This window comes from Calonectris borealis, chromosome 23 (assembly GCF_964195595.1).
Source record: "Calonectris borealis chromosome 23, bCalBor7.hap1.2, whole genome shotgun sequence".
NCBI classification, from domain to species: Eukaryota; Metazoa; Chordata; class Aves; order Procellariiformes; family Procellariidae; genus Calonectris; species Calonectris borealis.
In genome coordinates this window covers 6397915-6640888 of record NC_134334.1, presented here as the reverse complement: position 1 = coordinate 6640888, position 242974 = coordinate 6397915, and the positions used below count along the sequence as shown (strand labels likewise).

Here is a 242974-nt window from a genome sequence, read left to right as displayed (position 1 = left end):
ACTAGGCATAGCAATGTAGTCGAAACATATTGGAACACTACTAAAAGAGGAATTAATATAATTGCAAGACAGGAAAGTAGCAAGCCTAACTGGAGAACACCTGAGTGAAGTGCCTGAAGGAAGGCCACATGGTTAAAGGAAAGGAGTGAATTTAGGGCTCCTGACTTGAATTTCGAGCTTTTCCATAGATGATCTGTGTGACCTGGGGCAAGCTGCATAATTTCAAGGTGCACCCTGACCTGCAAAGCAGATATTTCTAGTGTTTCCCTACCTCAAAAGTTGTAAGTCTGACTACCTAAATGTTTGTCAAAAGCAGAAGAGGAAAAACCCATATGCAGAAATATATCGTTTCCTGAAAGAGATCTGAGTTACAGCAGAAAAGCTGTGAGCTGTATTTGAGATATTCCTTTGGTTCTGCCATGTAGAATGGAGACCAACTACTTAGGTGCAATGATGTGAATGTTAAATCTGAAGGTCTGAACCTTACTGCAAATCGGTAGATACATCTCTTCTTGAGTAGTTCACGAGGCAGATATTGCCAAAAGTGCCATTGATGCACGTCCCTCTGCCTGCATGGGTATTTTGAGGAGCTCTCCTATCTGGGTCAGTGCTTTCCTTCTGCGTGCAGAACATATAAGCTGTAGCACTGTGCCAGCTTTGAAAAGGTTTCTTACAATGGAGTTTTGTTTTGAATTCCTAGATGTCCGAGGCTCTCTGGAGAGGATGAAAAGAAACTTTGATCTCTGTGATTTTAATAGATGCTTTCAGCTTTATTTTTTGTCAATTTTTTGAGAAGAAACACAGTTCATTGAAAACACAAGTACAATGAGGGGAGAACCCTTCCAGGATCTGCCAGGAATACTGAAGGTACCATATTGACGCTTGGGAGGGGAAGGGATGATTATACATACCTCCCCTTATGCACTCTAATCCTTTCTGGTTTCTCATTAATCACAGTCAGGCGTGCCAGGCTTGTAGATGCAAGAGCAAACAGAATTGGTGAAAGAGGGCACCCCCCGCAGTGTCCCCCTTAAATTAAACCTTTATGCTGAGATTCTATTTATTGATGACATCCTAATGCAAAAGTGAGGCAAAAACTAGTACACATATTGAAATTAACTCCCCACTCATCCCCAAATCCTGTCCCTTAGATGAATCTGCTCTTTTCCTGCGCTGCATAAAAGATGTTCCCTATCTTCAGAGGTCGTCTTACATACTAAGTGCTGTTGATTTCTTTCTAATTAATATAAACAAGTCAGAACATAGCTGAGACTCTCGTCATCTTACTCCTCTCATACACATACACACAAACTTCCCTCTCTCTTTCCCTCAGGGTCTCTGAGCGGACAACAGGTCAAATAGCAGTCACAGTGGGGGAGAGGTATGCAGCAAATGGAAAATAATGAGGAAAACATTGACTTTGCTTTTCAGATAGTAAGGAAGAGTTGGGTAAGAGAGTTTCTTCTCTTGTGAGTGTTGCGAGATAGAATGCTCTCCATCCAGTGAGTTACTTGCAAATTTGGATGGATACATTTGAAGACTTTTTTTTTATAGAAAGGCTCCTGTGGAATGCCTGCTGAGGTCTACTGTCCCTTTTCACATAAGGTTAGTATTGGGTAATCTTGAAGTGCTGCAAATGTGGACAAGCTTTGTTGAAGCCTAAGGCCTTCTCAAAGGAATTTCCGCCCTGTGACTTATTTTAATTTTGGTTTTCCTTGCTCTCTCCACTGCCTCCTGCTTTCCACTGCACAATTGTTTTTTTTCCTTCTGTTTTCCTATGTCATTACTGCACTTTTCAGTGCCACCATCTTGAAGCCAGATGTCATACAAAGAGTCTGGAGTAAATCTAAATCAGGGTATATATTATTCTGCTGGAGGAACCTAGGTGAAGCTGTAGGAGCAGGTCACAGAAGTTTCATATGAAATTAGCTAAGCTCTTCCAGTTTTACTTGCTCCAATCTGTGAAGAAGTAGAAGACCCCTTACTATAGTTTCTATACAGGAGATTACTGCTGTTTTAAAATTGGAATGATAGAGAAATGTTAGCTGTTTTGGGACATATGTTCTCCTGACATAAAAAGACCCTATTTAAATGGAAGGATTTTCCAGTTCCAGGTGCTTTCAGAGGCTGGTGTTTGTACAAAGTAATTTTCAGAATGAGCAAGGCAAGGCAGGGAGAGGAGGAGTCCTTTGTAAATAAATCTGATTCCTCATGTTTAATCTTTGATTTTGTATTTTGTTTTTGATGAGGGAAAAAAAAAACATGTTCCTGCATGCACCCTTGGTGAACTTTAAAAAGGTCCTTCCAGCTGTATCCCTGCTGATGGCATGTTTTTAGCAGGATGAAGAAAAGCAATGAGCCCTGGAAGTGGGAACTATACCCTACCTACTCATCCATTGTTCTGTTGAGGTTAAAAAGTGACAGAGTCCATCCCTATAGTTCTTCTAGAACTTAACAGAAAGTGCCTGGGCAAGTGATTCTGATGTTTGCAAAGAGAAACTTGTTGTACTTTTATGTAATGTGTTAATTAGTGTGGGTGGGTATGATCAGATCGAGTCTTGCAAGCCTTTCAGACAACTCCCTGAACACTCCCACCTTCAGATATTAACAGATATCACTGCACTTGCCAAATCTCATGAAAACCGGTAACAGACGTAATGCAGGCAGAGCATAAGTGGGTGCATTTATTTCAAAGAGAACGCATTTGTTTGTAGCAGACATTAATTTGGCCTAGTGTTTTCCTCTAGCTGAAATGCAACTGTTGAGAAAAGAATACAGGGTGACCTTAGATCATCTATTTTGTTTTTATTTCTTCATGTGTCTTTAATAACTTAATCTGGGTGACAGCCACTTTTTTGACAGCACTTGTTCATAAGTTTGAGGAGTAAAGCAAGATTATGTCAAACGTAATCTTTTGCATTTTTCCCCAAACGACCAACAGCCCTGAGAATCAGAATACTCTGCACTGTCTTTGTAGCTCTCACCTTCAACAGAAACAACCCTTTCTGTATTCGTGAGGAGAGTCAGATCAGCAAGGTAATGTGTTAGAGAGAAGACCAGACTCTTTTTGATGGGGCTGAGGTACCCCAGCCTGTAGACTACAGATGGAAGACACAGGACACAACTTGAATGTTGCCAGTACCATAGAAGGTAGTGAGTTCCCCCTGCTCCTGTTATCTTTTCTTGAAACATAACACCCTCTCTTGTTTCTGTAACAGATCCCTCAAGCTGATGCTTTAGCAGAAACATGTACTGATCCAGCCTGGGTGGACTGGATACAACTGAAAGGCATAGACCTCTGAGGAGACAATTTGTATCTTCACTCCCTCCCAAAGAGTCCAAACTTCCTCCTTCCTTATGCTCACCTTTGCTATGGGCGTCATGACATATTAACACAGAAAAAAAATCAAGGCATATGTATATGCTGATTTTTCTGCACAAATCTAGAAAAGAACAGTTCCTCCTTAAATGAGGAAGACAGCTCTCTAATTTGAACTTGAAAGTGACCGAAGAGTAAGTATATGAGAAAACAAAACAGAGAATAGATGCAATCTTAGGGGGTGCGTGGTGGCCCTAAACAGACAGAGGTGACACGCCACCTTATATTCCTGAAGTTATATAATAATACAGGCATCTGGTTTCCATCCAAATACGAAGTTTATAAAAGAAGCGTGTTGTTTCTCCTGCTGATTCCTATGGGTCACCATGCCCTAAAAAGCAGTCCATTAACTTTGTAGCTTGCTGGCTCAGAACGCCCCAATACACCAGTTACTGTTTGCTGTCTCTTGTTTTTTTGAGGAAGGGAAAGCAACCCATATATGTAAAACCAAGGAAGGGTCAATTTAACTCACCACTCACTTTCCTAGCCAGCTGCAAAGGTCATCCATCATGCCTAGGTATTACAAGGCCATGTGGTTCTCTGGCTTGTGTTAGTAATCATGCTGACCTAGTGCTACTAGGTAGATGTGGTTCAGTCTCCTGTTTTTTTCTTACGCAAAAGCATTTTTTTAATTTGAATTTTATTAATTTGAAAGAGTTGCCTCTGTATTGTACAGGCTTTTCACAGACAGGCCTCCTAGGGATGAAATTTCCCTGTCTATGTTAATCAAATGATAATGAAAAGAATACAAAAGTGAAAAATTGCTGTTTGACATCTTCCCCAAGCATCTTCTTCCCCAAACAATGTGGAATTAATGTAAAGGAACACTTTTGGAACACCAGTGTCTTAAATCCAGACATCTCAGAAGCCTCCTGACTTCTCTATGAAAATGACCCTGGCTTCCAAAATTGACTTCCTACATGTCTCTGAGGTAGTTTCCACTGAGATTGGTTACCTGAGAAAATCACTGTTACGGTGCACTAGTACAGAGGAAGACTGCATGGAAAGCTGAGGTACATATAATCACTGAACAAACAGATTTAAAATTCTGGTCCAGAAAGACAGTTTTGAAAAAAATAGATTAAAGAACGAGATGACACATGATACCCAGTACAAAACCAAGTACTGCAGTGAGGTCTCCAGTTGCCCTTAGGTGCCTGAGAGTAGCCAACACGACTCGCAGAAGTCCTGCCTTAGATTTGACCCCTGACTGGTTCCTTCCCTTGAACCGCCATGTGCAATTGTTGGGCATTGCGAATACGTTAACTGAAACGCTTCTTCATCTTCCTTTTTTAGCATTAGTCATTTTGGAGCATAGCCACCAGCTGCTGCTTCTGCTTTGGGCATTGCTATTGATCTGATGAGTGTTCCCAGATACTGTTCTGGCACATTACAGTATTAACATTAGCTGTAAGAAAAGGAGGCAATTCATTGCTATCTTTTCCAGGAAAGTCAACTATTAATGCCGTTATGCAGAGAGAGGACTGAAATAAATGCAGGGGTGATACGGTTTCTGGAATATTTTGGCTGTATGAAAAATGCTGTCATATGGAATAAGGTTTTATAATAATAAGGACTCATCTCAGAAGGATGTTAACAGAAGATGGAAATGTCATAATGGAAAACAAGTGATATCTGAACATGCAGTTCCTGTTCTTGGAGCCTGCTGGGAATGCTGATTTCATGCAGACATGCCATAGTGAAGTCAGTTCACTCGCATGGTCATTATACCCCCTGCAACTTGGCCTATTACAAGTAACAGCAGAGGTGACAAGCTCATTGTCTCTGCTCTCTCAACTGTTGAATGTAGCAAAATAAGCTTTTAAAAAAAAAAATCCATCCATCAGAGAACAAAGCAATTCTTTGGTTCAGTGTCAGCATTAGGTAATGGAGAAGACTCTCTCGGGTACCAGAAAGAGAAGCCACAGCATCTCCTAGCTGATTCCTTGAGGTCTCAGGTCACATTTCCCCTTGTTAATAATAAATAAACTGAGAAGAATATGATTGACTCAAATCAGCAATAGGATTACACAGAATCACAAATCAGTTTGTGAGCTATTGCTTGGCTTTCTTTTCCCCAGCAATAAAATACATTGTGGTCTCTTCTGGACTCTCATCAGGGCTGCAAACTCATGGAGAATACTTGTGAGCTGGGCAGTATTTTGTTACTATTCTAAGGGCTGTGCAAAAGGCAGCAGAGAGAGAGATGCCAGCAAGCAATATGGTGTGTGCTTTGGTGGCTAAATAGTCTGTAACTTTCAATATTACAAATATTCTTGAATGTTCAGTATTAGCGATCTGACATGTTTCTCAACTGTCTTCTATTGCAGAAAAACCTTCTTCACCCACATCAATTATTATAATACTTTTGAACCCTAAAACACATTCAGCTTCTCTGTTGTCCTGTTGGCACAGCTGAGGTTTAAGAAGCATGTTAATCAAATGAAATATAGCCTTGAATTTCTTTAGGAGGGATCTGATGCTGACACAGAAAAAGAATTTAAAAAAAAAAAAAGTGTTGATGTCCTGCAGCAAAAGTTGCTACATAGGTTAAAAAACAAAGAAGTCATGTACAAACAACTACATTTAATCATTCAATAGTATGCTCTGCTTCCATCATTACAGGGTTATAGCATTGAGCCTTCTGACCTCATTTTGATTGTTTTAAACATTCAGAGTCAATGCATCTTCATTCCAGTTTTAAAAATATGTTTCCCAACACGTCCCCTCTGTTCAAACAAATTACAGAATTGTAAGTTTTCTTATGTAAAAAGTATAATTTGTTTTTTAATTCAGACAAGCACTCCTCTCAGCTCTCATTCCCTACATCAGTTAAGAAAATAATCTTAATTCTTTCAAACCCTTAAGCCCAGTATTTAGGAGCGCTGACACTTTCCGGCTGGAGATGTCATGTTTCCTGTGATGCAATCTGATAGGTAGCGTTGCAATCTTCAGTACTTCCCTTTAAAAACCTCTCCATGTTGTCAGTCAGATTTGCCAATGGCTCCTAATAGCACACAACAGAGGAAGTTACATTCTACCTTTCTTCAGTGAACTGAGTTCTTGCAAATGAACTCTCAGAGAAGACTTTCTTTTGAATGAGCCACAGGAGCCATGCTGAGTTTATTTTAGTTGGATTTATATTAGGTCTGATTTTTGCTGATCCCTTCATTTTTCATCATTTTGCCTGTCTCTTCCAATTGTTCCTGTTGGGGAGGACTGTGTTTTCAGAGTTTCTGAGCCAGAATGCTGTGCATGCAGATTATTCATCTCTGCGCCTTCCCTTCAGGCGGTCTCTCACCTGTGTGTGCCTGTGTCCATGCCTTCTCATACATTAACACTGCAAACTGCCCTAAATATCTTCGAGATTAGCTTCCTTTAAAGCATTAAATGTACCAAAAGGCCAGAGAGCTAGCATTACTTCTGCCTAACGAGTTGATAACTGCATATTCTTTTTAACACCTACAGGATTTGAATTTGAACTGGGAAGGACTGTTAGGTGAGCCAGAACATCGCTTTCATAAGCTAAAAGTCAGGCAATGAAAGAAGGAAGGTTTGCTGAAATGGGCAGTATATGCATGAAAAGTCCAGAGAGTGCAAATGGTAGGTTTAGGTGCAACATCCCCGCTTTCTTGGACAAAGAATTGAGCGGTAGATCTATTGGCATTTATAGATCAGTACTGAAGTAGACAATAAACACGCAGTAAAGCACATGAACCCTTTCCCTCTGTCTGAATAATGGAAATATGGTGCAAGCCCTGAATTGCAGGGTACCCAGCACCGCTGTTTGATTTCTCGGATAATTTACCATTCAGGAACATTAAAATAAATTGTTCTAATGATACCTAAAAGTGTCCTTTTGCAGTGTAAAGTATATATCATGTTGGATAAGCTTTAAGGCTGGATGGGCAACTCATATTCTAGTGATCTCCATTACAGCTAGCAGTACTGTTTGACATGGGCAATTCTTGCTGTAAAATTAGCCTGTTTTCTTTCAATTGATTATTTTTAAATAGACTTCTTTCAAATTTTCATTTATCAATTACGTTATATACTTAATGGTTCTTGGACAATGATTTGCTTGCAAGCTATTCACCATTAACTACTACTTTGAGTGCTTGCCATTCATTAATGTATAGTTTTCCTGTGGAACTGGCCATCCAAATCACATGGTGGCTTTGCTTTCCCCTGGCTGGATGCCTTCCAATCCCACAGAAAGCTTCCTAGGGGCTCCAGTATGTCTGTGATGACTGTGAGATGGCTTCTGGCAACAATATTAATGCAAATACATACTTGAATGCGTTCTCATGACATACTCCAATCTTGTGATCAAAAACATGCTTATAGACATTTTCAAGGGAAAAAACCTAACTTGGGATACTGTCAGAAGTGCATTTGCCTTTACTTAGAGCAGCAAATTTTCACAGTTTGGTTTTGTTTCTTTCACTGGATTCACCTCTCTCTTAGCCTCAGATTGTCAGGGGGGGGAAAAAAATCACACTGTGCTATCCTGGAAATAGTTAATTAATATAAAGTGACCTCCTGACATCAGGGCATGGCATATTTCCACACGAGGGGAATGGCATTATGATTTTTTGGGATTTGTTTTGCTGCATACTTACCCCTAATTCATTTAAGAAAATAAAACTACAAGTGGAATAAAGTTGTACTGCCACTTAAATTTGGAAAGTGAGCAAATGCAGAAAAAGAGCAGAGTGTCTGAATGCACTGAGAACACAGCAGAAAGGTTGTGCTTGCTGCTGAGCATAATTCAATTCACCTGATGTTCATATTCTCCCTCTTCACTCTGACTTCAGAGTATAGATTTGAAACTCCTGTATCAAAACTACAAGCGTAGTATTTTGACATACACCTTTGCAAATCTTGCCCTACCAGAGCGTTTCAGTTTCTATTATACACATAGGGCAAGGGTGAAACAGAAAACTGTACGGTCTTGCCTGGTGTCACAGAATGAGACAATATATGATTGCACTGATGATATAACCCTTAGGGTCACCCTAAAGCCTTTGCATGATAGCAGCTGAGATCATAAGTTCCTGGCCTATGGTTGAGACGCAAGCGCTGCCACTAAGGTCCAGGTTTGACAAGCACAGCAAAATACAGCATTTGCCCATGACTGTTGCTTACTTAATGATGTCGCTCTGTCTAGACAAACCCTAGTGGCAAATTTGTAATCAGGTTTTCACACTTGTACTTGACCCTTTAGATTAGATTACAGCTTCCTCTTAATGCCATAATTGCAACATTTCCATGCCTTAAAACAAAACAAGGCTTGACAGCCTTTGGCTCCTCCCTGCCAGCTTGTCGAGGTGTGTTTTGTGGGAAAGGGGGAGATATCTGCTGTGCTGAATTGGCCTGGAAATGCAAAGGCTCTGAGGATTTAATCGCAGAGAGGTTTGCTTGGGGGCACTCACGATGGGTTTTTTCTTGGAACTTTTAGCAAACGTAGCCTTTGTTTGCATTTTTCTGCGGGATGTGTTTACTGTTCATTTGCGCTGCACATGCTATGAGAAATAAGCCATTATGTTGGTATTTTTTTCCTTTCTCTTGCTTTCATTCTTTTTATCCCCCCTTCAAAATCCTTACAATTCCTTTCATTATTTGATGTTAACAGGACAAAAGAAATAAATACTTGAAAGAAGATACAAGCTGTGTTTCTGTTTTACTTTGGAGCTGCTGTGGTAACTAAATACCAGTCTGCAAGGTCAAAAAAAAAAAAGAAAAAAGAAAACTGCCAGAAAACCTCAGCGCTCAAACCACAGGTTGCGTTGCCTATTGTAAAGCAATTTTCAGCCCACATGCCTAAAGAGCATAACAGTTGCTCTGTAAATCTCCGAGTGTTTCATATAGTTTCCTTGTCATGTGGCCATTAAGTTTTATAACCTTTATATTTCAAGTGAAACAATGAATGTGAATTCCTTCTAAATGTCCTAATAGATTCCACATGTTAGCAATTTTTAATATTTTGGTTGCTCAGCAGGTAGCAAACGCGCCTGTGGGACGGTTGGTCTTGGCCGCAGACCTCGGACGTCGCCTCGCCGGGGGGATAAACTGCCGCTCCCGCTGCGCGGCCGCTGCCCGTCCCCCCATCTCCCGCCGACGCCCGAGAGCACTCTCAAAACACGCTTCGGCACGGCGCCGTCCTGCCAGCGCAGCCCCTCGGGTTTGAACGGGGCCCGCTGGCACCCACGCGTGTCACCAGCCGCGCGGCCTCGCCCCGAGCGAGTCCTGTCACGGGCTCCGCCCGCTCCCTCGCGTACGCGGGGCCCCGCGCGGCCGCGAACGGCCGGTGGAAGCGGAGGGGGCGGGCGCTGCGCGCGAGCCGCACCTGCTCGCGCGCCGCAGAACCTTCCAGAGAGGCGAGGCGAGGCGAGGCGGGCGGTGAGGCGGCGGCGGCGGCGGCGAGGCGAGGCGCGGCGCGGCGCCCTCCGAGGTAAGCCGAAAGGGTTTTTTGGGGTGGGAGGCGGTGGAAACCCTCCCCCCAGCCTTACCCCAAACCAAAAAAGCGACGGCCTCTGTTTGCCCTCGCCGCCCCCCGGGCCCGTCTCGTGGGGCGGCGGCAGGCCCGAGCGCTGCGGAGCCGCCTTCGCCGACCTGGCGGGGCAGGTGGGGAGGGGGGTCCGGAGACCCCGTGGAGGGGGGGGAACGCCTGCAGGGAGGGAGTGGGGCGCGGGGCTGTAGGTGGGGGGCACAAAGGAGCGTGAACTGGCTGTGAATAAGGCAGAGAGCGGCCCTTGGTGTCGGGAAGGAGCTTCCAGGGGTGAATGCTAAGTGCTCGTTATCGGCTTGTGAAGGAGTATCAGCACCACGGTACACCGTGATCGCCCGCGATAGCTGCAGGTGAGGCTGGCGACCCGCCTGAGCCGCGACATGCCCTCCGGACACGGAGCGGAGGCAGGCCCGGAGCCCTGCGCCTCGCTTGTGGAGGGGTTTTCTGGTGGAAGCCCGTTGTCCACGGATGGGGTGATTTTCATGTCATTGCCTTTAATTTGATTTCGTTTCGCTTTAAGCATAGTATCTAAAGTTCTCGGTAATTAGCCTGCCCCTTAAGTATGAGGGTCTGCTGTCAGAGTTAATCCAGATGCGCGTTCATGACAGAAGCAGCAAGTGGAAGCGCATTGAACCCTAAGTACCTGGAAGTGGAGGATTTATGTTTGTGAAGGTCTGTCTGCGATCGCAGGGGAAAGAGACTTCCTCCGATTTGTGGAATCGGCAAGAACAAAAGAACCTGCCAGAGAGACCGAAATGCTGAGTTTCCAATTGCTGCCCTCTTATGTTTTCATAATGTGGGGTTTTTTTGGGAGGAGGGGGTGGAGGTGTTGTTCCCCCCCCCCGCAAACAGCAGAAGCCTTTAAGTTGGATACGTTGAAAAGAGGACATTGGTATCCTTTAAAGCTCCACCTGTTAATTGTCCTATATGTTGTCATTTCTAAAGTGAAAGCTGTTTCTCTCTCTGAACGGCTGGGTTTTCACAAGCTCTCTTCTGTTATTAACAAACACTGGATTTTTTGCGATAGGCCAGAATGATTAAAATCGCCGCGTCAAGTTGTTTTTTTTTTTAATGGGGTGATTCTTAAACCGCAAGTTGTAAACGATTTGAGTTGCATTTCAGTTCAGCTTGCCTTTAAATTTCCCATGCTGCTATGGTATCTTTTGAAGTATTTTTGCTAGTCTGTGTGGTGGATGGAAGGAGCAAAGAACTGGGATATGTGGCACTTGAACTCTGCGATTGATTTTATGCAACATATTTGACATCTGCTGTATGAATCCTGTGCCTTTTTACCTGCCTGTGAATAGTTTCAGCAGTTTGGAAGAGGTGTTAAAATCTCTACCAAAGGCTTTGAAAGTTTGCACAAAGAACTCCTTGTATGGAAATTAATGCTGTCTGTTATTTTAATAGTTTAATTATCCTAATGCAATGGTAAGTGAGTATCTGTGCTGGTCCTACTGTTGAGAAATACAGATACTGGGCGAGTTATGCAATGTGGGCTGAGGGTTTGGTGTGTGTCCTCTGTTTCCTTATGTAGCAGTTTGAAGTTTGATGTCTTCCCGACAACCTTGCTTGGCTCTTCTTAGCAATTTTCATGCCTTGAAAATATGCAGGGGTTAGGTGGGGGATGCTGCATCACGTTCTTTGATAAGGGCCCGGGATTCCTTTAATAACAAGGACTCTTTGTTGCAATCTGGTCTTTTGCTACCTTGGTGTGGGAGTGGTGAAGTTTGAAATGGATGGTGTCACTAAATTAGTGACCACATCAGAACTACTCCGGTCTGCACTGCTTCCAGACAAATTAAGCCATGTGTCAAGGCGAGGTCATCTGGTGATCCTGAGAAGCCAGTTTAATATTATTCTTAGACCACAAGGAATTTCCACTTACTGTAAAGCTGTCAGGCTGTGTGTCTGCTCCCCCCCCCCCCAGTCAGTGGGACAGCAGCTTTGTTCTCTGTGTGTACAGCGATCCTGTAACGGAGTTTTGGGGCACTGTGATGATACAGATTATTAATAATAATAAGCTGTTTGCGAGAGTTTCTGCTAGAGCTAAAGCAGCTTAGGTGTATCAAAGCCATGGAACAGCTATAAGGTCCTTTGTCAGGTCAAAGAGTATAATGAAGTTAATTTAAGGTTTACAGGAAACATTTATTCTTCTCAATTAGCAGAGTGTAGTCACATCCTAACTCACCATCTCGTAGAGGCAGAGAGTGCCAGCGGGCGGGTATAAAAGCGTGTTGATTCTTGGAAGTCCAAGATTAAATGTGAAAGACAGCACTAGCTGCTCAGTCGAGCAGTGAAAGCACAACGGGTTTGGTTTGTGCGCTGTTTTCTGATGATGTACCCAGTCATTGAGAAGGCCATCAAATACACTTTGTGTTGCCCCAGAGAGTCCTGGGAGCAGTCCTCAGCACAGCAGGAAAATAATGAAAGCCTGCCAGAAATGCGTGTTCTTGGGCAGATTTTCCAGGAGTTTGCATCACCTGATGTGGAGCTCTGATGTGTTGAATCAAGAGGTGGTGCTGAATGTGTTTTCTAGGAGGTGAAACCGGTGCCTTGCTACTGCCTGCACAGTGGGGGTGCCTTCAGGGTGTTCTTGTCACACTTTTTTTGGGTACAGGGGGAGGATGTGTGGGAAAGTTGTAGGCTGTCACTGAAAGGGAAACTGCTCAGCAGTTTCTGAGCAGAACCTTTTCTGTATTGTGGACTATGTTACAGATGCAGAAAGGTCCATGGATCAGGGAATCCTTTTCTGCAAAAAGCAATAGCACATCTCACTACCCCAGCCTTTCCTTCACTCACTCCATGGGATTTGAGGGGAGAAAAACTATCTACGGTCTTCCTGCTTGTGCTGTGTTACTGCAGTTACTGCTCTGTTCTTTGCAGTATTTTAAGTATGTCTGTTGTGTTCCTTTTGAGAATCTTGAGCTGCGGAAACGAGGTGATGGACATACTGGGCTAACTGGTGTCTTGGAGATCATGGAACTAGTAGAACTGCGTGACAGTCCCCTTGCAAGGGCTGCCAAAATGGATCAGGAGTTCATTATGAGCTACCTTGGGAAGTGCTGCATCTTTGGAAGAGCGATAGGGTGCAGAGGAGGTGGGGGTGCAGGGTGGGTGCCATCCAGCCTTGGGAAAACTGATAAGCTTGAATGCAATATCAGGCAGTGTTGCTGACTGTAGAACTTTTTCTGTTTGCTCCTGAGGATGAGGCCTGTTGAAGTTTAGAGCATAAATAATTATTATCTCTCCAGTGGAAGGGCTCTCGCTCTGCGCTTAGCCCTCTGTCCCAGCCCCCGCTCCATCCAGCAGGGTCAGGGAGAAGGGAATAAGGGGCGGTGTCTTTGGCTGACATGAACCCGCTGGGGAGGGATGAGAGGAAGGGGGTCTTGGGGGCTGGGTTCAGAGCAAGGTTAGCCAAATATCGGATAAATTAAGCAAGAGAAACAGACAGCTCAGCTTGCAGTGAACTTTTCACCCAGCTAACCTGTTCCTCACCCTGCATTGCACAGGTGGAGTACAGCTCAAGTAGAGCACAACCCTTGCTCTCCCTGCCTCCTTTTTTGCTGTAGTGTAAAGCATGGCCAAGGGGAGACCAGGAACTGAAAGGGGTTTGATTTGCTGGTTTGAGTCCAAGAAATGTTATAGTTCTAATTGCTGTCTTAAGAGCACTGAAGTTAACACCACTAATTGCAGAGGGGTTAGTTGTTATTTGCTCCAGTGTAGAGGGAGGACCAATAATTTCTGGTCATAGAGGATCGGGAAGAAATTCCATACTGGAGAGGGCAAGGAACAAATGACAGTGTCTAAACAGGGATGATTAGAGATTCTTTGTGGGAAGAAGCAAGACTGGTGGGAATTCAGTGAATTCTGGTGTTTATATTTCTCTGACTTTTCTTCTGCATTTGCAGTGCAAGTAAATACAAATAATTGCTGACAGATGTTGTAAAAACATAGCATTATGCTAACCATTAAGCTTAATTTTTTTTCTTAGTTAATAATACATATTGATAACTAGACGTAGCATAGCTCTTACTCACATCACCTCCGTGTAATGGGCTTTGCTCCAGAGGTGCAGTATGGAACCAAGAGCTGAATGTGTTCTCTTGACCCTTTCCTAAATCCCTACTGCTTCCTCTCTCTCCTCTCCCAAGAAAGCTCCAAGCAAATTAAAGTTACTGTTTTTTAAGTAGTTGTTCCACCACAATGGCTGAAGTTTTTGATATGCTTTCTTAGACCATTTTTCTGTTTTGTGGTGTGGCAGGTTTGTTGGAGAGTAGTATCTGGTAAAGCACTTCAACCTAGTTTTTAGGCTAAAATCTCTGTTTTGAAATTGGAACTCTTGAGTTCTCTTCTGATCTTCCTTTTTCCTTTTCACTCACTGTAGGTAAGGAAGGTCTGAAACCAATAGACACTGTCTAATGCCCAGTATTTCCAGGAGTTAAGTCCTGTATTTTTGTGTGTGCCTGCCTAAATTCCATAAAACAGGGGTCCTTGCAGACCCCCCTAAAGAAACTTTTACCGGTAGTGCACTTTCAGATGGTAAATGCCGGGAGCTCTGTGTCTAAAATGGAAAGAGCATTGTATAAACCTAGAGATAATCTCTGACTTCAGGAAGCTGTGAGCCTTCCTGGAGCAGTGAATATTTTCAGTTTCGCCCCCTGCTCTGCTCAGCGCAGAATGATGATTTCCACCCCTCATGTTGGATCTGGGAAGGAGGTCAAGTTCTTCTCGGACTACATGTGAATGTCAGTTCACACACAGCTCCACAGCTACTGCTAGGTTTGCGTTAGGTGATGGCTGCAAAGTGGTACTGACAGCGTCTCCCTTGGTATCCCAAATTCCTGGGTGCTGAGGAAGGACAGGAGCTCAGACCGACGTGACCACATTGTCCAGATGTGCATTCAGGTCAGCCTGTGTTGCAGTAGAACAGCTGGCGTCAGCTATCCCAGTGGTGCCACTCTTGGTTACAGGAAAACTGGGGGGGAAGGTATGGGGAAGAAAGGCCATGCCTATCATAGAGCTTACGGTTACCATTTGCAGTTTGCTCACGCCTCTCGTACCAGAGGACGAGAATGTTAATTTTGCTTTCTTAATGTTCCAGTGTTTTGCCCATCAGGTGAGAAACAAAAGCAGATCGGATGCAGAAGCTTGGTTTTTCTATTGACAGAAAAGGGCCATGGTTCTGTAGATCGGGAAAAGTGGGGGTGCGTTAGGAGAAGGTGTGGAGAAAGGGAGTATGAACTGTAGCGCGGTTGCTGTTGAGTTTCTGAGCCTGCCTGTTGCTGATGTTACTAGTTCTTTATCAGACAGTTTTTCATTTCATGCAGTTGTTTAAAAAGATAAAAGAAGTAGTTGAAATCCACATAAGCCAGCACTGCTCTCTGGTGCCTCTTCCCCTGCAACGACAGGAGCATTTTTGTAGGTTTGGTGAGCCCAATCAGAGAATGGATTCTGTTCAAACTCACTTTTTTTGTTTGCTTGTTTTGGGCTTTTGTTTTGTTGTTCTGGTTTTGTTTTGTTCCCTTGGGATGGTTCTGGCTGGCTGATTTTACAACCTGTAGTTTCAAATGCAAATACCACCACTGGGGAGGGGATGGGGCAAGGAGAAGGTCAGTGGTCATCAGATAAGCGAGACCACTCCTTTTCCATCAGTTTCAGCAGATTCAACAGAGCTGTAAGTAACATCGTAATCTTCCTAAAGACAAATTTGCTTGTCTGATCTGTCAGAGTGTATATTCTCCACAAAAGTTGCTCCCTTTTAGACGTGTTGGTGAAGTTTCCCAGACCTGTTTGGCCATCCACCTTGCGGCTCGAAACCCGGTGGCATGGCAGGCTTGTTTCTTCTACTGTATTTTTTACTGCCCCTTGAGTGACATCATTTAAATGGTGAGTCTCTGAGAGATGATTCATACCAAGAAAGATCTAATAATTGTTACCAGTTATTCAAATCAGTGTTACTGATTTCCCGCATCCTCCCACTGGTCCCTTGAGGTCCCCCACCCACTCATTTTTCCTAATAATTCCCAGGCTTTCTGGCTGTAGGCTCAGTATGCCCTCTTCTGTGTTACTGCGCTAAGGTGTAAGTATTTAGCTCTCCCCAGAGGAACATTTAGGGCTTTGCTGCAGCAACTTGCGTAGCCAGATACGAGCTGGAATTGAACTAGCAAGGAAGATGGACTAGTGGCAGCTTCAGTAAAGCTTCAGAGCACGTTCACAGTACATCCTCTACTTCGCTCTGCTGTGGCGGTGTTGTTGGCAGTCTCTGAGGTAGCTAGTTCAAAGCTAGATGAGTAATGTATCTGCAGGCTACAGTGTTGGGGTGCACAGAACTACAAACTGGATTCTCTAGAGGAGTTCTGCAAAGAATTATGCTAATTACATGCTCCGCACTAGCAAACTGGTGCGACCCGATGTGCTGCTGCTGTTCCAGTTTGTAGTTATGATTGTTCCTTCTCTTTCACAAATGAAGATCTTCAACTCATGAGGCTTGTTTCTCCAGCACCGTGAATTGAAATCTGTATTGTGCAGTGATTCATGTTGTCAGTGCAAACAGTAAGCTGCTGTTGAGAGCAGCTGTATTTTCTTCAAGCAGCTTCTCGGTCTGGCCCCTTTTCCCATCATGTTCTTCTCTTTTCATATCCCTATTAATTCTTTCTTGATCTTGCCTGTTTGAGTCCCTTCCACATCTGTATTCTCATTTCTTTTACCTTCCTCGCTCATTCTCTCTCACAGTAATTTCTTCTGTTGGCAGGAACACACTTGATTTTGCCCAGAGTTAGATGGATCTGGAGTCCCAGAGACGGGAAAGAGTGAAGCTGGATCAGTTCTGGATCTGAGAACTGAAATATCAGATTCATACGAGATATTTCAGAACACATCGACATTAGGGCAGCTGAAGTTCTAGAGTGGATTTTAGAGGTATTTTTGGCTGTGTTAGGCTGTCTTGTGCAAGGCCTAAAAGAAACAGAAAACCGTAGACATACAGCTGTATGGATCTACAGAGTTGTTCTCCCCTAAGCAAGGAAAACAGCATTCACCCTCCCTATTTATTAGCCCCGGAGGCGGGGTGTTAATCTGACTTTGAGGGGTGGGAGAGTTGTTAGCTTGTTGAAATTTGTGCTGTCAAAAATCCTTATACAGGAAGTGAAAAGCCACTTCTGTTGTGGAGCTCGTTTGTTCGCTCTTGCTGGGAGGGGTTGGGATGGCAACAACTGAAAATAAGAGTGTTTTCCCCAGTATTTGAGGCAAGTTGTTCATTTCACAGACAGTGGCAAGGAGAATGAAAAGGATATTGAGGAAACAAGGCACAGAGACAAGGTATAGTTAATAAGAGGACATAGAGGACCTCTTCAGATGACTAATAAAGATTCAGTCGATTTCCTAATACCCCAATTTTTTAAAGGAAAAAAACCCTCTTGTTTGCAGTTTTCCTACAGAGGAGATATGAGGGTATGTTATAATATTAAAGAAAGGGATCTAAAGCATAATTCATCCCTCGCACAGGATTCCTGGATTTTCTAGCTCGCTTATGGATTATTTTGACGGTTCTAAGCCATGCAAATCAGTAAGATGATCACAAGGACTGCGGCTTGTTAGCCGTGTTTCTGCAGCCTGTGAACTTAGCCCCCAAATAAACGACAGCTCTTCTGGAGAGAGCGGCTTTACATAGCAACCTCCTCTTGTGTTGGATTGCATTCACTGCTCTGTTCAGGGGTGAAAAGTCCTGTGCAGCATGTGTTGGCCTAGCAGAATGAGCTCACACGAAAAGCGCAATATAGCTGCCCCCTTTCTTCCTTTCTGGAAAAGCAAGTGAATTTATGGCTGTTCTTGTGTATGCAGTAAAGCTGGCACCACAACCCCTACTTTGTCAGCAGTAGGACAGTTGAGGGGAAGAAAAGCTTGGTGTGACCTTTGGTATGTTATTTATTATCACTTTGCAGCCCCCTGGAAAATGAACTTTAGAAAATTCTGAGCCGATGGTAACGGTGAACACTGGGAAAACCCGGGAATCAGCAAATCCATTGTGTTGTGCTGACAGAAAGATACTGTTACAACACACTTTAGCTGCCAACTTGCTGCAGTCACTCAATCCATCATGGTGGGCTGTTGGATCACAAGCCAGTGAAACTCAGCCTGGCGTGTTATTTTAGTCTTACATGGACTGTGAGATAAACGGGGCATGAACCGGCCCCCTGGCAGGGGGTCGACCCCTAGCGCCCTCATTAAAGTGCCAATCAAAAAGAGTAATGGAACAGGGAATGGAAAGCTGGCTTCTTCAGCCTGTTACTGCTCTCAGTCTGAGCAACTTTCACAAGCCAAGGGAAACATTTCTCTTCTGAATAGGAGCCAGACCTCCAGAAATACCTCCTCTCTGCTTGTCTCTGTGAGAGCAAGTGCTGAGGCTCTTCTGGGTGTCTTGCTTGTGGTGGAAACCTGTTGCTTACTACTACCTGTTCAGTGCAGGTAGCGGGAAGAAGTGTTGCTGAATGTAATCTGGAAAGGGTGTAGATGCTTGTTCTGTGGAATATGCAGGCACTGTGCTGTGCTTGGGTTGATCATCAGTTGGTCAGTGACATGGTTTCTTTCGCAAATTGCTCATATTTCAGCATTTGTGCGTAAAAGATGCGGAGAACCCTGCTTTCTCTATGAACCATAGCAGCCCAGTTACCAGCGTGAGTCTAGAAGGCTTGCTTGTGTGTGCAAGGTGCGAAAATGGATGCTCCTGCTATGTGTGCGTTATTTCAAACTCCCACAGGAACCCACAGCAAATAGGTCCTGCAGTAATACCATGATCTTCAGGTGAATATACAGCTAAGGCTCAGGTGCACAAGCAGTGCTAAGCTGCCTGTCTTTGATGGTTAATATTTAAAATAGGCATGTAACCTCTGCTTTGACAATGGATGCTTGTCTTTCAAATTCTGAGTGAATTGCTGCTGATGCTGTGGGAATTTCTGTATGTCTTGTGATGCATTCTGGGTTTCTGGTGTATAAATACGTGTTCTTCTGCACGTCAGCTTCCCTCTGAAGTGTGCTTGGAGGAGAGGGCAAAAAGATAGCTACTGAAAAGAAAGAAAGGTGGGTGAAGATCTATGTGTTATGTGGATCTAGCATTTGAAATCAGGAAGCTTAAAGCTGGGGAGTTACCTCTTAAACCTGCTTATAAATGTCAGCTCTTGGTGTGATCTTGGTGTGATTATGAACTTGGCAGCTGTTTATTTTTGTTCACAACATTTTATCAGCAGATAGTTTTTCCAGGTGGATATTGGTTTGGTTTAAAATATTTTTTTTTAATGGGTAGGATCAGCAGTTGGAATTAGTGTCAGTGAAGCAAAATGTACAAGTAGTAACTGGCTTCATGCTTCAAGATCTAAGAGTGAGCACTGTGAGTAATAGATTCTCCTGCAACAAAACTAACAAGGTGGTCAAATTTCAGCTTGACATACTGTGGCATACTGAGGCTGGTACAGATTAGAGAAGCCCTTAAGAAGCATTAGAGGGAGCTAATACAGGTAGCAAGCAAATAGCATGATTGGAGATCGGCTTTATACTGAGCTAGGTCAGAAAGAATAATTTTATCCCTTTATATTCATATTGCGTTCTTGTATTCTACATATACCTGCCTAAACTCGGGGTGTAAGGATGCTGTCTCTGCATAATCCTCTGAAGGCTCATAGTGCAACTGCTGTTATATCACAAATAAAGACGTATTCTGGCACAGAAGGTAGTGCTAAATATAATCTTCACATTTCTGGGATGTTTACCTCAAATACTGTTGCTTCCATACTTAGAGATGAAAAGAAATCCTGAAAAATGTATTGGCACATGAAAGATTATTCAAAGGGCCTAGAATTGCACATTGGCAGAGGGAAAACATCACTGTTGGTGTTCTCCCTGGTATTTGAGTTGCTTTGTCAGGGGCTTGACCTTAAGAAAATAAGGCTGGGGGAGAGTCTGGTGCTGCAAATGGTGCTTTGCCTTTTTTTTTTCCCTCTCCCACCAAAACTATATGCAGGCACAATTTTTTTGCTCCATCATTATTCTGATACCCGGTGGTTTGTACTGCTGATTGTCGATTGTTTGCCCAGGGCCTTGAAGCAACAGTCATTAGCTATGGTGAGTCACCCTCCCAGGTCAAAGCAAATGTTTGCTGTTGCTGTGTCTAGAGGGCTGAGGGACAGTTGGTATGATAGATTTTTTATTTGTTAAAATTTCTCTACAGCTGCAGCATCCAGGGGACTTTTTTTGCTGGCATTTTCAGTGTGCAGAAACAATTGTTCTGTAGCTCCTATACACAATCCTTGTCCTTTGGGTGACCCATCCATTTATCCAAAACGTAAATGCACATGAAAGCTGTTTACTTCTCTCATGGCCTTTTAGTACTCTTGAGTCAGACCAGAGTAGGCCTGAGGTGCAAGGTTATTCTTATCCACCCAGAGAACTCTTTGTGTTGGGCACATTACTTGGGCAACAGTGTGTCAGCTACAGAGGAAAAAAAAAACAAACCAAAAAACCCTTGTGATACTGGAGTCCGATTGCGCTGAGGCAACATAACTATACAACAGGCCATTAATAGAACTGATAAAATGCAGTAGGCATGCATCTCTTATGTAACTGCATTTCGCTCCAAGATTATTTTTATTTCTATACTGGAATGTGCTGTAGTTCTACTGAGGAAGATAGCAAAAAAAAATTTTTTTTTTTCACCCAATGTTTGTCAGTGGTTAATGAGTAACCTTTTTCTTTTTTCTTTTTGGCAAGACTCCTTTCATATGATTAACACTGCACTCTCTTACATCTATGAGACACGTGCAAAGCCCGTCACAGTGCAAGGGCCCAGCCTTATGTACACATCTGGTGCTGGTTTTTTCCTCACATTCTCCCACTTCACAAAATGTGCTGATAGAGAACTATGGAAAGGATACAGTTCGGTCAAACTGCTCTGCGTCCTCTCTTAATGAAAGGTTTTCTCAGCTAGGTACCTTTATGGTATTATTGAGGCAGATGGCTTTGTGCTGTCCCGGTTCCCTTTTTAAGGCTGTCAAAGCACTGGGCCAAGCAGACTGTTACAAATAGGCTGTAATAAAGTTGAACCAATGATACAACTGGGGAATTGAAAGTGTTTTGGTCCTAGCCCTACATTTGATAAAACTAAGCATCATAACGTGTACTGATTAAGAGTCTACTATCAAGCCTGAATTTTAGAGAAGTCCGGACTGGAATCCAAAGTTCTGGGCACAGGTTGATTTTTTTCCTGAAAAATAAGACTATGTGTTTCTTCTTTGTAACAACTACACTTTTAAGACTCAAGGAGTTTGGAGTATGGCCATCACTTTTCAAGATAAGTTAAAAAAAGTATGACTATGGATGTATATACATACGGGGCTGTGTGTCTGTGTGTATATATCTATATTAAAAAAGAAGTATGTAAGTATACATGCACAAACAGAGTGTTACTCTTTGTAAGAAACCAAGATGTATAAGTGGATTTTGAGCAACTGTTGACTTAATTAAAATGTGTTTTGGTTGGTTGTTGTTTTTTTTTTTTTTTAAATATATATTTGCAGCAGCCTGTAACCTGACGAGAGTATACTCCTCAAAACCTGCTTTTTCAGACCCAGGTACCAGAGGTGAAATCATTGTGATGAGCAAATAGAGGCATGTTCTTCTAAGAAGAGACGCAGAGCAAGCAAGGTTATTCATAGAGGAGTCATCATCTAGCGGTTCATGCACTGTAGGAAACAGGTCAGTGCTAAGCTGTGTTACAGAGGAAAAAAGAAGTTAAAAAATACATATAGCTGGCCTAGGATCCTAGAAAGTAAATACTGTATTGTTGAGAAAATAGATAAATGCTGAAAACCATCATGCAGTCTAGGAAACAGGGCAGCAAATAGATCAAAACCTCCTTGTCACAGGGAAATGTTATGATTATTTTTCTGTTTTGAGATGTGGACCATTTAGCCACTCACTTACATTCTCTCCACAAAAATGTAAGCACTGCACTTTTTCGGTAAACAGCATTCATAACTTAAGCTGTTCTGATAGTATCATCTAGCCGATTTATTGGAAATCTATTCAGGAGCAGAAGGAAGGGAAGGATGTTGTTCACATCTTGCACACAGTTTACCTCATTGCAGGCATACCTCATTTTGTATTTCCTGTTTCACTGCCTAGACTTTATTTATAAACGGCTATGTTTAAGTAGGTAATAGAATTGTTTATGATCCAGTAATGACAATAACAAAAAGTCTGTTCCAGCCTGATCATACCACAGTTAAGATGCATAAGTACATGTAGAACTTCACCCTTGGTTTAAGTGAAGTGTCTAACAGTTACCAGACTTTTTTTCCAGTTTTTTCTGTGACTTCAGAAAGCAATTTATTTCTCTTCTTCCCGAGGCAGTGAGTGGGCAGATGCCTTATCTACTCATCCCACCTGTACTGTGCTAGATCCTGCTACCAGCTGAGGACTGTCCCCAGGAATTAGCATGTGGTTACAAAATCATGTATTGGTGAGTGGTGTGGAGTTTGCCTCTTTTAGCATCCATATTATGCACGTTTCCTATATCTTTATATTTTTGCTTATTTACCAGTAATACTGTTTCCTCAGCAAAAAAGGTCTCTTAGTGGCCTTGTCACATTCCTGTTAGCTATGAGCATATCATAGAGCTTAAAACAATATGATCCAAAATAGTAATTCTCCATGTTTTGATTGCTTTGTCAGATACAGGGCAGCAAAATGGAAGTTTGCAGCCACAGCTGTGGATTTAGGTCAGAACAGGAAGGACTTTTGTAGTTCTGCTTGTCCAGAATTGCTTCTAGAATAAAATGACATGGCCATCTGTGTTCTTCTACATATCTCGCACATTAAAAACTTGCTTACCTAATTCAGTCACAAGTCTCTCTCATTTTAGTGACAGCAGAACGCATGGTTCTCAGTGTTAGAAATATTAGGATGCATTTTTCCCACATAAAATTAGTTTACTACCTAAAGTGTCATTTTTTTGGATGTGTATCATGTGACAACTCAACTCTGGCATTGTTTAGCTTGGGTAGATGACGTGTACTGTGAGGCGTTACTATAGCACAAAAGCATTTATCAGCCATGCTGGTCATCCAGATGTTAAGAAAAATGTCTGGATTTTATTTTACAAGATGTGCTTTTTCTTTGAAGTTTAAATAGCTTAGCATCTAGATTTCCCACTCTTAAATGACTTCTGGAAAAATTAGACCATCACAAATGCAGATTATCTGAGTGTCCAGGTCAGAGAAATGCAGTGCAAGTCTGGGTTTGACCTACAGTGACAACCACCATTCCAGGGGCTTGTCCAGGTTTTACCTCAAACATCAGAATTACGTGATGCAAGAACAGTCTTTCTTGAGGGCTGTTCTGCCACTCCAGAGGCATGTGTCTAACTTCTGAGCAAATTATTCATGCCTGGCCTCTACAGTCATTTTCTGTTCCCGCACATAATTAATGGTTTTGCAAGCAAAGGCACATGAAGAGTGTGGGTGGAATCAATTTATTGCATTTCTCCAGAATTATGGTGAAATAACTCTTATGTCAATAATCTTATTTTACATTTCTTCAGTAGCAACTCCAGCAAGAAAACAAAGTTGGTCAGGGTAGGCAGAGAGCAAGTTGTGCAGTTCTCAGCAAAATATAGGTAAAATCAAAGCTAACGGGCTGAAGCAAAGTATTTTGACCTCAGCATATCACTGCATGGGTTATAGGGTTTTTGAAATACTACCTGCCTTGTTTATGGGTTATTTAATCTTTATTAGAGTGTGAAGGTGAACACTCTAGTGTGTTTTTATAAAGACTTGAGCAAAGAGGTATGAAAAAGCATCATCTTTCCTGAATTGTATTGGCTGTGTGCTAAAGACAGTGAGCAGGGGGGAGAAAGCTGTGTTACTGTCTCTCATCAGTGAATTTTCTCCTCCCCAGCTTCTGAAATCTGAAGACTGAATCTGCTTTTATTGCTGCAGCAGTCACACCTCCTCCAATGAAACCCAGCTAAGGGTGGTAAGCGTACTGTCTTCAGAAGGCTCAGAATCTGAAGAACTTTGCAGAATTTGGTAAATGGAACTATTATGTTGTATTGTCTGCTTACAGCTTGTGTTTGAGTTCTGAAGAGTTTGCGTGAACGCTGGAGACTTGCGCTTACTCTCCACACCCTCTGAAAACTATTTTTGAGTATGGCTCCTGGAATCTGAAAGTTATATTTATTCACTGAGTAATGATGTTAGTAGTGCCAATAGCAATAGGAAGTCCACAGTAAGAGTTCTGAAGTTATATAAAAATAGTTGGGTTACAGCAATAAATAACATCATTTGCGCTTTTAAAAAAACAAAGATTCAATTTGTTTTGGAATGCTAAATGAGGCAATATGCTTCTTTCAACTATGTCCGTACATCGCTCCTTGTGATCAGCACTGTGTGTGTACCCTTAAGAGAAAACTTGGCCTTGTCTATAGACGAGTCAGCAACTTCAGCCACCGAACTGGAGAGGAGCACGGTATCAGGAACAGCATCATAACATATGGGAATAACCTAAGCCAGGTATGGTCCATGGTACTCATACACATCTAGGCTAGTGGGTACACTTTTCAAAGGTTTAAGTATGTTCTGTTTGATCATTACCAAAGAACAGGTTAAGCACAGTCCAAAAGAAATAAACAAATACACAAATTAGACCCGTTACCTACTGTGGCTCCCTGAGTTCAGGTAACTCAAAGGGTGTACTATCTAACTACTTTTCAGGTGTTTGCATGGCAGCTCCTTATATAATTGTTACAGAACTTAAGTATTCAAGCCATTCTCCTGTAAATTCTCAACACCAAGCTGTGAACTGCTTTTTATTTTCCTTCCCCATCTACTTACCATCTTTAGCAGCTAGATATTTGCCGCATTAAAAAAGAATTTTCCAGGGGAGGGAAGCAGGGAGTCTTGGTAGCAGAGTCCAACAGGACTGACATGTTAAAGCACTGTTGAGCCAATGCACTTGTTGAATTCTGTATTTTACTTAAAAATTATACAGAGAAATATACAAAAGTGATGCATTAAATCAGTTTCATTTGCGTAATGGACCTTTATGGATTTTGATTTCCAGTCACAGACCATACACACATCGACTGATACCACATTTTCTCCTTAGACAATAATCTTCTGCCTTTCACTTTACAGGAGTTGAGAGTTGGTTTAATTCTAACCTTCAGTTTAAAAATATTCCTGTATGCCTTTATGAAAGGATATTAAAAGGTAAACTAAGTTGAAAGTAAAGCTATAGGGGGCTCCTTACTTGGAGTCAAAGGTTTACAAAATAATGCTTTTAGAATGTAGGTTACTTAGCAGTTTTAGGAAAGTTGTGTATTCACACTTAAACCTGGCACAGCAAAATGCAGTAGCGCATGCAGACGTTCAGCACAGTTGCTGAATTATCTCCAGGGAGCAAACATGAAAATGAGATTTCCTAGTTTTTGTGAATAAAGGCATGTAAGTACACGCATTCCTCAATCTTCAGTTTGATTAAAGGTGATGAGACAAATACTGATTTGATGTACGACATTTGAAAAAGCATATTATTTTTACTATATAAAAAAGTTTAATTTTGAAGAGGTTGTCATGAAGACAAATGATGCAGTGATTTCCTCTCCTCCTACCCCTCAGCATTTCCAGTGCTAGCAGACTTCCACACTAACCAGCCAACGATACACACTTACTCAAGCCAAGTGAAGGAAAAAAGTGAAGTTAAGGATTTCAATTTCTAAGGCTGCTCACTTAAACTATTTTAAAAACAACTTAGAAGCAGGGGCCTTCAGAGGCACAGACTTTACTGGGTTTGAGTGCTGTATTCCCAACAGAATCAGCTTCTCGTTTCCTAATATTTTGAAAATGTAATTGAATTAGTGAGTCCTCACTGCAATATTTAACAAAACGCAATTATTTTTGTTAAAAACGAGGATGAAATTTCAGTGGAACACTAGGCATACGTGCATTTAGCTGTACTAGTGCTTTAAGAAAAAACCCAAAAAACCCAACAAACAACCCCAAACAATGCACCCTAATCACAGTGTTAAAGCTCCAAACTAGGAGATGTCTGTGCTCCAACAGCTGCAATTAACTCCTAATTTTATTTTATTTTTTAAACTTTTATCTACATTCCTGCACTGTGAAAATCAGCTTTCTCAAGAAAAAAAGAGAGAATGGCTAGTTTCAGGTAGTGCAGTAAGACTTGGTATAGCTCCTTTAATTTCTTTACACAGTAAACAGACGTCTATTTATACCAACACCCTGGTCTGTACTTTCTTATTTACATGAAACACTTTTACATATATACATGTTAGCAAAATACAGAGCTTCTCCCAGAACCAAATGCATTTCAGCTATATCTTTGTTATACAATTAATGCTTTTTAAAAAAAGAAAAAAAGCCCACCTCACTTGTTTTTTTACGCACAATGATTCCATTTAGCTAAATACTAAAATCGTATTTATTTCCTTCCCATGTGGTACTTTCTCTAGTTACAAAATACCATCAGCTCCAGACTGATACTTGCAATTCACTCTGGCAGTAAGGAGGAGGTTTCAAGAGTCCAGCTCTAATTGTTCTTGATTTTCACTGAGTCTTAACATAAGCTGTTGTTCATAATAAAGGCTCTTTGCATAGTTTATTTCTTGAGACAGCTTTACTGCAAGAACTTCAGATTTCACTTTCACCTGCAAAAAGAAATGTGATTTTTCTTAATGTGGTACTGCTATCATCTAAAGCAGAATATATTTTTTATTACTTCACTAACTGAAGGGATTAGGTTTGAAGTCTCCTGTAAGGAACAGAAACGTTTCAGTGGAGATTCCTTCTCAGTGCTGAGGCTGAAGTAAGGAAGAAGTGAGAAGGGGAGAGACAGGTAAATAGAGATAGGTATTTTAGAATGAGAGCAGAAACATCTTGCAATATTTGAAGTTATTTCCTTTGCTTCCCCTCCTACCTTTTATCCGGCTTGTCTGTTTGGAATGTAAACTGACTTGGGTCAGGGGTGAGCTTGTGACCTTGTCTGTAAAACAGACCCCTGAGCAACTACTGTAATGAAGCAAAAAAACCTCTGTAACGGGTTTTAGAAGTGAGAGTTCTGATTAACTGTTACATGCATGACATAAACACTCTTTCCAATCTTAGACACTTTACAGTAAAAAAATTCTGTGTATAGGAGAAGACTAGAGTAAATAGACAGCAAAGTACTTAAGTTTCACATATGCATTGTAAAGTTAAAAGCCTTTCTCAGGTAAATACACATTTCCTACTGTAACTTTTCTGCCTGCAGGAATATATTAGATTTTGCCTTCAGCTTTTCTCAGGAGTTTAGGGGGCAAGTTCTATTGTCGCCTAAATCTTTTCGGCAGCAGCTATTTTCACTGCTGACAGAACAAAGTTTTCATTGTTATGCAGCACAGGAAACCAAACACTAATGACTACAAACACTTTCAGCACCAGTACATGCATAAAAGGGAAAAGAAACCCCCACATGAATGAAACAATAGGTGCTAGATCCTTACCATTGGCTTTTGTTGTGATGGGCCTGGCATTGCTACACCACTACTTGTATTAACAGCTTTCTTCGTCAACTGTATATACACGTTCCCATGGTCTTTTGAAACAAGGCAGTGATAGAGATCATCATACTTGACTTCTAGGAAGATGGCCTCGCGGTCTGTGTAATCACCACTCTTTAGGAAATAAACAGCTTTAGATGAAATGAGAACACAGTAGCTGTCTATGTTCTCCACTGCTATGAAGCTGCAAAAAAGAAAAAAAGTAAAATTATTCACTTGAAGCTAAAAATAGAAAACTAACAAATGTCTTCACCTGTTATGTTTTGAGTGACCTTTAGAAGTCTTTCAGAAAAACTAATAGCATAACATGTACAATTCATCTGTATTTAATTTAAACTGTTCTAAAACTCAAGCTGATGAAGTACCCTCTCACCCAGTTAAAAAAGATCATGCTGTAAATCAAATATTAGTGCTAGATGCCTGGCTTCTGGCTTTGGACATTAAAAGGGCATATAAAAATATCCTTTAACAAGTTTTAAGAAGAGTAATTTCCTTGCATTGGAATACTGCAAGTCCTAATACTGAAGTTTAATTGTAAGTTCAGTTCCATTGCTGATATGTGTCAAGTTTATGATGAGCATTATCCTTCTACACATTGTAAACCTACTGTGCTTCCTTCTACCACACACCTCCCTTGCCTTTGAAAACAAAAAACAAGTTTAACCTGCTGCCTGGATCAGTAGCTAGAAAAGAGAAATTAGCTGTTTAACACTGGGGTGAAAGGTTAAGCAGCAAGCAGGTTTCCCCAGAGAGATTAGTCTGAGTGATGAATAGTGGAGGTAGAAAAGAGTGAGTTAAGAATATTGAGAATTATAATGGCTGAAAAGGTTGATGTGTAAAAAAACAGCAGTAAGGAACGCAAAAGTGAAATAGATATTTCACACACAAATGCTGCTTCACTTCTGATATACTACTAAAATGAACCTCGTTAGTGGGGTTTTCTAAATGCTGAAAAATTCAGAAAATTAAATATGAAATTGTAACCAAGAAAGAGTGCTAAATAGTATAATAATGCTCTGTCAACAACCCACAGCAGTAGAAGCATATCTGTAAAACTTAAGATTCTCACGCTCTCAGGTGGGTTCAAAATTAGTTTTTCTGAACCGTTGCTTGTATAAGTCTGTCTGCTGTTGTCCTAATACGTTCTGCAGAATGCTCCACTGTCTTTGCAATCAATGAAGATTGTTGGTACCAGGAGTTTTTGGTAGATCAGAGACGCTCACCATCTCCAAAACTACTGTTGGCTCTACCATTTAAGTAACACTTTGCACAAATTACTCTGAGCTATATCCAAATAAACCCATAGCTATAAATGGAATTTTAATAGCCAAAAATGTTTCAAGAGGTCAGATCATGGTTTCTTTTTGTGGTACAAAAGAATAATTCCAGTAATTTTCTATTAATAGTCCTCTAAAAGATGGTGTTCTGCACTGAACTGGTCTTTTTCCTGCCCTATGCCTCCTAGCCATTGCTTCCATAAACTTGAGAAAGGCATACGCACTTACTCAAGTTAACAACTTGTATTTTCATTTAAGTGCTGAGAAGAGCACAGCCATCCTGTTAAAAAAGAGGCCTGTAACGTACTTTGCCCAGCTCTAACCTTGGATGAAACTACAGGACAGGATAATTGAACTGTGTTCCTTTAAGTAAAACAAAATGGACAAAAATGTGTATTTCAGCTTAAAAAAACGTAGATGAAAGGCAGTGTTAACACCGTTACTGAACTAGCAATTGCCCCTCAGTTTTCCATCAGAGTTCAAACACTCTGGGGTAAGGTTTTGTCTTTGAAATAAGTTAATTAGGATGGAGAGTGGTATTTTTTATGAAGTGTCATAGAAAACTTAATTTTAAAATAGAGCAGCATTATAGCCTTCAGAATAATGGTCTTGTTCCTTACAACAGGCACGTAAAAGCAAGTACAGTATTTTACAGAGATCCTAGCTTTGACTCAGGTCAGACTTCCACTAGAAGCGGAACCAGAGGAAACTTGCTGGCACATTGGCTTTCTTTGCTTCTTTTCCAGCGGGGAAAGAAGATTAAAAGGTGATTATCAGAAACCCCTATTACTGTATCACTGTCCTTAGCAATTGTCACAGCAGAGTTGAGAAACTTGAGAAGGTTTTGTATACCCACAAAAGCAGAGCAGCTGTTTCCTGATGTATGGTATTACAGCCTGCTATATGGGGGACATCCATGGAGAGAACTGAAGCACTAAAAGCTACTATAAAGTTCAGTGGAAGCAACTGGCTAATCAGACCACGGGTTTGTATTTTCTCCATAAGGACAACAGATTATATATCTGATTTTCCATACAAGATTTTTACTGGTGTCATGTATATATTTTGAGGAGTGGAAATGGAGGTCAGTGATTTAATGGTGAAGCACAGAAACATTAGCTAATTTGTAGTTCAAGCTCTACATTTTGTTCTAAGTTTGAGTCATGCATCATTACCCATTTTCTCTTGCCAACCGTTACTTTCTTCTCTGTGTCTAGTTCTCAAAACGGGTATTTAACCTGTTAAGATACTACTTCAAGATACTACTATTTTTTAAACCCATACTTCTACACGATTAAAAAGAATCTCAAATTAATAAAATGAAAAATTAAATGAAACATGATCCAATAGAACAAAGTAGAAGCAACCAGATCTCTGGCGAATTTGTGGGTTTTTTAACAACATCAGGAAGTAATTACACAATATTTTCCAGAAGTGAAACAGTGAGCCTAACTGGAAAAAAATGTGGAAACATTTAGTTAGAACAGTAGAGCAAGGTATTAAACCCCCTTTTATGGATTTAACTCTGAAGGAAAATATGCAAATAATCAGGTCTTTAAATGTGTTTCTGATTATGATACTAGGATAAAAGTCAGAGGCATAATTTTGTACTTATTTTCCATGACAAGAAACACTGTGTTCTTGTTGAATGATGTTCCTAATGGTGAAAGTCACAGTGAATGAACAGTGTGACTCGATGACAAAAGCCCACTGATCGCTTACGGGGTACACTTGCAAAAAGTTGACAATTTTTTTTTGGTCGCAAATTGCTGTCTTTCAATTCTCCCTACCTAAGAGCCAGACTGTATGTGCATAAAGATGCTTAAAAGAGATGAAAACGGGATAACGAGAGTGTGAGATCACAGGGCCGCAAGCAAGCGGCAGATTACACACTCTTCCTCACAGGCAGCTGAAGACAGAATCTAGAGTGGCACATGGCTTTCACAGCCTGATCATTGAGACTGGTGAAATCAAGATATCCTGCTGAATTAGTACCTGCCTCTACGAGCTTCACCAGCAACAGTTCTAACTACTTGTCCTTGGCAGATACGCCGATGGATAATAGATGCAAAACAGTATCCACTGAGAACAGCTGTTCAGGTAACTGTGGTAGAGATCGAGTTAAGTAATGAATTATGCCTTAAGACCCCAGTCCAACAAACTGACATCTCCTGTAGAAACAAACGTACAGATATCTTTCCATGTTCACTCTGTATGCCATTTTCTTCATACTCTCAAACCTGACCACTAGTAACATTTATACACTCTTTCCACTTGCTTTCATGAACCCATATCCCGGGCATTCAAACTTAGATGCGCCTTTAGTGTATTACCCCTGCAAATCATTCAGTATTGACTTTTTGGGGGGAGCGGAATGTTGCAGGTTATTTTGGTCATTAACTGTTAACAGCCACAGCTTAGGAATACCACGTACCACAGGCACCCAAGTTAGCTTCTCTCACATCTACACCAGAGCCCCCTCAGAGTGCCCTCTGTGCAGGTCAGTGGTGGTTCCTGTGTTGCTACCAGAGAATCGCTAGCCACGCTCCTAGGCTTTGGGCTGTGAGAAACAGACGATACGGGACAAGTAAGGGAAGAGATGCTAGTTCTGCCTGTGTGCACGTTACAGAGGAGGGGCAGTACGGGGTTAAAATACACACTTATCTATGCACATGAGGGTTGGACATGTATTATGCATGTTAAATGGACTAATGATTACTTAGAAACTTGCTGAGATTTCATCTTTTGTAAGGGGGGGACCAGGGACATTAATTGGAGCAGGAGTCAACAGACCAAGGCTCCGATTCTTCCACAGCCCCTATGTGATGTGCGATCAATGGCAGTTCGCAACAAGTGAACCAGAGGAGCCCTTGTGGCACCTGCAGTGACGTTAGTATCCAGCCGGTGGACAGGCCACTGTGGAAGTCATCAGGTGCTCATGCTGTGCTGCTAATCGGTACCAAGAGAAAACGAACGAAGTGTATGTGCATGTGTGCGCGCACGTGTGTAAAGCGGTTTTAGTCCCTCTTCCCCAAAGACATGAAGATACAAGGGCAGCAAACAGAACTACTTAAAGTAACTTGTAAGTCGGTACTTACAACTCATCTTGAATGTTGTCAGTCAGTTTGAACAGCTGTTCTTGTCCTTCTGCTTGACTTTCTAAATAGCGGGGCAAGAGCCCTTGAGGCCCTCTACAGCAGCGTGGCTTTCTCACTCTCTCCGCTTGTGTCCTGCATGCAAAATAGATGCAGAAAAATGACTTAGTGCAACAGCCGTGCTTTTCCTTCCACTTAAACCTGTCAACATACAAAGTTGTATTTATTTTGAAATATGAGGTGTGACAAAGCCTTTAAAAATACAAGGTCTTCACAAATACAGCATATAGATTCTGTAATACTTGATCTGGAAGACACGGTGTCTCTTCATATAGTTTTACATTTCAAAGAAGTATCTCCCAGTTTTCCTCTACAATTAAGGGGCAGTGTGCTAAATTAATAGGAAGAAGCTACCTAAACTGAGTATACTCTCTGCAGATTTTGGGACCTATTTATCAGCAGAGTTTTACTGATTTGACTGTTTCTTCTCACTTCTCTACAGAGACCAAGAGCGCATCAACCTAGAAAGAGCTCACATTGATGGACAGTGTCAGTCCTTTGAAAATTGAAGGGTTACAGAAATAGGAACATGCAGTTAAGTTAAGACAAAAGAAAAATCCACGGTTAATTAAGAGTTTCCGTAGTAGGGTTTAGCATACTTTACCTTTCTTGAGCATCTATTAAAAAATGACAATAATAAAAGTCACACGCGTGTGGCCTAACAAACATCAGAGGTTGATACTGGCCATAGTGCTAAGGAACTGCAGGCTAGGTTCCTCCCTTAGAAGTATTTTGTTAAAAAATAATATTCTGAATTCCTTTAAGCTTTTGGAACGCCCTACCCCTGAAGAATTGTGTTACAGGCTGCCTAGCCCTGCTTTATTCTCTGTCCTTTCCCAACAGCACCACTCTGGGTCTGCTGCATGCTTTTTCATATCTCTTTCGGGCTACTGCTGTTAGTAGTTTTCCAAGCCAAATTCACCATTTTTGATTAGTGCTCTCTACTTCCCATCTTCACGCTTTGTACAGATCCTCTACAATGAACTGCTTCTATCCTTTTTGATCAAAAGACACGAAAAATATCCCACGTAACAATGCGTTTTCTTTTTAAGCTCCTTGGCACTAGCACACAGAGTACTTGCCTTCTAAGCTTTGCTTTCTGCAGATGTTTTCTCTGGAGCCTTGTTTCTTTGTTACCTTTCCCTTTCAGCAGTCCTGTCCCAGACTTGAAACCCATGCACCCTTTTAAAACTTGTTTTCTTCGAGTCTTCGACACCCTTGCCTTTCAATGGCGACAGACAGTTTTTTTGCCCCTTCCCTTCTTGGCTGCACTAAATGTTACTGGATCAGAATCTCTTACATGTCATTCATGACTTAGTATCATCTTTGCTGCTCTCCCCGTGGGTGACTGGCCTCAGGGAGTTTTGGCTATCATTGCTCTGTCTGATATCAACGACGTATTTTGCAAACAAGGTATAGAAGCCAAAGATACTGGCTTTCCAGCACGGCAGAGAAAAACATCAGCCAATTTATTTTTGTAATACATTATGACTGTCTGGTAAGTTCTGATTTTGTTAATGAGGTGATTACATCCCTGACCTGCGTAACAAATTACAGTGGCTCTGAAGTAGTGCTTATTGCTGATCCTCTTTGAGAGAAACTTCAGGAGAGACACAAAGCTCTTGACTTCACTTCAGCTGAACTATGGTTACACTAAGATGGAAAGTCAGTTTGTCAGCAGGGAGGATGAAATGAAGAGTGGAAATTCTCCAACTAAAAGAATGCGAAACAGAGTAGGGGCTTAAGAAACCATAACAAATGTTGTCATTAATAGTGCCAGTAAAACGTTATCAGTCAAATTTTCAGTTTTACCTCTGCTGACAGATGTTCTCACTGCTTTACCTATCCTGCCGCACTGCTTTCTGTTTTGGTTAATTAGTTCATTAGTTAATTATGGTGTTATGCATCCAGGCTAAAAAATGCCAGTATGAAAATTGCCATTTGCCGCATAAAGGTACTTAGTTTTTCCTCACTTGCAAAAAGTGCAATGTCTTAAAACTGTATTCTTCCATGAGTAGCACTTTTCTGAATCAGAATAACCTAAACACTAGGTAAATAGATGACTTCCACAAGCTATGTACGACTTAAAATTACTCCACTGAATAACAGCTGTATGCAGTGGTTAGAACTTCACTATTAAGTACTACGACTCTGAAGCAGTCACCTCTCCCGCCCTTTAGATTTTTTAGGTATAAACAGAATTCATCTGTACCAGATGCAGTTACATGACAGTATTATTATCTTCCTGAACCTACACCAAAGGTGAACAAATAAGTGCCTGTTTTGACCTATTAGATTCTTACAAAGTAGTAAACAAAAGTATGCATTTGCCATCACAAAACGCAAAATGTTGAGGCAAAGTTCCAAAGAAATTAAAGGGTTCCAACCAGTGTAGGTCACATCTTGCTGTTTGTCCTACTTCCTAACTTCCAAAAGCAGTAAAATGGCAAAATTTCACTTATCCAAGAAGCCCCCATTGGCTGTTAAACCTCTCTACAGCACCTGTAGCTTCTATTGACAAGTTTAAAGAGTGAATGTCTGAAGCACAATGTACAGTTTTTAATTAACTATTGGCCAATCAATAACTTTTTACTTAGACATTTTCCTGTTATGCATTCAGGAAAGTTGGATAACCATCCATATGGGAGTGAGCAACAACACTGCGTAGTGGTTTTTACATTAACCATCTTTCCGATAAACATTCAACTGTGCTGTTTTCCCTAATATTCTGTAGTACTGAGAGAAGAGGTATCCGAAGCATCGCAAGCAAGACTAATGTAAAAATGAAGAAAGAATAGGGCCTTTTAATCAGACCTGTTCCGTAGAAACCAGAAGATCAGCGAACACTGGTTTCTAATGTCTGGTTTAGAAGGGAGAAAGTACTAGTACTACAAAAGTACTAGGCACCACAATGCATTTCTGAAGGGCTTGGCCGTTTCCAAGTTGTGGGTTTGGTTGTGGGTGGTTTTTAGATTGTATTTTTAAATGGAAGAAGTACTTAAGAGTACAGTGCTTACTGTCTCCACTACTCCTCCACGCTAAAATGTTCATCCTGGTGATAAAAGATAATTCTCATCTTGGTGATAAGCAGGTCAGCTGCTTTTCAACTAAGTGCCACTAGAGCTAGTGTTCTGATTGCATTGATTTAGTCCATCAGCCCCTTGGCAAACTGGTCTGTTTGGTCTGGACAGCTAAAAACATTCCACACAACTTGATTTTTTTAATCTAAAAATTTGTTCTACTGTCTCAAGTTACATTCTGTAAATAATAAGCAATGCTGATGAAATACAAAAAGCTGAAGATTTGTAAAGCAGAATGAACGGTGGTGTGCCCACATCTGTGTTACATTAAACATGCACTCAACAGATTTGCTGATTCTTTTTTAATAAGCACACAAAGGCAATACAAGACAGAAATGCCCTCACGTCTACTAGTCACAGCAGGGAAGAGTGCTGCTGAATGAAGACACAAAGAGATTGGAAATGGTGTCAGAAGGTTGAGGCACACACTCCAGTTCTTCGCTGTTCAGACAAAGCTGAACACTGGAGAATCTCATTTCAGATGACTGTATGCACACTAAAAACAGTTAACAGTGTTAATTGCTTGGCTTTTGCGTAAGAGTTCACAGAATTCTTGTGATTCAGTTGACCAGTTTTAAGCCAGAAGTTTTGTAATCAAACAGATCACCAACCCACTGATGTAAGGAAGTTGTTCAGTTATTACTGGTGATAATTATTTACCAATTTAGATTGAAAAAACTCTACAAGAGACATCATGTGTTTTACAGAATTATTTTTACCCTTTTTCCTTCACTACATGTTTACCCCCATCAGGTACCCTGTCAGGCTTACACTACCAGGTACATAGATGTGATTTTTGCTGAGGTGCTTTTGAGAACAGTAACTGTTACTCATCTTTGAGTATCTTTTGGACTTTAAAAACTTCCTTGAGGTATGCCTAGATTGCTTTGACAAAAACATTGAAAAAATAAAAATCAGAAGGTATCAAGCTTTGTATATCAACAGATGATCGTCTGTGAAAACAAAACATTGCACTTTTAAAATTATGTACAAATAGAAGTGTGTGTGTTTTGCTATTACATCTTTCAGTTTCCTCAGTATCACACCTAGAAGAATTATTCAGAATAAAACAACTTTAGGAGATTTAGCAACTCAGAGAAAAAAAGCAACAAGGAAAAACCCTATGACCGACACAGCAATCACTACAACTTTTCATTTAAAAAGTGTATCTGTGGAATTTCTAATCTGTCCTCTTGGTAAGAGAGCAGCACTGGCAACTACAAATCTGTTCAAAAAGCCCAAATAGAGCATGTGTACAGATTTTGATCTGTCATTGGAGGAGTGCAAGGACACCCCAAGTCCCGCACAAACAACAGCTCTAAGTGCCAGGAGATGCAATTCTGGCATCTGAAACCAGTATTGAATGGGAGAGGCTCTTCACAGAGCCTTCACCTGCTGTACTGCCTGCCTGTCACCAACACCCCAAGTCCCTTCTAGCTGACGAACACTGCTGTGCTCATCAGCCACCTAAGCCCCCCAAAGAGATCCCTCTGGCCACAGGGCTCTCCCCCACACTCTCTAGTAATAATTTTCTTCAGCTAGACCCAGTTCTTGCTGCCAAAACTTCCAGCAACTGTCATCAGTGTGTCGCATTCATAAAGGTGTTCCAGTTTAACAACCTCATCATTCCAACCCATTTAAAGCAGTAACTTACTGGTTCTGGTATAGCTCAAATTCTGTCAGTGTTTCCATTGTAAACTTGTTTTTTCAGGTTTGCATAAAATTTATTGATAAAAGCCTGCTCTGGGCTGTAACTTGGCATACTGACTTTCAGCCTGGGAACAATTTTTATCCCCTTGAAATAATTATAAAACAACCTTAGTTCAAACAAAGGAAAATTGGCAGGTAATACAAGCCTATGAAACAATTCAATTGCTGCTAGTATTCTGAAGAAATAATATCAAACGTGTTACTTACTTGGCTCCAGAAAAAGTCTGCTTTGTCTAAGGAGGCTTTAGTGCATTTCAGATATTAAGAAGTGACTTAATCTGGGAAGTTAAAGGAGGAATAGCCTTACATCTTCTATCATAAAATATGCAACAACTAAAATAGCTGCTACAGTTGCTTGAGTTCAAGACTGAATTGCACCTGCAGCCTTCCATAAGTGTCATCATCCCAGGCACGTAATTTCCACAAAATGCAGACAAAGACAGTACTTGTCTCATAGACGTGCAATAGGAGGACACAGCGTAAAGCATACTCGGAAGTGCCAGAATCAATTAAATGCTAAACAATGTATACCTCAAAAACGAGCCTAAAAGTTCAGCCATCATAGCAACAAACTACAGATGATGCAGTCACACCACAGGATCATAAGGATAAAAAATGAAAAAAGAAAAAAAAAAGCCATTTCTGATATGGTCTGTATTTCATATGACATCTTTGCAAAACACTAAAAATCCACTATTTCCACAATTCTTTCCTCATTTATGTACTTACTTTGTACTTTGTTTCAAATGTTGAAGCCTTGCGATAAGCAGGAATGTCCTGAGCATAAGGGGACAGACAGCATCATTTTTTTATGTGCTAGTTCTCTGCGTCTGCAAACATTAAATGACTTGGGCCCAATTTCAGAAAAACCTATGGCAATCTAGATTTCATGTTCCGTTGTGACTCTGCTGGCAGGCGGTAATGCTGTATTTCAAAGGGTAAGTACAGTTGCCTCCTTCCCAGTGTTGGGCTTTGGGGGTGCAGTTCCCAATAGGCAGATAATTTCTTGAAGACTTGATGCCTGAACCCGGAGATTTGGCACAGCTCTGCGATGGAATTCATTCACCGATTCAGACGCAGATGCTTTTAAGGTGTGTTAAAAATGCACACGCAGTGCAGTCAGTCTGAGTGTTGGATTTGGCATTAGAATGTCTCAGTTAGATGCAAGAATGTGTAAAATCATGAGCCAGACAGCTCCCTGCTGACTGCATATCTGAGGAAGCTTATATGCACCGTTTATTCCAGCAAATGCATGGAATATATTGTGCTTGTTAAATGTGTTCCCAAAATGCTAGTTTCAGGCAGAAACATGCAAATAAATGGTGCCTAGGGTTAAAACCTCCCACTTACAGTCAAATCCCTCCTCTTTTGAGGGATCTACCAGCTCAGATGCTGAAGACCTTTAGCTGACCCAATATACTTGTAGGAGAACCACAGCATGCTGAAGAAGCAACTGATTATCATGTAGGCTGTTCCTGCCTACTTCTTAGAGATGTAGCTCATCTCCCCCCTTCCCCTTTCTTTTGTATACAAGATCAAAACAGAATTGAAAACTATTCATTGGTTTTATGATTGTATACACCTTCTTCAGGCTCCAAGTTCAAAAGGAAGTAAGAAGAGCTCAATTAAGACCTCAAGAATCATGTCTTTAAAAACAGCAGATGTACTCACCCAAACGGCACGTTCTTAGGATGTCCCTATTACAGATCCAAGATCTGCGTAAGCTGTATGTGTTTGCATACTAGACAACTGCGTGGCACTTACACCAGTCATACTCTGCGCATCAGCCGGTGCTCAACCTTTGGCACTTGCTCCACCTCTGACTGTAACAGCTGTGCAGCTAACGAACGTTTTTTCAGCGCTTTGATATCATCAAGCTTAAGTTAACAAAACGTAACACTGCCATCTCGGTTTCCAGTTTCTCCCAGACTCTTCCTGTACTGATCACAGAGTGATGACTAGAGTTGTCACCTTAAAGTTTCCTGTCTCACAAATGTGTTGAAAAATGCTCCCATTCACATTCTGATTCAATGTAAAAGATACGGTTCTTAGCAGGGATTTCTTGCAAACACCCATCTGAAAAACATGAGCTGAACATGCCTTAGTGAAGATTAAAGTGCCCAGGGCCGTAACGTTACTATGCCTCAGGGCACAGTGCAAGGTCTTACAACTTTTGAATACAGTCTGCTGACAGGCAGGGCAGTGTAGTAGATGGAGCATTAGTCTTGTTTCTGTGCTCACGTTTATAATGGTCCCATCAAAACCCACCAGTGCTGGCCAAGCAATGCCCATTTGTTGTAAATGCAAACGTGGTCACCTTACTTCACGTGTTAACAGAAGCGTTCCCATATTGTACTCCTATCTTTCTGGGAAAGCAAATCCTCTTTGGGGAGGAAAGCAAACCAGAGGTCCTGCCCAGAACAGGACATGAACTGCTAGGTGTGCGTGAAGAGTTATGTGAAACGAACTATGACCACTGTACGTGTTTTCTCTTCAGACTCCTTATCTACTTTCCAGTTAGTACAACTAGGGCTGCAACAGGCACAGCAAGCTCTTCTAGCACAAATTTCACCTAACAACAAGCTACTCAGAAAGTTTGTTTTGGTTTTTAAAGTTAGCAGTTGCAAGAACAATCCAAATCAACTGGCTGTACTTACAAAACTGATAAAGAGCGTTCCACATGTTAACAGCAACATTAGGTGAAAAAATTATCTATAAAAATACCAGCCACATGCTAAATGAGGTGACATCAAGGCAATAAATAGCTCCATCTGTACGAAAGAGTTTGTGGAACAATGCAGAAGACATCTCTGAACAAAAAAGGAACTATGTATAAAGTAGTACTGAAAAAAAAGTGGGTTGGACTTTTTTTTTTGCAAAAAAAAAAAAGATCAGTTTTACATATTTTTCTCAGATCACTTTATAAATCTGCTGCACATTAGAAATCAGACACACATGTATTTTTTCCAAGTAAAGAAAGTTGAAGGTTTACATTTTTAATAGCAATGTGACTATTTCTGAATGGCAGCAGTATATATTACATGCAGTGTGAGAGGGTTAAACAGGACAGCCTCAACTCTTTATAAACTTTTGCCCTCTGGATATGTACTCATTGGCTGCTGTACAAGACTTGAGCTGTATTACACGCCTTAACGATATGGTTCAACTGTCGGTCAGGCTCGGGGCCTGGCAATAGGCCAGACCGCAATCAATGGGACACAAACCTCCCCCTTTCAGATCATCACGAAGGCTCATATTATCTCCTTTTTGTCGTGCTGGTTAAATTTATGGAGCAGAACCCCGAAGCTGCATTCCTTGGCTTGGGCCGGCCCACGCGGGCCTCCCTTTGTTTGGTACTGTAAGCGAGGCGTGCTTTGGAGGATTGCAGGGTTGTTAGTTCAGGCACTGACTGTTTGCTCATGACTGAAATGAAAAGAGTTCAGTGGAAGGGCAAAAGGACAGCACAAGTGTAAAACCCCATCCCAGCAGGCCCTGGGCTCCCATCTACAGGCTCTGGGCTAGGACTGAGCAGAAAACCTCGCCGTTCGTGACAAAGGGAAAAATCTGTCTAGTGACAGGTAAACAGCCTGGCAGTACGTTAGCACACACCTTGCCGCAAGGTTCCTTGCCTTCAAGTAAGCCTGTAATTACTACATAAATACGCACCTCAACTAATCTGGCTTAAAATACTGCTTAGAAGTGGTATTAGTTTTAAAGCAACGCTGTATCTTTTAATTTGAAAATAAAACCTGTCAGTACAAACACTACTACCTGTCCAGCCGCATGATTTAGTATTTCTGCCATTTTAAACGTGGAGTAACCTCAGAGCACCTGATGCCGTGATATTTATGCTTGGGAGGAAGACGTAGGAAGTAATTCTAGTAAGACACAAAACTACTGGAAATGCAGTATGCAGAAGAGAGAAGACTTTCATTTTGTGTAACAGGTATTTCCTACATCTTTGTATTTGGTCTCAGAATGGAAAAAGTCCACGTTTGGGTATGCTCAGATACTCTCTACTCAAAGCTTTATTATTGTGGTAATTAAAGGCCACTTCTTGATACAGGTCACAAAACTAAGGATGTAAAGAAGCCTTTAACAAGATCTCAAGGCAAAATCATCTGGAGTGAAAGCAAATGGAAAGACAACTTGAAAGATGGTATTCCAAATACACACAGGAGAAACAAAAACATACACAGAAAACCACAAGGACTCTCACTGATTATGCACGTAATATGAGGTACCGTCGTACTCATTCTTCACTACAGAAAATCCCTACGCTTCCCTCCATCAGTGTAAGACTAGTAAAACTGATTCCCAGAAAGCTGCCCCAGACCTGCTGTACCAGACTTCACCCCTTGGCACAAGCAGCAGGTATTTCAGGACATGAGGTCACACAGCCACTGGCGAGCAGTTCGTGCCATTTCTGCTTTAGAAATAAGTACATAAACAAATGCTATATTCCTATTGCATTACACCAGTTTCATCTTTCCTACTATTTTTATGAACTGAAAATACTAGTAAGAGGGCCAAAAGATATTATAAAAACCCACAGAATGTGTATTAAATTTTTTTCTATTCTGGGGATCGAGTCCGACTGGTTTAATGCAGTCTGATGATTTGTCCTGGTACATTCCAACAGACACGTCTGTTTTGAATAAACCTTTTGTTCGTTTCTGGTGCGCATACGCTTTCAACTTATCCCACCTAATTCTAAGCAAGTAGATTTGTGAATGGAAATTGTGAATACTTTATTGGCCTGTCTTTGATGACTTTTTAGTTTGTTCTGCTGATGCTAACGCATTAATATAATTTTTTCTTTTTCAAAGTCTCTCCAATTCCATTCTAGGAGATACCATTGCAGACTAGTTAAATCTGCCGCGCTCTGTAATTGTTTCAACCCAAAAAACTATTACATAGAATACACCGAAACAGCGGCATCATTTAGCGGAGTGCTTTCTGAATAAGGAAGGATCTAAAAAACACACGAATGCCCGAAAACAGGAAGCATACAACACAGTAAAAGGTGTTCCTTTTACTTTTTGGCCTTGGTGTCCAAAAGCTTTTGCTGAAATACAAGATAATTAGACAAAATATGCAGGCTCTAGAAATGCAAGTATTTTCTAAGGAAATAAAATTTTCTCCCTGTCTAGATGCATTCCTTTTCGTTAATAGCTAAATACTGTGAGGTGGCCACACAGTGTAAGAATTCCATTTTGTGTCACAAATGCAGTCCTCTTAATTGTCACTTGAAGTGTAAGTAGTAGAATAAATCTGTGGTAAATCCAACGAAGGATTTATCAGCTCTTTTCAGATGGAAGTTCTTAATTGCTTAAATTTCTGATGGCCTATGCCAGGCCTACGTGGCAGCGCCTTGGATTTAACCTAACCGGGAAACATTAGTTACCTATTGCAAACGTCTGCCTGTCCGAAAAGCAGCAGTTCCCCATGCCTTCAGAAGTGTCGCATTTGGAAGTGAGCCAGCGTTGTGTCCATTTTCAGCCCCCTCTCCTTTCGAACCAGACTGGCCTAATACAACATAATGCCTTTTTCTCACAAACTCGCACCTTTTCCAAACCAGTTATCATACACAACAAAATCAAGCTTACTCTGGTTCCTGTTCGGAACCCAGCCATAGCAGCAGTCCTTTGTTTGATGCAAGTTTCACTGGGTGCAGAACCCTTTAACCAGGGATGGAAACATACTTGCCTCTAGTTGTAGCTTACCAAGGCGCTAGTAAATATTTTGGTTTTGTGGAGACTACCACAGTAAGAACTCTGTATTCATTCATTTTTTTTGAAATTACTTGCTGCTAATAATGAATGGACAGCTAAAGAAAAACATAATTTCACATTTTATGCTCGGCTACTCAGTGTTATTCACTTCAACGTTCTCCATTTTCACTCACCTGTCCTCCCCTCGCAACGTTCCCGTCCAGGGCCCGTGTCCCTTTCTGTCCCTTAACCAACAGTCTGAATGCATCCAGGGTATCTTTCTGCCCTCAGACGTCATGTTAAACAGTGATGGTTTAGTGGAAAATCCTTCTTACTTACAAAATAGATGCTGGTATGTAGAATGACAGTTCAGTCCCTCATAGCGTCTCCTTTTTTAATGTTAACAGACATGTTACCAATGGTGAAACCCAGTGACCACACAGGTTTCTTAAAACAGGCTTTCGTTCAGTTTTAACAGCAGGAATACGTTCTGTCATGGCAAAGCAAAAAGGCTTTAGACAAAAGAAGTTACAGAAGTTTTAACTGAAGGATTAGCACTCCCTATTGGAATTTAAACCATCTAGAACTTCTCTGCTAATATGTAGGGTGCATAAACACCCAGAAGTACAATGCAACTTTAACCCTTGGGCCTGAAAAAGTGTCTTTTTAAAGTAGGTAAGGGGTTTGTTTTCAAGATTTCCTACCTCAGACCCGGCTACTCAAAGCCTAGCTCGTAAGCTCCAGAGGCTAATCAGATGTAATGTATGTAAAATGTAAGACCTGTATGATTCAACATTGCCTAATGCAAGCCAGTAATTGCTTATTTTTTCTAAAACCTCCTATTACTCAAAAACATTCATATACAGCAGATGTGAAAGTAACAACATCTATACAGTATTAACGAAGTATTATGTTGCTGCTGTAGGTCCGAACACTGTGGTTTTTTGTTTTCACTCCTTCCAAATAGTTAAATTGAGTCAACTTCAACAAAGGGGACAAAGACAACCAACTGTAAAGACAGCTGCTTTCACAAATATTCCAAATATAAGTGGTATCTAGTAATGCAGATACCTAGCAATAACCTCCTGGAAACATTATTCAGACATAAAGCAAGGTATTTGCAGTAATGCATAAAAAGCCCTTATAGTTTGGTTTTACAGCGGGTACCATGTCCATTCAACCCTCTAAAAAGGGAGGGGGATATGTTAGCGCAGAGTTTGTATTCTCCAAGTCATCCAGACTTCTGTTGGGTGCTAGGCAGCTGACAGTGCCTACCCACAATGAACAATGTATTGTCCTGGAAATCTAACATTATCGTACGTGCGGCTCTAGAACTATAGATTCAGCAGACTGAATGTTTTAAAGGTTCATCTTTCTTTTACTATATACAGTGGATTAAAAAAAAAATCATGACAACTACATGCATCAGAGTTACTTTCTTCAACCACGCAGAGCAAATTCAGCTTTATTGTGAAGAACAGAGCCTGTGCTCCCAAGTAATTACCCTTCAGCTCTTTCTCCTAGAGGAGGAAGGCAAAGGGAAAAAACTGCTTGTCAGTCCTGGAGGGGGGCATGAAAAAAAAGAAAAAAAAAAGCCACCCCCCTGTATCTCCTTGGGCTTAACTCTACTACCTTTATTTCTAAAGTCAGATCACTTTGAAATTTGTATTTTTATTTTTTGAAATAATAAGTTTTATTAACTAAAGACTGACTTCTTTAGGATTAGTCACTCTATGAGTATGTAGAGATTCAGAAGTTAAATAGGGGATGGCAGTGCACTCCATCCTCAATTCTCATGATTTTAGGCACTGCAGAAGAGTAACCACATGCCTCAACTGCCTGAATTCCTTCCATAAAGCTTTTACGGGAAGTAGACCGGTGCAGTGAATATGCAAAGCAGTCTTGACAGGATTCCACTCACAGTCAAATATAATCATTACTTGAGACTTTTCTGACAAAAGCCCTATTGATTTCTTGATGTACAGCATGTGAGACTTACTTCTGTGTAGTCTGGGGAAGACTGCAGTTCTTTCTAATCTGAGTCATTCCTTTGGAAATTCTGAGTAAGGGCAAGGAAAAAAAAATCACTCTTACAGAAAGCTGTAGAAAAGAAAACCATAGTCACAACTGCAAGCCAGAAGCGTCTCATGGCAGTAAGAAGCACTCTTTGAATAGGCAAAAGGAATAGAGAACCATTTTCTGTTCCTTTTTAAGGGTAGCTTCATTTATTTAGAAATCATTTTAGCTCTTAAATGGTTGATTATTGTCTCTTTTCAGTTAGGAAACTAAAATAGCTGAGGTGCATTTTCAGAAAAAAGATTAAGGTTTTAGATGAAATTATTCATACTGAAAAGGTACAGGGCTGCAGTCTGAGGAACTACTTCCCCCTCAAGAAAATCTACATTCACGTAGGCAACAAGCAAGAGTAGACATCTGAAGAACCGAACAGGATCTCCAACAGAACTACACAAAGTTACCAGAAGCAAACTAAAACCTAACAGAAGAATACTGAGCAGATGAGACTGGTAACAGAAAATGACTAAAGCAGGGAGAAGTGTCTACTGAGGTGCTGCAAAATGTGCGGGCACAAAACCAGGCTTGCTTAACTTCAAGGATCTAGTAAAAGCAGCATGTAAAATTATATTTGGAGAGGACAAACTAAGAGGCGTTTAAAACTCCAGTGAGGACAGTGAAGCACTAAAGAGCCTGAAGAGGTCAGAAATATGGCAGGAAATGAAATGGGATTCAACCTACAAAATTGCAACCTGGTTCATCTGGGGAAAAATAATCCAGAACACAAATATTACATGACAAGGAGATATTTGCAAAGCAGTAAAATAAAACAAAACATAAAAACAAACTCTTGGGGGAAAATAGCAAGCAGAAAACTGGATATCAATTTGCAATGTGATATGGCAGTAAAACCAGCCAACACAATTTTGGATGACTTGCAGAGCACAGCTTGTCACAGAAGAGGGATATGACGGTCCCTTTTCACACAATACTGATGGGAACTTACAGACTGGGGGGATTTCAAAGTAACAACAGCAATGGAAGAATCTGGATAGACTAATGACAGAAGAATGTAAACCCATAAAATCAGGTTCAGCAGTGACTGAAGATGGGAGGTAGGGTAACGCTGAGGAAAAGCCCATGTCTGCAGCCATTTAGCAGGGTGCCACTGCAGTAGAAGGGACAAACTTGCTCAAAAGAAAACAGATCATCTGAGAAAACAGTTCATGATAAAGACCTGTTATCCCACTGGGAAAAAAGAGGAAAGAGGATATGAAGGAAATCACACTGCCCAAGTGTGGGCAGATTAGACTGATAAATCAGCTAAACTGTCCTGTATGCAACATTTCCAGATTTACACAACACAATTAATCCTAGCTGATAAATATATTTTCTCTCTGGCTTCTAGGAAAAATCCTAGGAAGGGCTTACCAGGAGAAGAATAACACCTCATTCACCAGAGTCGTGGCCCATACATGACTGACATAACTGTAAAGACTCTTGAAGTCGGATCTAGATCAAGTCCAAGGACAGGACGGAATTTGGGACACCGACAGAGGTGTTAAGGTTCAGGCAATATTTATCTTTAAAACTTGAGAACCTTGAGAATATTCTCTTTGCAGTATATTAGCTGGGTTGGTGTTCCATACAATTAGGTACACATTTTCTGCTTCTTCTTCTTCTTCTCAGTATCTACTCAGGCTCTCGCGTCTACTGCTTTTGACCTTACAATCGAAATCAAAGCTAATAGAGATGGAAAAAAAAATTAAAATCGCCTGCTGTTGACATTGTCTCAAACTTTGCAATCTCACTGCACATTTCCGAGTGATGGCATGAAAATGGTGAACAAAAGAACAACTAGCACAGGCTTCTTTCCAGGTGAAGTACATTTAAAAGAATCAAATATTTACATAAGAATTTTCTGTGACCATTAATGGCTTGCCAATCTCAAACTATTCTTAACTAACAGAGTCTAGTTCCCTGACAGAATTAATTAGAAATGGGTAGGTCACGAAATTATCTCCTTATTTCTAAGTTTCACATTGTGACTATCAGAAAAGAACACAAACCCTTGCAACAACAGTTCAAGAATAATCTTAAACTTGCACTGACCTGGCAGAAGCCTGAGAGAAAGCCATAATGGCAGTTTCCTGCACTACTTGTTAAGTTAGACAGCTAAATATAAATGTTCTCTACGTGTGCTGCACTAGGACTTAAAACACGTTTCTAGGAGGGAGCTTTCCAAGCATATCTAGAGACATAACAGCTTTCCTGTTTTGAACTGGTCTTTAAGACTTTTGGCAGAATATGACAAATATGGAAATAATCAGAACTCTCATATGTGACACTGGAGTACTTGGAACACATAAAACCCACTCAAAAAAAGGTATCAAGTCACAGGCATTAACTGTTTATAAATTGGATGTATGCTGCAACTATTGTATGTTTTCCTCTGCATTAAAATGTAAAAGTATTAAGGCATCTTTATTCATAAATAACAAGCATAATAAATTATATGATTACATAATAAGTTGTAAGATTAACCTTGAAAAAGTCCAGCCTAAAGTCAGATTTAAAAAACATTTGCTTGTACTTTAAACACATCACCTTTTAAACTACCACCATAAGCTATAAAGCCATCGTCTCCATCTCAGCCGTGTTAGTTTGGCTCCATGTTCCAAACACAGGGTTTGTGCTAGCTGCATTAGTCCCAGTACAAATCAATTCATTTTGAAGCCAGAAGAGACTTATATCCATGTAGCATGATCACAGTATCACAAGCGACAGAGTCCTCCTCAGTCCTATTCAATTCAGTAACTTTGCTGGAATTAGAACATGCCTTATAGGAAAACCTACAACCTCAATTAAAATTCTTCATCTCACTCAAAACTGATCCAATGGTTAAAGTCAAGCAGCTGAAATTCAGGTCTTTTTAAAAATGCAACCATGTAATTAGAGAATTGCAAGGGGCTTATAATTTACGGTTATGTGTCATGCTATTTAAATGCAACTGTAATTAACTGGTTGACTCAACTTTGCACCAATACCGGAAACTTGCACATACGCTGTCAGTCTCAAGATAAGGTCAAGATGGCTCTTACCGTGCTTATGAACTCACATTCTTCAATTGTTCAAAACTACATGAGATCAGTTACTGCCATAAACTTATATTCGTCAGGGTTAGCTGTTTCTGTGTACTTAGCTTGGAAGAGTCTACATGGCCCAGCATGCTTAAACAGAATATTCAACTGGAGCCAGCAACTTGGGTTTGGAACACTGTTCTATTTTGATTCCAAACCACACATATTTGAACAGTTAACAAATGCGGCAGGGGGATATTGGTACACAGCAGTCTAAAAAATGTACAAATCCTTTGTTGTTTTTTTTTTTTTAATACGCCCGAAAGAACAATTTGGTTGCTTCATTATATAAGCACATAAAAAAAAAAAACCCTTACCAAACAAAACACGAGTGCAAGGTTGCTTATAGGCGGTGGTGTGTTTCTGGGTTTTTTTCCCCTCCTACATTATCTACATATTCTCAAGTACATTTGTTTATCTAAAATAAGTTTTGATCAGATTTTGTAAACTGGAGAAGTGTAGTAAGTGAGAAAGGTTTTTCTTTTTGTTTGAGGGTTTGTTTCCCCGCCCCCTGTCCCCCTTGTAGAAGGTTGCTGGGTCAGAAACTTTTTGCAGAGTGTGTGTAAACAGTAAAATAATTTCACAGTGCTTGTCTATGACAATAGTATTTCAGAATCTAGTGGAAGCAAAAGTGGTTCAGCTCATCTGTCTTAACCTCACCTCTTAATGGGCAGTTAGCAAGTTAAAGGGAAATATGTCACGTAGGCAAACACAAGCTAGAGAGAAGGCTGGTTGGAGGCTCTCCCTTTCCCAGTTGCTATCTACTTTGTCAACTGTTGATAACATCACCGCTACTGTGCATAGTTTGTATCTCATACAAGTATGACAAAACGTGAATTTTAAGTATACGTGCATCTTGAAACAAACTATAATAAAAACACAGCTCAACTGGTAAGACAACTAACAGTATAGCCAGGTGCTTCTCCCCACCTTTAAATAAATCAATCAAGCTGTACAGTCACAAAATTAAGACACGTGCAAGCAAAACAATAGATTTGTTTTCTCAGGGATGCACTTAAGAGTTCTCATGTAATTTTGTGGATGCATATGAACTTACCAAATTGTAATCCTTGACCTTTTGGTTTTACAAATCAAGCTAAGTACCAAATACGTAAGACATACATGTAAACACTTCCATTTTCACAAGAAAGTACGCCTAGGTTCACTCTTCAAAGTTTCCTGCACCTCACTCACACTTCATCAGGCTTATTGTTCTTTACTGAAACACTGATGGTGGACACTTCAGGACTCCAAGCATGGTATAATAAAACACAGGAAATGGAAAAACCAAATGGGAAGACAAAACAACCAGAAAACCTAACGTTTTTCAAACATTTTTCTCTAAGTTTTCTGCCAATAAATTTACTTAGGATTTTCTTTCACTTCTTCAGCACGCAGGATCTCACGTACGTACAACAGGACTTCTTGGCATAGTACTATCATATGAAGTAAACTCTTGGCCACAAAAGAGTAAAAAGAATCTTCTCTCAGAGCAGCCTTTTTAGAACTTAGCCCTTTCGCTCTTCCACACTCACAGTCAGTGCTAGTGAACATTCATTTACTTTAAACATAATCATCATTATTTTGTAGAGACCACATTACACTAGTACTGAACACAGGAAGCAAGGCAAGGCATCTGTCCTGATGTGCTGACACTTAACATCCACATATGTATGGGTAAACAGATAAGCACGTGGACATAAGGGCATATATCCACGCTTTCTGTAAGTAAGAACTATTGTACAAAACGAAAATTAGAAGACAATGACACTATATTGATGCCAGAATTCTTCAAACCTTTGAAGAATTGTTTTTCTACACAGCTAAATGGAAGCTGGAGGTAGAGCAGGGGGAAGAACTCTTCCCTTTCAACTGCATAAGGATTACATGGTGGAAGTTTAATCTCATTATATATAGCCTTCTAAAAATTTTGCTTTATTCTAATGCTGTAGCTTAATAATTCCTATTTTATGTTGCAGCTTTTCCGTACAAATTTCACTCTTGTTACAGTATCAACAAATGCCATCTATTAAAGAAAAAGCAAACTGAATTAAATGGGCTACATCAGTAATAATAGCTCACAGTAAATTTGATTAAATTCTTGTTTCTTTGGGTAAGGAAAGATAATCAGATCAGAAATTGCAGCAGGTATTAATACACATTTTTACAGTATTATTGATTGGAAATATAAACTGTTCACTGACCTGGGGCCACTTAGAGTTGCAGTGTCCCTCACTGCCTGCGCAGTTTCCGATGCGAAATCCAGAGCTCCAGCCACAGGTTTGGTTACTGTGCCAACCAGCCCTTTCCCAAGGCCTGATATGAAACCACTGACACCGCCTTCAGTTTTCACACCTTCAACTGTTGAAGTTATTACACTTGTCAATCCTCCAATGATACCTAGCGAAGACAAGAGCAGCAAAGTAGGCCAGAAGTATTGCCTCTCGAAATCACAGAACCTTGTCACAGCTGATGCTGTCTGCCTAAATGATTTACTGTCAAGCTCGACAGAAACGTGCTGTGCATTTAATGCGATACAAAAAACGTTTCACAACTGATTACATTAGCTAATAACTTTATACTTTGTATACGTGGTATACACATATGCACAGAAAATAATATCCCACAGAAAAAGATTTAATTCATTATTAAATATGTGTATTTTTAAGTATTTCTGTACTGTGTTATTTCCCAGCTGTATTTACACAAACAGTCCTTATCTATTCCTGAGGTGAAGCGGTTACTTACAACGTGACAAAATTCTGTTACCACAAAAGCTTATACAATTTGAGACAGAAAATAGAAAAGTGCATTTCTCCGCCAGAAAAAGTCAATTATTTTAAACTGGCATTGTGTGATTTTAACTGTGATGCTGCCGACAGACGTTTCTGTGCACATTTCCATTGCTGAGAATCTGACTGCTCTGAAGAAATCAAGAACCTACTGAGGCTTCAAAAGACGTGGAACAGTTCATATTACTGAGAACACGCTTTACAGATTTCACATCTCCACGATTAGAGTACCAGAATTTTTAGTGAACTGGCTTAAGCCCTGATTTAAAAATGGATACCACCATTTCGCTCGTCAGCTTTCAGGAGCCAGGTACTCTGTTAAAGTCTGTAACTGAAGTACAGACCAGGCAGCATCTTAACTTCCAAACTCGAGAAGCACGAAGTATTTAAATCACTTCTCTTGAGTAACTATAGTTTATGGTTAATGCCTACATTTCAACAGATAGGATTTAACAGCTATTTGCTTTTTTGAAAAAAATTGAATGGAAAGTATTTAAAAACTCCACAGAATTAAACTAAAACAGTCCTGCTAATTATTGGATAATACAACACAATGCAGTGTTTTTGTAATTGACTTTCCTGCATTCGTACCAATGTAATTTATATCAGACTTTACAGCACACTGGTGTGAGAGAAACCTTCTCACGATCCATTTAAATACCTACAGTGTCTCTTCGTGACTAAAGTCCAGCATAAAGACTTTTGCTCAGCATAGAGAAGATTGCCGTTTTAGTGAAAGCCAGATTATCTTTACACAGGCTGTAATAGTTGCACTAAAAGACTGACATTTAAACAAACTGAGTCAAGATGATGCAAAATATAAATATTTGATTTAAACTTGGCTTGTATTGATTTAACTTTCTTCAACAGATAAATCATGAACTAAATTGATGTGAGATTCTGGCCAAATTAAGACTAGTCCTCTGCCTTTTACACAAATTCATTTCTCTAGTTCCTAGTAGACTTAAAAAAACCAAAACAAAACCACAAAATAACCCAACTGGTGAAATGTTATTTTAAACTGATGTACCAATTCTGAGGAAACTCAGGTTTCTGGAACTGAAAGCAAACATAAGAAAGCTACAGTCCAACCATACTAATTTTTATTTTAATGTCTGGCCTTCAAAAACACTGTTTGCATGGGTATTTTATGACTCTACAAAGAAACTGAAGTTTTGGATGAACTTTCTTTGAAATTTCATTTTAATTTGCAAAAAAGCTGTTACTTACAGTTACATGTGAAAAGACCTTATTCTTAAATGTAGTTTCTGTCAACTTGAAAAACAAACAATCCCCCCACTCTGACCTGCAAGTATTCAAATTCAAATATAAAGCCTATGATAGCTCCACTTCCCTGGCTTCAAATAATCACCCAAGAGAAATACAAACTGTTCTTTTCCATCTGATCATTACTTTTAAGAGAGAAATGAGTTAAAATTACAGTTAAGGGTTACCATGTGCAAGTCCGTGGATTCCAGCTACAAGATGTTCTCCACTAGTTGCAGCATGATATCGAATGTATTCTCGTTCGGTTTGATGTCTGTTATCCATTGTCTTTCCCAAACCATCTGACAAGGTCCCAGCGAACTGTAAGAGAGCAACCTTTTCTGTTATTAAAAGACCAAAAGGTGTTTCTCTTATGTAGATTTACTGAAGAAGATTCCTAGATTCTAGTTGTGAAATACAGATTTATACAACTTATTTTGTTCCACGTACACAGTCACTCCAGCTTTTTTGCTGTGAAGAAAGCTCTGAAGTACATTAACATGTGCTTTTCATTGGTGCAACTTAAATCCTGAGGTCACAGCCAGAAACCAAGTAGGTGCCCAATTGCAGTGGTCAAGCCAAAATAAATGAAGTCTGTGAAAGATGTACCAAAAAAAGTGCCAGTGACCCAACTGTAACCTTTCAAAAACTCACAAGAATGTTATTTAGATACAAAGCTTTTCTTCTGCAAAGATACGTGAAAAGCTTCGAGGCAAATATGCCTGTCACGAAACTAAAACATTTGCAAGAGTTAATTCAATTCTTTTTGGTAACACAATGTAGAAATGGCTCTGTTGTGAGCAGAGTTGGTGGGCGAGCCATGCCATGTTCACTGCAGCACATGGGGTGATCCGTGGAAAGATGGCTATGTTGGCGAGCGTCCACAGGTACTATACACCGTAAAACAGAAGTCTCGGGGGACCCCTGAATGTGTGTGTGGAGCATTTGTACTCCTTACACTTACCTTTGACAGTATGGGGGAAGACTTGAGACATATCTACAGATAAAAGAGGACATCTAAGTCCAAACAGGATTTGTTCCGAGAACTCTGACCTTTACTGAGTACCAGTCAATGAAAAAGCACCAAATAAAAATGATCTATTGTCATCTGTTGACCTTTAGTTTGACGTAATCAGATATAAAACAGAAGCTTGGTGGAGGGAGGGAGGCAAGAAAAGAAGACAAAAAACCTGAAACCTTACCTCATATTCAGGGTATTATTATAGAAAAGGATTCCTAGCAGGCAGTTTCCTGGAATAACCTCCAAAAACTAGCTGTTTTTTGGTTATGTGTAGTTGTTCATCTTCTGTACCTCCCTCAACTAGGATCAGCATTCTTACAATCTTCTCCTTTCAATAAATGAACATTTTTTTTTCCCCCCAAAGGAAAGATAATTTAATGCTTTGTTGTGTCTTAGACTAGGGCTGGGGAATGTACCAGGTGCCACAGGAATGTCAAAGATCCTCCATGGCTGCAGCAATGGTGAAATCATTGCTGTCCTGCATGACCATAGCTCCTCTACAACAAGTACTTCAGTGTTTAAGAACTGTATATGCACACTGCCCTTTCCCTTGCTCAGCTTAGCTTTGTTGCATGTACTATCTCCTTCGCATCCATATTAGTTACGTTAAAAAACCTGTGATTAAGGTGTGCACCAGCAGATAACGAAAACCTGGTGTGAAATTCTGATTCTAATACACTGAAGATTAAAAAAGAAATAGACAAACAGTTAATTTATGTGCTTGATGCAATCACGAAGTTCCCTTCCTTTTTCTGTCATTTTTTCGAAGGCTGCATTTCTTTTTTACTAATGACATGATTTCCTAGTTTTAGATACTTCTTTCCAGCTCAAAGACAAACTAGTCCAGTGGCTCCAATTATCTAAACAAGTAGACTTTAACAACATGAATGAAAATTAAATCCCATGACCCTTCTTGTGACTCGATCATACGGACACTAAACAGAGCATAGTGATCAGGGACTGAATTACTCCTGACCTCTTTGTGAACTTAATGTAGATTTTTTTTTTTTTTTTTTTTTTTAAATTAGCCTGGAAATACAAACCAACCTGAAGTTATCTATTAACCATATTTAAGGCTGGGGTTTTTTCTGGACAAATACTTTGCTTTAAGAGGATTAGAGTAGTTGCTATAAAAATTAAAAGGCTCAATAGGCCTTCAAAATTCAAACCTCATTAAGGAATCTGTCAAGGCCTGAAAATGATTTTTCAAGAACACATTTTGAAAGTTACCTTAGTGTATGATTGGACAACCAGCCAGCAGCAATAAACCAACTTATTAATACTGATCAAAATTGGTAAGCTCTCCTTACAGCTTTGGCTTCCGCCCCCCACCTAAATTGGCCAGCTCCACTATACCAGCCTTCCCGGTAAACACCATCCTCAGATTTTCCATCCTCTGTGAAGCAGAATCTGACATCTAATAGTCAATAGCAATTCTGTTTTAGTGTATAGAAAGAATCCTAATGTAATAGTGAATTATTCTCTTAGTAAGGAGGAAAAAAGAAAAAGATCACATGCACACAGTTGAAAAGTCATAGTCTCCATTAACTGTAAAACCAAAGTTAAACGGCGACATTTTTGTTGGTGTTATTTAGAAAATGACACTGAATTACAGCTGTAAATAGAATAATTTAAGGATTCTAATGTACCAAAGGTACCATGAAATGTTTCCATTTTGCCCCGAGTCAGGTGACAAAATCTAAACTCAACACACGTTAATTACAGAACGTGAACTTCATGTTGAATTACTTTTTGACACGCCTCCCCTCCCCGGGTACTGTTTGTTTTCTGGCCTCCTTTAACAAAGACCGAAGCCAAACTTTTGTAGTCATCTGTACCATTTGTACCTAAAACAACGAACACACGCGAATAGGTCCCTTCTGAACAATTTCCAGCTGGGGACCACTGCAGCACTTTTCCTGCTCTGAGGTACAGAATATAATGTGATCAAGTTTGCCAGTCAGAGGTAAAATGCCAGTGAAGATAAAACAACTGAGACATTTCACAGCCATTAGCAAGTCACTAAGGTCTGCTAGGCAAGTGAGCCACTCACCATTTTCTGCTGTGAAGTTTAGACTCTTATTTGCAATAAAGATTCAGCCTGTAGTGTCAGCGTTACCCTGATTCATGATCTGATCTCTCACATTACCCAATAAAGCTAATACCACGTCAGTGAAGTAACTGCTGGGTCTCAGAAATTTTTAATCATCCTTTTCCGTGCACCTCAGAAATACCTTCCCTGAAATGGTTTCTGAAGCCAATTTCAGCAAACAGGATTGTACCTACCTATATAACAGGAAAAATAAAGATTTCTAACATAATAAAAAAAAAGCCAACCAACCAACTGAACACAAACCTGCACAGCACCTTATGCCCAGTCTGTGTGGATTATAATCACTGTATTAAGAAAAAGTTACTCAGCAGTGGCAAGTTATTTCAGGATCAGAAACCTGAGTAAGCATCGCAAATTTAAGCTGTTTAAGTCCCACTTAAACTTTGACGGGAGATTTGAACAAGTTAAATTACAAAAGCAGACTTGTCTTTTTCCCCCCAAATGTTTTGCTTTTAGATGTCTCCCTTCAGAAGTGCAATATTAGATACTGAGATTCAGACAGTAAGACTTGAGGAGGAGCAGTGATGGTGGCTTATTGAGCTGTTAACCCGGTCAAGCAGAAAATAGTCTCCAGATAAACAAAGGTGACAACAAAAGTGCGATCCACCCTTGTCTTCCTTAGCTTTTGTTAATAAGGTGTGACCTGATAACTTCAAAGCCTACTTAAGACCATGTAAATGCCAACATAACTAAATACAACAGTCTGTCGAACAAACATGAAACTAATCAAGGGACTTCTAAAAACCAGTCCGCCTCCTTCTCCGTCCTACTTTTCATAATGAGTTCTTTGTCTACTTTGCCGATGAACAAAATAAATTAGTAACTTGATCTTTTATCTCTGCATTTTTCCCCATTTCAGATATCCTCTTCCTTGAAACAGAATTGCAACACAATACATCAGTATCAGCTAAGATAAGTTACCTGCTTCCTAACCAAAAGGCACCAAACTGTTACTGACTGAAGCCAGCCTACTCATCAGGTGCATGTAAGAAGCCGGGTATTTTACTTGTCAACCTGGCATCCCCAAACAAAGCGAAGTATGAGTCTTCCACACTAGTCATTAAAAGTTCTGTCATTTCAGGTACTAAAAATATTTCAACTTATCATTCATGTGCATTGTTTAATCCTTTGCCTTATCCATTCTGCCTGGACAGAAAAAGGAGAACCTCTCCAAAGAGCTCCCGTCATCTGAACATCCATCCGCCGTCACTGACAGATACCCTCTTCCTCCTCCAACTCTTTTTGTCCCCGAAGCAGACGGTACTTCCTGCATTTCCCCTCTACGAAGGGACACTGACCTTTTCTTCCAGGTCTACATTCTAAAGACACTTGACTCCTGGTTTTCATCCCACACTGGTTCATATATGATGTGAAGCTACCAACTGGTAATATACTGCAAGCAGAAAACAGACCCACTACACTTTATTAATTTAAGCCTATGTGGTCTAACATAAACTGATCCTCCTGAAGAGGGTGAAATACGACGACTTTCACATTTCCCTCCAAATTCCAGGACATGATGCTACTGTGAACACTATCTTTGGAACAATATGTAAACCACTCTCAGCACTTCACAATTATTGAAAACGTTATTACACTCCCGTAAGCCTGGGGCACACTGGCTTTAGCCTCCTCCTCTGTCGATTCAAGTAAACAGATGATTCATTATTTCTTGTTTTATGGCTACATAGTGTCACCAATCAATATTTACTATCTACCATGATCTGCAAAAGCAGTTGAAATAGTATCTGTACAAGAAACTAATCTACTCATGTTTTGGGTTTTTTTGGTGTGTGTGTGTTTGTTTTTCTTTTTAAAGGCCCAATAATTAAAGAAGTTTTGCCACAAAAACTTTTACCACCAACTATGTATCCTTTGCTGTTTCAATAGAAGAAAACCAAAAACACCCATATACAGTGTTTGTGAATCAAAGCCAAACAATAAGGCTTATGGGGCAAAGAAGAATTCAAAGCAAATGAAAACTAATTCTAGACTTTGTACTGCATGTTCCCTCTAAGCCAGATGCATGAAGCACACAGCATGGAAATAAGTTTTAAGTAATCTTTTAAAGTCTTGTTAAGCTCTTGGCACTGTCTGGTTCTCTAAGGACATCCCAAAAGGATAAATACACAGTTATGACTTTAGTCCAAACATTCCATTGTAATTCTAGCATCAGAGAATGGTACATTTACAAATATTATTGACTGAGCAAAGTAGAACATTCCAAGATGGAGTTTTAAGGGAGAAAGTGATGAAGTTAAATATAGGTCAGTTATAACTTCTGTGCAAACCTCACGAACTGCATTTAAATTAGAAATCACAGGGTTTACTCAGTTTTCATCTTCGCTGTGCAAAACTCCATTCAACTCTTGCCCCAAACCACCACCTTTCAAAAAACCCTTGACCACCACACATTGATGATGTTCATACTTTTATCTCCAATAATAAAAGCTGGTTCTCAGAGACCAAAGCACAAATTTAAGCATGTTATTTCAGCAAGGTAGAAAAGAGTATTAAAGTTAGAAAGTCTAATGTAAACTGTGAATTATGTCATCTTCAGTTCTCACACATACTCTTACATTTTCCAAAACAGGAAAATCCCTAGTCACGATGATTAAAAGTCATTCCACAGTTTCAACAGTAACTCCCCTAAATATAATTAACTGTCCACGTGAAAGAGAAGAGCTGCTTATGGCAGGAAGCAAAGGCCGTATAGGTAGAGAAAGAACAGCGATTATCAGATTTCTGAATGTGAGTTCTGTTAAATACATTATTCCTTTCAGCCCTAAGCAGGAACATCAGTTTTGGAACTTAATTTTCCTCCCCTCTGCTACCTCGACATTTACCTTCTTTCTGACCTACTACCAACAGAAGCAATAGACATCACAGCACAGACGGCTTGAAAGGAATAACATCTCAGTAAACCTAACAGCAAAACCCTAATAAATATATGTACGGTAAATACTAGCTGGAAAATACTAACACCCCCTTGCTCCGAAATATATATTCTTATATAGCACAAAATGTTTTACACAGCATGTTATTTTTACAATTTTTTTAAAAATACTAATAAGTCTTTTTAGCATGAAGCAATGATTTGTTTCTTTAGATATTATTAAATGCATTTAAAATAAAATGTCAACACATATTTTATATATATTTAAAACAGTTAACATAAAACATAGCTATAAATTATATAATAAACTCAAGTAGATTGACAGCATTAGAAACTAGAGGCTACTTGCTTTTGAGTTGTGTTTTTGTTTTTTAAAAAAACCCACATCCACTCCCTTGCCTGCTGAACAGAAGTTTTGGAAGCACTGTTCAGCCAAGTGATTAAATAATGGACTATGTCTAAACATTTAATACATATCTGTAAGTTTAGTCCCTCGTGGTTACTTGCCTTCTAGCAATATCATGAAAAATCACCTGTATTTCCTACATCTCTCCAACCTGTAACAGGTATTTTAGAGGAAGCCAATTTTTATGCTGACTTCTGACAGTAAAATACAACAGTTCAAAATTAAGCATTTATTTCGCTATATGGAGGCAAAAATCTTCACAGTGTACATGTCATAGGCTAAGCAGACATATATATGTACTGCTAGCATTTGTTATGGTTAAATGAAAGTTCTAGAGCAGTTAGCCATCCTCAAATCTTGGTGTCATTCTTTTGAAAGTGTAAAAGTAAAAAAGACATGCAGTTTTCTTGGATATACATAATGACTAGGTGCAGTGGGACAGATAAAGCTGTGTAGTAAATTCTTCAGCCTGAGTTTCCTCGCCTTTATTGCAATGTCTCAAGATTGATATTTAATACATTTCTGCGACTTAGCATAAAAATAACTTCTAGAGCAGCTTCTTTACTAATCAATACATGCGTTGTTATGGAATGGAAGCACTACATATTTAATGTTACAAACTGGACATCAGTAAGAAGACAGACAACACAGCTTCCTCCTTTCACATCACTGTGGTCAACTGTGCATTACACTGGGACTAAAAAATGAAATGCTTTTAGTATTTGAAAAAATAGCAGGTGTTTATTTGTCAGATTTAAAAGCCCTAGCTATCTGAATTGCACAAAATACTTTTACATGGCTTCTGTCAGTCTCCTAAGAATTACTCAGATATTTAAGCAGGGAAGTTTGTGAATTCAGTTAAATTTATATGCTATATACTTTTACGCTTTCCTTTACACATTAATATATACCCAGGTCAACTGTTAAATACAACCCTGAACAGAAAGGATGGTTCAGGCCGAGCCCAAAACACCTTTACAACTAAGTCAAATTGCACAGAGAGAAACGTGTAATGGAACTATGAATAGAACTGACACAGTTTTAATTCAGAAAATACTAAATCAGCAAAATGCTATAATCAGCTTCTCATTTTAAGAGACACGCAAACTTTGACCCTCTCTAAATTACTGACAACCAAGAGGAGGCAACGGCTTTTCCCACTGAACAAACATATGTTTCTTGAGATGCTGTGCAGCATTCTCCGCCCCTATTTATGTCATATAACCAAAGCAAAGGAGCTTTAATTAGCTCACATCCCATCGTTAACTAAGCTTCCTAATGCATCCTGACAACGGCACGTTGGCTGGGTAATCTGCGAAGCCCCCTGATGCGCGGCCTGTATGGATGCCTGATTAGCCGGGTATCCCGGGGGAGCCCCCGCTGGTTTTATCTCCGCAGATGCCTGGTGCGTTGGGCAGCTTCCCTCAAGGACCTCCTGGGAAGCCGCACCAGCAGGTGCCCGCTGGCAATAGTTTTGTGTTACAGGGTTGACTGAGTGATCCCTGCAGGAACCGCCGGCTGTTTTCACAGACACAGAAGGCAGTCAAAAGTCCACAGCATGAACTTGGAATGACCCCAATTGCAGAGTCACTGGCGGGTTCATCTGGAGGACAACTGCGCTTTATTAAACAACTAATACTCTTAACAGATAATGCCCCTCCCCCCAACTTTAACTCTTACAAAGCTTTTAGGTCTTCCTGTGTGTTTATTTTTTGGGGATGGAATCATTGCCCTCTTTCTCCCCCCTCCCGAAAAACCCTCCATACACTGAAAACCTGAGAAAAAGCCTGAAGAGATCTACTCCAGTTCCTTGAGTTAATACGTAACAACAACGTGTTCAGAGGGCGGCAGATTAAGTTTGCTTTTTAACATCATCTTTACCACTCTGTTGATTTTTATTTTCGTAGGGCATTTCCTTCCAATACACCCCAGCAGGCAGTCTCTTCCCGGGCTGTTGCATTTTCCGCCATGGTCACCTGTGACCATGCTTGGGATCTGAAAGAACCTCCCATTTAAAAACCCACCGGTTTTCTGTGTTCTGTTAGATTTGTGAAGGAAACCTAACGCAAACACGTTAATTCGGCCTGCCATCATGTGTGCAGCGTAAATAGTGAACAACTCTTTGAGGGATGATGCATTCGGATCTGTTGAACCGATGCCGATCATCCACTGTTACAGCTTCAGAAGATACCTTGGCCATCTCCCGTGGACGTAAACATATTGTTTTCCCTCCTCAGGGATACACAGCCAAGGAATTTCAAGATTAAGTCTGTACTGTTTAACATATTCTACACAACTATATAACTTTTATATACAGTAGGGAGGTGGTGTCAAGACTGAAGTCATTAATTTCAAACCCACACCCCATTTTTTCTCCTTCAGACGCTGTGATATATGGGATATATGTGCTTGTTTTCATGACGTGCTAACCATTCAAAACCTGTAGGTTAAGATCAAATTTCATTTCATCTCTATGATAAATGTTTATTTCTAATTTCACAGTTTGTGCTTTTGGCAACATTTTGCATACCACATTTTAAATTCTCCTTTTTTCACTTAATTCCCCAATGAGTCAGCAAAACAGGAACATTGTATTTTATTTTGCAAGCAAATCAGCTGGTAAAACCCTTCAAAATAAAGCTCTAGAGCAGATGTAAAACTTAAAGCTTTCTAACCCCCCCTTTTTTTTTAATTGTCAAGATGGTCACCTGTAGATTTCTATATACAGCTGAGCACCTCACTGTTTGCAGCTGTTGCACTGTTGCAGGATTCTCATTGTCTACTGAATAATTTCTCCTGGAAAAGGCTCATTCAAAACTACCACCAATCTGTCAGTTTGATTCTGAATGTGCACATTTAAGACATCAAGTCCAGACCAAAACAATTCTTCCCACAGAATACATCACCATTTTGTTTGATCTTACCCTTGCCCATTTCTCCACATAAAAATATGTTATAGTCAAAGCAGGTTCGCAAACACTTTGCATAAGAAGCTCTGTAAAAGAAAGGCTGAATTTAACCTGAACTGCGAAGAAAGCTTTCAACCAGGATGCTGGCCACACACATTTTATCCCGTGGTACAAATCAAAAACGGGTAGAACAAAATAATACTTCAAACTTCTCAAAGATGATCCTTTCGCCCAAAACCTCTTTCAAAGACACTAATCACAGATACCAGGTGTTCTGCACATAAAAAGTGACACTTTCCATGGCTTTTGATTGTCACTAATTGGCCATAAAGCTTGCTGTCTTAATTTTAAAACTGCTAGGAAATGGGTAAATGGCCTCATCTATAATGCTCCTCCCACCACTGAAAATTTCTACCTGGGAATTTCAATTACTTTCCATCTCGTAATCTGCGCGTTTTCATACAGATTCTCACTGCTCAGCACTTGAACCTGCACATGAACTGCCAATCTTTGAATGAAATGCAAGTTAAACGGAAGGTGATCTGCAGTGCCACCTGGATGCATTACCTGAACAAGCTGCAGCAGCCCCTACACGATGCTGGGGAAGACATGAGGAGACAAATCTTAAGATTACACTGAAGAAAACACAGGGAAAGCTACATTTGACCTGAACCGTATAAATCACTCCTAGGAATAGAAAAAACTGTTATCGGCAATTGCTGCTAAATCCCACAACGGCAATACCTAGATTACCCTTGTAAAGGACAACCGTCAGCTTTCCCAAAGTAAAACCCAAATTCAAATCTGTAAAGTTGCCCAGCAAGATGACACGTATTCCAGCCTTCCTCATTTTATCTAGTATGAGACTGCCAGTAATCATACACATTCTGCTGTTAACAGTTAAACAGAAGAGTAGGGAGTCAAAAGAAAATTGTGAAAATATAGAATGGTAGAAAACTCAGAACCCGGATGCCACCATGATCTTTCTACATTATCCGTTGACCATTTTGTTTAATACTCTCCTGAGGAAAACACCACCATGTACTTCTTTTCTCAGGCTTCATATACAAAGGCTTTTGTCAGAAGTTCCCTGTCACCAAGATACGATTTTTTTTTCAGCTACTTGAATTGCATTTTGAGCTAATATTCCTAGAACTACTGACCCCAGTGTCTCCAAAGATGTGAGAATGCCAGTTGTTCTTGCTTCTGAGTGGTTGGTTACAATAACTAAGAAACTTTTAAACAAAAGGGAACCATCAGCTTTGAATGCTTTAGAAACATTTCCATCTGTTCCTGGGTAGAACCTGCTTAAATTGTACCTACCTTCTGTGCTCTGCTATATCCGCTTCTCATCTTATTTATCGCCAGTTTTGTTAAAGTTAACATTCCTACCAGTCAAACACTTGTTCATGATTTGTTTTTAAATAATCCCTTTATTACTTCCTCTTCATTTTCCATTCAGTTATCTTTATTTTTCTGTCACTGCCAACCACTTGAGATTCTGGTTTGATTTATCTTACAACGCGGGTTAAAACTCCTATTTCCCTTCGTGTTGCTTTCATGCTCCTTTTCTACAAATGCCTCCATGTCAAACACTCACCTGGAGCAATATTCGTATCCTTACTAGTCTTAACAATTTTTTTACCTGGTTCCAGCACCCTACCTCTTTTCCTATCTCTGTTAAGCACTTAAACACCTCTGCCATCACTCTGAACTGAATTAAAATAAATATATGGAATGCAAGTCCAGGGCAGAAGTTCATTTGTGCCTCTTCCTCAGCCATAAAAGAAAACAAACACCCACCATACAATTTGTGGCAACTCCCCTATACCTAAGTTTTGGCATCTCAGGTGCCTGCTCCTGAGCCTAAGGAAGCCGGCCTCTCAGAACTCTGTACGCGTCCTAACCTAAGAAGGAAATGCAACTGTGGCTGACGGTTTGCCTTCCCTTAAGAAGCCTAATTAAATTTCTCGCTGGAAACTTCAAACTTCAATATGAAAACTAAGCTCTTTCAAGAAGTTAATTAAATTATTTTTTCGGGAGGAAAGGAGGGACACAACAATTATTTCCATCCTATATATATATCCAATCCAGAAACTAAGCCTAGCTGCAGAATCATAACAACTACAGGTCCCAGTTTCGGCTGGGTTACTATGTGCTCATAATTCATAAAAGATAACAGAATTCCTTGTAAGGGTTGAAAGAATCAGGCAAATTAAATACAGTATCGACAAGCTGATTAATCTTTTCAACCCTTTACTACCAGGGATTTCATTATGTGTCAGCACAACATCTATTTGCCAGTAATAGATACAACCCCACTTAATTTCCCGTTTGGAGAACACAAGCTACAGAACATTTTTGTTCAGATGCTAATTCAGTGTTCAATATTCATTTCTAATTGAAACACCTCTGAAACAAGAATAATTTAGGATTTAGTACTATCATGCCTAGCGGGGGAAATAAAAAAAAGTGTGGATGCCAAGAATGCAAGACATTTCTACGCATATGGCAACTATAGAAGTCTCCATTCAGAGGGAATGAAATTCCCTCAGGTGTCTATATTTAGGATCAAAGAACTTTTTAAAATGCAGAACTTGGAGTCTCCAAGGGATAAAACCTACAAAACTGTCTGTAGTGAACTTTATTTAACCTAAGGTTTTGTGCCAACTTAAATACACTGCAGCTCTCCACTTGAAAGAAGGCATTACCCACTGCGTGTTCTGAAATGCATGGAAAAGCCATTACAGGGATAATCAACAGAACTATAAAATAGAAAAGCAATAAAATGACAAAACCAGATACAACTCAAATAGCTTACTTTTCAATTCGGTCAAGCAGTGTTACTTTTAAAGTGATGATTATAGTATTGAAGTTTGTTTATCTATCTACTCACACCTTAAAAGCTAACTCATCTTAAAATCTAGGATAGATTTTTATTTAAGACACTTTAAAAGTCAGGTACTCAAAACAACCAAAATGGGTATTTTTCCTGGCCATCAGTTTCTATGCAGAAACATTTAGTTTTGGCTGCATTAGTTACCAGCTCCACAGAATAAGCTGCAAAGATGAGGACCTCTACGGCACAGCTGAATCAGGTGAAAATTTATGCAGTGAAAATATACTTTCCCTACAGAGAGCACCAATAGCAAGAGGAAAACGATCTATTGTTTCAGTCATGGTTTTTGTTGGAATTATTACTTTTTCCCACATTTTTTTCTCTATCAAAACTTCACATATCCTAGACACAATCATAAGGCATATACACGGTAGAGTAGAACAGAGCAAAAGACAAGTTCTACACTGTACCACGTACATAACACATTACAAACTGTACTTGAAATGTCAATTTTTCATCATATGGACATTCCTGGCTTAGTTTTCTAGCAGATTTAGAAGCCTTAAAGCAGTGCAACATAGAGGGAAGAATTCATCCTGATTATTTGAGCCTTTTTTACCATTATCTTCTATGTAGCAGAATTAAGATTCATCCTTTGGAAGGACGATTAATCAAGGAGTTCCATAATGTACTTCCTAAAGGATATAATTCTCTCCTTGTTCTGAAAGGACAAATCTATATAAGAAGTTTTTAAAAGGGAACTGTGTGAGACTTGCATCAGAGACATTTCGGATATATCAAGGAGAAAGAAAAAAATACCTGGGAAGACAGATAAATAGTACATGGGGTGATTTTCAAAGGTATAAATGGGAAGCAGGCACTCAGCCCCCGTTGAATTTTTGAAAGGAGTTCAGCATCCAACTGCCCTTCTGCCTTTGAAAATCTTCCTTCACAAAACCCGTGGTTACAAATGACTCCAAAGTTCAAAGAATGACCTTGCCCTTGTGGGAAACGTAGGAAGGCTCGTGCCTTTTAAAGAAAGATTTATGAGACTGTTGCTGCAGATGTGACTGCAATGAGGAAACAACACTTTATAGAAAGGAAACTCTAAAGAAACATACTCTATTGGGTGGAGTGGATGGGTCACAAGAGACTAGAACCACGAGTAGAAAGTATGGACAAAAATACTCATTTGCACAGATGGATACTGCCTTACAGAAGCTCAGTAGTCTTCTACCAGATTGCTTGGATAAACTTGTATTTGCAGTGCTGATAATCACAGAATCACCTAATACGGGATTCAGACAGGAATATCAACAACATGGTATTTTGTCTGAATTTCTCGAAATTGTCCAAAATGGGCTAATGTTGGCAACAAGATAATTATGATAGAGAAGGTGTATTTCATCTTTCCTCATGGTTCAACAATCTGGGTTAGATATGCTCACAGCTATGCACTTGGTGATGGACTGGAGATTTCTATGGCAGTTTAACTAGGTTTGATAACGTTAGTCTTGACCTACGTGTAACTATGCAAACTCTACATTTCACCTTTTTCATCTTCTGTATTACCTTTTCCCACTAATGTGGGGAAAAAAGTAGATTTCCTTGTATACAAATAAGTGGAATAGGCTGTGAAAGGATGAACCATGGTAATATACATGTACAAACCTACCAGTTTGGAAAATAAAAATAATAGGAAGTAAAGAATTTTCACAAAAACAAATTCTAACAACACGTCCTTATGTGAAGAAAGCATTATTCCAATTCTACCCATGATCACAAGGTTCGTTTACAGTACATGTTGACGTATGTAATGAAAAATATTTCAAGATTTTTTTTATCCAAGCAAACATAAGTTTGTTCAGTATCAAGCACAGTATCAACCATGATCAAAACCACTTCCTATTTTTGGCTGCTGTGTCAGATCATATCTCTCTCGGGCACTAAAGATAGTTATTTTCACTGAGAACACTCTGATATAATTGAATTCTCTCAAACGTTATCAGAAGAACAAAAGAATGTTCACCATGCAGAGACTTTGGAATTAAACTAAGGATAAATGCATAACAATCTAGGAATTCCTTAGTTTGTTGCTATGTGGCATAGAAAAAAAATAACTCAAGTGTTAGCACAATAATTGTTATTCACATCAATTTAATCACTTTCCAAAAATAAAAGTTAACAACTCCTGTTATACCACATAAACCCTTAAATACTCCAAATTCCTGTAACACTCTCTCTCTATATATAGATTCTATACATAATATAATATAATTTTGTTCATTTGCACGTAGGAGATGATGGCACACTCTAGCAACATTTTAGTTCTCACTCTGGTTAACTACTGCATTTAATTTGCAAAATATATGTATATCAATAATAAGGCCTCGAGTGGTTTCATTGACTCCTGCAGGGTTTCTGGCATTTTAAAAAAAAATACACACTTCAAACACAATTTTTACAAAACAAACGGACATAAAGCAATTTAAAGATGGACAATAATCTGACTTGTTTCCTATTTTTTGCTTATTGTTTTAGCAAATTTTAATATCATAATTATTACCTTTGCAGCAGAGTTTGATACTCCATGTGTGACATTTCTTATGAGACCACCAACATTGCCGTATTTTATAAGTCCAGTAACACCTTCTGAAACATCATTCAGTAGACCCATAGGGTTGCCAAGGAAATCCACAGAACCTAGAATCCTTGCTGCCTGACTAAGCAGCTCCTGTAAAATCAACAGGAAGAATGAAATATCATTTATGGATCACGTTAAGACCAGCAAGGTTGATTAAGAGAAAAACAAAAAGTCCCACCCCCAACAAAAGCATATACAAAACCAGATAGTTTTACCGAAGAAATGAACAGTGTTACTGAAGAAATGAACACACAAATACCAGTAAGATCAACAATAGTTTCATCTTAAAATGCAGTGTATTCTTAGAAGCATGTGATGCTATTTCTCCGTATACCAAAGAAGCAATACAGCACTAACACTTGTAAATAGTCAAGAAAGAGTTTCCCCACCCTCAGTAAAGAACTCATCAATCAAGAGAAGTTCAGCCTTTGCCACAATAAAATCTGTATGACACTTACCTCTTGAAAGTGTTTCAGAATGTCATTAATGATAAATTCCCGAGTTTCATACGGATGGACCCTAGTGAAAGGATCCAGATTAATCACAGCATCTTCAAATCGGATTAGAGGAAATCCCAGCGTGCTTTTCAATGCCTAATTAAATAAAAGATATTGCTACTTTAATTCTTCTCTAAAATTCTCATTCACAGCACCCAAATGAATTAATCTCTAAATGGGTAACAAACCAAAATTATCTGAAGCTGCTAGAGTAGTTTACCACTGTAGACACTTTGATACAGAGGGCAATCACTCCATAAACCTTTTACTTGTAAGCAATGATCAATTATTACAACTGCATTTCTTCAGTAACTAGATAGTCATTTAACACTCTTCCTGAGCAATCTGTTTCCTACACTTGACAGGAATATTTCAAAACAAAATGTGTTTAAGAATCCAGGCTTAGCACTTTGCTATAACCGCTCTAATGTTCAATTAAATCAAACCGTAAATGAATTTCCTTTATATGTAGTGAAGACAAAACTGGGTATTTTCCACCCTGCTGAAGTTCTATCAATGGATTAAGTGTCAGGATGAGTTGGAATAACATACATAATTTCCTGCAAGCCTGAGGCTCATTTCTTAACATTATGTGGTATACTGAAATTCCTTAAACCAGCTTTTTCAATTGTTTTCAAAGAAGAAAACTAAGACAGTAGTTAGCCCATGGGCCACCTGTAACCTGTACAATCTATACATAAAAAAACATATTTAAGGTGGACAAGCTATACATCTATATATACACACACATAAATAAAATAATTTTGGAAAAATTAACAAGAAAACTAATCTTTTAAGAAAGAAAGAGATCCCTTCTATTTCAGGTCTTGATAATGGCATCTGCACCGTCACCAACGTCAGAAGATCTGAAGAAGGCAGGAAGCCTGATACTCGCATTATATCTTTCTACATTAATCACTAAAGCATACTTGGTAGTAAGTAATATGAGTTTTTCTGCCATCTGCAGGCAATTAAGGTAAATTACAGGTCTGATTTAAGTTTGCAAGTAAGAATGGACCTATTTATTTTTTCAGTAAATGGATGACTAACTAGAGTAGTCCTCATTATTCACTTGGGTAGGAAGTAATTTCCTGTTTAACTATCAGATATTATATAAGGCAACTTTGTTAATACTGGTACCTAATAAAAATAATCTGTCTACACCAAATTACCAGACAGCAATGTCCAAGCCAGAAACATTAGAGGTAGTTAGAAAAACTTCTACAAAGGCTCTACTGTGATTATTCTCTCCCTCCTACCCAGAACTCTCCTGTGCTACAAAACTGAATGGAACTCTTTCTGTGGAAGTTAATATACAGAATACAGTCAGTGACTGTTATCATTAGGGGGGGGGGGGGGAAAATGTATATGCCAAGTTTTCTCTTGGGAACAATGCTGGCGGCTGTGAAGACATATCCATATGCAACCATATCGCAAAGGTGGTAGGAAATCCAAACAGAACAGTGCACATTACTAGTTTCTTAAAGGGACTCACCAGTAACGCTGCTTTCTCTCTAAATTAGAGATAATCAGATGATAAGCATTTTCATGTTGAAGCTAAAGTGCAAACACATTCAAGACACTGCTGATGTTGTTGAATAGTAAGGAATATTACAGCTAGCTATTGAATTGCCCTCCTTTGCACAAGGATTGGTAAAAGCAGTACAAGAATGGAGGACTGATGATATGCTGGGTTGTCTTGGCAGGACTCTGTGATATACACTCATTCCACAAAACTAGACTTCTTTAAAAGCTCGCACATCCTAATGTCCATAATATCAAGGGCACAAAAAAGCCTGGTCAGTGTCTCAACTTTGTTTTTTGAACACACAAGTTGAATAGGCAGCAGCTCAGTTCCTCCACAGTGGGAAGGGTTTTTTATGGTTTGTTTGGCTGGTTTTGTTTCAACTCCCCTACTTTGGAGGAAATTAGTTGTATTAGCTCAGAGGGAACTGAAATATTGCTGACTGTTGCCACCTTATTATGTCCAGGAAGGTCCCAACACAGAAATTGGGAACACTGGACGAGATTATCTTCTTGCTGTAACTTGGAATCCCTGGTTCACTTGAACGACTGTGCCAGAACATTTATTACCACATGAAAAGGACCAGACTTCCTACCTGTCTAAGTCCATACTCAATCTGAATTCACTTTAATATTGAACCAAATTGCACAGTGCTCATGCAAACCCTTCAATTCCAATGAGACAACATTTTTTGGATGAAAACACTCAGCGTTGTCCTGTATTTCGGCTCCCTAAGTTGAGTAACAACTTATTTTTCTTCACCCTCACCTCAGCCCTCCCATATGATAGTCATTCCCGTTAAGCCTCTTTACACGATCATTAATGTAACTAAGATCCTTTGTAAAGTAGTGAGTGACTAGGTGAAGTTGGCTGTGCTTCAACTGAAATTACAAAAATGAAAGAATATTACTGAAGAGACTGGAAATTATGCAAATTGAATAACAGAAGATACTGGAGCTTCTATTATTTGTAACTTAAATAATGGAAGAGTAAATGGAAATTAATAGTAGTAAGTTAAAGCTTCTGTTCCCTATTCCTCCTACAATAGAATCTCTTTACTTGGAAGCACACACTGTGAATGCATTGGCGTACCTGGAGATCCAAAGGTAGTTTGTTGGAAGTGAAGACACTCAACTTTATTTGAGGCACGCTAATTTTCAGATTTTCAAAGTAGTATCGTTTTTGTCCTCCACCTTGTTCAACAACCTTTTCATGGAGGTTTTCATCATATTTTGCAACCTCTGCATCCAGACAGAACATAGGAATCAGAATAGATTATATATAAATAAATATGGGGTTATGAATACATACTGTGTACTAGTTTCTCAGTACAAATAAAATGTGCGACTACTAGTGTAGCCAGCAAAATTACTCATGCCTTGTGACGTGAAGTTGACCTTTGAGGCTCAAGAATTTTTTTTCAGATCTGCCTGCATCTCTAAAACCTGAATGTATTTGTAGCTAGATAAAAAAAAGTCATCCAAGTTTAAGTTATTTGAGATTTTAATCTTGCTTCTGATTTATCTTTGTCAGCATACAGAAGCAAGACGATACAAACATAACTACGCAATGTCTCCTACTGTGTAGTCATGGTCTTACAATATGTTTTCCTCTCTCTACTTTCTCTATACTTCCTTACATGCTCAACTCTCAATATAATGTACAAGGCAAGCAAAGCTGACAATCTTTTCAATTATCACTATGCCTACATGGAAGACATTCAATAAATCAATTTATGTACAAAGTGAGCCAAATTTGGTTGACACTAACAGGCTCACATGTTATTTCTAAGAGCATCTTGGTGGTGTGAGAAGGGGTTATATAACTCAGGTTGAACAATTAAACATGTTGAATGTAAATGATAAAATAATTTTTGTCTGAATTTTGGATGACATCATCAGCATCAGTGGATAAAATACAAAGACTATACAGTAAGTAAGGAAACAAAAAAAACAGCAAAAGCTTCAGGGTAAACCACAACAAAAAACAGATTAGTAAACAGCGTAAGAGCAAAACTCAAAATCTTTATTTCTTCTTCATCACTACAAATCTAAGTCTTTAAGTCATCTGTGAAACTGGGAAACATAATACCATTTTTTGAGAGACAATTCAGAAGACACTGTGGATTAGCAAGACACAGCACTCTTGAGCGTCATTTGTAGCCTTGCCCACATTTCGAATCATGCCAAAAAATAGATTTTTCCTGCAACAGTTATTTTATTATTTATTTTATTATTTATTATTATCTATTTATGACTTCGTATTTATTATAATTTATTATTTTATTTATTATTTATTTTATTTATTATTACTCTACTGCATAATAAAAGTGACTTTTTCAACTGCCACTCCAAAACAGACATTTCAGAAAGTTTCCGAAGTACAGATAAACTGTACAATAAAAGGATTAGAACAACATCTATGAGATTAGAAGATTCAAGAGCTCTGTGTTGCCTCACTGAATGGAAGAAGACTTGTATAACAATTAAAGCCAGGGGTACAGATGCCACAACTAAAAGGTCAGACAGCCAAAATTTTCCTTCAGTTAAGCAAGAGAAACTGCCCAAGGAACAAATGAACAGAGATCTCATTTCTAGCCCTGGGTTTAAATAAACAAACATTACTAAACAAAGTGGTTTTCTAAGTTAATAACATAATTTCTTTTATCCCAATTGAGATGAATCCAGACAGAGGAACTTCACAGGGCCTCAGCTCAGCCACCATGTACTGGACAACAGCATATTACATGGGTCATTACCTGAATACTGTAACAAGCACAATATACATGAACAGGTTTACGGGGGCCATTGAGACATTAGCTTTCCAGCTTTCTGTGGAAGTTTCCAAGCAAGAGTGGAAGTTTTTGCTAGGCATTTTGAACTTATTTTACATGCAAAGATCATAATACTTCTGTATCCTGTAAAACTGGTCTTTGTAATTTTATACGATACCTGATTCAGACTGATCATAGCCAAAGAAACTCAATAGCTTCAGAAGTAGTTTCTCCTCAATTTGAACTGTGAACTTTCGAGCAGTGATCATCAGATGCTATGAAGATAAACAAGTCTCAGTTTACAGTATTAACACTAGAAATATGATCCACGTAAGCCATTAAATAGGACAATGTGTTCTACTTCAATGGAGTATTTTCACTGGAATGAATTCATGGTAAGATTCCCACCTTCAAAATGTCTTTGGTAGTTTTCCTCACCTGAAGTTACCTAAAAACTAGACTGTTTCCATTTTTTGGAAGGTATTGTGTTCATTACTAATACTAACACTTCAGAGTCTGATGCTTAGCCATTTTCCAACACCGAAATCAGCTGTTTTTCAAAATAGCATCAAAATACATGGGTGAAGATTCCAAGTGGGAATGGGTCTTGATAGCCAACTCAGTTTTGCCCTCACAATGCATACCACAGTTGGTGGATTAATTTCCAAACATCAATAGCTGCAGTACACAGAACAGGGTTTGTGCTGCAGGATAACAGCTTATCAGAGAGAAGTAATAACCTTGTACACAACTCATGAAAAGCATAGCATAGATATTCTGGTTCACTATGTGTGTCCTATTTAATGGTACCTATCAATTCCGAGGTGAGAATAATTGGCTTGAAAAGTAAGGTCACAGACATGAACGAACAGGGGTCTGGCCTAATTTGTTACATTTTTGAACATATTATCCTGTTCGTCACTGTACTGTAGCTCTAAACACTATAAACATCCAAAGGTGGATATAGCATCCTTTAAGCCTCGGTATTGATTCAACCAAGTGTATTGCACAAATTATTTAATTCAGATTACTAGTAAAAATCAGGAACAGGAAAGGTCATTTAAACAGAGTAATACCTGCATGGCACAATCAAAAGACTGTGGTTTACCTTGTATATATCAGTCAGTGCGTTTTTACTGGGAAATTTCATTGCATTCACTTGCACTGCAGGACCAGACTCCACGGGTTCATTTTCACTCATCTTAGGTGTCAGAAAGAGCATAAAAGGCCGTGTGGTGCCAATAAGCTGGTTGTCCACCTACAGAGCGGACAAGACAGACAACAAAATCTGAATAGGTGACAATAAACAGCAAAATTGATCCTCTTTAACTGAGGACTTAAAAGCTTTCAGAAATACATGGTCCCTGAGCCAGGGAGATACTGAACATACTTGGTTATTGATCACCACAGAGACCATACCAAAAAAATATTCAGAAATGTCCTCCATTAAAAAAAATGGTTATGGCTACCAACAAACAAAACTTGTAACAAAATTGCTAGTTCTCTGTAATTTTTTTTTCCTTTTTCAAAAAACACAGCCAAAAATATTAAACAGCAGCAGAGTTAAGCTACTCCTGCATTTAAGTGTGACTGATGCATGTAAGTATCCATTACATCAGTAGCCACAATTCCCCTTCCAAGGAAATCTTACATATGGGGAAGAGAATTCTAATAATTTAGAGGAGTTTTTTAGTAGAATAAAAACAGTCTTCACAGTCTTCAGTTTAACTTGTGAACTCTGAATTTCAAAGACTGAACTGAAAAGAAAGGTAAAGGCAAAACTCTGCAAAGTCAGAAACAAAATCTAGTTGAAAAAAAAATATGAGAGGTTTATACTTGTCTTATTTGTCTATGATTCTATGATTTATACTGCGGTATTACCAGCGTTAGGACTCCTGCTTTCAATGGCTGCTTTTTTGTTATGTAATGACAAAAAGCCAAGAACCAGGAAGGGAGAAACAAAATAAAAAAGATTCTAACTTGCCTAATAGAAATCAACGGCATGAAATACAATATATCATTGTCTCAACTATTACTAAGTAAAGAATAATGAAAAAAGGGAACATCAATGTGAATCGAAACTTCTACGATATTTAGGAATTAAAATCTCAGTAACAGCTCTAAACGTTTTTCAAACCTATTATGACAACAAAAACTGCAGAAGACCCATGAACAAATAAATTTGTTTCAAAATGGCAAATACCTGTATGTCTTGCACACTGAGCTCTAGCACCTGACTTGTCGACAGCTGTGTGTAGTGGACATTAATTCTTGTGAGGCTTGCAAATACTAGCTCTTCAGGAACTTTGTTGACCAAGGACAATCCTATTCCACCTTCCAGTTTCACAAGCACCTGAGAAAATAATATTTGAAGAGATGAAAAAAAAACCCCCAAGCACTAACAAACCAACACTGAAAAAACTGTGATACTGAATACATACTTCTGCAAATAAGTTATTTTTTTAGACTCATCTCCAGAGAGGCTGAACAGCTCATTGACGATTAGTCTTTGAATAAAGAGGTGTTAAGACATATAAACCCAACTACTAAGAATGAGGAGTTTTAGCAGGAAAATCTACAAGTTCATAACAAGAGGTCATCATGGGCAAAAAGGTAACGAACAACCCCTCCAACCCCTCTCTAAAATTTAGAAAGGAAAATGGTAAATAAGAGAGACAGATACTAGCTGTAATATCTTACTTCTAATTCCTGCTCTGTATCTGGATTTTTTAACTTGCGTAGATCTTGTTCTGTAACTGGAAGTTCATCTCCTTCACTGGATAAACGATCATTTCTCCGTTGGTTAAAATCCGTTATCTGATAAACAAATAAATTACTAAATGACCACTGTCCTATTTATAAATAACAGCTATATTGTCCTACCTTATAAAATCAATCTTTTTTTAAAAATAAGCATGATGAACACTTTTGTTGTAATTATTTCTGTTTTCTAATATTCCCCTCCCCCTTCATATCATTATAAAATTAACTTTTTGAATTTAGAGATGCAATACAGAAAAAGGTACTTCAAGTACAAGCAAATAATGAAACTAGATTCTGGTTACTGAAGGACCTTCACCTGTAGAACTCTAGTTGGCCCATCTGGGATGACTCGAACAGCTAGTACTCCCGACCCAGGCCTCATCTTCTGGTTTATGAACTGCTGTTCAGGCGGAACTGGCCCCAAAAGTTCAAGTGAAGTATCAGGACCAAGAACAACTTCTGCTCCATCATGAAGACCCAGTATTCCTCCCTTTGCCTGGAGAGAGAAATAAGAGTAAGGAGAAAAAAAAAAGGGATAGGTAAAGGTTTCAGATAACTATTTACATACATTAATTTAAAAGTGTATTTTACTTTCCTCTCCTTACACAGCTGAAGAAGAGTGTCATCTGAGACTCCATCCCAGACTGAGTAGTCTGGGTGTGAGGGAAATGAACACATTTCTTATTCTTCAGAACTAAAAGAAAAGCAGTCCAGCAGCATTTTACTTGATATTACTAAAGTTTCTGGTAACTCATGTTTAATCAGCTTGGCAGCTAGAAGAAACAGTCAAAATCAATAATTAAGAATTCCCACTGTACATTCAGAAACCGAAGCTATCATATCATGATCGAACATGGCAAGTCCTTCCTGAAAATATTTTCAAAATGATAGAAAGCTTTTTAAAAGATGAACTCTGGATGTGCGGATGAGAAGGGAAATCCTTACTGATCAACATCTCAAAACAGCAACACAGGGATTTTTGGTTGCTTCAAACTAACAAGTAGTAACTTACTAAGCTACAGTAATTTTATCACAAAATGATCAATGCAACATCATGGGACTAAGTCAAATATTTTTCCTCTAGATCTGTTTTTTGGTATTAGAACTGAAACAGCGTTAAAGGTCGCAAAGGAACACTACATTGCTGCTATCCTCACTGTATCTATTCTGGAGGCTGGAACCCTCTTTTATGGCTACTACATTCCTTTAAAATTAATCAGAACAGAACTACAAATACAGTCTTAAAAGGTTATTGTGAAGCCTTAGGAGTATTTTCCATATTTTTTCTTCTTTGCTTACATGAGAACAAGCATCTGAAACTTCAAAATTGGTTTCTGCAGGGTATCTCTAGTTTCACAGAGGACACATACTGTCCTGCTATTATGGAGTGAGCAAAATGATCAAGATGCTGGTTTTCTGTCATTGCTGTTCTGTTTTAAAATGAAGAAATATCCAAAGCACATATTTTGGGAAAAAAACCAACAAATTACAAGGAATTTAGAAACAAGAAAAGAAAGCAGGGGGGGAATCTCCAATAGGACATGATGGTGTCCTATTTGCAGGATTTTCAAAGTGATATTATCATTCTGTACCTTACAGATCCATTCCAGATTCATTGTGCACATAAAAGACTCACTTTCATCATAGAGCTAACATATTTACTATGGAGGTACTTTTTCCGCTGAACTGAGGTTGATTTCCACTGACATAGCTGGCACAGTTTATTTTTCAAAATAAAACATTAGAAATAATATCATTATTTACCACAAACATACTTTGCTATTTCAACGATATGCAGGATAACTTATTCAAATTTGTTTGTAAGCAATGAACAAATGTGGTTGAAACACTTAAAAAAAAAGAGTATCAGAATTGTTTTGACATTTAATTCTAGAATTTGTAAAAACAGTCCACATTTCTGTGCCTATAAATTCTAACATCAGCAGGCAGAATTATCAAATAGTTTGCAAGTGTTAGCTGTCTGCAAGTCAGAGTTTCCTGGAACACAAAGAAAGAGCAAACAGTTCAAACTGCTTTTAAAATTCTTATTACTAAAACGTTAGAACCATGATTCTGAGAAGTGCTGGTTATACACAAATCTTGATTTTCATCAGTGATACTAACTGACACAATCTGCAGCATTTTCACATTTGGTATGTGTGAGAATATCAAGGCCTTATTTATCACTATACTGTTCATTCTCAACAATGATGTACTATTAATTTTCTAATTATTTCCTTCCAAATTAATAGTTTAATTATTTGAAATTGATAAGAACATTCAAACATGAATTTAAACCTCACAAGCTGTTTGCGCAACTCTGGTTTCCTCTGCATTCTGAACTTTGGCCTCAAAGCTTTTAGTTCACTTCAATACTAAGCCCAAATGACTGTCATCTGTATCAGCAACAGTCAAAACAAGTTCAACATTAATCAGTACTGACCTGGACAACAAGTCCATGAATACCACAGGTCAACTTTCCATCACGAAAACTCCATGTCTGGGTAGTACTGCGCCGTCGATCAGGCTTTCTCAACATCAGGGGCTCGTACCTGCAACGACAGCATGCCACCCAACACTGAGAGGATTCCAACTTCTCAGTTTTACTCTTGAGACATGTTCAAGCTCATTTGCCTAATCTCACTTCTGAAGTGCTCTTTTAACAATCTGCTGCTGAAAATACATTAGCCATGCTTTGAAAAGACTTCCAAGTCACAAAAGTGATCATGAGGTCCGTTCACAAAGACAGATAAAAGCTAGCTCTTCCACATGCCTTCAAAATAATTTCTTTCCTGATTCAGAGAATATCATGTTAAGTATGCTTTCAAAGACACGGTTAGAATCTACATGAGTTTCCTGAGAAATTGTATTTGCAATACCTGTTATCTGTGACAGCTGCCAGACCTGCAATATCTAAAATCATACATGAGTCCGCAGACCGAGGAGAAGGTTTATGGGGGTTATGAGGAACTGAAGAACCTTCATGGCAAAGCATTCCTGTGCCCGTCATTCTCCAAAGCTGGGAGCGTTTTCCTGGCTCCTGTTGCATAAAAATTCAACATTTAAATGAACACAATAGTACAGAGCAAGTATCTCTGTTCTGTTTTGCTATCAGATGCTTTGAATTATAATTCTTGGAATGACTTGCATAACTTCAGAGCCCTGAATTAGAAACTAGTTTGGATAAAAACTTCTAATTCAACTCCGATATTCAATGAATATGCATCCTACGTTAGCATTGTTAGATGCAGAGCTGTATTTACAAGCTATTTTTAATCTCAGCAATATTTAAATATAGTTTCTATTTCTTAAGGCTCCAGAAATAGAAGATTTAGCTTACAATGCAACCAAAAAGGAAGCATGCCCTATCTTGTAACTTCATTAGAACCTCCAACATACAATCACCACACTTGGTTGTCTTACAGGCATTTACAACGTTCCTTACTACTTTTATTCCAGTTCCCTTTTCTGTCACCCTTACCCCCATAGTCTTACACAGAAGCACCACCATAATTCAAGCAACAATTGCAATAACCTGTCGCCTTCAGTGGAGCCTGTCTCCACCCTTTAAAAGTTGCCATGAAAATGTTGTGGGTTTTTTTTTCCCTTCTCCCAGCACAACTTTACTTCAGCACATAGCAATGGCATTTCAGTAAAATCAAATGCGTCTTGGTACCTTCTTTTTCAGTACAACTCGTTGAGTCTTTGGAGAAACATCAAGGACAAGCTCTGCATATGCAGCATCCTTATTTGAAGCAACTGGTCTTACACCTGGCTCCTGTAAACTAGAACACCAAGAAAACATCATCATGTTTATTCAGAGTAGCTCCTTCCTCTGTAGATTGAATTAGATCTGTACCAAAATCCACCTGAGGAAGCTTACAATTCCAGTACAGCCAATCAGACAAAAATTTATATTGTTTTTTTTTTCTCTTGTTATTTTTGGAATTACCAGTGTAAGCTGTCAATTTGACTACATTCTTAAAAGGGGCTTTGATTTCTCACTGTGACTAGGAACTTCACAGGCAAGTAAGAGGAATTCCAAAGAAAATTTTATACCTTATATTGAGGAAAGCAACAAAGCATGTATCAATCTCCCGTAGCTGTTTTCAATAGCATATAAACTAGTGCAAGTTTAAAATTCACAGGCACATCATAAATCGGTATGTCCTGTAGTCAAGTGTTCTTAATCCACCAAATGAAATTAAGCCCCCAGACGTGACCCTAAACATCCCTGCTCTTCTAATATTAGACAGTGGGGTCACAACAGATGCCATATGCTAAATCTTTCTCACTATGTGACAAAATAAACAATGGCAACCCACACCTATAAAGCTAAGTTACCACAACCTAACCACTGCCAGACTCAACTGAATTTTGGCATTTCTTCTGCTAGCTACAAGGCTGACAAAAGTTTAACTGTATCTGAAAAACTTTCAAACAGCAACCATTAAGAGAATATTAACGTAAAGCCTACAGAACACCATGAACATTCAAAATATTTTCATCTAATATGTAAAGAATTACCTTGAGAAAGTATACGTAGCAGCAATATAAATGAAGTTTTCATAGTAAAGGTGCTTGCTATCTTGGAAGTCATTCATGCTACAGACGATTTCTGAGGAGCCTGCTCCTTTAACTGTCAGCATTATAAAAGGTGGTAGAATAGGTTCATCCCACGCATAATCCAGAGAGGTCATGGGCTTCACTTCAGTGTAGAGTCTTGGCTCAACAACACCGTGCTGATTAAAAACAATTGGGACCTGTAACAGTTATGAAAAAGGATTTAGTTTCACACAGAAATTGTTAATCAGATAGATTTTTTGCTATCATTTGTTCATTTTTCAGGAGTTGATCACTGAAACATGTTCAGCTCACTTTCCCACTCCCCCCAATGGTTTCATATGCATTTTCTTCCATTCCGAGTCTCAATTAAATAAAGTCTCAAAGGGATGAGAAATGTCATCTTTGCTTTTATCTGTCACCCGTGGTTCAAAATGTCTTTAGCCCCATGGTAGCATCTCAAACCCTCCTAATCATAATTAGGAGACTTGCCCAGTTTTATTTAACAGTTCAGTACCAAAATCCAGAATGAGAACCACTAACTATTAAGACCTCTGTCTCCTGCTCTGATCACGTGGCAGTCAGTAAGTTACTGTAAAACAGGCAAAGTAAATTCTCTGATTTTTAGAATCACTGACATGGAAGCCCAAAGGAAGTGGCAGCAGTAGCCCAAATTCTTTTTACAGGTTATTCAAGTGCTGAAAATAACACAGAACAGATTACAAACTATCACCCTAGCACAACTTTCTCATCAGTAATAACGCTCTTCCTTGTAAGACTTTTAATGCACTCATGAAAGCCACAATGTTAGCACTATTATTTGAACAAGATGAAGTAGTTGAGTACTACCAACTTTTACTAAAACTTCAGAAAATTACAATTATTATATACAAATATCTCTTGCTACACACACTTTCATTTTATTTCATTACACAAGCTAGTCAGCTCCCTTTTAAAAAATATAAAAGAACTCCTACTTTTCTTTTTTTACTGAAAATTAAAAGAAAAAAAATGTGATTTTTTTGTTCTTTTACCTTGGAAAAATTGTCTATGCGGAAAGGTGGCGGTAACTGATCTGTGTCACTGAATGCAATGCGGTATGTGGCTCCTTGAAGAGTAATTTCTACTCTTAAGAAATAACATTTTCCCAGGGTGTCCCTGAACAAAAACAAACAAGTGCAAGAGAGGTAGGCTTCTGATCTGCGTTACCCGCAGTCCTAAGCGTTAAACAGCTGCTTCTATCAAAGAATGGAAGTATGCTACAGAAGATTTATATGTAATAACTACCTCATATTAATATGGAATGAATTATTTTTGTTGACCTCAAAGCCTCCAGACCAAATGCAGTTCGGGACGTCCATTAGCCTCACACATAATAGTTGATCATAATCGTTACGTGGCCAGTGGAACACGACGCTGGAACCGGGAAGCGTGGAGATATAGCCATCAGGATTGGATGTTCCCTAGTAATAGAAATTGGTAAATACATATCCTATAGGTATTAAAAAATACAGTATTAAGCTATATATCTCTCAAATACGAACACAGCAGTTATTCTGTTAGGTGGATGCTGGTATTAAAGTAATGAGAAAGATCCTCATAACCAGCCAACAATACTTTCAAGTATAATATTTGTGTTCTTTTTGGTTAGTAGATGCTGTCACTAACTACAGGTATTGTAATAAGTAACAAAAACGAAGCATCTTACCCGACCTCTGGCAAATTCCCGCTGAACAAAGGCAAGCTTGTAGGTTGATTTATTATCTAATAGGTAACGGGGCGCAAATGTTACCATGCATGTATCAATGTAACGGCCTCTGCCTTTTTTAACATCAATACCTAGTAATAAAAACAAGTTAAAAATAAAGCTATTATTTACAAGAGAAAACAAAAGACATCTGCCACAATATATTTCACATAACAAAAGTTCTTTTTCTTGGGTTCCTGAGATGCGCTGTTTCTGCCATACCACTGCCATATTTTGAAACATTATTTTAAACAGTAAACATAATCTTATGTCATCTGTTACCCTCTGTTTCTCAAATACAATTTAGAGATCATAAGCACTGAAGATAAAAAAAAAAAACTATTTCCAATCACAAGTTAATCAATGCACGTAATTATTACACTTTTAAACATATGAGAAATTCCTCCAAAATCAATGTGGAGTAACTTCCAAACTGTCATTTCATTAAAACCTAAAAGCTTCCGAGGAAATTGTACTTTATGTACACCAGGAGCACAAGGAAGACAGAAGTTGCGCTCCTCCACATCAGCCTGCAGAGGCACCACAAAGCAAAAACCACAGAAGTAGCACATGGCTGAACGGTTACAGTATATAGACACTCAACATAATTAAAGACAGTAATGCAGTGGGATTTCAAATGTACTTAGAAGTAACATACAGAGGGAATAAAGACACAGAAACAGAAAGAATAGTTTGTAAATGCAGTTATTAACACTCAATGATAAAATGTAAAAATAAAAATAACTGAAAACTGATTTTTAAGCTAATGAAATTCAAAATAAAGATGTAAAAATACTTAGAATACTATTTTTTGTTTAATAATTTTCTCTGGACTCTCAAAAACCTTTAACAACATATGTTTCCCTGCTGTAATTTTTCTGTTTCTGATGTCACTGACATCATGTCTTAGCAAGTTCTACAGTATTTCTCAAATGTTCCTATCAGCACATACCAATGTTATAAATGAGGCCTGGCCGGTTTCCATGTTGGATCACTTTAAGGGCTCTCACACCACTACCACCATCCAGGGAGAAGCCCTGGCACCAGCCAGGCATACCTTCAGGATGGATTCCTTTTCCAACCCGCATTGTACAACTAAGGGTAAGAAGAAAACACAAAGATTTACTCATTTAAATGAAGGATCAGACATCAACACAATGCTGATGATCAAACACATACCCAGATACAAAAAGAACACCTGTGTTTTAAAATAAAAGCATTAGAAGCCACGATAAATCTCTTCTTGCGTAATTCATTCTGCATTTCTGCCATAAGCGCTTTTAAGATATTGGTCAAGATTCAGTGACCGTTTCTTGTAAAGGCTTGGTAATTTTCAGACTGATTAACCACTACCACATCTTTGAAAGAAAAAAGAAAAAAATTGGAACCAATTTTTGTGATAAATTTAACTGTTGTTCATTTGAGCAAAAATCCCAGAACATTTCAGATAAATTTACTTTAAATCACATTCTTATTTCTTATTTTCATGGAAAAAGCAAGTTCTCTCCTTGATGCCAGTTAAAGTAGCTGAAAAGTTTTCTTTCCAAAATCCTGCCATTTCCTTTTACAGTAACAAAGTGATTTATACAACTCGGTAAGTCTCTTCAAAAAGGTTTCTGATTTTCTTACAAAAGAAGCATGAGTTCAAAACATGCAAAATAAAACCAAAGCAGCCTGCAGACACAACAAAATTAGCCAACCAAGGATTTTTCAGTAGGAAATGTCTAAAGATCCAATATGCTTATTTTAGTATTTAGAAACTTAATAACTTAACAAGTCATCTTAATAGGGAAAGACTTTTCCTATGTGATATTCATACTAATATAGGAGCACCCAATCCTCTGCGAATTACTGTCATACTTTGTAAGATTCCTCCTTGTTTGCTTTTCCTGTGGTATTACTTACAAGTTCGGCTGTTCCTTATCAGCATAACAGAATAGAAGTGGGCTGAGGCTTCTAGCAAGTTCATGCTCTTCAAACTGACCTGCAGCATCTGTTTTTGCATTATCTTGCCTGAAGATAAGTGGTAATCCTTTAAGTAAACACAAAAAATGGAGTGTCAAACCACACTTCTCCTTTGCACAAATTAAAATGAGAATGGTAAAAACTACTTCAAATTAAGGAACAGCCTAAAATATTTCGGTTGTAATATTAGCCATTAGTCTGCATGCATTCTCCCTCTCATTCTCCATCCAACCCGTTTAACAGCTAGACCTATTAACAGCTGAGAGCCATGGAGTCTGGTCCATGCCGAAAAGGAGTTCTTGTAGCTCTGAAAGTGCCAATGGATGTAACATAGAATAACTGCAATTTAGACATGTTGCTTTCTCAAGGCATTTCAGCCTTTGAAAACCACAATTTTAACAGTGATTTAATCTATGCTGATTTATTTAGAGGTACAATAGCTCATGTTTGAAAATCTGCAATATAGCAACTAAAATGTCTAAGTTATCTGCTATAACATTCATCAAACAATAGCTGTTGGCACTGTTAAAAAAAAAAAATTCCTGCAACTTTAGTTCTTCTTAAGTAGTGCTTAAAAGCACTATTTGGCTAGAAAACAAATCAAAACACAAAATCTTTATTTCCCAGTTCCTGATCACAGCTATGAAAGAAAATACTGTAAACTTACCTGTTTTGTTGATTAACCAATATGGTGCTGAAATCAGTATTTTTAGAGAACCTTCAGCACGACATACAATCCGTATGGTCAAATTTAGCAGTCGTTTGTTGACATCATACAATCGCATCCGCACCATATAGTTTTGTGTCCCAGGAGGAATCAACAGCTCCTTGCAGATCGGGAAGTTTTCTAGCAATACCCCTATGAAAGCAAAACAAAATAAACTCAAACGTCACCCACACAGAAACATTAGTTTCTGATAAGCACACAGGCTGGTGTTTCATATGGCTTGATCTTTCTGAATATTTCATATAGCTTACCCAGATTAACTTTTAGATCTGCCCAGTGTAGTAACCTCTGACCTCATGAAGAAATGCCTCCATTTAAGTCACAAGCAGCAAAAAAATTTCTGTAAAGAACCCTGCTTAGGGCTAATTACTGCCTTAGGCATCAGAAGTCCAGCCAGTGTTGAATAATTTCATACGTACTCTCAACACCAACTTTTTCTGTCAGAAAGAAAACAGCAAAACCACCCAAAACGTTGGGAACTTATTTGCTTTATTCCCTTCTTTGTCACTGTTCTCTCCAGTTTCCACTGTTTCCACTCTCAGGAAAATGAGAAAAGAGCCAAATAAAGAACAGACCAAGACAGCTGACAGATTTGGGGGAATGATGGCACTATTAGTATTTTTTTTGGATGCAGGCACTTGGTTATTAACTATAAGAAACCCTGCAACCCAATAAAATAATCATATAAAAGTTTTCAATTTTTTAATTTTTCCATTCTTGCACCATAGTTCCTTGTACAAGAAACAGTTATATTGAGGTACTCCTCTAGGAGGATCAGAAGGTGGTATCTGAAAAAGAACCTTACCAAGCTCAATGTTCTGAGATGTATCAGCTGTGTGCAATGCCGCCTCTTTGCCAGGCTTTAACGTCCCATTAATTGGCATTCCTTTGACATAGAACTCGAGTTCACAAGGTAGCAAGTTACAGATTACGACCGTTGGCAAGAGATAAATAGTATGCCCAGGCTGTCTGAAAATCTGTTTAGCACTGTCAGAAAATATGTCAGAAGGCATGTAATCCGGATAATTTTCCTTCTTTATAGCCACACAAAACCTGTGAAGGCAGAAGTATATGAGAAGTTGTCAATGAACTCGACAGAATAATTGAACCTTGTCTTTGTGTATTGCACTAAATCCCTCAACACGCTGTAACTTTAGGACTGATAGCAAAGACAGCATTTAGAATTGTTCTCCACATAATCACTTTAGAGTTTAATTATAAGGTATTTTATATTTATGCCTAACATTAAGGCAACAGGATTTTCCTGATTTTAAGCAAAGAATTAATTTAGTCACTCAAAAAACCTCACTTGTTCAAAGACCTAACAGGAAATTACTTTTACAGATTACCAACTTTAAAACCAACTTCCATAAACTCACAGAAACATGTTATCAACTATCACTAAAAAGAGATTTTAACTATTAAAGTAAACAATAATCATGTTCTTAAACATAAATGCTGAACGTGTCCTTCTTCCCAGTAGATATATCCCTGCTTTGGCTACCTGACACTTCAGTTTTTCGTTAGTTAAGGTAAAAAATTGAGTAAGTAAACTTCATTTTAAATAATTTGTTAATCTTCCTCCCCGTGATACATTCAAAATCAGCACATTAAGAAATGAACTATGGAACTGACACACAGCGGTGACTACATAGTACGGAAAGGTCATTTCCTGAAACAACTCCCATAATCTCTATTCTACTATTTCCTAGACTGAGAGCATCCCTAAATCTGTCATATCAGATAACTACAAAATTCCATTAAGTGCTCACTATGCAGTGACATTTTGGGGCTTAGAACAGAGTACAGGACATTCAGGACAAAGAACGAGTATTTGCGAACACACTATGGCAAACCACTCATTATTCTGAGACAGAGTAGGTAGTTTAACATAAGCCCACATTCTATTTTCTAACCTTTTCTTTTTTACAAAAAAATATTAATAGTGTGCTTACTATGTATTCTCAGGCATTTGCTAACAGGCACTGACAAATGGGCTTCAAGGAGCCCTGCAGAAATATAGCAGTTATGCTTCAATGCTTTCTCATTATTCAACAGACCAAACAAAATGCCCCATTAAACTGCAGAAGCTTTCATCTCTAAGTATTTTCTTTCCTGTTATTTACTTTCACAGTATTTCATTTATGAGAAGAAGATAACACAGCTTACAGAGAAATAATTAGGTTTTAATTACCTGAAAAATCGGCTATTTTCAGATTCCATTGAATGACACTCTCGCTTGCTGCTACATACTTCTGCTCTCTTCTGAACATTAGTCCAATGAATTGGAGCCTTACAGAAAAAGACTCCCATTCCTTTTGGCCTGGCTTGCAAACGCCAAGATGTAAGATGTAATGGAATAGCAAAGGAATCTCCTGGCATAACTGCTGGAAGAACTACAGGTTCTGCAACCAGAGAAGAAAATACACATATCAGAACAGGCCCCTTTACTGAAAAGCACACAACTTTCAAATAGCAAGTCTCAAATTTTTGAAGCAACACGTTTTAACATAAAACACTAGTTACTGTATGCGTATTTCAAACACCAACCCTATTACCCTTGTTTTAAGCCCTACCAACAATCTCGCAGCAGGTGAATTTAGGTGTGTAAAGCTGAAACTGGAAACAAACTAAAAACTTGCTGTGATTCAAATCCAATTTCCTTGGATGCTTTAATGAAAATGCTTATTTCAAAAAGACATAATTCATTACATTTTGGGTACATCATCAGCATATCACTACATTTCTGGATTGCACCTTTGCATGCTAACACCTGAAACGTAGGCTACTGCTAAAAGATACAACATGCTACATACAGAAATAAGATTCAGTCTTTACAGAGTCTCAGCCTTCCTCGTTTACCTGACCAGTAAGGACAAATCCTACTGGGTTTACAGCTTACGCTGCTGATCGCTTTCTTCTTAAGATTAGCTATTTCTCCTCTAGGGAGGTCTACTTTGTTGTTAACCATTAGAGGCAGTGATGAATCTTCTTGGGGAGGAAGCTAAAGATTCCCCATGGTACGGAAGGAACATACAAGACTTACTGTCAGGAGCAGAAGGACTATCTAGTCTTAGTTCCATTGGTGTTTCCAGCTTGTTCTTCACAATCAGGGCTGAGCGCACTGTTATCACTTTCCGAGCACTACCTTCCATGGTAACTTCAAATACCACACGAACTGGAGGCAATGAAGAAAACTGGAAGATATTTAAAAGCATTAAAAAGCTCAGGTAATGATTACACCTAGAAGAGGGACACCTCAATTTTGAAGCAGTAACTGCTGGAGTAAACACTTGCCAGCTGAGTCCAACCAAGTGCAACACCTAAGGTATATACAGTTTCATAACAATGATTTATCATCCTGTACCTCCTCCACAAAACACAGTAAAATTAACTCTGAAAAAGCAATTCTAAATACTACTAACTCCATTACCTTTTTCAAAACGATGCAAGTTCAAATAAGAGCAACACAGATCCTAAAAGAACACTTTGTACGCTATCTCACTATTACCTTATTTTATAAATTCATGGAGTTTGAATTCCAAGCCTCATATCATTAACAGTCACTCATCATTCCTATCTGTCAAACCTAAAAAAATAAGGTGAAGCTTTCTTAAAATACTCATCCTTTCTTCACTCTTAGCTGCCCTTCAACTGAGGTGTTTTATCTCCTACATTACACACAGTCATTGCCACTTCGATCGTGAAAACCACATTTTATATGGGCTCATATGCTGGAATTCACATACTGCAATTTAAGACCCATTCTTCAAACAACCATTTACATGGGTGAGGAATGGTAAGTCATGTTAAATACTCGTTCTGACTTGAAAGTTCATTTTGTTTGCTTGACTTTTGTTTCCTTTCTATTGAAAAGGTTCTAAAAGGATGGAAAAGCCAGTTCACTTGTAGAATTATGCTAGTCTTATTTAAGTAGCTCTCAAAAAATGAAAATATATACTCACGTAGACTTGTGGATGTATTATATTTGTTCTACTTATTGGGCTTCCAAGCTGGGAGAAAAGTAAACAAGAAAGTTAAAATTGTTCAACTTTTAAGATATTTCTCTCAGTTGTAATACAGAACATTACTACAGAAGAATAAACTAAATACTTTCATCACTTTGTGTTTCTGATCTTCAATACAGCTTGGAAAACATGTCAGAACTATATTAGCAAAACCTGTTTGTAATACTGCTTTAAAAAGAAACGAAGTTGAAAGAAGAAGGTTTGTTGAAAAACAAAAAAAGAAAAAAGGCTACAGAAGATGTTCCTGAACAGCAATTCTCATTAATTTGCATCCTTTTCCTTCAAGAATCAAGTCACAAAGATAGATGATGCTTTTTATGCTTCAATATGAAAACATCAGAAATGATTCAAATAAGAGACCACTGGCTCTTTTCAGTAGTATCATGAAATTAAATTCTAATCCTGTTTTATACCAAAAAGATCTCAACTTCCAATTTCTCCAGTGCTCAACAATTTTCAGTAGCTAGTCTCAAAACTTAACTAGTTTCAAAATCCACACGATCATTTTTATCATTGAGCCTCAACCATCAACTGCCAGCCTGCTGATTATTATTACAATTTTTCCTTCACAAGAATATTTTGTCTAAGCAGCTACATATTTCAACAATCTCTAGGCTTACAGGAAATTGCCAGTGTTGTTTATTTTAAGTAAATTAAACACATGAAAAGCATTCCTGCAATAGAATAAATAAAAGTAGCTGCTGAAATGCTGTGCTGATTTAAAGCTCAATCTCCATGACGCTGTCACTAATATATTAGTTCTGTCATTGGAAGGTCTGACTGCTAAGCACAGACTAACTGCTGACTGCTCTGTTTGTGTTTTATTATGCATGAAACTGCCAGTTAGGAACCCAGCATCTCCAAACTCTCCCAATCCAAGCTAACTGGAAAGAACACAATCAGACAACAGCTGCTGCTTTAAGATCAAAATCTTGGAGACATCATTACTCTGTAATTACATATTCTATTAAAACCAACACTCCAAATCAGAACTTACAGTAGAAGAGGATGAGTTCTTATCTGGTGCAGCATATCGGAAAAACGTTCCAACTTTGTCTACCGATACTGGACTGACTTCTTCCCAGCCATTTACTCTCACTTGCAGCTGATGAATTCTTAGATCATGTGTGTGCCTACCAGGTTAGATCAAGTTAAATTATTATTAAGCATTATTACACAGTGTAAACGCCAAACAGTTCAAACCAAGAACACCCTCTGGATTCTGAATACAGAATCTCACTGAAGTGTTTAAAAAAAAAAAGGCTCAAGAGTTTTTCCATTTCATGGGTGAAGACAGACCTGATTTTATGTCTGTTCAATTGTTCCACCTTCCCTAATGAACATACAAGAGTACAACTATGTCATATTAGCAAAAATAAAAGCTTGCTACGAATTTGTTAACAAGTTCTTCTAGTTCTTAACACTGATAATGCTTATGCTCAACAACCAACATCTCCCCCGACCCAGACCTTTATTAGAATAAAGGACATATGATTTGTAATTGAGGCCCCTAAGTCTTTTTAAAAGCTCATAATGATCCAACTCACATCTAGGAACGGCTGCCACCAATAGCAATATATGCTGCTTACTAGACAACTGACAATTTCACTCTATACATGAGTTTTAAATATTTAAAAACAAAACATTAACAGGAGATTTAAAAAAAATTCCACTTTTTATTTAGTATCTGCTAGTGTCCTCACAACTACGATCCTATGTGTTCCATATATGAGTGTGTCAAAACACAGCGCACAGCCTAGTCCCTTCACCTGTGTCTGAGTTTCCCTCTGGCTTCAAATTCAAAGGGAATCTCTTCCCCAGTGATAACTTCTTGCCATTCACTGACATTATGGGCATCATCCAGCAACGTCCCGTTTTCCTCAGGAACAACACCTGGACTCCCACTGTGAGACAGTGCAGCCCTGTGAAGAGAATCACATCATTTTACAAACTGACAAATGACTACTTCAAGTAACAAGTGCTTTTTAGTCTGCTTCAGTCTGTAGAAGTCCTGCAGTAAACACATATACATCATGAATGTATCTGACCGGTTTTCAAATTCTCTCGGGCATCTTGGGGAAGAAGGGGGGGGGGTAACTACTTTTTTTTAGTAGCAAAACTATGTCAATGTCAAAGAAAATGCTCTTAACTAAAAAAGACTGGGAGTTGCCTATGTTTCTCTGCAAGAGAATAAAAGCACTGAAAACAATAGGTTTGGCTGACACATTAGAGAAGCCAGACAAATATTGTCAAAGTGATCCCACAACAGCTTCTTACCGGGTAGGTGTTGTAGTTAGGGTAGCAAACCACAGAGTGCATCCAGTATGATTTCTTAGAGCAAATGGGACAAACGGTTGCCTACGTTTTGGAGTCTTCATTTCAGCTATAAAAGACAATAAAGATTTGTCTAAATGCTTACGAGAGAAGCACTGATCAGATGCTAATGTAGGATGAGACACAATGGCTGGAGAACCACAACTTGCACTAAGTAAAGAAAAACAGATCGAAGAAACAGGATAATAGATTACTAAAAACATTTAAAAAATTAGTAACCAGTATAGAAACGGTACAAAGCAAAGAAAAAGTCTTCCCCTACATCAACCCCCCAGGAACTGAGCTTAATCTATACGTTCTTTTGTTTCTTCATATCAAGTCTTATAAAATACTATGCCTCCAGTTATAACTAACATGTAGAAAACCTAACTAAAAACTCAATCATAATCAGTAACTTTTCATGTACATCCAAATGCTCATAAAGTATTAAACACATATTCACTTATAATTAAGATGTATGCTCTAATTAACATGACGAATACAGGATTATCCAGTACCCTCTTTAAATGGGACTTCCATCCTCAAAGACTGAAAAAGTAGGAATATTTTCCTATACAGGATAAAGCTTAGTAAAAAAAGTATGAAAAATAATTTGAATGCAGCCAAAGGTAATCTGGTTTTGTTAAAATGCTGGGACAGCAAAACCCCAGAACAAGAAACTTCACCTATCATGTTTGACTTTTTTCAAGTAGGCATTACTAACAAGCACACAAGTGTTACTCTCATCTTCCATACCGCAATACATCGTATCTGTGAAAATACTTACTGTGTTTGGACAGAAAAAAAACCCTGTCAAATTCCAGTAACCACTTAAAAAGGAAGATAAATGGCTGCTCCCTAAATACATACATCTTTTTATATGAGAGAAGCAGAAAGAAGGCACACACAATAAATCAGCTGTTTAAAGAAATGGTAAGACAGAAATGAAATTTATTCCACAGAATTTATCTGCAGTCACTCCAAAGGCTGACTGATACCAAGTTAAAGTACTTCATGTTCTGAGACCCAGTCATCCCACTACAACATGTGTCTAACTAAGAATAACTTAAGCACAGGTTTACAGAGGCAAGAAGGGATAACGCAGGGTGGGTAGGTAAGTTTTTGAAGGAGTTATTGACGATCGCATGCAACTTTCTTCCAAATCAATGACATCAAACTCCTATGTACCTTATATTGTCACTGGAGACTTAAATCTGATCTCTCTAAAGCTTACAGAGAAAGTTCTTTCCAATTAAATGGCAAGAAGATTAAATTCTTGAAGAAGAAAACTCTGATTTTTGCCAACTGCAAATAAAACAATCTTTTTAGTGTTGAGCTTGACTTTATACAATTTTTTGTCTAGCCCAGGTTCTACAAAATTACAGACCAGGAGCCAAATGAGCTTTTACTCTGGCATTTAATCGATTGCCAATTTATTTTTTGAGACTTTTAAGAAAAGAATTTTTGGGACTATGGCCTGACTTTCAAAAGAAAAATAATGTAGAAGTTGCATTTTTGAGACTACTGCCTGAAAATAAAGACTACCATTACAAGGAGGTTTTTTTCATAATTAATTTAGTCGTTTAGTTGCAACACCCACTAAAAACCAAGCAATAACTATTAAAAGGTCTTGTTTTTTCACAAAAAAAAAACTTCTGAAAAATACCTCAGAAAAATAAATCGTTCTATCGTTTTCCATTTTGGAGTTTTTTTTAAACACCTATGAACTATCCACAACCACTCAGAGAAAATGTTTCTAAGGGGCAGTCTGAATGGGCCACAGATGTAGACTTATAGAAAGCTTTCTCTCCTCCCATTCAGCAACTTTTCTACACGGGCACCATATTTATCAAGTGTGCTGTTTTGTCTTCCATAATGTCGCAACGCTTAAAAAATAAAAATTAAGAAATCTTACTTTAAAGTGGATGGTTTTGCCCAAAGACTGTACTGTCAAATATAAAACAAACTAATTCACAGGATATTTATTAGAAATGCCTTACTTCCTAAGGCTTATTGAAAACAGATTATTCCTTCTGAAGGCATCTTAGTTTTAAGGAGCTAAATATACATGCTGAATCAAGCATAAGTGTGTATATCGAACATACGGTTGGATATTTTTAGAATATAGAATAAAAAATCTTGTGATTTTATTATGGTATTTTTAATCACGGTATACTGCCTCGCTAGAAAAGGGACATTGAATAGTCAACAATTCATATAATCTTCCTCAAAATGACAGTCTTCCTTCCTAGGATTAATTATACTTCTCCCTTCTTTCCTGAAGGGCCCAGAGAGGAACATAAGAGAAAGATGGGATGAAATACTAAATTAAGCAGCTTAAAAGCAAAGTAGCTGTTATGTTGTTTGGTTTTGGGTTGGTTTTTCGTTTGTTTTAAATATAAAGGCCAATCTACCAGCGAGTCACCCATACAACACAGTATTTATTGTACGAGAGCCTTCCAAAGAAGAAAACAACCTTTTTGTCTCTCTCTGCTATACAGTACCTCTAGCATAGATTTGATGCTCTAGGTTAGTCAAACTGGCTGTACTCCTAGTTCTAAGGTAGACAAGAGGAAGGCCTGGCAGACAGGAAAGACAAAATTAGCAGGTAAGAAAAAACACACAAATACAGGTACACTCTTCCCCATCATGCATCAGGAAAGATACAGACAGTTGGCATCATGCGATCAGTGTATGAGTCTCTACCCATTTGCTTACGCTAAGTTGGCATTTGAATTGCTAAAATTTCTTCCAGAAGTAACACTGGGAGAAAAGCAGCTCAAAAGACCTGCCACATATCAAGAGCTATTACTTAGAGAATTGTTTCACAAATATAACAGCATTTTTTCCAGAAACTCAGTCATTTAGGTCTTTGGGGGTACAGAAAGAAAAAGATCACCTCTGAATTGCACACAATCTAAACTCAATACTCTTATTTAATCTTTGACAGGATAGTCACTCATTAACTGAGAAAGCATGACAAAAAAAAGGAAGCAGAACTAGCAATGCAAAGTTCTCACTCAAAGCTATGTAGACAGAAAGGTTTTTGTTTTTAAAGGATTGAACAAAATTGAACAGAAAATAGCATTTTTGTATTTTTTGCCAAATATCTCTAACAATTCACTGTATGCTATGAAGACCAAATACTTATGTTTGCAATACATTAGACAGATTATTGTGTACGTCAGGACTATTTCAAATAAAGTGTGATTAATGAGTATCATACTCTGCCCAAAACATGGTGGATCCACCGAAGAACCCATCCAGTCTTCTGAACTGATTACATTCACTTCTTTGTCCTGTTTACAGTAATCTTCCATCCACGACTGTTTGGTACATGTGTATTGTTCTAGAGGAATATAAGCATAGACAGTACATGGCAGTAAACGAAGTAATTGAAAAGTATGTCAAATTCATAACACCAAGTTATTCCACTTTAATGGCAAAACTTTTACTTTATTGCTTTTTCTGTGAGCTTCTTACATAAGTTAAAGACAAACAGCAGCTCATGAAATCACAGCAGTGTCTTCAAAAACAAATGTTTTTATATTCTTAAGATTTTTCTTTTTTTTTCAAAAACTTTCAGTGGAATTCCATGTTCTTAAGATACTCCTGTGGCAATGTAAGAGCTCTCCCCGAGGAGGCAATTAATCTTAAATATTTTTATGTTAGAAGCAGTTTCTGATTTTTTTTTTCTTTTTAAGAGGTACATGCACATTCCTGCATAAATATCAAGACACCAACAGAGTCCTCTGGCACAGCATTAATCATGAACTAGCCTTACTACTTGTTATCACTAGTATTAAAAAGCATCATGGGAACTCTTAGGAATCATTGATTTGCATCTTTTCCTCCCACCTTGGCTCCCTCTTTCTGCCAGCCCCACAGGGAGAAAGGAATGAATATTCAAGGAATAAGGAAGGCTCTTCTGTTACATTTGCAAGCTCAGCTGTTTACATTTTTTTATTATGATCACCAAATTATTCAGATTTGCATACAGAATAAGCAATATTTCTGGGAAATGCACACAATCGTAGTCTCACAACACAGAAGCTTACATGAAGTTTGAGTTAATGATGAACAAAATATTTTGACTTCCTGAGGTGGCAATTGACAGCTCAGGTTTTCAGAGACTGCAGAACTGAAATGAGTAGCTCCCCACTATGCCTGTCAATGTACTGAAAAATGACGAGCTTATCAAAATATTTTTAAGTACTGTAAAGTACGGAAAGCTTTAGATGAAAGCCTGTTTCTGATTAAAAATAAATTTCAAATAACATATGAATTTGATAGAATTCATATGACCAGAAAAGAATTCCTACTAACCTCTAAAATATGTAGCTCACGTCTTTACACTTTCACAGTATCTGATAAAATACAGGCTGCCTAAATGCACACCTGTGTACAATATCATGTGAAGTATCTAGGGACTTGTGCCAAATCCCCCTCTCTCCATCTATGGGACACCAGCAGGACTAGAAATGTCCGTCATTTTCAGTACAGTGAAAATTAGACTGTATAGCGATGCTCTCAGGGAATGCTCCTACATACCTATGAAGACAGAGGTAATGTTTAGATCCAAACGGTGTTTAGCCTTTACTTCCAGCTTCAGTCGGGAAGGGTGGAGGCGGCTCGAAGCTTGCTGTTGCCAAGAAACTGAACACGGCCATGGCTCAATAAATGGCTCCCAGCCTGAGAACAAACAGAAAACGTCACATGTATTATACATTTGAAGGCCACATTGGAATGCTGTTTACATACCTACGTATTTAATAATATAACTTTAATAATGAGATCCTTTACTTTCAATCTGCGTTCAAGACGAACTTGTAAGCCTACAGATTTAATTTACTAGCTAATACAAAATTGCTCCAGCTCTTCCATTTGAACCAGCGTATACTATATGTAGGGTCTTGAAGAAGTATCTTAATTCCGAGTAAAGCATTAGAAGGCATTTACAGCTTCATATTGAAGTAAGCTGGAACTAAGTTCTCTGAAATAGTTTTGAAAATGAATTTCACACCGTACGTTGGCCTAACTATTCAGTGTAATAAAAGACAAAGGTCTAAAAGCTATTTAAAAAAAAACACCCTACATATTTTTAAAAACAAAAAAACTACCTTGTTATTGACAGATAATTCCTGAGGTTGTGGCCACCAAATTTGTAACAGAAAATTTAGTTTCTCAATTCAAAGAAAACACACAACTAGATTATTTCTTTTGTCAGTGGCTGACCTGTATAGAGGAATAACTTGCTTTTTTGTATCTAAAACATAAATTATAGTGGTCTTCTTATGTTAATCCATTGTCTTCAGCCTAACCGCCTACCCTCATCTGCTTTTCCTCCCTGAAATAAGTAACAAATTGAATGCATCAAAACAATTAAATACTAAAAAAGAGAAGCGAATACAGAGACAGCAGGTTATGTAACTTTTTATGCAATTACATTTGAAAACTTCAGTACAACTTTCATATCAGCAATCTCTCTATTTTCCACATCCCTCCATCCAATATCAAGTTAGGATATCTTGTCTAGGATCACATATTCTCACACACACAGGCGTGATCACAAAAGTCAGCCTTTCACATTCCCTTACATGCATTTCATGTTGGGTGAATTTCAGGCTACTATAGTAGGCAAGGCTGTTTTCCTACACTTAAATAAAGAAAATCACAAACCCCCCAGTATTTCACCTGAAAGCTCACGATTGTAATAATCTCCAGAGAGGGTAAAATGAGCGTAGCCTTCAGGGTTGGCTCTCAAATGTTGGAGAAAATTCAAACCTGGGAAAAAAAAAGTGAATGTTATACTAATGCAAAACAACCAACTTTCCTGATTTTGTGAACTGTTGAGTAAGCAATGGAAAGTTTTGTCTTGTCTTTTAAGTTGAAATGTACAAAAAGCGTATCATAACACTCTTCAAATAACATTTATAGGCCACCACGCTTTACAACACAAAGACTCCCTAGGGTTCTGCTCAGGACAGATTCCATTTGTCACGTGATGTATAAAGGGGAAAAGAGAATCTCAACCCTACAAAGACTGTAATCTTCCTAAAAACAAAACTAAAACAAACAAACAAAAGCTAAAACAACAACAACAAAAAAACCAAACCCCACAAAACAACCACCACCACCACAACGCTGTCAGTTGAAATTTCACAAGTCCTAAGAAACTGGAGCATGGTGCTGAACGTACACAATAAATGACAGTAATTTTATGCAGCTCACTCAGCAAAACATGATACTCACGTGAAAAGGTTAACTCAGCAAGGGGAACGTCACAGTCCATGCAGTCATCAATAAAGCAAATGCATATACTTTCTGCTTTTATTTCCACTCCAGAGATGAACTGAAAAGGCACAATCCCCTGGCTATCTCGACCAGAAGAGGTCAGGGAAACCGATTTCAAAGGTTCAGCATTCTTAAATAACCAGCTCGCTGCTTTTTTCAAGTCACCTTAGATAAAACCAAACAACCAATCAATCATCATCTACCTTCTCAGTGAAATGCACTTATTTAAAAAACATGCGGAAGCAAACTAATTCCCTCTCTCTTACAAAGTACAGCAAGACACCAACAGTACCTTGAATATGTTCTATTTAATAACATAAATATGAGAAGATTATAAATAATTAGTATTTTCTAAGAACAAGAAATGTGTTTTGAAGTTTGCAAACTGAGTGGCAACATAAAATAAATCTATATTAATACTATGAATGCCTATAAATAAGGTGGGAAACGTGACAGTGCTAAAGAAAAAGAATCACTTGTGTTAAAGCTTCATCTTCTTTTCATGTATTGCACATAGAAGTAGGTAAAATACACGATTCAAAAAGGGAGAGATGAAAACACGTGCTCTAAAGAGAAAGAGATGGATAATAACAAAAAATAGGTATGCCATAAAATTAAAAAAACCCCCACAACTCAACCCCGCCCCCCGCCCCCCCCCCCCCCCCCCCCCAAAAATACACTCAAACACCCCACACATGACACCCTAAAAGGCAAGAAGAATCTTTGGGGGGTGGGTTCTATACAGTAGTAGAACAGAAAAATTAGAATGCTTAAGATTATATGCCAACACACAGCCAAAGTAAAGAAGAGAAGGAAATACTGCCTGTGCACCAGCTACCTTACACTCTGAAAGTTTTTACTAAATTGCAAGTTAGGTAATATGAACAATCTGCAAGGCCAACTAAGAATGTTTGAGGTTACCTTGGCAGATCAAAAGAGCTTTACGACAATCTTCCATACTGAATCCCAACTCCTGGAGGCGAGCCAGCTGTACCTCTGTAATTGAACAGTTAGCCAATCATAAATCCTTGACAGTTATCTACTTGTTTCCATTTCTAAAATTAAGATATATCTGTATGAAAAATGTGGATTTGTTTGTTTAAGATTGCAACTGTAGAAAAAGCACATGATTCACAGCACTGCTTTTACAAAAAAAACTCCAAAAACAAAACCCCCAACCCATAATGTTTACATTCTAGAATATAGGGGCTATTTTTATTCTCCTTCAGGAACCCAATGTACTCCATGAATTTCAGTTGGGACTAACATTTTTTTTGTAAATCAACCCTTCATCCAGAACACAATTACTTATTTACTTTGAACTCCCCACATGACTCTCAAGTGCAGTAGCAGAGAAGAAAGCCTTTTTCATTAGTGTCTATTTCCTCGTTATTGTCAGGCAGTGGTTCCGACCACACACAATTTTTAGGTTGTAAAAAAAGCAATGTCACCAAAACAAAAGATTGATAGACATGAAGAAATAACTGGTAATTATGATGCTTTCCATTTCACTATCAGTTTAATGAGTTTGAAGAGGTGACCCTTGTCCCCTTTTAAAAGTTTGCTACCTAAGAAGTACTCCATGATGATTTAAAATGACAAGTGATGCTATATAAAACTGACTATAAATCAAGTCACCGTCATACTACAAGCAGGGGGGGGGGGGGAATCTACTTTTTTTTTAATAGTATCATCAGTATAATGTTATTATCAGATAATTCAAATCAATGAAGGGTTTTACACGATGAAGATATCAACATCTTTTGTGTTTAGCATATAGTCTAGCTTCACACTACAAAAACCTCCTTTAGATACAAAAAAAGGCTTCACTCCAACAGTTAAAAACGTACCAAGAACAGGATCCAATGCACGTTTGGCTACCTCTCTGTTTTCATGTGTCAAGGAGGAAGTCTCATTCACCGGTGCTAAACTAGAAGGATTAGCAGTATTTTCAGCAATCGATACAGTTGAGTCAGGCATAGCTGCACTAGTCTGTTGAGGAATTGACTTTGCAATTGCCAAGAACAGTTGAACATCATTGTATGACAGTCTGATATCCAGTGCTTGCAACTGAATCTAAATGAGAAATTAAAAAATAGGATTACCCTTTTCTACATATTTTTCTTGTATACTTTGGATATTAAGAAAGCTTTCCCCAAAGGAAGACGAAATTTAATATTAAAATCTTATGACCACACTGTTTTAAAGCTCCGGTAATAAAATCACCAAACTTGTTATTATTTACTAACAACCAAAAGCATTATCGGGGAAAACCAAAAAGTCTTCCTTTGATATAATGGTAAAAAGAAGTCTCTAAATAGATCTCCCCTCTAATAAACACTGAGATACAGAAAATGAACCTTTTTCTTTCAGTTATTAGTAACTATCTAACACGTCTACATTATCAGCCCACTTTTTTCCCCACTATTAATCTCTATAACATATCCCAGAAATCACTCCTTCGTTACCACTAAGAGCACTTTCTGCATTCCTTTAATATTACCTCTAGAATAGGAGGAAAATCCTCACTATTGAAAGCATCCAGCAGTCCTGAACCACTTGGGTAGGAAGCATTCCCAACAAGTTCCATCTGAATTTGTACTGGATCAATAATGGACAGTGCAGTCTCTTGCTCATTTCCTAACCGGCATGAAAAGACCTAAAAATTAAAATGGTTTTAAAAAAATTAGGAACCGAGAGAATAGGCTTGGCAAGAACCTCAAAATCACAGGCTGGCTCGCTATCACAAAACATGAACTACAGCCAAACTGTTCTCTACAGACAATTCCTTTGTAAACTTTAAGACAGCAGAGATTCCAAAATTTTCCAGACAATTTATTCCAGTGCCCAGCGATGCTGTAAGTTCAGGAAAAGAGATTCTGATAGGCAACCAAATATTCCCTTTACTGCTAAGCTTAACTCCACTACTCCTCCTATTACAGATATGGAAAATGCTTTGTTCTTTGGTCTACAATAAGCATTTAGGATTTACCACATCTCTGCACAGGCTCTTCTGAGCAAGTTCTTTTGAACTTTCCCAATATATTATGTACCCTTCAATTCTGAGTGTTCTTATTGCTCTCCTCTCAATTGTTCAGGGCTTCTTCAGCTCTGTTTCCCCAAGACTGGCCACAGCACTCTAGCTGTGGTCCTGCTCTGCTGAATAGGACTCAAGGATCGCTTTGCATATGCAAAATTCCTACTCGCAAGGGATCCCTACTTGCATATTCCAATGGCACGATACTGCTTGTTCACCTCAAGTCAGTTACGATTACAGCTTGCAGGCCTTTGGTGACCATGTGGGCTTCTGCCTACCCAGCCACCCCTCAGCTTTCAATTAATTTGCCTGTTAATGGCTGGAAGATAGATTAGTAACTAGCAGTATTTTGAGATTGTAGTCAAGTGTTTCAATGTCTTAACAGAAACAACATAAAACTATTCTTAAAACTGCTGTAGAATAGAGCCTTTGATAAGGAACTAACAAACTTCAAAAATCATCTGTGGACTACTCCTGTTGTACATATATTTATAGTGAAGTATCTTCACAAGCTCCTCTAATTTTAGATGTTTTACAAAAACGAATTTATTTCTTCTTACCTCAATGCCAAACAAACTACCAGAGAAAGGACGATCTAACAACTTGGGCTTGTAAGTGAGAACAGTAGTCCCCTTCAAAATAATTGCATTGGTATCAAAACAAGACATGTCTTCAACGACCACAAATTCAGTTCCTTAACAAAACAAAATGAGAAATAGAAAACATGGCAATTGGAAATACCATTAAGGTATTTTAAGCATTTGTAGCAGATGTCTTGATTTTCATCCTTAAAGGACCTTTTTTCCCCACTAGCACAACATGGCTTTCAATCAGAAAAGCTCCTAAAAAAGCACCAGAGAAGAATACATTTACCTGTCACATTAACCTTAACTTCCAGCTGCTTTTCTGTAGACACGTGTAGCGATGAACGTTTTGTAACTACTCCACTTTTCACTGTTTTTGGAACAACAGTTGTTTCACTGCTGTAAGTGCGTTGCCGGGAAGAAAGGAGATTTTCCCGCTTTTTGGTATCTCCAGGAGTATATAAAAAGTCATGAACAAGTAACAACCAGTCAAATATTAGAAATACACGAAGATTGTTCAGAACAACTGTGAAACTGGAGGAATCCTTAGTAGACCTTTTAAGAAGAGAGAAGCATACATAAGAACTTTACATCTTGCATATATTTAAAATGATGCAGAAAACTACCAGTATCTACCAAGTAAGGACTATATTGAACTTCATAGGGATACACTTAGTTTACAGAGTGTCTGGCCTTTTTTATATATATATGTGTGTATATATATATATAAAAAAACAGATTGAAATTCATCAAGTTGCTGTACCCACAGAAACCCAACAGATCTTAACTGCATGAATTCTAAGCTGTAATGATACAAAAGATTAATTGAAAAACTCTGTGTAACAAGAAATTAACTTATAAAAGCTCCTTTAATATATTTACATTATCGATACTGATTTGCAAAGTCTCAAATTTTAAAACTGAACTTTTTATTACTATTGTGCATCTGTTCGGTATCAAATCTAACGCACCGCGTGTGAAATTTAGACCTGGCTCCATATCCCTCAGATTAGACATACAATGTGTTTCCTCTCACTCTGACAGCGTTCTGCAGCACAGGAAGCTGCTTTGTCGTTCAGAAAAAATGATAGCCTTACTGAAATTTTAGCATCACATTTTGAATATCTGGCTAGGAGGGATAAAAGTGTTTGGCTTCATGATCTGGAATACCAATTATATTTGGTCATGCTAACTGGAAAATAATCTAAGTGCTTAAATACCATGAAACAATTTTATATCCAACACATTCTGAACTATAAAATCTCTAAAGAACTGCAATTCCTTTGTGAGAAGCAGCCTGCCTGCATTGCTTCCAATAGTAAAAGCCCTTAACCCTCCCTGGCTCGCCAGGATATTTCCAAAAGGCACGAGCCAGTATAATACTATCACTGAGCTCTGCGAAAGCTTACATCTAGTGCCAAGGATGCTCTCACCAGTAAAAACGTAACACATGCTTATGTGGCTAAAATTTAAAAGCACAACAGTTGGGAAGAAAATTCCTGAAACTATCACTCATAAACCAGATTAGGCTGTACTGTGCAAACTAACCTCCAATCTAGGCAGATACTGGATCAACAGTTACATGAAAACCTTTTTTTTTTTCCTTTTGTAAATCCCATGGCATTTTAGTTTTATTCAAATCAAAATCTTGGTGTCTTTCTGAACACAAACTTATTAAGTACTTAAAACCATCGTGCATTATCCAAATCTATACAACAAATTTCTCTCAATTGCCTAAAGTTAGTTAGTTAGTTTTTTACGAACAAATGTCTTCAAGGTTTTCTATTGGACTAATTTTTTGGACACAGATTTTTTTCTACATTACTCCTGCAACTGCTTCAGAAGGTATCAGACTTACAAAAGAGTTAGAAAGCTGAGTTTGGTCAGTGAGCCTCCTCAAGAGTGAAAGCAACATCTCTAGTCATCTCACTTCATCCTCTTTTTTGTTAATTAACATCCCGCAATAAAACACCATGCTGATATAGGTAAATACTGACATTATACTTTATATTCTCATTTTCAATATTAAATTAGAACAAAACAGATACCCACTGTGATGCCTTTAAGCATTCCAAGAGATTTGGACACAGAAAAACAAACAGGGTAGGATAGAATACAGACGAGAACGTAGAGATTGTTTTTCGAAAGAGGTGCCATTTCCATATTTATTTGACTCCCTCAGAAAGGCAAGTGTGACACCTACTGGAAAAGAGCTTTTGCACAACACGGTTTTGTGCAAACATACAAGTGATAGGCCAGACTTGTCAAGCTTTAAGCACTACTGATTTTAATAGGCTAGAACTTCATCCGAAACATTACACATTCAAACCTGTTTTTTTTTTTATTGCAATGAGGGAAAAAAAAATAAATCAAACAACCTTCAGTTAATTAATAACTGGAGATTTCAATCTATCAGGTACCACTGACCACGCCAAAAATGTCTTCAGATTTAAATACAATGCCAGCAAGTTTATCTACATCAATAACAGCTGTACCAAAACCAAGACAATCCTGATAGAGTATGTCATTATTAAAAACAAAGAAGCAAATAAATCCCAGAATTACCAACCTGAAGTGCAATTCAATCTGGATTGCTCCTGGACTACTAGTATTCTTTGATGACTGAAAGATGCAACTGAACACATTCGGTGTGCCTGCAGTAGACTTCTGTCCAGCATAACGTGTATCAAATGCCATCATGGAATGAGAAACCAAATTTACAGACTTTGTTCCATTTGAAGAGCTTTCAAAAAGCAACTTGGATTTCTTAAAATCAAACCTAGGAGAATAAAAAGCAAAACATTCATTTAAGAGTCTTGTAGCTCATTTATTTCTAGAAGTCACTTCTTTTAAAAGTATGCATGGTATACTGATATTTTTCATTTACATATTTTCTGAAACAACTATAATCACATCTCATGTCACAGAGATAGAAAGTAGATCTGTACTGTATGTAATAAAGTTTTCCACTGATACAGAACCTTCTGGATTAAAAAAAAAAAAACAACATAGCAGAAATCTGTTTTTTTAAGATTACCTCTCAACATTTTCTTAATTAGAATACCATTTGTCTTGGGCAAGTCAACTGATTACTGAACAGTGATTTCAAGGACAACTTGAAAGACACAGATGGTATCTTTGGAACAGTGTCATTCCCTTTCATCTTTCAGATCAGCTAAAACTCTCAATTTGGACTCTAAGAAATTCTATTTCATTGCATTATTAAACCATGATTTCATGCATTGTGTTAATTCCTGTCCTATAATCTCTCGGATGAGTATTTAGGATAAGATATTCAGTAACAAAAGAAAATTCATACCTGGCTAAAGAGCTGCATCCATCTTTTCCTTTTGGATCCATCAGTTCCAGACTCACATTAACCATGTCAATGAGGAATGACATAGAAGTATATACTTCTCCACTCAAAACTGTCTGAAAGTGGAAAACACCAACATTCTTTTTAAGATCATCTGTTTAACTTTCATTCCTGAATTAAATTTTGTTATTTCAGACAAATGTAAACAGCTGCACTGTTCTTCTCCTTCAAAGAGCTTCATTACCATTGCTGGGGAAAAAACAATTACGTTTCACAACTGTAGCCTTCAGCTTGAAAAATGAAAAATGTCTATTAACCATTTTCACACTACTGTTCTATAGCTTCTTTGTTCGTAAACAAAATGTTGCCGTTGTCATCCCTCGCCAAAAAAACAAACAGCCACAATTCTTTCAAACTGTGTCAGGTATCTTCTATTATTAAATCAGATTTGTAGTTTCTGAAACTCTTTTTTTTTTTAAAGTGAAAAGCCTGACATGAAGAGCATACTTGTATTAGAAGAACTTCACCCATTTTTTCCTCAGATCTTAAAGAGAATCCTAGATGCTTCCTAGCAATTTTTCCCCCTGCTGTGGTCACCTATTTGGTTCTTAAGCAGAGATTACAGTCGTGCAACACACACAATGCTTAGGAGCCACACAAGATCAAAAGAAAACATGTTATTCAACAACTTCCTTCCCAGTAATAAGGACAAGTATTGATTATTTCCAGGTGCTGCCCACACTCTTCCTGAAAGGACAGTATTTGACAACAGCCAAATAGGCAATACTTGAGAATCGAAACGAAAAGAGAAACGAAAAGAGAAACGAAAAGAGAAACGAAAAGAGAAACGAAAAGAGAAACGAAAAGAGAAACGAAAAGAGAAACGAAAAGAGAAACGAAAAGAGAAACGAAAAGAGAAACGAAAAGAAACGAAACGGCTCAACTCTGCTGTAAAGCTTTTATTACTGAAATTCTTCCTTCAGATTTATGGGACAAAAAGAGGGCTTTTAACACAAAGTAATACACATTCCACAATCTCCTAAGTCTTTAGGAATGTCATAGACACCATGTGAAAGGAATCATCACCCTGCCCGTGATTACAGGATAACCTCCATGTCCCTCCAAAAAGCCTCATCTTAACGGCAAAATCTTAAGCTTGTTAACATACCAATAATATACTGCAATAGCAGCTCAGCTTAAATATTTCAGAAAAAAGAAAAAAAAAGTACAGTTTTCATAGATTTGTTAACTTTTTTCCCCACCGATATATTTCAGCAGACCTAAAATGAACTAATAAATAGAAGCAATGATGGTTGTTTCTCATGTCTCTTCTAAAGATTAGAAACTCAGAAACATGAAGCAACTGTAAGAGCAAGACACACCTGAAAGCACAATGGTATTGCCAAGACAAACGTGAATTGACAGGAGTATCTACAGACAAAAAGGTTCCTTCGCTGTTTGTCTACCTAAATTTTCTTTTTTTTTTTTAAATCTACCAGTCCACCTAGTAAATTACAAGAAAATAACAGATATTTAGCCTAATCAGCAAAAACCCCAGATATTTCAAGAGAGAATTTCAACTGCATACAGTTCCTCTTACATGAATTCTTGGATCCTGCAAATCATAAGGCCGCATGAACTCTTCTATAGGCTCCCCAAGGTTGTTCTCCAGCAGTCCACGTATCAGTTTATACTTATTCAAATCCAGAGAGCAATGGACTGATGACAGATTGCCATGTATCGATATGTCTGCAACTGCATGACTTAGCTCTCTACAACAAAGGAAAAAAACCGCGGTATTTCAAGGTGCTGTAACACAGCAGGCAATACTTTGTAAGATACAATAAAAGGCATCTAAAACACTGGCTTTAGGCTGACAGCATGAAGTCATCCTGTTTAGATAAACTCACTTGTCTAAGTTTCTCTCTACTTGTAATTTCAGTCTGAAAGGTTCTGTTAATAGGCTTCCTCCTGTCTGCCTCACGAAGTAGGATGGAAAGCTCAAGTCCGCACTTGTACCTTCCACAGCCTTTGAATACTCTCTCTGATATCTTTCCGCAGCAAATATGTCCATGTCCTGCAGATCAACCACAATGCAGTCTAAGAGGCAGACGTGATCCTCTGCAAGTGCACGGGAGATAACATATTAAGAAAGAAAAAAAAGGAATCTGTACAAAACTAATGCAACTTACTTTAAAAAGAAATCTAGTTTTTCCTAGAAATTATTCCGATTTTTTTTTTTAATTTTTTTTTTTTATTCACACTCATCAGTATCTGTAACTACCAGATACCAAGCTCATTCAAAGGTAAATATAAAATCTTAATTAAGAGTCCAGCTATACTCCTTATGTGTCTGCAATATGCATCTCAAAATATGCCCAAATTGCAGGATTGTTCTTCCCGAAACTGAACTACAATTCCCTAACCCTTTAAACTGCAAAAATCAACCTTGAAACTAAGAAGTCATTTCTTTTTAAATCTACAATCTTTAGACCCAGAGCCTTACTTTTTCAGTGTGACATAAGATGCAAAATAATGCAGTGCAATTTTGCTTGTAAGGAAAAAGAAGAGCTATACAGGGTTTCTACTATTTATCATATACCTGGGCTGTCAGGGTTTGGTGCAATTGGTAGCTTTGGTTGTTGCCCTTGTTGCTTACTCAATGTATTCAGCATAGGCTCACTCTTCAGCCTAGAAATGTTTGTTCCTGATGACTTTTTCATGAACAATCCTTCCGACACTACTTTTGATTCATCAGCACTTGTTGTTTTCTTCATGCTATGTTTTGGGGTTCCCAAAGGAGATGAAAATTGAACTGAATCCTGCTAATGAAAGAAATTTTGTAATTAACAATAGATTTTTAATTTAAATTCTAAGGAACCAATACACCAAGGTTCAAGCTGCAACACATTCCTCTCAAAAAACTAAGTATTTTATTTGAATGCCAGTATCTTTTACTGTAGAAAGATGGCCAATTTTTTTTCCTATAACCATAACAGCAGATTAAAACATTTTCTTTTAAAAAAAAGCTTATTTCTGCAACGTTTTAAAAAAAAGCTGTGAAATCTTTTCAAAGAGAAATTAATTCTAAACCAGTGGGTTTTGCACAAAACCAAAAAAAAAACCCCATGTAAATGAAATTAATATGAAACAGAGGGGTAGGACTGTCAAGATACCAAGCGTTTCTGTAGAATAAAGATTGTTAAATATTTAAAGCTGTTTTTCAGAACGTCTTCGGATGATGAAAACAACATATGCCATTATTTCTGCAAGATCATGTCAGCACCTTAATATTTTATTAGAATATGTGAACAAACACTTCTATACATGAAGCTATCATTTTATGCACTTTAAATACTTCAGCCATCATACCGAAACGTGTCCCAAAATTCTTCTGCAGTAGCTAAGTTTAAGATAGGAGAAATCCCTACTGTCACTGTTAAAATCCCCACAGGTGAAAAAAGAAAAGCTCATTTATATTGATGTATAAATTTTAGACATTTCCCCACCACCACATATCCATTGGAAATCTTATGAGCTTTTCCACCTTCATGATGGTGTCTAGCATCAAAAACCTGCAAAGGGTACAGTTTGCTAGTAAAATAGTCACATCAACATTAGGAATTTATTCTCCCAAAAACATATGTCTGGTGGAACAGGTTTACACACTACCCTGAAACTCCGAAGCCAATATCAGGGTTCATTTAGTCTGTCATGATTTAAATTTATTAACCTCATGTTTCAATTTTACCCAGCTTCCTATGCCCTAGCAGATTACAATCGTCTGTCTTTAGCGATCCACTTGCCCCTTACTCTGCGATTGCTCACTTCATCCATGACTGCAGTATTGTTACTGTAATTTCCCATTTTCTTTCTGTATCCAGCTTCTGATGTCACTGTACAATCCTTACTCAGAATCTTTCCTTTCTGGTTTTAACTATTTATTTTACTTGCCTTATGTGGTTTTTAAGTATTATTCATTAGAAAAATTCATTGCAGCCATGATCAAGGATTTTAAGATCAAAAATTTGAAGACATTAATATTTAACTTTATATTGTAAAGACAAGACTGAAAAGTACATGCAAAGAAAAATCATCACATAATCTATAAATGTATGAATTTATGCAATAAATCCAAATTAATAACTACTCAGACATGCATAAAGAGCACACCACAACAAATTTAAATCCAATTCTTACAGAATTCAGCAAGGTCTTTAGAACAGAAACATCATTTTTAATGTATAAAGGAACTTTTAAAGTGCTAAATTCTACAAGAAAATTTCCTTTTTTTTTTTTTTAAATGAATGAGGAGCACCATATAAAGATGTGAAATACCTCAAATAAAACTGGATCCTTGTATGCATTGCCTTGTAAAATCAGATCCTCAAAAATAAACATAGGACAGATAAAAAATGAAAACAAAACAAACAAAAAACGCAAAACCCACCCAATCTCCTTTCAAACTCCCAAATTTCTACAGTGCTACATAATACAGTATTTTAAAGGTGAAATAAAATTACTATGCACACATCCTTTAACCTCTAACATTAATTTAGGTATCTACCGCTTACAAACCTTTAAATACATCAGCACACTAGAGTACAGAAGACAACTCAATATTACAGTCTAGTATTTCCTCCAGTAAAGACATTGGTAGATATAAATCAGACGGAGGAAACAGACATGCCACAAAACTGCTTGTAGCAATTTAGTCGACCTAATTTCTGCCCCCCTTTAAAATGGGATTAGGGGATTCCCAGAACAACTACTCATTTTGTTGCATAGGTTAGATGTAGAAAGCCATCCAAGACGGATCTTCCTTACCCCAAATTTTTGGCTGCATCTCTCAACAGCAACACCAACTATTCCCTGTCCTGCGCTTAGCCTTAGGTGCAAGCATTCACTGGAAACCTTTCATTAGGTTTCACCTAATGAAAGCAACTACACATGCTCGGTTTCATTAAGAGCATTAAAAAAAAAAAAAAATTAAAACCAATTCTGTTCTCCAGTGTGTTCCAGCAAGTCTCAGCCAATACAGATCTCTATTTTCTGCTACTCACACTGTTGAAATTTTGTTTAGCAAAGAGTTGAAGAAGCCACTAAACCGGGTTAGCTGAAAGCCCGTTACGCTCCCATGGGCAGGCGTGCACCCAGCTGGATCCTGCTTCCTAACAAGGCCAGTTGTAGTGAGCTCCACAGAACTCTCCCCCCTGCCCTGAAGGTCTCAGAAAGCAAGCCCAGGTGCAGGCACAGCAGGGAGCAGCTGGGTACAACCAGCGGCAGGCCAGACCCAGAAGATTACCCAGCACACTGCCACGGACTGTTTCACTACTAGTAGTACAAAGTGTATATATAAAGTAAAATGTAAGAATCATTTACCATTTTGATAAAGAAATAAAATGCACAAGAACTAGAAAAAACACAAGCTGCTAAATTAAGAACTAATGTTCTTACCTTGTTCTTTAGTGAAAAAGTACCCGGCATACCCGCAAACAGAAATCTGTTCTTGACTTTCAGTTTTCCAAGATTAGCTACAATAAGACTATTAGACTTCGAGCTTTCAGGTATAAGGAGAACAGGAGCACCAGCCTCAATATCAAGAAGAACTCGGGAAGCTCGCTGCGCTTTATCTCTTACCTGGGAAGAGCAAAATTTCATTAAAAAAAAATTTTAAACAATGCAGGAGATGGGTCATTATTTCACACTGATTAGTACTGAATTCAGGAACACTAGTCCTTGATTTACAAAATTAAGATGTGATAGAATTTTATGACACAAAAAAAACCCTGGAACTCTTGTTTTAGGCAGAGAATAAAGGCTAGTTAAAAAAGGAGTATGATGCAAACAGCGCACACCTGTGCAACAGGTGCAGCAATCAGGAGTGAAGCATACTGTCCCCACTAACTAAAAGAGGTGTAACAGACACTACTCAGCTCGCTACCTAAAGAAAGGATTATTTAAGAAAAAATATTTACAGAAGGAAAAAAAAATATTTAGAACAGATGTTTCAAAATCAGATTCAAACTTCTAACTGATGCACAATGAAGCATTTTAATATATGCAAGAATTAACTGTCTTTCTTCCAATTATGAGAAGTGACTTTTTAAACAAGACCATTACTATTAACTATATTAATCACTCCCACATTAGATTTTGTACGAAATAGGCTATGACTGTCATGATTATAGACTCTATTGTGCAGAAGTTCAGCATCTGATTTTCTCAGTAGAACAGAAGGACTTCTCGTTGGTTCTCCTTATTTAGCTATTACAACTACCTGGTGAACAGCGGAGAAAAAGGCAAGATAAAATCTTGAGCCCTGTTTGTCCAGCATCACAAAGATAGGAAAACACCTGTATGAGTGCATACGGCAGGATCCAGGTGCCAAAGTTCTAAGTAATGTGCAAATTCGGTATTCTGCACTTTCAAATAGCAGCAAGATGGTCGTAAATAAGATCTTTTAACCACAAGATGAGTATGAGCAATCTCCACTAATATCAGAACTCTAAGATCTCCCATAATTTCAATTCACTGAGTTGATGCATCAACATAAATTTTATGCTGCATTTCAACTTCCACAAATACGTTAGGAAAGAACAGAAAAAACCCCAGACATACTGTTTGTCCTTCAATTGCTGCTCTTTGCCGCCCCAAGACATCCTGAAGCTGAGTAAAATGTTGGATGAAAGACACCACCTCTGCCTGGAAACGCTGAGTATGCACATACTGAACAGATGCCATGCGTAGAGTGACACGAATATCACACTCCCTTTGTAGCAATGGATCTGGCCTCCCATATCTATGATAAAGGTTGAAAGTAAAATTTAGCTATCTTAGCTACATTTTACAAATAGTGCTATTCATTTTTTGCATTCAAGTAATAATACAGAGGATTTAACTGATGTTCACAGGATATAAATTAAAATTATTTCAATTATAGATATGAAAAACTGGTTTTATATTAATTATTTGTAAATTACGTATATTTAAGTGCTACTGAGTTTTAATTAAGCGAACAGGAAAATTCTACATTTGGAACGTGCCTCTAATCTCTACATCTAACAGATACACCTTTTGTGATTTTATACATCTGAACAGTGGCTTATAAGGTAAGTACTCTACCACATGATAACATGTAGATTCAACTCTGAATCAGTGTGCTGGTACATTTGAAATTAATTCCATAACATTACTTGGAAATTTTCTAATCTGATTAATTCTAGTGGGTGGAGGAGGGGGTGGAAAACCATGAAACATCACAGGATAACAACTATTGCTTTACACAAAGCAGAAGAACTTCAAGAGTACACTAGGACAAAAGCAAACCCTTAATTCCAAAATTAAGAAGCAATGGAAAATCTATTTCATCAGTTGAAAATCTCTTCCAACTTTTAAAAAACAACTACTATTTTATCTGGGAACAAACTATCACCTAAATACTTTCAAGAACAGCTTTAGAGGGAAATAAAAAACTATTTTTCCTGATAAGCCATGTACATTGCAGGATAAAGAAAGGCTAAAAATCCTAAGTTTATGACTGAAAATATTCAAAGTCTCATTTAAGTCACAAGCATCCAAAGCAGAATCATGCAGACCTGACAGTTGTGGGTTTGGTTTTTTTCGGTCTGTTTGGGTTTTGGTTTGTTTTCTTGGGGAGTGGGGTGTTAGTATCGAGTAACAAGAAGTTTAAATTCATACTTATAGACTTGGAAAATGAGTGCCTCTTCACCACTCGTAGTGAAACGTTCTCTGTAAAATTCTCCATGAGCTGTAAGATCACTTAAGGACAGACTTCCAATACTTCCTTGCAGGGCTAAATCTCCCTCTGCAAAACAAAAGACAGACAATTAGGATCCTCAAACACAGATAAGTTACTAAAACCCAAAAGTTTCTATTAGTGAGATAAATGCATTACAAGTAATTAAATGAATCACATTCAATTAAACATTAAACCTCACGTTCAAAGAAAATCACATCTTTCTGCTACAAAGATTATATTAACCCAAACATAACTCTATGCTTTACATAATGTGATCACACCACTTGTGAAAACTTAGACAGAACTCTCTTTTTCTCTAAAGCAGTAATATACACTATTGTTCTGCTCTGTGAAAGTAAAGTATTAAAATCCTAGCCAATCTCAGCAAAAATGATCAAGGGTTTGACAACTGGGAGGGATGCAAGGATTTAAAATCAAGCCTGGAAAAGCAGAGTAAGAAGTAGCGGGAAGAGAATGTGCATCTTCCCCAGGAAACAAACACACAAAAACCCTCAATGAGCACCAAAATAAAAGCATTTCGAATCACAACTCCAGTGCACACCCCTTTTTATTTTAAACTGCATGCAACTTCAGCCTTCCGATCTACTCACCAGTCACTTCCAAGTGAGCTGCAAGTTTTGACACACTGGCTTTAGCAAGCTCACTAGTTGTCTTATTCAATACTAACGATAAAGAATGGACCTGGTCAAACAAAAAGGAACAGGCTGGTATTAAACAATGTGACTTCACAGCTGGAAAGTCTTGTTAGTTTTTTTCAAGACAATTGCACTGTAACACATAAATGGCAAGCAAGAATTATCTGATTGGGAGACACTGGAGGAAAGCAACCTTTTTACTTCCTTGTTTGCATACTAACGGGTCTCCCAAGCAACTTAGAATCATCAGGTCATCAACAAATCCTAGCACTGTTATCTTCGTCCTTTTCTCTTTCAAGATTTGTCATTTTTAAGTTAGACTGCAGGACCTCTGGGCAAAGACTATATATATACACACACATAATTTTTTTTTTAAAAATACATGTTTATACATATATATGTACATATATGTATACATATTTATAAAAGTATATACTCTTTTTTTTTTTTTTAAAATAAACTCCGTAGTACCTAGAACAGCACAGTGCCAATTTCAGTATGTCAGGTCTTTAATATTGAAGCAGTATCTCTTACCATTTAAGAGATCACAGACATTTAGTCTGCGCCCTGTGTCATCCCAGGGAAGTAACAGTCACTGCCCACCAGACTTGCACTCTCCTCAGACTCTCAGGATGGGGCTGCGGGGGTGGGTGTCGAACCCTAGCCATGAGAGCTCCGTTGGATGAACGGGGAGCATTCCCTTCAAGTGGCATACATGTGTCTAAGGAGGGTCACAGAGCAAGGGAGCCAATCATTTTGCAAATGTGTTGATTTTCTGGAACTTCTGCACTTTTTTTTTTTAACCTACATCTACGCACACTTTAAATCTACTGTTTCTGAATTTATGTGCATTCTCCACTAGAATATAAAACATTTGATTTAAATGTCACCTTAAGCTTCTATAAACCAGACGTTTTATGACAGACAATCCAATTACTATTTTGCATCTCAAGTATACCTTCAGATCCAGCTTAGTGTTTACAGGTTCTTGGGCTTGAGAAGCTGACAAGGTATTTATTTCTGATTTGATTGTCTGCTGAGTATCTTCAGGTTGCAGCTTCATAGCATGGTTATCAGCAGTGGATCCAATCCCAAAGAAATCCAGTATCACTACCCAAGTTTGCAAAGTTATTAAGACATCTAGACAATTAAAATCAACATCTACACTACGGTTAATTTTGTTATAGTGAGAAGAAAATTCAGGATGTTTCCTATCCACTAGAAATATATTGATATGAACTAATGAATCATCAAAGTTACTTTTTCCACAGGGCAACTTGGATCTGTCTGTTGTTGGAGAGGGAGGTGGAGTCAGAGGATACTCAGAATCAGAATCTTCTTTTTGCTTCTTACGGGAGGCACAAACTGGTCTTTGGTATAGCTGAAAGACATTAGGTGCTTCTTCCATATGGGAAGGTAGGGAACGTGGCATATCTGGATATTCTACATTGGATACCGAGGGACAAGACTGTGAAAGATATTCCTTATGTGCTAAACTGGATGGCTTGGGTGCTCCACGGGACACCATGAGATTCTTATACATAGAGTCTGGGTTTTTTTCCAGAAGATCTTCCATTAGCAGAGAACGCAAGGCAATCTGAATAGACAAAGTCTGAGGATGATCTTTAGCAAACTCAACATCAAAATCCTGAAACTTAAGGCTGACAAGGCCTTGTGCACCAAGTGTAAGATCACCACTTAACTGAACCTGGAGCTCTGAGATATGAAAGTTTGCTTGAATCTGAGTAAAAGACTTTGTTTCCCTGACAGCTAATGACTTGTTTGGAACAGAATTAAAACTAGAATGGCTGAATAAGCCATTTTCCTTCCGTTCACTTGAGAATTCTGTGCCTGTACTATGAAGTGACGCTGAAGGAGAACTTTGACAAGTTGAAGATACAGCAGTGGTTGGAAATTTGTTCAAGTCTTCACTGTAAATTAAATTATCCAATGTCTGCAGGACTTGTTCATACACGTGTTTTGCTAACACCACCTACAATGTAGAAAAAAGAAACAATCATCACGTTAGAGCTCCCTATATTAATAAAATCAGCACATATATTTTAAAACTCACAAGTGGAAAGACTGTGGAATTTCAAACCAGACAAATCTTAAGTTTGTCCACAAGTAAAAAATTATCCAGAACAAGGTGCAATGCAAAGTCCAAATAAAACAATTCTTCTGTATTAGCTCTGTAAGATGACACAATCTGGTAACATACAGGCTAGGATCCTAGAATAGGATACCTTGTATTCCTAGGCAAAAAGCATCCACACAGAGTTAGTTAAAAATAATTCACCATACAAACTAGCCTTAATTTACCATGCTGAGATTATACAGTAATATATGGAAAAAACATTCTACTTAGCCATCATTGCTTGTCTCCTCAGCTTTAGAAGTTTCAGTTTCCCCTATTTAAAATCTCCTGTCCTGCAGAGATTTTTTCAAGATAATGGCATTTTAATTCTTAGTTTCTACTACAAGTGCAAATAAACATATTTGGACAGTGGCATTTGGGACAGTGACAGATTTATTTTTCCTTCTGTGACAGGTGTTCAGGGTAAGTAAAAGTTAGACTAATTCATAAAGTTGTCTAAAATGCCCCAAAACAAGATTAAATTTTGGTCGTTGTTATTATGACTTAAGACTGTCTCTTCAAACCACATGTATAAGGATCTGATTTCTAAACTACCAACATGTTAAACCTGAAGATATTTGCCTGAAAAATACTTATCTTCTACGTACGGAAATACTTCTATGTTGATAGTAGAAATACTACATTACTATACCTGAAGAGGGTTCACAAATTTCCCTTCAATCTTCATAATGCTTGATATTCCGAAGTCTTCATTACTTAGAGGAAAAGTTAAATCCAAATCTCTCTCTAGTGGTATTTTTTCCAATTTAAACTGGATGGTAGTGTTATTCAGAATGTGGAAAGCTGTTAAGAGAAAGTGAAATGAAAACAACATTATAATAAGTGAACTGATTAATCCTATAAAGACTGTACAGCAGAGGTAACATAGTAGCTATTTAACTTGCTCAGAACCTCTTAGCAATGCTAAGTAAGAATATATAGCTATGTTTTTTTAAATTTTGCATGAAAGGCACTATTCAGTTTTTGATTAGGAGACTAAAAATGGATATAAATAAAATAACTTGTCCATTGTAATTAAAATTGAGCAGCATATTTCCAGAGGATGGATGAGACAGAATATACAATCAGGCCTATGGTCAATACACATTTTTAGTACCATCTACTACTCATATAAAATAATTAAGAGTCCTCTGATTAGCATACCATGGCCTTTATGTAACGATTCAAAGAAGTCATGACGAGTAAAATGGGATTCTTCCTGGCTATTAATACTGGCAGGACCTGAAGAAGAATGCAGCCCAGGAGATATTTCACTTGCAGGCTCCTTCTTGCTCGTAAATTGACTGCTATTTAAAGAATACATTTTAATATCTTTAATTTCAACTTGTAGTCTATCACTTGTGGATTCATCTTCTCCTGGTACAAAATTCTGAATAGATATTTGTCCTAGATGACCTACAAGCAGTTCAGAGCTACCAGGCTTTCGAGGTATTGAGACAATCGGTGATTCAATGTTTACATTTAATATGAGCTTAATAGTATCAGTTTTGAGAGGTTGTGATCCAAATGCATAGCCTTCATTATCTTCTACGTTGGCAACATCTCTTGATCGTGGTGTCGTATCAAACAAAGAAACCATTTCACTGTATTCGGCAGTTTTAGTTGCCAAGACCGTAGTAACTTTTGAAGCTGCACTTTTCAGCATGCTGCGGAAATTCTCTTCCAATTCATCCATTGACAAAGTTAGCTCTTTCAAAAATTTAGCTGAGTGGTTGTAGTGTAAGGAGGCCATTTTAAGGTTGAGAGAACACTCCTCTTTTGACTTTTCTGTGAAAGTGAAACTTAAGGCATCTGGAAGGCTGTTTCCATCATCAAGTCTAAACAATAAAGATTCAAAGTAATCTACATCACCAATGAGATTTTCATACCTTCCTGTATTCCCTATGCTGACAACGTACTGGTTCTTAACATTATCTTGTGTTAGGTCCATAAGGTGAAGGCACCCCAGAGAGCCATTTACATCAAGTTTACTACACATGGAGACATTGACTTTGGTGCCACCAATACTGGCTGTTGCAATTTTTCTGCCGTATTTTTCTCCATTTGTCATGCCAACTGTCCTGAGGAGGAGTATATTTAACCAGTGAATATCAACTGCTACCTCTGTATTCTGTACATAAGTAGACTGGAAGGTTTCCTGTTCCCTCCAATCTCTTTCCAAGTCAGTTAGTAAAGGCTGAGGACTAGAATCTTCTTTCTCCTTCGGGAAGGACTTCTGGAGAAACCCAATCAGTTCCACAATAGTCTCTGGATTAAGGATGATATCCAGGTTGTTCACCTGTACAGAGATCACCTGCAGACTGCTATCCAAATTCATCGATGGGCATTCTGCACTCACAAACTGATACTCTAATTTTATCAGGGACTCTTGATCTTTTCCATTGTTACCAGATGAAATATTTGAGGCTGTCGTGCACCTCTCTGCCAAACTAGCTACATCAATGGGACGTGCATCATATGGTCCATAAACTGGGGACTGAGCCCTGCTGTCTCGAAGACTTCCTGTTGGCACATCAAAACTCAGATTCTTATGAGAAGCCATCAAAAGATCAAAATCTGTTCCATATGTTTGCATAGTATCAACCAGTAACAGGCCATGAACAGTCAGGGACACTTCTGCATCATATGGCCTTTTCACAAAATGGGCATTGGTGCCAAAAACCTTGAGCACAGAGATATATCGTCCATTACTTTCAACACCCAGCTGCATACAGTTTACTTTGAATTCAGCCAAAAGCAGCTGAGATTCAACAAGAACTTCCCTGGTATGTTGCTCTAGCATTACAACACTCTGTGTTAGATTCATTACAGAATCATGCAAACTGCCAAGCTGGTCTACCTCCGCAAAAATCTTGTCTTTCCCTAAATGTAGGGCATCAGAAGACTTAGTTTCAGATGTACTCAGCTGTGTACAACAGTTCTTCAGAGCCAATATTTTGTCTTCATTGATGTGAATTTTCAAGTCTGGCAGACTGCCAGACAAGACAGCTCCCGGGTATTTTGGGTCAGACGTGTATATCAATCTGCGCTCCAATTGCAGGTGAACATTGAATTTTTCTACCACATGAGTTGGACCCACATCACTATCTTGAACATGTTTCCAGTTGTCTTTCACTCGGCCCACCATGATCTGAAGGTCCATAAATGAAAGCGTGTATCTCTCATACATTTTTTTACTCATTAAGTGTGCTTGTAGCTGCTCTTCACTTATTTCTACTCCAGTAAATTCAGACATTTTGATGACACTATTAGTGTTAGATTCTGGTGGTGGAGTATTGGGAGGAGTTGCAAGAGGTGTTTTATATTCCTCATCACTCAGTTCATTGACTTCTGAAGAAAAAGTATCTGCACTCCTTTTAGATTCTTCTGTGGATTAAAAAAACAGTAGTCAACAAACAAACAAACAGAAGTATTCTCCCCTGTTCTTGGATATTTCCCATCATTACCTGATCATCCTATCTGAAGTTGTTTTTTTTTTTTTTTAAACACAAAGCATGTCCGGTACTGTCCTTGCCTCCTTTCACTGTCCCTTTTTTTTTCCTAACAGGAAATCTACTACACTTCTTTTACATGCATGCAGATGTCAGTCACAATGTATTATAGAATCTATTAAAAGGCACTATTGTCTCATTTTTAACCCACTTACTATTACTACAATACTTACTTTTAATCAAGTTGTTAAAAAAAAAAAAAGAAAAATCCATTACTCTGCCTAAGCAATTCTTTCGATCCTCAAGACCAGCGGAAAGGTAAGAGCTACTTAACTACAATATATTTATGATCAGAAGTTTTTGTCCAAATTAACTTTATTGCCTAATATTAACTTTTATTTTATTATCATAAGAAAAGGATTTTTTCTACTCTACAAAGCAGGAACACCCCCCAAAACTTTCCTGTACTTTTTTACCTTTTTGTTTTTGTTTTTGAAGCTCAAGCTACTCTAAACAGCCAAATGCCTCAATTTCACAGGGAAATACAAATCAATCTTGCATAAACAATTTGTGTTCTTTTTCTAGTTTGCCCTAAGACAGAATTTACTGAAAAAGAAGCTACTAAAACCTTGCAGAGATTAGATGGTGCTAGAAAAGATTAAATGATTCAAAGACATCCACAGTAAAAACATTGCACTGTAGACAATTTTGAGCTTGACACCTCAATTTTCCATGGCACCATACAACAGCTCATCCTACAGCTGTACTTTTTAAAAAGGAAATGAATACCACATAGATATGTCTTCCAATTTTTTTTAACATATTCTCACACACCATACAGTTCAGCTAGATTTTAAGTAGGTCTAATTTTATTTACAAGTTCCACTGTACCTTCTTTTTAATTTTCCTGCATTGTTTTCCTAGTGGAACAGGAAAGAAGCAATGATTTGTTTAAGAAGCAATGATCTTAACTTTTGATAAAAACAAAGGACACCAATTTTCCTTTCACTTTTCTTTGGCTAGCTATAGACACACGTGCCAAGAACAGAGATCCATGTAACTCCAAAATTGGAGGGCTTATTCAAAGCATACTTGCACTGGGAGCACTGTCCCAAAAAAATCATTTGACAGCTACATCTTATACCACTCTAAGCCAAAATCTTATCTATGGTAAAGTGCCTGACACACTAGCTTCACCAGTTCACAGCCTTCAAGAGGTGCAAGATATCACAGGGGAGCCTTTAATTTAAAAGTTAATCTCAAAACAACCCCAAACCCCCAACAAAACCAAAAAACCTACACCCCCACCCTTATTTTAAAAACTGTGTATCAATCTTAATTAAAAATTTATTGATAATTGCAGAATTATTATGTGAAACTCTATGCATATATAGGGGAATTAACCTTAAGACATCTCTATTTTCTACACGGAAAAAAGAGTTTCTGGGAGAAGGTGGAAAGAAAAGGAAAGCTGCAATAATTCTAGATCATACCTTGAGAATTGGTAAGTAATATTCTTCCCAGATCTACAACAACTAACACTGGATCCACAAATTTGAAATCATCAGGAAAGATCACCTGAGGGGCAGAAATATCAAGGCACACAGTCCAGCTTTTGCTGTTTTCCTGAAAGTTAAGAAGAAAGAAATAAAAGCCCACAAGAAATAGCTTCCCCTTACATACAAAAAAAGCCATGTCAAACAAATGAATCCAGTTAGCCGCTTTTTCACTTGAAGAGCCTTCACGAACTTCAGCCATAGTAAGGTTTGGTAACTTGTTAAACCACAGACTCCCATTAAAGTCAGTGAAGAGACATTTTCAGCAGGTGAAACATACCCCATAAGGTAGACGCAATGAATCCCTCTCCAGAGGGACTTCCCATCTCTAAGCTGAGCAGAGTGAACCTACCTGCATAGCTAAGAGAAGGCATCTACCTTTCACATGACACTGGATCAGATAAATCCTCGTCAAGGCTATCCATAAATACAACATGTGCTACACTGTTTTATCAAACTATTTATCAACTATCAAACTATTACTTTTTCAGAACAAATGTTTTTTCATTTCACTAAAAACAATATAAAACAACTACCTTGCATCAATATAGCTAACTCCAAAGCTAGGGATTAATGATACTGATACCCATTCTAATAGTACTTGAAAACTGAAGAATGAACAAAAACCAAATAAAAGTGGAACAATTTTTTAATTTAGAAAATAACCTTTAAATAAGTTACACACAAATTCAGTAAGTTTGATGCAACAGAGCTCCAACGCACACTGGAGCCAACAAGTTGGCATGAAGTCATCTCAGAAACGGGGTCAAAAACAGAAAAATACTATTCTGCCATTAATCACAACAGGTCTGCACAACAAAAATGGATTGTTTGACAGCAAAAGGAATAGTACACCACCACATGTAAAACTACTCACTTCCTTAAAAAGAACACCACACAAACGAACAACAGAAAAACCCCACTCTTTAGAGCTTCAAGTCCTAAAACATACGGCAAAAAAGCCTACATAAACATTTTGGGGGCAAAAACTTACAATGAAGTCTCCTACTAGCAAACGATCAATAGTTTGCCTGATTTCAGCTTTTGTCTGCATTTTCAGCTTGTTGTACTGTCTTCTGGCAGCTTCAGCCACTCTTGCCTCTAACTCAGATTGATATCCGAAACCTGCACAAGAGATACAAAACCAAGTAGGTATAATTTTGTTCATCTGTTATTGAATCAGGAAAAAAAAAAAAGAGAAAAAAAGAAGAGATCTATTTTAAATTTTAGCAGTAAAATACAGGACAGGAAAACATAACAGTTGAAAGCCACTGGCTGTACCTACATACCAGGCTGCTTCACAGAAAAAAGGAAGCGTTTAAGCACATAACAAACAATCCCACCAAAAAACCACTTCCCAAACCTTATTCTGGTCTTTATTTGACAGATCTTCAACCTGAGTTACTAAATTTGAGGGAGACAGAAGGAGCGGTAAGCATGACAACACAGGAAATTCTGACTAAACATTAAGAAGTTTGTGGAATGTGTAGGTAGTCTTTTTATGTTTGGTTGGTTTGTTTGTTTTAAACTTTACCTCTAACATTTATGGAATATTCTCATCTTGTGAGAAAAGGTAAGTATCATCCACATCTTTATGCTAGGTAACTTAAATCTTTTGGTATTTGCCAAAATCAACAGATGAAGAATCAGTACTTTAAGAACATTTTAATGTTCCTTATTCTCACCCCTCATCTCCTCAGAAACTGAACTTTAACAACTAAAACTGCAAAGGCAGTCATTTTATAATGTTACAGGCTCAGATACTAGATTCCTAAATCCTGCTGTCCTTAGAAGCTTAGGGAAACAGCATGTTCAACATCTAAAAAACAAGGTACCTCAAGCAGCTGTAACAAAGGTCAGACTTAATTTAACCAACAGAAGAGATACAACAGGATTTAGAACACAATTTCCCCTGTGACATTACTATAGAAAATATTCTGCTTTTAACTGTCCTCTCCAAAAACCTGTTGTTCTCCATCAACTTCCAGGAGAGATTACAGAAACAGGCCTCCGTATTTATGCATTTTAATTTAGGCAGCATGAATATCCACCATGCGGCATAGCAGCAACTGGCAATTTTAAAGTAGAAGTTTCAGGAGTCTGCCCAAGCAAAATCCCTGATTCAATTAAACAAAGAAACAAAAAAACAAAAAAATCATCCACAGAAGACTCAGACCGCTTAATTTGAATTTAAAGTGGAGATTCTTTGATTAGTGCTTTATATTTCTAACAATGAAAATAAATAAAAAACAAAGATAAGAAAAGATATAATACCACAAAAAAAACCCCAACCCCACGAAAAAAATATATTAAAGGTTAACCTGAGGTATGAATCCTTCCCTTGTAGAAAAAGTCAGCTACTTTCTTAATGGCTTGTGGATTGTAAATAATATTTAGAGGTCTGGTACTGACTTCCAGACGCCTCTCAAAATTGCTGTGGATTGGATTTCTTTCATAAATCATCTCAAACACTGGGGCATCAGGATCTGCAATTGAATAAAAAAAGCGTTACAAAAAGCAGCTGTAAAAAAATCAAAACAAACAAATGGACAAAAGCAAAAAACAAACCCGAAAGAATTTAATAACTCATTTTTAATTGGTATTACTAGGAAAGTAGTACCTGTCTGAAAATTCTTCACTAACAGAAAAGCAAGTTATATGATCAACTCCTACAATCAACAGAATTCAACATATTTGTATATACAAAAACATTTTCAGAACTGGGATCCTAACGCTGAACTTCTAACAATTTTTTTTCTTTTTTTAAACCAAGACAAAGAGCAAGTGCAACTCCCATTATCTTGAAATACATTTTTTCTTACTCACTTTCTTTAAAGTCAACTTGCATGCACCCTTATGTCTGAAAAAAGCTTCTATGATTTTATCTTGACTATTTGCAAAATGCATTTGCATGAATTCAAACTCTAGGCACTCAGTTTTGAAATTTCTGGTTTGCAGGAATTATCTCATATGCTTCTTATCATCAAACATAAAATGAAATCTTTACCAGTGTTCTGATTAGTCATTTCTGAGGACAAACTTTGGAGTCCAAAGGAAGACATGCAGCCAACCTCTTTTTGCTGATAAGAATTTAAAAGAAAAAGATTGTTTAGATAAAATCAGCCAAGCCACCTGACATAAGCATAAAAGTCTTTTCTGTATTAGTCTTATGGTCACTTTATAAGTGAATTGTATGTATAGTCTGAGATTATTATATGCATTTTTTCCCCTGATGTAGTCAAACAAGAGAAGGAAGTATGACTAAGAGGCTAACGCTATCTACTTATGTAGCAGACAGACCGAAGTCTGAAGTGCAAATTTCAGTCAGTTCTCTACAAATTACAGAGTACAAAATACATGGGAAATTCTCATGGAATTAGATTCAAATTTTGTTTGCTCAGAAGAGATATTTGAAATCTTTTCAGCAATTCATTAGGAAGAAGAAAAAAAAAAGGTTCTGCATTTCTGCTTTTACTGTAACAGTATACAGGTGAAATAAAATCTTACTTAGACCAAAGAACAATCACTGGTAAGCAGCAATGCTGATTGTTCCAAAAATCAAATCTTGTTCAACAAATTATCGTCTTCTCAACACATATAACTGTAATGTTAAAGTTATAAGCATACAGAGCAAACAATGAAGAGTTCTACGAATGATCTTTGGAAAGGGAGGGGAAAAGTAAGTTCAACAAGTAGAAATTTTTCTTCAAGACTTTTGCATTCTCTTTCTGGGATAAGACACAAACCAAGAAAAACATGTGTTGAGTTCTGGAATATAACTATTTTCATACACACTTAGGCATCCCACATAGTAACTTAAAGAGTTTTTTTCACCTACAGGATTCGGGAAAACAAGAACAGGAAATATGGTCCCTTCTGTTGCCAAATCCCTCAGAAAAAGACCACCAAGCTGAACTTTGAGAAGGGAAGAATTTCTGCGAGGAAGGGATTCTGCTAAGATCTTTACACCTGGAATATAAATACATAAAATGCTTTTATTTCTTTTTTATTTCTTTTAGTACACAGCATAGGTTTTATTTAAATTTTACAGATAACAAATACTGTCCAATAAACAAGTCTTTTGGAAGTGTTTATATACATTTATTTCTACTAAAAGAATTAAACACAGAAATTTGGAATACATTACAATGATTGTGAAGCATGTATTTCTATAGTTGTCTTCCTTTCACACATAACAATGTCTAAAATTAGATTTCTGTGTTGAAATCACTCACACACCTGAAGAGATAAACGTATTTTCACTTGATACATCAATTTCCGCAAGCTGTTTTCATATTTTCATTTTGAACTTTGTTTCAGTATAGTAATGTAAGGAATTAAAAACAAAAATCAAAGGAAGGTCTGAAGGCGGCCAAAGTTCTGGGTTTTTTTGATAAAGAACAGAAATTGACTCAATACCTGAAAACTCCAGCTGTATAAAAGCAGCCTCCTCAGCATGCACCATCTTCTTCTCCTTATGCAACAGAGTGAAAGAGCCACCCTGCAACTGTAGATTTAATTTAGCAAAAACATGATCTCTCTTTGTAAAGGTATTCATGCTAGAAGCATCTGCAGCAGGATCAAAAAATTCATCTGCACCTAATTAAAAAAAAAAAACAGCACACAACGCATTAAATAAGTCAAGTTTCTGGAAGGCTACTGAACAACAAAAAAGTTTCTCTGAATTGAAAATTTCTTCCCCAGCTCTAAGGGAAGAAAAATAGAAACAAAAAATAAAGCAGATATACCTTCTTCCTTAACAAAACTGAGTGTTGTCTTCTATTTCAATTAAGGCAATGTAAACCTAAATTTATGAAGACCCCAACAACCCAGCACTGTTAATGTTATACCCAGTCACAGCACGCTACATGACCCCCACCCACCTGAACTGAAAAAGTCCCAAAGCTCTTTGCCACAAATATCTATAATAGCGAAAGCAAATGTATTCCATATATCGCTTTAGAAATAAGCGGGTACACCAGGTACTGAGATTTTTTAACACGTTATTAAGCTTTAGACAGGCTCTGCTGCCTAGGTACATCAGTTGACACAAACAATCTTTTAACAGTACAAAACCAAAGAGTTGTTTCTGTTCACCTTTACCAGGTATCTAACTATGGAAGCATTAACAGCCTTAAAAATAAACAGAAAACCCTAGATGTCAATACCTAATATGTCTTCTGGATTCCACTGTTCCTTTGGGTCTGCCAGCAGCCCTTCAAAAGGTTCACCGTCGTATGTTTGCTGAGTATATCCATACCAGCCTCCCCAACCAGGAAACCAAGACTGAAGATACTGCAGCATCCCAGTGCTACTGCCATGTGCAGATTCTGCTGTAGGGGAACCTCCAGGGGAATCAGGCAACGGCTCTTTAACACTCTATGTTTGAACATTGAAGACATACACATTACTGCTAGTAAGTGAAAGAACATCACAAGTGTACAAACACATTACGATGAAAATACAATTCCATCTACTATTTACTTAGCACTCTTCAGTATACCAGCAGTGATATTTTCAATCAATACTTAGCCTATTAGAAGAGCAGCAGCAAATAAATAACAAACATATCATCAGTTAACTGCTGAATGAATGCCATATGGCATTATTTAAATCTTAGTCTAGAAACACTAAACCAAGTAAGTCGTCATTTGACACCATAAAACACAGCTCTAAATTTTAGCAACTCTATTTGAAAGACAGACGACATTGTACTGTTACAGAGATTAGTCCATATTTTATGAAATGTGCTCAGAAAGCCATTGACATAAGGCTCACTTCTGCCACATATTTATTCTGGGAAAATACTCATTATAGGCCCTTATTTCCACTCTCTGTTTTTAAGATGAAATGTACTTGGCCTAGGAATTCTGGCAAGGATACTATTGAGGAAGATCATCATATGACTAGACAAAAGATTTCACCGTGCAAGTGACACAACAGTAAAAACTGCAGGAACCGAGCACTGTTTGCAATTTTAGCAATAATGTCACACTTCTAAATCAAAGCAAATACATACTAACACTCTCCAGCAGAACAGAACACAATACCTCAGAATAATTCACTTAAAGATTCCAAATATTACCCTGTATGCAGAATGTTCCTCACCTCAGCTAGGTCATGAAATTTATCATGAACTATCTCATATAGTATCTTCAACTCTTCGTAAGTTTGCTCATCCTCAATACGATGCATTTCTGCCTGAAAAGACAGAAAAGGTAAAGTAACTGCACTAAAAGAATATAGAATCTTGTTCACAAACATGTCAAACATCTCTGCACTGAGTAAGTTAGAGATTCATAGAAAAAACTAACATGGCATTAATGATAGTATCCAAGTTGCCTAAGCACATGAAAATAAATAGAAGTCATGTGGGCAACTGTAACACTGACATTCCCCCTGATTACAAATAAAGTTTATTTGCACTGTAAAATACATTATTTTAACACTTTTCATGGTAAAAATTCCTTGCCCAACTATATCCTCCTATCATGCATCAAGAAGCAAGGTTTGCAGCACAAAATTTAAGCCATGGAAAATAACCTGATTTAACAGAATGCCTAGCTTAGCCAGGAGCAAAAAAAGCTTCTGTCTCAAGTAAAGAAGGTAGAAGAAATCAACTGCATAAATTAGGACAATGTAGTATTCATATTCAGTTACTTAGACATGTTGTCTTCTTTGTACTGATTAAGAACTTGTCTGTGGAAGCTTATTATTCACTCAAGTCTAAAAAATGTATCATGGAACAAGAAAGCAAAAGACATTTTTCTAGTCCAATGGCACTGCCCTTGTTAAATTTCAAATCTCTGCTGAAGACAATACAAGCTACATGAAAATAAAAGTTTCCTGCTTTGCCAGGTACTATAAAATTTCCAGTATGTTGATCTACTCCTACAGTTCATGTCTAAATAACACAAGTAAGAATTACATACAACTTGAAGTATCAATAGAATCACACCTGTAATTAAGACAGGTGAGGTACATGGTGCCCTCAACTGATTTAACAAAAAAGTCCCAGTACACCTACAGAGAAAAAGCAGCTAATTATAGTTCACAGGTTTTTTCTTTCTGAAGTATGACACAGGTTCATTATTAAGGGCACTTTCCCTCTAAATTCTTCATCCTGAAATCAACTGTGGAAAAACAAAAAACCAGCAAAGCACCCCCAAATACACTGTCAACTAGCCACAATTTTTCCCACATTATCTACCCAACCATAGGGGTGACCTGACAACTTCTGATACTTAAATACTTTTTGAGTCTATAGAGAACACGAGTTAAGAAAGCATGTCACAGATTGACATGAGCATTCTATGAGAGTTAATGCTATTTTTGGTGAAAACCAGTTACAGCTCAAAAAGGAGACAGCTTTTTGCATAGCAAAACAAAAACACAAGAACCCTGCCGCACACACAACTCCCACAAGCCCAGGTTTCAAGCATTAAAAACTCAGTTGTGGTCAAAAGACAGTCTGTTCCGTGAAAACGGCTTGCAGTAAAACTAAAGATATTTCTAAACTAGAACAGATTTTAAATTTGAGAAGATGAAACAAATCAAATATAAGATGATTAATCAACACTGTAGAAAACTCAAATCTAAATACCTGCTCTGTAGTAGACAGTGGTTCCCCCTTCAACTTGCTGTAATACATGTCAGTGTAAGATACTGCATCTTGGGCCCGGTGTAATGCAAACTCCCAGGTAGAACGTTGTCTCTGCTCCTTGATCTCCGAAAGATTAGCATTCAAAGCAAAGATCCACCATTCTCGGCAGCTGAAACATTTTTAAATTACTGTACTACCAATATTTAAAAAAAAACCACAAATGCATGTCAAACTGGTGAAAGGTCCAGGAGAGGTTCAGTGAAAAAACAGAGGCCAACTGGTCAGAAAAAGCATCAGTATTAGAGACAGCAGATATAGGCTAGTTCTACAAACTGTGTAGAACAGTGTTCTTCAAAATCCCCACCACTTCAGTGCGATTTAGTATAGCTGTTATATATCAGGCATAGACAACAAAATGTTGAGTTACATAGACCTCTGGTCTGAACTGATACCATCTTTCTTATTTATCAATAAAAGAAACTTAATAGGAGGTCTTTCCACAAAGAAAATTTCAGAACACCACAGTGTGCACATGGGGGTAGAACCTCGACTTCATTTCAGTTCTTGGAAGCGGTGAAAGAAGGATTTAAAGCCTCAGGTAAGAATAATTTTATTTTAAGTTTGAATTACATCTGAATATTTAAAACTGATCTATGAGGTAGGGGAACAAAACATGAAAATTGAAACCCTAATAAATGATTATTATCTATCTTTTTATATTTGTCTTCATTCTAGTCTCTCTAGTATAGTTTTTAATATCGTATTAACACCACCACATATGTAGATATACTTACTTCTCTGTTATTGTAACCTTTGGTCTCCACTTCCTGAATTTAAGCTGTCGTTCCTTTCTAGTCAGTTCCTTTAAAAATCCCATGATCTGCTGATACTGCATCTTTTTGTAAAACAATACACAGATCAATTAGGCAATATTGGAGTGCTTTCCAAAGCAAAGAGGAGGAAAAAACAAAACAAACAAAAAACCAACCGCAGGCTGAGTTTATCTGCATCAATGGCCTGCATTCGGCTTCAGAATTAAGATTAATGTTAATCATAATTCATAATTTGATTCTCTAGTGTCATATATTTTCTCCCAGTAGCTAGTAATTAATATGTGACATTCAATTTACAGCTTCCTAATTTACAAACACACAAAATGAAATCTCCTTCCATGTCAGATTATCAACCTAACATCAGCTACTATTGCACATTCTAGAGACTAAAAAAACCCCATATGCATCCCTCCTATTACTACAATAAACAAACAAGAATGTAATTTTTTCGCAATAATCAGTTGCAGTAAAATAATTAAATAATTTGGAATGCTTGGATTTAAAACAAACAACTTCTTTAGTGTACCCCTTTCTTAAAGATTTAGTTTTAGAGGCAACTGAAAGTATTAATTTTATGCTACAATAATTGGTATTTAAGCTGTTACAAACAATACCCCAGTTTTATGACCCTTACAAGTATTTCACTGTTTGAATCAGCAACTGCCTTCTCAGAGATAGATCATGCAAGAAGGCATTTTACCAGCAGAATCTTCAGAAGCACTGACATAAAAACAACAGTTGCAGCACATGGGAAGGAAAAAATACACTCTATGTCAAGCTACCAATCTGAATTTGTAGACACTGTGATAACCAAAACATAAAGGAGTGTCTTCTTTAATCAGTCATTTTGTTAGAAACAGACCATAAAGCACTGTGTAACACAGCATACAGATACCCAAGCAATCTTGAAGACTAACTCGTTTGGACACCCAACACAGCCAAACATAGTTAACAGCACAGAGGTCCTGATGGCCTCATTTACCCTGCTTCTCAACAGTCTCTATTTCAGATATTGAGAGTTAAATGAAGATGGTATTTACCTGTGAAAGCTTCAAGGGTATAGTCTCAAGCTGAATGTCACACTCAAGCCGCGGAGTCTGGCGTGATCTTAAAGGCTCCTTAGAACAATTTCGTTTAAGGAGAGCAGAAGTGCATACAGGTTCCATGACGTAATTATGATCACGACTTTCCATACTTTTATCCATTGCTTCCTGTGGGTTACAAGCAAATTTATTCTATAAGAAATGAGTGTACAATACTTACTAGGATGCATTTGTTTCATATACTAGAATACACTTTATTAGCATGCCAGTCCATTAAAAAAACCTCTTAAACATGTTCTCTCTTCAGAGGTAAAACAAGGTATTTCACAGCACAGCCTCTGTGGGTTGCACATGTATCCTATCATTATAGCATGAAATCATAAACTTCTGTTGCTCTTAAAAGCACCAGATCCAACAAATTCTAAGTCAATTAGGTCTGCAATATAGAAAGGAGACTAACAACAACAATCTCTCTTTCATACGCAATCTCTCTCTCCTGTACCTGTAGCTGACCAGGAGGCAGGTCACCCAATAAAGTGCAGTTGGTATCCCAATAAACACTGAAGTCGGCAACATCCAACTGTTTTTTCCGCATCAGCTTCTCTACCTGAAGTAGAAAAAGTGGAATAAAGTCAAGATCACACATGGTGACATGCCACGTAGTTTTTAGTTCTACATACTCAATAAACAATATAAAACGCCCAGAATCAATTTATTAAAATAACCAGATTATTAAAATGCCACACTTTTTACTAAATATTTACTAGCACCCATAAAATACAGCATCACATCTTAGCTGCCGTGAGTTCTTGTACAAAAAGTTATACTTACTGGTTCAAATACCGCATTTTGCATTGATACATTTTTGATGCATATGCCAAACGCAAATGGCTGCAAGGGATTTGTGACACCATCTTCAAACCTCAAATGCACATCCTGAATTTTTAACTAGACAGAAAAAACACATTACTAGAGACAACTATTTACATCATTAGACTAGACAGCAGTACTATTAACACTGAAGTAATATAATATTTAATTTCTGCAGTTCTCCAACAAATTTCTGGTAGTTATTTAGATCTCATAAAAATCCTATTCCTCACTTCTGGTTTTGTACTCTCTGACTCTGTCTTCTCCTCAGATACCACTAGTCCCTGCCCTTCTCCCGAAAAACAACTAGCCACTTTCACAAGACAGTGTACTTTATTTTGCTATCCTACTATTATTCGCCATTTTAAAGTCAGATGTGTAATTGCCAACTGAAGACTCAAATTTGTTTTTTGTACTAGAATCATCAGCATGGGCCAGAATTACAAACTAATAACAATACAAGGTGACCCAAACTAATTTTATATTGGTAAAACCTTTGAGAGCATCAAGTTACTGTGGCTTCTCCGAGAATGTAGAGTCCAGGACTGAGAAAACTATAGATACTCTCGCCTTGAGCTCCTGCACCAAATACATTCTTCTCAAACATATCAGGAAAAGCAAGTAGTCTGAGGTATCTTGCTTCTAAATTGCCTCTAGTGAGTTGAAATGCAACCAAATAATATAGTCAATCTGCACATAAGGAAAAAGGATAGTCCTTTCATGGTGGCGAGCAGACAAACTTTAGCAAGTAACACGTAGAAAGCTTCTGGTTCTTAAGCACAAATGATTAATGATGTAAACATTGCTGAAATGTTATTAACTACATTAGGACTTCCAAAGAGAAAAAACAACAGAGCGTAACAGACATACTTTTGAGTCATTTTGATACTTAGGAGACACATGGCAGACTTTTATTAATAGTAGAAAAAGAATAAAGAACTTGAGAGACAACATGCAGTCAAATAATCAAAATCATAGATCAGCAGGAACTCTGAGATTTGTTTCTTTACAAATTATCTTTTTATCAAAACAAATCACACTCTTCTCCTTCATAAACTATTCAGTATTTCAGTGGGTTTATAACTAAAAGAATTAAAATGAGAGCAAAACCCATCAGATTTCATGCAAATTCATTATCCACCTACTGTTGCAAACCAAAAAAGGTTGATGTTTTCCCCTTGGTAAAAGCAGGATGGGGGTTTTTTCCCCTTCCAGAAGTCCCTATCAGGACCAGTTTGACTGAAGTTATGAAGTATCAGTCTGAAAAGGGACTATCCTCTGCTAAACATCTACCTTTGATTCATGTATTTCTTTTCTGAGCACTACACAATGTGAAGCACAGTGGGCACAGGTAATTCTTAACAAGTGGGAAAAGCTCTACAATGCAAAGGCTTACTTCAATGTTTTCTACAATTCTTGTGACTACAGATGCAGTAACTGAGTACCAGTAAGATTCCCCTTTCTGTTGTCGTTCTTTCTAAAAGAGAAAATAGGGATAAGCATTAACCACCACTGTAACACTGGTCAGGAAACAATATACCTTGTTATACTGAAGTTACTGTGAGCAGGGAGAAAGGAAAAAAACCCAGTGATTTCAGTATCTCCAACATATGTGGGACACACGACATGACAGGGGTGGGGTGGGGCAGAAATTGCAGTATATCAGCACGTATGAATCAAATTCTAACTTCGTTTCCTATGCATTTGTTCTCCTACTTATCAGGAGACTTAGATGCAATCCATCCACCAAAGCAGTTTCTTCATCATGAAAAACAAGCGTGACTCACTTTCCATTTTTCTTCAAGTGCTAGAAGAAGGGCTTTCTTGTGTTCTCTTTCTTGCAACTTCTCCCTTTCCTCATCAAAATCTTCTTTTTTTTCTGGTGCACCAATTAAGTGCAGCTTTGAGACAGATATCACCCATGGATCCACATGTGGGCGATAAAAAGGTATCTGTAGTGTTATTTTGCCAATGAAACCTAGATATACAAAACAGAGATGCTGTCAGATTCCTGCGTAAACATACCTTATCATCCTTGGAAAACCTGAAAGAAAAAGTGGTGTAAGAAACAAAGAAGCTAAAATAGAACTGGATTACCTGAAAACCAGGTTACCTCATTTGTTCAAGCTTCTGACTCACAGGTGAAGGTTCTTCTAAAATATGCAATACTTCCTCTTTATAAATATTTGTCCTGCACACACAAGCAAAATACAAACCTGCCTTTACTTCAAATGGTAATTCCAGTTCCTTCAAGGCATCTTTCTTTAATGGCAAGTTTTCCAATTCAACAGCACCTATACAAAGCAGGAAAAAAAGACAAGTCTGTTAAACAAAGTTATGTGAAAGAATGCAAGCTTGAACATCATAAGCCTAAAATGACTAGCATCATGTTTTAAAGAAAAAAATCAAATAGGATTTCATGAGAACAGTCAACCCACCACTTCAGGTTGTGTTACAATTGCAATGGTTACTTAATATACTTCTTAATTTTCCCATGCCATGTGCTCAAACTATTTGATGAGGTCATCTAGAAGCAAACTTCTGCAAGGTTGTAGACCTGAACTTTATTGTAACCAAGGAGAAAGCTTCTACTCTGTCTTTTCAAAAAAGATACTTCAAATATTTTCTCAATATTACGAAAAGCACGCACAGAAAAGCTTCGAAGTGTTATAAAATATTCGCTCCAAAAATAGCAAAAAATAGCAGAAAAAGGTAAATTATGTATCATTGATTTGAGGACTCTGTAAAAGTACAAGACTTGTGAACATGACGTAAACTGACATAATCCAGAAGTCTTAATTACAGCGGAGTAATACTAGCACCAAAATGTAAGCAGTAAAGACTCCAGAATACTTCCCTCCACAGTCCCTGTTACTGTTACTGAATAGTATTAAGTTACTGCATAGTATTAAGAAAAATGACACTCAAATATTATATAAATTAAACATCTGATAAGATATGCTAAGCATACTTTTTAAAGTTTCATATAAATTAGTTTAACAGTGTTGACAAAAAGCAACAAAGATAGGAACACAAGAGAATTTACTATTCATTGTAAAGTGCCAGCACAAAACTCTATGTTAAAGGGTTTATATAAACGTTAAACACAATCTTAAGTAATTGTTTCTATTCCACTTTCCAGTTATTACAAAAACATAGCACTTTTTTTTTTAAATCACGGTATGAAACCACTACAGAAAATACCACAAAGCCTCACCCTTTAGAAGAGCGACTGAAAGTTGGTCTGTGTTCAGGTTATTGACATATTTGCCCAAATAGGTGTTGAGGACCCAGGCTACCAATCCTTCCAACATGACTGTCCTAGAAAAGGGCAACTAACGGTTTTCTGTCATTTTCTGGATTTCTGTTCCATAATGACAGACTCGCTCTGAAAGAACAAACATGAAGGAAATTATTGTCTGAAATACACACTCTCAGCAGAGCAGAGATACTGTAATTCTTACTGTAATCAATCTAAAAAGCAGTAAAAACACTAAGCTTGATTTCTGCCTTAAAAAAATGCTTTATGCTATGCCCTTTAAGTCTCAAATCAGAGTTTCATATAGAGCTTTGATGATTACAGACTACTCCCATTTGCAAATTAAGTTCATCTTTCCATCCTTTTTCTAATCAAAACACCACATTTTGTTGCAGTAATCAAGAAGGCCAAGCTACAGTCCTCTTCCAGAAAAGGGAAGACTAAAATTCCACATTGATCTGAAGCAGTTTTGCACTGGCCTCCTCGACTTCAGCTGCCAGTATTTTCTTCAAGTTGCCAGCATTCTGGTTTTGGAAGCCTGGTCTAAAGAAACAGCCCAGAGCCTTCGACTGTACTTTTGTAGAATTCTTATTCTGAGAACTGTGAAACAACTCACCCTACCCAAACCCCTTTTTTTGGAAGAGTGCATATGTGGGAAGCAATCAGATACAAAGCCCATAAATAGCTCATCAACAGTTACTCTAACAGGTTTTCAAAGTGATAGGATAGATTACTGCATCAATGAGGGGAAAAAAGCTACATTAGAAAAGCAACACTGGTCATACATGCAAACATTTCCCTTCATACTCTTCTCCAACCACTTACTGTTTCAACTTATGTGGTAATCAGACCATTAAACCCCCTAAATCCCTGTTCAAGTTTTTAATCAGTGAATTGCAAAACTGCTATTAGCTCCTGCAAGGGCAGGATCAAGCATGTTATTACAGCAAGGAAAAAAGCATGCAGGCCATACCTTGTGGTTAGAATGCAGTAAATGTATCACTTCTGTGTTTAGAAAAGTCTCCTGACCCCACATACCTCCCTAAACCAGTGTAGGTAAGATTGAGTGCTACACAGCAGAAAAGCAAGATATGTCAGACTTATTTATGTCTGACAATAGAAGAAAATGACAACTTCAAGACTTACATTTGAAATTTTATATTAAGATTCAGGTTCCCATAATGACATTTGCTTGATTTTAGGCACCCCCATTTAAGCCTTTATTTCTTAAAAAAAAAGCCAGTGAAAATATTTAACTAATACAGCTAAATAAAATAACCAGAATTAAGCAAATAATGAAAGGCTGCTTCTAAAGGCCGAAAAGCGAAACTATGCTGTCACGTAGAATGAAGCAGAAACATCATAAATAACACAGGGAAGTTACATTCGAATAAAGCGTACCTTCACATTACCCACGTTTAACATTTCTATCTTCGTAAAATTTCTCAACTTTTTTCAAAAACAGTAGTATTATTCCACATACCAGGCATATTCCAAAGACCAAGCATTTATACACATGGGGCCACCACCCTGTATTATAGGTTTTCGTTCTAATAAAATTGACAGGAAAGCTGAAGTTCAAACAAAAGCAAGCACAGTAATCCTCGTCACATTGCCCTTAAGAAAATAAGTAAATAAAAAAAGAAATCTACAGGTGTTAGGAGCCAAATCAGAGGAAAGATCTTGAAGAAACATTCAGAAGCACAGAACAGGTTAGCATCCCAGTGACTGAAAACCTCTGGCGCATGAACAATCCTATGCCTAAAGTCATCATAAGAACTGTAAATAAAGTAAATCACCTCCTTGACCTAAACTTGTGGAAACATTACTAACTATTTAGGAATCTTTCAAATGTTTTAAGGCTTCTACATTTGTAACTTTGTAGTCCACTGCTGTGCCACTGGAAAGAAAAACAAAACACTTATTTTCTACGACAGTGTTTTTATTTTCGTAACACACAGAGTGAAAAAGGAACAGTAAGCGCTTATCAGGACGAGAATCAAAGTCCAAGCCAGGACCTCACTCCACGCTGGCTCACTTTTTCTGGAAAAAGATGTGATTTTTCCAACAGTGAGGACAAGACAGGCCCTGAAGAGCAGGGCCTGGGTCAGCTGGCCCGGGGCAGCACAAAGGCTGCGGGAAAGGAGGGAAGCCAGCTGGGATGATGTTGCCTGTCGGTGCAAGGGAGAAGGGGGGCATTTTACTCAGCATAAAGAAAAGGGCGGGAGGAGCCTTCGGGACAGTCTCCCTTCTCTCTCCCCACGCAAGCAAACACATCGTGGGGAGGAGCAGATACGCAAGAGACGAGACCTGTTGGCACGCCGGGCCTGTCGGAGTCGAAGCGAAAGGTCACCTTGCCCAGAGGCGGCCGGAGAGAGCCCTGAGGAAGCCAGGGGGAGGCCGGGGGCAAACGGCCTGCGCCACGCGGGGAGGGCGCCTGAGGGGCACCCACGAGGCCCGGCCACGGGGCTCAGGCGCCACGCAGAGCCCCGGCGGGGGTGCCCGCTCCCCTCCCCGGCCCCGAGGCGTGGGGACGAGGGACTGCACGGCTGCCCCTCGCCCCTCCGGGGCCGGGACGGCGGGGCGGAGCACTGCGAGGGGCGTGAGGCAGGGAGGGGCCCCTCAGGGCCGGGCCCGCGCCATGCAGCCGCGCCGGAGTTCGGAGCGGGGACTGACGCAGGAGGAAACGCCAGCCGGGGCCCAGGGCCGCCGTCGCGGCGCCGCCCCGCGTCCCCAGCCCGCCGGTACCCACCTGCGCTCCCGCCGGCGGCCGCCTCCTCGATGGTGCGCGGAGTCGGCGGGCCCGGCGCCAATCGATCCCGAGCCAACCGACGGGGGGACGCCTGGGTAGGGGAGCACCGAGCTATCGATGTGCGCGTTTCCCGCCTCTTTGAGGCGGAGCCGGCCCGGCCTGCAGCGGGGCGGCGGAGGCCGGTCTCGCTCCGCGCCGCCTGTAGGGGCGGCCGGGGAGCGCTGCCCGCGCCCGGGGACCAGAACGTCCCGCCCGCGGGAGGGCGGGCCGCCGGCCCCTGCGTGCCCGGGGCCCGCCCGGGAGCCCTGGCCAGAAGCGTGCATCGGGCCGGGGTGCTCTGCAGGGGCCTCACCGCCGCCGTCGTGTCGGGTAAACTGCAAAGAAAGCCTTCCGGCTCTTCAGCGCGTCAGAGGTCCGTTTGCCCGGACTGGAGGTCAGGGTCTGGGCCTTACTCGTCTCCGCTGACGTGAAAGAGCGGTGTTTGCTGATAGAGCCCTCTTCAGCGCAGTGCCTACGCACAGGCTGCAGTGGATCGGTCCTCCTTTAATTAGGCGGTAACAACAGGAAAGGAAATTGTTTGGAAAGCAGCAGCTTAAGCTATGGAATGAAAGAACCCGTTCTAAAAATTAGAATTTTGTTTAATGGCGAGGTCAGGAAACTTGAATATACACGTAATTATAAAAATACAGGCTTTTTTTTTTTTTACTTTTTATAAGCAAATGCAAGCACATTTTTCCTACTTCAACATAAAACTTGGATTTTCCTTCTGTCACACAGCTCCATAAGTTGAAAACCCAGTAAATTAACTGCCATAATGGGATCCTCCTTTTTAACATTTTAAAAACTTTCAAAAACCTTCGCCTACTTCTTCAATGTGGTCCCAATACTGGGAGCTGACAAGACATGAAAACACTCGGTACAGTGCAAGGGGTTCAGAGCGCTGTGTAAAATTAGGTTCTTTTCTTGCCTAAATCTTTCAGTTTTGTAATAGTTTCAGTGTGCCCGTTTTCAAAGTCTTTTCGGAAAATTACTTTCAAATACAAGTTTAATCTACAGTTGTAAAAGGTTTCTTCATAGTAGAAGTAAAGACCTGTTTGGCAGTTCTCAGTTCCAGAAATAATGTTAGTGAACTACATGGCTTTTGTGGAAGTTTAAAATTTGTATTTTAAAACCTGTATCTCTTCTGTAGCTTAGAATAAATGCTATTGCAAAATATCCTTTTTCAGTCTAAGGCCTCAGAAATAACTATTGCATTTAGTTTCTCTTGAGGTAGAATAGAATAATTCAGTTGGAAGGGAAGCACAATGATCATCTAGTCCAACAGTATGTTTTTATGGCATAAAAGAAAAAAGTTATGCTTACTGTATGACTACACTCAAATGTAATTCAGACACCGCATTGCAAATTCTGGTTGAATACAGACGCCACAATTGCCGGTTAAGTCACATACATAAAATGTAATTATGGGAAATGGGATCCTAAAAATCGACTTCCAAAACCAAAAGACTCCCATTTGATTCAAGGAGAACCTCTACTAATTTTCTGTAAGAGGTGGTTGGATCTTCAGCGTCAAGCAAGAAGTGAAGGAGAACAGGATTTTCTGGTTCTGAGGTTTGACTCAATTCCACTTTTTACAGATTATGCTATGCAATCATCAAGAGATAGCCCTTTTCCTAAGGTCAATGGGCGTGAGCTATCTGGCATACATATTCACATGGATCTTTTCTAATATTCACTGGAACGTAGGGAAAAATATTTTGGGTTTATGGTTAACCTCAAAAATGAGGTCAGAATCAATCAGGGAACCATATTGAATCAGCCAGAACACAAAGATGACAAACTTTAGAGCTGTCAATAAAAGGAACTTACTTCCTACTCCAAGATAACAACTATTTAATCTAGATTTCTTTCCTAAAATAAAATGAACTATGTACAGCTAATGAAATGCTATTATTTAGATGTAATAGTTGTAATCTAATAAAAAAAGCTCCTGTAAAAATTTCCTTCTTTGATACACTTAAGGTTGATTTGAGAAGTTTGGTCCAATAACGAGCAAAAGCAAACTGTAATAAAAGAAATATCCAGGAGGATGAGGAAAAGTATGTCCATGAAGATATGGGATAGGAAATTGAATGCAATGGTTTTAAAATTAAAATCAAATGGATAATTCATTAGCATCGAATGAATGATAATTTAAGTCCAGTCTCTTAGAAGTGCTGGTCACAGCCATGTTCTTGGTAGGTGGCTTACCTGAACCCAAATTACCATCACGAGAAGTCTCAGCAGAAAAATCAATGGCATAGAGTTAGAAAAATGTTCCTTTTCAAATCTGGTGAAGGTCTCTCTAAGGTATCAAAGAAGAAAGGGAGGAGTTGGCCATTCAGTTTAAAAGAAAAAGCATTCGAATTTTTTTGAACTGCAGAGATCATCCTTCGACTCTCAAAGCTGACAGAAGAGATTAAAAACCTCAAAAGCATCAGTGTCTATATTCGTCTGAAATTTCAAGTCTCTGTAGAAATACTACATTTAACATAATGTTTATTTTAGAAGATAAGGGGTTTTTTGATTAATTTTATCAGTCAATCAGTATACAATCTGTAATTTCCTTTAACTGGTTTTCATCCCCGCATCTTGAATACCCAGAGGAAACTTCTTTTCTTCTGGAAGTAAGTCTTGAAGTAAATTGTCCTCATTTTCCACTGAGATCTGAATTTCAGTTTCTTTTTTCAGGGGGTTTTCTTCTTTTGAAAGGGGAATTTTTTCCCTTGTTGGGGAATAATAGGGAGCGTTTCCATAATCCATGCTAGTTGAGTTAGTCTGTTCTGGGAACTGGGAACTGCAGTCTGAACTACATACTTTAACAATACAAGTCACATTCACCTGCGTTCCTCCATTACCAGAATGTTCTGTCAAATAAACAGAAAACACATTAAACATGGAAGAATGAAATGGTTGGATTCTTTATCCAGTTCTTTGACTTAAAGTTAAAATAGACACTAAATACCTTCTTGCTTCACTTAATTTAGTAAGCTGGTGGAGTTGGTTCTGTAATGTTTTAAGGGTTTTTTGGTACCGTAAAATCCACGTCATCCCAGAAATAAAAAAGCCATAAAAATTAATAGAGCCCTGGATCACAGCCAGCTCCCTACCCATCTGTTGTCATTTCAGATGCTTTTGACAATGTTCTTTTCTTACTGCTCCCTTTGGCTGTTACTCCCACTCACAGGTAAGTGCCTACCATCACACTGATCCCCTACTCTGCAAATAACTTTTTCTCCATTAAGCACACTCTCTTTACTGTCTTAGGCTGCCAATTTAAAACAATCGCTTTTTCTTTTCAAAAGTTACTCTCTTTGCTGAACATGGATCTGATGTTTTATCCTGCCATTTAAACTTCTGCTAAGACGACTCAAAATTGATGATCAAATTTCAAGAGGTTCTGGATCATTCTGACACGTTCTTACCTGAACTCGCAGAGTTGTGTCTGTCTCCACTGTGAAGCTTACAACCTTCTGCAGCTGAATGTTGCTGCTGAAATCCTTCTTTCTTTTCATTGTTCTTGTTCCTTACTACGCTGACTCTTGCAGACCCAGCTGGATTATTCAGGGAGCTACTGCTGGACCCAGAAGTTTCCAAGAGATGCTGTTCCTCCTGTTCAGAACTGCTGGAGTTTTGCGATCCTGTATTTCTTACTTTCTTGTCACTCTGCTTTTCTGTAGGGGAAAAAGGCTGGAACATTTGCAGAGAAATGCAAAACATTAATCTTTTTAAAAAACACTGACAAAGAACTGGTCAGTGCATAGGCAGCTAAAGAAACCACTGATAATTGCCATTTGCATAGTGATGACTGTAAGTAAAATTCATACCCACTCATTAGGCATTCAACAAAATGAACCTGTCTCCTGAAGGCACCTACAGTACTTCACTGATTACCTAGGGAACAAAGGCTCTAAAATCTGATCTTCTGAACCACACCTCTGTTTTATTGCTAATATAGCCTAACATAAAGCGAGGATGGTACATTATGTAGGTTATGTAAGGTACATCTTACACTCAAGCTTGGGGACCAAACCACCCCATTCTCACTCCAGTTGTCTTTCTGCTGTGCATTTTCTTCCACTTGTAATTAGATAAGACTGCATAATTTCTATATAACTTTTAAAGAAATGGAAAAGATGGAAAGGAAGGAGTGACACTCACCGAATCTGCTTCTGTAGTCGGTGGAGAATATACAAGGGCTGCAAGTGAGCAAAGAGAGTTCATTAGCACCTAAATTTGTTTCAGTTGCAAAAGCTGTCTCTTAACTAGTCTAAATGATATCCTCTGCTCCTGGAATAAACTCCAAATGTACATTTATTATACACTGTTTGAAAATGTTGAAAGCTATATTGTATTAATTTTGCAAGGTGAGTTAAATTTAGCCAGCAAGGAAAAATTTAGCCACCCTCTGCGCAAATTAATAATTTTTCTAATATAGTGTCAGCGAGAAAAGGTATTGATGACAATTAACTACGGTCGTGACTGTTTAATGGTAACATTTGACAACGTCTAATATTTAAATGATGAAGTATTAAATATTTTACAGGCTCCAGTAAGTACAGTTGTCCAACTCCACTGGGATGTTGTGTGTTTAGACAATTATCTAAAATCTGAGGAACAAGAGAGATTTGAATGGAACATTTGTCTCACTGTATCCCTGTATTGAGATTAATTTCGCCCCATGTGATTTAATACAGATACTTTTACTCTACATACGGAATTCCTGGAGTATTTTTTTTTAATTACATTTTTCTGTAGCTGCAAAGCTTATGTGATCAAGCTGATTTGCATGAGTTTTCTCTTAGTATCTCTTCTATTGACCTTTGGAACCCTTTGGCCAATTTCACCCCAATGTAACAGAGGAATGGTGTCAAAAGCTCCTCAGGGTTTCACAAAGCTATAGGTTGCCAGGTAGTGAGGCAGAAACCTGTAAATCACCACCTTGTCCCCTTGAAAAAAAAAAAATTAACTCATACATTATTAGACACCAAAGAATCTACACCCTAGTGATACTTCATCCATATCCAGCCACGAGAAAAGCTTCAAAGAGAGCTAGCATCTTCTAAGACACTAACGTCCGTCAACCACTAGGCTCAAATTAGTAGGAAATAAGGTGACACTCTTTCCAATATTTACAGATCTGCTTGCTTTCACTTCATGAATCTTACCTTTTTTTTTGGAGACTAAGCAATACCCCAAAATAGTGATTATCAGGACCAATAACAATGGTCCTGCTACTGATCCTGAAAACAAATTAAAAAGATAAATTATTTAGCAGGTTGTTCTGACAAAGGATCTAATTAGAAAGAGGTAGTTTTATAGTTTCTGTCCATGGCTACAAAAGCTAAATTTACAAGTATCAGGTGTGTCTGACGTTTGCATTTGATGCCTCTATTGTCAGTTACCAAGGCCTCATTTCAGTCTCCGCCACTTCATAAAATTGAATTTTCCTGTCCTGAAAAGTGAGGGCAGACTTTTGGCCTCAGTCACAAAAGATATCTCTCTAGGCTAGCAACATTTGTTAAATACAAGGCCAGACAGTCCAGAATGCTCCTAAACATGTATGCCTACTGGATAGGTCGTTAACAGGAGAGAATACATCCACACTTGTGAATGCTACAGGGACTTCCTGTCTCCGGAAAGGCTGCCAGAAGTCTCCAAAGATTTGTGACCAGGAGGTTTATGAAGTCAAGCTTGCCTCAGTCCAAAATCTAAGATACAAACCTTTTCTACCAGCTCCTTCATAGTAGCAATTCTCAAGAAATGCCTTGTATAATCGAGTTTTGGGATTTTTAGAAATATTTCCAGAATTACAAGGACTGTAGAATGCACTGGGGTAGCACAGACACATAGGTAAATATTATGCAACTCACTACAAACAGCATCATATTGAATTAACTCAGCTGTTCTGAGATGCTGCTTGGGTACAGGTAATTGGTCTTGGAAAGAAACTGAGAACTAAACATAAACTTGCTTCCTAGCCAGACAAAAATGACTTTAAATGAGTCAATCTCACCGATGATGTGAGACATGTCAGGTACAGAGTTTAAAACGACAGGTCGAGTTACTATTTCAGGTTTGTTGGAAGTCGAGCTTTGGGTCAGGAGCAGGTTCAAAATAGTGTGAGGTAGAACTGTGGCAACTGCTGTTCTTGAGTCGCTGCAAACGGTGTCATTCACGCTGTTTCCAGGAACAGCCACTGATTTACAACTGCAAGAAACAAAAACAGAAGTTAGGAAAGAGCAACCCTGTGCACAGTTAAGGTTGCTATTAGACAGAAACACTGGCTTACACTGTATGTGGTATACAGCTGGTATCGTAAGATTCCTCATGTGAAAAAGTGCCAGGAGGACAAGGTTTACATTCTGTATCTGTGCTATCTGTCCCTTTAAACAAATAGAAAAACTCCAGTTAGTCACCTAGTGAGAAACAAGAATGAATAATCAAGATCTGCGGTACAGATCCTGGAAGTGATACAGCGGCAGTACTCAAAATACAGTCTTTAACTGTCACAGAAGAGGTTTATTTGAAACACCCAACCCAAACACAAATCAGAAGATTAATTGGCTGTTAGTTTGGTGCCCTTGATAGTCAGTCTTTTTCAAAGACTGTAAAAACCCACCAAAAGGTTAAAATGTGATACTGCAGACAGAGCTGAGCTTTTTCACTCATTCCTGAGAGGCTGACACCTATTCCATTCTGTCAGAGTTCTGTATCTTTTCAAATGATTCTTAATTTCTTAAAAATATTCAGTGATCCATCTCTTTGAATATTATTTATTATCTTGAGACGGCTACGTTATCAGAGTGGCGACTTTCACCATCTAATAAAGACAGATCAATTCTGCAGGACAGCATAGAGTCATCATTACTTACCGTAACCAAAATTCAACCTGAAGCCCTGTTTCAAGGATTTAAGCAGGAATTAAGTGGTTTTGAGTCTGAGTCACTTGTATGGAAGAAATCACACGGTAGAGCAAAACAAAGGAAGATTAAGTTGGATTGGGGAACTTTATGATACATGGTAGTAACAGATTGCAACATGTTGTCCCTTTGGATATGCCTCTTGAGAATACTGTTGCTGTAGTTACTGCCTACTTGCTAAGATAATGCTTGCAATAAAAAGAATGCATAACTGTAGGGAATTAAAAGACAATATTCCTGTAATTTACTGAGTTGGAGCCAGATTCAGAAATATTTATGGACTATTAACGCAAAAAGTAACCCTCTTCATACAGTAAACCTATTTTGTGTGTAGAGTGTTCAGAATTAAATTACCTCTTCTGGAAACTCGGTAACCTTTTCCACATTTTTTATGCACTTTACATATTTTGCAGTACTCGTATAGTTTCGAAATGCAGTACTCATTGGGTGGGCAGCTACAGATTCTGTCCTGTGACTTAGTGCATGTTTGATTCTGCACAAATCCTGTTTTTAAAACAAGAATAAAGCAAGATGTTATTAGCAACATCTAAAATCATAGCCTGCAATGTTTCAAGTGAATATGAGGTGATGTTCACATACCACAAACTGAAGACAATTTTGCAGCTTCTGGCTAGTATGCCATCATAAAACAAATATGTTATATGCCCCAACATCTACATTTTCAGACGAGTTTCCTTTCTCTCTCTAGGAAAGGAGAAATTCGCATCTGTAGAATTTACGCTTGAAACTCTGTACCTGCAGTAGCATTGTATTGTATCATAACCATAAATATGCACATTTGTGTTACCTCTGCTCATCACTGCAGTCTCTGGGAGCCATACTAAGATTTGTAGTCTATGCAGATCATGCAACTGTATTTAAAGTGACTGGAGACCTTACTACAGACATTTTCATACTGGAATTAACCAGCTTTGTAGGATTATCTATTTAGATGAGACCAAAGGTCCTTTGAACAACTTAGACTGTATCCTTAAAACGTAATTGCCAGTGAGTCAAGTAGATACTTTTCTACACTGGTTTCCATTAGAAATGATGGGCAACAGTATGACTGAATTTGTTAACGCACGTGCTCCACTAGACCAACGTACAGGTGTTGGTACAATGTACTACTTTATATACTGTTAAGCTGCTTTAATGAACTGAACCAGTGTGCTCTCCCTGACAATGCTGCTTTGCAAAAGAAATAAAAACACAGGAATATCACAACTGGTGTTTGCTGTTGTCAGTTCAGGAGACAAATGGAGGAATGACTGGATGCTGGAAATGTAATTATCCATTTACTCTGTGCAAGTCAGGTCTTAAGCTCCTTTGGCTGGAGAGTATAAGCAGAAAGTTATTCTACTGATGACTTTTGTACCCATTTTAGTGATGCAGTGCCTTAGTTTCCAAGAATGTAAGATTGGTGTCACATGTTTAGGACTTAGAAAGAAAAAGGGGCAGGCCCCCCTGCAAGACTGATTCTTTTCCCCAAATGTTATGAGTACCAAAAGCATGAGAACGGGACTATACAAGCGATAGACAAAACCTCCTAGTTTTCTTAGGAGAAAAGACTAGGTTAAACCAAGCCCATTCTTTAAGCAGGCTGTTAAAGTCACAAATGCCTCTTTAATAATTCAAGCCTACCTTTCCTGCAGGGTGGTGAGCAGGCAAAGCACTGAGGAGACCGATTCCAGATTGCTGTATATGTGTTAGGTCTACAGGGACTGCACTTTGTGTCCACACTGTGACTGCAGTGCTCTGTCTTATATTGACCTATTAAAAAAACCACAAAACAAAACAGGGAAATCTCATTGGAAAAGATCACTAGGAATTGCTTAAGGTAAGTTTCATTCTTAGCTGTAGAAACCCTTTGCTTCACTGACACTATCAGTTTGGTAATGTATACCAAGCAAGTGTTGATTTAAAGGACTGCATGTATATACAGGGAAACTCTGATTTCATTTTTTGTGTTATTGTTGTTATGTTATATGTTATTTGTGCTTGACCCCTTTTCCTACATTCAGTTCAGTGAATTCCAGCCATGTTCAAAACAAGGCGACCTCAATCCTGAACAAAACCCCTCAGCATATACTTAGATGCAGCTACCACAGTACATAAACCAAACTTTTTATTCTCGTAGAAGCTGTGTTTTGTGGTGAAACACAGGATGGTGTTTCATGCTGAAAGTCAGGCACATGCTAGAATAATGTGTCCGGGTGAGGCCCTTACTACCTTTACCAGCAGCAAGTGAAGAAAGTATAATAAAGTATTACCACAAACAGACCTGAATTAGAACTTCACCACTTGTCACTACTGAAGGGACATGAGCTCACTCTTTTTCCTTCGCCTCTTCAGCCAGCCCTAACAGATCACAGCAATGAGTTTCTGAAGCTACTGGCATTCCAGACAAAATCAAAAGCTATCAACGGTAGTTTCTCCAATGCTTCTCACCAAGAACAGAGTTCAGGGCAGTGGTGGCAGTAAGTAAATATGAGCTCCAACATATCCATTTTGGAGGAAGGAAAACACCTCAGTTGCCCTTTCCCCCTTGCTTGGAATGAGAAAGAAGATAAAAGTCAATGTCTCATATCCTGTACAGAAATGTACTGGAAAACATACTCAGAAAACAGCAGTAACACTGGGAAAGCCTTTGGAGCTGCTTGGAGAATCTCTGTTCTCCAAAAGAAGGGGCCCTGGAGGTGAGCCATAGAAATTATTCCAAAGACTTTGTTTTTCCATGTACTTACTTGAACCTTAAAATTCTGCCTCCCACATCCTGCTAATGATTTAGGTGTCAATTTCTGATAAATTATGGTAGAAAAATTCAAATTCATAACAACAAAGATAAAGATTTTAGACTTCCTACAACTTGTTGCCCAGAGTTTGTTATTCTGAAAAATTAAAATTAAGGAGAAATAGACTGAACAGTACATACCACAACAGAAAAAGGTTTTACCTATGAATTATCATCTTTCATCTGCTGTGTTTTTAACAAAGGAAGCTTGACAGATCTATCTAGACATTTTCGGTTAATTCAAGCAACTGTGGCTGCTTCAGCATATACTGATTTCCTGCTTCAACTTCCGGATCTCTCTGACAGGAACTCAGCATTTATGGAGACAAATTTTGTTTGCTCAGCATGTAATGAGACAAATAGGCATTTTTTTGCTGTGTCTAATGTAATAATATAATGACAACTTATTGCAAAAACTCTGTTATTAAAATACCCCAAAAAACCCAAACCCACACACCTACCTTTCTGCAGTCAACAACTTTTGCTAACAAAAGATCACTAATAATTATCACTGGAGCGTAAGACATGACACCTTAAAGCAGGCAGTTTCTGTACCCAGTCTCTGACAGTGGCCTGCAGTGTCTGATTTACAGCAAAAGACAACAAAATTCCCTTAATGAGCAATTACAGATTAACCTGTCCAATGTAAAGCCCCTTATATAAGTGACATTATCAAAGTACAGAAACTAAGCTCTACCTCATGCCCTGTTTTACAATGTATTTGTTATTAGTGGGCTTGGGTCTGACGTGTTCTCTAATTTTTGTAATTCCCTTAGTGAGCTGTTGCTCCCTCCCCCAAATGTTGACTTAAAAAGACTTTAATCAAAACACCATGCAAAGCTGTGCTTACAAGAGCTCAGCACAAAGCTGTGCTTACAAGAGCTCAGCAGCCTACCTCCTGATAAGTCCCAGCCAGGTCAACCTTGTAACAGAATTCCAATTCTGATGAACAGTATGTCTCTTTTGCAGATATTTTTACAGTCACAGCATTTTATCATCTTCCAGCTAGACAACAGCAAAAATTCGATGCTCTTCAGATGTATAAGTAATCAAAACGTACTATGTTCATTTGAAAATTGACTGAATTTGGCTGTGTAAAGTAATAGTTTGAATTATAACCTACCTGGAGGGCACTGGCTGCAACATTTATTAAGTCCTTCTTCATAGAATTCAGTGCTGGGATCTTTGCATTGTGCAAACTGTGGTGTATAAGGCAATGAATATTCCTAGGAGAAATTAAAAGGAAATCATGAATCACAAGTCCATTCTGACCCTAGAGTAGAGATTCAAAAGAGACAAACACTTAAAGATCAGTGCAATTATAACCACCTTCCTTTCCAAGACACTGATGTAGACCTGATGAAACAGAAAGCAGCAGATGCCAAAAAGTTGAAGGAGAACGCACAGCTTATAGGCTACTTGAGACCATTTAGAGGTTTCCTCTGTTTTTCAAAGATCTGTCACAATGAACAAAGTGATTTCTCCAGGTTTTATGTTCAAAAGAATGCAATGGAACTACGGGATTAGCATCACACCTGGTCACTACCACATCCCCTAAACCAAAGGGCTAAGTACCTATTCTCAGCGTCCATGATTCAAACAATGACAAAATGCCAGTGAAACCTAAATTTTTACCTGTGGGATTGTGGAGAGAAGCATATTCTGCAAAGTGGCTATGTTAAAAATGATACCTTCTTACTTAGTAGGTCTACTCCCTATCCACATTTAGAGCCCTACCTGAAAACCAGAAGATTGACTTTGCTACGTATTAATTCCCTCGGGCCTCCTGAGCCGGTGGAAGAGGGAGCTGTGGGCCTAGCACTACTGCAACGCTTGAGGGAATCCTTCTGTTTTCATCAGTGGGTGCAAAGGACACAGGACACTGAGTTCAATTCTCTATTGCGCTTATGTTCATTATGCCCTCACTTACACCCATGCAATATCCAGGCAAGTTAACCCATCCCTTCAGTCCAAGAACCTGTACTATTAGAACTGTCTCACCAAAGGAAAGGAAAAAAGGCTTTTATCATTCCAGATACTTTGCGATTCCTTTCTGAACGAGAAAGGCCTTGATGTTTTGAAAACGATGTCTCCAAAAACTGCACGGCTGCTTCTGAAAAGGAGCAACTGGCTACAAGACTTAAATAAAAATAAAAAACCTCATACGGCAGGTCAAATGCATAAGAAACAGTCATGAAATACAGTCAGTGTACCTAATTTTCAGCTCATACCAATCAACACAGCTCACTGACTTCAATGAACAAGTGTCAAAATATTTGAGGACCTGCCATCTGTTTTCAAAGGGAAAAACATACTCACTCAAAAGGAAAAGGCTAATGTTAGGTAGTACAAGCGTAGGAGTTTCCTGCTAGATCAGAAAGAGCTGTTCAAAAAGTATGTGACACTGCTCAATTTTCTGCATTCTGAAGAGATTGCTCCATGTATAACCTACACACATTTAGAGAAGTACTTTAAAAGTATTATTAAAAAGAGAAATCAAAACAGGAACAAGCTCTCTGGAGGCCGGTAATGAAAATATCCTTCCTCCTTACTGAAAAAACACGTTGATTATGTATTGTGTCTTCACATTACTGACAAAGTAGACTAACACTTCCCGCTCTAACAATTACTTAAAGGGAACCCAACATTTTCATATGCAGCTTGTTGAAATATTTTACCTCTTATCTAGCTGCATATCAGAAACAGGATTTCACCCATCTACTCAACGGTCAGTGTCAAAAAGAACCTTTCCTGAGAATGTGAAGGCAGAGAAAGGCTGCCTTGAGTTTCAATATCCATTTCAGAAAAGAAAAAAAGAAAGCAAACCATTTAAGTAGAAGTTTCACTGCTCCTATTTAAAACACTGTGAAAGCTGGTAACACTGACCAGACAATTCTGATCTTTTCTCATCAGTCAGTTGAGTTAAAGACTCAAAACCAGTGAGACAGGGATGGGTTTCACAATACCAGCCCCAGTCTCTCACAGCCAGATCAATGGGAAACAGTCAAGTTGCAAACTGAAGAACAAACTTGTAAAGATGCTTTTAATAGGCTAGAAACTGTGATGGGGTGGGGAAGGATGAAAAAAAAAATATCATTCTCTTTCTTAAACACTAGAGCAGGTGAAGTAAGAAACAGCTGCTGAGCACAAGCTGCATTTTTCAAATTCTGCTCTTTTTCTTTTGATGAGAAGAAAACCAGGTTTGCAGAAACCGTGCTGCAGCCTCAAATGTCTCCAAAACCTACTTTGGCCTCCATTTTCGCTTTCCAGTTAAGAAGGCTTATTTAAAGGGGGCTTGCACAAGGATTGAAGAGTTTGAAGCAGAACCAGGAGGCTGGCTTCAGCATTATCAGTTTCATCATTATTAATGAGAATAATAACCATAATAATTCAAAAAGAAAAACAAGGCTTTTCAGTATCTTCTAGGTTCAGTAATAACTGCTAATGCTGGACTTGGTATTATACCCTCAAAGGATGGGCAATGATAAACCACACCATTTACAAATGTGAGCTGACACTAAAATCTGATAAAGGAGAAGAAAAGGACTCTGCTCTCAAAAGTATTTTTTGTTTAAGTTACTTTCTTGTTTATTAAAAGAAGATAGATCAAGTGTTGTCACCACATTTTTGTAGTCATTATGATCAATTTCATTAAAACAAGCACTTGAGAGTCTTTTTAAAACGTAAAACTTCACTGCAAGAGCAGACGCAGAAAAAAAAAAGGGAGAAATACAATAAACCACATCACAAATTATCCTGCTGGTGAGGCTTCCTGGCAAAAAATGTTCTTATCTCAAACTCTGCGTTGCCTGTTGCAAATAATGCCCTACAAGTTAAAGACACAGGAAAACCTGTTGGTTGATGGGTTTACATCTGTTTCTCTTAAGTTGTGCTTGAAAGGATATGTCTACTGTCTGATACAATCTCCCTGAAATTTTATCTGATGAGCTCTCAATGACATACAATTGACAATTTCTTGCCAACTGTCCTCAAAGAACATTATGGGAAACTAAAAGGGACTTGTAACTCACTTAGATACAATTTATATACACACATGAGCTCAGCTTTGTTTGCACTGGAAGGATGCCATTAATTTTAGTAGTTAATTCCAATGTAAACTAGTTTAATCAAAGCTGTCAAGGCCAGCAGCCAAATCTCCTACTATGTCAGAGGAAGTGTAGGCGTCTTACTAGGTACAAAACTCTCCTGGATTTCTTGGCTACAAGACGACTCCACTTTTTCTAGCTGTCCCACCAATTTTAAGGTCTGAGTTGGGCAGTACATATTTGCTGCCCAAAACAAAACCCTCTGGCATCCAAATCCATTGGCTACTTTGGGCTGAAAGACTGATGAGTAGGGGCCAGATTCTATTCCACAATCTTTACATTTTGTTACTGTTTTTATCTCTCCTAAGTCCTATTTTGTCTTCTGCTTTTACTGTGATTCAGTGTTCTGCAAGCAGATTGTGTGAAGGAAAACTAACCTGATGCTGCATCTTTTGCATTATAGCCTTAGAACTTCTCACATTAGATAGTAGTGTCTAATGGCAGCAGACTTTTAAGATATTTATACGGACAAAATGAAGACTTTGGGAGACTTCATTGAATTTGACAGGTATAAGTAGAAGTAAAATGCCTCATCTATCTAGCAGCAGAGGCACAAACATTATTAAACATGAAATTTAGTCTAGCTTTTAAATAAAATTAAGCAACATATTTTGGCATAGAAATGGGTAAACTATGCTTCCCTTTGACTACAGAACTCACTAGGGAGATTTTTGCAATGCCTTTGTATTAAGCAATAACTAAGAAGTTACATACAAAACGCCAATGACTCAAGACTCTCTCTCCAGAGTCCCTGCATTGTTTGAATCATTTTCCCATCTGCACCACAGACATCCAGTAGATAGGTGACCTGATTTGTCACTGGAGAGGAGTGGGCCAACAGCAGCCTCCATACCAACTGAGAGGTTAGTAGAGACTCTTCTAAATACATACGCACAAGCACAATTGTTTCCAAGATTCCCTACATCCTACCCACTGAAAGATAAAAGTAGCGGAGAACATGCCTGTATCTCATGATTTTCAGGCCCGCAGCTGTAGCTGTGCTGTGCGGAGCAGCACTAGTGCAGGGAAAGGGCCTGCGGGCTGTTCCCACCCACGCAGTCGTACAGAGGCAACCACGACTGAGACCCTAATGTCTGTACCAGAGGTGAGCCCGAGTCACGAACTACAAAACAAGATTTGGATTCAGACTTCTTCAAAATTAGATGGGCTTGACCCAATGCACCAACCTGGCTCTACCTATTGCTGAGGAAGTCCAGGTCTCAACTACTCACAGCACGTCACAATGTAATGCATTCCCTATGTGCTGAATATTAATTATAATGAACACAATTTCCTTTAATTCCTGCCTTACAGCTTGTTCCTGTATTCTTGGACTTCATGCATAATTAAATTTAAGTTTCTTCAATAATAGAAATAAAACATGCTAATATAATGGATGAATATATATATATTAATCCATTCACATAACATTCATTTTCACTTAAGGAGGCCATTTAAACAAAGATACTTAAGCATATATTTTAATCCTAACTCACATGTCTACATTTTTATTGGTCTCCTTTTCATACAATTGCCATCTTCAAACTCAAGTTGTCAAACAAAGTAGTCTGAACAGGAACCACATCTGGCATATAACGTTCTTCACGCATATGAAACCACAATGAAGTCACCAAGGACTCTGACGTAAAAATCTGTTGCTATGGAAAGGACTTGAGGTAAAGAGATAATGTTTGCTGAGCTACCAAACCTGCTGAAGACAGGAAAAAACAGAATTCTGTTTAAAATATCTAAACTGGTCATTTACAAAAATAATTCTGTTGAAGATTAGTTATCAGATAACAGCAAGTCTCACCAAAATCAGCTGGAGTTGTATCAGGCTGTACCAACTATACTCAAACCATAAAGCTTTTTTTAAAGCTGCTTTCCTGCAAATATCTCTCTAAGATTACGGGTCCATTATGTGGATTACTCTCCCATCCTATACTGTACTTTACTTCTGTAAAGCAGGAGTTCTTGCATAGCCACAGACAAACAGATTTACAACTCCACATTCCCCCTCTCTGAGAAAACAGTATCTTTTTGCTTACTGTTAGGGATTCTACTTCATTGCCACTCACCACCATAATATGAAAACATTCTGCATAGAATATGGAAGCTATTCACAACATGCCAAAATTATAGAAGCAAGTCAAAGTTTGTAGGAAGACAAAGTATAATTTATTGTACGTGTATTTGGAAAAACATACACGTTTTCAGGAATACCTACTCTTCTGTTTCAAAACTTCAGGCTTACGTGTCCAAAAGTTGGTCTGTTTTCCCAAAGGTTGCCCTAATAAAAGATACTGTCCACTAAATCAAGATCTGACACTTAGAGTAACAGACACTGTCAAAGCTGATGAGCCTTAAAATCTACAGTTTCCCTGTGGAAAGCGAAGATACTAGGGCAAACAAGGAGTGAAAGCAAGAGGAATAACAGATTGCAGGCCTGAGAGGCAGGAAGACAGGTTGTATCCTCATCATTTGTCAGAGAAGGGCAGGTGATGAGCAAGTTCCTAAGAAAGGATCAGCAAGTCAGGATTGGCCACGTTAGGTTTGACCTTACGTGGAGACATCCTGGAAGATGCACCTAAGGGAGACAGGGTGATATCTAGCATGGAGAGCAGAGCAGGAAAGGAGAAGCTATGTGAGCCCTAAGTGGAAAGATGGCAGCTGAAGAACCTTCCCAAGATGCCCCAGGTGTACCAGCCAAAAACACTGCCAGAGGGATAACTGTCTTCTATTTAGGCCAATGCCAGAATTGGCATTTTTCTATTTTTTTGAAACAAGTAATTTTCTTGGGGTGGGGTTGCTTGTATCACAGATGGCTTTTGCAATGCCCTGTTAAGACCTTCAGCCATCAAGAACTTTGATGCAACAACCACAAGTGTGGATGTGCACAACAGCAGAGCTAGAGGTCACTCACAGCCCTCCTAGCTCTGACCATAAAAAAGCAGGAACATCTGAGCAGTCTGCTCAGTTTTATTTCAGGATTTTTCCACAAGGTCTCCTTTATGCTCATCCTTTTGCAGTTCAGAGTATGTGCGTGGTTATCAACACGCCTTCCATGTACCAGCAGCATTCCCCTACAACCAGTCAGCAGCACCCAGAGGATGACATTCCCTGCACACATCAGCAACTACACCGCAGAGCACACTGCGCTGCTTTGCAAAGGACAGTCACTTAGGTCTGAGGCTATTGAGAAAGTTTCTATTAAAAGTATCTGGTGACTGAGTTGTTCAGAATGGCAAAAGTTACGTTCAGTTCCTGTGAGTAACACAGGGACTTAGGCTAGAATCTTTCAGATTTCAGCTGAATGAGAAAAAAAACAAGAAAAAGCGTCACTCAAGAATTATTGCTTTGCCAGTTTCTCTCCCTCAAAACCAAAATAAGTTTTCTTTAAGTGATCACTTTTTAAAATTGATATAACAGGCAGCTTTTTTCCAGCTCTGTGGCAAATGTGGTATTTCTGAAACTACTGGTTTTGTTTTTCTAATTTATACATGGACTTTTCTTTGGTTTGTCACAATGCAAAAAGTGATAATGAAATTTCCTTCATGATTTCCATTATTATGTTTAGGGCATGTTTAGGGTGAGAGGAGAAAAGGTGATTCCTTTTCAATCAAAGCCCTTTGTTCAGCAAGAAGCATTACACAAAACCTTACACTTACAATTTGGTGATAAGGTCTGCTGCAATTCTGAGACTCTCCCTTCTTTGCCTGCTCTATCCTATCCACTCCAAGGTGTTCAGTGAATCAGGTTCAAAATACTATCACCTTACAAACCAGGGCTGAATTCAAAATAACTGAGAAGCAGCTAAAAAAAATGAATTTAATGTATTATCAACCCACTATAGCACCCAGTACTCCTTAAAAGACCACTGTGTAATTCCAGGTTCAATATACATTCCGACATCCTCACCTAGTTTCATTGAACCTTTTCAAGGCTAAATCAATATGATTAAATAAACATGTAAATAACATACACATCCCATGAAAAAGCAATCACCTCGACATCTCAGCAGCATTTCCATATTTAACTTCACAATCCAGGACACTTTAAAATCAGATAGAAAAATGCTATCAATATACCAGTACAGCATACGCACAATCAAAGTCAAATCGATCCCATCAAGCTCTTCGGTTTAAACAGTTAAAAGCATTCATTGCCAAATAGTGGTACAGCTGGATATAAAAGAGAACAGTCACAGCTGCATCACATCGGGTCTTAGATGCAAATTAAAGGGCTTTTCTATGTAAATGGGGAATAGTTCTAGGGATCCAACAGAGCACAACAAGCTCTTCCTGTTAAACAACGGTGTAAAATACATACAGATGTACACTCTGCACTTGCCAGGACACTCACAGTTTTTGCAAATGTTCAAACAAGCCTGAAAAATCAACCCATTTCCAATGAAAATCCAGGAAAAACGATTAGTCATTGCTTTGGGAAGCCAGGAAATAACAACGACACAGCCAAAGGGCGCAGGATGAGCTTTAAAGAAGCTGAAGAGCGTGATCTGAGGCTCTTCTAGAGATCACACAGAGTTCAGTACAAGCACAGGGAGACAGATAACTCAAGGGACTGCAAGCGCAACAGTAAAACGATGCCCACTTGCATTACACCTTGCATGACACCAGGTGCGCTCCCGCTCTGCAACCGTTACAATCCTAAAAGCCGCTCGGTACCGCAGAGCGGCGGGCAGGCCCCCCGCCTCCCCCCGGCAGGGCACCGCACCGCCCCGCAGGGGCTCCCCGCGACCCCGCACTCACCCGGCCGCCCGCGGCGTGGAGGAGCGCGGCGAGCAGCGCCCAGCGCGGCCCCATCCCGCCGCCGAGTGCGGCCGCCGGCGGCGCGGGGCGGAGCTGGCGGCGGCCCGGGGGCGCCCGGCCCCGGCGGGGGGGCACCGCCCCAGGGCGGGCGGCAGCGGCGCCGGGACGGCTGCGGGGCAGCGCGGGACTGCGTCCCGTCTGAGCCTGAGCACGGTTCCCCAGGTGAGGTAGCGGTGTGGCCTGCTGGCCGGCCGTAAAAGTCACTTCGAGTATCTTAGCAGAGACGCTCAGCATGTCTGAAGGGTCTCTTCAGTCGTATTTATGCTCCAGAATATGAACTTACCTTTTCTGGCGTTCATCAATACCCACCGTACCACTGCACTGTGTTCACTCACGGGCTCTTACATGCTGCCGGGATGGTATAGAGAGGCCTTAATGTAAATTCAGACCTGCTCTGCTCTTGAGAAAAACTCCAGTCGACTAATAGCTTTGTAAGTTTTGAGCAGCTCTCTTGCAAAAATATTTTCTCCACAACTGATACATATACTGAAATTATCAACAATGAAACATGTACATCTCAGACAAGAGAAGTGTAGCTATGGCTTAAAATCCATGTAATTTTTAATTCAAAGATTACCAGCATTATTAAACTAACCAACTATAATACATCTAGTAGGTTGCAATGCATGTGATTAATCTAGAAAGCTGTTCCAGTAAAAAAGATTCATTTATATGCAGAGCTGAAATACACAATTAGATGTCGTTACAGAACATCCTTCAACAATCACAGCCAGGTGAACACGGTTATTCACAGTTCATGGATACACAAATTGGTGTTCTCTAAAATGAAACAGAAGTTCCTGTATTTTTCTAGAATGAAATGGAAAACAATGCACTAGCCTGACTGGAAGCGAGGAAAGGGTGACCAGTATTTCTCCTACACAGTTTTTTCTTCTTCCTTGCATTGCTGTTTTATGTCAGTACTTGGTGACTTGACCTTCTGTTGCATAACAAGCACTTAAACAAAAAAATGTTAGTTCTGTTTCCTTCTTCACCTCACCTAACTGCCACTGACATGGCAATACTGATAGCCAAAAGAAATTGTTATCTGAGCATTAGAGGCAGCTTATCTTCTGAATGAAACAAAACAAGTACAAACAGAAGTACACAGAAAGGATTCACTAATCGCCTTTCTTGCAAGACGCAATAGACAAACTAAAATATACAGTGGCAGCAGTTGTTTTTAGAAATTATTTTATGTTCTGGACTTGCAGAGAAGAATGGAATTCAGGAAGTAAATACTGGAACTAACACCACTTGAAATTACAACCCGTTTTCAAATGTACTACAGATAGATTATCCACTGATGAAAGTCAGTGACGAGATCCTGTAATGCTGAGATTCTCCCACTTCATCTCTGGGGCTGTGGTTCCAGGAAAGTATGAATTTCTCTGGATTTATGTCTTCAATCACAAAATCTTGATAACATACCTTCCCTTATACTGTGAGGCTTAATGGATAAACAAGATCTAGCGGACCTACTACCTGGGGATTTTCAAAAAGCCTTTGATGACGTTCCACACCTAAGGTGGTGGAAAAACAAAGTTGTCCCAGGATTGGGAGGAAAGGTCATTTTATGGATTTGCTAAAAAAGGTTACAGGATACAAAAGTTATGGCTGTTTAAAAGGCCGGAAGAAAAGAGCACAGCATAATGGTAGTTTTTCAGGACAGAGAACAATTAGCAGTGGGGATTGGTGGGGCCAGTTCTATTCAATATCTTCATCAATGATCTGGAGAAAAGAGCACTCACACAGTGAAGGCAATACTAAACTTCCCCAGGTGGTTACATGACATACAGAAGGCAAATAAAGCCAGAAGGAGTCATAAAAAGGTGGCAAATGAGCTTCTACATAGATAAACACAAGGCGATACATTTAGGGAAAAATAATCTGAACCAGGCATACATGGTGTGGAATTGGCATCTGGCAGCTATCACTCAGAAAAGCGATCTTGGAGTCATCCTCGATGGCTCTCTGAAATCATCTGCGTAGTGTGCAGGGGCAGCCAAAAAAGAGCAAACAAAATGGTGGGCATCATCTAGAGAGGTATTGAGAACAAAATGGAAAGAATCATTTTGCCATGATTTAAAACCTTGGCCCACCCCTCTTCTTCAGTGCAGTGCATGGTTCTGGCCTCCAGATGTCCAGAAGAATGTAGTGAAGTTAGAAAAGATGCAGAAGAGGTCAACTAAAATGACCAAGGCAGTGGAACTTCTCTAACTTACATGAGAAATATAAAAAGATGGGAACTCAGCTTGGAGGCTGAGGAGGATACAATCAAGAATTGTAAAAGCAATTCAGTATTGCACTAAATTCTGTAATACAAGAACTAGTGGCACTCACTGAAATAAGTAAGAGGTCAATTTAAAAGTGGTAAAAGTACTTGTTTACACAGTGAATAGTAACTATCTGTAACCTGTTGCCACAGGTGCTTATGGAGGCAGATTGTACCAGGAAATTTAAAAAAAAGAAGAAAAATTAATGACAAAATGAGTGAATACTAAGGGTGGGACAACTCTTTGACATCCTTAATCCAATTGCAGCTGATGCTGCAGAACTATAAGGAATGCAAACAGCAAATATTAACCAGGCTTACGTGCTCTTCCTAAATAACACCTCTTACTGCGACTCAGAAATAAAATGTTGGGCTCTTACCGCTAGTCTGGCCCAAGAAGGTGTTTTTCATGCCCTTATGTTCCTTTTGTACGTTTTAAGACAAAAGATGCTGAAGTTGCACAGCTGTTATTACGGTAGTCTGTCCAGGGTAAAACTACAAAGCAAGTAATTGTTTTTGTGGTTCCTTTTTTTTGACGATTAAGGTACACTTTGTCATCTTGCTCATTTTCCATTGTCCCGTGCAAAAACATAGTCAGCACTATTACACTTACAGTTCTCAAACAAGCTGCATGAAAGATTGAGAAATAGCATAACACAAGCCAGTTGACCACAAAATAGATTTTTTTTAAAGAATAGATATGCAAATCAGTGTCATCCTGATGATTATGAGCAATTCTAAAACAAGCAGATATTGATAATGTTATAGGAAATAACTGCTGTGCCTGCTTTTCAGTCCTTTGTTTTTGTAGAAAACTAGTTTATTTTCTTCTTTTCCCTTTTCACAGACTCCACACTGGGCTAAACCCATAGTTCATCCAACATCCAAATGTTCAGCCAGTTTGGCTTCCATCAGAAGAGGCCATTTTGTACACTTACTAATGATTTGAACCAGTCAAAAAACATGAATCAGGCTTCAAAAATTAGAAAGAATGGCCTAAAGTATAGTGGACTTAAATTAGTTTTATTTGTCTTCTGTTTTCTGAGCCTGTGAGACACCTTTTGCTCCTATTTCCTCAAGAAACATGAAGTCCACAAACTTAAGAGTTCTGTTGTGTTAGGGAAAACTGAAATTGTCATTACTTTTATTCAAGAGTTGAGGCCTTAAGAAAAATACCAGATGTTGCAAAATATATGACAAAATTGGAAGAAGTGGTAATACTGGAATAGAAACAACATATGAAACATGGCTGGTCTCAAGCTTAACTCGGAATTCTGGCCAGAATTTTCATAGCTAATAGAAGTAATCAGACATAGTTTTCAATCCGTTCCTTCATGCAGAGAAAGCAAGCTGTGAAACTTGAGGCATTCAGATGTCCTCTGAATTTTGTAGCTTTGATTCAAACTTGTTTCCAGCATGATACTGGGAGAGAGAGGAAAAGAGAAATATTTGATGTCAGCTATGAAGGCCAACGGTTTGGATGATCCTCTCATTTGTTAGATGAAATATGTTCTAGCACTCCTTGTTTGAATGTGTTTCAGTGTGTTACATGAGTTTTCAGAAAACCTAAGGCACTATGTGTTTACCTCCCTCGTCATAGATTCAGGCTTAGTGTCACTCTGGATGCTTCTGTAGCTGTCTCCCACAGGATTCTCTTAGAGAAGCTGGCGGCTCACGGCCTAGACAGGTACACTCTTCGCGGGGTAAAAAACTGGCTGGACGGCCGAGCCCAGAGAGTTGTGGTGAACGGAGTTAAATCCAGTTGGCGGCCGGTCACGAGCGGTGTTCACCAGGGCTCAGTACTGGGGCCAGTCCTGTTCAATCCCTTCATCAACGATCTGGACGAGGGGATCGAGTGCTCCCTCAGTCAGTTTGCAGATGACAGCAAGCTGGGCGGGAGTGTTGATCTGCTGGAGGGTAGGAAGGCTCTGCAGAGGGACCTGGACAGGCTGGATCGATGGGCCGAGGCCAATTGTATGAGGTTCAACAAGGCCAAGTGCCGGGTCCTGCACTTCGGCCACAACAACCCCAGGCAACGCTACAGGCTTGGAGAGGAGTTGCTGGAAAGCTGCCCAGAGGAAAAGGACCTGGGGGTGCTGATTGACAGCCGGCTGAACATGAGCCGGCAGTGTGCCCAGGTGGCCAAGAAGGCCAACGGCATCCTGGCCTGTATCAGAACCAGTATGGCCAGCAGGAGCAGGGAGGTGATCGTGCCCCTGTACTCGGCACTGGTGAGGCCGCACCTCGAATCCTGTGTTCAGTTTTGGGCCCCTCACTCCAGGAAGGACATTGAGGTGCTGGAGCGTGTCCAGAGGAGGGCAACGAAGCTGGTGAAGGGCCTGGAGCACAAGTCTGATGGGGAGCGGCTGAGGGAACTGGGGGTGTTTAGTCTGGAGAAGAGGAGGCTGAGGGGAGACCTCATCGCGCTCTACAACTACCTGAAAGGAGGTTGTAGCGAGGTAGGGTTGGTCTCTTCTCCCAAGTAACAAGCGACAGGACGAGAGGAAATGGCCTCAAGTTGCGCCAAGGGAGGTTTAGATTGGACATAAGGAAAAATTTCTTTACTGAAAGAGTGGTCAAGCCTTGGAACAGGCTGCCCAGGGAAGTGGTGGAGTCACCATCCCTGAAAGTATTTAAAAGACGTGTAGATGAGGCGCTTAGGGACATGGTTTAGTGGGCATGGTGGTGTTGGGTTGACAGTTGGACTCGATGATCTTAGAGGTCTTTTCCAATGTGAATGATTCTATGATTCTATGATTCACACATCTTCTCAGTGGGTTATCACTTTTCAGTGGCAGTGGTGGGGTGATGAAATTCCTTTCCCTCCTCTTCCACAGGAACCATTACATCATTCCCTGGAAAAGACTCTGTTTCCTGCTCTGGATAGTGCATTGCCAGTTCCTCTTCCATGTTTTCCTGGGCATCAACATTACTTTCACATCCTCTAGCAGCACAATTCTTACTAGGCACTTCTGAAATGGACCCCACAATAACAGTGTCAGCCTTCATGATGTATATTTTTTCTGAGGAAGGAAAAAAATAGTGCTTAGCGTAGTTAACAATCGCTGCTGACCCTAGAGATGGTTCCTTTTCATGCAAAATTTTTACTTGGTACTCAGTTTTTCTCCCCCGCCCCCCTTCTTTTTTTAATCAGAGGCATGCAGATCAAGTCTACCACTATGAAAACACAGAATTCACTAATCCACTAAAGCTTTTGGAATTCACACATTACGAGTTGTCTATTTCATTTTTTATTTATAAGGTTTGAAATCAGAGCACTGAACATATTAAGTGATAAAGAAGGCCTGCACATTTTATACTACACTGTCTGGTTTTGGACCACTGTCAAGAACTCTGGGCATTTTAGATCAAATAGATCTAGCTCCCACGTGATGAAGCCACTGCGCTATAGCTAGGACTACAGGAGAAAGACAAATTAGAAAAGGCAGTAAGATATTCACAAGGGTCTGTTAGAAGAAGCAATTAACCGGGATCTGGGGAAGATAGATGTGGAGAATCCAAGCTTTATGCTCCTGCTGTTTCAAGAAGCAACAATACCTGCATTAAAAGCAGCCTTTGGGCAAGGATCAGCACTGTACAGAAATTCTGGGTAGTTATCTGGGGTCTTAGGACCAAGCAAAGAAATGAGTTTCTTTCCAGTGGAGAATCAACTACAAAATTTTCTGGGATAGTCTTGAACCTTGTGTCCAACTTGTTGACCCTACTCCTTTACAAAAGGTAAATAAGGCCTTTGCTACAGCTTGGACCACTACATTTTATTCAGAAGGATGCTGCAGATCAAACGCTGTAGGTTATTGTTCACAATTTCTTGGAGATATTTGGGTATTGTAAGTCCAATCATTCCATTCATTCCAAGTCCATCACTCACAGAAAAAACAGAAAGGGCATTTAGAAAGGAAAGGACAGCTCTAGTAATATCAAAGAAAACCCTTCAAATGCCCTCAAAATTGGGTTTGGAAACATTGCCAGAATGTTTCATGCAGACTGTGTCTCAGGTAACAATTCTGCCCCTGTGAGTAAGCTTCCTTGCCTGACTTTATCTCCTACATTGTGCCATGGTCAAAGACTATGGGAACATATGGGAGACACATTTCAAGCTATTACTGTGAAACCAAGAGAAGAAAATGGTAGCTTGAGACACGTGAAGTACAACTCATTAAGTGTGACAGCATCATTTTCCAGCTGATATACTTTGGATTTCATATTTCTTCTGCAAATTTACATCTTCTGGAATGAAAAAGAGGAAGAAGAGCAAAGCGTTTTTCTGTCACGTTCATAAGTGACTCAGGCAAATGTGAAAATAAGAAAGCATTACATTTGAATGAATAGATATACCAGAATTTGTGTGTCAAAGGTCCTGGAGATTCAGCCCCAATCTCTGTTAGAAGCTTTGGACACTTTGCAGCTTGGACACTTTGCAACTAATAATCTCAGAATGACGTTATGTGCCCATGGTTGAAAAATTGAAAAGGCAAGAAAGAAAAAAAAAAAAGCAAGACTCACCAATTCGATTATTTGTGTGGTCTCTCACTCGAGAATCGATAGGGCAATCTGGGGCATTTCCATTGCTCTGTGTCACGTCAGTCAGACTCAGATCAGGACTATGTGCTTTTTCTGTGCTGCAGACCAAGTTGTTGTTGGTTTCCAAAGGGAGGGTTCTGTCAATTAACTCCTTTTCTTCTGGCCCACTGTTAGTAGTCAGTATGATCTTCTGCCAATACAAAGAGGAGAGTAGAAGTGGGGTAAATGTAAAAACAACACTGTGAAGATTGCAATAGGTCTACAGAACCCTTCTGTGGCAGTCAGAATAACATAATGTACTTCATAGCACTGCTGTCACAGGGAATGAAAAATTCCGAAGTGTTTCTTTGAACAAAGTGCCTGCATCGCTTAAGGCCATATTTAAAAATAGCATTTCTAAGCTAAATTCACAGATTTTCAATGACGTTTGCAAGAATGTACCTCACTTCCACTGAAAACCAGTTTCGTGGACCTGCCTGGATGCCTTGGTAAATTCCACTGCCTCGTCTGCAATTTAGATGCCGATGAACCTTTGTAAATCCACCTATTTGTCATTTTACCTTTTTGCCACAACTCTCATATTGTATGCTCTGTTGCAGAGTCTGCTATCCTGTAATATAGTGGCAGCTGCATTCTGGGGGGCTGAGGCTCAGTAGCACTTTTCAGCAAAGAGTATAATATCAATAAGAAAGATAGATGCTGGAGGTAAGAATTTTAAAGGATTTGATCAGAAAGAACTTTAACAAGATATTTTTCATATTTAGTTGTGAGATAAGTATCAGAGGACAAACCTGGACAGATGTGTAGTCATATGGTGAGAGAGTCAAACAGTCAAAACTGAAAATATATGGTTTAACTTCCTCTTAGACTTTGCAAAGACCTACCACGCTCCTATGGAAGAAGAAAACAAGCCAGAGGTTGAACTGGTTGAACTTCAGAATGGAATTGCCTCAGCAGAACCTCAGGTAGGAGAAACAAGCTCAGACTAGCTATTATGTGAGGAATTAATTACAAACAGTCCTTTAAAAGAGGAGCCAGAATCTGAGAGAGGCTAAAGGTCCCGCATCACAAATTTCTGATGGTTTAGATGGTTCTCTGTTTCTGTTTCCACGAGGTTGGAAAAGAAAAAAACCAAAGATAGTAAGATTTTGAAATGTGCAGTTTAAAACTCTTGCTCATGTCTGACTGTAATGAAAGCAAGGGTGGAAGCTCCCCACAACTCAGGGATTAGCAATGACACACTGAAATTATGATAGCTGATTGCAACCAGATTTATTAGAATAAGTAGTATCTTGTACATGTGCAGATGTACAACATTTAAAAGCAAACTGATTTTAAAAAAAGAAACAATCTAAAGAGTGTTTTAGCAGATACGGACATTTAAAGATAACAAGCCTAATAAACTGAGAAGACTCAAGAGGATGAAAGTTGCTATAATTTCACTGGAAGTGGGGGAATCAAACAGAGCTGTGATGATTTCAGCAGCTGAGGAACTGCATTTTGTTGTTACCGTATTGACTGATAGTTGTCTTGTTCATCTGCAAACTATACTGTTAAACCATAAGCTGGTCCTGATGGAACGTCTTCCAGACAAACAATACCCACTGTGTACCCGTATTACAGTCATGCCAAATCCTACAAAGAGGAAGACAGAAGAAGAGTACAAATCCCACTTTGTGTGTGACTGGAGCAGTAAGATAAAATGGGACTGACAGACAAAGTTCTCCCAGAAGGTAGAAAAGGCATGTTCATCTTGTGATTTTGGATCCTGTCCCATAGAATGGAACATGAATGGCATACGACCAAACCAAATACTCCCTTCATAAGCAAGATTGGCAGCATCACACTATTTAACACCACATTAAACATAGCCCAAGACATGAAAGTAGCAAGTTCTAGTAGCTGCACCTAGAGGATCACGTATTGTAGAGGAAAGTCCAAACAAAAAGGCTGGCACTCTTTAACAGGACATTTAAAAATATCATTATTTACATTGGAATGGAAAGTGATCCATTTTGGAATATTGTTCACACTTACTGCACATTTGTTCACTAGATCAGAACCTGCAATGGAAAGAGGAAAAATTATCAGAAGCAAATTCACAGCAATCACAAGAATGTTAATATTTGCCCTGAAATATCACCTAGCCATGTCCTAAACTACTCTACTGCCCAAACCACCTGCATTATGCTTTCTTTACCACTGAGGGCACACTTACATGACATGGCTGAGGTGAACCAGCAACAAGTTGCTGCCAAGACTGTGAGGTCCTGCTCTCCCCAAAGCCCTTTGTGGCCATCCCTATTGCCCTCCCCACACCACAACTGGTATTCATCTAATGAAATGATGAACTGATCAAACTTTCTAGATAAGCAGAAGACAGGCTTATTAAAAAAAAAGTTAAAAAAATGTTAATAACTTTCTACTGGATTAACAAGTTGGATCAGTTCACCGTGTGGTCAGATGAATATCAAGGGGATGGGATTTTATGCAAGGATGGAGGAAGGGAACACTGGGGAAAGAAGAGAGGTGGGAAGGAGGGAGTGTACAGCATCCTTCTGCAGTACCATGAAGATAGACAGGCTCAGGCCTACTACTTAATTTGACCCCGACATGCAGCCACCTTAATTTTCAATGCATCAGCTCTATAATGCTGCACAGTAACAGTTTCTATTGTGTAAGGCAAGTGAGGAAGCAAAAATTCCATTTAGAGAAAATTAAGCTGCACACAAGAGGTGTTAAATCGTATTCCTGAATAAATGAGTAGAAAAAGCTCTGATGTGTGGTGAGTAGGAGAATCTAACACAACGGAAGATGGAAATGGAAATGGAAGTGCTGAGAGGGGATCAGTTAATTGGGCAAAATGTGTGTACTCTAAGGGATCTGTACAGGTTGCTATGGCTAACACCCACTTTTTTTGGAAGACGTCTCCCACATTTGAGCGCCCAGAAAACAACCGGGCGTGTTCCCAGCACCGCTCCCCCGCTCTGACAGGGCGCCCAACCGGTCAGGTGCGGCGGGAAAAGGGCGCCACCTAGCGGCCCGCCACACCCGCAGCGCCACCTGCCCGCGCAGGACGGGCAGCGGGGCCGGGGCCGGCCTCGCGAGTCGGCGGGTATTCGAGATGGAGAAGTCCCACGTTTTGCACTAAAATTCCACAGAATACAGTTCCATATTTAAACTATCCACTTATTCTTTAGACATATGGATTACAAGTCCTGGTCCATCGGTCACTCACCTTGAGATTTGAGCCCGGGTTTGTGTGAAGTGACGGAAGGCAGATGTGCTGGTAAAAGAAACCATTCATTTAGCAAAACTCATCATGGAACGTATAGGCTCTAACAGCTTTACCACACCCACAAGTCTACAACTAACGTACAACAACATGCACATCCTGCTGTCTATGAAAGAGGGAATGTGGTTCTGCAGGCACACCCCACAGGTAACTCTAGGCAAAGCTACAGCCAGTATCAGTAAAAATCACTCTTCCTCTCATGCTCAAAGTCCAACCCTACCCCAGGAACCAACAAATACTCACAAAACACTTCAGGTATCATTTAATATTAGGGTCTGTACTGAGAGAAGAAACCACTGATAACCCGTTCCCCACCCAGCTTGTAGCATCTTCCTCCATAAATTCACAGCTGCTTCAATCTTTCTCTCATGTTCTCCAACACGCTGCATGAACAGTTTGCCTGGAACCCTCATCTGGCCCACCTCCAGCAGTAAACATTCTCTTCCCCAGGGACCTCCACAAAATTTTGGGATATTTGAGTTCCCAGTTGACATATACTTGGAGATCAAACAGCATGCTATGTATTACAGCTTTAAAAACTCACGCTTTCCTTTGAGGATGAGGATCCGCTTCTTACAAACCTTCCATTTCCAAAATAACAGCATGCCCACAAGTAGCACTATCACAGAGAGAACCACTCCCCAAAGAACTAGACCTACAGCACAGAAAGGGAAAGGGAGTACAGGAAAGGCTAAGAAAAGGCAGAGGGGGAACACAGAACATCTATGTTTGGACACAGAACCACGGACATTTCACCAGTCGTAGGGGATTGGCAGGAAGCTCCCACATAAAAATTGCATTTACCAAAGATATACCCAAATCAAACATGCTAGACAGAGTAAATGCTTTATCTTTGTTACCTCCCATTGTCGTCTCCCCCTTGGCTGAGGTAGGAAAAGTGCCAGCCAGAGCTTTCTCCTCAGGAGTTGAACTGGGGTTTTCAGTTGTTGTGGCACGGAAAAGGATACTAGCAACGGTCACCAGGTTCCCCTCAACCCTCCTCAGGTCAGAGTTATTTGTTTCATTGCTGAATCTCATGGACAAAGTGCTTGGGGTGAGGTAGGCGGGCAATTGGTCCAGGCAGACCTGATCGTGTGTGGCGTTTCCTTCGCTTAGTGCTACTTTGTTTAACTCGGCACAGCTAGGGAACCAAAGAGAACAGGGTATCAGCGCTGGAGGGAACTGCCACGGTACAAGACAAGAGTTTTTCAACGTGACAAACGTCCCTTCGGTCATTTTGGTACCACCTGCATTTACTGCTTTCAGTGAAAAAGTCGTTAACCTTCTTCTCACCCCTGTGGCATTAATTCTTGACCTAGATGCAAACCTGATACTCACACGCATCTATAATTCCACCGTACTTGGTAAACTAAAAATGAGGCAAGAGGGTTTCCTTCCTTCCTCCAGGCCTTCTAAACTGTGCACATAGGCCCAAAGCCATCCCATTGCCTCTAAGATAAATTTGTATACTTTGCATCAGAAGTGACAGGTGTCCCTTTTCGTCCTTTATGAACTTTAATTAGTTAGTCACTCTAAAGAACTATGCACTTACTTCGTGTGGGGCTTGCAGATGTCGGTGCTGGAGTTTTGATCAGAAAAGGTCCCAGAAGGGCACTCTTCACAAGTAACATCATTTTTTGAGGTGCCTGAATAAAAATAATGACTGAGGACCGACCAACCAAAACGCATCAGGTCCAGGCCTACGGCCAAGATCAGGAAGGGTAAGCTAGACAGGTAGGAATTCCTACCTCTGACTTTGACTCCAAAACCAGGCTTGCAAACAGTGTGCTGCTGGCATCGCATGCAGGTGTTCTGAACAGGGGTTTGACAGAACAGGCCTGGCCGGCACTCGCACACGCGGCTAGAATTGAAGGAGCAGGGCTCTTTCTCCACAAGGTCAGATTCTGTGCGGAAAAAACAGATGCGGTAACAAGGGATCACCTTGCAAGGAAAACGCAAAGCAGGGGCCAAAGATGAGCAACATCAGTTCAAAGGCTCAGGAAGCAGAACAGGCTGCTGGCACTCTTCGTGATGGCAACTTAAGTCATGAATAATTGGAGAAGCCTATAGACAATGGCTTGTAATATAAGACAGAAAGCAGAAATCAGATTTGGATATCTTTGGATGAGAGAATTTTTAGGCAGTCCCAGGTGACACAGGAAGCAATACTGATTATGTGCAAGGTAGCATTCTGCTCTTCAAATCAGTAACCAAGGATGGATAATTTTGCTGCTGGAAATTCTAAATGAATAAAATATAAATAAAGTGTAAATAAAATATATAGAGAGAATATAAGCATGAGGTATGTAGAGAATACAAGTGTGAAGTATGTGTGAGGGAAAGCAAACCTTTTGCGCATGATACACAAGCATCACATCGTGGCTTTTGGAATTCTTCATTCACATATTGTTCAGGTCCACATCTCATGCAGTCTTCATCTGGGTCCCTAGGACATGCTTTCTTTTTAACATAGCCTGGAAAAAGAAAAACAAAATATGCAGGGTACCTGTTCAGAATCACAGGAGACAACCATCCTGAAGTATGCTCGTATGCTCGTTTACTTGTTAGACACACTACCACAGTCTTCTCTTTGTACCTGTCATTTGGCTTCTCTAGCACATTTTTGCCTTTCCCATTCAAGTGTGAAGGGATCAGAGCTGTCCTGCTACAGCAACGCTGTGCATGGTATTACCACAGTCAGTACGGATTGCTGCAGAATGGGCACATGGCAAGTCATTTGCTGACAGTTAGAAAAGACCGCCAAGTCTGCAGTGAGGGCAATATTGTCCTGCCATTACTAAGTTCCCAGGCAATTGTTTTTCATGTTTTCTTCTTGACTATAGCAACCGAGTCCTGATATTTTGCTACCTAAGGCATCACTTTTCCTTTCAAAAGTTGCCAGAATCGCCTGGGTGCACATGAATTCATGCAGGGACAACCCCATCTCCCATGTTCAGCATGGTGGTTACAAGATGGTACTTCTTGAGCTGTTTGCAGTAGGTTGCCTTCTGAGCAGTCGTGCTAGTTTTACAGTTGCCTTGACTGTTGCGAGATGGTTTAATTTTCCGATTGTTTTCCTTTAAACAAATCCAATTACATATGTATGTCTTTCTGATGCTGGATGTATATACTGTACACTTTCTCTGCTCAACACTTCCAACTCACCTGGACTCATCGCTCACAGTTTGCAAGCACACCACCCTGGCTCTCGCAGACCTTCTGCATATATGCAGTATGCATGAAGTTCAGTAGCTGGCTGAATTAGATGACCTCTGGAGGTCTTTGCCAAACTTAAGCTGTTCCATGACTCAATGTTTATGTCTGGTAATCATTTTCTAGCGACTAGCTTTTAAAAGCATCTGCCTGGCAAGCTCGGTACAATAACCAGCTAGGAGTATGGGAAAGGCTGGGACAGAAGTATTCCTAATGTTTCAGCTCCTGAAGCAACAGATGAGGTGTTCTACCACTGGCCATGGTGCCAAAGAAATTAGAAGGCACAGTGGTCAGACGTGACCTCGTGGCCTTGCCAGGAGGTGGAAATAACTACCAGAGGGTAAGGAACAGTGGCAGTTGCAGAAGCAAAAGGAAAAGCTAAAGCAGCAACATAAAGATAGGAAGAGTTGAATGTTTCAAAGGTGGAAAACAGGAGGGAAACGAATCCCAGTTTCAGCATCCAGCCTGCATCACCCAATCACAAAGAGTTAACCACAGGGAGGGGGAACCTGGCAGGGAAATAACTCGCCTACTATGCATTTTGGCAAGCACGATGTAGGAGTGCAGGTAAAAACAGCTGTGCTATATTTGGCCCACTAAATACCACCAGACAAGACTGAACCACGTCACTCCCACCTCCTCAAAACTACTTGTCTGAGACTGTTCTTTTCAAGGTGGGGGCTGATTGCGGAATCTCAGCACTCAAGCTGCACGTGCGTACCTGCACATGTGTGTCATTTTCCCCTTCCTCCCTCAACGACCCAAAAGCTTTAACTTCAGTTATTTGAGATTTCCTGTACGCATGGGTCCCTCCCTTGGGGGATGTGTGCCCCAGGTGCAGTAGCTTTGAAGCTTGCCTAACAGTGTCTTCTGGTGCTGTTCTCCACCGATTGTGTTCATAACCCAACAACCAGATAAAAGACTGAGCAGTAGGAATACCAGCTGCAATCACCTGTGTGGAAAAATGTACTGAAAGTAAGTAGACGAAATAAGTGTTTTTCTTTTGTGAGAATGTGCATTCGTTCACTCTTGAGGATTTGCTGTTAACTGTGGGTGGGAAATTATCTTGAGTGTTGACTGGAGCACTATCTTGTGGAGCTGGATATCTGATTGAGAGTCTAAAACAAAATAAAAAAAACCCAACCAAACAAAAAAGGTAAAAAACCATAAACAGAATAAACAGAAGTGACGTGGAATACCAACTTCTGCATAACATGAGCTGTTCTAGTATATACCATTATTTGCCATGAAAGTTCCTTCCCTTGATAGGAGGGAAATATTTTCTTCTGTGATGACAGAAAGAAAATATTCCTCTGGTATCCCAGGTATGAAGTCTCATTTTACCTGCACAAGAATTAGGTACATGAGAAGAGATGTGGCAACTGTAGAAATTGATTAGAATGCTCTTTTGAGGTTTGGTTTGAAGTTTATCTTGAAATTGAACTTGAAATTAACTTTGAAACAGAGGATGGCTTGCATGTGGGCCAGTGTGCTCAGACCGAAAGCTGTACATCTGTGGGCTGGGACACCAAGGAAAGTAAAGCCAAGCTGCATCAAGAGTTCGAGATGCTCCACTTTGATTAAATGGAATTTTAGAAAAGCTTCTCTTTCCTTGCAGTGAGCAGTTGAGTTAGTAGCAGATATGAACAGGTTATTGCTTGAAGGAGTAGTGGAAGATTAAAATGAAAAAGGATTCTTATGAGTTTCTGTTGTGAAGGAGGCCCCAGAGGATGTGAAAAGATGTCCAAGACTGACATGAGGATGTGGCAACAAATGAGTTCCAAGAATAAGCAGAGGTGAAATGATTGGGACTGGTGGCTCATTACAGCCAGATGTAAATCAGATCTCTGCTTTTCACAAGACCTCACTATAACATCTGTCATTATGGGAGCTTTTGCAAAGTATGGTTTTGAAGGAGAAGAGAGCTTTTCTTGGGACCGGCTCAGAGTCAGATCCCCGCCCCTTTTCTTCTTTTATGGGACCAGTTTCTCCATCCCTTGGTCTTGTTTACTTATACGACTTCTGAACGATACTAGTGGTGTGGCCAGCAGTACAAGATGTGTACTGTGGGAACCCTGATGTAACTGAATGCAAATGCTAGCAATCAAGTGCTAAACCCCAATTTATTATTGGAGCACAAATAAATGTCAAAAATTTCCTTTCGAAAAAAAAAAAAAGGAAAAAGAAAACATTTCTATAAGAAGATATTGATGATGGTGAAGTACCATAAAATGTCCCACCCACTGAGGGGTTTTTTGGCCAATAGGGGGAGTTTCAGACATTTCCAGAACTTTTGTCTCACCAAGGTGTTTCCTGCTTCAAACCTCATACGCCTCTGAGTCACAACTAGCTTCCGGCAAAGCTCACTGTGTCCCCTGACAAGGGGCTGTTCCCTTTCTTATGTGATACACTTTCTAAATTGTTTTGACTGTGAGGATGATGACAGATTTTCCACACCTTCATTTTATATTTTTTGTCTCTGATCAGAAACTTATTTAGCCTAATTTCACTGCACTATTTCACACCCTCAGGCAAGTTGAAATGAATTCTTAGACCTGCCCACTTCTAGCTACTTCAGAGTGTCAAGTCAACTGATAAAAAACACATAAAAAATCCTAGCAAGTTATCTTGTTTGCAATTTACAGATTGTTTGCATGCAGGCTGAACAGGAGCAGGGCAGTGGAGAACAAGTTCACATTTGGATCCACACTAGGTAGTGGTTCATGAAATTGCATTTTTCTTCAGGGACAAAATGCAGATATAGACGGTTCCTACTATCTCTGCAAGAAAGGCTCCATGTTAATTTGACTGAATTATAAACATACTGACCTGAGGGACACTGGTAACAGCAGCTTCGTGAAGTTTCATCATAGAACCAATTCTCAAGTGTATCACAGGAATGAGATGGGGTTAATGATGTCTAGAAATTGGAACAGACAAAAGACACAATTAGAAAACAGTTAGTTCTGTATTAGAGCAGATCCCAGTATCTGTCTCAAGTGATGGTAGTTGCAGATGGTAAGGAAAAGCCTACAGCTTTTTGAAAGTTCAAGGATCCCCAAAGCAACTAAATTAGTGTTGCCCGTATGCTTAAGCAAAGATTGTAATATTCAGTGTATTTAGCAATAATTCAATATGTATCTTCACTCGGCAGGCTCTTTTATCTGAAGGTCCTTTAAACATAGGAATGGAATACTGTAGCCCAACCTGTGTATCCAGCATTTCAGCGCTCAGAAACCAACTCCTTGTTAGCTGCCCTACAAAAATGTTTTTCAGCCAATGCTCCAAACACCCTTTGAAACCTAGCTGCAGGATTACTAAGATCACTAAGAAAAGCTTGTCTATTAGTCTGCATCTCCTTTAGAAATCTTGTAGCAGTTAGCAAATAAAAAAACGGCTAAAAATCGCTGTCCTGAAATGATCCCATATTAATTTGAGATAAGGATTAAGAATCCCTAACATTTCCAGATTTCCAGCTCTGTGTGCACTGGAATAAGAGGTGGTGTCATAGTCAGCATAATCTAAATCTAGCTAGATTGGCTGTAATCCACAAAGATAATTATTCTTTGCAGCAAACAAGTCTTTCTGTTCAGTTATTTATGCAGTCATAATGCTTGAATTTAGTGACCCAAAGATGTGTTTATTATAAACCAATAAACTGTTTTACTTATCATTTAGGGACAAATCCTACACTGAGAATGAGAGGTTTTTGCCTTGAAAAGAATGCTGCAAATACTCACACAATGAAGCCCTTATTCAAATAACTAATCCCACTTCTATTGTGAGTGAAGGTTTTCCGGAACAACCTTTGGTTTGACTACATAACTGATATTTTTTTAGTTAAAAAACCCCACACAATAGTTCTAATATTACCTTAGAAAATTAGACTCAGCTATGACTTGTATCAAGAAGCATATAATAAGACTTCATTTTTGTTTGGCAGGGCCACTACATGCTTTGGGAAATTACAGCGCTACAAGTTTTCTGAGAAAATCTGATTTTTGAATTTGGCATCTCCCTTAATAATCCCCTAAAAATGTTGTTATCTGAATTTCATTTTCAGTATTTGCTAGAAAGTATAAATGGCAAATTTTTGTAAAGACTCAATCAGCAGATTCCCCAGAGATTTTCCCACATGATAATGGTAGAGCAGTTAAATATTTCAGAAAACCTACGTCTCACTTTCTGCAGATGAATTTCCCATTGGCCTTTGAAAGAATACCTACTGTCTCCTACTGCCTTTGTATGCAGTGCAGAATCTTACTACCTAACTAATTTCACAGCCGTATTCTCCTGTTTAATGTGCTGTTCTTTTCACAGCAGGACCATGGAACACAGAAGTTATTTAACTTGCCTGAGGTTACATCAGAAAGCAGTAACTTTCAGTCAAGGAGGAAATTAACAAAAGGACAAGAAATAGAAACATATTGAAACATTAAATTTCATCGAGCTCCAGTAATAGAACTGAGAAATCCTGCCTGACACATTTCTGCACTAACCACTGGGCCACACAGCCTCCCTACAAAGCATTTTTTCTAGCTTATTGTATAGAGGAAATAGCAGATGTCTGCTTGCTCAGCCTGACTCAAATCAAGTTTACAAATGTGCACCCTATATTTTTCTTTTCTGAAAAGGAAGCCCTGGCCTGTAGGAAAAGGAAGTGGAATCTCCTTGCATCTGCGTGGAGAAGAACCCTGGTTAGCCAGCCACTCTGAGACTAAATTGAATAACAGGAAATGAGACAACGAGACCAGTCACTAGACAAAGGGTCATTGAGGAGTTACTTCAGCGATATGAAGTGAATTAACTAGTTTTATAAAGAAAATTTAAGAAACAGCAGTATCCTGGCTTTAGCTAAGTCATCCTGGATTAGTTTCTCTGTAAGAGCTATGGGAAGTCACCACAAAAACCTGATCTTCTCTTCCTGGTTCTCCAGGGCAACCAACTCTGGCTGCAAATGATGTTAAATTTTAAATTAGGGTGGGAACAAGATTCTTGAACGATTTATGCAGGACATAAGCTTACAGCTTATTTAATTGTCTCTTTTGGGGTTTAAATAAAGGAATAGTGTCTGTGTAAAAGTGTGAGGGAAGGGCTGCTTTTTAAAAAGTTACCTTGTCTAAAATATTGAAATCAGGAGTTTAGGATTAGATTCTGCTCTTAGTTACAGAAATGCAAATTCTGATTATGAATTTGACCTGATGCTAGTGCTGTGATAAATTACTGCATGAACTATGCATACATACTACACAAATTATGAAAATATACATACGAAAGAGAGTACTCAACGTTTTTTTTTCCTTTCCACAAGAGGGCAGCTATATACTACAGCCACCTACAAAATACCTGACATCCGCAGCTTCACAACAAATGCTGCTTACAAGTATCCAGTTACGAGCACAGCTTTGTAGCCACCTTTACTGTTCACTGAGCCAAGCCCAAGGTGCTCCGCTGTAAAAAGAAATCATTTTAACAAATCATGACACGATTTCTATAGCTGAGAAACCACCTTCTGAAGACCCCACCACTTCTAATACCTGCAAAATGTCTTGAAGAGTTGCCATCTGTTCAGTAGAGGTTTTTCATGAGTATGAAACTTATTACAGATCCTTTCAGATAAATAATGTACATATCAATGCTCAGCATCAGTCATCATCTCCCCATTCTTGTAATTTTTTTCCCTTTAAATCCTAAAGTTTTTTGATTCCTAATGTGACCTGTAACAGCAATGCAATGATGAAAAGTTCTGCTCTTAAATTAAGCAGAAAAGTTGTCCCTTTGTAGACAGCATACTTTAAGGTAAGGACCTAAGTATAAACCAAGCCTCCATACCTCTAGCACTTCAGGCTTAAAAGCTCAAAATAAATTACATAAGCAAAACTGGCAGTGTGGAAAGGCAAGTGTCACTAAAAATTATATGGGCTCTGCTGCTTAACTTATGCAAGGTGTTTTGTAAGCTAAATTTCAAGTTTTCATGCATCTGGAATAAAAAAATCTTGCACTAAGAACCCACCAAAAGTTCCATGAGTTTTTGGGGGAGTAAAACAAATGGGTGCCTAAAAGCAAAGAACATGCCTTGAAGAAATGGCAGAGGTGAAGGGCCAAGGTCTCAAAATGTTTTAAGTCTTCCATAAAATGATGGTGCCAAATCATTTTCTGCAGAGGTTTGATTAGGCTACTTTTGGGAAAAGGGTGAAGGAAAGTCAGCCATACAAGGATAATGTAATTTTCATTTTTCTGTCTCTGTGTAATGAATATCAGGGTAATAAGTAAACTAAACCAAAAGATAACGAACCAAAGATATGAAATGAAAAGGGAACAAAAATGTGCATTATTAGTGGGTAGCAATAGGCCTGAACTGAGGTAATTTACCCACTCAACGACTGAATGTGAATTACCCCAGTTTCACCACCTGTAACTACTCTTCCCACATGTAAAATACCACCTCTGACATCTCATTTACAATTAGGGAAATTACGGTGCAAATTTGCAATAAAATATTGGCTTGTTTGATCTTTCATTTTGATGAGCTCAGTATTTCTAATTAGGAAGAGATCACTGGAAACTATTTACCAAGAAACACAGGGAATTCTAGATTTCGTATTTTCCAGTCCCACTCCCTTCATGACTCAATGCTTCTGGAAAGATACCTTATGCATTTTCTTGATTTGACCATCATCTTCGATCCCTGTGTGCAAGAAGACTCCAAGCGATATGACTGACGCATTTGGTTTTTTTTGTTCCTCGGCTGTTGGCTACTCCTTTTTAACAGCAGAAATCTAGACATCAACCATCAAATCCATCCAAATTTGTAGGGACTGCAAAATACTTAATGTGTATTTGTTTTGCTGTTCTTGGACAGAATGACAGCTGGGTGCTGGAGTTACGAAACATTTTAATGCTGATTAACCGATACTGTTAAAAAGTGAAAAATATTTCAGTGGCTTGGCCAAAAAAAGCATTAGATTTCCACAGAATTATGGAAGCAACATATGTGCATAACTTCTCCGAAATTAAGGCCGTTGAACCGACATGTCTATTTTCAATAGCAACTTAACATTTCCATATAGTGGTAAGCCTACTACAAACTGCAGCTGGAACACAAACTGGATTTCTAATCCTCATCTGGTAAATATCAAAATGACTTGGGTGAACTCCTGTTGTCTGAGTAGCCCAGTACTGAGCTTGGACCTCCAGGCTCAACTCTGTATAAAGCCACAGCAACGTGACAGTGAGGCCACCACAAGGCTGAGGGCAAGAAAAGGTCCTGTAGCTTAATGTTCAAGGTTGGTGGTTCCGTTCCTGGCTCTGTCATTGCTCAGCCTTAGATGTGTGACTTTGAAGTCCTCGCTGTACTGGGTCCAACATCTATCTACAATTATGGGTATTTTTGTGTTGGTAGCACCAGGGAACCCCAGATAGGCTCTGTAAGGGCATACAGGACGTACTGTCCCTCCAGTCCCACTGGGTCCTCAACTTTAGGTTTGCTTGCTTTTACCAAATCTTGTCCAAACTGTTGCCGGTGGTGCTGTAAACACTTCTTATCCTGCCAACATTCACAGTTCAATTGCTAAGGGGAGGACAACTGCTACTAGGATAGGTCAGTCTGCTACAGCAGAACTTACAGCTTACATTCTCCCTAGCTTTTTCAGTTTCCACTCAAAAACTTGGGTAAGCAGTTTGTTCAGGAGGACATCGCATGCTGTTTGTAACCAAAACAGGCAGGGGAAAAGCTAACTGTCTTCTAACGCTGTGGCTACAAAGGAATCTGGTGACAGCACAGAATGATCCTGTTTAGATGAGGGAAATTCTGAGAAAAATTCCCACTAACAGTGGCAGCATCGATCTACCCAGCACAAATACGTACTGGTTTGAGCTGCGTAGACCTGTTTTGAGCTGCATTACCAACGGCTGCAACTGTGGGAGCCTGCTATGTACTGGGTTTCTGGTATTGTGACTGAGATAATGGTAGCCAACAGTGGAAACTTTTAAAGAAAATGTCCCTCTTGTCAAGCCTTAATCAGAACAGGTATCACCTAAAAGAATGGAGAGAATCACAAGGGCAATGAGGAGAAAAGGGGAAAATTCATGTAAAAAGTGGTACTTTATCATATGAGGGCTCAAGAACGCCACAGCAGGAAGGAAAAGCATATGCGCGCTTACTGCTCTTATTGCCAACAAAAATCTCAGCATTAAGACATTTCTAATATATTTCTGGTTGTGAGCACTTGGACAAAACCAAGCATTATAAAATATTCAATAAGATACATAAGGTTTAACTACAAAATAGTGAAAGCCTTCTGCCTTGGACCACTATCCCATTTGTTAGAATGAAGTCAAAGAATCCTTTTTTAATACGTTCCAGGATGACAGTGGCAATTTAACCCTGTCTCAGAAAAAAAAAGGAACTTAATTACTTTGACTCAGGACTGTGTGAATATCACTAATAAAACTCATTTTTTCAGACCAAAACCAGTTTATTTAAATTAGGACTCTCTGTTAGGTAGAAGCTGAAGGTTAAGGTTTGACTTAGCAGGTCCTAGTTGCTCATAAATAGCTCTTGAAATGAAAGGGAGTGATAAAGCAAAGGAGACAGAAAAAAGTTTCAGCCCCACATTACAAAACCTCAACACTATCACCTTCTTACAAAAAAGCATCAGCTGTGAGTGTTGGGGTGGGGTGGGAGGTTCACCTGCTTGATTCCATGGCGCCTGTGTGTAGAGGCCCACAAAAAAGAAAGTGATAAGAAATTCTCCGCTTACAGTGTTGGCTATTTCTCCTGGCTCCAGTATGCTTACAGAAATTGTCAATTAGCCAGTAAGAGAAGATTCACTTCATTTTTGCCCCTTACTAGTTATTTTGTAGGGAAGAATTTATGTGTAAGAACTTTCACTTCTGCCCATTCCCTCCTCTTCTTCCTGGAGTGCCTAGAAACACTGAAGAGCGTGGTATAATCCATACTCAGCAGCAACTAGCATGTGGCTTTGCTTCATCAAGGAAATCTCCAATAAGTTTTACAGAACAAACTCTCCCCATTTCTGCAAGGAACAGAACGAAATGCAGTAACCTCAAAATCCTGTTTAATTAATATTCAAAGTATTTTTCTCTTTCAGCTTTTGACTCTCCTTCCTCCTTATCCACTCTTGTCTGAATCTCAAGACAGAAACAGAACTCAGGTTCTGCCAGGGAAATTCAAAATTCTAGCACAATTTCACTTTTTAAGGCATCATTTCCCAGTGTTTCCTGAAGAAAAGAGAAGGAGATTATGTACATTTCCCTGTCCCCTCTCCAAAGATAACCCAGTCTCAATGAAGAAATACCAATTTTATCCCAATGCCATATAGTATTGTCAGTTAGTACTTACAGTTCTGTTCGTTAATATGTATTATAAAAAAACCTTTAAAATTCAAGGAAGATCACAAAAGTATTGGTGGGTAGGGGCAAGGAATCCAGCTGTGGAGGACAGTAGGTCTTTGTCCTTCCCACTGATTTTGAGGAAACTGAATGGCTGGGTCTGTACCAAGAATGGATTAGCAAAGTGGGAATATGTATCTATGGCAGCTATGCTAATCCTGTGGCTCTTTGCCATCCAAGGGCGCAATCCCACTTCCCCTCTCTTGCCTGTACCCACATTTTCTTTCCCCTCTAACTCCTTGATTGTTTAAGACAGAGCAACTGTGTTTCCAGAGGACCAATCAGTTCTAGGAGTTCATTTGACTGAAAATTCTGCTTTCTGAATTTGTGAAGTTGGTTTTCAGGGGGTTACTGCACTGAAACAACTCACCCTGTGGCTGCACAGTCACTTGCACTAAATTCAATGCAAGAAAGTTGGTGGCATTGCGCAGCCAGGAGCAGGGCCTCCCTTTGTGTGACAGCTCTCTGCTGACAGGCACAGCTGTAACGGGAAGCCTCGCCGACATTATTTCTGCATCTGTGTACTATACCAGGATTGATTCGATCTGGATTGGACATGAGGACACAATGCAGAGTTAATGCTGCTTTATGCCAGCTCTAGAGGAACGGGTAAATATTTAAACTAAGAAGAAGGTAAGCTGGTGTAGTAAACCATCGCCAGTGTAGCGGAAAGCCTGCCACTACAAAGTTAATTTGTCCACATTTTTTGAATAAATTTGAACAAGCCATGAGTCTATATCAGACTAGTAATTTGTGTCTGGTTTTGCTCTAATACGAGGAGTTCTTAAATTGGATTCAGTGTACTGTTCAACTGGAGGGAGACAGAGACTGAATTTCACTAATCTTTTCCTGCATGCGCTTCAAGGTTTTTGATTTAGTAGGAGCTGGAATACATCTTGTGAAAGAAAAGACCACAATTCATATCCTGTTTGGACTGCTCTGGAACAGGATGGCCAGGGATCCCTTGGCTTACTGCTTTCATTGGCCTATCAGGCGAACTACTTTTTTCTTTTTTTAAAGCGTTGCAGATCAAGGCCCAATTAAATAAAGCAAACATATTTGATACAAAGCATTTGGGTTTTTCAGTGCTTGCTTTTGAGAATTTGTTGTAGAAAATACGCTTTTTTTTGTAGCTCTTCTCACTTTCCCACAAACACCTTTGCTATTCCAATTTAAATAGTGTAAAGATAGTGCTGAATTCAGTGGGCTACTCTGCAATTCAGTCAGGACAAGGTTTGACTCATTTATTTATGGTCTTTTGAGCTCATAGAGAAAAAGTGATGGTGAGGCAGAGTAAGAAATCAGCTTGCTACAAATGAGCTGTTAGTCAGGAAGAAAGCATATTACGGTAAAAAAAATCTTCTACCAGCATTGGCTATTCTAGAACTGACTAATACTGTAGCAAAACAGTTGACTCCCTTTCAAGCTTCTATCCAAATTCTGACAGTACAAAAGACACTGATAATCTAAGACTTCAAGTAGTCAAGCTTCATCTGCTTGATAGTAAAGACATTATTAACAAGTGAGAGTTAACCGAATATTAAAAGAAACAAAACACAAACTGTGGACTCAAGTGAGGTGGAATATGGTTTAAAATATGACCAATAAGCTGTGACTCGCTCACATTAAACAGCATCACTTGTACTCCAGTAGCAGTAAAAGCAATTGTTGCTGTGATAGAGGCAATACGGAAAGACAGTGAAAAGCCAGTTACTTATCCCAGCAAGATCTACATATTTATTGCAGGTAACTGATGATTTTGCAGTGAGTCTGAGTGTTGACAATGAGTATCAGAAAACCCAAATTTTCTCTCTGCCCCTTTCATTTTGTGAACAAAACACCAAAAGTGATGTCAGATAGCAAAAATGCATTCTTTTTTTCTATTGCCTTTCTCCTAAAGCAGTTTGCATTCAGCAGACCAGACAAGCTTATCTGAATGCTCTCCTAAGTATTCCTCAAGTGAGTAAGGACTACAGATTCCAGTGAAAGAACAGTGATCCTTCTACATTTCAGGAAGGAGACAGGGGCAGGACAGATAACCACGGCAAAGTAGAGCAAACTTGTAATGTGGGAGGGGAATTTACAACTAAAGACACTAGGGCAAACTCCTACTCTTACCAAAAGAGCCAGAAGGGTCTTTTTCAAATGTCTATGAAGAGGATGCAGGACTTGGTTATTTTCAAAGATCTAATCGGAGCCAGTTTCTTGTAAAAAACTCTCCTGACAGCCCAAGTGATGTGCTGTATCATTCAGTGACAATGTACAGACAGGTGTCTTAGGCTAATATATGCTCGTATTTCCACTGCAAGGGAAAACGGCCAATTTTAAGATCCAACACAGTGTGCAATTACTCGCCTACTTGACTTTACCTGTGCAAAGAGCCTCTGTGACTGACCTTTTTTTTCTTTAATGTGTGTGCGTAAGTGTCAGCCAGGGAAATTACCTGGATTTATGCCAGGTGCTGAGGGCTCGCTGCCACGTGATCCACTAGGGAGGAGGGGAGCAAACCCACAAGACACGATACGATCTGTGCAGGGAGCTAGCTTGCATCTACAGCATCAGCTGAGTGCAACTAGTGGGCTATGTCTATTTTAAGTCAATTTGATGCAGAAATAATAGCCCATTCATGAGGAAGTCAGTGTCAGAGGGGTGGGCGGTTGTAAAAAGGAAGGTATGTTGTTTTGTTTGCCTTTTCACCTTTCAATTTGCCAGCCCTGACTCACATCAGCAGCGTGAGCAGAAGCCCTCTAAACTGAGCTCTGCAAGGAATGTGCCTGCCACAGAGCACCTGGCCATCCAGGCAAAAATAAAAGCCACTCGCCCAAACAAATGAGAACAGTCCCCCACTCCTATCAAATCTTTCCTCATTCCCTAGCTGTGATGTGACTGAAGGTGCAGTAACGCTAGGAATGCCAACAAAAAGACATAGATTATAGCTCATATCCCCTGCTCCTGCCTGCAAAGTTCCCAGAGAGGGCAAAGTCTCCTGGCTGCTCTGCTTTATACCTTTATCACCCCGTGTTGCAAAACGCCTGTTTCTGTGGACGCCCACTACTTGGCAACCCAGCCTACGGGCAGGATAGCCCTGCAGCCCAGGGTGCCCCCAGACCTCTCCAGGCTCCTCCATCCTGAGGGGCTGCAGGATCCTGGTGCCACTCTAACTTACCTGCGGGGCTGTCTGGATATCCTGGAGAAGCAGGAGGATCCACAGTCCTAGTGCCAGGCTGCAGGCAGCCATCTGCAGTGGTGTTAAACCTCCCTAGCTCCCAGCATCGCAGGTTAGACAGCCAGGTTGCTCCTCCTGGAGGTTGAGATCCTCCCAGGGTCCAGCCCAGTCTTGCTTCGTGTCTGTTCATTCAGTCTAGAGCCATTCCAGCTGTTCAAGAGAAGCAGAAGACAGGCTTTGAGACTCAAGCAAGCTAAGAAAACATTTTAGAAGGAAGGCGGGGGGGGAGGAGGGGGGGCCTGCTCAAAAAAGAAAAGTAAAAAAAGAACAAAAAAAAACCGCGTCAATCGGTAGTCCCGGAGCTGTCGGGTTTCTGCGAGTCAGTTGCATGCATCAAGGTTGTCACCCGAGGTACACGGCTGGCTGTGCAGAAACGCAGGCTCCTGAGTCATCTAGGCTGCCCTCAGAGAGCACTTCACCACCCCAAAGCCTTGGCCAGGCACAAGTCCAAGCCCTGCCCCGTCCATTCACCACGCTCTCAAGAGCTGCAACCAAGCCTCAAGAGAGTTCCCAGCAAGAAACACTCGTTTTTTCAGTACAGTCATTTTACTTCTGTTTGGATGAGTGTGTGAGAACTCACAACCAACCAGGGTGACTCCACAAAGGTTTAGGCTTTACACACTGCCATTTAAACACCAGCATACTGCAGACCACCCTCTTGAGAATCCTTCTCTTTCCTCCAATCCCACTTGAAATCAACTCCTGTTGCTGACAATCATCCCTTGGACTGCTACTCGTCATTTCACTCACTTTCATTTGTTACTCTGGATAACGTTTTTTGGCTCTAGTGCCTGGAAAGATTTCAGTTGGTTTAAGGTGTCATGAAGCTTTCTTATCTGCCCTAAAAGTGTTGTCAAAAGTAAAAATTAGTCACTACAAAGACGGGCAGATTGCCTTGAAAACCTCTCTGAGGTGCTCAGGAATATAATGAGAATTTGAATTCTCACACCCATGGTTTTTTGCTTCTCACCCTTATCAGCAAAAAGAAAAAGAAAAACAAAAGAAATTAAAAAAGATTGAAAGTCAGATAATTGATTATCTTATTAAAGACCCACAGCTACCTCACTGCCATCACAACAGAGTACCAGGGACCCTGGGATGATGTAAATATCTTCTTTAACTCACAGCTGTAACTCTTTTCTTTTTAACTAACTGCCTCTATTTCTTTTTCCAGAATACCATCTTGTAAAAACCAGGCATTTTCAGAACATTGCATACTGTGTATTTGACACATAAATCTAACCTCCTTTCTTCACTCTGTCAGGTTACTTCTCAGCTTCTAAGCTCTCTCAGCTATAAAAGCTGATTGTGGTAGGTATGCCTTTAAGGTCTAGAGACAACTAAGTATTTGAACATCCAAATATTACATTCTTGTTTTTCCTAATTAAATAATGGGCTAGAAAATGTCTTAATCTTGTGTAATAATATGCCATAATAATTAGGCAATTGTCCCAATTTATAAGTGCGGTTTCAAATGACATAGTAGTCAGGGCAATTAGTGAGCTCTGTTTGTCTTTTTTTTTCTTCCCCCCCCATCTAAGCTTTTCTAGCAAAAGAACAGGAACCAACATAAGACACAGTCTGGAAAGTATTAGCCTCTGTAAGTTATACTGCTGAGGTCAATGTATCTGATACAAAAACTAAGTATCTGAGTTCAAAAAATCATGTGTGGAAGACTTTCCCAGGACTGGCAACAGGGAGAGTTTTCTGGCCTGTTTTCCAGAAAAAATAAGACTGAAATGAGCATACTGAGCATTTTGTATATATACGTATGTCAGTTCATTTTTAATCCATGGTGTCAATAATTTTTTACCCCATTGGGTAACTTCAATCAAATTTGGCTGAGGATGCAATGACATTAAGTTTTACAAAGTTTCATGGAAGGAGATGGCTTGGATAAAGAGGGAAGATTCTAGTAACACTCTCACTGAGGGAAAGGCTGCAGTGGGAGACGGGTGTTCCTCAGAAGGAAGAATCCATCTCACACGTCCAAAGTGAAACCAGGCTTCCCAGGTGCCATCCTTCTTAGAACTTCTTATTCTTAAATTCATTCTTGATTGAACTAGATATTTAAAAGGATGGGAAGTGGAAAGTGCTTACTGTTGCTGCTGGCTTTTCGGAAAGGCTATTACATCACACAATGCTGTTACAAGTCTGTAATAAAAGCAACAGCAATGAAAAGGGTGAAGAGGTTGTGTTTAATAGGAATGTTCCAACCTGCCTGCATTTTTAACTGCATGCATTAATTTCAGACTGTGTGTTTTGATTTCAAATACAATGAAAGGGGCTTTCCAGAAGAAGCCCTATCAGTAACTGGAAGAAGTACCTCCATTTTATAACAAACCCACGCTACTGTTCTCTAAACGTTGCCTGTATTTCCTAGAAAATAATCCTCTATGTTAATAGGAAAAAAAAAAATAAAGCAGAACAAATAGAAGCAAACAAACAACCCCCTTTTCTCTATTCTTCCATCAGAGGACAATGTCTATCAGAAAAAAAAGGGGAAAGACCCTATGAGCATGCTACTATTATTTATAACATTTATTTGATTACACGCATCTGTCTCCAACATTTGAATCTCCTTTTGTTTTAGGTGCTAAAGGTAGCAATGCCCAAAGACAAGGTTGCTTGGCATTTTCTATTTTAACTAATTCAGTTAATGCCAAGCTTAGCTAATGCTTAAGTAATTTTTACACCAGGTATCTGATCTCTGCTGATCATCTGTGTGTGTTGCGTGGAGTTGAGATGGAGGGGATCAGAGAAGGTCCTGTAAGTCAGCGGTTATTCAAATGTCGCTTGATACCTGGAGTAAAAGAACGCAGAGACCCAGCTAAGGCATGAGGGAAAATCTCTTTAACACGTGGCCAAGACATTCCTTCAGCATTGTCTATTCATTGTGCTGCTAACAGTGACAGCCTAGTAAAAAAAGTAGTAATAGATTACCGTAGAAGTAGTATTGTTACACACACACTCAAGCAAAAGTACTCATGACATTTTCTAATTTTGAAGTGGCTGATTTCAGTCTCACATTGTATTTTTAGCATGGTTCCTTGTGGTTTTTAATATGTATGTTCAGTTAATATACATCTAGCTCTATCGGTAAAAAAAACACTGAGAGAAGTTTCATCTCTAAATATCTGTCAAACAGGTAAATGAGACCACTGAATTTAAAAGGATACATATTAAAATAACCTTGTCTAAAATCTGTATTTCAGCATCTTGTCAGTGTTGCTGTTTAGAGCATTGCAGTATGCTGATGAAAAAATCACTAAACTCTTGCTACTTAGCTAGATGAAGCAACACCTGACCCTAAAACTGCACTAGGAGTCTCAGCAGTACCAAAGGCAGTGCTCGTTGGGATACATGCTACAAACTATAGGCGGTACAAATAAAAGGTGGAATTCTTAACAAATTCGAAAGAAAAATGAAAGCACTTACTGTCATAAAAAACAAAGAAACTCATCGTTAAAGGAAGAAACACAAGTAGTCACCAAGAATTACTTTCTTAACAGCTCTCTTGATCTATTTATGCATTTTAGCCACTGGAGAGCTCTCTTCCTGGGGATCTTGGAAAGTGACACTGTGATTACAACACGCAAGGAGAGCATTCAGGATCACAGTGATTTTAGGCATTGTAAGTGAAGTCAACATACTAAACTTCTCTGGAAATCTTTCAGTAGCCCAAAAAGGACAGATGGGAGGGAGGGCAACACTGGTGCAATGTGATCTCACTGAGAAACATCACTTAGTGAGCAAGCAACCAGAGTTTGAAGTAGCTGTAGCTGACAAAGTATTTGAACTTGTCTGAACATGTAAAAAGAAATAAATTCTCATTTATGTCAAGTATGCCACAGATTGGGAAAATTCTGTCCCTCTATGCCACTCTGGTACTGATACTTATTTTCTGGCACATACAACTGCTCTTATTCTTAGTATTAAATATTTGTCAATCCATTTAATTATGTCCCATCAATCAAACCACTCTGCAGTATGTTAAATACATTGCAGGTGCTCTTGATAACACGATCTGCAGAGCTATACTGATTTAGCAATTTATCTTGGTATATTTGTCCACTGTCATCAACAATGAAGATGGTATAAAGCTCTTGTTGCATATTTGTTGAAACGTACCAATGGCTTAAAACAAGAGTTCCCAGCAGGAAAAAAAATGGTTATAATGAGCTGGGGTCATAATAAAATCCCAATACATAGGGGAAATGCCAAGTCATTTCAGTAACTGTAGTTTCAGTAGATGGACATTTTCACAGGATGTTTCTGTTCTCTAGTAAAAATAATAGAAAAAGAAATCAGCTTCCTTGCTTTATGTAAAGTTTCATACATACGCAAACCAGCAATCTAAAATAAAAGAACAGACTAGTTCTTGTTTGTTTGCAATCGGGACTTTTGTCTCAATCAGCTGTGCTCTTGCTGAGCACGGAAAATTTCTTGGCAATTAATGAACAACCAACGGAAGAAGATGCATCCTGGTCTGTTCCCAAGCAATGATAAGGTTACTTTTTTTTTTTTTAAATTACAGAATATAACGTCAAAAAGTACTTATGTGAAACAGCCAACTCCTGACTGGGAAGGTCAGAAATGCTGTCAACAGTAATTGTTTCTGCTGACTCTGAGCCACATTGCTGTTGGAAGAGTTCTCCAGACAGCAGAGAACCTAGATGTACTGGGAAAAAAGAATCTTCTCAGCTGATATTATTCTTACCGCAAGAAGTCTTGCTTCAGCCAAGATCTATAAATCCACACACACAAAGCCCACTGACTCCATTCATGTTCCCTAGTTTTCATTCCAATTACTTCCACCCGAACATATCCTCAGTTTAAATTGTACGATATACGGCATGTGACACACTGACCTTCCAGAAGCAGCAAAGTCACTCTTAGTATTGTTATGCTTAAAAAGTCAAATTTTCTGGAAGTGTAACCATGCATTTCTGCTACCAGGGATTTGGATTCAGTGTTTATATGCAAAACAAGATATGATGATATGTCTATCATTTTATTAACTTTGGGTCGTCATTCAGAACTTCGACTGAAACAAAAATTTAAGCAGCTAAAAATGTGTCAGACTGATCATGTTAATAATAATGATAACATGGCTTAATTTTCAATTAGATTTCTTTTACAGACGTCATTTATATAAAGTTGATACAGATAACAAAATCTTATAACTCTGTTTTTGCTATCTCAACTAATATTACTATCTTATATAGAGTGATAAAATTACTAATGTAACAAAAAAAAGAATCTGTATAAAATGTCTTTTTTTCTGGTGCATAGTAGCTTCAAAACTGAAGTGCATTTTGAGTCAGACTGAAAAACGAGAAGAGCTGACAGAGAACTCGGTGCTCTCAGGAAAGACTTGGCTTCCATGAAAGAAACCAAAACCGTATCACAGAATTACTATGCCCACAGGCTGGCTGAGAGAGAGAGACGACCTTAGAAGAAAGATCACATCATGTCTGTACTTTCAGTAATTCTGACTACAGCTTCTGAAAGAGCAGTAGATTTACATGTTGTCATTCTCCATACAGAAAGCTCTTGACAAAGATGTTATTATTTGAATGTCATTTGTATTATGCTCTTTCTCCCATACCTTGCTAGAAATGGAGAGGCTTAAGGGTGAATCTTCCATGGTCCAGACAGGATAGCCACTTGATCATTATAGCTGTAAAGAAAATGGTGGGTAATAAAGGTTGGGCAGGTAATATCATGTGAAGGCTGAGGCCTTTTAAAGATCCTTCATTCCCTTTCTTCACACTTCCCTAGCACTGGTTTAATTTAAAGCAAAAGTCTTCTCTTCTGCTCATTTGCTGGAGTAATCATACTGTAAATCTAAATGACCCATAACAGCATTATTTGTTTTGGGCCCCGCTCCCCACCCCCAGCCTTTGCACTGGTACTGATATAAATTAATCCACGAGCACTAGCTTTGACTTTAGCTCGGTCTTGCCTCATGTCAAAGTCTTTGTCTGGAGTTCTATAAAGCTCATGGTTTCCCCTACCGAACCAGAAAGTGCAGGAAGGCTTCTATACAGCCATCAGTTACATGAAAGGACTGGTAAAAGGCAAGAAACTAAGTACATACCTGCCTTTAGCTAGCAAGTTTCTAAACATACAGTATGTCCACACAGAGAGCTAATAGGCAGAAGCCAGTTTGCAGTAAATTCACACCTTTTTTATTTCATAGTAATTCCCGCCCATGTAGAAAGTCTACTCGAAATAGTTACAGTCAAAGAAGCATGTTCAAGGTTTACATTATTTGATTTTGACTGCATAGTTATTCTTCGCGAGTCTGGTGTTGAGCTTTATCTGGCACTTAAAAGATCTTGTTTTTCAGCTACTTACAAGCCAGTCAAACTCATAAGCGTTAGAGCAGAACGTTATCAAGGCAGACATTTGCCTCAGTCTGAATTCTTGAATTCCCCTACTACAAGGTAACTCTTGTATCAGAAATGGGCCTTTTGAGAAGCCATGAAAGTCTGCCAAAAACTGACCAACGTAAAGCCTCATAAAAATCCAAACCTCGCACAAACTTGATGGTGAATGCATTTGATTTTCAGCAGGGAGATCTCTACTAAATTCATTCTCTCTAAGCATTCTCAAGGCACTCACAGCTCCCAAAGTTGCCTGTTGTGCAGTATCTTCACATTACTGAATTCCCACATGGAGTTTCAGAAGGAAAACCAGACTTTCTCTATAGCAGTTTCTCCTCATCAGCTGTTCCTCATATGACCAGGAACTGGCACTGCGAAGAGGAAGACTAGCTCCTTTGCCTTCAAGGAGACCTTCAAAGTGAAGTTTTGACATTTCAATGATAGCATTTATTAAATTTTGAGTATCAGAATTAGCATTTTTAATGGTGTTCTTGTACTCCAGTCTAGGTGTCAATTATTTGAGATTCGTTAAAACTAAAACCTAACCCATCAGATCCAGTTTTCACCTACAGTTTTTGGAAGATGCTGTTCAACCGTGAACAGAATCAAACCAGAAAATATACTCAGGCACTCAAGAATTCCAGCCTGTAAACTCTTGGCAGAAGATGCTAGAGAAAGCTTCAGTGAAAGGTACTATGAAGGGAGAGATTCAAGCAGAGGACAGAACCAAAGGGAGAGGTAAAAGAAGCTTTTGCAGAGCCTTGTCATTACACAGAAGATCTACTTTCAGATATTTTGTATGTGTGAACTGACAGACAGGTCTTTTGTAGCCAGGTTCAGTTATTTCAGCAAAGCATTTAACCCATGAAGTTCATCTGTAAGTCAGTAAACAGTTCCCAAGTAAACAAGCTGTTTCAGGATGAAACACTACTCTGTCACTTACTGGAAATTATTTATGATCTTACCGCACTCCCTACATTAACTACTTTTTTTTTTTTTTTTACACTTTGGGAATAAATACACTCTTTTAGAAGATTACTGGAATTATGAGCATTTCCCTTCCTTCTAATAACAAGAAATTCTGCTCACATTTACACAAATAGAAATCCAAACAAACTCCAGCAAATTCACGGAATAACTCTGGATCTCTATTACTGGAAAGTCGAAGAATCTTACTAAGTTCAAAATAATACGGAGATATGCCTGAGTTTTCCTTGTTAACTACCCTTTGTGCAAATATTTTACATTTATTCACTGATACGCAATTATTAATGTTATTGTTGCAATTGACATGTGCTCTACGTATATGCCTGGGAAGTAAAACAAGGAAATTGAAAAAGCACCAGGAGTTCCAATTCTATACAAAATCGAAAATAAAAATGTGTGGGGAAGACTGGCCATGTGGTTAAAACACAGGAGTGGGAGTCATTAGTTCCCAGTACTGTCACAGACTTTTTAGGTAACTCATATCCTTTCGTACTCTGGTTCTCCTCATCTAACAGCTGAGAGCTATAAAGCTTATCTATTATCAGAAGCAAGATGAGCTTTCCTTTGCTCACGCAAACAAAAGAAAGTTGGGAAATATTAAATAGTTTTTGTGAAAGAAACAAATGGGAAGATTTTCAGGAAACATAGTTTTTTTCAAAGAGTGTAAAACTTTTTTCTATGACTATAGCTGAGCACCTCAACTCGGACAGTTCAGGGTCTTATTTTCCTCTTCCTAGCAGTATGCTTTTGCTCTGCAGAAACCAGTGGAATACACCAGCTGAAGCAGAAAACGAAGTCCTTACATTTGGCCTGCCATTACCCAGGAAACTGGTGAAATTGAGGTTTTTAACTCCGAAGAGAAGGGGCAAAATTTCTCTTGTGTTTTCAGATTTGACACACTCTGAAAACAAAGTCTTCTGGGCTTTGAAAACATAAGTTCCAAAGAGATGAAAGCCCCAAAAATCAAAGTTTGCAAATCATTCAAAAAGCAAGCTCATGCCCCATGCAGATGTTTCACCTGAGGGTTCTAGAGGCAGTCATTCCTTGACATGCTGATAACTAAACAGAATGAATAAATCAGCACCACATTCATTCAAGACTCTTGATATTAATTCTTACAATGTACTGACAGCAAGAAACACCTGATCCTGAGACATCACCAAAACTGTCTTACAATAATCCTAGAGGAAGCAAACAGACAAAACGCTGATGGCAGTCTAACACTGTTACTGAGAAGCAAATGGAGCTATGTTTTAAAGGCTGAACTACACTTCTCTGTTAAAACCAATCAGAAACGCATTATTTACTGTGCCTAATTTGTTTAATTAAGCAAAGCTGGATTTCCCAGCTTATGAATCAGTGATATATACGTGCAACACAGTCAGAAAGGGGAACTAAACCACCAGCTTTACCATCAAAGCATCAGGCAGTCATCACCCATGCCAAAAGAGAACTAACACAACTGGGCACACACACTGGAGCCAGCCATTAACGGAAGACACAGCTGCACAGACTAAGCCAGCATGTTCCAAGTGCTATGAACAGAAGAAAAAAAAAAAAATCCAGGTCAAGTCAAGAATGCTGCGCTTCTCTTTGGCTATTCCAACTTCTAGTGGTATCAAAGTGTGAGCAACATAGTAGCTTCCAATTTTGCCAAATATTCTCCCAGTAAATTCTTCCACTGTAATCACACACATCAGTCACACATCAGAGTGAAGGATCCCTGCCTTCTCCCTGAGGGATTTTATGCCCCATTGCAGAAGACAGTTGGGAATAGACTGCCACCTCTCTGTGGGCATATTTGAGTTTCTCTCTTCCCACCCCTAGCTGATCAAGATAAAAAAAATTTCATCTTAAAACCATTACAACAAACATCTCCTGGTCCCTAATGTAATGGCAACACAAGTGAAGCCAAGCTTAAGCAGATCCTTCCTCACCAACTGTTGCAGAGAATTCTTTCTCTGGGAATTGCTGTGCATCTCAGGCATTAGGGGGACGTATCTCCCTAAATCTTGGCCACAGGCCATGCAGCAGCATGACCACCTCCAGGAACAGAAGACAAACTATCCCAGAGCGCTGTGCCTGCACAACAAAGTTCAGTATTTGTATTATTTTGTGGCTAAGGACATAGCCCTGGAGATACTGGTAAACTATGGGGAACCCTTCCTTACCACACCATTTTGAACCCCAGATCTGCAAACATCTCCCTCCACCCCACATCTTACATTCCTACTTTCCTCTCCACAGTCCCAGTATTTCATGCCCTCTGCCTCCTCCCAACACACCTCTCACCAGTCTGGCTTCCTACTGTGTATTCCCACAGTTTCACCTCTGCTTAGCCTCCTCTCCAAAACCCCCCAGCCTCAAAACGCTCCTGTTTTCCTAATCCACAATCCCGACATCCCATGCACACTACCCCCACCCTCTGTTTTCCCCTGAAAGTGCAGATTCCAACACTGGCTCCATCACAGCTCAGGTTGCTGTAGAGTCCACGGTCCGAGCACAGAAGCTGCTTTAACACTGGATGAAATGCAATTTTTCAACCACTAAATAGATGTATTCCTTTACAATGTACCCCGAGGTGACATCTCAGTCACCCTCCTTCATGAAAGGGTGTATTATCTTGGATTGCATGACACTTACTGTAGGACAAAGCCACTGCGCAAAACCTTGTTATTACACTATAACTCATTAATGTATCCACACCCAAACTACTCCTCACAGCACATGGTTCAAAGGCATCTCGTGCAGGCCTGTTACTTATCATTACTCAAGGCTGGATAAAACTTCCTTTGCCCATCTTTTGGATTAAGATTTTGTCTCATATTCAGTACCAAAAATAAAAAAAGATTTGTTCTCATAAAGCATGACCTCGCTTTCTAGAAATGACTTTTCTGTTGTTATTCCTTGCATTACTGCTGTTCAAATTAAACTAACTAGGATTTGTAACTTCGACATCTTGAATACAATCAGCAAACACATTGCTTGGCACATAGCCTCACAGAGCTCAGCAGAGTGATTGTGAGAAAACAGACGAAACGGGTACACACGTTTACCTCAGCTGTAGGTCACGTGAAATTAGAGCAAGCATTTTTTTGGTAACTCTACCTTGCAGTGAGATTACGATCAGAAGCTTGACTATACATGAATCACCTTACTAGTGGATGAGGCCTCCATACACATCCATGGCCAGGTGTCCTCATTAAAAAAATATGGATTTACTCACTTTCAGATCTCCTGTCTCTCTTCCAGAGAAACAGCGCAGCTAGAAACAAAGGGTTCTAGATTAAATTCTGGATCATGTATCAACAGTATTAACCACGCTCCAGTTGCAAAATCTTTGATAATTTCAATTATGAATGGAAAGAGAAGACCAAGTTGGCCAGCAGAAAGATCTGTTTCTGTATACCACCAACTACAAACAGGCATGGGCACCACTCAGAGTAGAGATTTCAAAACATACCGTCTGCTTAAGCCCTGCTGGAAAGCCACTGGTTAGATTCCCTATGCAAAAAGGATGATGATATAAGCTTATTTTGCACTGATACGGAGACATAACTATAAAAACATCATAGAACTATCAGGTCATTCTCTAAGTTTACAGGCAAATCAGATTTTCCTGTAAAATACGATTTTTTTACAGGAAAAAAATCCTGTAAGAGATTTTTTGTATCTGAAAGAGTGTTGAAAGGGTACACTGAAAGAGTAATAAACAAAACCAGAGAGGTTCCACAAGCAGGTAGCATCTTCAGACTGTTTCAGCTTGCAAATGAGGGCAGGATCAAGCAGGCCAGAACCAACATACAAAGAGACAAATTGAGGTTAACTTGGGTAAGCAGGTGCAGTGTCACTGACTTCTTTCACCTTTTTCTGGTGGAGGAAGAGAGTCATAATCACACTTTCAATACTTTCACAAGTGTAAATATTGAATGTATTCCTAGCTATCAAGAGAGATTTTGAGTTCAACATTGGTTCTGTCCTGCATTTACCATGTCACAGACAGATCTGTGAGACAGATCTCACATAAATTACTTAATCTTAGAATGCTTCATTTTCTCTGTTTATAAAGTGGAGCAGGCTTGCTGTAATTTGTTTCAGGATAAATTAAAGAGAGGTTTATGACTTCTAATGTTTTGGGGTGAAGGCAAGGTAGTAAAAATCTTGAATTTGCCCTATTCAGTATAACATTTGGCAGCTAGTGTTTTATATTCACTGGATTAATTTCTTTTAAAATTAGTATTTTCAATAATGGAAATAATGTGACCAATTCCATTCACTTTACCCTACATATGCACAACCCAAAGCTAAACTGATCAGTCATGCTTTTCATTTTCCACTCTAAGTCTCACATTAAGATTTCATAAATTTGCAACATTCCTCTCCTTGCTTAAAAAGTCTATTCATACATTTGATTTATAAATAATGTATTTGATACATAAATAACAGCGAATGCCAAGAAGCTGGAAATATCACTGGTGTAAACACAATTCCTTCTGTCAAGTTAGCTCCCATAAATAAATTTGATCCAAAGTTTCTTGAATGCAATTGCTAGTAAGAATTCTGTAAGTTATTCTTTAAGAAATCTTTAAGACAGGAATTTCTGTTTCAGGCTTATTCAAGGTAAAATAAAACATCAATTCTATTGTTTTTAGACAAGGAAAGTAAGATCAGTCTATAAAGTTCAAACAAATCACACTATATAATATATTTTGGTTTGGTACAATTTAAAAACTCCAAAATGTTTTTTGGTTTATCTCCAAAAAATTTGGAAAAGCAGACGCAAGCATAATATGCAAACATTTTAAGGCATTATCTAGCTTTTTGATGAATAAAACCTCGTTTTACTTTAACATGTTTTCTACTCTGATGTAATGCACCCTGTAGCTACAGACCTTGCACTGAAAATAAACTGCTTTTTTTTTGTTTTAACTAAATTATTGAGTAACTCAAGTTTATGGCACTAGCAAATTATGTGTCACATTTCAAACGTTTGGAAATGAACATATTTGTATGCATTCCACTGAACCAGGCCATTCATAGGCCAATTCCTCACCCTGGCATTCAGAGTTAACATACACTTCTGGTTTACTTAGATGAGGTGGCAGATGAATTCTGTTGCTACGGCTGTCCTAGTGGTAACAGTACTAGTTAGTCATCCTGTACACATCACTTTATCCAACCCTAGGTGGGAAAGCTCATGCATCTGCTTAGAAGTAGCTGCAAAAGGCAAAAAAGAAAAATGAAAAAACATATATGAGAGTTTGTACATTCAGCTATGTGTATTGGTTGCTCACATATGCGCACGACTACGAAAACTAGGAAAAATCTGTTCAAAGATTTATTTTTATCCAAAGAGAGTTGTTTCCACACCCTGCGCCCAACCCTTCCCCAGGGAAATCAAGTCAGTGGTTCACAGAGTTGAGGCAGTCAGATTTAAATTTGGAGTTGCTCTGTAGTGTCCAGGTTTGTTTCGCTCCCGCTGCTGAGAAGCACTGCTAAATCTGAAGCATGTCAAGTGGGTCAGGTTCAGAAGCTGGTCAGTTCTGGTTCCTCCTGACACTCTGGACACCGAGTTCTGGAATCCAAAGGAAGAGGATATTAATCAAAGAATGCCAAAGTGACTTTTCCCATTTTGATGAAGATTGGTGAGCTGGACAGGCTTTTGCCTCTTATCCAGCTCCATTTGCTTTTTTGTGTCTGTGCACCCTAGTTCACACAGCAGCAAAAGGAAAATGTTTCCCTGTGGAGATAAGGACATAATCTTCCAGACATTTTCGTTTGCTCAGCCATCGATGATTATCATACCCTTTAGAGAGACGAGATTGCAATTCCCATCTGTGCAATTCACAGCATCTCTAGGGACTCTTACCAGGCTATTCTTACCAGGCGAGGATGGTGGGAAGGCTTCTCTTCCAGTGAAGCTCGCAGATCCAAACTGCTGAGCGTGGGGTTGCTGGAAGGGATAATATTTTCCCAGCCAGCCAGGCAATGCTGTGAAAAGACGGGAATGCTGCATTAGAGTGCTTTACCCTTTTTAATCTATTGTGGCCTGTTAGTTCTAAATAATAACTTCTGCACAGGGAGGTTTTAGCAGGCAATTAATTAATTTTTTAGGAGTTTTATATGATTAACAGGAAAGAGAAGAAATCTCTAATGAAGCAGAACTGCATAGCTGTCCCCTCTTCCACCTCTCACTGGCTAATTATTTCTAAAACAATCTCCTGCTTTATGAACTCAAGCACCCGACCTCTCTGAACCCGTCTCAGCTGACTCATCCAGTTCCCTAAACCTCAAAACCAGGCTTCTTCCTACCTCTTCGCTGGAAATCTCTAGGCCAGGGTTAGGTCTAATTAGGAATACTGCCTGCAGCATTGCCTAGTGGCTGGAATACAGGACCAACTCTACAAAATCAGTTTTGAATCCAGCCTTGCCACTACTGATTTTGCCTGGCCCCTATACGCTGTGAACACTTCACAGAAGCTTGTCTTTTAGACTATCTAACATCTGTGGAAAGAAACACAGGCACTCTTAGGTATGGTTCATCGTGTTGAAAGGTCAATGCCTGAAATAAGTCAGCTGAATCATGCCCCAGGAGTATATAGCTCCATATGGCACTTTCTTTTCCTCAGTGTAAAGCATCTGGAGATATGTCATATATTTTATGCCAGTTACACAAAGGTATGAACACACCAATGGCTTTTCTTGCTATCTCAGTGACGCAGATCAGAAATTTTAGTGGAAACTCTGCTAGGGGGACGAGTCCCAGATTCTCTTTCCTTCTTGTGCTCTAACAATGCCCAGCCTGGGCTCTGCCATCAGTATCAGCAAGAAGACAGAAACTTACCGAAGGTAATGCTAGATTGTCTGCTGGATCAAAGCTCTTCCTGCGATGGGCTTTGTATTTGTAGGCAGGCATAAGCGTAGATCTGGGAATGCTGACCCTGCAACCGCACAAGGGAAGTAATTGCCTACACCTTCCACAAGGCAGAGGAAATCTGCATGCCTTCCCCACTCAGAATCCAAGGGTCTAATCCCAAAGTGAACCAAGCAAAACAGTTTTGGATTAGGGCATTACACACTTAACATGTACATTCACATTCTGGACCAATTCAGACAAAACATACATTTCTCACTGCCTTCAAAACTGTTTCTGCTTATGAAAAAGATCAGTAGGGAGTTTTTAAGCAAGAGATATCTCTGCCTTGAAAACAGCAACCTTCCACAGAGCTATTTTGACGCTGTTTTCTCCCTCACATGATCAGCTTTTTCTTCCCCATTGTTTCCTTGAGTTCTGCATATTACAAAGCAATAATTCTTATCTACCTGACATAGGCTGGCTCTTCCAGGACTTCCGGGGGCTGGTGAGTACGTGGGATCTTACACATGGGGCAGGCAGATTCTGAATCCACAGGGACAGTGAAGAGGCGCTGGTTTAATCGATAACAGTAAACACCTGCCACAGGGTAATGAAACATCATGGTATTTCTAGTTTGTCAGAAAGTTCCTCAACCCAGTCAACAAAGCTGTGTTCTACCACAGTGCCACACATGCATTCTACAGAAAGAGCTGCTTTTCCTGAAATATCTTTTACATTTCCTATCCCCAAATAAGTTCCTAAAAAGCAAAACCAAAACTTCAACCTCCTCAGCTTAGAAAGAGAACATTAGCCAATTACAAGAAACCCTGACAAAATAAGATGACACTGATTGAGAGAGGATCCCTAGAAGACTCAAGTATCTTTGGAGTAGAAAGTTGAATCTGGTTTAGAAACTGCAGCTAAAAACCCCACATTCTTCCTTGTCTTGCATGATGTGGGGCACTCTCAGAATGACAGGCAAAGACTGCTCAGTTGTTTGTTCACAGAAATTGGATTAGGAAGAAATCTGATCTTACACTTATGGGAACCGGTTATCAAATCTGGTTCTTGTTCAGGAACTATGTAATCCAGAGCCTTGGGCCTAAAGAAACAGGCAAACAAATCAGTTAGTGACAGGCCCTCTGAACACCCCAACTTTTCCAAGCATACATTTCTGACTGGGAGGTAAAGGCCTACAAAGCCACTTACAATTTCCCACTCCAATCAGACTATACTTCACATTACTCTAAAGGGATACGTTGCTGCTTCAGCCCTTCCCCCATACCCACTTACTCCAGGTGCTGCTCATGAATACACGCTTCTTTGTTGGCCTGTCGGAATTCGTGCAGCTCAGCAAAGTATTGATCAGATTTTTCTTCTACTGAAGAGTTTGTATCTAGGAACCCTGAGAACGCCAAGGAAAGAGAAAAGTTCAAGAATTTACCAAATTTGGGAAAGCACCAAAGCAAGTTTCACACAAAACAGTCTAAACAACCAAAGGTCTGAAGCACCAAAATGGATAATGAGAAGAGCATGTGTCTTGGTTTCAGCTGGGAAGCTTTCTTCTTAGTAGTTGATATAGTGTTGTGGTTTGGATTTAGTATGAGAATAATATTGATTACACACTGTTTTAGTTGTTGCTAAGTAGTGTTTATACTAAGTCAAGGACTTTTCAGCTTCCCATGCTCTTCCAGGTGCACAAGAAGAGGGGGCACAGCCAAGACATCTGATCCAAACTGGCCAAAGGGATATTCCATACCATATGACATCATACTTAGTATATAAACTGGGGGAAGTTGGCTGGGGGGCGGCGATCACTGCTCGGGGACTGGCTGGGCATCGGTCAGCGCGTGGTGAGTGGTTGCTTCCTTGTTTTTCCTGGGTTTTGTTCCTCTCCCTCTCTCTCGTTGTTTTCATCTTCATTACAATTTATTATTATTATTTTTATTATTATTATTTTATTTCAAGTATTAAACTGTTCTTATCTCAACCCACGAGTTTTCTTACTTCTGCCCTTCCGATTCTCTCCCCCATCCCACGCCAGAGGCAGGGAGGGTGAGCGAGCGGCTGTTAAACCACGACAGCATGCCGTCGACGGTCAAGCCAGAGATTTACTGTTTGGGTCCTTTATTGCATTCATTCATTTCTGTTACTTGGTATCCCCTCTGACCCCACTCAGCTTTGCCATTTGCTGCCTGGATTCCCATACCACTGCCACTTCACCGTTCCAGGGAAGCACAGCTCTCCTCTGGCCTGGACAGGGAATGGCTTCTGACAAAACTGCAGCTCCCCTGCTGAGACCTGCTACGTGGGCTCTAGGTCTGCAGTTCTGTCACACCTCAATTTAAAGGGGTTGTAAACTGTGTTTTAACTCTTCATATTACCACATCATGCTGAGAGCTTTGCTTCAGGTTTAGGGTTCACCTGCAATCCAGTCATAGCCCAGGAAAGGACGCACGGACCAGCTGCTCACAGGTATGGTATATTCTTCAGGGTCAGACAGAAAAGTCACATGACCAGCTTCCTTCTGGGAAGAAAACAATTCATAAAAACTTCCTATACATCTAGCAGGACATTCAAAGGTACCGCTTAGGAGATAACTGGCAGCTACTCAAATGGGACAGCTGTGGCTTAGTTTGAGGCTGGATTCTGCCTACGCTTCTACCAGTGATTTGCTCACCAGTCCTTTGTCTTCTCAATTCATAAAACAGAAAGAGGCCGCAGGGGACTTGCCCAGGCTAAGGCAGTATTTTTCAGGGCCTTAAACAAAATGCTGACTTCCCTGCATCACACACCCCCAAACGTCAGGCCACCTGTGCTGCCTTGGAGGATGATGACGGCACTAGCCTGCCCTTCATGCTTCAGGAAACAAGCTATGTAGCAGCAGCGCTGCACCAGGCTGTTCTCCCTGAGCATATGAACCACATATGCAAAGGAGTCTCACAGTCACGTGCTAACAGTTTTCTGGTCTTTGGTTCAAGGCCTAGGGAAAGCAGGGGCTGAACAAACTGCCAACAGCCCCTGGCTGCTAAGGCTGTGAACAGTTTTGACCCCAACTTCCAATTCACACAGTGGGAACAGGGCAAGTAATGTTCTCCTGGCTCTTTCTCCCCAACCTTCTTATGAAAATAAGCAAAGCATTGGTTTCACCATTCACCTTCAACTCTTTGGACTGAGATGTCAGCAAGATTGATTTACGGATTATGGGCTCTCTAATGACTACATGCTGCTTGCTGGTCTCTTCACTTTGTGTGCTGCTCAGTGATGGGTCCAGATGACCCTTAAGCTGTTTTTTCTCATGGAAACCATGTAGCAGAGTGGACTGTTTTCCGTTTTCTCCGTGTCCCAGAAGGAAGCATTCTTTCTCTGGACTTCCTCGAGCATGGCCATCTCTATCCACTCCGGAGGTTTCTCTGCCACACGTAACGATTGCAGACACTGGCATAACATTCTTCTTTTTCCCAGGAAAGCTGGAATTCAAACATACTGCTTCTTGCATCTTCGCTCGTTGTTGCTGTACCCCTCTGTCATTGCTGCTGTGTTTAAGAGATGAACAGAGGGCTGCTCTGGCTGCGTAAGCTCCGCGTTCCACAGACACCAACATTGCAGGGTCAGCTGTAGACTTCGCAGCATCGACCTGGTTTTCCTTCTGTAAGGACAGAGACTCTCACACCACATGGCATCATTCAGATTACAAATAGCTCTCATCAGGACATTTCACTCAGTAAGAGAAAATCAACCTCTCATTCTAGTCTGCTCACCTCTTTAAATTCCTGTGGGGAAAAAAGCAAAATCCTTATAGTATTCATGAGACATTATTAAGTGTTTGGAGAAGATAAGAAACGGGTCTGCTTCCAGCTAAATGCAGTTTTTCCCAATTTCAGGAACTGGTAAACTTTCAGCCTTTGTGCTCAGAAGAAATAAAAAGATTATGTTCCACAATGTTCATTCCTATCTTAGCTAAAGAAACCTACATTTCTTAAGCAGGAACTGATCTATGAACCCTTTGCAAGGAGAGCATATTTGAGACCACAGGATAAACAATAAACAAAAGTCTAGCTACTTTTCTAACAGACTCCATATTCCACTTTCTGCCAGCTCCTCCATGTCCATATGTCTCCTTGACCACACACTCCATAGGCAGAGCTTCTGCCTACCATACAAGGCCCATTTACTTCCCAGCACTTCTAGCACAGACACAACACGTACCCCTCTCTTGGGCAAGGGGACAGATTTTTCCGTGGCTGTTCTATTATGACGAGATGCTGGAAGGAGTGGCTTGCTGGGAAGTCTCTTTCTGATCTCTTCCTGCTTCATTCTGAGCCTTTGTAGAAGGTCCTGGTTGGCCTGACGCAGCCTCTTCAGGTGCTCTAACTCCATCCTATGAAAACATTTTCCTGTAAAGCCAGCGGAAGGGTGAATGACATAAATGGAAGCATTAAACAAAGAAGTAGATTTGGGAGAAACCACATTCAGGGGACTTTTCATAAAAACCACTTACAGCTGTTGGAACGTTGGGAGCGTTGATCATTGCTCCCGAGAAATCAGCCCGTCTCAAAACTCTTTATGCTAAGAACTAGCACCACTGCATACTTCTCTCCCCTCAGATGTACTCTCAAATATTTTGCACCCAGAAACTGGTAGCTGACTGAATAGAGGACAAGACAGTCTTACAGAGCAAACAGTAAACATGAAAAAAGTCACATCAAAAAGCCAAATAAAAGACATTTGATTCAGAGACTGATATTTAGGACAACCTTATGTAATTCTGCTTTAATGTTCTTTTTAAGCATCAAAATTTATATTGTGATAATACCAGGATGCTCTTAAGTTCAAAATATGAATAATGAATACGAATGCATTTACTACATCCAAAAGAAACAGTGAGTCAAAACTGTCCTCCATGTTCCCCAGGCAGGAAGATTGCAAAAGGCTCAATTATGACTCAGGACTAGGGCTCAGACAATTCCAGTTCCACACATTAATCACTAAGCATTACTGCCTTTTTATTAGAAGGTATTAGAAGAGGGGAAAAAAAGGAGTCAATAAATAAATAAATAGATAAATAAATAAAGCTTAGTTTGACTGGAAGGTTGTCACACTGTTCAACATGTTTACAACACCACAAGCTCCTCTAAATTTGCACAAAGTGGTTTTTTTTAAGTAAAACAAAACTCTCAACCCAAAACCCCACATTGGTTTTGGCTAGAATGATCAATTAAGTTCTCAAGTAAAACTATGTGCTTCTCTACGATCTTTTGTTCTGAAGGATCTCTAAACCCTTCTCCAAAGCTCATGTGATTTGGTTTTGTGTCTGCTACCTTGGCAACTGGACATGAGGAATCAAATGCATATGCTGTACTACAGCACTGGGAGGAACTAAGAGCAGTGCTAACAATCAAAAAACTATAAAATACCTTTTTGTTACAAGAAATAAGTGAGGTGTGCACTACTGGACATAAAATAGAAATACCAGTCTTGAGGCACTAAATTGGAGATCATTTGAACAAAACAGAAGTTCTCACAGTATTCACAGGACAAAGCTAACAGCATCCTCTCATCATTGCTCATCGGAAAGCAAATACTCTGAAAATAACATTAGTCAAGGGACTTTCTGGAAGGGTTTTACCAGATGAGATCCACTCTTAGCATAATCTACAAGAAGCTGTTAGTCCTTCATGCTCAACCCCAGGGGCTCAAGCTTATGAAACTGCTTTAGTCTGAATCCTTTGCAAAAAGGAGCTTAGCTTCTCGCAGTTAGAAGAAATAAATAACAATTGTCTCAGGAACTAAGTACTCTCATCTCTGCAAGAAAGTTGTCTAACACCTATGCAGCGCTTCCCAGAGCTGTTTCTGCACAGACACGCTGGTTCGGCTCTCCCATGCCCATGAGGAAGGGGAGACGGCCCTAGGCATTGTAAAATTCCCCTTCCGTCTTCAAGAAGCGAGTCTGGCAGCCGACCGAGAACTGGTAAACCCTCCCTCCAGAGCTGGGCGTGGGGAGCCTGCGAGTCTCGCCAGGCCCAGCGGCTCCAGGGCCTGCGGACGTTCAAACGCCCCACGCTCCCCTCCCGCCCGCTCCGCGTTTTCAGGCCCACCTGCGCCGCACCCCGCCGCTCCGAACCGCCGGGTCGCCAGGCGAGCCCGCGGCCGGGGGATCCCCGCCCTCGCTCCAGCCGCCGCCGGGATCCCCCAGGGCAGCCCCGGCCCAGCCCGTTCCCGCAGCCGAGCGGCCGCCCTCCCGCCCGCCGCGGACGGGCCCGCCCCGCGGCTCCCGGCATGCGCGGGGCCCGCGGCGCCGCCCGGCGGCCGCAGCCGGCCCTGCCCGGCCCGCGCTGGGCCGCGGGGGAGCCCCTCCCGAGCCGCGGGCCGGGCAGGGCGCTGGGGGAGCGCAGGAGGCGGCCCCAAACCTCACCCTGTTGGGTTCGTTAACGCTGAACGGACCGCGTACCCCCAGCGCCCCAGAAGCTAAAGGCAGCTGAAAACGTATCACTGGACATCTGCCGCCTCCTCTTCTAGCACGCACGATGTAATCCATCAACCGAGAATACTGATTCACCACAATTTCAGTCTATTAACGCGGTATTTGCTGACCATTATTTCCTGCAATATTCTCAAGAAATCACTGATTCAATACCGACGCTTTTAGTGTAACTTAAGAAGGAATCTCTCAAACCTTCTATCAGATAATTCAGTATCATTGGTCTCCTTGTTCATTTTCATAGTAAGAATGCAGATAAAAGGTCACTATTGTCAAACACGCAATTTACTACAACATGGTAGCATATCATCATCTGAATATATTATACTTACACTTGAAGACTTTGTATCACGAGACGCAGAACACAGGAGAAGTATTTTTCCAATTCATTTTTATTTTGGTTTCCATTGTTTACAGCATTGATACAGGAATAATTCATGCAAATTTATCACCTTAAATACAGCAGAGAGAAAACTCGCTGGTAAGAGTATTTCAAAGAGTTCCATCAACATAACACAATGAGAAAAATAAGTAGCAGCAATAAGATAAAGTGCATTTAGCTGACCTTCTTTAATAACAGTTTCGGGAAGATTGTTTTTGGAATTACTGGTTCTAAGGATTAGTTTATCATTCTTTATGAAAAGCAGAAGAGAACAGCCTCTTTTGCTGATAGTGTTCATTCTTCCACCACTCTGAATTAAAGAAGTACAGCTGTATTTTGTCTAAGAGGAATCCAGCTCTTAGGCCTTTCTGTTAAAAGCTTGATTCTCGATCACTCGGGCTTCTAGGGACAAGGGTTACGCACATACTTAAAAATTTCTTCTCTCCCATGTTAGCAGTTTTGCTTCTTAAAAAATTCAGGCCGTCCTTTACCCCGCTCTATAGGTTAGGTTTCAGCACTACAGGGAGAATGCTTACATCACCAAAATCTGAACAGTGTCAGAAACACACATTGGCAAGACACCAGATTCTAAGAACCCATCAATCTCTTTCCCTTTACAGATCAGAAACTGGCTTAAAGATCAGATCATTTATCAGATTTCCCCTAAAGGCCTGCTGAAGAGATGCTAACAGCACCCATCTTCAAAAGCAAGGTCAGCATTTCAGGTAGCCTAGAGCTGCTGAGCAGTAGTACACCATCATCTCCCTCTACCTGGAATTGACAATTTCCTGGTGTATCAGGGATGTGCTTAGTATTTTAACTCAATAGCATAGTACATAGCCTATTATAAAGGTGTATGTGACAGCTTGAGAGATTAGAGATCCGAATTTATTCACATAATACCTGCAGCAGAGTAACAGTGGTTGATTCCACTTACTCCAGTATACTTCACCACAAGCCTAGAGGACACATTTCCAGAGGCAAGGACTCAAATTTCTTTCTTACTCATTCTCAGATTTGATCCAAGCCAAGTTTATGTCCTGGTGGTTGCCTGAGGAAACCGCCATAGAAGCCCTCTGATGAAAATGGCTTTTCAGTTTGGGTTGGATTCAAAGCTGTCTACTGGAAGTGAAAGGTTTGTTTTCTTCCTGCATTCCAGGGACACAAGAGTCTCACTGCCAGCTCCTACATGATCAAGGTACTTCAAGTCTTACTGCAAATCTTAGAACAGCCTAAAATACTTACTGACATTTCACTGTTTTTACTCCCTCAAGTATCAGCCAGCTTCTTTCTGGAACTTTCGCAACACACGAAACAGGGCACTTGTCACAGGCACATATATTCACACCTGAGCATGAACAAGAAATCCCAAGGCTGGCTGATACCATTTTCAAGTGAAAAGTTTCATTGTCAATAAGAAAAAAAGAAACACTCTCAGTAGTTCTGAATTCAGCTGGGACCTGCTCAAAGATAGCCCGTGTTCTCTAAAGTTTGATGCTGAACAGATTTAGGTTGTCACTAACCTCAGAACTACAAGATCTGATACTGGATTCCTCAGACATTTTGTGGGGAACAGAAAGGTTATACCCAACACGTGGCAAAATACTGACCCACCAAGTGGAAAAGAAAATTTGTAACATAGGAACTTAATTCTGGTACTACTGAAATCAGTGGGAATTTCTCCTCTACCAATTCCAACAGGAAGAGACTCAAGTCTTTACTATTCCCAAATCTTATACTTCAAATTCAAAATTGCTTCAGGGCAAAACTTAATGATTAATTTGATCTATTTGCAAATAAAGAACATCTTTAAAAAATAAGTTGCCTTAACCCATTCTTGCCCTGGCATGAAATACAAGGGACAGGTCTCCCCCCCGCCCCAGAGGAGCTGCACTTGCCAGCTCATTCTCATACTTCTATCAGAAGAGAAACATCAAATCATATTACTGCATGGGAACTCTATATGAAGCAAAATCTCTTACAGCTTGTAATCCACATGCTGCTCTTGTGGCCAAATAATGGTAATGGAATTCAGAAGGCCTGCTTCCAGAAACACCGCTGCGCATTTCCAAAAAACACCTCACATTCATCAACTTATCTCATAAGGCAGTTCACTACATTCTGTCAACTGGCTTTTCTTTCCTATTTTTCTTCCTCAACAAGCTGCCAAATTATCAGCACTACCTCCTTCACAGGAGCTAGCCATGTCTTTGCAAACTATTTGTCCATGATGTGAAATGGGCCAGACTGCATTATTAAAGAGCTCTTAAGAGGAAGAAACTAACTCCAAAGACAGTAAGTTTACCAAAGCAAAATCTTAGTCCCTCTTGCTCTAGAAGAAAACTGGGTTTTTTCATAGGTTTAAACATACTGACAGTAATAAACCTTTCTATGAAGGGACACAGTGATTCTGTCATGTTCTATAATAACGGAATATTAACCTAGGAAACAGGCCTGTGTGGGCTTATAAATGCATCGCGAAACCATCATTACGTCTGTGTGCATGGGATCTGTGTTTAAACAAACAGCTGCTTGTCACACATACATAAACTTGGGGCTTAGAAGTCAAAAGTTCTATCTTCACATAGTAAAATGAATGACTCCATGAAGACGTGTCAGAATAACTTTTAACCTGATAAATGTTTGTTTGTTTTAAATTTGTTACTGTACTTGATTTTGCTTTAAAAAGCCCCCTGTAAATGTATGAAGCACACATTCCTTCTGAAGTAGTCTGGTCTCACAAGAAGGAAAAAGAAGAGTTATAAACAGCTAGTGTTTAGAGGTGGGACACAAAACGGGGAAGCAGAATCCTATTGTTCACACAGCAACTGGAAACATAGCAATAGGCTTTTGCTCATTCCCTTTAGGGAATTCCATCACCCACCATGTTCTCTGCAGTAATTAAGAGAGCACTGAAGGGAAACAGTGTTGGTTTTCTCTTCTTCCCACACTATCTGCTTTGCTGCAGGTACTGATGTGTGAACATGTTGAGTTCACTGTCAAGCCAACCCGCTTTATTCCTGCAAGGACAGAAAGTCTCCATTAGGTGAATAAAACAGTTCTTCTCAAGCCAACCTGAAAGAAGCATGACTAAAATGAGTAAACAGCAAGGCATGGAGAGGAGTGCCAGAGGTTCATTCCAAAATCCTGCTACCATTCCTTGCCCTTCCTCAGGTCAGGAACACGTGCCTGCTAACAGCCCCTAGGGCTTTGAGGTTCAAACTGAGATCTTGGTCACAACTTGCCATCGATCTTATTGTACAGATACGGAATGTTTGAAAAATTCTTCCCGACAGCCTTTGCACGGTGAAGAAAAACATCAGACAACTGTGTACAAAGGCGAGGGTGAGACTTTTTGCATAATTTTATAATAGCCTGAAGGAGTTTGTAGGAGTAGAGGACTGTATGTTTTGATAAATGGAAAGGAACTGTAATTCCAAACAAACCAAAAACAAGAAGGAAAAGGTGTTCTGTGAGACAGAAGATTTAAATGACTGTCGACAGTACATGGGAAAGTACATAGTGAAAGAGAACACAACTTGGTAGGGAAAGACACTGATGTCTGCACATCAAACACTGACAGAAGAAGGACTGCACTCAAAGATACACCCTAATCTCAACATCTTGGGGCAATCACATGAAAAACAGTTGTATGCAAATGTCTGTGTATACGGGATAATAAAATCTCACCTGAGCAGTTTTGCTTTGCTCTGCAGTGAATCCAGAACTTCGATTTTTTTATTCATGGCAGAAATTTCCTGCTCAAGATTCTCCCGTGTGACATCCACTTGCTGACACAAATGAGCAAACGTTCCAGCAAGCTCTCTATGAAACAAGGAGAATAGTTGGATATGACGAAAAGTAAGATCAAGCAGCAAATTCAAGGAATAAATCCCTTTGACGTATAGTGATGATGATAGTGACTCAGATGTTCATCTTTCCACTTCTGCACAATAATATGCTAGAGCATCAGAACAACTTGATTTAAGAGACAGAAGCACATTAAGAATAATGCTTAACAGCACCCAAATACTACATCGGTGATTCAAAAAAACCATAATATTCTTTTAACACACATGTATCATGACACATTTTTAAATCTGCAATTCAATATGCAGACTTACTTTGTTTTAACAAGAAATATCATTAACAAAAACCCCAAACAACAGAATTTAGATAAGGTATTAGCTGAATATATGCAACTCACTGTTGGACTTGGTGGCTGCAATTAGAACCCGTATAACTGACGATGAGCTGCAATTTCTCACCAGCATACTCTACAAATTGCCGTTTGAAAGCTCTCTCTTTTGCTTTTGTGGTCCAGGTGAGGCGCTCATATACATAAAGGAGCCCGTAAAGGCCAAAAGAGAGAGCAATCAGTCTCCAACCCACAGCCTTCCAGACCTAAAAAAAGCACAGGGAAAAACAAATTCCACGATCATCATCTAGGAATGATGCTAACTCCTAACAATGGCACACAGAGCATTGCACTTACATTGTAGGCACATGGAAAGAAGCTGGATAGATAACCCTGACTTGCAAGTGGTTTCATTGGTCAGACAGCTTACTACCGATGTCCAGTCTACAAAATAAAAATACCTAACCTAAACTATTGGGGTTCTGTATGGGTTAACCTTTCCAGCACATTTCAATTACATCTGCAAGCGCAAACAAACTTTGTCTGGTTCACAGAACCCCTGTTTCTGAAGTAAAAGACATTTTTAAGCAACTATCTCCTCACTGAGAAATCATCCACCCCTAGACACTGTGACACTAGAATAGCATGCAGGTGTGGAACTGGCACTACAGAATTAGATTCTTCCCGCAACAGGAACTAGAGTTACCATGCAACTTCAGTTAGATCTCTTAAGCCTCCACAGTTTGGGGAGATTTGAGATTCAAAACATTTGTTATTTTCAAAAGACAGAAAAGCAGGAAGTGCTGATTTTCTCTGAAATAAATTAGGCATAGTGGCTAAAATTAAGTGCGCTCTTCCCTTTCCAGGAAGGAAGATGCACACGATCAGAGGCTTTTGGTAGATATTTCTGTCCTGATTCTTCTGTAAATGGGAAAAGAAAAATACCAAATTTTCTTTTATTCTCACAAAAGAATCAGAGACTATTTAATGCTTTTATAACATACTTTGAAGGGTTATCTTCACAACAACTCTGGCTCCAAACCTAACTATTATGCAAAATAAGCTCAATATCTTGGAAGATCAAAGGAGAAAGTATTTCACTATCGCTGAATAGCAAATATCTACAGGACTCAGCAGTGCAAACACTTTTCAGGGCAGTGCTCCAACGTTATTTATATAAATGCTGCTCAGATTACCAACGCACCACGCCACCAACCACGATGATCCCCATGGAAGTTCGGGAAGTTAATGAGGCCAATCCAGTCACCATCGACACCATGAGCTCTTCCTGGGTCATAGAGCCCTGAGGCAAAGGAGGCAGACTGGGATTTGCTGGTGTTAAAGGGCGTTGAACCTAATTAGAAAAGCAGTGACATCACAAAACAAAAACAAAATACAGAATAAGAGAAGGCAGGCCACTGCCCTTCCCACCAAAAAGACTTCAGCAGCCACATCTACCCCTGACCACTCAACGAGGTATCTTACCTGGTCATTATAGCCCATCAAGGCCCGACGACCATTCTTTGGACCCAAAAACCTGTTCACCAGCATTGTCCATCCAAGAGAGAAATGGAATTCTATGTCCTCTTGGAAGTCGGCACAAAGCTTGTCACAGTTCAGATCATAGCTGAGCATGAAGCACTGACGGGGAATTAACATGTCTATTTGGCCCCGCAGAGAGACTGGGAGAAGGGGTTTTAAACCATCTGCACACAGAGACAATAAAAACATTCAAATAATGGCTATTGAGTTCACAAGAATTAACTAGACTTGTATTCTGTAATCAGGGTGGTTATGGGTTGTTCCATCTTCCACAGATGTTTTTCTTAGTATCTTAAATTTCCTAAAGCCAAGCATGTTGCAAAGCGAGAGATACATCATGAATTACTGTTCAACTCTTAATTCTTCAGATCAACTCAGAAAGAAATCTTTCCACGGACCCTCTCAAATCCTTACAGGCAGCTGGTGAAGTTTACAGTTTAGCAATAGCTTGGAAAGCAGAATCTGAAGGCCAGTTCTAGAAGTGTTTAGGCACCATACTCCCATTAACGCTTATATGCGGAGAGGCACCTAGTTACAAGTCATTCACATTTCATTAGGATCTTGGTCTGAGAATTTCTCAAGTTTCCAAAGTCACAGTTCCGCTCTGTCATGAAGAATTAAGCTGATTGTTATGTATTCATTAGGAAATCATTGCACAAGATCAGACACAGAGTGGAAAAAGCTCCTACACAACAGCATTGCTAATCAAGATGGAAACTAAGATGATGACAGCTGCACATCAGCCATCAGATTAAAGAGAAACCCAGAACATCTACCTAGTTATTTTGCATTACAGTTAAAGGAAAAAGAAAGGGAAATATTGCCTGCTGAACTGACCTATCATTTCTTGCTGCATTGTCTGCAGGGAAGCTGTGATTGCATTGGAGCAACGATCTGACATGTTACGGCCCAGGCCTTCCTCGATGTGTTTATGCAGCTCCTGACAAACAAAGAAAGGGTTATTAAACTTAAAATAAACATAGGTAAGATACAGGCTGCAGGTGCTAGAGCTTGCCAGTTAAAATAATCTTCCCAGAACAGGGCCACGCATTCTGCCTACGTACTGTTCTAACCTTAGTTTCATTTTTTTCCCCATTCTTCAGTGAAGGAGAGGAAAAAGCAAATCAAGAAATCTCACATGTACTCTGCAGTACAGGAAAAGTTCTGTTTGATCTATACAATGTGATACATCATATGTGTATCAATTTATGACTGAGATTATTAAACTTTTTGGTTTGTTTTTGTTTTTGTTTTTTTTTTTTAAGATGTTCACTTTTTACAGAAGCTATCCAAATGCAAGACACATTCTAACAAAAGATTTTTCACAATATGAAAAGCTTAGTTCATATCCTAGTTGGAAGAATGTTAAGCATTAAGAGCTGGCATAATTACTGACTCAGAGCAAAACAAGGCCTCTTTAAATTGCTTAAGCAATCTGTAAGAAGCAAACATCACTTACACTCTTATAAACTTTAAGAACTACTTGAGATGGATGGAAGTCTGCTTGGTATTCATCTACCAACACTGAAAGCCGTCTGATTTCTTCTGCCATTGCATTTGACACCTAGAGAAACAGCACGGAACAGAGTTTCTATATATTCTGTCCTAGGGAGAGACGGAAAACCACCACTGAAGACATGCATTTCTTAGTAAGCACTACTGAACTCTAAGCACCATGCGGCCGTTGTTGGCCATCTGCCAACTGCAAAATGCAATATTGGTGACTTCCAAACAAAGAAGATAGCTGAGAAGTATGTAGATCTACCCTCTGTATAACAATGTAGACAGAAAAAGATTGAGGCAATATAAGACTTGTGAAAAATGAATAGGCCTTTTCTGTATATACATAATAGTAAAAATGGCATGTTATTATTGACAGTAAGACGACTGACATTATTCTAGATCGAAATAATAAGGAAACATATCTGAAACATTTTAGTATTTTAGGAAGCATTTAAGACTGAAATATAGTAGCAAGAATAATTCAAACATTAATCAAAGTCTCACTGTTTATTTAAAGTATCTTCTATGAGTCTCTCTGAAAGCTTCCCCCAAGTATTCTACTTTTCATTTTATTACCTCAAGGGGGAAAAAAAAAAAAAGACAACTTCTGAAAGCATTTCTTCTCTTCCCATCTGTAACTCCCACATTTTTAGTACTTCAAACCTTTGTCAGCACTTTGTATTTTTCCCACCATGCTAGTAGCTGTTTCAGACAATCTCTTTTTCTGCAGCCACTCCTCCTTACCTGCCTCTCCACTTCTTCTGTGATCTGTTTTATTTTCCGCTTGTAGTCTTGAGTAAGGAGCTCCAGCTGTTTGTCAATAAAACCTAAACGTTCCTGTCGTTCCTCTCGCATTTCCAGACAGTAAACTCTGGTGAAAAAAAAGCGGTCATCAAAAAGCCAGATAAATGCACTTTGGATCTACAAATATCATTTGAATTCCAGAAACAAGAAAGATTCTCCTGCCCAAGAACAAAATGTGTCAGTATCTACAATACATTACATACACATGGCACAGACAAAAAAGAGGTTCTTCTCCCAATACTTTCACAATTCACTAGAAGCAAGAATACCAGTACATGTCCTTCCCACTCCCAAACATGCTGTATTCTGCTTTGCATTTTAAATGCTCATATTCCCTTAAATTTCTCCCAGAATACCACTTCAGTTATGCAAGCACCAAGCATCAGCTCTCCTCACCGCTGTTCCTGGGCAGCAATATGCACAGAATCCATGATGAGACGAACATCTTCCGCAATCTGCTTTGCTCTCACTGTATGCTGCTCAAATTTTGTTTTTACTGCTGACTGTGAGATGCATTCCTGTATACAAAAGGCAGCCAAGATTAGCAGCAGGCAGAAGCACACTAACACAACTTGTCCTTCCTCTTTCATCTATTTCCAAAATGTGGTCCCACTCCATGTTTATAAACTCTAGTCCTCAGCCTTTCAGGAGTAAAATCTAAACAGAAGGTTAGCACACATAACACTCACCTCAAATCTTCTCTCAAAGTTCTGAAACTCAAACATTCTTACTTGAAATCCATCTGCCAATGCTCCACCTGAGAGAAGGAAAGTACAAAACAACCCCTTAAGTTTTGAGAAAGCAATCAGATGTTGGACATCAGGAAATGCTCCTGCTTTACCTTGAAGCCAATGCAAAAGTGCTGCTAAGTCACCTCTTTCTTTTTGACTGCTCTATTAATAATCTGACCCACCCCAATTTTATCCATTGTCTGGAACAATATGTTCTCCATTTTCTTCCCTATAAGAAAATGGGAAGTTTCTGTTAGCCTTCCTCACCTCCTTCTGGCATCCCTTGAGCCCTTTGAATCCTGGCATTCAGCACTTCTTTTGCTGACACAAAGAAAATTCGATCCCCTGCCTGGGCTCGATCCACCACACCCAGCTCATCTACCAGGAAACTGGTACACCGCTCCATGTGCTGTCGACGCACCTGAGGGATAAACAGGATAAACCCCACATGCAGTTAAATCCACTTTACGCGCCATCTCTTAAAGGTTAGACCAGGCACCCAGATGCCCTCTGCTGGTCTAAGCTACCAATGCAAAACAGTAAGGAAAAAACTTTGCTGTTTTATGGAATATTCCAGAGGTTATCTAAGTGATCTAACTTCAAAAGGCTCCTGTGAAGCTCTCGATTTCCAGCTCAGAAATTTCAGGAGTCATGTCCTGATCACTAGTCTATACTCCCTCTAGTCTCCACACTATGGTAATAAAAATCCAATCACATACAACACTTTATGATTCTACCTGCAAGGACCAGAGTCAAAATGGACTCCTTACTACCCATGCAAAAAGAAGGAATTTAAACACATGACAAACCTCTTCCATGTATTCTGGTTCAGAGGCAGATGCATCCCAGCGGTTATTTAAAATAAATATATTGGGTCGAGACAGACGTTCATTCACCTTGTGAAAGAACTGTTTCTCCTAAGCAAAACGGAACAAAACCTCTTAAGATTAATACATCAAAATTTTTTAACTTTTAGCCAAATTCACTGAACAAGTGGACTTGAACATACAGTTTGCATCAATGTTGATTCAGAATTTGCCACCAGGACAAATACATCAGCATCTAGACAGAATTTGTCAATCCAACTGTCCAGCTCTGTGGTTACATCAATGCCAGGGCTAGCAATAAAAAGAAAAGAGACATTACTATGCTGTGGAAACAGCAAAAATAAAATTAAAAAAGTTAATAAGAAATGTGTTTCAGCTTTTCAGGGCATTAATTTCCCATGTCCGAGCTACACTATCCTGAGATGAGACAGAGTACAGACTAAAAGGAAGTAGCAATCAAGAGAAACTCTGACTGCTAACTACAGCAAAGGACTTCAGTCACTGTCATTAGAACAGGGTCAATTTCCTTGATGTTTGTTAAATTGGTATTTGAAGACATTTCTGTAATTAATCTGTGATAAGCAGGAAAGGAAAGAAAGATATTTCTCACCTGTCCATCAGCACCAGGTCATCCTTTAAGAGAGGACATTTGGAATTGGGCCACATTACGCTGACTAGGCTGCCAGCATTGAGAAGTTCATCTTGATGAAGGGCATGAGCCAGCTGGTTTACTGTCTATTAAAAAGATGGATAATTTATAATATTTCTGTATGCCCAGACCCATTAACACAATTATTTCCCCTTCAGGGTTGTTCACAGACAATTTAAGATAAAACCCAACTCCAAATCACTTTCTCCCTGGAAGGTTTTCCACATAAACCTTGCTTGAGTCTCCTAGTCAAAAGGCAACCGCCTAGTAAGTGTTTATGAGAAATTCTCCTGTCAAGAAAGGCTACTGAGGAACTATCAGGAAGTCTGTGCCTTCTGTCAGTCATACAGAGCTCAGAACTTCCTGAGTCACCATTTTGGTTCCCTGCTATTACTAACAAATACAACATAGCATCTTTTTCATAAAATGAACAAGTTCCATCCTGTAACTTTTTCCATTCCTCCCTTCCTACATCTAACAAAAAACTGTTCTTCATCTCTATTCCTTTAACGATTAAAATCCTTAACTGTGAAATTTATTCACAGTGCTTTAATTTTCTTGTTCCTTCCCTTTTCTGGCACTTCTGAAGAGCTCTTCCCCTTTATCTTATGCTTGAGGAAATTGTACCTTAACACTCTTCTTTTCCTCTGAGCCTTCAGTAAGCAGGAAAGCTTCATGTCCATCCGTCCCTTCTACACGCAGGAAACAATTAGTGGTGTGACCAATTCCTGAAGGAAGGACTTTGTCCCATAGCATAGCATTTATCACAGTGCTTTTCCCATTGCTTGTCCTGAAGTCAGATTAAAGAATGGTATAGCTACGCTTCTGAGATTCAGGTATACTCATTTTGATATTACAGAAAGCAAGTTCTCTAAACCCAAGCAGTATCAGAAGCATTAACAATTTAGGTGCCATAAGCAACTTACAAAAAGACTTTTCTATTTTCTTATTTTAAGAATTCTTCCAAATCAAAGAATTATGTGCTACAATATTTGTTTCCCATTTACAAGAGGACTAGTTTCCCATTTACAAGGGCCATGCACATTACAAGCAAAAGCTGGAGCACTACTGTTTCTATAAATATTTGTTACTGGCTACAATCCTAAAGATGCCAGTTGTTTTACTGAGTGGGGAACGTCGGCAACGTAAGTACATGACTCACCTTCCAAAAAAAGCAACTTTCATGTGTCGTCTTGCCAACACCTCACTAATACCACTGACTTTTGACAGGTAGCCTTTGACTTCCAGTACCTGCTCTTCTGTGGTGACAGGATCAAGCTCTATATTCTTGTGCGTTTCTAAAATCAAAATACATCATGTCTCTGAATTCCAGAAGCCATCTGTCTCTGTACTGGGCGAAACACCTCTTCATGATGTAACACACATAACTAAATGTTTATCTGTGTCCCAAAGACCGCGTGGGTAATCTTGACACATGCAATTACACCCTGAGGCAATTTTGCATCAGCGTTTATCGTCTGGTCTCTTTTACGGATCTAATAACCATTCTCATCCTCAGGACTGCCTTAAACAGAACACAGCCAACACTTCAAACACTCCAACACCTTTAAAAAAAAAAAATCTTCTGTCTGTGTCTTAAGCTGTTCAAGCCAATTATTGGCATATGCTACATGCCACTAGCAATGACATGTCTAGGTAAGAATGCTGAAAGAATTATAGGCAAAAAACCTGGAGGGTCTTGTATAGTTTATTAAAAAACTCCCAAACAACATAAAAACCAAGCATAGCCCACTAACTAGCTCAGTTTCCTAACATGTGTGAACTTGTCAGCTTTAAAATATGAACCCGGAACTCCACCCAAATTCAATAAAATAATTTTCTGTTCTTCTTATCAATATTGATATATAAACAGACATGCATATATAAATAAGCACAGGTCTAGCAGCGCCATTTAACTGTGAGGGTTTTTTGGTGTGTGTTTGGGGTATTTGTATGTGGGCGAAGCACTGTTACACACTTGTAGTTGAAGAATTCAGCTTACCTTCCAGGAACGAGGAGCTCTCATTGATGTATGCAGCCAACTGTTCAAAGATACCATTGATTTTCTTCTTTGCAGTGACAAAATGTTTAAGCGGAGAAGCATTTACCTCAGCCATGTGTCTTTTATCCTTCTTCACTGCAACTATTGACTTGGAACGAGTAAACAACAGGGACATTGCGCTACAGGGAAAAATCCAGTAAATAAAGGTGGCTCACCAAGTGCTAACGGCTATCCAACTAAGCATCCTACCAAGACCTAGATAAATACACATTTTAAAAACAACCTTCTTTCTTTCACAGAGAAATTGTTCCGCTTTCCACAATTGGAAATTACTCATATATCAGAAATAAAAAAATTCATCTTTCCTTCTCCCTTCCAACAAACCCTCAGCGATCACTTCTCCCCATCCTCCGCTTACTTTCAGGATGAGTTACGTTTTCACAAGTCAGGCATGGTCAGCAAGAGTCCCTCTCGAACGTGAACGACTGCAGTCTTCCTGCCTTCTCCCTCGCCCTGGCCAGACTCCGTCCCGCAGCTCTTTCAGTGACGCCGAGTCCAGCCTGTGCCCGTCCCTGCGGCAGAGGGACGAGGGGATGAGGGACACAGGCTGCCGAGCTCCCTGGTCGGCCAGGCTCTGCTCCCCCGCCATCCCAGTGCCCGGGGGATGCACTGGGCAGATGCTCCGGGCGGCCGCCGTCGCCTTCTCCTCAGACCTCAGGGGGCAGGCGGGCCGGGCGCGAGGCAAAGGCGGGAAGCGCCCCTCTCCCGCCCCCACAGGGCGGCGCGCACCCCTGCTCCGGCGGGTCCTCCCCTCCCCGCCCTGCCCTGCCCTGCCCCTGCCGCCCGGGAGGCGACCCCCGAGAGCCCGGCCCGGCCCCCAGCGGCTCCCACCTCCCCTATCGCCAGGCACCGCCCCACCGCTCACCTTCACCACCGCTCCCGTAAGGCCGCCATGTTACCCCCGCGGCATCCTCCCCCCGGAGGCGCAAAGCGGCGCGTCATCGCCACGCGTCATCGCCAGGCGACGGGCGGGCCCGCTCCCGGGGCACCATGGGAGCGGTAGTCTGAGGGCGCCGCCCCCGAGGCCTCACGGGAGGCGGCGGCGGCCGCCAGCGCCCCGCGCAGGAATCAAACCCACCGACGGCGTCACCGTGGGGTAAGGGTTTAATGGCTGAAACTGTACATCTCGTGTGACAGACTCCCGATTAATTCCAATCACCGTACTGGGCAGAGGAAAGACGCAACAAAATAAGTGAAAAACAAAAACCTGCTGAATAAATACATACACCTTTTCAACATCTCAACGATTGGCCTATCGCGTCCCTTCATTTGGTAACAGATAGTTCTGGACTTCACCTAACAAGATTTATTATTGTTTTATTTTTCAAACTGATTGTCGTTGCCTGGATTTTTCTCCCTTGGGCACGCGTGAGTGTGTAGCCTTGAGATAGACCTAAAAAGCACGTGGAAAGCAGCGGAAAAAGGTCCACGTCGCCTTCCTCGGGTCCATTCAAATTGTATAAAGTTCCCTGCCAGAATTTACACGTCTAAAGCTATTCTGCCTGCCTTAATGCGACCCGTCCTAGATGAAGGGGCTCTACACCGACAATTAGACAGTAGAAGCTGAAGACACAGAGAACTAAGAGGAAGATTTTTTTACCTAAGGACAATCATGCTGTGAATTTACAGGTTGTGAAACATCCTAGTCTGGCAGAGCCAGAGCATAATGGTGTCTGATAAGCAGAGCGGGTATCTCACAGGCAATGGCAGGAAAGGTTTCTCCCCCTCCCCTCTCTAACCATAGGTCTAGTCTAGACAGATTCTTACACCTACCAGCTCACCAGAATCTCTCAGCACTTTCCAACCACTCATTTCTATCAGCCCCGACCCCACTGGAGAAGCGTCTGTAGTGGAGTGTTTTGGTTTGGAATCTCAAATAATAGAAACACTGAATAATGATTTCCTCTACGTACCAGAGCACAGCTCTTTGATGGCCCATTCAAATTAGATGCAAAGAAAATTATCAAAACAATCTCTGAGAACTGGAATGAGGCCACCAAAGACCACTGGGACCTCTGGGTTGTTATCCAGAGATCGATGACAGCTTTTGACAATCTGAACATGGGATAGAACAGAGACAATTCAGCAGTGAAGTCCTCCTGATCAGTCTAGTTATTCTCAGCCTTCCCTTTCTTAGATTTTGTCTACACATACCAACAGGGTCTGAATTTGTCTGGGTATGCATGGTCCTTCTAGCTGCAGTAATAGAAGATAGGGAGGCTATCTTTTATCTCTTCAGTCTAATCCCAGAGGTAAAGTATCATTAGCGGACCTTCCTTTAGCTAACCGGAAGCCCCTATATTGCCACTGCTGCTGCTTTGAACTTTGTGATATGCTTCCAAGGACTGCAAAGAGGTAAGGAATCAGATGATCTTCAGGCTCTTATTACTGAGTTTCATCTGGTATGACATTTAACTGTTATGACTCCCAGAGTCAGCTCCCTGATTGGTTTATATTTGGAATAGTATCCAGGAATTACTGTCTAACGTCCAGTCTCGTATACGCTGTGGATGAAAATGGGCTTCCAGCTACTTGGAGAGAGAGCTTGTGACTTGCCTCCAAAAAGCTGGATTTCCAGTCCAAGAAAGCATTTTTGTAAAGCCAACCAATCAATGAAGGTTCAAGTAAATCGCATTTCCAAGAAACAGTGGATGAGGAGCAGAATCAAAAATGAAGGCACAAAATCTCCTTCCAAATTCTACAGCAATATTCCCAGATATTACCTGCAGTATCAGAGAGGGAGATCTTCCAGTAGTGGAGTCTTAAAATATCGTTAAAAATCAATATCCAAATAGGTTTGATCAATGCCTTAGAAACTCTCAGCAGCATTCCCTGTTTCCACTCAGTCAGCAGTGAGCAGGGCCAGGAAAGGTCCTTCCTGTGAAGCATGGCTCTAGGGGTCAAGAAAGGACACTGCGATATAACGGGTTCCTTTGGTGGTTGGAAGACCTTCATGATAGTGGGTCAGGCGTCCTGGATGCATAAGGGTCCACCCTTTCCGTGGAGCTCGAATGGAGCAATTGTAGCGCAGGAACCGGCAGCCTCCTCCCTGATGGAAACAAAACAAGAGACACATCAGCTTGGTAAAAGCACCTCAGGGAACGGGTCTCTGCCTTCTCCTGGCAGCCCTTCCGAAAATATGAGAAGGTGCTTGGGGAATCTCCTGTGTTCCGATGCATTCAAAAATCTTTCTACCCTAGCCCAGTCATTAACTGCAATCCTTAGTGTGCAGAAGCCAGATATGGGTAAGGAAAGGGTTTTCAGCTGCCTGGACTGCTCAAGAGGATGTACTGCATTCTTACACACTGGCAAACACTTACCTCATAGTCTATTCCAACTCGGTTCAAAGCAATGTTAATGGTAAAGGTGGAAGCGTCATGATGGGGCATTAAAGCGGGCTGCTCGTCAGGTTTGTAGCGAACTACAAAGGCTAGCTCGAACTGAGTCTGCAGGAGAGAAGAACAAAGTGCACATCTGTTACAGGGCTATAGTAGTCCATGGCTACTGCGCTGCAGAGCAGGGTGTAATATTTAAGTTGCATCCCACTGCTAGGAGAGAAAGGCAACAATAAGGCAGGAGAATGTCATTAGGAAATTGTGTATTTCCTGATGCATATACTTATGTCGTACTCCAGGGTCAGTTCCTCCATACTGGGAAACAGAATGCATATTGCTAGAGGATTCTAGCAGTCTTTTCACAAAGTTGCAACTGGAGAAGGTGTTGAGCTGACCACGAGTCTTGATGCTAAAGTATACATACCTTGGTATAGTATCCTGGGTACAGTTTCTCTGTGATGGGTGCAATATAGTCCAGAAGAAACTTATACCATTCTCTTTCAAAGCCTATTTGGTTCATGTGTATGTCAATAGTTGGGACATTCTCATATCCTCCTTGTATTCTGCTGTCCTGAAATAGAATCATGAAAATACCCATAAGGATGGGAACCTTGGACTTCAGGAATGACAGGCACTTGTTCCTGGTAACTACAAATAAATATGAACTTCCAGGATGGAAAACTCATTTCAAACAGTAATTAAAACCTAAGGTAAACAATATTACTATCAGAAGGGCTGAACACTGTAGCTTCAGAGGACACTAAAGAGGACTCAGAAAAATTAATTCACATTTAAGAACAGGGGCAAAATCACAGAATTAATCAGGAACAAAATTAGAGTATTGCCTCCAGTTTCCTGGTTTAACTGTGGGATCTAACGCCTTCCTACAGGAGGCACTGCTGCCACCAAATACGCATGGATAATGGTGTGACCCAGAGATCAAAAAGCTCCTGCTTTTTCTTACCGTGTTGTCGCCTGTGGACCACTGGCCATAATGTTCCATTTCTTCCACCAGCTCATCACAGGCAGTGTCAGTGAATATGGGGAACCAGTAAACATCTGGGCAGGGCTGCAGAAAGTAGACAGGTGAGAATAGCAGAAACAAGGACAGGTGCTTGAGGCAAAAGAAGTAAGACTAAACCAACTGTATATTGAGTCAGTTTACGTGGAAAGTAACTAAAATATTGAGGATAGAAATTTGTCTTCTGATTTATGCGCCCCACTTCCACTTAAGAGAGCTGGAGATGTACTTCTAGAAGAATGATTTGGCTCTAAAAATACTTTCAAGGTCGTATTTCCTCTGGATTTGAAAGACTATGAGGTCATGCTGAACTGCTTATTCCTGAGAATGACAACAGTGATGATACAAGCATTATCCTGATGCTAATCTCTGTTCTGATGGATAAGAGCAAGTTTTCTTACCATTTCTACCAATTTCCCTTTCAGAGCTGCCGTGTAGTTTTCATGGATGTACTTTTCTCTCCAGTCCTGCAGTTAAAAGATAAGCAAACCAGTCATTTCTTTGGAGCCTGGTTAGAGGCAGTGAAAGGCCAGGCACTCATGCAGCAGTGTTTCACAGGCTTTGAAGATCCAGATGTTACGAATCACATGAACACCGTTTCTTTAAATTCTGTGACTATGCTCCTCATCCCACCTGAGAGACATCGTTAGTACAAAGCCTGGACCTTCCTTATTGGTGAAGTTAGTCATCAAATCTTCACATGCCACGTTGCTAAGTCTGCTGAGCATGCAGGTTATCTCACCTCAGGATTGCTGAATATTTGCCAGAGGTCATTGTGGAGGTGAGTTGTCTGATAATTCTCCAGGGACAGTATGTGTCCAAACTGATGCCGATTTGACAGGTACATAAAGACTCCCTGCAGGACAAAGGGAAACAATCAAGCTTTGTTTCCAGGCCTCACATTTCTGTGAGCCACTATGAAATATAAGCACTGGACAGTTCCCCAATGATGATGGCTTTGCTCAAGCTGCTCATTTACTCATTCTTTCTCCCGTGGGCCTTCAGTTTAATTTCCACCCTGGAATGAGGAACTTTGAAAGGTTATATCCAGAGCCAGTAATTCCGTGCCTCTTGTCAGCCAGGGTTGGAAGCAGAGCAGAGCAGCTACTGTGAAATTAGGTTCTTCCTTCTTACCCTGCCAACCCCATTTAGAACAGCCCTGAACAGGCCCAAGAACAAAAATGTTATCCACATTTAGTGGTCTCTGGCTCTGTGTGGTTTCACAGCAAGACAGAAATCCCATGCTGTTCCAAGCCTGCACAGTACTGAGTAATGCCAATTCATCCTGTCCCATGCCCCGTCAGAGCTGAATGCCTTGAAATTACTTAATCTTGTCACCTCCACTCTGGCATGCAGTTCTCCCCTGCCAGCCTCTCCCTCCTTGACTGACCTGATTCCGAACATTGTGGCAGAAAGCCATGTCAGCATCCAGCTTGCCACTGTGGAAGAGATCTCCCTGGTCAAGCTCCGATCGCAGAGCCTTGGCTTTAACCATGTAAACGCTGCTGATGTAGGGAACGTTCCAAAGCCCGCTGAAACAGGGGTAGGAGAGTAAGACTTGAAATAGCACTAAGACAAAAACTGCTGGACTTGACGGGATGGCAGGCAGCACTGCAGTATCAGCTAGGCTTGCCTAGATGAGCCAACTCAGAACAGTAGGGAGAAACCACACCAATAGGAATTGTAATTCCAGGAAAAATCACTTACATTGCTCACAGCTTTTAAGCTGCACAAATGCTAGTCCACTGTGAAAGCAATTAATTGCTACTGTGTGTTTTCGCTAGGGACATAATTAACGGCTTGAATCTCTTCCCAGAGAGATCAACATATTTTTTCCAGTGATTTTAAAAAACTGAATCAGCCAAAATTGCATAAGCTGATTTCCAGCATTTATCGCCCATATAATGGCCTAAAAAAAAAAAAAAGAGGGCCCCTCAAGAATAAGAATGAACCAGCAATTATATTTTGTGAATCTTCCATTCAAGGATCACCTGGTATTTTATGAAGACTAGCTGATAAAGATTAAACAGCACTTTACAGGATTTTAAGGATCATGCTAACTATAATCCACAGGTGGGAAAACATGACATGAGCAAAAGGAAGTGATTTCAGCAGAGTCAGGACTCTCAAACCCTTACTCTGATCATAAAAACATCTGCCCAAAGTATGTTATCGTCTCTGCTCAGAGGACAACATAGAGCAGCTTCCAAATGGGAGTACAGACTTCTTTTCCTGTTCTATACACAAAGACAGTTGTGCTGTCTGGTTCTTTGACATTAGCTGGTTTGATGGATGTGTTGCAGCTAGCTTTACATTTGAGGGATTGTATCAGTAAGAAACACTCTTTGCATACTCACACCCTCCGCCTTTGAACAATATCCACATAATCTTCTGAGCGGGCATAGTATCCATCAGGGCTCAGAGCTCCCCAGAAATTTGACCACAACTTTTCATGACGGCTTACCAGCGGGGCAATCACCAGCCTGAGGGCACAAAAGAAAAAGGAATTGCAGGACAGTATGCAGGACAAGAAGAAAAGGAAAATATTTACAAACCACAGGACCGTAAGAGTTAGATTCTCGCTCACTTACAGAGTTGCTGCTTCTGTTAACTCTGTTGGAATAAAATTCCACATACGAAAGGGCAAATATGGTCACAATCTTCTATCTAACTGCACCCTGCAGCAGGTCTCTTAGAATCCAATTTGTTCTAGCGACTATATAAAGACAAAACTAGGGATGATTTACATCCACTGCCTAAAATCCAGGGATTACAACTACAGTAAAAAAAGACCAAGTAAGAGGTGTTTGTCTAACATTCCATCTCTGACACAGTTCTAGTGCCTTACACATCCCAGTGATAAAAGAGCTCACTGTCTTCCTCATGTGAAAGATGACCAGTAAGGATTGCTCCGACCAAAGAACTCACTTGTTCTGTTCGATCAGGATCCTTAGCGTTTCTGTGTTCTTCAGAACTATCTCAGCATCCAGGCTAAAGTAATAGTCACAGTCAGGATCCTTTCTGCACAAATCCCTATAGCCAGAGAACAAGAAAACTCACATCAAAATCCTCCTAGAACAGACCAAGACAAGGGACAGAACATCAGGAATTCCCTCACTTTGTAGACTAAAGGTCTTCTTCTGGGTGCTTTGTAGACTAAAGGTCTTCTTCTGGGTTCAGTTTAACTTAACAACCCAGAAGGCTAGCGTAGTACAAGCACATCAGATTCGGTATCCAATAGCACGCACTGAGACACAGCCAAAATCAACATTTAGCAAACCGTTTCCCCAGCACAAACTGAAGAGGTTCCCATTTACGATTGGCCCAAATCCAGACCTGAGCTCAAACTCGCACCTCCTTATCACAAGATACTCAGGAAGTATCAGGAAGATACTCTGCCACTAGGTCTTAGTTTTACTACCACACTCCTCCTCTTCAGAGATATAGGTGCATATTCTTTGTGATCTATGACTGGGCATATGCTTGATGGGGGTGGGAGGTACAGGGCTATCCTTCTAACAGAGCAAAGGACCAGTGAGAACTTGGTTTCTGAAACTGGAGAAAGGGAGCTGGTATCGGGGCTGATTTTTTTCCAATATATAATGGGCGTGGGGAGTTAATGCTAGGAAAATTGAAAGAAGAGGGTGACTGAAAGAAGAGAAGCATCCACTTGATAGCGATGATACTCAGAAAAACTGGACTGCCTTAGTTTGGACACAGGCTGACTCTGCTAGCCATCACGTATGGCCTCTTCACTTACATGCCCAGGTTACGCGCCTCAGCATTCTCCACCTCATCATCTGGTCCAATCACTTTGATGGCAAGGTATTCTTTGCCATGCTCTTTAACAAAAGAGTCCACCTGCATCAAGTGATGTTGCTCCTATGCCAAAGGAAAAATAAGGAAAAACAGATGAGATGGGCTCACCCCAGGCTGCTCAGCCTTCTGTTCTTGAAAATGCCAAACCAGATGAGCAACAGTTCTTCCCACTTCCACATCTCTACAGCTGGATGTAGCTATCTTATAGGTGCCATTGCAGGTAAGTACTGGGATTACAGAGCCTGGAAGTCTAGTCAAAGGTTGCAAAGGTGCCTACAGCACAGGAGGAGGTATACATTTTCCCCACATCTGCTATGACCATCACAGGCCAACTTTACTTACATGGTTGTGAATGAAGAGCTGGATTCGTTGCTTTGGGTAATGAAGGTTACGAAGCCGCAAGAAAAATTGGGAGAGGAATGGGGTGGGCTGCTCGATGAAAATGCCAATCAGAATCATTGGCAATGCCTCATCCTACATTCAGTGAGAAGAGGAGAGAAGTGGTGGCTCAGACACATAAGATTCCACTGTAATTGTACGACTTGTCTTGAGAGCTTTGAATAGACATCAGCCTTACCTTAAACCCTGTGAGGCTTCGCAGACCTTCATCACACACAGTACAGCCAGTCTCAAATGTCCATATTTGAGGAACGTAGTTTCCCAGGTAGTTCAACTGCAGCTGCAAAAGGCAATTTGCCATGTTACGCGTTACAGGGCAGGGGAGTTTCTTTGCATCCATGCCCAGTGCAAGACCACATTTCATCGGAACTTCATTTACCTTCTTCTTGGACTAAAGAATCTAAAAAGCATGACAGCCTGAGGGTCTAATTACACGCTGATCTTTGAACCAGACCCATCTCGCTGCTATGAACGTGGACCACTTACTGTTTCTCAAATGTAAATGTACATAGGGAAAGTCAATATATGGGAAGACAGTAACCTGATACATTCGAGCCTAAAGGGTCACTTTGCAACAAATACATATCAAATCTTTCCCTCAGGATGCCCACTTACCTTGGTGGGTCCATTTCCATGAATCACCACAGGCAGAGTGTCATATAACAAGTTTCTTGCTCTGACTCGTGAGTTTTCAAACTTCAGAACTACCTCATCTGGAAATGACATTGCCATCATATTAACAAAGGAAGGCTTTTATTAGTAATTAGCAGCACAATGCCTCATTTCTACTGAACAACTGCTGAAAAATGAAAGCATAGACATGGATAACCATGCACAAGTAGTTTAAGGGCTACAGACCATATCCAGAAAGGAGAAAAAATGTTCAGAATGATCCTGTGAGGTAACAGGAGGATGGCTGGGAAGTTGGACAAAGAGTGCAGCTTGTTGGGCTGACAAATATGCCTTCTACTGGGAATTGGCAGAAGCCACACTGAAACAGTCTTTCAACACTGGCAGTGACAAATTGTGCCGTGAGGAACAGCTATTGATGGCCAGGGAGGACTCAGGCCCTTCTCACCTAAGCATTCTAAGCACCTGCTGTCTCTCTTTTTCACCCCAGACAAAAGTCCATCCTCCCAGCAGAGATCATCCAAGATGTCTCCTCAACACAACCACACAAAATCCTTTGGAAAACAGACTAGTACAGGTCCAAGCTCCGGTCTATCATTGTTATAATGAGCACAGGAGCCAAAGACTACACTGCCGTTATCATTTTTTACCTGACTGGAATAAAGATGGAGTGGTGCAAGACTATAAACTGAAAACATTAGGCAGTAGTGTCAGGAGAGCAAGTGAATCACTTTTGCCAGGACTAGCAAAATTAATCAATCAGCAGGGCAGGTCAGAAGCCTGGTACGGTCAGCGGGTGCGCACAGGCAGTGTCTGGCTGCATCTCACCTTCTGTGGCATTCCACACACAGTCCTGAAGCGGAAAGACAAGCAAGCCCTAGGCAGGGTTATGTGTTATTACTTGCACTGAAGTCCCTCCCAGTTTCAATCCCCAACGCTAATGCAATCCGACACGCTTGGAGATCAAAGTGGCAAGGAGGTGTAAGATGGAAAACCTGACCTGCATTCCCCCAAGTGAAGAGGGAGTTGCAACGAGAACCTAGTTGGTCACAGTGGAATTGCAAATAAATCCCAGAACTCTGACAGAGGCTTTTTACTGAGGCTTATTTTGCAGGGACAGGAATTTCTGAAATTTAATCCCTTCAGCCACAACATAACTTTATTTCTGGTGTCAGCATGCAGTTGCATTCCAAGGAGAAATGAGCTTCCTTCTTCCATCTCACCTAATGCTCCATTTAGGTTTTGGAAGATCCGGCTTCTTTGGTCTAGACTGATGTTGATACTTCCCTTTAAAAGAATGAGATAAATAACCTTAATTAGAACACAAGTGGGCATCCATTCTTTACATGTGAGAGACCCTATGCTGAGCAAAGATACATCACATTCCTATAATCACTTCCGTACTCTCCAAGCTCTGAAGCCTAAAACATTCCCAGCTAATCCTCATTTTCACTCGAATCTGGGACAATTCGCCATTTTCTAAAACAATTTAAACATACTATATTAGGCAAAACCATGCAAATAAACATTTTAAAGCTGCTGTGGGTGTGCCAATAATAAGCAGCAGATTAATGAAGTACATTTGCAGCACAGTCATATAAAACCCATGGGTAGCATGCAGGAATGCCAAGATAGCAAAAACATCTGCTATGAAGTCAGTTTCTTGCCATCTATCCACAGGGCCCCAGGTACCTGTGTCAAACCAGAACACAGTAAGGGTGCAAGGCCAGCTCATGCAGTCTTTGTTTTTATCCCCTGCTGAAAGTCACACTCTGACTGGATTTTTGTCAGACTAAAATCCAGCTCTGACATAACAGAGTTCAGTGTCCCTCCAGGCACCTATTAAGATTGATTACTGGAAAGGATAGCAGGGTGCTAACATCCGCTGTCTGAACGCCAAGTCAGTGGAATTACTCAGCCTTTGCGTGGCATAGGGCCAGAACTGCAGATGAGAACATTAAAGGAACTGTTCATGTTAAAATATCATGGGGCATATTCAGATTTGGGGAAGGAAAAAAGTGCAGCTGTTCTGAATTTTTTACCAGCCTTGCTGGTAAAGAAGTGCAACTCCTTCTCTAATCAGTCTGAAAGCAGTTTCCTATTTCAAATGCTTCCTCTTGACTTTTCTGTTACAGTTTGACTTCTTAGTTCCCATGCATTTGTGGTGTCCCCCAGGGACAGACTGCACTGCGTAATGCAGAACTGGGCAGGGACAACAGAAGCAGAATCACCCTGTGGGCTGGATGATTTGGCGTGTGCACCGCACGGTGCTGGAACGGCAATGATGCTTCCAGGGTCCATTCCAGGCTTCTGTATGGCGTTACGTGGCATGCTACATAGGCTGACGCAGATTTTGTCAGTCAGGATCTGGAGGTGTTTGCTGAAGGCAGTGGCAGCCTCTTTGTTCCAGCAGGACTACGCACTGTATGCCCATGGTCCCTGTCCTGTGGCACAACAGTGGCTACTGGGCTGTGAACCTTTGTCCCTTTTATCACCTCAAATCTGCTCAGGCCTCATCTGCCCCTTTACCTACAATGTACTTGAGCGCTAGGTTGGGTATCTCTAAGTCAGCACCGCACTCTGCAGGGAGGATACACACTTAAAAGTCTGGGTTTCACATCCCCTGGGAGGAGGCTGGTCAGTTCTGCCACACTCAATAGCTTTAAACATCAGCACACACAGATACTGGTATGAGTTTCCAGTAAGACTTGTTTTAAGACATCTGTCTTCCCATTCACATTTTAAGCTTAAAGATAAAAACTGCTAATAATAGAACAAAGGGGTAGTGACTAGAATGCAAATTTTTAGAAAGAAAATGGGTAATTAGACATACTACTGGCCTTTTTCATGTAAGGATGCCAGGGCAGTAATTCAGGGTCAGTATGTATGTGATTAACTTCTTTTACTGTCAACAGGGATACTGCACAGAGGATTAACAGCAATGCTTCTCAGACAACTCCTCCTAATCCCAAAATCTAGCTACACCTACTCTTTTTTCTGGATCCAAGAAGACGTTCGTATAGAAGAGTTGGTCACTGTCATCGTCCTGTCCTTTCCACTCCTCCACAAGCTTCTTCAGGTTTGGAGCATAACCTATGAAGCCTGCAGGAGTAAGTGTGAAGAGGTGCTTCAACCCATACAACCAAAAAAGGGAAGTACTCCTGTATACATATACTCTTACTTCTTTCACTCCACCCTCTGTTGCTGCAGAGGTACACCAGCTTTCAGCAAAGGCATGTATAGACCGCACTTCCCAACATGGAATGACACCAGGATCAAACCTGTATCTTCAGCATCAGAAAAGCTCAGATACCCACACCCTGAATGACAAGTCTCACTGAAAAGGCAGAAGGGATAGGGAGCAGGTTCCTATCCCCTACAGGCAATTCATAGCTATGTCCCCTCCGGCAGGTAAAAGACAGGAGCATTGTTAGTCTTTCCATTACAGCCAGTTATGCACCGGGCTTCAGTTTGCACCGACTTCTGTAAAGATGCTTTCCACACCTGGTCCCTTGCTACTTCTCCCAAAGGCCTTCTAATAGGGGGAAAAAGCTGAGAGAGGTTCTCAGCTGAAAGAAGGTTCTGCGTCTTACCTCCAGAACCCAGGAAGCGCTTTCCATCTTGCACCTGAGGGTACTTGGCTTCCAACCTTCTGTCTGGGTAGATATAGTTCTCTGCTGAGAAGACCACCTTGCTCTTGGCTTGTCTGAACTTCTTTAGCAGTTCTGTGGGGCCCGAAGCAAAGAGTACATCATAGCTAGAGTAAAAGACAGACAAGAAAGGGACAGAAAGGAATGGAGTCAGAAAAACATGTCAGATGAAAAGTTTCTAGAAACAGCTAATTCTTTAGGAATCCCTTTCTTTTAGTTCTGCTTCACAGTATTACATTTTTTGTCATAATTATAGCTAATTGAAGTGCAATCTTATTCATAGAGTGGAAGATGTTACTTTCCACTGCAGAAGATTCACACTGGCTTGGGGCAACTTACGCCCATTCTTATCTTTACAAAGTTTTCACTGATGATAAAAACAAATCTTCCAAGCTGCAAAACATGCTGATCTCTTCTTGCTTTTCCCCTATTTGGAACTGTGAAGCCCTGGTGCCCTCACTGTTTGTAACAACTTTTTAATTCTCAGAGGAAGAATTACTCTGCCATTCCTTTCTAGATTGAACAAACCCATAGGTCATGCTTTTTATATCTTTTGGCATCCTGCCACTCTCCACTGAGCTCCCTGCAAATCTTCAGGAGGAACCTATACCGGACAGTAGTCACTGGATGCTGCACTCCAGCCGCTATCTCTTCAGTACCGGCTAGAACTGAATTCCCAGGTGACACTCCCAGAATGAGACTTGCATTTTCTGCAAGAGGATTTGCATACTTCAAACTCATTTTGGTGAGTGAAAAAGTTGCTCATTCCAGAGATTACTCATTCCCAACTTCTCTAGACGCACATAGACACTCAGAGCGGCAAAAGATGATATATTCCTGCCGTGGGAGCTAGAGACAGATACAGGGATCCCAGTCCTGCCTGTTGCTGGGCATATGAAAAGACACTGAGACTCCAAATCGTCCTTTTCTCTCTTCACATTTCTCTGGCAGAGTAATTCTTGGCTCTCAGGATTGTATTGCAGCCTGCCTCACCTTATAAAACACAGGCCTAGATCCACAGAAATTGTCTGCTCATTCTCTGCAGACAGAGGCAGCCAAATTCCACCCTGGCGAAACAGGTATAACGCTATCAACTTTTTATACAAGAGTTGGAATCCCAGCTGCCACGGATGCAGCTCTGAGCAACTCTCAGGCAACTGCAGAGAATTCACGGGGAAAAAAAACGGAGGAGGTCTGGACACACCTTCCAAAAGCAATCTACTTCACAGTTAATTTCTTCTTAGTAAGAACCTGTCCAAACAGCCTTATGATTCAGTTCATGGCAAATACATTCCAACCCATTACCTTTCTACGAAAAGGATGATCAAGTCTTCCTTATCTGCATACTGCTTTAAAGCTGATTTCAAGAGACGGACCTTCTGCCCACCTCCTGCTGGCTTCTTGTCATCTCCACCTTGCCACTCCTCATCCAGCCCCAGCACCTAAAGAACGACAGGCACAGGGTCCATTGAATAGGTCACTTTCCCGGCAAGACACACCAGAAAGAACCAGAACCCACAACCTCACTAGTCCTGATAACTCCCAGTGCAAATCACAACAAAAAAACCAGCATCAGGACAGATGGACGAGGTATATATGCCAGCCTTTGAACCATTTTCCGGGATGGACAGTTAGAGTAACACATAGCACAGTAACAAAGCACTCTCAGCAACAGGGACAGGAGCACACTCTGTACTGCGTGTTTTGGCATTGCAACGGAAAAGTGCCATGGGGCTCCCTTAAGCAGGAGTTATGGATCTCAAGATAACACTCAGGATGGAATAAGAGACTGCTGCAGAAATGCCCCAGTCGCAGTATTTTTCAGCCAGCTGAGTAGGTGTGTCCTCTCCTGAGCTTTTATGTTATCACTTTGTGGCCAAGTCTTATCCATTCCACACTTCAAAACTCCTTTTGACCAACCACCACTGAGGCTGCTAGCCATCACCTGGACTTTGTAGTTGAAGAATTGGGCTGATCTTCTAAAGCGTTGGAATCCCTCAGTCTGCTTGGTGGCAACAGTAAGAACCAGCAGGTTTTCTGCATACAGGAGAAAGCACAAGAGACACATTCGACTTGTGTTTTTACAACCAGCTGTTCCATACTTAACAAAGAGGCTTTACTAACAGATATTGAGCCAAGGTAGGGATCAATAGTCTTAAAGGTACTTGACAGATTTGACAAAGGGAAGTCAAAATCCAACCATTGAGAAGCAAAGTGACTTTCTCAGTACATTCTTTAAGTTGACCATGAATCCAGCAATAGAATCCAGAAGTCCCAACTTTTGCGCAGTCACTGCCGTTCAAGGACGTCTGTTCTATATGACATTGACAGATGTCCAGGTTCATTTGAAATCAGGCAAGGAAGGTAGTCTAGCTGTGGAGCTACCATATCCTGCTGAGACGAAAACAGCTTGCTTACACCTCACTGAATTCTCTCTATCTGCACTATAGGTCTCCTCACTAGACCACAAAGCTTCAACCTCAGGAAGAAAACCAGCTTCAAATCCTACTTATTTGCTACCTGGATTTTCTTGGCATCAACTCATCAAAGATTCGTGAAGGGGAAAAAAAGAAAGCGTGGACGTAGCCAATGTTTTACTGGAGGAACTAACTACCACAGGGGACAGAACATGGCAAAGGTGCCTTCAAATTTCAGTGTTTGACTGAAGAACCCAAAACTAATTGCAGCACAAGCAAGACTGTTCCTTTGCAGCGGAGATTAGAACTTGGTCCTCGGTATAAAATGAGGGATTATGTAAAGGTACAATTTCATTGCCTGAGTTATGAGCTAGAAAAAGAAAATGTAATGTATTAAGTGTTTTTTTGCCCTGCTATTGAAAGCTACACTTCTCTCACATAGAGTATGAAGGAAATTAAACTTGAAGATACAAAATAGAAGGAAAAAAAAATAGAAAATAAAAAATTACTACAAAATAAAAAATACTACAAAATGTCCATTTGGAAGTCATCCATTAATGCAATTGGCTTCCTGTTCCCCACAGAGTTGCTCTTCTGTCACTCAGCATTGACTGGGTGTAGGGAAGACCAAAATTAGGCTAAATGTTATTATTCCCTCTCCATGGCTGCTACAATTTTCTACTGCATTCCTGAGGTGTTTTCCAGATTTTTTCATACATACACAATGTGAACTTAATTCTGCCATAACTTTCATTTACATTCTCCTCCCAAACTTGCTTTTCATTTCCAGTCCCTTAAAAACAACAAAGCTAAATCCTGAAGTTCTCTTTCAGAAGTTTCTCTATAGCACCAGTGGAATATGATTTTTATGTGGCAGCTCTGGTTTCCTCATTGTAATGATTAAATGCTATTCTTCATCTTAACCCTTTTGCTTAAGTAGGAATTTGTATAGGCTCTGGCAACAGTGCTTAAATGCGAATCCTGGCCATCAGATTTTAACATCAGAAAATACCAGGAAAACCTGAAAGCACATTTTCTTGGCTTGAGCAGGCTTCTTTTGGAACAATGATTTTTTTCAATGGATGTACCAGATGCATCTTCCTAGTGTACCCAAACTGATACTCTGTCCAATCTTGGAGAGGAAGGATCTAGGAGCTGGAGTCCTAGATAGATCTGACAAAGGCAGCAAAAGTAAAAAATAAGTGTAAGACTCCAAGTTCGGAAGAAAGAGGATGTTCCCAAGGAAATTCCTAAAATCCTTTACCTGCATCAGAATAAAAAGAGAGGAGAGATTGAGAACAGTCAATAGAAGGTCAGCTCTAATTGTATTTTGTTAGACATTCACACAGACAGACAAAGGGAGTGATAAATAAAAGAAAATGAATCCTGCATTTGTGCAGTTTTTAAAGGCAGGTTTTTAGACATATGAAGTGCATTCCTAATCCAGCTCCTCCAGCAAACTCCAGTTCCTTGTGTCCTGTCCAGTCAGAGGGTGCAAACAAATGAATGAAATACATATCTCCTCAGGGAATATGTTAAAGCCATTAAAGTTTCTAGCCATACGATGGCACACAGAAAACCATGGCAGCTTTATTAGATAGCTCTGAGCTCGTGGTTTCTGAGAAGGTGAAGATCATACTGCCAATGAAGAGGGAGGCAAATGCGGGCTTGCCAGACAGGAATGTAAAGACAAACATCAAATTCTAGTACCTGAAAGGAGAGGAGGAAGCGTATGATAATGATAAAAGACAGAAAGAAAGAAAAGAGCCTGACTACTATGCAATTATTTCAGCCTGAATTCTCAGGCATCTCGCATTAAATAAATCACTAGTCCGTTTTCATGTTGCCACCCCAAGAAAGCAACAAACTGTTTATGATATGACTGCCAGAAGTTTACTGGACAAGATGCAAGAGCTAGGGGCTCACAGGGATGAACAGGAAGCGGTGTCCTGTTTCTAAGACAGAAAAGGTTTCACGGTGCAGAGTGTGAACTCACTGGAGCATGGAAAAGCCAGCACAGAGACAATTATCCTCCCCAGCAGAATTCCAAGTTACAGATTCCCTTCTCATTACTAGTCTGTGGGGGTAGGACTCTGAGAGACATTAAGCTCAGTTTCTGTTCTGAGAAATCTCTGCAGTAGCAAGAGCTTTCCGTCCCAAGAGACATTCCTTCAGTCCAGTACTAGAAGCTTGGGCTGAGCTATGCTGCCTCCGCTGCTTCTCCTTTAACCCTTTTTTCTCTTTCTCCAAGATCTTGCTAAGCACTGGTGCAACTGGTAGGTATTTCCAGAGACAGAGCAGTAAATCTTTTTAATTTCAGTATCATATGCAGGCATTTTAAAACCTCCAAAAGCAGATTTATGCTTCCCTATTTTCCATGTCACAGTTACTTTTCATATGTAGAAATGGTAGCCTAGTCTGTTAAGCTGGGCCTTCTGGGCCCAGAGACTCCTTGGGCCATGCTGACAATTAGAAATCGTATAAATACATTTGATAATGGTATGGCTGCAAAATATGAACACAGTGTGGTTAACAAAGCAAGCACTGGACTAGGAACCAGGGAAGCTGGACTATACTCCTAGCTCTGCTATGCAACAAGGAGCCAATCTTGCTATCCTTCTGTTTTTCCATCTGTAGAATGATAATAGAGGATATTTACCACTTTTGTGAGAGTTTTGAGTACTATAGATGAAAAGGATCCTGTAAGGACAAAGCACTGGAACAGGGACTCTGATATCAATGTCACAGTGAAATGACAGGGTTCTGAGCTTTTACAAAGAGAAAAAATCAGTGACAAGATGAGTTCAGTCACAAAAAAATTTAGAGTTATTTACTTCTGCCCTGACTGTACAGGGAAAGCACAGCTGCAGCTACATTTTAAGACAATAAATGAATTTATCCCTAGGCTGTGCTTTGAGAAATCTTACTGTGCCACTTCCTGTTAAGATAGTGTCCCAGGAAATACCATTAATACAGGGATCAAATAAAAAGATCAGTGCACAATTTAATGCTGGATAATATAATCTCTGTATTAAATTTACATTTACGAAAGTTTATTTTTAAAGATTCGATTAACTACAAATAACTATGCTTGGAGCTTTTGCAGAGATCTAAAAGAACATGCAAGAGAGAAGATAAGTATCATTATTCTCATATTACTCCAGGGAAGCTGAGGCACAGAAAAGGTAAGGCATTTTTTCTTCGAGCCATGCCAGAAGTGGCAGCTTAAGAAAGCAGTTAATTCCAAATCCTCTTCCTAACCAACATACCTCATTCTCTTTTCCCAGCCCCCAATTTTATATCTCTAGTGTGCTCTAAAACCTTACTAAAAACTAAAAAAGAAGATTTGGGGTGTGTAAGGAAGGCAGGATAGCACAGAGAGATTAATTTCTTACTTACATTTGTCTAATAGTTATCCTAAACGCTGAAATGATTTTGCTTTATTTATGCCACTATAGCTAAAGAACTCCCTTCCAACACTCCCATGGATACATATTAACTGTATTATTATTAAGTAATATATATAGTATAGGTAACTATAGCACAATCACTCATTGTGAAGGGAAATAGTCTAGGTAACAAGATTAAATCTCCTCTTAATTGCCACTTCTCTAATGAAGACAGAGATAATTATCCAAACTTCTTGGCAGAGTGACAGTGTGTGAACCTCTTTGTCAGCCTGGCTGACATTCTGTAGCTCTACTGTTCTACCAACTACTCTTCAGAGCATCTACCAACTGTTTATGGGGGGATAGACTGATGTTATTTTAGGAGCATCCCGGATCTCAGGTCACAGTGTGGGCAGTCTGGGATCAAATGCTCTCTGTTACCTAATTCTTGAACTGTGTAAGTTCAAAAGCAGGAAGGGCTGACCCAGGTGGGATGCAGCCCAAGGGACTGCGAGTACTTTACTGGGATGAAATGGTGTCCAAGGCTCGTCTCACACAACTCGGGGCTGTGAGCGCCCGTCTGGTAACTGAGGCGCTGAAGAAGCATGTGCGGAGGACACCCACGCCAGCCCGTGCACTGCCTCCGAACTCGGCAGCAGGCTCCGAGTGCCGCCCACGGGCTCAGACTCCGCAGCGGGCACCAGCCGCAGGTCGGGCCGTGCCTCCGAGCTGGACCGGGGCGCCAAGGTCCAGTGGTGGCCCAACAGCGGATGTGCCCGTCCCTTGGCCTGGCCACCAGCTCCCCGTGCCGCCGGTCCCCGCCCTCTGCCCCGGAGCAGACCCCCCCTTACCTTCCTGCTCGGAGGCACGGCCGCCCTCCGCCCCGAGCAGCGCCAGCACCGCCCAGGGCAGCAGCACCGCCGGAGGCACCATGGAGGCGACTTCCCCGCCTGGACCCCAGCCCGAGAGCCGACACCGACCGGCGCGCTGCTTGCGGGACGGACCCGGGCGCCGCGCCGCTCCGCAGGGACCCAGCGGACGGCGGCTCTAGAAAGCTCCGGGGCTGCCGGAGCCTGTGCCACGCACCAGACCCGCCCGGCGGGGACGGGCGGAGGAAGCGGGGCGGCGGCGGCTCCTCCTCCCGGGCCGCCCCGGCCCCCGCAAGAGGCGGGGAGGCAGCTGGGGCCGATCTGGGAGAGGGAGCAGGAAGCGCTGGGGCCGGGGCTTGTGCCGGGAGGGGGGCGGTTTGCCTTCCGCAGGGAGGCAAAGCTGGGGGGGTTGATCCCGGAGCTGCAGTAACGTTACCTGGGGCGCGGGGTCCAGCGAGCGGGCGGGTTACTGCCACAGCCGTGGGCAGTGGGTCTGCAGAGGAAAAAGCGTGCGTGAAGCAAACGGGAGGCTGTGTGGGAGGAGGGGGGTCGCCCTCTGGCCAGCTTCAGTTAGCGCTGGGCTGCATCTGGCTGACACGGTCATTAAGTGCGAAAAAAGCAAAACAGAAATGGATTATGCACAGCTCTGGAAACTCGAAGCCTTTATCAAATACCTTCTTTCCACCTGTCATCTCACCTCATATATTTCCTTGGCGAACAAAATCTGCTGCGGTCTTGTTTCCAAGGCTAACTGTTTTTCTCTGGCCATATACATGTCTTTAAGTCTTATATCTATCTCTTGTCCATGTGCTGGGTTTTCTTGCTCTAGCCCTGATGACTTACCCATGTATCTTTTTCTTGTTTATTCTGCCTAACTTTGAGAACAAACCTGTTGTATAAAATGACACTTTTTTTTTTTAAGTTGGGTTTAGGGTCATTTTTATACTGCAGTCAATGTAAGACTTAGATGCAGGGAAACCCTTTTGAGCCTGCAGAACACCAGATGAGGACTACCACTGACACATACCTTACATGAGGCCGTGAGCAACTATTTCTACTGAAGCAAATACCTAGAAGCGACAGTGCCATTTTCTTAGGCACTGTGTTTAATTAAACCCAACTTTGCTTCCATTACTGAAAGCAACATTAAGAGATTACTTATTTTCTCTCCTAAGGTGTGAACAATAATATTTACTTATCTGCAAAAAACTCACAGAATGATAGAGATTGTATAAATGCTATGTACTGCTCCGTAAGACATTAAGCAGATGGAAAGCAACGTTGCGGTATACTACTGAAGCCATCACTGAAAGAGGCACCACTGAGTCCTCAGCCACACCGAACTCGGCGCATGGAGCACGTGTTACAATAGGAAGGTAAGGTGTCTGGGAGAAAGGAGCAGTACTGGGTAGTTTAGCAGAGCCGTAAAAAGCAAAGGATGCGTGCTGAGCGGTGGTGTGCATTGAGATAAGAAAGAAACACAATGCCTCAATGCAATTTGTATCGCTTAGCTGGGCTGGGGCTATGGAATACACAGCTGGGAACATACAGGGCATCATCAGAGCACTGGGATAATATAGAAGCCTCCCTCATTGCAGAGTTCAGTTTTAACAAAAAAATCGGCTGTGTAAAATTCTGAGGCCCAAGTCTGCTGTTTTCTGTCAGTAAACCACCTCTTTAAATTAACAGAAATCACAGATATTATAGGATTTGGATTTTCAAAATAAAAACAAGAAGGTATGATAGAGGAGAAAAAATTAAGCACGTTAGAAGGGCCACACTGTAGCTAACTAATATTCTCCATGCTTCATAATTGCATCCTCCCAAAAAAATACCATTAATATTTGTTTGTTCACTGAGAATATTCTTGAGTGTGTTCAAAGCACTTTGGTTTCCATTCCCTCTCCCCAAAGCAGGAATTCCCTCATAATTACCAGGCAAAGAGAATAGTCCTCATGCCCAAACGATGTAGTACAGGCAACAATCCAAGGAAATACTAGTTCTCCCTAAGATGGTGATTTCCGGAAACTTCCTTTTGCAAAGCTGCCAGTTTCACTAAATAAAAAAAAGAAAGAAGAAAAAAAAAAAAAAGAAAACAGATTTTCACTTTAGATTTCTTCAGTACTTCGCAGGCCCGGACAAAGCCCCTGATAAATCTCTAGCAGCCTCAACACTTAAAGCTAGGAGCCACAGCAAAGATGTTCAGCCCCTCACCTTCAAACCTCACACTGAGATCTGTGAGTCAATCTAGAATTCAAAAAATTGCAAGTTTCTCATTTTAATGAAGTTAAAACTCTCCATTCTAAAATGAAAGGGGTTTTGCATGCTAGAAATCATGAATGCATCATTGTTTATACTGCTCTACTCAGACTGTCCCTATTTGACAGCTCTGTTTGCATTCTGCAGCTATGCCAACCCAGCAAGCACATTTTTTTTCCTGTTTCTATGTTTGTGCTGCTTTGTGCGCTCTGGCTGGAGTCGGCTGCCTGTCTTTATAAACAGAGGCAGCTGCCAATGCAGATGTTCCAATGAGTACGTGCAACACGTGCTCCAAGCGAAGCAGCAACTTCCTAAAAACTGAAAGGATCAGAGCTCCGTTTTTAAAGCAGCCTCAAAACACACAGACCTTCTGAGAAAACACCAGCCACACTGAAATGTGCAAGGGACAGGGTCTTATCCACCGTTTTCACAGATTTCAGTGCCGCCCCCCCCCCCCCAATCAAACAGCTCATTTGCAGAAGTTGTTAAAGTGTCTCGTCTGCTCCCCTTCACTGAGCTGGTTCACTGGCTCCATCTCGTCAGGAACTTCACACTTCATTTTAACTCACAGTGTTTCTGTACGGCTTGCTACTGTGAGAGCTGCACTGGAGTACAAAGCTTTCCGTGGCTTGATGTGCACATCTAAGTCACATCATAAAGTTTGTTCCTCTCTTTACTACACAGGGGAATAAAGTTTGACAGAATGTAACTTGCTTTCCCACACCAGGCTCTGCTATGATAACAGCACTAAACTGCCATTGGAATTACGGAAAACTCCTCCAGGCCCCCTCCAGATTTTTAACATCGGTGCAGTCACCCGGGCGGGAGAGGGAAAACCTCAGCCGTGTGCTGAAGTAAGGCTGGAGCTGCTGGCTGGCACCCGCGGCTACGGCGCCTGGGGCGTTCCGCCCCTCCCTCTGCTGGGGCAGGGGCAGCGGCGGCCCGGAGCCAGGCGGGGGGCCCGGGGCCAGGCGGGGGGCCCGGCTGCGCGACGGCGGGGTGGGCCGGGGCTCCCCGCCAAGCACCTCCTCAGGGGGCGGTGCGACGGGGCTGTCGCAAAGCGCCGCAAAGCGCGGCGGGGCTGCCGCAAGGCGCGGCGCTTCCGGGCGGCGGCGATGGCGGCGTGAGGGTCGCTGCGCCGCGGCGGGATCGGGGCCGGGGAGCGCCAAGGCCGCGGGACGGGACAGGACGGGACGGGACGGGACTGCCGCGCCGCCCCGCCGCCGCCCATGTGGCTGCAGCAGCGGCTGAAGGGGCTGCCGGGGCTGCTCTCCAGCAGCTGGGCGCGGCGGCTGCTGCTGCTGCTGGCGCTCCTGCTCGTCGCCTACTGGTACCTGGGGGCGGTGCGGGTGCGGCGGGGCGCGGGGCGGGGGACCGAGCCCCGCGGCGCCGCCGCCCTCTGCCTGCAGGCGGCCACGGGCGCCTGGCGGGCGCAGGCCGAGCGCGGCGATGCGCTGCCGCTGCCGGAGGAGGCGGCGGCCGGGGGCGGCGGCGGGCCGGGGCCGGGCCTGGCGCTGGCGGGCAACGGCTTCCTGCTGCTGGACGTGGCCGCCGGCCGCCTCTGGGTGTCGGCGGCGGGATCCGGCGGCGGCCCGGCGCTCGCCACCGAATACCCGGCGCTGGTGCGACTAAGGGCGCTGGGCGGGCGCGGCGAGGCGCGGGCGGCGCTGGCGGCGCTGCGGGACGGCGCCGTGCGACGGGTGCGGTGCGTCCAGACGGGCGCCGGGGCGGGCGCCGGGGACTGCGTGACGGTGCGTGAGGAGGTGGTGGCCCACCGGAGCCGGCCACATCTCTACCTGCAGCGCATCCGCATTGCCAACCCCACCGAGCGGGTGGCCGCCTTCGAGGCCTCGGCCCCAGCTTCTGCGCCCTCGCTGGGCGGCCGCTTCGCCACCAGCCTGGAGAAGGTGGAGGAGCGGCAGTTTCTGCTCTCCTCCGGTCGCCTGCTGCTGGCCGGGAGCCCCAAAGTGGTGCTTATGGTGGTGGCTGCCAAGAAGCTTGTGAGCCGGGTGCAGGTTGCGCCCAAATCCCACTTTGATGAAACTGTGCTCTCCGTGGTGTACACCTCAGAGCCCATTGAGGTCTCCAGGCTGGAGGAGACCTTCAGCAAGCTGAGGGAGTCGGCCAAGAAAGAGATGCTGGAGGTGATGCAGATGGGGGTGGAAGATCTTTTCCAGGAGCACCAACAGATCTGGTCAGACCTGTTCATTTCAGGTAAGGAAAGTGATGCTCAACTTCCAAAGGGCAGCTGAAAGCTCAGTGACCTGGTTGGTGTAAGGTCTCCAGAGGCTCCACTCTTCCTGACGGGTTTCTCTCAGGGACCAGAAGACATGCTGTGGGATAATAAAACAGTGTTCCTGGTTTGGAACCCAGCGAACTTTACAAAAGTGGAGTATTCCTTACTGCGTAAAGGAAATGATGGAAGAACATTTCTAATCAAAACTCTGGATGTGTTGGCTTTCATGTCTTCAGGAACTTTACTGATTTGCCCAGCTCTAAGTTGGAAATAGAGTTGACCTCTAGTGGCAGTATAAAGGACAGATTTGTTCATGGAAGTTAAGGATGCTTTTTCTTAAAATGAGATTTTCATGGCCTTGCATAAAAGAGTAGCTGCCCAAGTAATGTAGAACTTGCTATTTTATAGCCAGTAAAAAGATAGATGTTCCTTTGACAGATCATTCTTGCGGAGTCATGGTGACAGCTCCATAAGGCATCTGTGTATCAAACTAGCTTTGTCTTTAGTGGGAGCTTGGTGTTCAAACTCCAAGTAGCAGAGAGAGTGTCTAAGAAAATACAGGGAAACATTTCACTTCAGTGTTTCATAGGCAAAGGTTTCTTAGATGTTATAAAGAACGCCTGTGTATTGAATGACGACATGCACATTTGATCTTCTTTTTCTCCTAGTTAATGTCATATTCATGTGTGATCCTCTGACTCTTGGTTGTTTTCTTTTATTACAGGGGTTGAAATGAGAAAGATCACAGATTCACATACACCATCCAGTGAGACTGTAAACATGACCCTCTACTATGTGCTGTCAAGCATGCCAGCTCCTCTGCTAGATCCACTCATTAGTGGTGAGGACAGAGAAAAAATGGAAGCCAGCTTGAACTATGCTGACCACTGCTTCAGTGGCCACGCCACCATGCACGCAGAGAACCTGTGGCCAGCAAAGCTGACCAGTGTCGCCCAGATCTTGCAACTCTCAGACCTGTGGAAGCTAACTCTCCAGAAACGGGGATGCAAGGGTCTTGTGGCAGCTGGAGTCCACGGACTTATGCAGGGAATGGTGCTTAGTTTTGGGGGTCTGCAGTTCACAGAAAACCATCTTCAGTTTCAGGCTGACCCTGATGTACTTCATAACAGCTATTCCTTACGTGGGATCCATTACAATAAGGACTTGATTAATCTAGCTGTTCTGCTGGATGCCGAAGGAAAGCCCTTCTTGCATGTGTCTGTGAAATTCCAAGACAAGCCAGTTAGACTATATGCGTGTGAGGCAGGCTGTATGAATGAGCCTGTGGAGCTGACCTCAGAGGCACGAGGTCATACGTTCCCCGTCATGGTGACTCAACCCATCACGCCACTGCTTTATATATCGACAGATTTGATCCACTTGCAGGACCTGAGACACACACTCCATCTAAAAGCTATTCTGGCTCATGAGGAACACATGGCCAAGCAATACCCAGGCTTACCCTTCCTGTTCTGGTTCAGCGTGGCCTCCTTAATCACGTTGTTTCACTTGTTTCTGTTCAAACTCATCTACAATGAATATTGCGGGCCAGGAGCCAAGCCGCTCTTCAGGAGTAAGGTATAAGGCTGCTGCTTTTGGCTGCTGTCCACTGAGTGTTGTCAACCTGATTTTCTGTCAGCTGTGCCTAGGGAGGTTCTGTCTTGGACTGTGAGGGTTTTCGGTCTCTCTTGCAACCAGTGATCTGTGACCTCTTCTTGCAAGAAGTAGGATTAGGACAGGGCTTGGAGCAGTAGGGCTCACAAGCATTAGAAAAAATAAATCCATCATCTGTCCTTAAACATTTGTAAGGCTGTAGATCAAGGCAGACACAGCTTTTCTGTCCTTTTTCCACACAGTGCTGTAGGACGTTGCTTGTTTTTAAGCCAACAGTTGCAGCTGTGTCACGAGATAATGTTTCTTGTTATGCAGTACCGGAATGCTTGTGAGAGAGCTGCTACATTTTACTACTGTGTGGGAGACGTGCACACTTGTCTGCCTGGTTTGAATGTGTGATGTGTCATACAAGAACACACAAATGCAAGCTAGTGTTCTTAGCTCAAAGTGCTGACTTGTTGGGACTACTGGTAGATGTTCATAGATTGATAGACACTGTGCAGTCCTCCATCAAACCACGTTTACCACCATCACTTTGGGAAAGTGCTGAGCTAGTGTTTCTCCCGTTCAGACAAAATACATAGCTGTGTTAAGAAAAGTCCTGAGTGCTTTTTACTGTGAGTTGGAGGTTCTGACTTCAGGTTCTACTGCATCTCACTTTGGTGTAAAGGAAATTCTTGGTTTGAGTTGCCTTAGAAAACTTAGTTGCTAGTAAAAACTAAGCACAGAATAGACAATAGATGGTGATTTCTATTCTTACTACTGGTACTTTCTGGTTGTGTGTTGATACGGAGTGGAAATGAAAGACGAGACTGGATTTGCTGTGATGAGCTAGCCATGTGGTTCAGAGGCATCCCTCCTTAGGGTTGAACAGACTTAAATGTAGCTTGTGTTTAAAAAAAAAAAAAATAAAAAGGAAATAAAAAAGGACATAGTTAAATAGAGCTGTCAGAGGAAAAGTTCTTGCTTTAGATTGCCCTGTTTTTCAAATTATAAAAGCAAATTCAATTTTGGATAGCTAAGGCTGGACAGCAGGTACTGGACTAAACTTGACAGTCAGTACATAAGGGGTGTTTAAAGTCAGTTGGCAATTTCCCTCTCAGCTCACTGGCTTTGTAATGTTGAGCGCTGGAGATTAGGCCTGATCCCAAGCATGTCTGAATACATGTCATTGGTTGAAAGAATGAGAGTGGAAGGTGCTTGTAGCTAGACAACCTGACCTAGGACGAGGTAGAATAGATATGTATGTCAAAGACAACTGCAGTTATAAGCCTATGATCATGATCAAAACCTTAGTGCAAAAGGAGGAAGCAGTCAGGAAGTAATTTCAATTATTGTGTATACAGCTGCACCCTGACATGCATCCTGAAATGTGTCCTTGAAATTGTAAAATTACGTCCTTTTTTCACTGCTGTCTATCTGGTTGCCTTTGTCATCTACAAGACTTGCCTTCTGCCTTTTACAGAATGACTTGTTAACCATTACTACAGGTAACTCTCCCTGACACTAGTCTCTGAAATGCCGAGAAGCTTCACAGCTGCACACCAGGGCTCACCTAACACCTCTTCCTTCTTGACACTGCAAAAAGCCTTGCAGTGTGCAGCAAACAAGTCTGTTGCCTCGTCTTAATTGGACCTACTTAAAATGAAGAGGATGCAGAACTTGATTCCAGAAACAGGGATGAAGTGGAAGCCAGCTGAAGCTCAAAATCTCTGTAGGAGTAAGCAAGATTAATGGTGTTGAAATAACACCCTGTTTCATTAATTGAATGGGAACATCCCAGTGTCCAAGTGAACTTAGTCCTGCTTTCAGCCTCCGTTTGCACAAGACATCTGACAATTTTGCAGCTGAGAACAAGGACCTTCTGAAAGCAACAATCCTTTTGTGCCTTGTTAAGAGAGGAATCTGAGACTTGGAAGGTGTGGTTATTCAAGAGTTTATCCCAGAAGCTTCTGTAACAGATGTTTCTTTTTCCTTGTAAGCTGTTCAGTTCCCTAAGAGTAATCCATTTGTTGAAAATACTTGAAGATATACCAAGTCCTTTGATATTTTGATTTGTTTTTTAATTTTACAGGAAAATAAAGAATGATGGTTCCCTTCAGAGAGTTAACTTAATAGAAAACTTTAGTGTAACCTCTTTTCTGATATACATTTTTTAATTTATTGCTTGGGGGGAGGGGGAGGATGTTAATAATTTTGTCTCCACTTCAGTAACAAGTCAGTCATTGAACTGTAGATATTTAAGTGCTGGTAACAGGTTTTTCAGCCTTTACGATTGTAGAGTGCAAAACCAATTTAATGAAATTGTTTTCTGGATTTACACTTGGAAATGCTGATCTGCAGGTTTCCTATTCTAAGCATATTAAGACTTTGTGCATTGATTTGTTTTGGCTATGGGGGGAGACATCCCACTTTCTAGTGACTTAAAGGTTGTTTGGTTTTAAAATACCAAAGCTGTTGTTTCTAAATAAATACCTTTCAGTCTAATCTGATCACCAAAGTGTGGTTGTTTTTTCTTTTTTTTTGGTCTGTGTTCTCTCATCCCCTTGCTCCCCATCCGGTTAAAAAAAGCAGAGCCTTATGTTACATCTGTGGCCAGTATTGACTACAAAAGGGCTTGGATTAAAAAGAAATACAGTGTGGAAAATAATACATAAACGGGTCTAAGCTGGGAACAGACAATTTGGAAGGCACAATAACAGACTGAAACACACAGGCTGGTGCTAATCTCTATTTCCCTGGCTCTGTGTAACCTTGTTCTATCTTGAGGCCTGCAGGCCAAGCTTTAGTTTTAAGAACACACAGGAACGAACCCAGGGAACAATCAAGTAGCAGATTTAATGGCCATCCAGCAAGTAATTAATTTGGCACATTTGGTTCTCCCAATGAAAAGCTAGGGCAGGATTTAACTTTTAATTTTTACATAGGTAACTGTCTAGTTTCAGATGAAAAACCTCCCTCAGAAAAGTAGATTTCACTCTCTGTTACTTATCTGCAGACCATTCCACTTACTAATTGGTCTAGCATAGTTACTACCCTAGAATAGACTAAAGATAGTAAGGCAACGGAGTGCATTATAAATTGTACACTAAGTACATTGTGTATTGAAAGAGATAATTAGCTATTATGCTTTAACAGAACATACCAGAAGTTCCTTCTTTCTTACTGAAGTTCCACGAACTGCTTCGTTTCTGTGAAACATCTGGCATGAAGATGGTAAGAGCTTCTAGGGAGCTGTTTCCAAGCCACCATGGTATCAGCTGGAGGCTGAGCCTTTTGATGTTCACTTGTAGAACTGCCAACAGTATGATGCCCACCGAGTCCAAGAAAGATACTTCAGCCTATTTAGACTAGACCCGGAAAAGATGGATAAGCAATCGTTTCGTTACACAAAGCAGGAGTGGAAAAAAAAAAAGCTTTGAGAGTGTTTTACATTAAAAGTATGAAGATTCTTATGAGCCTTCCCTCCATATAATAAAAGAACTGTTTCAGGATTCCTTTACAAAGAAGAAAAGGAAAAAGAAAAAATAGGGTTTCTCTATTTACAGTGTGCAAGATAGCAGAAGGTTATTTGCAAAATGATTGCAGAAATGCTTAAAAAACTAAACAAAATTCCGTGTTTACAAGCACACCCATAAAATAGGAAAGTTGAAAGAGTAACTGAACATCCAAAATTTATACTTAATTTTTAGTTGGTATTTAATGAAAATGATAGTGGCATGGAAGTTAAACTGAAAAGCAGAGTATGTTGTTCAGCTTGTAAATGCAGACATTAAGAAGAGAGCCAACTAATTCATGAAAAAAATTTTTAGAATCTCAATTCTGCACTCAATCCTGATTCATGCTTTTGTCAGATAATAAATACAAGATGCCAGAACAGAGTTTGGTTGATTCCATTTGAAATTCAGAATGTAGCTTTCCCAAGTGCTATTGTTTGGGTAGGATAATACATTCTTGAGAAGTAGCAAAACAGCAAAGCATTATATATTTCTGCCTTCCACATGTGTGCTCCAGGCATCTTTCATCCAAATTAGTACCTACTGCAGCATGGAAACTATGAAAATCAGGGATTTTGCTGCTTGTTAATACTAACATTAAACAATAGATTTATTTCAGCTTTTCTGAAATCTTTAGTTTGGTCTGTATGTACAATGCAACTCTGGTTACAAAACTGGCATTATGATATTTGTTTCCATTCTAATAAGTTTGCTCCCTATGCGTGACCTGGCTTATGGGACAGAGATGTTTGTTTTTTAAATAAGCAGTAACAGTTTTTCAGGTCAAGGGTAGGCGGGTGGAAATGTGACCAAGGATGGAAAATTCCCATAGCAGAAGAAAAAATAGGAAGAAAGAGACACAAGGGTAAGTGTTGATATCAAGTCATTGATCTCAAATGTCCAGTAATGAATTAGGACACTTTCTTTTGTGGCAGCGGCTCTGTAGTGGTCTAAATGCCTGCTCTTGCCTGGTTTGTCCTATTGGTGAAAAAGGTTTACCCTTTTTCATTAAGCTTATACTGCATTATACCACAGATCAGCATGCTGATTTGAGGTGTAAAAATGCTCATTTGCAATGCTACAGGAACCCTATTCTCTTCCAGGGATGTGCTACTGATCTAACGATTAAAGGTAAATAGGAAAGAAATGAAGTCTGGCTCACCGTGCTACATCAGTGTTTCTCCGACATCATGGACAGCTGGTTCTTTGTATTGCTTGAAACATCTTCCACTTCAAAGTGATTACAGTTTGTTTTATTGAAGAAGTATGGCATGCTAAAACACATGCAACTTGATCTAGAA

General features: G+C 40.0%; 7 protein-coding genes and 1 long non-coding RNA gene across 25 annotated transcripts; 1 reads left to right on the top strand and 7 right to left on the bottom strand.

The window, feature by feature from the left end:
- Window positions 1-24890: 24890 nt before the first annotated feature.
- VPS13D (vacuolar protein sorting 13 homolog D) lies at window positions 24891-134698 on the bottom strand. Of its 9 annotated transcripts, none has more exons than XM_075172527.1 (70): window positions 134529-134697; window positions 131735-131905; window positions 130734-130811; window positions 130305-130495; window positions 129914-129994; window positions 128479-128595; window positions 128150-128254; window positions 127645-127815; window positions 126566-126666; window positions 125772-125940; window positions 124277-124369; window positions 123337-123547; window positions 122588-122767; window positions 122007-122137; window positions 121176-121248; window positions 120490-120654; window positions 119163-119293; window positions 118106-118238; window positions 114325-116547; window positions 113813-113964; window positions 111982-113016; window positions 110979-111069; window positions 110307-110433; window positions 109227-109407; window positions 108063-108245; window positions 106944-106991; window positions 105208-105430; window positions 104516-104726; window positions 104206-104377; window positions 102609-102721; window positions 101859-102068; window positions 99579-99844; window positions 99266-99399; window positions 98172-98327; window positions 97519-97744; window positions 96590-96664; window positions 95627-95833; window positions 95069-95158; window positions 93926-94066; window positions 92601-92723; window positions 89339-89444; window positions 88831-88983; window positions 88059-88194; window positions 86999-87046; window positions 86080-86230; window positions 85228-85438; window positions 83839-84086; window positions 82974-83165; window positions 82247-82373; window positions 81294-81436; window positions 80303-80433; window positions 79882-80057; window positions 79629-79752; window positions 78559-78794; window positions 77708-77816; window positions 76911-77071; window positions 76475-76583; window positions 74348-74527; window positions 73969-74085; window positions 73472-73621; window positions 72377-72526; window positions 71447-71543; window positions 69588-69736; window positions 66932-67066; window positions 66396-66563; window positions 51834-51966; window positions 49792-49987; window positions 31874-32005; window positions 27442-27682; window positions 24891-26607 (listed from the first exon to the last, which is right to left on the bottom strand). In XM_075172527.1, the coding sequence occupies exons 2-70, from the start codon at window positions 131829-131831 to the stop codon at window positions 26476-26478; spliced, it is 13155 nt and encodes a 4384-aa protein (XP_075028628.1). In that variant the 5' UTR covers window positions 131832-131905; window positions 134529-134697; the 3' UTR covers window positions 24891-26475. The 9 variants fall into 9 exon arrangements, 7 of the variants coding, with proteins under 7 accessions (XP_075028628.1, XP_075028629.1, XP_075028630.1 ...); XM_075172528.1 differs by having other exon boundaries at window positions 105208-105427; XM_075172529.1 differs by having other exon boundaries at window positions 114325-116544.
- Window positions 134699-135527: 829 nt separating this feature from the next.
- On the bottom strand, window positions 135528-153237 carry LOC142092459 (tumor necrosis factor receptor superfamily member 1B-like). The gene is made up of 10 exons (XM_075172535.1): window positions 153160-153237; window positions 145408-145510; window positions 143135-143263; window positions 141845-141994; window positions 140860-140953; window positions 140584-140777; window positions 139736-139810; window positions 138729-138766; window positions 137993-138257; window positions 135528-137434 (listed from the first exon to the last, which is right to left on the bottom strand). The coding sequence occupies exons 1-10, from the start codon at window positions 153211-153213 to the stop codon at window positions 137136-137138; spliced, it is 1401 nt and encodes a 466-aa protein (XP_075028636.1). The 5' UTR covers window positions 153214-153237; the 3' UTR covers window positions 135528-137135.
- A 4733-nt stretch (window positions 153238-157970) lies between these two features.
- On the bottom strand, window positions 157971-191702 carry TNFRSF8 (TNF receptor superfamily member 8). The gene is made up of 13 exons (XM_075172526.1): window positions 191617-191702; window positions 184796-184867; window positions 179125-179334; window positions 169374-169464; window positions 165680-165805; window positions 165080-165235; window positions 164884-164977; window positions 164192-164472; window positions 163876-163986; window positions 163275-163322; window positions 162074-162099; window positions 160019-160226; window positions 157971-158517 (listed from the first exon to the last, which is right to left on the bottom strand). The coding sequence occupies exons 3-13, from the start codon at window positions 179194-179196 to the stop codon at window positions 158276-158278; spliced, it is 1455 nt and encodes a 484-aa protein (XP_075028627.1). The 5' UTR covers window positions 179197-179334; window positions 184796-184867; window positions 191617-191702; the 3' UTR covers window positions 157971-158275.
- A 177-nt stretch (window positions 191703-191879) lies between these two features.
- Window positions 191880-199645, bottom strand: MIIP (migration and invasion inhibitory protein). Of its 2 annotated transcripts, none has more exons than XM_075172525.1 (10): window positions 199518-199645; window positions 197629-197800; window positions 196577-197068; window positions 195844-195946; window positions 194713-194824; window positions 194457-194521; window positions 193887-194016; window positions 193408-193504; window positions 192433-192554; window positions 191880-192138 (listed from the first exon to the last, which is right to left on the bottom strand). In XM_075172525.1, coding segments are annotated over exons 2-10 (1293 nt in total). In that variant the 5' UTR covers window position 197800; window positions 199518-199645; the 3' UTR covers window positions 191880-192137. The 2 variants fall into 2 exon arrangements, with proteins under 2 accessions (XP_075028626.1, XP_075028625.1); XM_075172524.1 differs by lacking the exon at window positions 199518-199645 and adding an exon at window positions 197921-198062 and having other exon boundaries at window positions 192447-192554; window positions 197629-197816.
- On the bottom strand, window positions 197989-213474 carry MFN2 (mitofusin 2). 7 transcript variants are annotated; one of them, XR_012677077.1, is made up of 20 exons: window positions 213404-213473; window positions 212897-213050; window positions 212479-212657; window positions 211639-211774; window positions 211104-211266; window positions 210438-210562; window positions 210010-210118; window positions 209810-209917; window positions 209268-209421; window positions 208959-209026; window positions 208666-208787; window positions 208210-208336; window positions 207422-207526; window positions 206800-206902; window positions 205906-206126; window positions 205625-205774; window positions 204490-204686; window positions 203973-204107; window positions 203167-203302; window positions 197989-198067 (listed from the first exon to the last, which is right to left on the bottom strand). XR_012677077.1 is itself a non-coding variant. In XM_075172517.1 (19 exons), exons 3-19 carry the CDS (start codon window positions 212651-212653, stop codon window positions 203233-203235), a joined length of 2268 nt encoding a protein of 755 aa, XP_075028618.1. In that variant the 5' UTR covers window positions 212654-212657; window positions 212897-213050; window positions 213404-213473; the 3' UTR covers window positions 200275-203232. The 7 variants fall into 7 exon arrangements, 3 of the variants coding, with proteins under 3 accessions (XP_075028618.1, XP_075028619.1, XP_075028620.1); XR_012677076.1 differs by lacking the exon at window positions 197989-198067 and adding an exon at window positions 200275-200352; XM_075172517.1 differs by lacking the exon at window positions 197989-198067 and having other exon boundaries at window positions 200275-203302.
- A 150-nt stretch (window positions 213475-213624) lies between these two features.
- On the bottom strand, window positions 213625-232266 carry PLOD1 (procollagen-lysine,2-oxoglutarate 5-dioxygenase 1). Its single transcript, XM_075172520.1, has 19 exons — window positions 232050-232266; window positions 227338-227429; window positions 226698-226834; window positions 225336-225499; window positions 224732-224844; window positions 222966-223029; window positions 221728-221825; window positions 221291-221392; window positions 221056-221187; window positions 220655-220776; window positions 219823-219927; window positions 219252-219377; window positions 218285-218426; window positions 217637-217750; window positions 217296-217361; window positions 216838-216942; window positions 216298-216444; window positions 215859-215984; window positions 213625-215587 (listed from the first exon to the last, which is right to left on the bottom strand). The coding sequence occupies exons 1-19, from the start codon at window positions 232129-232131 to the stop codon at window positions 215432-215434; spliced, it is 2193 nt and encodes a 730-aa protein (XP_075028621.1). The 5' UTR covers window positions 232132-232266; the 3' UTR covers window positions 213625-215431.
- Window positions 232267-232537: 271 nt separating this feature from the next.
- Window positions 232538-235339, bottom strand: LOC142092457 (uncharacterized). The gene is made up of 3 exons (XR_012677081.1): window positions 234896-235339; window positions 234002-234122; window positions 232538-232658 (listed from the first exon to the last, which is right to left on the bottom strand). It is a non-coding gene; the product is annotated as an uncharacterized LOC142092457 (long non-coding RNA).
- A 93-nt stretch (window positions 235340-235432) lies between these two features.
- On the top strand, window positions 235433-240668 carry KIAA2013 (KIAA2013 ortholog). 3 transcript variants are annotated; one of them, XR_012677080.1, is made up of 3 exons: window positions 235433-236540; window positions 237287-238956; window positions 239093-240668. XR_012677080.1 is itself a non-coding variant. In XM_075172521.1 (3 exons), the coding sequence occupies exons 1-3, from the start codon at window positions 235556-235558 to the stop codon at window positions 239678-239680; spliced, it is 1878 nt and encodes a 625-aa protein (XP_075028622.1). In that variant the 5' UTR covers window positions 235433-235555; the 3' UTR covers window positions 239681-240668. The 3 variants fall into 3 exon arrangements, 2 of the variants coding, with proteins under 2 accessions (XP_075028622.1, XP_075028623.1); XM_075172521.1 differs by having other exon boundaries at window positions 237287-238140; window positions 239642-240668; XM_075172522.1 differs by having other exon boundaries at window positions 235434-236540; window positions 237287-238140; window positions 239667-240668.
- Window positions 240669-242974: the final 2306 nt, after the last annotated feature.

Excerpts from the sequence above, each read along its gene's own strand:
- VPS13D (XM_075172527.1), bottom strand. The coding sequence starts at position 131,831 with ATGTTGGAAGGATTGGTAGCCTGGGTCCTCAACACCTATTTGGGCAAA. Across the intron at positions 74,528-76,474 it reads TTCATGGACTTGTTGTCCAG|GCAAAGGGAGGAATACTGGG; the intron begins GTCAGTACTGAT and ends TTCTCTCTCCAG. Across the intron at positions 26,608-27,441 it reads CATCACAACAAAAGCCAATG|GTGAAAGTGAAATCTGAAGT; the intron begins GTAAGGATCTAG and ends TTCTTTTTGCAG.
- LOC142092459 (XM_075172535.1), bottom strand. The coding sequence starts at position 153,213 with ATGGGGCCGCGCTGGGCGCTGCTCGCCGCGCTCCTCCACGCCGCGGGC. Across the intron at positions 140,954-141,844 it reads TTACCGAGTTTCCAGAAGAG|GGACAGATAGCACAGATACA; the intron begins GTAATTTAATTC and ends ATTTGTTTAAAG. Across the intron at positions 140,778-140,859 it reads AGCTGTATACCACATACAGT|TTGTAAATCAGTGGCTGTTC; the intron begins GTAAGCCAGTGT and ends TGTTTCTTGCAG.
- TNFRSF8 (XM_075172526.1), bottom strand. The coding sequence starts at position 179,196 with ATGGCTGCCTGCAGCCTGGCACTAGGACTGTGGATCCTCCTGCTTCTC. Across the intron at positions 162,100-163,274 it reads ACCCGGGCTCAAATCTCAAG|GTTCTGATCTAGTGAACAAA; the intron begins GTGAGTGACCGA and ends TTTCCATTGCAG. Across the intron at positions 160,227-162,073 it reads ATCTAGTGAACAAATGTGCA|AAGATCATACTGACTACTAA; the intron begins GTAAGTGTGAAC and ends TTGTATTGGCAG.
- MIIP (XM_075172524.1), bottom strand. The coding sequence starts at position 197,799 with ATGGAGTTAGAGCACCTGAAGAGGCTGCGTCAGGCCAACCAGGACCTT. Across the intron at positions 194,522-194,712 it reads ATTCATGAGCAGCACCTGGA|GCCCAAGGCTCTGGATTACA; the intron begins GTAAGTGGGTAT and ends CTGTTTCTTTAG. Across the intron at positions 192,139-192,446 it reads CTTCCCACCATCCTCGCCTG|AACTCGGTGTCCAGAGTGTC; the intron begins GTAAGAATAGCC and ends TTTGGATTCCAG.
- MFN2 (XM_075172517.1), bottom strand. The coding sequence starts at position 212,653 with ATGTCCCTGTTGTTTACTCGTTCCAAGTCAATAGTTGCAGTGAAGAAG. Across the intron at positions 208,788-208,958 it reads ACTTTGAGAGAAGATTTGAG|GAATGCATCTCACAGTCAGC; the intron begins GTGAGTGTTATG and ends TTTTGTATACAG. Across the intron at positions 205,775-205,905 it reads TGATGGGCTATAATGACCAG|GTTCAACGCCCTTTAACACC; the intron begins GTAAGATACCTC and ends TTTTCTAATTAG.
- PLOD1 (XM_075172520.1), bottom strand. The coding sequence starts at position 232,131 with ATGGTGCCTCCGGCGGTGCTGCTGCCCTGGGCGGTGCTGGCGCTGCTC. Across the intron at positions 221,826-222,965 it reads AAACCTAAATGGAGCATTAG|ATGAGGTAGTTCTGAAGTTT; the intron begins GTGAGATGGAAG and ends TGTCATTTCCAG. Across the intron at positions 221,393-221,727 it reads ATGGAAATGGACCCACCAAG|CTGCAGTTGAACTACCTGGG; the intron begins GTAAGTGGGCAT and ends TGCCTTTTGCAG.
- KIAA2013 (XM_075172521.1), top strand. The coding sequence starts at position 235,556 with ATGTGGCTGCAGCAGCGGCTGAAGGGGCTGCCGGGGCTGCTCTCCAGC. Across the intron at positions 236,541-237,286 it reads GTCAGACCTGTTCATTTCAG|GGGTTGAAATGAGAAAGATC; the intron begins GTAAGGAAAGTG and ends CTTTTATTACAG. Across the intron at positions 238,141-239,641 it reads AGCCGCTCTTCAGGAGTAAG|AATGACTTGTTAACCATTAC; the intron begins GTATAAGGCTGC and ends TGCCTTTTACAG.